The 233541-nt window shown below is 40.0% G+C and overlaps 5 protein-coding genes and 1 long non-coding RNA gene across 11 annotated transcripts; 3 read left to right on the forward strand and 3 right to left on the reverse strand.

Annotated features, from left to right (window-relative positions):
• Positions 1-6074: 6074 nt before the first annotated feature.
• PPIL6 (peptidylprolyl isomerase like 6) lies at positions 6075-17325 on the reverse strand. The gene is made up of 8 exons (XM_075087424.1): positions 17186-17325; positions 15769-15864; positions 15142-15330; positions 14136-14198; positions 13845-13992; positions 12066-12122; positions 7747-7882; positions 6075-6281 (listed from the first exon to the last, which is right to left on the reverse strand). The coding sequence occupies exons 1-8, from the start codon at positions 17270-17272 to the stop codon at positions 6170-6172; spliced, it is 888 nt and encodes a 295-aa protein (XP_074943525.1). The 5' UTR covers positions 17273-17325; the 3' UTR covers positions 6075-6169.
• An 8449-nt stretch (positions 17326-25774) lies between these two features.
• On the reverse strand, positions 25775-37294 carry ZBTB24 (zinc finger and BTB domain containing 24). Of its 4 annotated transcripts, XM_075087431.1 has the most exons (8): positions 37211-37294; positions 34298-35297; positions 33736-33903; positions 33518-33601; positions 32724-32807; positions 30413-30494; positions 29018-29091; positions 25775-27997 (listed from the first exon to the last, which is right to left on the reverse strand). In XM_075087431.1, the coding sequence occupies exons 2-8, from the start codon at positions 35268-35270 to the stop codon at positions 27852-27854; spliced, it is 1611 nt and encodes a 536-aa protein (XP_074943532.1). In that variant the 5' UTR covers positions 35271-35297; positions 37211-37294; the 3' UTR covers positions 25775-27851. The 4 variants fall into 4 exon arrangements, 3 of the variants coding, with proteins under 3 accessions (XP_074943532.1, XP_074943531.1, XP_074943533.1); XR_012659626.1 differs by lacking the exon at positions 29018-29091 and having other exon boundaries at positions 32724-32886; XM_075087430.1 differs by lacking the exon at positions 29018-29091.
• LOC142054633 (uncharacterized) lies at positions 36780-57360 on the forward strand. Of its 2 annotated transcripts, none has more exons than XR_012659627.1 (3): positions 36780-36960; positions 44503-44616; positions 57275-57360. It is a non-coding gene; the product is annotated as an uncharacterized LOC142054633 (long non-coding RNA). The 2 variants fall into 2 exon arrangements; XR_012659628.1 differs by lacking the exon at positions 57275-57360 and adding an exon at positions 47497-47581 and having other exon boundaries at positions 36825-36960.
• AK9 (adenylate kinase 9) lies at positions 37405-107612 on the reverse strand. 2 transcript variants are annotated; one of them, XM_075087428.1, is made up of 38 exons: positions 107033-107612; positions 105733-105863; positions 103222-103285; positions 100055-100107; positions 99874-99970; positions 95869-95981; positions 93488-93658; positions 92654-92779; positions 90788-90862; positions 89932-90030; positions 87853-87992; positions 87588-87768; positions 87004-87148; positions 84827-84946; positions 83007-83140; positions 82156-82312; positions 80827-80935; positions 80328-80392; positions 74775-74876; positions 66490-66696; positions 65418-65536; positions 64233-64445; positions 63371-63637; positions 59102-59220; positions 57197-57416; positions 54950-55009; positions 53967-54167; positions 51656-51874; positions 48685-48898; positions 47575-47776; positions 46283-46429; positions 44484-44704; positions 43096-43292; positions 42403-42572; positions 41580-41678; positions 41396-41498; positions 40726-40840; positions 37405-37740 (listed from the first exon to the last, which is right to left on the reverse strand). In XM_075087428.1, exons 1-38 carry the CDS (start codon positions 107610-107612, stop codon positions 37538-37540), a joined length of 5958 nt encoding a protein of 1985 aa, XP_074943529.1. In that variant the 3' UTR covers positions 37405-37537. The 2 variants fall into 2 exon arrangements, with proteins under 2 accessions (XP_074943529.1, XP_074943528.1); XM_075087427.1 differs by lacking the exons at positions 37405-37740; positions 40726-40840; positions 41396-41498; ... (7 more) ...; positions 54950-55009; positions 84827-84946 and having other exon boundaries at positions 50968-51874; positions 107033-107144.
• Positions 107550-183046, forward strand: FIG4 (FIG4 phosphoinositide 5-phosphatase). The gene is made up of 23 exons (XM_075087429.1): positions 107550-107655; positions 119196-119294; positions 120360-120483; positions 123431-123587; positions 124928-124978; positions 127030-127178; positions 130138-130266; positions 131647-131747; positions 132153-132315; positions 133883-133980; positions 136048-136181; positions 138838-138954; positions 140437-140482; positions 142062-142210; positions 146247-146413; positions 151295-151433; positions 154211-154269; positions 155456-155603; positions 156497-156580; positions 159422-159617; positions 163160-163242; positions 167703-167792; positions 181131-183046. The coding sequence occupies exons 1-23, from the start codon at positions 107587-107589 to the stop codon at positions 181306-181308; spliced, it is 2730 nt and encodes a 909-aa protein (XP_074943530.1). The 5' UTR covers positions 107550-107586; the 3' UTR covers positions 181309-183046.
• Positions 183047-213643: 30597 nt separating this feature from the next.
• On the forward strand, positions 213644-215385 carry GPR6 (G protein-coupled receptor 6). The gene has a single exon (XM_075089849.1). It carries the CDS (start codon positions 213923-213925, stop codon positions 214919-214921), a length of 999 nt encoding a protein of 332 aa, XP_074945950.1. The 5' UTR covers positions 213644-213922; the 3' UTR covers positions 214922-215385.
• Positions 215386-233541: the final 18156 nt, after the last annotated feature.

Here is a 233541-nt window from a genome sequence, read left to right on the forward strand (position 1 = left end):
TGGTTTCATTAGACGTGTGGCATTATTTGAACTCAGGTTTTCCTTTTTACAGTTCTTGTGGGTTATGATATCAAATATACCTTCAGCAGTTATCACAGTGTTTCATGAGGGATGCAGTGGCGGTTCGGTTGATGTGCTGAACACATGAAGTGTCATGGTTACTGCAGTCTGCATTTCATGAGGAATATATACTAGAAATCTCTCCTTTTGAGAAGGAAAGCAAATAGGACGTATGTTAAACGGGACTGATAAAAGACAAGACTAATCAGTGTGTGTAAATATATGGAAAAACTGGGAGAAAATGAAGTCTAACATGTCTCTCATGTAATCCTGGGGGCTGGTGGGAATCCAAGTGAATGATAAATGTGGTTTGTCTGTTTTTTCTTAAAGTCAGCACCTCGGGATGTTGTAGCATACAGTCAGCAGGATCATGGTAGTCCGGGTTGTTGTTGTTGGATTTAAAATATCACATTCATCACTGTATTCATTTTTCATTGCACTGTTATATACTTAGTGGTTAGTAAGGCATTTACCTCTGTTTAGGTTCTATAAGGAATTCCAAGCACTGCATTACTGGAAATTTATGTAAAGTCCTTGGCAAAAAATGGATAAAAGCTAAGGGTCTGCAGATGTCCATTTTAGGGAAGCACATCTTAAATGTAATAATGCCGAGGAATTGCAGCAGATTGCGTTGCATCAATTGGTGCTGGGCAAGATGTGATAATGGGCCTTTTGAAGAGGTTCCAGAGGAGCGCACTGCAGCTTGGGATGCTGGCAATGAATGAAAAAAAAAATCTAGTAGATAAACTGAAGGGAACATATATATCGTTTAGTTTGTAAACATTTGTGTTTACTTCCAAATTCTCATTTCACCTGCACGGAAAGAGAAATGCGTGTGAAGTGTAAATACGTGGTGGGTGTTTTAATGAGGCGAGTACACCATTCAAAGTGGTTTCGGGGTATTTCATACCATTACATGATGATGCGTTAGTGGGTGCTGGTGCCATCCACCACCTTTGTAATCATGCAGAAATAATGCTTCAGTTCCTGTGCTCAGAGCTTCATAACCTTAGTTACAAAGAAGAATCCTTGCATTGTGAGACGGATATGATAGTGAATCCTGCTGTAGATGTGTAGGGGCTGGATACAGCCCCAAGGCACATATGGGGTTGCACGTGCCGTGCTGTACAACATCTAAGTGTGCATTTAAGATGCCCACATGTCTGTCCCCAGCAGAAATTCTGGGGTGAGGACATTGGCACCTGCCTGAGGCAAGCAAGGTGGAGTTGTTTCTGGTGCCCTGTCACGTGTGCTGTGGGGTGGAAAGGCTGCTTTTAACATAAGGAACAGGTAAAAATAGGTGTATGCAGAGTCGTAGTGAGGTTGTAATAACTCTAGAAGATTTTTCTTAGCTCTTTTAGAGGTAGTGGTACAGGTCAATGCTTTTAGCCTTAGGCAAGCCAAAGAGAAAAGTCCCAAGAAGAAGAATGGAAGGCATGGGGAGAGGCGAGATGGGACAGAAGGAACAAACATTTCACCGAGGCAGCTGGGACCAACCACAGAACGAGGTCACACTGATTTAGTTAACCAAAATAAAATAAGGCTTGTGTTTAGATGGAGTCTCCTTGCAACAGGACGATAACTTAAGTACACCCATTTACCATATTTGTAACATGCATTTTTCTGTTGGTGATGGTGTCATACAGTAGTGGGCTCTGGCCTGAGCCAGGGCAGGAGCATTTTCCCTGCTCCTCTGAGTTTAGGTCTGTGCTGAAGGCTGGCTGGCTGGTAAAAGATGCCTTGGCCAGCCCAGGAGTTTTTAAAGAAATAGAACTGCAGTGGGGGCTTCCCCACTTTTTCTCAGGAGATGCTTTTAGGCCAAGGCTTTTGCATCTGGCCCCCACCTGAGCTGCAACCCCAGGGGTGTCATGGACATGGGGACTGCTGACCCAGCCTCCGGCTCTTGCTGTGTCCTACTAGCCTGCACCAGTGCTTCTCCCCTCACAGCCTGTGAGTCATGAGCTCTGTTGAGCTGGCCACCCATTAGTGCTTAACATCCTAAACCTTATCAGAATTGGACACTCGGTACTGGGATGGAGGATAGCGGCTCATATTTATGATTTTAAATTGTATTCAGATGTTTAAAGATAAAAGTCAGAAAAGTAATTTTAGTTCTGCAGGTTACAGAGGGAAATGCTAAAAGACCAATTAGTTGATTTTTTATTTGCTGTTGGTTTGGTCACACACAAACACCAAGATTCTTCCTATTAAGCTTGTAAAATCATTCCACTTACCCATTCTCTTCATGCAGTGGCTGTATCATATCGTTCTGATCCATTTGATATGCTGCATAGTTGGTGTTTTCAGTAATGTTCTTCCAGATCCAGTCATTTGGGGTACTGGTTTTCTTCCTGGAAGTGGTGGCAGGAGCTCTTTCATCTCTGACTTACAGCTGGGGGTTAACAGTATTTTAGGGAGTATATCCAAGGCAGTAAGTATATGAAGGTGAGTGCTGTAACCATGACAGTCTAAAAAGGTAAGTGAGGTTTGTCTGTAGGAAGGTGAAATATGTTGCCTAAGGGCCATCTGATACAATTAAAATAAACATGTACTTCAGAGATCCCAGGGCTTCTCCAGGTGAGTGTGGAGTACCTACATAGCTGAGGGGCAACCTAACAATTGCTGTTTACCTTAGCTGCCCTCCTGGGTCAGATTTAGAAAACCTCTGACCTCAGACTAGGTTAACGACATTGCAGTTAATGACCTCACGCTCCAACTTTCATCTGATCAGCGCTTGAATTAATAAGGGGTAATGACTGAAGCCTACTGTCTATGGTTTATTAGCACACGGTCCTTGCGATTTTAACACACAGGCCTGTGCCTGTACGTAGTCTGAGGGCTTCTTTCATCACTTTTCGTTTAGAGCAGTTTCTAAGAGGGTGTATTACTGGAGTAAGAAGCTCAGCATAAAATTCTAAGAAAGCAAAACTTGAAAGACACCATTTCTTTCCTACAGCAGTGACATATTACATAAACAAAACACTGTAATCTGGTAAGATAATAGTTTTCTCAGGATGCAGGTTGCATCTTTGTAGAGAGAGTTTTTGTGTATGGTTGCTGGGGAAGGGAACTTCTCCAAAACCAGCATCAGGCAATGGAAATCTTCACCTCCCCGTCTGCAGACCGCCCTTGAATTTCCTGGCCGTTTGGAGAGCCCGTGGCTTGCCTCTGGGCTCGTGAGTCCTCTGGATGCTTGCGCACACCACTTCTCTGGTCTGGCTCTCTCAGAGGAGGCAACGCATTCCTAGTCGCTTGATCAGAGATGTAGGCTACAAAAGAAAATATGGCACAAAACATAATTTTGGACTGAGGCTAAGATAATTCTTCCTTTCCCGTTTCATTGTTTATCACCTTGGCCTGCTTAAGCATATCCAGGCACTGGGGAACCAGGTTTGAAAGAAACACACTTTCTTTTAGTTGACTTCCATAATACTGGATGAAAGATTTTACCACATTTTTTCTGGCAGAGTGTCCTGTCATGACCAATGCAAATACAGTAATTGTGGCTTGCCTGAAGGATCATTGCGCCTGAAATTGAAAATGTTTCCTGGTTGTACTCTCCTTTTCTTATTATAACGTTTTCCACATGGCATAACTTCAAACAGTTGTCCCCTGCCCAGTCACTCTGCGCGGCTCTCCTAGATCCTGAGTGTTGGACACCCTGTATGTCATATGTCCAGCCATCAGACTCATTACTAGGCCCGTGACTTTTGGCACAGGATCAGCTTTCTGATACTTGACATGATCAGGCATTTGTCTGTCCTGAGGGATCCTGAACACCGCCCATCACCAGAGCACAAGTTTCTGTGCTCTGACTGCTGCTCAGACCAGGTCTCAGGTTGTTCAGACTCGAAGCACACGCTGTGCTCTGGCTCGGTACCTCGTGGGGACGCTGGGGACACGGGAGACCAGCCATGCCACAGAGAAGACCTGCCATGGGCAACCAAGCCAACAGCAAATAAAAATATCAATTAATTGGTCTTTTAGCATTGTTCTCTGTAACCTGCAGAACTAAATTTATTTTTCTGACCTTTATCTTTAAACTTTTGAATAGAATTTAAAATCCTTGCAAGAAATAAAAGCTGCTAACCTCTGTCCCAATACTGAGTTTCAAAGCCATATGGCAGATCAGGTAAAGGAATCCCAACCCAGCACTGGAATTCAAGAGAACTGTATTTTCTTAAGCTTACTGAAATATGGTGGATTAATTCTGCCATACTGATAAAATGGCAGATCTCTGAAGTTAATCTGGAAGAGTCTGGTGGACATCCCTCATGATAGCAGGGAGATGAAGAGAAAAATTTAGATGGTGTCCAGCTGACCAGTATCAAGACAAATCTGACAGCTACCATAGGAAGAGCCAAGAGTAGTTAACTACCCTGTAAAAGTCTGTGTAAGGCTAAAGAAGAAAAAGATTAAAATGCTGTTCAATAGTGTTGCTGGATATGGAAAAAGCATTCATATTCATAGCAATAGTCTCTATTACTTTTGAAAAGTAATTTGTCAGGAAATATGGTTTTTTATGAAGAAAATACAACACTATTTTCATCTTTGGCATAGAACTATGAAGTGAAAATAGTTATTCTCTAGGCTGTTTAATTGATTTGAAATGTTCCTACAGAAGACTTAGTTCCTATATAGTAGTCTCTGTAGAGATTGCAGAATGCTTTAGAAAATAAAAGGAAAAAAATGTGTTAAAATGCTCCTTAGCTAGCTACAGACATACACAGATATTTTAGCTTAAAGAATCTTTTTGTTTTGTACCATAAATAAAGAAAAACCTAAATCCCCTTGCTAAAATCAAGACAATCTCTATTCACTCAGAGCACGTGGAGATCACTCTAGGTCTGTGCCCTCTTCAGGCATTCAGGTAAACATTTGCTGATTTGTTAAATTCATTCCCGTTTAGCAAATAAACTTCAGCGTGTTATTTCTCATGAAATCTGTGGCCTTAAGCTCAGACAAAATTAGGTCTCTCCTAATACTTCTCTAACTCAGCCTTTCCCAACTGGCGCCGTTTTGTGGGTAATCAGCGGCTCATGCGGTGAGCCCCGGGGCAAAGGTCGCTCAGCACAGCCCTCTTCCCAGTGCTGGAAATAGAGGTGCGAGAGCTCTACACTGACGGTGTCCGCGTGGCCCTGGTTTAGCCTTGTGTCTGCATCCGAGCCCGATAAATGCTCTTTCCTTTGAAATTCCAGTGCGCTTGGTTATAGCCTTTCTTTCCAGGTTGCATTTTGATCTTCCACACGTCCTCTTTTCTTTTAATACTTACCTGCCATCCTCTGCTGAAGCCACCCATGACCAAACTCTGCGCTGCACATCAGAGAGACCTCGCATGTAAGAAATCACTGACACTAGCAATCATTGTGTATTATATATTTGTACCCACACGTAACCTTAACATTTCCTGGTTTGCAGTAACTTTATAAACAATATTTTTCACTGTTTTAGTTGCAATAGCCACATTTTTGTTATTTGAGACCTTCTGCCAAAAATAATTACTTAGAGCTTGTGCCTGCTCTAGCATTTCCTGGTTTTAGCCTGATGCAGCCCCATCTGATTTCAAGGGCATTGCTTTTAGTTTATAGTCATGAGGGCAGGATCAAATGTATGGCATTCCGAGAGGCCGCAGTCCTGCAAACATATGTTTTCCTCCTTTCCTCTGAGACATCTGAGGATGCAGACTACCTCTGGTATCTGAGCTATATGGGGCAAACCTGGCAGGGCAATTGTGCTGTGGAGGTTGTGGTAGAGGCAGAATTTAGCCAGGAACAGTTAGCTTTGTCCCTGTATCCATCTGTCCAACTGTGCTTTAGCCGTATGTGCATTTTATCATATCTGCATGTCACTGTGTAATTGTATTAACACCATTTCCCATAAACTGTAGACCAGCCCTGAGATATGTTCACAAGTCTTCTTCTATACTCCTGTAAAAGTGCTTTTTAACAGCTTATTAACAATTTTGTAAAGCCAAAAGACCGTTGCCAAGCCATTCATGTGTGCAAGAAGTGCTTTTATTTTTGCCTTAAGTGAAAGCCATCAAGGTCTGTAAAGAGCTGAGTGGAAAATAGTGCTCTACCTTACAGCAGGCAGGAAAACCAGCTGGTGATCACGGCTCGAAGGTCCCACAGTTAATAATCTTGCAGGCTACCTCAGGCCTTTCATTATACGTAGGTACAGCTTCCAGTCTCTGGAGGACGTCCGTGCCCTCGATCAGTTGCCTATGGGAGGGAGAAAGTGGACATATGATCCGTCTCCATCCGGAGCCAGTTCTGCAGGCTCCGGCTTGTGTGGAGCTGTAACAAACCCAGGCACGGGTTTCCTACTGACAGGCTGCAGCCACTCAGCTCTTTAAAAAGTTGTTCCTTGCTTTGGGGTTGCATACACCTTTACTTCTTGATTAAATAGTCTCTAGTTGGCATTTTAGGAGAGGTGAAAATGCTATGGTTTTACGCAAACACAATTATGTAAAGAAATAAGCTGTATATGGGGTATATGTACCATATACCCCAGCTACAAATGGCCATTACTTTTGAGGAGAAAGAAAGCAAGAGACAAGCTGTCAGAACTGACAGTATTAGAACTGACTCCCTGAGAAATATCTTCTATTTCCTTCCTTCACAGTGCCAATCTGAATCCTGAAAACAGTTGCTTATTTTGCAATCTTTATGATTTTCAGCATGAGCTGTGCCTCTTGTAGGCGCCAGCAGGGTGATAGATGACAGGAGTGCTCCAGAATGGTTCATACCATACCTCATCCCATCCCACTCCACCCCACCCCATCCAGCACAGTGGTACCAAGTGGGGAGGACATTGCAGGCAGCCCTTGCCCAAGCAGGGGCATCAGAAGGACTGAGCCAGCACAGGGCTGTAAAGTGCCCGGCTGTCCTTGTAATATGCTGTGGCTGCTTTTTGCTCCCTCAGGATTAAACTCCCACTCAGATTTAAGAGCACCTGGCTATACAGTCATGCATCCTGCACCTTTCAGATTACACAGAGCCGGTGGCAAGGCAGAAACTTGAGGTGAATGCCGCTGGCTATAAATATATCCAGCCAGCAATCACTTTTGGTTTGTTCTCTGTAGGTTAGACAGTTATGCTTTTCACTTCCTTTAAAAATGCTTTCTTTTTGATGTGGTTACAGTGAATTTCTCTCTTTATGGTAATACATACATATTTTGCTCTCTTACATCAAGCAAACTGCTCAGAGCAATGATCTTCATTACAAGCAACATTCCTGAAAATCTAAAAATCTTAACAGGGCCAGCCCTATTCATTGACGTACTGAGAACAAACTCTCAGCACGGATCCACTAAGAAAATTTCTTTCAGCTGGTGAGGGCAGAGAAGAGTCTGGAGGCTTTGCTCAACATCCCCTTGTCCTTCAGGGCCCACCTCTGGCTGACACCAAGCTATGCAGGCAGGGATTTGTAGCCTTCGTCCCGGAGAGGCCCTGGCAGCTGCCTTAGCTTTGCCACAAGGTTTTCTAGCTTGAGCAAGCCAGGGCAGTGCAGAGAAAGGGAGGGATAGGTGTCAAATCTAACTTATCCATCCTTCCCCTGGCAAGAGGCATCCATGTTGCAGCTGCTGCCATAATTTCATGGATGCTTTCTCCCGGGCAGCAATGTCCTGTAGAGCCAAGGCGATCTCTGGGACGCTGCAGTGGCAGCAGGCTTGTGTGTACCTACCCAAAAGCCACGTATTTTTTGTCCAGGTAGGGAGCTGGCTGGAAGGTGATGTAGAACTGCGAGCTGTTGCTGTGGCGGCCTTTGTTGGCCATCCCGAGGACACCTCTTCCCTTGTGGTGGATGGAGAAGCTTTCATCTAGGGAAAGAGTTCAGGGGTGAAAGGCCGCAGTTGTGTTGCTCCCTTTGCTGCTATTCACTTTACAGCTCCCCTTTGCCAGCTCCCGCGAGCTCCCCTTTCCTTCTTCCCCGCTCTCCCTTTCCCTTCTCCTTTTCCCCCAAAGGTCTCATGGAGTCTCATGCAAGTAAAGCCAGGTTTGAATCAATGTCCTTCCTAGAAGGAGATACCCACTACTGCCTAGTGCTTAAGCCAGTAAAGAAGCTAACAAAAAATATTCATGAAAAAGTGCTGTAGGTGTTTCTGAATGTCACAGCCACAGCAACGATGCCTCTGGCTCCCCATTGTCAGACTGTAATGACTCTTGCCGGAGGAGCTCAGGGCACTTAGTGTGGCATTCACAGAATCACAGAATCACAGAATGTCAGGGGTTGGAAGGGACCCCTGGAGATCATCTCATCCAACCCCCCTGCTTGAGCAGGGACACACAGAGCAGGGGGCACAGGACCACTTCCAGGTGGGTTTTGAATGTCTCCAGGGAAGGAGACTCCACAGCCTCTCTAGGCAGCCTGTTCCACTGATCCGGCACCCTCACAGTAAAAATGTTTTTATTCATATTCAGGTGGAACTTCCTGTGTTCCAACATGTGCCCATTGCCCCTTGTCCTGGCATTGGGCACCATTGAAAAGAATCCGGTTGCATCCCTTCTCCTGACACCCACCCTTCAGATATTTGTAAGTATTGATAAGATCCCCCCTCAGTCTTCTCTTGTCCAGGCTGAACAAACCCATGTCTCTCAGCCTTTCCTCATAAGGGAGATGCTCCAGTCCCCTGCTCATCTTCATAGCTCTCCGCTGGACTTGCTCAAGCAGTTCCCTGTCCTTCTTGAGCTGGGGAGCCCAGAACTGGATGCAGTACTCCATATGTGGCCTCACTAGGGCAGAGTAGAGGGGGAGGATAACCTCTCTTGACCTGCTGGCCACTCTCCTTTTAATGCATCCCAGGATACCGTTGGCCTTCTTGGCCACAAGGGCACATTGCTGGCTCAGGGTCAGCTTGCTGTCCCCCAGCACTCCCAGGTCCTTCTCAACAGAGCTGCTTTCCAGTAGTTCAGCCCCCAACCTGTACTGGTGCCTGGGGTTGTTCCTCCCCAGGTGCAGGACCTTGCACTTGCTCTTGTTGAATTTCATGAGGTTCCCCTCGGCCCAGCTCTCCAGCCTGTCCAGGTCTCGCTGGATGGCAGCACAGCCTTCTGGCGCGTCAGCCCCTCCTCCCAGCTTGGTATTATCAGCGAACTTGCAGAGGTTACACTCTGTCCCTTTGCCCAGGTCATTGATGACTATGTTGAACAGGACTGGACCCAGCACAGACCCCTGGGGAGCATCGCTAGTGACAAGCCTCCAACCAGACTCTGCCCCATTGATCACGACCCATCCCCTGTGACTACTTGGGGTTACTCCCACTGTGTGGATGAAGAAGGTGAGAAGCAGAGCCGGTGCTCCAAGCATGCCCCATTAGCAGAGACAGGGCTGTGAGAGCAGGACTGGGTGGGATGCCTGTCTGTTCCTGGTGCTCAGTGACCTGCACGGGGAGGCTTCTTTAGCCAGATAGAATGACAGAGCTGAATAAATGGAGAGCGGATATTTAGTTAAGGAGGTCATGCGCTCCTAGGGTAGAAGGTTTATTCAGCAGCTGGGGCAAGGAGGGGAAGCAGGTGATGGGAGATGCAAGTCAAGAGTGAGTGAGAGCTGTGAGGAGGTGAAGAAGATCCTCTGTGCTGACTGAGAAGAGACTAGTTAGGGAGAGAAGAAACAGCTCTCAAGAGGGATGAATGGGGAAGAAGAGACATAAGGCATGCTTGGGTTTGGGGGATGATGGCAAGGACTTGATTTCTTCTGCATGGAGGGGAGCCAGAGGGAGCAGAGGGCACACTGATCCTCACCTCCTTCATCACCCGTCTCTGACCTGATCACACTGAGCAGCCAAGAGCCCCATTGAGCTCTCAGCAAGCTTGAAGAAAACTGTAGAAATGTTTAGATTTTATTGTTCTCTGTTTTTTTTTAATCTTTTTCCCCTGTTTGAGTGCCCTTTCTCAGAAACTGATTCATAAAAATGGTAATTAAATTTTAACTGAACAGTCACTCCCCGACTGCTCCCTTGTGGTTTGCAAAGTGACTTCAGCAGACGGATTTTGGAGTAGGATGCTTTGTCCTATGACACAATGCTCCAGTCTGAGTGATCCTCTGTAGTCACCGCAGTCCTTTCAGCTTGTTACAGTAAAATGCAGTTGGATCCCGTTAATTTCAGCAGACGTTGCAGTGCCCGGATGCGTGCCAAGCGTGGCATCTCCCAGAACATTACTGGCTGACAGAGGCATCTCTCACCATTTTCAGATATTGAAGATATTTGTCCTCTGCCCTCAGTATAAAATAGTTTGGCGGGAAGTACTGGGAAAGCAATCTAAGCCTTAAAATGGAAAGGCATACCCAAGGGAACACCTTTCTCAAGGATGAAAAGCAGCTATTAATTAAAACGGGAGGGGAAGAACTGACAATCCTCTGTGTTAACGCAACACGTGGAGTATGTGCAATATGGGTGATAAAACTCTTCCAGAAACACTTGCAAGGTTGATATAGTCCAAATTAAATCCACTTAAAATTACTCAAGCCATTTTTGACGCATTGTCACCTTCTCACATGACACGGCAGCTTGTTTCCTGGGTAGCATGAGTAAAGCACAAGCTTTGCCTGGAGGAGGAGGTTGCAGCCTGGAGCATGCCCTGCGCTGGGCTGGGGCTTCGTGCCGTAGCTCTCCTGTATGTGGATGTGCTTACGCACACTCAAACTCATTTTCCTCTGGGGACGATTTCTACCTGAACAGAAAGTGCAAGGGGTGCAAGGTGTGCACTGGCACAAATCTATTGGGTAGCATTGCTGGACGAGAGGATTCACAAATGTTTAAATCCTCAGTGACATCCGCCTTGCAAACAATTTAACAGCCAGTCCTAGTTTTTTTCCAATACCAGCTTATATTCTTCCTGAGATGTGCGTGTCCCGAGAGTCCAGGCTTGCTGTTATTTCGGCAACTCCAGCATCAAATAAGTGGCTTTTGCTCCTTCCTGCCCACTCGAGTCAGCCTGTAGCATTTACTGCCTTAAATCCTGCATGCTGGGCTTCCAGTTCCAGCAGCTTTCCTGCCTGCCAGCGCTGTGACTCGGCCGGGCAGAGTGGGCTAACAACATGCCTCCAGCTGGGTTTTGCTCCGTCCATCCTGGGCTTTGAGGTGTGAGTGGCTCCTCCTCCTAAGTAGGCTCTTCAGCATCTTGGGAAAGAAAATTCTCAGCTGCACATGGCATTTCTGATCTTTGTGTTGGCTGCTGCCCAGCCTGCTTCAATGTCACATCATCTGTGCCGTTGGCAGTGGGAAAGCTTTTACGTAAGGGAACATAAATCAGTTTCAAAAGTGCTTTAACCATCATAAATGTCTTTATGGGTTGCATTTAATCTAAACAAGATCCCAAATGCCTATGCCAATTACATGGGTTGTTTTTCTTAAATATTGCAAGTTATAATGTTCTCTTTCCTTTACACTTTATGACTTCATACCAGTATGGGGGGTCATTTTTTGTTAAACCTAGCTCGTGTCTGTCATTTCTTGCCTTTCACAGTTTTATGTGAGATTGAGAAGTAACTCCCCTTACATCAGCAGAGTCATGTTGGCAGTGATACCTATGGTGTCCCCAAGCCTGAAAAGCTGCCTGAGGTCAGGAAATCTGGAGTTAAAGCCAACTTACTTCCATTGCTTTAAATGCATTTAAACAAGTGGTACTGGGTGCCTGGAGGTCTGTAGCTAATCCACTTCTACATTCCTAATCTCCTATCCCAAGGTGAGTATTTGCAGATTGAGGTAGGAGAGTGGGTAACCCTCAGCCTTCATTTAGGCAGGGAGAAGGGGCTGGTGAAGCTGAGTGTCAGGCAGGGGACATCAGAGAAGTGGGCCAAGGCTACAGATCAAAAAGTGACCTCGATAAAGCAGTCTGCTCATGATAATGCAAGCGGATAATAATTCTGACTGCAAGGCAAACCCTTTTGCTTTATGGGGATGAAAAGAAATTTCCAGGTTATTCTGTGAGTAAGATCAGGCAAACAACTTGATTTTTGCAGAAATTTGCCATTTGCGCAGTAAGATAGCTGAGGAGCCGTACCTTCAAAGGTGGGACCATAAATTGACTCTCCTCCGTCTCCCTTTCCAGTTATGATGTCTGCAGGATAGATAAAAGTGACCATCAGGGACCAATTTTATCACAGGAGTTATTGGGGATTGTCAGCGAGCAGCTCAGCCAAGGTCAGAGGTGTGGATTGTGCATCAGCTGGGGGGAACAACTGCATCCATCTTTCTGTTTTACTACTGAAATTTTATCAGACCTTTGGGAAGAGCTCTGCTTCTGTCCCAACAGACAGCCTCTCTGTGGAGAACTATTTCACATGGCGTATTTAATTGTTGCCCCTCCAAGAAGGTCCAGCATCTCCGCAGGGAGAGCTCCTGTGGTGGCAGCAGCCAGCCGAGGAAGGGCCGCCCTGGGAAAGGATGCCTGTTGGAGGGAGTAGGGTTAGAAGATGGAAGGATGAAAATACAGCTGTGATATTGTGGTGAGTTAACACCACTAACTTGTCTAAGAAAAGAGATTTGATACGAGAGAGATTCCTATTGAACCAGATTTTTGATGAGTAAGGCATTCAAGCAACCTGATGCATCTATTTTTTAAATTGTTTGTTTGTTTGTTTTTTGTTTTGTTTTGTTTTTAAGAAGTCTGGTTTTGTTACGTTATTTAGACATTATCTTATACTAGTCAGGTTATGGTTAGTCTTCTACAGTTATGGTTAGGACTCTATAGTAGCAAGTTTGTAATTTTAGGTTGCTTTTGTGGACTACATAGATATCTGCATAGTTATTAATGAAAAGCAGGAGGTGTATCTTCAATGAAATGGATTCAAGCACTCACATTTGGAGCAAGGCAAACACAGGTAGGTAAGACGTATGATAGGCCAAAAGGGAGTGACAAAGGAAATGCCATCTGATACCCCTAACGCATCTTGACTTCCCTGGGGATGTCAGTCAGGCAAGCTGTGTGGTGCCTTTCTCCTCAGTGCCATGCTCCAAGCATAGCACTGGTGTTCAGAAAACTCACCAGCACATTTGCAAGGGCTCTGACACTTGCCTAAATGCCTCTGTAAGTTAATCGCTCTAGAAAACAAGTAATATGTTTTCCTATGAATATTCTTAGTGTTTTCATAGAATCATAGAATTATTAAGGTTGGAAAAGACCTCTAGGATCAAGTCCAACTGTCAACCCCACACCACCATGCCTCCTAAACCATGTCCCAAAGTGCCATGTCTACACATTTTTTGAACACCTCCAGGGATGGTGACTCCACCACCTCTCTGGGCAGCCTGTTCCAGCACCTGACCACTCTTTCAGTGAAGAAATTTTTCCTAATATCCAATCTAAACCTCCCCTGATGCAGCTTGAGGCAATTTCCTCTCGTCCTATTACTAGTAACTTGGGAGAAGAAACCAACATCTTTCAGGTAGCTGTAGAGAGAGAAGAGATCTCCCCTAAGCCTCCTCTTCTCCAAACTAAACAACCCCAGTTCCCAATGTTGGAAACCCCTTGTTTCCAATTAGTTTTCTAATTACCAAAGAACTTCATGGAAAAGATTTTTAATGTTTTCAGTTAGTTTCCTAAATTCTTTTGAAAAGGTCTTGGATAATCAAAAGAACATATTATCTGAACTTCTCCTATGTTTAGAAAGTGATATGGCTAAAAGAGAAAATGTTTCTAGTTTTTATATATATATCAAGAGATTAGCTTTGTACCAGAGTTCAGTTACGTCTCCATGGATGAAGACTGTTATTGAGGCAGATCATCCCCCCCGCACCTTGTGCTGTAACTTGGTTTTACTCAGGACACTTGGAAACGCACCTCCTCCTTGGATCCACCCGTTTTTCACAAGGCGATGAAAAAGGGAGTTTTTGTATGTGAGCTCTCTGTCATTGCGGGGAGACTTCACTCCTCCAGAGCACAGGGCGCGGAAATTCTCACAGGTCCTGGGACACACATCCGAAAAAAGCTGGAAAAGAAAGAAGAGGAAAACGTGTGAAATTCCTGGCTGACACCCACTGGCCAGATTTCTGCCCCCCCTCCTTTGGCAGGTGAAACCACTGCGCTGGGTGGACTTCTTCCACGCTTTTGCTTCTCTCCTCTGTAACATACCTCAAACAGCAGCCTCCCGATGGGCTGTTCCTCAATGGCTATATCCAGGTGCACAAACACGTGCTGTTTGAAGCAGAAAAACAAATGCCGTGAGGGAAAGGCCAGCTCTCTGTGCTGCATTCACTTCCTAACGCAGGCTGGGGTCCAGCTGCCCGGCACAAATGGTCTCAGAAAATGTCTGCAGGACTGTCAATGTGCAACAGCATTCCTACATTTTTGTTTAAATAAAAATGTAGAGGATGTTTCACTTCATTCTGGGCAGAAATAATCCTAACAGTGTGTTAAAGCCAACTACTGGGCAGGGCATGCTTCTTCCTCCTGTGTTTATTTACATGCCTGTTGCAGCCCATACAGTACAGGCAGGAATAAATGAATCCACAGGAATACCAGACACCCCACCAAAATGGTCATTTCTTGCTCTTCCCAGCCAGGCTCAAATCTGCAGGCCATCGGTGCCATATCTTCTACATTACTCATTATAGTATGACATTTTATTTCTCTCTGCTCTCAATACCGTGTTGGCTCTGGCCACATCGCACCTCACAGCACCATGGCATTTCAGGGGGTCTTGGCTGGGAAAGGAGAGGTTTGGCACTTGGGTTTTTGGTGGCCAAGAGTAAGGGTACCCAAGGATTTTTGTACGCAAGGGCTGGGTGGTTTGGCATTTTGGAGCAGCACAGTTGCAGCATGGTCATCAATGCGCTTTTGTTGGACTGTTCAGCCCTGAAGCAGTTAATATACGTTGGGCATCGGGGCTAGTGTTTGCCCCTTCCTGGCTGCCAAGGGGCACAGAGGCTCTGCTGTCCTCATCCTCGGCAGGGGATGCTCCCCGCTGGCCTCTTCATCCCCAGCTCTGGCCCTGCCATCACAGGGCAGAAACCAAGAACCTGCCACTGCTGTGCTCACGCTCCTTCCTCCTCATGGAGGGAGAATCTGCCCTTTCCTCTGACAACCTCTCCAGCCCCTTACAGACCTCGTATTCTTCTCGTAAAACAGTGCTACTTGCCTGGCGGTTTTTCAGGTATTTGGTGTAGAAATCCTCAGCAATTGCTTGGTAAAGGGCCTCGGGCTTAAAGTCGCGATAGTCCCACTCACGGTAAGACCACTCGAGCAGCTCCTTCTCGTCGCCGAGCAGCTGGCCACCAACGAAGCACATCACCGAGGAGGCATACGCCCACACCTCACCTCGCAGTTCCTGCATTCCAGAGGGACAACATAAAGCCTCCAGTCATTGTTTACACCTTTAGTGAAAAAACAGTCAGTAATAAGCCACCACGCCTGTAATATTTCTATGCTTTTCCTACTTTTCAAACCACAAATCCTGCCAATGGGAAGGGATTGGGCAGCAGCTTTCAGTGAGGTGCACTGATGTTGCATGCAGTTATGTGCCCTAAAGGTCTGCTACGGGATATCATCATGATGACAGTCACCTGGGTTTCACTTTGGGGACAGCACAGACTGAACAGGAAAAGCGCCTGGAGAGCCCCATCCTGCCCTGATGGTCTCTAGGGACATTAAATAAAGCAGAGTGGAAAAGCCTACTTCTGAAATCCGCGGATGGCACCGAGCTGTGAGATGCTGCATCCCGAGAAGAGGACTCGTGTCCAAAACAACCTGAGGAAAGGAGAATTACCTTCTTTTTCTCCTGTAAATATTCATGCCATGCAAATTCTACTAAAGGCTGTATTACAGGATCTGCAAACTTGCTTGGAAACTTCAGCTTCAGAGCCTAGATTTTCCAGGTAAGGAAAAAAAAATTGCTTACAAGCAGTTTAATACTCCCTAACCCATCCCATGACAGCATGTATTTCCCTCATGACCTACAACCTAAGCCACGTTCTAATCTAGTTATTGCACTGCACCCCTCGTGCTTCTGGCATAATTCCCGAAACTTGCAGAGAAGTTCATGCAAATCGTTCTAAATCCCTGTTTGCAGATGTAGTGGGTGTCTTGTTTTCCTATGAAGGGCTGCTTCACAAATATTATTGAATTATACTGGTACTCCCCCCTGCTTCCACATGAGGTGGATAAAAACAGTGAGATATTCAGAGATGTCTCTGAGCATCACCACTGCATTTTTGCATGCATTTTGCAGGCATGGGGACTTGCAGTCTTCCACTGTCCCAGGAGATTGGGCCCAGGGCCTCGGGGCAAGTGACTCGCTCAGTGAAAGCTGCAAGGTGAACGTTTCCAGTCCAGTCCCTGTTGCTTGTACCACTGCCTCAGGAGCACATCGCTGTTTAGATATGGGACACTCCTGACTGTGGATTTAGCCTCATCTCCATGTGCGCTGTAGGCAAGTGCCACAAGCTGAGGCTTAAAGCCAGCCCAGCTGGCCTTAAAAAGAATAAAGCAAAGAAGTGACTTTCTACTGCGCTCCCAGTCACTGCAGCTATCATTGGGATAGCGGCTGGAAAAAAAAAAGGGAAAAAAGCCAAGAGGCACACACCCCCGGCAGCTATCGGCTTGGCTTGTCCTTAGGGCTGCTGATAGATGGCAGAGCTTTGTCAGCTGTAAATAATCCTGGGGAACAAGCCGGGCAGCTAAACTCTTACAGGCAGGGAGGGCATAAAGGTCAGCTTTGTGCACCCCACAGTGGGCTGCAAGCTGTGCACCCGCCGCACGGCTGAGCTTCTCATGGAAAGTCTGCAAAACCCCGTGAGGTTTGCAGCTCTTTTCTTTCTCATCCGCACCAACAGAGCTGCGTTAAGGGACTTGTCATAAGCTGCCGAGCAAGTCAGGCAGAGCTGCGATGTGCATGCCATCTTAACAGCACTGCACAGCTTTAAAACTTCTTGGAGGGTAGGAACAAGGATGTGAGGCTGCTGCAATGGAAACCCCCGCCCCGAGCAGCGCCAAGCCTGGAGCCCATAAAGCCTTGGTGCCTGTGCCAGCACGTGGCAGTGCTGAAGAAAAGCAGAAACCCCAAAACTGGAATATTTTCTAAGAGCTGCTGCTGGATGCAGGCATACCTCTGCTTATTTACTTCCCAGCCTGCACCATTCCCTGCTGTTCCCAACCCGGCTCTGGGATTGAAGCCCAGGGATTACCTCTGCCACACACTTGGCCACATGGAAAGCCGGGTCCTGGAGCAGCCCCACCACAGTCACCGCCACCGCCACCCGCCGCGGGCCCATGGTGCTCTGGCCACCACGAGTCCCAGTCTGTCAACAGAGCCCGGCTCCACGGCAACACCAGGCACCAACACACCCCCTCACGCATTTCTAAGTACTTCCCAAGCCTAATGTAAGCGGGTTTCAACCCTGTGGGAGGGTGGGAAATGCTCTGATTTCTGTTTTCCCCTGAAGGAAGGAAAACCAGATTAGAGAGAAATGTGTGGCAGAGGACTGAAGCCAGCTCTTTCCAGAGCTCATGATGGGTGCTGTCAGTACGGGATCATTATGTTGTTGCTAACGGTGGCTAATAGATGCCCAGCAAAAAGCAGTAAGAATAAGTAAACACGACAGCAGTGCTTCCCCGTTGCTCTCCCAGCCTCCAGTGAGCCTCTGCTCAAGGATTTCCTGGTATCTTTTTGATTAATTCCCTTTGGTGGCTCTTTTTCATGTGAATCTCTTTGCTTTTCAGACAAATGTAAAAATCTGGCACCCACAAAATCCTGTGGCAATAAGGCTTACAGCTTAACTACACCCTGTGTAAAGTGTGCATCTCCTTTTGACGCAGAGCCTCCTACGCCCAGCTGAGACATCATTCCCTCCGTCCGCCCAGGCAGAGCTGTACGGGGCAAAGACCAGCGGTTCCAGAGGGGTCGCGGCTTCCACAGCAAAGCTTTGTGCCACCGCAGCAGCTTTGCTCCCTTTCAGCTAACGCAGCATATGCAAAAGTGATTTTGTGGGACAGGTGCAGGTTCTGCATGGGCTTCTGTCAGCACAGCTGGGACAGGTCCGCTTTCATCTCTGAGCAACATGAATTTTAGAAGACACTGGTGTTAGAAGTGACAAAACTGAATTGTATGTCACCTCAAAAATTTGCCTAATTTTTCACGACATCATGGAGCAATGCAACAATTGTCACATCCCCAGGAAAAATACATCTTTAGGATGTCAAAATCCTATTGCAGATGAGACAGTTGTGATTTTCCTGTGAAAATTATGTGCTGCAGAACAAACCTATCTTAAATACAATAAAAATTATATTAATTTCCCATCTTAGTAATAATGTGCACTCTTTCTTTTTTTGGAATTGCATAATCTAAACAGCTTTATGAAGTGCTAAATTTGTACATAACCACAGATTTGGAGTCAAAAAGCCTATAGCCTGTCAGCTAGATGTTTCTGAACTACCCATGCCTCTAAAAAATTCAGACTGAGAAAGAAATCACAGGTTGCAGAAGGGCTCTCCCACATAGCCCTGAAGTTTCTCTGGTCTGTGAGTGGCCCAGTGATATTTTTTTAAAGCCATTCATTAGAGCAACACTTTTGTAACTATTTTGCTGGGATTTGCAGCGAGGTTGGATTTGAAGAGCCCCATCCTTGCATTATTAAAGCCTGCAAAGATGATCAGATGCTGAAGGTGTAGCTACCGCTGCTCCTCCCTTGCCTGAAAGACCCGTGTACAAGGTGTTACCATTTCGTGTGATGATTTTGCCCTGCTGAAAAAAAAAAGAAACTTGAGGGAGGTGAAACGGTTTGGACAATGGGACATATTAAAATCCTGTGGTAGACAAGGCAGTTTTAATTTACACCCAGCTACTGGGTGGCAGCAGGCAAGGCGAGGTGTGACTGTAGCTAACTGCAGCAAGCAGCATGTGCAACTGCAGCTACGTTTTGTAGGCTGTGACTGAGCGATGCAAAGGAAAGCCCTTTCCTTCCTCCTCCTGAGGGCCGGCATGACGACTGCCAGAGCCTCTGCAGGCTGTGACAAACAGAACCTAATTTTAGTAGCCAGACCATATGGCTTCTGCTATAGCCAAAAAAAGTCTACAGCAGCCTTATATAAATCCTAGAAGAGAAGCAGCATAGCCAGAGTCAAACATAAAATCAGTAACACTTCAGAAAATATTCTCTTCACTACCTATTTTTCTCTACATACATATTTTTAGCTTCATACAGATTAATAGAGCTGCAATTTATTTGGACTTTTAAAATACCTCTTTCCTCCTTTTTTTACTACAGAACATAAGTATTAAAACCAGAGCAATCCACTGCATATTCTTTTCAAACAGATTGATATGTGTGTTTGCTAAGTGTGCTTCAATTTACACACAAATTCTGTTCCTGAAATTTAATTCTGCACGAAGATATGACTGGCTCCTGTTATTCCTTTTTCTTTAAAAAAAAATATTTAGCTGGGGTTTTTTTACTGATAAATTCTAGGCACGGAAATTCTTACTGTCATTGTGGGCAAGAAAGGGAATTAAGTATAAACATGTGGCTAATAGTCAACTCACAAAGTCAAGAAGAAAAGCAACCATCAGCCACACAAGCATAATATTATTAGCTGTACAGAAAAGCAACAATTAGCCAAACAAGCTTAAGATTATTAGCCAACAAGCTAGTAATATCACTAGCTGTACAGGACTGTTCTCTGCAAATTTATGATGAGCTTTCTTAAAAAAAAAGAGCAAGCCAAAAGCCACTGATCACTTGCTGTCTCTATCCATTCTGGGTTTTATTTCTCCCTTTCTCTTTGCATCACTTTGTTATTCAGGTACATTAAAATCTATTTGACAGGTTACCAATTATCAGACTTATATATATCAAAATCTTAAACCCGATGATTATTATTCATGTCATCCTCTTTCAGGTACCTGTTTATGACAATATGATGTCATTCTGCAAGCTTATTTATATTTCCTAGGTGAGCATAAATGTTTTGCTGGTGTTAAGAGTTAGACAGGAGTTTGCCGGTACTGCTGTGCTCCGCCAGCTGCAGCAGCTGTGCCGTCCTGCATTCAGTTCAGAGTGACCGACCGTCAGGAAAAGTATGGAAAGCACAAGATGTTGTACAGCACTTTTAAACAAGGATACAGAAACACATTCAAAGGCCGTGCAGTTAATGTTCTTGGAAACATGAAGCCCTTTGAAACGTGTGCATGCGCCCTGACACGAGACCCAAGGGTTTCACTTCTATGGGGTTGTCAGAGGGTTTCCTTGTACCAAACCTCTCCACCTGCTGCGGCTGTGGCTGTTTCAGCTCGTTTTAGTCCAAGATAGCATCTGAAAGAGACTGAGAAAGAGAACAGAAAGGCAGATTGGCTTAATTAAACCCAGCATTTGAGAGAGAGCCCCCGTGTGAAGGTGCTTTGGCAGGAGAGCTGATAGGGACCACCCAGTGACATTTTGGTGAAGGGTGAGTCAAATGACTACAGCACCACGCTGCTGAAAGCTGCGTAAAGCATAATGCCGTGCTTGTTGAAGACACAAATGCCAAATAAGTTCACAGCAAATACCTGGAAAGGAAACATTGCACAGCTTATCTGCTGAAGCTGCTGAACCACAACAGTGTGCTGTGGTGACCTGGGGGAGGGCCACCGCTGCTGTTTCGCTCCACGTCCTTGGCTGCCACAAGTCCTTTCTGACAGTTAATATGCGGCTGTTAGATCGCCGAGCAGCCAAAGCAAACAATGCAGGAGACTTCAAAAAAGGGTCTTCCTACTGCCAGGGAATGAAGGACAGATTCAGCTCCAGAAAGAAGGAAGACCTCCATATAGTTAATCTTCCAGGTGGAAGGCAGAAACTGACATTACTTTATCAAGAAATTTAAGGCAAAGCCAGAGAGTAACCTGATTGTGAACCTGGCAATATACTATCGGTGCTGCCCACCACAACCTGACATTCTCCGGGGACTGCTGTAATAGCCACAAAGCATGCTGCCTTCAAGGGCAGGGAGGACCCAGTGGTTTGGAGGAAAGACCCATGCCCACATCTGAGACTCGGTCCCCTTCAGGAATGCACAGGCACTGGGCTACAGTTGCCGTTGTTAGAAAAACTTGCAGGACAGAGAGTGGGGAGTTGCTGACTAAAGCAAAGCTCTGCATCCTGCTATTACAAAGGTACATCCAATTAGGTAGGATTAAAATATTAGCCAGAAATGAGTGGTAAGCATACTGCAGTGATGGTGGTAGTTCACCTAGAGTATGCCTGGATGGTTTCTTCCATTTAGAAGAATTGCTTGGGCCAGAGAGGAACAGTGGTCCATTTGTTGCTCACCATGTTTTATGGAGGATCTGAAAAGGGATGGAGGATATAGGACTGTCGTAGCTCACAGGACTCTAGGTCTGCAAGAAGCAGACTCTTTAATGCCTCTAACAAATAGATAAAAGAGGTCCTGAAACCATCGCTGTGGCAAATACAGCATTGCCAGTTCCTTCTCCACTCTTAAAGAGAACCTGCAATACCAGTAGGATTGGGAAAAGGCCTGCACAGATGGACTTCTGACCATGGGAACCTGGGTTCCCGTGGACACACCCTTGACTGCAGCCCAGACTCCGGCGCACACCTACTTTGCAAACCGGTCTCCTCCCAGCCACTCCCAAATCGGGCTCAGCTTCTCCTGGATGTGGACACTGACACAGTCAATGGGAAGGTCTGCTGCAGAGATGGAAGACATGGGGAGCCAGAAAAATGGAACGGGCTGCTATGCTTACGTGGACGTTGGGCAATGATTAGGAATGAATCCCATGCTAGCCTTCATGTAAGATGAAGTGGGAGAAGACTAAAAAAAAAACCCCAGCACGCTAGAATAGGACTAGGATAGGACGTCCTAGTGTGCACACATAGACATCCTAGATAGCACACATGGTGGGATGGCGCACGCAACTGGAGTGCTGCAGTGGATGGCTATAAACTCTTCAGGAGGGATAGGCAAGGGGAGAGAGGTGATGGGGTGGCCTTGTGTGTTAGGGAGTGTTTTGACTGTCTAGAGCTTAATGATGGTGACAATAGGGTTGAGTGTTTATGGGTAAGAATCATGGGGAAGGCCAACAAGGCAGATATCATGGTGGGAGTCTGTTATAGACCACCCAACCAGGATGAAGAGGCAGACAAAATAATCTATAAGCAGCTGGGAAAAGTCTCGCAATCGCTAGCTCTTGTTCTCGTGGGTGGTGATTGGCGTTAAATCCAGCTGGCAGCCGGTCACAAGTGGTGTTCCTCAGGGCTTTGTATTGGGGCCAGTTCTGTTTAATATCCTTATCAATGACCTGGACGAGGGGATCAAGTGCACCCTCAGTAAGTTTGCAGAAGACACCAAGTTGGCCAGGAGTGTTGATCTGCTTCAGGGAAGGAAGGCTCTGCAGAGGGACCTGGACAGGCTGGGTCGATGGGCTGAAGCCAATTGTATGAGGTTTAACAAGGCCAACTGTTGGGTTCTGCACTTGGGTCACAACAACCCCATGCAACACTACAGGCTTGGGGAAGAGTGGCTGGAAAGCTGCCCAGTGGAAGAGGACTTGGGGGTGCTGGTTGGCAGCTGACTGAACGTGAGCCAGCAGTGTGCTCAGGCGGCCAAGAACACCAACAGCATCCTGGCTTGCATCAGAAATAGTGTGGCCAGCAGGAGCAGGGCAGGGATTGTGCCCCTGTACTCGGCACTGGTGAGGCTGCACCTTGAGTACTGTGCTCAGTTTTGTCCCTCACTACAAGATGGACATTGAGGTGCTGGAGCACGTCCAGAGAAGGGCAATGAAGTTGGTGAAGGATCTGGAGAACAAGTCTTATGAGGAGCGGCTGAGGGAACTGGAGTTATTTAGTCTGGTGAAGAGGAGGCTGAGGGGAGACCTTATCGCTCTCTACAACTACTGGAAAGGAGGTTGTAGCGAGGCGGGTGTCACTCCCTTCTCCCAGGTAACAAGTGATAGGATGAGAGGAAATGGCCTCAAGTTGTGCCAGGGGAGGTTTACATTGGGTACCAGGAAAAATCTCTTCACCAGAATGGTTGTCAAGCTCTGGAACAGGCTGCTCAGGGAAGTGGTTTAGTCACCATCCCTGGAGGTATTTAAAAAATGTGTAGATGTGGTGCTCAGGGACATGGTTTAGTGGTGGACTTGGCAGTGTTAGGTTTACAGTTGGACTTGATGATCTCGAAGGTCTTGTCCAACTTAAATGATTCTAGGATAGGTTTTAGCAAACACCAGCCATGAACTCGATCACGATGACTATCCAGCTAAGACAGTAAAACAAGTATTTTACAAATAAAGAGATGCAAGCAAAACTCTACTGAATCACTAACAAGATTGATGCCAGGCTTAAAACCCCTAACTTAACCTGTGAAAAAGCATTCTGTTTGTAAGAGTTCATGGTGAAGCAGTGACATCCTCTTCCCCTTAGACACTAGGAGGTAATTGCTGTAAAACCCATAGTAGTACTTTTTAGTCCCTCTGAGCAGAAAAAGAGAACAGAAAGAAGTATTAAAAAACCCCCAGCCTTGCAAAGTAACACGTTAGGATGAAGCTTCTCCTACTGGCAGGATAACTTGCTTCCACATCTCTTATGAAATAATCTGATATTCATCTATCAAAAACATGATGCTGGACTGCAGGGCCCACTGGTCTAATCCATGCCGCCAGCGTCTCGGCTTCCATGCACAGAACAGCAAACTCCCTTAAGCCGAGGTCAAGAAATGCTATTTACAGCTAAACCACGAATGTAACTGGCAAGCAGGTAAGCGTACACACAGTAGTCAAACACACGTGGAACACAGCGTGTTTGCTCTACCCCTCTGGATTCTGTTTCAACTTTCCCCTGGAGAATCAGCCCAAACCTTGACAAAAAAGCCAAAATTTCATCAACTTGCATTTGAAAAAAGAATAGTAAAGTGCTTTTAGAGTCCAACTACACAGCGTAACTTACAAATGGAGTAGAAGAAACACGCAATGTGTTAATTGCTCACAAAAATGGATCTTTCTGTAGTCTACTTATTTTCCTGCATTTATGTCTAAAATCCTAACCTCATTTTAACATAGTAAGCAGTGAGATGGATTTGCTAAGAAGATTACCCTATGTGAGAAAGTGAGCAGTTAAGATGTTTACTGGCTAAAGGAGTAAAGATATTTAGAGACCTGCTTCCAGTTGTAGTTTTTAAAGCATGCATTTTTTTTGCTATGTAGTTCTTAGTGGCAGCTGGATTAAACAGCAAAGCTGAAGGGGTTTCCTTTCAAATTCAAAGCAATCCTAGGCTTCAGTTGCAGCTGTAAAAATGTACACACAGAAGAAGGATTTATTTTCATCTTTAATAGAAATGCATTCACTAGAAAAGAAGCAAATGGTGTCAAAAAAGCAGCATTTGCAGTAGGAGAAACCACACGAGCTTCTCAAGTGCAAGCTACAACGTGTGCCGAAAGCTGAAGCAACGCAGGGTGCAAGATGAGTCACTGCTGCACTGTTTCACAGAAGCTCGCTTCTTCGCTCATGATTTGGTAGAAAAGCATAAGAAAATTCCAAAACCAAAACTTTGTTTTAGTTAAAGCATCAAGCAATGACTATGCGATAGTGGCTCAAGCATAATTGTAGCATCATACTTAATCCTGCAAGAACTTCATAATCAACAAATCAAAGTTCAAAAAAAGGAAAGTATTGCAGTTATTTTACTGGTAGTCTTCAAATGTAGCTTGTACCCAGCTTTTATGCATTTCAGGATTCATAAGTACGTGGCAGATAAGGAACTCAGTGCAAGCTCCTGTAAACTTAGGACCAGACAGTATTACAGCTGCACATTACAGTATTTTAGATAAAATCAAAGTTGTTTCGAGGTTTCATTCTTATTTATCATAAACTTAAACAATTAATCAGTAATATTATTGTAGATGTCGTAACAATTTCACTTGTACTTTTTCATCTGTTCTTGCAGCATCAAGACTTCAAGCTTCTGAAGTTCAACTGCAGAATATGCTGGTTCTTTTTGGTGGCAGAAGTATATAAACTGTAATTCTCCTTGCCAAGAGGAAAAAAAACAAAACATGAAAAGCCTAGAGTTTTGCTGTGGGGCATTTTTTTTGCATTGATTTATTCCCACTGCCTGCCCTTTTCACACGTGATCCATTTATATAAAAAAAACCACCTAGTACTTTGACAAAATGGAGATACTTACTCAAACTCCAGAAGCACACGGTCAGGAGCCAACTGAGCAGTCTAGACTTGAGCAAGGAACGCCATGCAGAATTTGGGCAGAATCGCCATACTGGACTGAGGGCAGCAGAAGGCTGCCAAGGCGATTAAAGAGCTGGAGCACAGGACGGAAAAGGCTGGGAGCGCTGGGTTTGTTCAGGCCTTAAGAGGAGAAGGCTTTGGGAGGACCTTACTGGTGTCTTCAGCTACCTAACCAGAGGGTGTAGAGAAGACAGGGCCAGGCGCTTCTTGGAGGCGCAGCGGTAGGACAAGAGGCAGCGAGCACAAGCCAGAACATGGGAAATTCCAATCAAATATAGGAAACATTTGGTTTTTTTACTGCGAATACGGTCAAACACTGGAACTGGTGGCCTAGACAGCGGCTGTGGATCTCCATCGCTGGAAGCATTCAAAACTCAACCAGACAACAGCGACATGATTTTGGTGCACCTGCTTTGAGGAAGGCAATGGACCAGATGGCCTCTAGAAGTCCCTTCCACCTTAAATTATTCTGTCATTCTGTGCACTGGGCTTTTATGCCAGTGGCTCTCTGGGCAGTCACAGAAGCAAAGCATGTACAAACACCTTTTGTTTTACTTTTAAATTCACCTGTTAATTCCTTAATTTTTACATTTTTCATCTGTTAAAACATAAAATACCAATATAAACCACAAGTATAACATTTTAAAACTGATGTGATGATTGAGCACATTGCTTTAAGTACCAGTGGCATTTTATCTGGATTTTAACACACTAGTAGACTATAGGAGATGTTACCAGCAGCCAAACTTGAAATGCAAAGCATGCATTCTGGCATGGCATTTTATTAAGATGTCAAATCTTTTGTGTTAGCAGTCAGTCAGTCATTGAAAACAATCTGTACACATCTAATCTAGTCAGCGAAAATAGCTGTACAATTTCAACACGATATGCCCCATTTATATAGCTCATTATGCTCTGACGTGATTCTATTCATTGTTCAAGTCCCCACAAAACCAATTACCAGCTTTTACATATATTAAAAGTAACATTACATTCTGCTCTCAAAAGTACAAAAAATAACGCTTTAAATATTCACCGGCTCCTAAGCTTAGACTGAGTCCTGTCAGGAAGAGAATTTTGCACTTCAATAGACAGTGCCTTCGACATCAAGAGCTCTTCAAAGTGCTTGGCAGAGCGTGTGAACGCTATCCCCACTTACTAGATGATGAAACTAAGGCACAGAGGTCACCCACCTTGCCCACAGTCACACAGAGAGTGAGTGGTAGAACTAACTGAGCACAATTTGGGCTTTTCAGCTGTCCAGCGTCACCACCACATCTCATTGCTGCTATTCAAGTGCAATGGTGAACGCATTTCTGAGGAGCAAAACTTGCACACAGCATACAGTAAACAGAAGGGGCGATCCAGGCCCAAAGGCTGCGACAATTTCAACCCAAGCCAAACAAATTTGGTAGTCAATAAATCAAAATGCACTTAAGGGAACGATCACTTAGAAAATTATACATTAACCTGCAGAAAGCTCATTAAACGTAAGACACGTGGTGTTTGCTTTGCAAAAAGTACTGGTTATCTTAAGCTTGACAGTAGTTCAGGTAATGTTGACTTCGTCAGAGAAGTTGTACTTTCTGACCAGCAGACATCTTAAGCACTGTTCTTCTACCAGCAAGGTACGCTTCTCTGGAGTCACACGGAAATACAAATAAGGGGCCAAATATCTCCTCAGTAGGCATGGACGTATATGAGGCACAAAACCCCACATTAATCGCTTGTAAGGTATGGACTAAGCGGCAGAGAAATACCAACTTGGAAAAATAAAAGAAGTCTAAAATAAATAAGGTTAAGAAAACTGAAAGCCACCCATCAGAAATCACCAAGAAATGCCTCTTCAGATAGATTATGCTGCAGAAAAGAAAGTGCGATACATGTAATCACTGACTGGGTAAGAGGCATGCTATAGCCTAGCCCTCTGATGACAAATAAGCATTTCAGAAAGCCTGTCCTTGAATTGGATGCTCATGAGATGACTCATTTACTGACAGAGACTGCTGATGGGATTCAGACACATGTACAACTTGATTCTGTTCTTCACCGATTTGATGGGAAGGAACCGTATCTTGGCTAGAGTGAGGCCGTTGACTTGATTCCGGCGTCAACTGCACTTGCTGAGCTGGATGTGAAGAACCCGCTAAGTGGATTTCTTCATTTTGTCCTTGATGAGCATGGAGATGCTCAAGTGCTTCCTTGGAAAGAGTGATGACGTGCATTTGTTCAGGCTGGGCAGTCTCTATTTGGTTTGCGATCATATTGATATTTTGGATTTGTTCTGCTTGCTCCTGCTGAGCTGAAAGCAACAAGTTTTGCAGCTGCTGCGGTGGCTGAGCAAGCAGCGTGAGGTTAGCAGCCTGCTCTGTTGTCATATTTGGGGCATTTTCTGCAGTAACAATGCTAATGCCTTGATTATGACTAGGCATGAAGTTTATATTATGTACAGCATCTGTAACCAGCAGCTGAATTTCCTGCCCTCCAGAGGTGGCAAGTTGATACTGCTGCAGCTGAAGAATGTTTCTCACTTCAGAATTAGTGTTGGTGCTTGGAGCAGCGCTGGCTTCCTGAAACTGCTTTTCCTTGCTATGAATTTTCAAATGAGACTTCAGGTTGTCCAGGCGAGCGAACTGCAGACTACATTCTGGGCAGGAGAAAGGCTTTTTGCCTGTGTGCAAGATACAGTGTCTTCTCTTAGCACTGGAATCAGAGAACGATTTTCCACATGTACCACAAGAATATGGCTTTTCTCCTCTGCAAAAGAATGTATTTGATCTCATTAAAATGCAGACAGTGCTACTTTCTGCAGCTTTTTACAGAATAAAAAAATTCTTTTGTTTTGCTAAATCATATATGCTTAAGAATAGTGACATGAAAAAGGTTCTCTCTTTGACTTCACAAACTGTACTTTGTTTATTATATACTCAAGAGCTAGAGAGATAACATAACTGCCCTCCTGTCATAATACCAGAGGCACAAATTCTATGCTGCTACACCTTGATAAGAACGCAACAACTTACTTTGCACAGCTGTAAGCACCGACCATTTAAAGAATGTTTATTAAGTGTGGGCTTGGAAGCAAAAAGAAGTGTCCAAATCCTAACTTGCTGCCCGACTCAAAGGGACAAGAAATTTTACTGGAAACGTTTTTCTTCTACATAAGGCCACAACAGTTCTCCAATGATTTAAAATCTTACAAGCCTTTATGCAATACATCACGCTGACATGGGTAAAAGATAACTAATGCTATTAAAGAGACATGATAGACTACAGGGAAACAGGACAATGCTCCGATAACCTTGTTACACCGTGGCTACTGTTGCGCTGTCAAACAAAAATCCACAGTGAAATTTTCACATAAATAACATAGCAGCAAGTACATTGTCATTAAACAGACACAATAGACAAAAGAAGAACCTTACAATGTCTTGGCACACTAGTATCTAGCAGTGCAGGACTTCCCACTACCAATTATTTCTTTAAGTAGATTAAACAAAAATGTCAATCTTTAACCAACCATGGCCTCCTGGGTCTACTCAAATCCAAAAGGGAAGCACACCAGAAATAGAGAAGTGGAGGATTATCCACCGAGAACTACAAGGGCATAGCCAGAGAGTGCAGAGACGCAGTTAGAAAAGCAAAAGCCCTATTTGGATTGAAACTGGCTGTAGACATAAAAAATAACAAGAAAGGGTTCTTCAGACATATCAACAATAAGGAGAAAAAGGAGGAAAACATAGGCCCACTGTTAAACAGAAAAGGAGAATCAATCACCAACGATGCAGAAAAGGCAGAGGTCCTCAACACCTTCTTCACCTCGGTCTTTGCCAGCACTGTGGGGTCCCAGGCTTTGGGAACAAAATTGACAATTGAACCAAACACCAGCCCACCATCGGTGAAGGAAGAGTTAGTATATGAATTACTACAGGAGCTTGATCCCCACAAATCAATGGGCCCTGACGCCATCCACCCAAGGGTGATGAGAGAGCTGGCTGACATCTTCGCAGGGCCACTCTCCATAATCTTTGAGAAGTCATGGAGAACAGGGGATGTCCCAGAGGACTGGAGGAAGGCAAATGTGACCCCTATCTACAAGAAGGGCTCGAGGGAGGATCCAGGTAACTATAGGCCCATCAGCCTTACTTCAATCCCTGGCAAAGTTATGGAACGAATCCTCCTGGGGGCCATCACAAGTCAATTGAAGCACATGATCGGGAAAAGCCAACATGGCTTCACTAAGGGCAGATCGTGCTTGACAAACCTGGTGGCCTTCTATGACAAAGTGACTTGCCTGGTTGACATGGGGCGGGCAGTGGACATTGTTTACCTGGACTTCTCCAAGGCCTCTGATATGGTCCCCACAGCCTCTTTCTGGAGAAATTAATGCGTTATGGCCTAGACAAGTGGTCTGTGCAGCGGGTGGGGAACTGGCTGACAGGCCGCACCCAAAGGGTGGTGGTAAATAGCTCTTTCTCAAACTGGCAACCTGTCACTAGTGGAGTCCCCCAGGGATCAATATTGGGCCCAATGTTATTCAACATCTTTATAAGTGATCTGGATAACGGCATACAGTGTGTACAGTTCTCGTCCCCCCTATACAAAAAGGCTGTGGACAGGCTGGGAGGGCTCCAGAGAAGGGCCACCAAGATGACCAAAGGCCTGGGAAGCTGCCATATGAGGACAGGCTGGGAGAACTGGGTTTGTTCAGCCTTGAGAAAAGGAGGCTCAGAGGGGATCTCATCACCATGTACCAGTACTTAAGGGGTAGTTACAGAGAAGATGAAGACTCCCTTTTTACATGGAGTCACATGGAGAGGACAAGGGGGAATGGACACAAATTGCTCTTGGGGAGATTCCGATTGGAAACCAGAGGGAAATTTTTCACAGTGAGGACAGTCAACCATTGGAATAATCTCCCCAGAGAAGTGGTTGACTCGGCCACACTGGACACTTTCAAGAGTCGTCTGGACAGGGTGCTGGGCCATCTTGTTTAGACTCTGCTCTTCCTAGAAAGGTTGGACTAGATGATCCCTGAGGTCCCTTCCAACCTGTGATTCTGTGACTCAAAATGCAAACAAGCCCTGACCATTCCATAATTGAACAAGCACTCCATACAGCTGTCAGGGGTTAGGTTTTCAAAGAATGTAATGAAAATTAGACATACTCTACCTGTGAATTCTAATGTGAGTCTGAAGAGAACTTTTAGCTGTAAATGATTTGCCACAAATTTCACAAGTGAAGGGCTTCTCACCTATAAAAAGAAATTTGACATCACTTTTTATATAGCACTTCCCATCAATATATTAAAAAAAAAGTTATATTTTACCATACACAGTGTCACATGTGTACTATCAAATCCTCACACTTCTGACATGGGTCAGGGCATATATCTGAAACTGAATGAACTCACTAGTTAAATGAGGGTATAGTAGTTTAAATGTGCATCTCTGATGTTTCTCCCCTTGGAAAATAAAGAATTAGGCGATCCAAACCCTCAGAGTAACAAAAAAACCATACCTATGACACAGATGTGGGTGCTTTGCGTGAAACAGACAAGTTTGAAAAAGGCTGACCCTGAACTAGAAGGCATTAACGCTAGGCTCACGTGCAGCGCCATGCAGATGAGTGAGCCCATATTTCCAAATCTGAAAAGTGAATCGATTATCTTGACAAGTTAATCCATTATCTTAACAAGTTGGCTGGCTTCTTATAAGGCTCCATCCTAGGCCTACTATATCCTGGGAATACCAGTCGGTTTCTGGTGAAATAAAATTAAATTATGGTGGCTTGAATAAATTTTGAGTTTGTGGTTGCCTTTTTTTTTTAATTCTTATGTCTAATTGAAGCAGAGGAGACAAATTAAAGAACAAAGAGGTTTGCAAGAAACGAAGATACTACCCAACAAAAGCGAATCCTAATTCACACCATATGCTTGTTGCATTGAGCTTCTTTAAGACACCAGACATGAGCATCTGGATCACCAATGTGGCAATTCACACCATCCAAGCACACTGAAACAGGGATGGGGAAGCAGCCACTTTCTGAGGAAGCTTCACATTTAGTAAAGAACTGCAGTGCTTATCAGCTTTCATATGGCTTCGAAGGGCAGGGGCAAAGTGTGAGAACAAAAAATAAGAAGGGGCCTCTTGTCTAGTTCCAGCCTCCTACTGAAAAGTAGAGTAACTTCCTCAGTAGACTGTATTCTTATGACATTCTTCTGCCAACGCAGAACAGTCGTATCAATGTTAACATCTGTCCCCAAACTCCTCAGAATCTGACTTCTTGATTTTGAGATGGGACAGATCAATTGTTATTTCTGCATCATTAATACTGGTATTGGGCCCGTCTTTTCTGGAAGCAAAATATATTGCAAGCCAGTTTCTGCTAGAACTCATCTTAACTGATCTATTTTTGCAACTTAACCTTGCTACTATGCTTCCTCTTCTCATTTCCCACTACGTTTATACAGCTGTATCAGCTTCAGATAAAAAACTGCTGTGCGTGTCAACCAACACTACGTTCTCTGCAACAGAAAATGCAGTATTTGTAAGCATCGCGAGTTCACACTATTATGGACACACCAAAAACTCCCAAAGGCACAAGTTCTGACCTCATCCTATCCCAGGGAATTTAAAGCTGTGTTATTTTCACTGGGAAAGAGAAGGAAACAAATGAGAGACATAACTTGATGTCGTGCATACTTTACTACCACCGCGGGCAACATACTTAAGAATAATTCCATTTGGGGAAGAAACAATTGCCACCGTTTATAGCTATTTTAAAATTAAAAATAGGTACAAGTCATCTTATGATGACCCTTCAAAGAAAATTATTTTAAGAAGCTTATGCCTTGTTATCACGAGATGATAGATCAACATTTTTACCCCTGTGGTCCAGCCATTCAAGTATCACCTTGCCCTCTAAATCTCTTAAAACACCTTCTGACACACTTGCATTAAGTCATCCCTCCCGGCCCATCTCCTACTAACATCTGGTTTATTGCAGCATAATAAAAAGGTAAATGGAAGTAATTATTTTTCTGTTCAGCAGCATTTTTCATAAGCACCCATCCCTCACAGGCAGGGGTACCCAACCCATTTAGGGCATACACTTTCTGTTACTACCTAGCTCAGTTCAAGCCCCATACATGCTGGATGTGGCTCTCCTGATAAACTGAATTCCCAGTCCAAGATTCTATTGCAGAAGAGCTAGCTGGCATTTTCTGCCACAGGCTTTGTAAGAACGGGGAAAAAAAGCTCTTCCTGTAACAGGCACTGCTTCTGCACTGTTGTAATACAAGGTTTTTTGTGCTCCTCCATTTTTAAGGTCAAATCTCTTCATTAGCGACTCAGGCATCATTATGTACAAGGAGAGCAGAAGTTCGTCCCACAGAGACAAGTGTCATTTGCCTGACATTGTTTTGTCTGTGTTACCTGAAGAAAAAAACAAACCCACAACATAACCTGACGGACAATATTACCTGTATGTGTTCTCAGATGCTTCTTTAACTGAGCTGTGTCCATGAATTTGCGACGACACTGGTTACATTCCGGCAGTGAATGGCCTTGCCGCAATAATAAAAAAAGTGTCAGTGCATAAGTGATCCCCTGTATCTCTTCAGTGATCTTTGTTAAAGCACTTTCCTGTAAAATAACCACTTTGATATAATATAGAGATAAACAAAAGGTGATTCACTGCCTCCTCCCTATCTTAACTGCCACAGCCCTATTTCTCTATTTGATACTATCATGGGAGAAGAGGGGCCTGACACCTGCTCCCCCACATATGCACTTTTATCTTGTAGCTTATTAAATTCTGATTTCCCCCCCACCTTTCTATGTGTGTAGCTTAACCTCTGTCCTGCTCCAGAAGTGAGGAGGACATTTCTTAAAGCTTGCTTGCCATTGCTAGTCCAAAGTAGTGGGAAACTACAAGGCAATCTGCACAACAGGCAGTGGACACAATTGTTTATACAATTCCTAGCTTCTGTCTAACCCAGACAGCAGGGCTAAAATAATCAAGTTTTATGTCAAATACAGCATAACTAATTTTTAATCATCATAAAAGTCCTTCTCAGTTAAATATTTCTCTAAACATTCTATTTATTATATACCATTTTGTCCCTTTCACCCTATTCATTATTATACCAAGATACCCCACATCAGGGTGGCAGAGGCTAAATACATCACTGAAGAATTTTTAGTCTTAGTCAATCTTTATAAGGACTAATCAGCATGTCCTGTACGCCAGCTCTTCCACCCAAACTTGTTATACCTGTGTGTACTCGATAGTGGCTCTTGAGCTGCCTCTTTTGGCTGAAGTATTTCCCACACTGATCGCACGTAAAAGCCTTCTGCCCTGCAAGGAAAATCAATTATTAAAATGTAAGCCACAGCCAAAGCAAGCATAAAGAAATAAACCAGCACACACGAGAAAGAGCAGAAATACAGACTCTTGGGGAAGAGAGATTACATTTGCCTTGAAATATTTACCTGTATGTAGGCTCATATGCTCCAGAAGAGAATGCTTTGTTGTCAGAGCCTTACTGCAGACGGTGCACGAGTATGGCCGTTCTCCAGTATGCATCCGCTCATGGACTTGAAGAGAATGCTTCTGAGAAAAGCCTTTGCCACACTCGCTGCACTTAAAAGGGCGCTCCCCTAAAAGCAAAAAAGGACATCTTTAACTATAGATGCGTTATTTCTCACTACATATTGATAGTGAGATGCACTGCAATGTAGTATGCAGTAAGGCAAATTAAGAGACAAACTTCACATAGCAATAAAATAATTCTTTGAGTGTTGCTGTATAATTTAACGTTTAAACAGAGAAATGATTAAACGGCAAGCAAGGTAAGATGTAGAGGCTACAAGATCTGCTGACAAGGATAAAACAGCGAACGCAGTCTCAGAGACACACCATAATAATTTGGATCAGCATGCTATTTTGGACAGTTCTTGCTGTAGACAACAGCCCACACTTCAACAACTAGGCTCGCAGTTAGCAAGGAGTCACTACACCCCAACCCAAACGCAGCAGTCTCCTAATGCCTACCTGTATGACTCCGCTGATGAATAGCTAAGAAGTGATTATACTTAAATACTTTGCCGCAGTCTTTACAGCGAGCTTCAGAACCTGCACGTTTTCTTTTTCCGTCGGTTCTCTTTGTGAGCCCTTTTTCATCCTCATCACCGATAAGTTTATAATCTTTTAGTTTGATTGATCTCCTTATTCTACGTTTGCTATAACGGCTCTGAGTGCTCTGTATTCCTTCAGATTTGGGATCGTAATTCTCATCTTTCTCAGCGGACAGATCGACAGCAGCTTCTGACCCACAAGCAGGTTCAGTTTCTTCCGCATCTCTCCTCGCCAGAGCCTGTTCGCTGACAACTGTTTCTTCTTCTGCCATGTCTTTTTTAATAAAATTTTGCTTATTTTGCATGGAGTTGTTCTCTCTCAGCTGCACATCTTCGGCAGAATTTGCAGCTGATTTTTCTTCTTGGACATTCCTGACTTTCCTCGGCCGCCCACGTTTTCGCTTTGGTGGATCTTCGTTTTTCTTGTCACTTGCAATAACGGCTACAGAGGCTCCGCTGTTTGCTGGAGCTGGTAACACATTACTTGGGCTACGGCTGGCCTGATAATCTGTACAGGCCCACACCAAGTCATTCACTTTCAGCAGCTGCGCAGTAGCCAGAATTTGTTCCGTGCTTTTTTCACTGGCACGGAGGCAACCTGTATAGATAAATTCTAGCAGTGCTCCAAAGGTGTCTGCAACCATTCCTTCCAACATGTAAATTGACTGCCCTATTTCACCCTCGTCTACAAACATCATTGAGAAGTATTCACTGCTGGCAGCAAGCAACGCTTTATGGGCTCTGAATTGCACATTCTCCACTATTAGGGTAATGTCACAAAGAAAATCCTTTTTCCTTTGTTCTTCAAAATTAGCTAGAATGGTATCTTTGTGAGCTTTGGAGTGGATGACAACCAGTTTCTCGAAAGCATCAGGAGCCGTTTCTGCCATTTTTATTGCACATATAAAAGGAGGTGCCTACAAGAACAGAATAGCTTTAATTAAGAACTGTTGTAGGATTCTGCATTATAACACATGAAATACCATTTGGTTTACCAGTGAATAGACTTCAACAGTTTCTAAAGCAATTCTGAAGCCTCTGAGCTTTCTTTAAAAAAAAAAAAAAAAAATCAGCTCTCTTGCTGACACAGACTGCCTTCAAAAAGTGTTTTTAAATCCTAAGAAATGGCTACAGATAGTTTCTTCCGAGATGAGAATTACTGCCTGTTATTTCATTTGTTTATCTCTGATGTACTGTGAACTGTACAGCGTCTGAAAAAAATGGCTATCCCTTTTGAAAACTCCTTTCACAAGTAAAACAATCGAGCAAAGAGAACTCTTTGTTCTCAGCTCCGAAGTGGAAACAAATAAAAATAATAAAAAACGTCAACCGCAGCTTCGTCCCTGCAGATGCCACATTTCACATTATTCAGGGTCACGGCTATGAAATCCCGAAATCAACGACAAAACTTCACTGGCATCAGTGTGGCAAGACCCCAGGCCTTCTTTCATCCTCTTCTATCCTTCTGAAAATTTATTTCAGAACACCCACCTGCTAAGCTTCAGCCTATGGGGGTGGGCAATAACAGCAGAAAACCAGCAGCTTCTTCTAAGAGCTCTGTCTAAAATAGGGTTAACTATGCTAACGATTAACCACCAATCTCGCCTGCTAAGCTGCTTCAATTGTAAATATGCAAAAATTAAAAACAAGCAAGCAAGATATAATCCAGCAATTTCAGAAGAATCCACCAAAAAACACTACTGATACGGAACACTTCCATAATACTGCAAGAGATGTTCCAAAAATGTTCATTCAGCTGAGCCAAACGTGAAACAGATTAGCTACCTGCCATCTTAGAATATAAGCTGTCATTTTAAACACAAACACATATTTAAATGTAACAACCAGTGAGCATGCCAGCTCTGATCACTGAAGGAATGCCGCAAGAAGCAACACAGACTACATACAGGTGACACCTAACTGCTACTGAGGTGGCCAACAAGTGATTCTGTAGCCCTATTTGGCCACCAAACAGTTCAAGGTAGAGCCAAGCTGTGCATATGTGACAGGACAAGGGGTAACGGTTTTAAATTAAAGGTGGGTAGATTTAGACTGAATATAAGGAAAAGATCTTTTACAATGAGGGCGGTGAAACACTGGCACAGGTTGCCCAGAGAAGCTGTGGATGCTCCGTCCCTGGAAACATTCGAGGTCAGGCTGGACGGGGCTCTGAGCAACCTCACCTAGCTGAAGAGGTCCCTGCTCCCAGCAGGGGGGTTGGACTGGATGGCCTCTAAAGGTCCCTTCAAGCCAAACCATTCTGTGATTCTATGACATGGGAACATTAATTTCTGTAGGATGTGAGCCTGATGCCGCTGGAGCCCCCTAAAGCAGGGCCGTAGGTCCGGCCCAGCCCCGCCTAGGGGAGCTCCTGAAGAGCTGCCGCCAACTCCGCCTGCAGGCATTCCCCAACACCCACGCGTGCCTCACGCGGGGGAGCGGCCGTTCTGGGGGCTTTGATCACAGGAAGGACTTCGGCATTCCGTCACGAGGTGACACCGTTACTGTCTGACTGCAAAATCCCAACCAGCGCGTTCACCTAAAAGAAGTGACGGCAGTAGCGCCACAGCGAGCCCGTGGGTAAGGGCAGGCACGCACGCTGCCGGCGGCGTGGCCAGGCGCGCTCCCGGCCGCCTGCTGCTGGCCTGGGGGGGGTCACGGGCAGCGCGCGCGTTTTTGGGGGGTGGGGTGGGGTGTGTGATCTGAGAGAGGGAGCGCGGCCGCGCGCTCCTCCCCGACGCAAGCACCGGCGGCAGGCCCCGCGCCAGCCCGGGGCCCCGGCGGCGGCTGCGGGGGTGGGGGGGGTCTCCCAGCGGCGCCCGGCACTCACCGCTCCTCTGCGGAACCGCCGCCGCCACTTCCGGCCCGGGCGGCAGCGCCGCGCCTTGCGTCCTACTAGCACGTAATACGTAATAGTAATACGTAACTCACGACGCGGCGGCGAGCGCCGCCTTCCGTCGCCGCAGCCCCGCCCCGCGTGTTCCGGGAGGCGTGGGCTGCCGTAATAAGCGTTAAACGAGGCGTGACTTCAAAACAACAGATTTTTAATTTTAAGATTTGGTGTCTAAGAAACTGGTCCTAGAGAGGGTGACGTTGTTCCCCGGCGGCGTTGCAGCAGCGCGAGCGGCTGATGGCGGAGGGTGGGGAGGAGCAGGCGCTACACAAAGCTGGGGCCGGCGTCCTTCAGGGAGAGAAAAGTTTGCAGCCTGCAGTCGAAGCCAAGGGGCCTGCGGGGCAGCTCCCTGTAGGGTCCCGCCATGGCTGCCCCCAGGTAGGGGACGAGCTGGCAGTGCTCCATGAACTGCGCCAGCTTCCTCCGGTACATCTGCCGCACCGCCTCCGAGCTCCTGGGGTTGTGCGCTGCAAAAAGTTAAGTGGTGGCTTAGTGTCTTCTGCTAACTTTGTGGAATTCCATTACAGAAATATTAAAAGGGATCAAGTCCACACCTGATGTTTTTATCCTTGGTGTTGATAAAACTGGCATGGGCCGTGCCCCTTGGCACCAAACCAATAGAAAATTCGAGTCTGTATTTCAGAAGTTCCTAACTCCAAAAGGGTAATGATCATCAGAAAGATCAAGGCTTTTGTAAACAAATAACAAACATACGCCGCGAGGGGCTGGTGATACTCAAGGCAATGACAGATTTGGATAACGTGGCACATACCTGGAAATGGCGCTGCATAGAGTTAGCCAAGGCGTGGTGTGGCTGGCACTGGCCACACCTTAGCATGACTGTTCAGTGACCTAAATGCTTTGCCCATAAAAAAAACTGAGAGCTGACTGATACTTCAGAGGAGGAAGGAAACATCAAGGCCAAGGAGTTTACAATGAAGATAATATTGTTTCTTTTAATTCATACCTAAGCTGTATTTTGGTGTACGTTAGTATTGAGTGCCAATCCTCAGAGTATTTTTTATTATTTTAATTGTTACACTGAGGTAAAGGGGAAGGAATGATTTAAGGCAGCCAAATCCTAACCATTTTTTCCTGTAAGTGGTACTTATATCTCATTACAAAAACTGGACACCATGAAGGACTATGCTATGAGACTCTTCAGCCCACTAGCTTTAAATTGTAGGCAACTGAATTTCACAGCTTCGGAGTGATTTTTCAAGGATAGCTGTACGTAGAGCTCTTACAGGAGTCAAGTCTGAAGGGCAGTAAATCACTCCAGTGATGTATGGTTTCCTACTCTTGTTTTTTTTTTTTCCCCAGGAGAAAAATATCTCTGCATTTATGACTGATCACCTGTACCTTCTCTTCTCAGATGCTGAAAGCAATTCAGTATGGTTACAAAAGCTGCAGGAGCAACTAAACCACTCCTCCTTGTCTCCTATTTAAATGTGAGATTAGAGAGTGACATAAGTTGAAGATGAGAAAGTCTTACTTCACATAGAAATAGGATGTAAAAAATCTCCAAGGGACCAGAACGTGAAGCACTTTGGTCAAGTTTTTGACCAGTGACGATGTGCTTACTCTGAAGAGACACACAATAATAAATAACGCTATATTTGCCAAGGAGATTTTTCAGTGTACTAGAATGCTGTGTCTTAAAGTTGGAAGCGGTTCTCGCCAATGTTAGAAGAAGATAACTTGTTTTCCTGGATTCCTATGGTCAAACTGTTTGTCACTGCATGAGGAGAAGAGATTTGTGCACTTGCATAACCTTTCCGTTTCATCATCCAGTGCTGATAATGATTTAATGATGCAATATATAAGCAAAGCTTTCCTAGCATGGACATTGTTATGTTAGCAAAGCTGTGCTAACAATAAATGAAAACAGTCTTTGTGGAGGAAACAAAACTACAGTATAAAAGATATTTTGCTGGCTTAAGTACTGTACATTTTTACAGGGGCTTATCGTGTGCCTACACTGTTCAGTGGTCTTCCTTAACGAAGCTTTGCTAGCAAAAATCTGTGATAGTCCAAGAAAATTCTGGAGGGCTTTGGAGGCTGCATGAGGAAACACAGGATGTGAAGAACTTTAGACAAATAGTAAAGATTGCTATTATCTAAAAGAATAAGTAAAACTTTGAAATAACAAAAGGCAAGGTAAAGTGCACCCAGTGAACAGGCTGTCTTATGAAAGGCAAAACCGGTGGGTTGAAGAAGTGGCAGTCTTGCTCCAGAAATCCCCAGCAGTACTGGAAACCAGACCAGAGCTACAGCAGACATGCAAACTAGGCTGTTGAAATCCTGAAAGCTGGCACTGTTTAGGCTGATCGCAACCTATTAAAGATTATCAGCTGCGGCTGCTATCTTGGACTGCAAAGAACCCAAACAGGCAAAAATTCTAAAAAATAGCAAATATGAACACAGGAGACAAAGCTTGAGCGACTTTCTTCAGTGAAGTAGTAGTGCTAACCTCTGGTAGTCCCATGAGATGTTTTACTTCATTATTACTTTGTGGGCTGAGTACAAACCACCTAATTTTATTTGTGGACTGTTTATCTTTGTTACGGAAAAGTGGTTGATTAGACTGTCAATTAAATAAGGAAAGAAGTTAAAAATAATCGACATACCGACACTCCAAATCACAGTAATATTCAGATCTTCCCAGATAATTTCACAAATAAGCAGACTGATAAATAACATTTCATTCCTCTGTGCTAAAAACTTAAAAGTCTAATTAAGTCTGCAAGGATAGCTATTCTTTCGTACTGTGTAACCTAAGTGTATTGGTGCTGAGCCCATGCAAAAGAAGGGCTTTTTTTGAAAATGACAGGTGGTCTATGTGCACTTAAGCTGCTTCTCAACACAATTAGACCCCTCATTTACATATTTAGCCCATGCATTTTTGGAGATGTGTATGATCAGAAAGTTGTCTTCAATTTATCTTCAAGGCAAGGTTTGTTAAGTTTTATTTGACCACCTGATACAGTTGAAAAAAGGCAAGCATTCAGGCACCTAAACAATTCCTCAGATAGTATTTCAGCAGCCTTTTACTACAGTAATTTTAGTCAATTTTTAAGACGATTCAGCTTGTCTATGACTAGTTTAAAATGTAGTACCACCTAGATTGTAACATTTTACTTTCTGTTTAAAAACTCCAGCAATGCATTTTGGAAATGTTTTCAAGGCCATCCGGTTGTTGGTGATAAAATGTCATTAAAGTCTCATGATTTGTGAGAGATCACTTACCTATCTACCTATCCTGTTAACCTTATTTTCTTCCCTGGTCCTTATACACCTCCAATAAACTTGGTAGTGTGGACTTAAATCAGTATGTAATTGTATTTTCCCAAGTTGGACATAAGAAAACTACACAGATTGGTTATCAGTGTTGTATCAGATGATTTACTGCACTTATATAATTCATTATAGCATAGTATTATATAAGCTACCTTTTAAATGGCAGGCGATGAACAGCAGAGCAGTTTTTTTTACACTTAGGAATGGAAACTTTGGCTTTAAGCAGCCTACTTCATTCAGAGCTTTTATTAGAGAAGTTGCTACGCCCTAAACGAAGAAAACAGTTTTAGAAGACCATTACAGAAATCTAGAACAAAAATATACTCAAAGCCTGATCCTGTTCTCATGGATATCTAACAATATAGGATGATATCTAAGTTGGTGAATTGTACAAGATAGTAAATAGTATAAAATAAGGAGGGGAGTGACCATGAATCATTTTTAATTTCATATTCATGTCTCAAATTGTAACCAACTATCCTTAAGTGATTCCAGATAGGCTTGTGTCTATCCTGGTGTTAAAAATCAAAGCAAATTAAATATTACAAGATATGATAAAGAAGTCAGAAAATCCGTCATACAAGACTGCAGTTTATTATTCCCCTCTGATGGTCTTACTTGAATTTTTTCCATTAAAGCTACAAATATCTATTATTTTAAAGCTTTTTAAAAATTCCTCTCAATTGTAACTGCACAATTTTCAGTTTAATATAATACCATTAATAAGCATAAGACTCATATTGCATTAGAAATGAAATAAACTGTGTGGGATATACTATACATTGCAAAATCATGTTTTAAAATAGAAAAGCAAAAACTGGCCTGTTCAAGGTATCCAGCCAAAGGAAGTGCAGTGAGTGGTATTGGCTCCTTTACTGGAGGGAGTTTACGTGGAAGCTTCAGATTCCAGTACTTTTCTGGTAATCTAACCAAATAGAAAGTAACCATGTTTAATATGTATAAACCGTGACATGATTAAAAATTAAACCACAGTTAGTATATTCACCTCATAAACTTCAGAAGCTTTTCTTCACTTTCAAAAATATATACCTTATCTTGGTATTTTGCTGCATACTCAATGTTGCCAGGCACCAGAGCTTCATATCTGAAGAGACAGAGCAAGAAAGACTATTGACTGACAAGAAATGTGAAACATCATTTGTGTGGTGTAAATTCATGAGCTACTGAGAGCCTTCTGGTAACTCAGCAAGTATAGGATCTACAAAAAAGTAGCAACTGGATCATCAAAGTTTCTACCACATGACTGACAGTTATAGGGCTCAAAATCTGAAGAGTCTCTGCCTCCAAATCTGCTTATTAAGGGGCTTTTATAGTGCTTCTTTAGAGTTCCTCTAGTTAAAATGCCAGTCGTAGTTGTTCAGGAGATTAAGAGGGGAGAATTGACTATTATGGTTCTACCTTGATGAGAAGTTCCTGCACACAGAGGAAATCAGTGGAACTTTATGGTGGAGCTTTATGGATCTCTTATAAAAATTGTAATAGCTAGTTTTGCATCTACTAAGATTTTTGTGAGATTTGTTTGAACTTTTGAAGGCTTACAATAGGGAAAACTCAAACTATCAGAGCAGTCCTCATCACAAAGGACAGTAAGCCAATGCAGATCTTTGTAGAACCTGTAGCCATATGAGTTTCAAAACGTGATTTTACATTGATTTCCAAAGCCACATGCACAATATGGAGGATTGTAATTGTTTTTCCTGACAAACCCTGAACACTATTAAAAATTACTTTGAAAGTATTTCCTCATTAATGTGTTAATACAGGACACATAGTCTGTAATTCGCATTATGAAAACTGCAGTGATGTACCTCTGTTTTCCATCCAGGTAAGTGACTGGACAGTATCCCTGCATTTCAGCACTGGTAGGGAATAAGGCCTTCACTTCTGCCGCAGTCAGTTTCTTTGGTAGCCTGTCTGGGGACGGGAGAGGGTGAGGTGCCAGTGGTGGCACATAAACCTCTGGTCTACTCAAGAATTTCTGTAGAAAAAGAAATTAAATGTTTTTATAATGAAAGAAGCACTGCAAGAGTGCTAGTCAGACTCCAGAGGACTGGCTCACACAATTAAGATACTTGTTTCTTCTGCAGAACCTCTCTCAGTGCATTGGCACTGCTGCTGCTCTCAAGTAAGTAATTTCTTTTCCAACCCACTCTCAACTGAAGTCATCACTATCTGCCCACCATCCGTCACTATCCATTGCTATCATTAGCCACGCTTTACCCCCAGTCTCCCTAAAACAGATGGAGAAAGGAGGAAGTGGTTGTTTTAAATTAATGTTTGATCTATGACAATTTGTAAGAGGAGCTTTGGTTTGAATGAACTCTCTGCTGCATTTTGTCTGCCTAGGCGTTTGGTAGCAGAAGTATGCAGAACAAAAGCTTGAACACTAACACTAGTCTAATTCAGATTACAAATTGCTTGTTTGTGTACGGAATCAAAGAATCTCAGCAACAATGTTCCCTCTTCCTGTAATCCCTCCCAACCTGCTTCTTGACACTTACGTCCAGTTCTTCCTGTGAAGCCATTTTGTAATAGTGTCCTCGAAATTCTGCAGCAAACTGCAATGACGACGTTACAGAGCAGTCAACCAATTCACCCTTTTCTGCAAGGCTCACGGGACAGTACTGTCCAAACTCCCCCAGCCGATACTGCAGCTCTTTGGGAGTGATACATAAATCAGCAATGCCAGCTGCTTTTCCTGTTAATGAAAGCAACTAATGTTTTATTAATGAAAGATGTGGAAACATCAAACATTTCTATTCAGAAATGTTACAGTTTAGAAGATATTATAATTCATCATGTGAAAATGATACGAAATAATGGGCATTAAAATAACATTTTTAATAGATTGATATTAAAATAAAGTTGCGGCTAATTTTACCAATTTTAACATTTTTTCTAGCACTTAAGAAATATAATAATTATCGATGTGGGTTCTCTGCATGCTTAACTTATTCTGTTTTCCTGGGGATAGTTTTATTTATGATTTATTGTTTTACTCCTTTGTGTTGCTAAGGAACATCTCAGGTATTATTTAACTTCTTTACACTGGTGAGAAAGAGTACAAGGTGTGATGAAAGCCTTCCTTTTACTGATCCATTTCTTTCAAATGCTACAGTCTGTCTGGATGAAATACATTCAGAATCTTGAATAAAATGTCATATAAAACCCAAACTATTTAAAAAACATGCTTTTCAAACTTGATGTGAAAAAGTTAAATGTATTTTAAATTGGTTTTGGCATATGACTGCAACTTTTAAGAATGGTGCGGCCACAGAGCTGTAGAAGTTAAAACCAAAAGGGGGATATGAGATAAAGAAGTCTGTTTGCCCCTCCGAGGAATTCTAGTTAAACTGTACAGGCATGTTTAAAAGGCATAATTAATCCTGACCAATGCTGACACACAAAAATTCAAGTGGGAACTGTGTCAATTTAGACTAAAGTAGTTTTCCTCCCACAGCACAGAAATTAACTCAGATGGCATTTTTAACCTTAATTCTGAACTTATAATTAACATTTCCCCCTCCTTCCCTCTTCCTCCACTGACACTTAAGTGAAGCTTCAAATCATAGTTCCCCTTGTATACTTTGGGCTACTGTTTCTGATTTATCACCCAATGTTGAGGAATATGCCATGCACCATAAGAACTCTGACTTCATTCAACTGTATTATGTTACTCTGTTCTGTGAAGGATGACCTCAGACTGTCCTGTAGTTGGTTTTGTCTTTGCTCTCTTCAAGAGACCTCTTCAAGGTCTCTGCAGATGAGATGTATGTATGTGCCCCAGAATTAGCTTCATCCAAAGAAAGTTGAAATTGAAATGCACTCATTACATTGCAGCTTCTCAAAGAAACAAATAGTATTCTGAGAAACTTTGTTTTTCTTTTACCTTCTTTTATTCTTTCCAGGTATATCTGGATTTCTTTAACAACCACTTGAACTTCCTGCAGTACTTTGTTCCATATCCACCACTTGCTCTGAAAGGCATCAATCACACACCAGTTCTGATGCTCCTTCCTATAGTAAGTTCTAATTGCATCAATGTGCTGTTTATAGCAGGAATTTTTAATAGCTAGAATCTGTGAGCTGTCATGTTCAGGGTAGGGAGGTCTGAAGACAACGAAAAATAACACTGATTTAAGTCTGAAGATTAGATCATGTCATTGAATTTCAGGTGTAAATTCTACAGTTCACTTAAAGTCCCTTTTACAAAATTCTGCTTATTTGACACTGTAGAACATATTTAAGAAATACAACTTTCTTATTAAGAATATTACCAGTTACATACAAAATGCAGCATGCTTCTTATCAGACAGTTACATTCAGAAAAAAAAACCAAAACTTTTGCTATTTATGTCCCAAATACAACTGAACAATTTTATGAAGTATTTGGAATGTATCACCACATATTAACTGACACACACTACCAATACAACATTAAATGGTACCCTAGACAAAATGCTATGAGACTTTAAAAATGGAATTAAACTGATTATTGGAAAAAAGGGCTTAATTTTTAATTATGCTGTTATTTGAAATCAAGAAGTAGCTATAATCCTTGGATATATTTTGAAAACTGTCATATTTACATATACATAAATGAAAATAATCCATCTGACCTCTGAAAATATTATGCAAGGCCATAAGAGATATTTTGACTAGAACATAGAAGCATTTCCTGTTGTGGTTCTTAATTTACATGATGCCAAAAAAAGAGATAAACTGCTGCTTTAATAGAATTAATTTCTCTCTAAGTTGTACCTCTCAGAAATCTGATATTGCATGTTTGATTTATATTTAAGCCTATGAAATGTAATTAGTTTGGTATTTAAAATGAAAAGTTTAAAGTAAATACTTTCAAAAAGACAGCATTAATTTAATTTTTTGCAATGCAAATTGTCTTTAGGCTTTCAGTAAACAATTAAGCATTGTACTGATTACTTGATAAAAAGAGACAAAATGAAAGAGAGATGCAATAATACTCTAAGGTATCTGGAACTTCTTAGAAACACTTCCTCTAATGAGAACCAGGTTCTTATACAATTTAATTTTAAGGTGAGTGTTCTGTTCTTTTTAATTCTCTGTCTGTTTATAAACTACTTACTGCTCTTCCTCAAAAACAACCAACAGCTGTTTAAGCAGAATATTTATCTCCTTAGAAAAACAAAGAAGGGACCAAGCTGAATTGAAAAGTTGAGATGAGTAATTCATGCTTTGTACACGTTATTAAAATATTCATGATTTCTATCTTTTAAAAAGAACTTTAGTTAAGACTTAAAAGCTTATGAGATGAAGTATTAATTTCCTTTATGATCATAATAATAAAATAATGAAAATAATAAACTTCAGCAGCAGAGTGAACTAGTGACATTTCTGATGCAGGGTTTCATTAAAACCGATTTAACTAAGCAGTGGGTGCACAGCGTTGCACATCTGTGGCCTCAGTCATGTGGTCAGGGGATGTGGCCAGAGCACGCCACAGATTCTTTATTCTCCATTTCTGGCCTGTGGAAATCAAAGCATTAGACTGTAAAGGGACTGGTGCCCATGTCTTTTCATATGTGGAGGCTGGAGACAGCTCGGTTATGCACCAGCTTAGATACAGCCTTTCTGGGTATAGCACTGAGGCACATAGAGAAATGACAATATTGTGTGGATAAAAATATTGCCCTCAGGGAGCATCCCTACCTATCCGTGCTTTCCTTATCCAACAGTGCTCTTCTGAACACTTCCTTTGCATCCATTTCTAATTCAAAGATTTTCACTGGAATTATCCTAGCTGATTCCAAGAGGTTTACTTGTTTTCTTGTTACAGGATATCCATCAATTACAACTCTGCATAGAAACAGAAACAGAAAGAGGGTTTTCCCAAGAAGTCAGTTTCTAATTAACCATAAAGACTATGTATGTTCCTAGTACATTCTCGACAGAGACAAAAGTTTACACCCATGCCATGAAGTTATCACTGCCCTGACTTGATAGACTCTGAAGAATTTACAATCAATTTTTTTAAAAAATCAAGTAGATAGAATAAGAAATAGTAAAGAGTAAAGGAAATATACAAAGAGCAAAAGTTATAGGAATGGAATTGGATGGCTCTGACTTATAAAAATGGTGGACTTTAAAATTCTGACACATCAGCCATTCAGAAATGTAATTTTAACTATGGGAAACCTCCATATGGATGGGGAGGAGCGGTTTTCATACTGAAATGCAAAATGATTTACAGTACTTGAAGAGGTTTTTAAAATCTCATTGAAGAAGAAATGCTTTTCACATATTAGGCAATAGTGGGGCAAAATATACTGCAACAATATTCCAGTATTTAACATGAAAGAAAAGCTAAAAATATTCTGATCTCAAGCTCAAATAATTTTCAGAGATTATTCCAGAATTCCCTTTCCCTGTAACAATTCTCTTTTTTGGGGAGAGGAGTTGAGTGTCATGAAATCATGATCATGAAGCTTTGTAAGTCTGCTCAGTTTGGGAGGTGTTTCAGTGATGGAGAAAGAGCCTAGGAAATCAGGATGACATATGAATGAGATGGAAAGACTCACTGGTTTCAGTTCCTCCTTAATAACTTCAGTTGTTAACAAAACCAGAAAAAACCTTGAGTACTGAAGCAGTCTGTGTGACCAAAGAGAATCAAATGTGTCCAAGATGGTACTAGGGTTGGTATAAGAGAGAGAAAATCATAGTTCTCAAAGGAAATACTGGCTTATTGACTGAAAAAAAGGTAACTTTCATAAAGCATATCACTTGGATTTACTGGAATATACGTACTTGAAAATTGCAGAAAATTATGCTTCAGTCTGTTTTCCCAGAGTAACGTGAAGAACCTCATTTTGTATGGATTCTTAATGCATAAACCAGTGATGAGTTTCAGTGAAATTGTTTTACAGTGGTAACATGGGAATCACTGCCTATGAAGGGACTGGCGTGTCTTAAAAAAAGCCCCGAAACCCAAACAAGACTCTTACCCGGTTGTATTACACACGTGATTCATCAGAGCCACATCTAGAGCCTGGACGGCCAGTTCATCAGGTACGGTCAGTCCTTTGTGAAGGTGCCGCTTCAACATAAGTGCTAACTCGGTTTCTGGCTGATTGTTTAACACTAGCCGTATGGCATCTCCCACACTCAAGCGCAGTAACCCATATACACTTGCAAATTTCTTAGCAACTGCAAAACATTTTGATTTCAAAGCACAACTTTTAGGTAAGCAGCTTCACAACGAGCAGTCAGCCTAGCTCAGCTCATTCCCTGGGTCATTTCCAATGGTACCTAACCCTGCTTAGGCCCCTGAAGAGCCCAAACCTTTGCACATGTGCAGAGCATGCACAGTGCACTAACAGCGTTCAATTCAGCACAAGCCTCAGCAGCAATAGTCAATATTATTACAAAATATCTTAGAAAATATACTTCCACTGCTTCCTCTTTTACAGAACAGCCTAGCAGTTAGATCATTATCCAGAAAATGGGAAATACAGTTAAAATTTTCTCCTTACTAAGAGATCATTCGAACCCATCTCTTCATTTTCTAACACCCTGTTCTAATCATTAAGCTATGGCGTAAGAAGAATTTTCTCCTCCTCCAGGTAGAGGCAGAGACCTGCGGATTGAAAGAGTCATGGAGGAAGAAGGAGAGGGAAGAAAGAGGGAAATCTTGTTTTCTTTAATCTAGAAGTTTGGAAACAGACTGGAGAATGTGGAGTTTTGGGTTCTGGTCCTTGATCCTAGGAATATTTCTTCATTTTACATTAGGTCATAATGACTGAAAGAAAGAAGACACAATTAGAAAATAATCAGAAATAATACAAGGGGTATAAATAGTGTCGGTCCAGGTTTTCTAAGTGCCAGTCCAGGTGACTAACTACTTAAGAAGCTGGGATAAAATTCAGATGGACAATGCATAAATATCTAACTGCCAAATGAGACACTATAGAATGTAACTAAAAAATGCTATGCCCAGCAAGAAAAGCTGGAAGACCAACAATATTAATGGTTTATGATTTTTTAATAGCAGTAATGACAGATACAGCTTCAGTCATTAGATAAGGTTTTGCTTTATAGACAATACTGGCTCCTACCTGTAGTCTTTCCAGATTTTGGAGGTCCGACAATCACAATCTTAATGGGCACAGCTGGTTTAGGTTTTGGCTGACGAATATATTTGATGGGATTTTTCATAAATTTTTCTTTATTTTCTTTTCTTGAAAAGAAATAAATGTATTGTCGATGGATTACAGGAAAGACTGTGTTTTCATGGCTTTGTTGTGGCTTGATTATGTCTCCTTCACTTAGCTGTAGCATACACAAAATGGGAAGCAGTTGATTAGGTTTCACAAAGACTCCTCTCCCTCCGTCCTACAGAAGTGGCTTTATAGGCAGGTAGAGCAGTACCAACTGTATGAAACATACCATCAAAGCATTCTGAAATTCATACATATGACCATTATATTTTGTCCGAGTCTGAGGAACTTCCTTACTTATGCAATTATTGTATAAAGAGATGAAGTAAACATTGAAGACAGTAAAAATATTCACTACTTCCAGTAGGTGGTACCGTAACACTTTCTGTCTGTGAAGAGCATGTAGTCAGAAAGGTACAACACAGTACTTTTTTTTAATATTCAAAGAACAAAGAAAATAGTCTTATTCCTCTGTGAATTAAAACCACTTACCTGCCTGACAGTAGAAGATACACTGAGAATATTGTGTTTAGCAGAAATCATGTACAAATGAAGAAAACAGAAAAGAATATGAATACTTACATTATGGTGAAGTGTAAAACCACAACAAGGCAAGCAAAAAAAGCTTTTGGTAAAATACATACACCGCTGATGAAATCTTTTCAAACACATCTGACAGCCCGCTAGAAAGTCTGTAAGGTTGATGGATCATTGAGATGCAAGAGGAGCACTAATAGCAGAAATGGTCATTGCAGAAATGCTAAGTGAATTCCTTGCGCCACTGTTCACTATGGGAGAACTTAGTCATGCCCCTGTTGCAGCCATTGTTGGACAAACTGCCTTAAAGTCCAAGTAAAAGATGTTTTAGAACAAACTATTGACATCTGTAGAAAAAATTGCCTAGACCAGATGCATTCACCTTACAGTTCTAAAGAGACTCAGAAGCGAAATTGTTACTAATGTGTAACCTATTGCTTATGTTGGCCTTCCACAAAAAAAGGAAGATGGAGAAATTGACCGTTTTTTGAAAAGGCCTCCAGGATGTATCCTGGCAAACAGTCCAGTAGATCTGGCCCTGTATTGAGCAAAGTGAAATATATTAAGGAAAAAAAACATAGTTACAGGCATACATATGAAATAATGGGGAAGAGGCAGCTCAGCTTCTTGTAGAGGGAAATCCTACCTCACAAATCTATTAGTGTTCTTTGAAGGAGTCAGTAAATATATAGATACGTTGATCTGGTTATTAGAGTAAGAGATGGGACTGTTCTACTGCATGGCATTACCTTGCCAGACCTTTCTCTGGTTCTTAGGTTCCTATTCCTGCATCAAGTCATTTCAGGGTGCTTGCCCTCAATTTATAAGACATCAGGAGTCTGTTCTATCTATCTGCTCCCATTTCTCCCTCAGCTCATCGTTTTTATTCTCTGCTTGTCTAATCAGTTGCATAACTACTTCTCTCCCCCCCTCCCCGATTTAATCTAAAAGTAGTTGGCATATACTCTGTCTGCCTTTCTACAAAAAACCTCCAGTCCGAAATCAGTTTCATAATTTCTGTTACATCCTAAAATACCCACAAAATGATCCTATTTCCCTTTCATTATTGTCAGCACATACATTTCCACTGTCAGCACATCATTCTGATTTTATCTAATAGCTTTCTATGACTTCTTTCTTCTAACTGAATTGTACTTTTTGGTTGGTAAAAAACCACTCTGCAGCATAAATGAGTGAATTGGAGAAATGAAATGACAAAAATGTAGTGAAGCCTAACAGAACAAAGTGCAAGGTCTAGCGTGTAGGGACTAATAAGAATTAAACATATAAGCTGGGGCTCAGTAACTGGAAATGTCAGAAGAAATATCTACTTCTATTAACATGTCCCTAGATTATTAGATGCCAATTTGATGCAGCCATGGAAAAGGCAATTCTCATCCTAAGATATTTTAAGTATTTTGATTATATAAAGCCAAAATAAGAGCTGATGTGTATACAATTCTGATTGCCAAGGTTAAAGACAGATAAACATGGCCTGGAACAGGTGGGCACCCAACATGATGACTATACAAAAGGGAACAGAAGTTACTTGATGAATTAGTGTAGTAAAATGAAGGCCAAAGTATGTTTCCTTCAGGAACTTCCTGTTTTCTGTATCTTTTTCACTTTTTCCTTTTTGTTTCTGATTTACTCCCAATCCAACCTGCTTTTATTTCTAGCGTTAAAACCAAAATATACCTGCTAATATTTCACTAGCTACTTATAAAACTGTAGGAGCCCGCTTTTGGGGATTGACATGCGTCCTTTCTGACCTTGACTTTCCAGATCTCTAGTAAAATACTATGGAATTAGATTTGTTGCTCTTTAAAATTTGTACATTTTGACACAAAGAATTATTGCTCATGAATTACATACATTTGACATTTGCCAGTTTACTTTTTTTGCCACTTCTAGGGTTGATGGCCACCTGCATGGCTTCTTACAAGTTCAAACCCCAAATCCTTTTCAATTGTTTTCACTGCTTCTGGAAGGCTTTAAGACCTTCTCTGTCTGTGTTTTGTGTGTCATTAAGAATTAGGCATTTATTTCTGATTCGGTGCCACCTATAATTGTGTCACCAATGCTAATATAACATTTTACTAAATGCCTCTCAGCCTTAATTTAGCTGCAACATTGAAAAGACTAACACCTTTAATAACAATGCTTGCTGTATTTTGCATATATTCAGTGGTGTAGTTTTGATTCAGTAATGTAGGTTCATTTAATATTTCTGGTATTAGTTGCTACTGTCTGATAATATTTTTTAATGTGAAATATATTTTTTAAAAGTATTACTTCATGAAAATATTCTTCAGCTATTTAAGAACATTACCTTGATTGGATCCCACTGACCAAAAGAACTTGGAAATTTATATGAGAAAACTAGCATCTTATGTGCAAGTGGCAAACTTATTGGGTAGCATTTCTCAAAAATGCTTCCACGATTTTCCATTAGAGAATTCAGCTTGTTATATATTTGGTAGCGTACGATGTGAGGCTTCTGTCCTCCATTGATCTCAATTTGTGGTATTAACAATTTGTCAAGTTCTTCCTGGTTAATGAAAACGAAATATTAGAATTATAAACATGATCAGATTTCTAACCACGACTGATAGCAAGATTTTCCGTGAACTATCAAGGATTTCTTGAGCACGTTCTCAGTCACCATAAATCAGCAAAATTTGATTTGAGATGAGAATTGGTCTTCCTGCCCATTGAAGTTTAAATTACCCAGCCTGTATTAAGTATCACACTATTTAAAAAAAAAAAAAAGCCAATCTGACAGTTAACTTTGAGGAATGTACTATGATAAAGTTAAAGCTTGAGAAATATCTTTTATTAAAAAAACCCAATTAAATATAATACTTTCCCTACTCCAAACAATTTAGCATGGCATATTTAGTTACTCTCTAAAAATATTGCTGCTCTCTGGTGACTTATTATTCCCCAGCTTATTTAACTAAAATGTAAAAACAATCCATTTTCTACAGAGTTTTTTCCTAGCAACCTATTACTTTTACAAGTGCTAATGTGTTTTAATATAATCATTCAGTTTTCCATAAAAGACCAAGATTCCACAATGTCAGAGGACCAAAAATTAAAGAATCAGAGACAGTACAGAAGAACCTTGAATAATGAATGAGAAATAGGAACTTATTTAAGGTTATTTATAAAGGCATAAATGTTTCTGGAATTTAAAAAATGATGGCAAAAATAGAGTAGGCTCTAAGTAGGGAATATTAGTAGTATCTAGTCCCAATATGTAATTCTAAAATATGATACTATCACTGTATAATTCCTCAATTTACATATGATATCTATATAGATCCACAGTCCACTTACTGCTATAAGCAGAACTCAGTATAATAATAAATTCTAAAACACTAGTCACCCCTCTTGTTGCAGAGGTTTATGTACTTCTTGAGAGAAACAAAAGTTGCCTGTTCCTTTTCTGATAAAATTTTTCATCAGTTTACTAATGCAACAAACGATATGCTCCCAAACGACAGAGGAAAATGCTCCAAGAACTATAGTATTCCACTAGTTTTAACTTGAAACATTGAACTGTTCATGTAAAGAGCTAAGGCTGTTACCGGGATTTCTTGTTCATTGTCTTTCATGGGCCTTATCCTAAATTCTTTCCAATTCTATTTTTGCAAATTCAGTTTATACTCAGAAAAGTGAAATTAGCCACAAGCTTAATTCAGAACCCCTAAAATTATTTTTGTGATTATCACTGGTTGTATGCATTGAATAGTTCAAAAAAATTATGACATTTTATGGTCACTTTTGAAAGTTGAATGTACATTCAATTCACCTTCCAAAATTAATGGAAAGGTGAATCTCTGAGCACCAAACATTCATCTTTTCCACACAGCTTATGCTTCCTTGTAGGCTATAGAATGTTAGGAGTTTATTCTTGATTCACCTGAGATTTAATCCATTAACTACTAAAATAGATTGAACCTTGAATCAGTCACACTTACGGTGTTGGTAAACACTGGAATAATTTTGCAGATCTTACATCTATGTCTTGGCTATCTACTTCTGTAAACTTTCTCTCTGGTCACTGGATAGAGTTTCTTCTAAATCGTGATTAGTTTCCTCCTCAAATAAGATACTTGGTATATAGTAAATAAATGGCACCAATCTACTTCCTGCCTTAGATGTGGGCATTAATGTTGCAGATATCTGAAGTTAGATGAGGTTACCTCACCATAGGTAATTGCACTGATTTCAAGAAAATCATGTTACTAAGAACTGTATAAAAAAATTAGAGTTGTCTAATAAGAATTTTGCCTTAAAAATTATTTTGAAATACTGTTCATACATTTATGACTCTCTAGTTTGGTTGCCTGCATCAACTGACCTGTCAAAAAGGAAGTAAGGATACAAAGACTGGGTAGGTCTCCCCAAAAGTTTTCTTTATTTTTTTTCCCCACAATATTAAACTCATAAATTGTATGCTTTTTAGAGTATATACCCTCTCACTACAGCCTTCATCTTGTTCACATATTTAGATCATGAGTACAGCAGCATGATTGTTTAACCACTAAAACTTCTAAATTTGACAAATAAAACCAAAAACTCTTTTTGCATCATGCAATCATATAACTTAACAAAATAAGCAGTAGAATGGGTACCTGTACACCTTGTAAACCATCTACTTCTGAATCAAATTTTTCTGCAATTTCATTTTGTATGCGGTCAACAGCATCTATCTCCTGTTCTTCTTCAGCCTCTTCTTCTTCTAAAACCTCTTCTTCAAGTATGGCTTCAACATCCTCATTTTCATTCTCATTTTCCTCCTCAGTGGCTTCATAATGCTCCATATTGGCTAAAGCCTATAAAGGTAAAATATTTTTTTGTTTCATGTCTGTGATACAGGTGTTTTGAAGGAACATATGGTATTCTTGTCTCTTTTTTATAATTAGAAAAATCATTAATTCAAAAAAACCTCATCTTGGGGTATCCTTTATTGTAAGCAAAAATCTAGTAAATTCTAGAATAATATTTCAGAAGAAATACAGAGGTATTGTATAGTGCATACAGTGAAGCATTGTACCCGTTCCAAGAGTGCTTAAAAACCTGAAGTGCTGCACGGCAGTTTTGGTGAGAGGAGTATTTTTTCATCCATGGTATTGTATTTTGGCAGGACTTTGTTATAAACAAGCATGTTAGCTGAAAGTGTGATTGACAGAATTTCATCAGTAGTAAAGAAGTACATTAATGCCTTTATAAATATACTTTGTAATTGAGTTTGGGCAGAAATTGTGGTACAATCCTGTTCTGGATTAACCATGGATTTGACAGGGTACTTAAAACACATGCCTAATTGCAGTTAATGGGGCTACTCTTATACTTACAAATTAGATTAAATACATTAAACACATTTGTAAGTATTTTGCTGAATTGGAGCACATATTGAGAATTCTTTAAAAATTGTTTTTAGGGTTCATGAATCAGTAGCTTCTAAAACAAGTTAAACATCATGTCATATTATTTTCGCAAGTAGAAGTTTCTGACAGTCTATTAGACTTTTACTATTCTACACTGCTCTGTGACTAAAAACTCTAGAATGTGAACCCTTCTCTTTAAAATTTTTCTTATTAGCTTGTTTTCTTACCTCCTGTTTCTTTTGTTTTTGTTCTGCTAAAAGTTCTTCCCTTCTAGCAATCCTCTCATCCTGTTAGTGAAAAAAGTTGTAAAAATACAGTGATATTTGCTAGTAAAAGCTCTCCTTTGACAATTGGTAATGTGGCCCTAGAATTAATGTTGTTCTTTCCACCTTAAAACTCTGTTTCCAGTTGCTTCTAATGTTAAAAAATACTATCTATGCAGCTTGAAATTTTGCAGACCAGATTTATCTCTCTACTAGATGACCGTGCAAGTAAATTTTGGTAAACTAATTTGGCAAATTCTGAGATTGAGATTAGGGGGAAGAAAAAGACACTGATTCTGATCACACTGAAAATATAATATTTTTATTGGTAAACTACAGGTTTCTAAACTTACGTGTGGTTTCTGTCATTTGGCAAAGGGGTGACTGAGCATAGTGTTAAATGTGTGCTGCTCCCTATGCCTATTTAGAACTGCCCAAGTTATAAGCATTTGGAATATAGGCCCCCATACATACTCAGGAGATACATGTCAAATACCTGATGGCTAAATCCTAACTCAGAAGTAATTTGAAGAAGCATTCTACTACAGGCCAGTGGGGCTGATGGGGATTCAGCCTGTAACTGCTGTTCTTACACACTGTAATGCTGTCACCTGAAGTGAGATCAGGGAAACTGAATACGTCAACACACAGGCAATAGTGCAAATTTAGAAATCCATGTTAACTCCAAGTGAAGTGGCCTAGATACCAGAGCATTCTAAGCAGAGCAGCAAGAAACTCTGCATAGACTAATTTTCTCTGCTTTTGTGACTAAACTCCCGTGTTCCTGAACAGCACTGCACTGCAGGTGTACTCATTGATCTCAGTGTCCTGTTGCCAAATTCTTTCAGTGGAGAAGGAAACTCTAATGTAGCATTCAACTAGTCTGCCTGCTTTTCCCAGACCCTCTGTATGTCCTCCAGCTTTAGGAACAAAAGAATAGTTAACACTACACTCAGTAATGCTCCATTCTCACAGCACCATCTGACTTACCAACTGGATGCTATGGAAAAATACTCAACGTGTAACTAAAAACAGTATTGCAATACACATAAGTAAAAAAATCAAATTACTGTTGCTCAGGAAATCCTGGTTCTGATATTTCCTTACTTCTGAATGCCTTAATCAATTTGTATTGCTGTTTGTGTATGTGTTATAAATAGGAACCTGTCATTTTCCTTTGTTATCAGGAACCATATTGATGCCTACACTGTTCATTAGAAGTTTGGGCCCTAGGATCCGTAGGACAGGTATTTGCTGCTTAAATTATCAGAGTAATTGCATACAGCAATGTAGGCTGGTCACTACAATGCACCTTTTCCAGCAAGATTTCCAACTTGCATCAGGAAAGACTAGATCAGGAAAATACTTTAACTCTCCCAGATTATATGTATTCTCAGGGCCAACCTCTGGCACAAGCAGTTCAGAAAACTTAGTGGTATTGTATCAGCTTTGTCCCAAATTTCATTGTACCAAAGTTCCTGTGTGTCAGGTGCTCTGTAGTAACTTATGCCCAGACTTTTTCTGATTGTAGATGTGAAGTGCTTTACCTCACTTTTATAGAAAGTTAGTAACCTTGAGTATATTGCATGTGCTGATTGTAAACGTCTGTGTAGAGGTTTCAGGTTACTTCAAGTAACTTGTAAACTTTTCAGTAGTAGGCACAGCTTTGTTCAAACGGGAGACTGTGCAGCTGCAGTAGGACTGAGAATGTGGCTTAGTGCTAATACATTCCCGTGCAGAGTGTCATAGCTGGAAACACAGACACATACACCATACAGTACCTGTGAAGTCAGCCAGTGGGAGGTGCAAACCAACTCAACAGCACAGGCTCAGGGAATCCGGGATGCAACAACAGTATAGCACATGAGATGTGTATTTGGTTTTTCATGGCTACATTAACTCTCTCCATCTAGTTGCCTTTTGCCCAGAAGTTTCCAGGTGTCTGGCATTCTGTCAGACTACCAGTTGTCAGGCAGCGCAGCTAGATATCTAAATTCCTGCATGAATTATTTCTACAAAGGAGGAAAGGAGCCCTAAATTCTTTTTTCTTCCTATGGTAAATCTAGGTATGCTGTGAATATGTGGGGCTGTGTCTCCTGGCTCCCATATCCATTTCTCTGTGTGCTCTTCACTGCTTTGGGAGTTTTAGAATCTGTGTTCAGACCTGTATTGCTGAAATTACAAAAAAAGGAGACAGGAATGAAAACTTACCCTTATTTTTGCTTTAAGGTCTTTCAGTTTCTTTTTATTTTCCAGTTTTTTATGCTGTCTTTCTTTCCATTTTTTCAGGCGTGGAGGAAAAAGACGGTCAAGAACGTCCCTTTCTTCTACTTGAATATAAATTGCAACATCAGGACAGAGCCCTCGTTCTGACAAATACTGGGCTTCATGTAAAGTACGAGGGAAACCATCCAGTATAAATCCTGTGGACCTAATTGGAAAATAAGATATTTATCATTACGAATATAGTTCAAAGTGCAACACAGTGAAAATGCAATTAATTTGGGGAAAAAAAAAGTAAACTCTCTTATTAAAAGTATATGTTAAAAGTAAACTTAAAAAATACTTTCTGGTGTTGTCTTTTGACAATGTAAAACTGATACTTCACTATGTACTTCACTGATGCACTAACAAATGTATTTCTTCTGTGGTTTTAATGTGCAGAGATTAATTATTTTTAAAGAACTTTAAAAAAGAAAAAAAAATTGTGTCCTCAGTATTGCTAATGTGACTCTAAAAACAGTACTTCTTAGTACTTACTGCTCAAAAAAATAGAAGGTACCCCAAACATTATTTTGGTAACATCTGCCACAGAAAGCTTGTTGCCTGAAAATTTATTTTTCAGAAATGCCTAAGATTTCTTCTCTAGTATAGGATGAGAATTTCGCCACTCAGCATGACCTACATCTCCCTTCCTGGAGATATTAAAAACAGGTCAGATGTATATCTGGAAAGCTTTGTGGCTTGTTGAGGCTCTTACAATCTCAAATTAGATTAGTAGTTCTGTAAAGTTGAATGTTGTATTAATAAGAAGTTAAAATTCCTATTTATCACGTTAGACCTTAGTAGGATACATGGCAAAACTGCAGAGAGCCAAAGAATCTACAAGGAGTGGGAGTGGATCGGGGAACATGTGGTCCTGGATGGTGTGGGAAAAATTTGAGGAGAGGATATTGATCATGATGTATATTGTGATTAAGATTCTCTTCTGCTATACAGTCCCTGATGAAATTGAATTTATATAATATGATATCACAACATTATGTGTAATCTAGGTAATTTTTTGTCTTGGTGCATTCTTTTTTCCTAAAATGGATTTCCCTATTTTTACGCCATTAAAAGAACATTGTCCCTTATCTGTGGGATGTGAGGACAAAAGTTTATTTGAGGATCTTTTTTATTCTTTTTAAGGCGTTTTTCATACTGTTAGGAATTGAAACTTAATGGTCAAGCTGCCAGCAACTATGATCTGGACAGAAATGGATAGAAGAGACTGGACACAGGCAAAGTGATTTTCCCTGATGAAACTACATCCTAAAAAGCCAGTCTGCTTTCTAGAAGTCAATGAACTTATTTATTTATGCCACAATAATCCACATCTATCACACTGTATGGATGTACTTTCTGATACGAAAGGAAGTCTGTTGTGCATACATCACTGGAGCACAAATTGTGGTGAATGCACAAAATAACCTGATTCTGTGTTATTTTGGAGGCTATTGATACTTTGCCTTTGCTTTCCACACAGTGTTTACAATATATGGAAACCAATAGTTACAGCTGGATTCCAGCTCCCCATGTTTATTAATTACATGAAAACATAAAAGGTTTGTTTGCACATCTATCCTGTAAGTTCACAAAAACTGTCTGGCTATTCAGGAGATTTAATCCAATTTAAGTATGCTAAGTACTTTTGTCTAGTCCCATGTAGAGCACATGAGACATTATATTACTGTCAAAATAGAGCAACAAAACCAAAAGTGAGAGGTAGGTCATGATTCGTAAGAAGTACAAGAGCTTTGCAATAATCTCTGCAATAGTTATTTGTAATTGTGGACACAATGGATGATATATTCCCTAAGATGAATTAGAGAAAGAGAATATAATTACAGTTACCGGAATGGCTCTTTCCTCCACCAGTCAAGAACAATGTTATCAAGGACTTCTGGAGGCAGTGCCTCATTATGCATCAGATTTGCTTTGATTGCTTCTTCCTCATCAGTTAACTCCACTTCCTTTATGTAAAGAAAATTCACAATAAATAAATAACAATAATAATAATAAAAAGAAAGAAAAAATATCTACCTGACATATTTATTTATTTTTGATCAAGTAAAGTACTGTCTTCATTTTATTTAAACCAGCAAAAACAAAGTAAACTCATTTGCCACATTTCACTGTACTACAGCATAGATTTTGGCATATTTTCCACATGCTTGGGGTTGGGTAATTCTCTAGAGTTGTGGCAGTTGCTGCTGTATGAGTTTTAATGGAACCTAAACCCAAACATAACTGTTAAGTATTTAATTATACATAAGCTCAATTCAGAGAAATAGAAACTGAAGTTATCACAGTTTCTCCCAATTGCCTACAAGAAGTTTTCCACTTATTTATGATGTTCTCATGCTGGAAGACTATCTGCTCTACATCAGAATGTTGGGTTTTTTTAAAAGCAGATTTTATCTTTTGATGCAATCCAAAGAAAGATGTCAAAGCAAGATATGTAAGGTTACTGGGCATAGGCCCATGACCAGAAATCAGAAAGATAGTGTTGTTCTACAGAGCAGTAGTAGTATTAATGACTAGTCAAACGCAGAGCATTCAAATACCAAACCTAGCTGTTAATTTCTTGTGAAAAACTGTTTTTTCAGAATATGTAACTGTGAGATTGATATGGCTGAGGATGCACTTCTCATAAAATGGCTTCCTGACACAAACTGCAGTAAAAAATAATGAAAAGAGGGTATAGATGGGTGATTCTGGATTAGTTTACATCAGTCACAGTACAAAAATACATGTTTTTCAAGTGTACCACATAAAAGGCAGCATCAGAAGTCAGAATATATCACTGTTCCTAACCCACTGCCATTATTTTCTAGTTAGTTGTTATTTTTTTTCCTGAAAACAGAATGCAAAGTTTGTAAGAGAAATGTATCTGGTATCCTTTAGAGAGTTCAATACTTTTTCTGCCATACCTTTTAAGGGTCTCATTTGTAAAAAGTAATTTTTATTTGTTTAAGAATGCTAGATATATACTACCAAAAGAGTGTTTTGTAAGTGTCAGTGGCCACCAAACACGCACTTAAGTTGCATCCAAAGTCACCTGGAGAGAAAACTTAATATGCGGCTGGGTAGGTATTCTCCTGCCCCTTTCAGCAAATGAATTTAAGTTGTCCCCTGAGATTCTTTTGTGAATTCATTACAGAATCCTGCTGTCCTTTCCTCATGTGGTAGTCATATTAACCCAAACCGCTCAAGTATTTGTTAGCATAACCTGTCAGAAAATAAAGGAATAACCCTTTTTAACAAAAGGATCCAAAGTGATTCAGGAACCCTCAAAATGATGGTAGGGAGCTGCTTGCTGCAAGGACATGTCTGAATAAGAATTCCTGTGCCTGACATCTATTTTGATAATGTAGCCAAAAGAACTTGAGAATATGCTGGAAGCCACAGGTCTAATGTAGCGTGTGTGTGAGTAATATTTTCTCTAGTGCCTGACACAGCATATATATTAAAAGATGTTAGTACGGCATAACGGATACCTAAGAAGGCAAAAGTAGTAGACAAATCTGTAACACAGAGGCATCCTGAAAGTAATGTGTGAAGTGGGAGAAAACAGTAAAACCCAGATAAAAGTGTATCACTGATATCACCACTGTAGATGAAGTGTTGAAATGGCATTTGTATCTGAAAAAAGAAACATGAGATATTCCAGTGACAGAAAAGAGAACACCCCACATAGCAGAGGTTCAAAGGACAAGGTTGCTCCCCAGACCTGTCAGTGCTGTGAAGGCTTTGGTTGACGCATACCAAAACAACCAGGATGATATCTTTTTGCTAAACTTCCCAGACTGCATGGTATGTTTTGTTTGCCTGCAGTATTTTTTCTTTGAATATTATAGCTGATCTTTACCTTAAGCTTTGAAAGATAGGCTTCTAGTGTCTTCTGCCAAAGTGAAAGAGAATGATACATATGAAAAGAAATGAAATTAGTTCAGGGAGGTCAGTGAAAAACAAGATGGTCAGACAGTCTGGTGGTAGTCATACCCAGAGAAATGCTTAGGGAATCCACAAACCTGGAAGTGATCCTCTAGAGTTTTGTGCATGGACCAATGAATGGGTTTCTAACCTGAACTGCAATTGCTTCAGTTATGTTTTGGTCATGCCATCAGATAAAGTGCTTTATAAGAACTGTGAGAAAAAATACCAACGTAGAAGAAGATTGTTTACCAGCAGATAAAAAGATGACAAGGAAAAAATACTAACAGAAGTGCCTTAGTGTAAGACACGTATTGATGCCAAAAAATAAAGCTGAGAGAGCCAGCAATAACCATCAGTGCTAGGAACATTTGCCATATTTTTGGCTGTGATGACCAAGTTGTAAACTCACTTGCCAAAAGAACTTCCTCTTAGATTTAATCGATGAAAACCTGAATTTTTGTTCTGACATCCATGATTTTGATCTGTACCCCATCTGTGTTGAAGCATTTGCTTCCAATATTACCTGCTCTTGTAATATTTCATCAGGAACACTACCTTCCAGTTATCAGGGACCTCCCCCGCTTTTCAAGACAATAGAGAGAGGCCTCAAATGCAACTTTAGCAGTTTCCTCAGTACCTGTGAATGCATCCCATTGACCTGTGTATGTCCAGATTACAAATTTGGTACTATTCTGCTGTGATCAGTACCACTCTTTACCCATGCTTTCCTATTAGGCACAGAGACCTAGAAGGCCACAGTCTAGACTACTTGTAAAGACCAAGGTAAAAAAGGCATTGAGCATCTCAGCCTTTTCAGTGCTTTCCATCCAAAGGTTTCCTGCCCCACTCAGTGTCAGACTCATATTGTCCAGGTCTTCCTTTTGCTAGTGTTGTTCCTGTAGAAATTCTTCCTGCTACCCTTCAGATCCCTCACTAGTTTCAACTTCCATTGAGTGCTCATCTTCCTAATGCTGTGCCTGGATGTTGTTTCTGTATGCCTCCTCTGTAGCCTGCTTCCCCTCCTGCATGCTTCCTTAGATCCTGTAGTAGGAAGCCTGTGAAGGTCTTTAACGACTACTAACTTGAAGGAAAATAGCAGGTATCATGAGTGCAAAAAAACCCAAAAGGCTCTTAGAATGTGATGCAGAAACTTATTTCTTCCTGAAGCTTTGAGAGTTGGATAAATCCTTATTTGTAGGTTTTCAATGTCTTTGTACTATGCATTTTTTGAAAGATTTATATGCTGTGCACAGGTGTGTTGAGACTTCTCCACACAATAAAGGCTTTTATCATATCTACTGCTGTCTAAAGAAGAATTCATTTGTGTTGAAACCTTGTCTGTTTTTTCCAATGTATCACTGTCTAATAAAATCACTCTTTCCTGATAAACATTTATGTAAATGTTTATTATTCAGGGAAATTACACCCCATAAGAGATGGGCTTTAGAATATATATTTACAACAATTTTCAACTAGTATTCAATGTGATTAAGAAAAAGAAATCATTTTCTGAAAACAGTCATTCATTCATTCATTATTTTACAAGTATCATGAATATCCAGGTATTTTAAACAGTTTTTAACTACAAGGCATATTTTTTGCTACCTAAGAGGTTTTTCTGGTTTGAAACTCTGCTGCCAATAGGCAAAGACAACACTACAATCCAGATTACTGTATTAAATAAATACTAGTTACCCTGTTATGAACACTGAAATACTTCTGGTTGTTTGACAATGTATGATCACACTGAAGGGCTGGTGGAGGCATTCTATTTTTTTGCCCCAAGAGAGCGCAGAGAGCACTGCTGGTGAACATTTCTAAACTCCTGTGCAACTGGAGCACATGCACCAGACTGAACCTGCATATTATAAATACTGGAAGGAAACCCTACCTCCCCATTATTATTCTGACCTTCACTTTTTTTCCTCAGTTTGTCTTCCTTTGCCCCATTTGCCATCTATCACTACTGTTTAGAAAAAATCTATACATAATTCTTGGACATGTTTTGAAGAAAGTTTGTGGTATTCATAAGAAAACACTGTCAAGTACTATTGTTTCCACATCTCATCAAGTAAATAATTTAATGTAAGTGATTTTTATCACACTAAAATTTTATAGGAAATTGCTGTTCTGGCCTGAAAATGGTTATTATGTGTATGGACAAAAAAAAGATCAGATTATTACCCGTTTGCTTTTTTCAGTCTCAGTTTTAGTCATGGTCTGAGAGAAGTTGTCCAGTTCCTGTGATAGAATTGGCATTTTATTGTCATCTTCTTCAGGTTCTTCATCAAAATTTGGCCCAACTTTCTCTTTAGTTTTGGGTAAGATCAATTCCTGTAGATATTCTTCAAACTGAATATGGAAAATGCCTAATTTGTCTGCTATCTGTCGTGCACAAGTAGTTTTACCTGCTCCATGAGTCCCAAGTAAGCACACCCGTAAAGGAGGAGCCTATAGGAAAGAATTGGAATATTTTATAATAATTTGGAGTCTGCAGTGCACCCCCTACTGTTTTTCACTTCCAAAATATCATTACAAAAATTGCATCAAAAATAGTCACATAATTTTGCAGTTTAATTTTTCCAGGCTGTTCTGTACTGCTGTTCCAAACAGACTACCTGCTCTTTGGAAATACTGAACAAAGGCACTATGGCAGATGATGCCAGTAGGTAAAAATGAAACCTCATTAGACAATTCTGGTGAATCTTCCCTTTTTTACCCTTCTTCCACTTACAAAACAAGACTTAAAGATAGTAAAAAAAAAACGTAATAGATGTGATTTGTTAATCACATTGTATGATTATCGTAAGACCTTATAATCTTCCTCTCTTTCTGCTTTATCTGCATCATAAATTCAATGTGTTAATTTAAATGTACACTAAAAAGTCACTAGGGAAGCAATGTGTTTTATTTGTTTCAAGGACTTGCCTGATATATTTATCGTTACCTAGAAAAAATCAGCAATAATAAACAATTATAAATGGGAATGGAAAATAGTGTTGTTAATCTGTTATTATCTGCTTTAAACAATTTTGACAATTCTCACTTGTATTGGTTCATTGTGGGCCACGTACTCCTCAGGGTTCTTCAGAAATTTATCTCTGTACTCAGAAGTTGAGAAATAATAAATTTTTTCTTGATATTTCGCTGCCTGTTCATAAAGTCCTGGGTAAAGGACAAAGTTCTCTTTCAGACTGACTGGACAAAAGTGTTTTGTATCTCCCATGTGCCTTTTCTCTTCCTTAGTTTTTTCTTCATCCTGAAAATAATACAAAAATTTTCAAAACCAATTTGAATTAAGTAGTTCAGTTAGATTAAGTGGATCAAGTAGATCAGATTAAGTAATGTCAAATACATTATCTGAGCATTGAGTGAGAATGATATTCTGAAGATAGTTTTTAAGCTGAATATGTCTATGAAAATAGACACTTTTTAGATTCAGAGTCAGAAAATGAACTGTCCATTCTAGTGAGACAATTTCTGAGAAAAGAATGACCATTTTAAATTTGAAAGTATAATATCATAATTAGCTGTTGAAGACCAAAATTAAGCTAGAAATATCTATGATAAAATCTTTTCCTTCTGTGTTCTTGAAACTCACTTTCTGTTGCTTCTAAACGTGCAGAAGTAGACCTCTTCAGAAAAGGCAGTGAGAGGTATTATGAAGTCAGATTACTTATCGAATGAAATTAATTTCTAAAAAATCTATTTAATATTGCTCCACTACAGTATATGGATATCTTGTACTGTTAAATTTGGGGGTGGGCATCTTCCAATATAGGATGAAAATAAAAGAAAGGTGAAGCTATACCTTTAATTTAATGAAAGTGGGTGTTTGAAAACTATCAATAGCTGAGATGAAACAGAGGACTGCACATTAAGGCTCTGCATCTTCTAATGTTTTAATAATGTCATAATCATTGTTGGTTGACAGAAATCAAAGTTCACATTTGTTTCTTTAATAAAACCCCTTTTTGCCATCTGGTAAAAGTAGGCATATTCATTCTGTTAGCGTGATGTATTTATACTTCTCACTGGAGTAAAACTACGATCAGCCAGAACATAGGAATCCAATGAAAGTGTTCTTGAAGCATATACTGATATTTATTCTGTAAGAAGGCTGAAAACTAGATCATACAAAATCAGGTGCAAAATCTGACTTCTCTGGGGTTATGTTCAAACTTAAATGAGTTAAAATAAAAGCATAAATAGACAAAGCCAGCATGTTTACTTCTTCATTTTCTTCTTCATCAGCTGCTTCTTCTTCATATTCCCCTTCAGCAGCCAGATCTTCTGCTTCCTCATCTAAGTCTTCAGCAGATAACTCCCAACCATGATATTTAAAAGGTTCTGAAAAGGTTAAATTTTTTTCCATGTCAATATTTTTCATTTGGCTATGCCAGAATATATTCTCTTTGTCCAAAAAAGTAAGCACCTATGTGAAAGAAAATCATGCCCACCGTATGTTGCATTTCTCCTACTCATAGAACAAAATGCTTTCCCCAGATGTAGGAATTAATATATTGTTTCCTCAAAAAATGGAAATTCTACTGGTTGTTTTTTGGTTGAAGTTAATTGGTATTTTCAGTGGGAACTAGTAGTAAAAAAGTATTATACAAACACATGCAGATAGTGCCATTATTGTTTGCAACAGTTTTTTTCTTATTGTTCATTGGGGAAAACAATCAGTCAAATCTTATTTGATTATAAAGCTAGAAAAATAGATGTTTTGGTTAATAAAACACTTGCATTGTAGTAATGATAGGAAAAATGTAGTATTGTTATTATTTATCCAGTACTCAAAATTATTAGAGATTTGAGCACACAAGTGAAGAAAGGTAATTTGCAAAAAAAAAATCTCAACACTATAAAAATCCAGTCTTGAAACACAGTCAGTGCAGGTGGGTAGATTATTACACACCCTGAAAGTCTCACTGACGTCAATGAATACTGTACATTAGTGAACTTTGTTTTCTGTCCATTTGTCAAATCAGTGTCCTGACATGAACAGATAGAGCAAGTAACTGGGGAACTGCACTGTCAGAATGTTTAGGGAGTTATTATGTACATATTTGCATAGCCAGATATGTGTTTTTCAAATATGTATATTCCCCGCTCTTCTTATGTCTTAAAGGCTGCTAGTGTGCTTTTCAGCTCACCCACAGAACACAGCATGTTTTGTTCCCACTCATGTGAATGATACAGAACTGAGTATTACCTATCCCCCAATACATTCATCATACCAGCTCTCTAAAATCCCTCTTGGTAGGTTAAATGTAAATCATATAAACAGTATGACTTACTTTCCATAACCAGCACAGTTTGGTTAAGCAGACTTTCTGGAGTTTGCTCAGCAATCTCTAAAACAACAACCTGAACTAGAGATGATTGCTTGATTTCTGACTCCACTGTTTGCCAGTCATGCATGAAAAGGTCAATCTTCCTTTTAATTATTTCCATTTCTGGTATATCTGGAAAATTATCCTCTGTAAAGTCAGGTAGTATGATTTCTGAAAATCAAATAGTATATAGAAGGCAATGCTCCTCTAAAATGTTTTGCATTTATAAATTATCATTATGCTTTAGGATTATTTTTATTTTCCTCAAATATGGTGGCATATTTTTTGAATGCTGTTTCCTTCCCCCACCCCCAAATTATGCATTATTATATTACTAGTTTACAAAGATGCTTTGAAAAATGTCAAATTCATTATGTTGATAAAGTATATACTGATGCTTCTCCAGGAAAATAAACAAGGTCAAATTACTTAACTAAATTTGCATATGGTTATTTAAATCAGCACACAGATAAATATAATGACTCTTTCTGCAAAGAAATATAAGGAATATATATTAATTTAAAAATTATGATTTAATGATAAACAGTTTTTGACAGGCTATCCATATGGTCATGCCTCATATAGAACACACGAGTGTAGGAAGAAAAAAAGTAGGAAAATTAGCATTCACTACAAAGAAGCAACTTCATGTTCTGATCTGTTTCAGGTTCAGTTACTGAAGCTGTTGTGGAGTGTTCAGGTTGCATGTTAGGTATCTATTATTTTTCAAGTGGAGTATGTTCTCTTTCAGGAATAAAAATATAATGTATACTACTAGGTGGTTTTTCTCTTCGGCATAAGATCTCAATAAACACATGTTAATGAATTAAACCTTCATTGACTCAAAGGCACACAGATATATAATGATCAATGTGGCAAAATTGCAGAGAAAATAGAAGATTTAGGGGAAAAAGGAAAAAGAAGGGACTAAACAGAGAAGTCCATTTCAGTGTAAATATCAAGGATATGAGAGATGTTATCAAAGACTGAAGTCCTAAATCGATAAAGGCAAAGCAGTGAGCTAAAACACTAAACCATGAAATACAGGAGTTCTTGAACAAATTACAACTGATGCCTCTAACTATAACTAACAAATGAGGCATGACAGATACAAAGAGGTTATGATCCACCTTTTAAAAGTGATCTGCAATGAGAATGTCTTGATTCCTGGATACCTAATGTTTAATCTTTGCAGAGATGCTGAACACAACTTTTGCCAGTTACATGAAACAGAAACTGTGGGTGTTAAACAGCTTGAAATTTAGATCTATTTGTTCAAAGAACTGGAATACTTCCATTTCACAACCAAGTCTGCAACAGAATTGAAAGAGGAAATTAATTTCTTCTGACTTTCAAGCTTCATTTGTGTGATTTAACCACTAAACCAGGCTCCTTAAGAGTTATGAATGCATCTTTCCAATTGTCCATTGTTATAAATGTACAGAAATTAATGAAAGGTTATCTGTTACATATTCAGGGACAATTTGGTCGTAGCTATGTAATGAATAATTAAAGTTTACAGCAGATAATGGCATAAATTATGCACTATATATGCATTAAAATATATTGAATGTCGTAAAAGAATTGGTGCCAATTTCAAAGAAAAGTTATTCTTCCATTGATAATAACTTTAAAAAATCAAAACAAAGTAATACTTGAAACATCTATTTGTACTTCTTCAATCTTAAAAGTTGTTTTCAAAAACTAAGAATTCCCATTTAGACTAAGTTATCTGTTGAGACATTTTGGGTCTTCCCAGTGAAATGGATCAGCATGCTAAAATTACTGTGATAACGCATTGTCCTGGAAGAAATGGATATTGCCTCTATTTATCCTATTGAGTGTAGGAACAACATGCAGGTGTTGAAGGCTGAAGGTCCTCCGAAAAAATAGGAGTCGCATCAAACTTGAAAGTCCCTGTGTTGTTCACAGGATTCTCAGGAACATCTTCTCTTACACTTTTGGCAAAGCCCCTGCAAGTATCAGCAGTTAAAGTTTTACCGTGTTCTTGGAGCCTGACTTTGTGTGCTGTTCCCTCTGCTCTGTCTCAGTTATACACTTACAGGGATCTTAAGAATACACTTAGTTTTGCAAAGGCATGGCATACCTATGACCGATAAAACCCTAATACTGGTGCTATGAAGCAAAACAGATTAATGTATTTGTGCAGTAATTTTAAGAAGTACTAACAATGAGATGCAAAAGTGTAACCCATTTCTCTGGAGGCTAGAAGTCATCCATAGTTGTACAAGAAAAATGACTGTGGATGTAAATCCCACCTGCTAGTCAATACACTCTAGGACAAGGAGTATATAAGTGATGATAATAGTAGTAATACAAATATGAATGAATAAATAAATGTCATTTCTTAAAAAAATTATATCACAGCTTCCCTCTGTGGTTACCTGGACTGAGAAACTCTCACAAAAATTTTGGCTTTTATGAAGCCATGTCTGCATACAATAACTTTTTTAATGGGTAAGGGAAAGAAAAGACTTCAGTCTCTTCAGATACATTGTGCAGAAATTTGTAGTGTCAGTTGTTTAAGATCAGAGAAGTCCAAGCCTGTCTCCTAACACTGTCTCATGAAAAGTAAACAAAAGGTAGAGATTGAAAGAATGCATTAATGTAAATAAGAAATTCACAGGTACTACTTATGGTAAACATGACAAAACCATATAGAACGTGTTGTCATACTTGATGAGCAAAATAACAAAGGGATAGCTGCTTCCACTGCCATCCAATTTGCTAAAAAAGCCAGAGGGAATTAAAACCTTCATATTGACAGCAGATACTGAATTAAAAACCTGATATTGTCACATTAAGAGAAAAGGAGAAAGATACTTTATAGAAAGAAAGAAAATAACTTTTTCTGGAAAAGACCTTTAAGATCATCAAGTCCAAACCTTAATTAGTATCCATTTAGACATTGTTAGGCCCTGAAAGTCCTGAGACAAAGTTCTCTCTTAGCTAGAAGACGACACAGAGGTGTCTAGATGACACCATCACCACCTTGTCCTTACTAAATCATGAACAGCAGCAGCAATGTGTTGGTGTTGCTGCTGTTCCTATTCCCTGTACTCATAATTTTCAAGTCTGATTTTCTTCTTTTTCTTACCATTTTTCTTTTGTGTTCTGTTTAATAAGTCTGATATCAGTGCCTTCAGCTAACAGGCAGAAAAGTAGATGAGACCAATGGCCTAAATGGTCTGATATTACTTTAAGTTTGCTGGGACTTACAGCGTGTGCTGTGTTCGTCTTTTGCCAGAAATGAAGCTGCAAGAAAGAGCTTGAACAGTGGATGGAGTGATTTTCTACTTTGCTATAATTTTCCCCTCCTGTTTTTGTTTCTGTCTTGTTTTGAGTTTGAAAGAGCAGGAACAGATTTTGACACAAGCAACAACAGGTTCAGTCTATTCCAATGAACTTCTACTGATTTTTACAAAAAAGGACCATTACTACTATTTTTCCTTATATAACTTCCTACACATAAAAAGGAGAGGTATTACTAAAAATGAAAGCCTTACATAATGTCTTGTATGTTAAAAGCTTTGACCATTTTTTAAAGATACAAAAACATAAAATAAACAGTGTTTTATAGTCACTCCCTGGCATTAAGCAGGCGAACGCTCACTATGTGAAATTGCAGCACTGTAACTTTCATTTTGAGTTTGACTCAACCTGAAAAATCCAAACAATTTTTCTGGCTCAGGAAGAGTTAGATTGCTCTATTACAATTTTATTCTTTAAAAAACCTAGTATTTCCTCCCAGAACCGAATGTCTCTCAATCTTCTCTTGTATATTGTTGGAGAAATCCACACCTGCCACATTTAATTTTCAAAAATGGAGCCAGATCAAAAAATGCTATTACTAAATGCAGTGTAGCCAGATTGCAGTGATTAGGCACCAGTAAGATTCAGCAGGAAACAGGACCAAATATAATGGTCAGAATAGAAATGCTGCCTAGCTTTTGTCTAACATGCTATGAACTAAAGCGTCGCCTGCAAGTGTCAATAGCAGCTGAGATATGTGAGCGACTGCAGGACAAGGAACACATCTAACATATTTTTCAGACTTGGATGGCTAATCTGCCTGTGAAGCTGTTCTATCAAAGGTGCCACTACTGTCTTCTAGAGGAAAGAAAGGCAGTGCCCGGCCTCCAATGAGTTAATTCCCAAAGAGCTAGATTTAGGGACTCCCATTCTTCTGTCATCGGCCAAATTTAAAAAGATGCAGGGTTTCAAATAGATGCCTTCTTTTGACATTTCCTCATGGCTCACTAAGGTTGGCCACCTGCTAGTTTGCTGCTTGTCATGCTTATTTCTACAACCCTTAATTCCATATAAGAAGCCACGCACTTAAAAGCTAGTATGACAGTTTTGGGCACTGCAATGTCTATGTATCCTTGTGGGTCTGGGTCTTAATGTGTAGTCCTCTAGAAATATAAATTTCTAGATACTTAAGTGCTTTTAAGAATTTTATTCTTCCATTTATGAGGCAGAAATTTTCATTATTTCAATACCCCATTTACCTCTACTATATATATGATAAACTGAGATTTGAAATAAATCAGGCTCTCTATGGCAATTCATATGCTGAATGGGGCTCCCTCCACCTGCCCATGGCCCAGGACCCCATGTTAGCCCCCGAGGCCGTCAGCCCCTGGCCCCAGCAATGCCACAGCAGGGCTGGTCCCCACCTCCCCACAGCCCTGCCCAGCCACGGGCTCTGCTGAGCTGGCCCACCCACGGGCCGGCATCCCAGTCAGGCCTCAGCTCATCCCTGTCCCCAAGGAGGTGCCCAGTGCCCAGGGCCAGATCTGCCCTGCTTCTGGCTGAGATGGTGGGACGGGCTCTGGCTGCTGAGCCCTGTTCTGATGGCCACATTACCACACTCTGCTCCCAGCTCCCTGTTCCTTTGGGAGCAGTTGACCCTCAGTGTCCTGACATGCTGCCCCCAAGATGAACTGCAACACTTTATTTTAATTGAGATATTTTAAAATCATAGGTTAACAGATAAGCATTTTGGCAAGTATTTTTGTAATTTTTATAACACACAGTACTTAATGCATTTCCCCTCTTCTTTTTACAGCTTTGAATAACACAACTATTAGACTGACACCTCAGTGCAGTGGCTAACATTCCCTTTATTTGAATGTTTATTAATCCAGCCATAAACCAAAAGTGTAAAAGGGCATATCATTAAGCAGAAACACCTTGCAGACTTCAAACAGTCTGATCTTGAACTAGAAATTAATTTTTTCTTGAAAATGTTTATAAAGATTTTAATTTTACTAAACTACATCATTACATTAGTTATCCCCTGCAATGACATTTCTGTCTCTTGCTGTGATTCTAAATAGGAACATGAAAATACCTTCCTTTTTATGTACATTAAAAGATGCTGTGTAAGTGTCAAAATTAATTTTGTTGCATTCTGCAGTGGTATATTCCAAATGAGACAGAGATGTAGCCAGGTAAAACCTGCTTAAATTTGGGCAGCACTAATGCATTATGTAATGATGATCCCATTAGGAACACAGATTTTAAGAAAATAAGCAAAGGATACATTAATAACTAGGTTACACTAGCTGCTTTTTGCACATGTTATCCCTGGCACATTCACTCTGTAGAAATCACATGTGCTGCCTTGTGGACCACAGCCGTATTCAAAGCAATAACATATGGAAGATGGTAATGCAGGCTGCCTGGACCTAGCCTTCAACAGATCACCTTTTATAGTCCTGCCCTTTAAAAAACTCTCAGTTCTGAGTAGGTCACATAACTTTGGAAATACACAGGCAGAATAATGGGCTTAAATGAATATTCAATGCCATCTGAGACAGAATATTGAACATCATAGAAAATCCACTCAATGGAGTGCTTCGCATATGAACCTTAATCTCAAACCCACTTATAATTCATGTTACACCTCTCCCTGATAGGCTGTATTTAGCAAATGATGGACCAGAATGTGTTCCAGCTTTGATTCTCTACCCTAGACACATAATACCATCAGATTACCTTTATCTGAGAGTTTTCTTGATTAAGGAAACTTACCTAGCAGCAATTATTGCATACTTAAGGAGTTTTAAGATAGATTACACAGGCCTAAGTGAACTTGAGAAACCTTCCCCTGGAAAGAAGGGAGAAGTAGCAAAAGAAAAAAGGATTACATGCCTAGGGAAAAGGGACGACCCAAAAATCAAACATCCCACACATTATTTGGCTTTGGTTCAGGTTTTGAACCTTATTATGACAAAAACGTTGCCTCCTTGGCATTTGGTTTGTTTCAAACTGGGTCTCAGGGTTCAAATATGGTGAAAATACTTTAAAGTAAGACAGCTGTACCTTTGCTATAGAGATAATCTATAATAATTCTGCTTGAAGAGGTGATTTACAGTGAGAAGATGTTTTTAAAGAAATAAGAAACATAGTCAAGAAGCCTACTTGAAAAGACAGTAATGGTTCAAAAATAAACGGATCTAAAAATGTGAACAAGTTTTTTCAGCAGAGGTGGCAGTCTATCTAACAGTGCTGTTCTGATTTTCTTTTCCTTATCATGGAGGTTATAGGAAACAATCCTCCCCAGCCTTAAATCTGGAGTTTCACAGGGAATTCCTATATGGCAGTCTTTCATATTCTTCTGCTCTGTGTCATCTTTGCTTCTACTGAGCATAGTTACCATAGAGACAAACAATCATCAAAGGCTTTCTGCCCCCGTGTTCTGCAAGTGAGTTGCTGGGGAAGGCAAGGCTTTAATATCTTTTTTCCCACTGTTCTGCTAGTATTAGATATGACTTGTTCTGCCCTCAGTTCACATTCAGCAGCAAAAAAAAAGAAAAAGTCCTCCTTTCCTCCCCTCTCAAACCCTGCCAAAGCTGAGACAGAGACACCAGAAGCCAGCATATCTTCCTCAATAGTGTTTAACTATCAAAATAAACAGAAAGACAAAATGTAGCATAACAGTGACACTTCCATTCCTTGGAACTGAAATGTATTTCGTAATGAATATACTTTAATTTGACTTTTTGAAGCAGACCATGTAGTTTATTTATACAGACTTTTCATTACTTATAAATATATGCTGCCAAATAACTTTCAGCATATTACAGTGAAATGTACTTAGTAAACTTAGGTGGTGTGTACTGATTTATGGTGTTTGGAAAAAAAAAGCAGTTCCATTTATGGATTAAGTTGATTCTTTCTTATGCACAAAAATGTGTATATTTAACAACTTGCTATTTAAAATAAAATGTTTTATGTTGGATTTATTTCTCTCTGGACTTTAACATATTCTGAAAATGCTAGTAGGTAAAAGCTAAAATATATGTTTTAAAAACTAAAGCAGACCATCTCCATTAAAGGTGAGTTGCCTTTAAAGTGTTTTTTTTAGAGAAGGCTACTATAGGATTTCATATATCTTCTCATTAGTTTTGGTTCTATGGAGTTCCATGTGCTGCAGGATTTTACCTTATACCAAAAGGAAGAACACATGACTCTGTGTGAAATCTAGCAAGCTGTTAGCAGGACAATGGATGACTAAGGAAACTACAGGATGTATTTTGATCATGCACATATAAAGTTAAAATCCCTTGCCACAGGGAATGGACTAGTAATTTCTGATTAACGTGAATATAATATTAGTTTAAAAATGGTCTGTAGAACTGGGGCTTGTTAAAAGCACATGCAAGTGTTTGTGAATACTGCAATTTGATTACTTCCTGGATATGTTCTTCTTTCTACTTTTTCTCTTATGGGAGGTCACAGTCCATGACAGCGACTTCTAAAGTTTTTTTCCTCTGATTTCCCTCCATTATCACTTCATCCTGTAGAGAGTGCTCATGGATTTCTGAATATAAGAGGTCATGTCAACCTGGAATTTCAGCAATGTTCACTTTATCTGTTATTTCCATAGATCCCTGTACACATTTATTAATTTGGTATTCAGGCAGTAGAGGCAATAGTGGGATTTTGTTATTTTTCAAAGTGAAAATACCTGATGTGTTATTTTTAACAGGAAATAAAACATGCCTTTAATTGCTTTTATAAGTGTTTAAATAACTTGAACCTGACTACTACATTATAAGCTTCTTTAAAAGAAAAAAGTTAAGGTAAGGAGCGATATTTACAGCCAATAGTGAAAGCTTGCAGAAAAGGAAGGCAATTTCTTTAAATTATATAAATAAAGGAAGGCAATTAAAAAAAGACTAGCAAGTCAGAGAGATTATATGTCCTACAAGGCCAACCTGTAGGTTTAGATTCTTCTTTATAGCCTGCAGAGTCACTGGACTGTTTCTGGGGCATTTGTTCAGTTTCAGGTGGAAGCTGCTCATCATCGTCCTCAAATTCTGTTGGCACAAATAGAATCATTAGTAACTTTAATGAACCCATTGAGGGGTGATGGAGGCACTATAGAAACAACGATATTTTTGGATCACACTGCAAACCTTACATTTGATCACCTGCAAAAAAGGAGTTAGTTTAATGCTCAGTTATTGCACAAGTACCAAAACATTTTAAGATCAGCTACCTGATCTGTGGGGAAAGGTCACATGACCGTGAAAAAAGTGGAGAAGTACTTTATTTATTTCAGCACTTTTATGTAAGAATACCTTTCATTCATTATAGCGTATGTATTCTGTGCTCAAACTATGCTAAAAAACAAGACCTTGCAAAAGAGCACACTTGGTCTTCTACAGAACACCTCTTATTGGGTGGAAGTGCTTCTGACTTGAAGAAGGGCTTGTGTACCTGAACATTGGTGTAATTTTTGCAACTGTATCAGTTGTTCAATTATGGATATTACTTTTCCCTACAAGCCTTGTTTTGCTTATGTTCTTAGACCATTGTTAGAGTAACAAAACACCACTAGTATATCTCACCATCTTATGATTACCCAAAATTTGTATTAAAATCTGAAATGATGGCATTTGTTTTCATGGACATCTCTTTTTTTGGCAAAGAAACCACAAACTTAATGCAAAACAGGTTGGAAATATTGAATTTCTGGTTTAACTGAATTTCTGGTGAAACTTCATCTCATAAACAAGCATCTTATACAGTTAGCAAAGAATCACCACCTTTAGCTTGTGTCAAATTGAGAAAATTCTTCACTTATTCTAGTTCATTATTTCGTTTTGATATACATAGGAATGCAGTCAAGCAAAATGAGCTTTGATGCTCTGAAATAAATAAATCAAGAGTCCATAATATACATAAAGAGGAAAATGACACACAGAAAAATATGTGCAAAATGGAAGACACTTTCTTAAGGCTGTCAACATGCAAATTCTCATGTGTACGTAACTTAATCACAGACAGTCCTAGCAACTTCAATGGAAATAGCTGTGGCACAAAAGGTAAGCATGTCTAAATTTTTACAGTGTGTCTAAACACTTAAGAGATTTCATTTACAAGACTGATGCTGGACAAGGTCAAGGAAGACAAATGGACAGACGTTAAAGTAAATTAAGATATTATAATAATTTTTCTTATAGATGTTCAGAAAGTGACAAGACCTTTCAGAGAGGCTGATGTTTTGTTCTTTTTTTCTGCAAAGGAATGCATAGCTGTACTAAACCAATATCCCTTAGCCTTTATATCTCTGAATGAAAGACTAAAAGAATTTTAAAAATGAAGGTATTTGGGATCTAGTTGAGAAAGTTGTTTGTAACCTTTCTGTTTCAAATTCTGAAATTTCTGTGCCTAAAATGCTGTGATTACAGGTATTATAATGTAATTATCATATCTGGCTTATGAAGGAGGGCAGAAACTTTGAAGCTTGGAACATCATGCAGCTTCGCTCAAAGACTGAACAAACTGTGAAGTTAATATCACTACAGCTTGCTTTGAAGTTTGTGGTACAAGTAATTTGGTATCCCTTGTCTGCAGATTAATAAACTGTCTGTATTAAAACTCTCTCACTGAAAAGCCTCCATTTAGAGGTAGAAAAAAAAAAACCAAACAAATCAGGGGGCAAGACAGCCAAGAAAAAAACAAAGGAAATATATTTAGAGACTGTAGGACTGAGCACACATCAACTGCCTGGTAAATGTTATAATTACAATTGATTCTGAAAAACATTTCTCTTCAAAGGCTGAAGAGGAAATGTCCTAACATGTATAGGTTTAATTATGATTATATTTATTTTTATTGTTGTTTAAAATATCTTACTGAATTAACACAGTGATAAAAATAAAAAAGTAAGAACATAAAATAAAAGCTAAAGAGATGGGTATTGATTCAACACTCCACCATCTGTAATATGAGAAAGGAGGGGGTTGGGATCAATATTAAAGTGTTTGTAAACGGCTGTGAAGGACAAGCACAGAAGGTGATGACTGGAATTATCAGCTCCATCTACTCATTTATTTCTTGCAAGCAGGGCTGACAAATACAGACAGAAGATAAAGTCTTAAACCATGACAACTGTTTGCTTTGATGGGTAAGACCAGTTGTATGGGATATTTTATTGCTGAAACATGGCAGGAAAGAAATATGCCAGATTTTACTTCAGGAAGATTTGAATGAACCCACAATTTACCTGAAGCTATATCACTCTTCTACAATGCCTGAAATATACTCTCATGAAGTTATATAGCTGCCTCCTAGTATAAATAAATCCATATTCATGCACAGCTGCTGCAAAAATGCTTAAATACAGTAAAAAGTTCCTGAAAATAATTTAAGCTCAGAATAATTGTGTCAAGGGACATGAAAAAAGATATAGGGCTGTAATTTCCAGCTAGACACTACAAGCAAGAGTTACCACATAAATTGTTTTGTGTACCTTCAACAGGCATTTTCAGCACTGAACTTAGCTTCCTAACTCACTTAAATAAATTTGTTAAATTTACCCAAAGTCTCCTTCTCCATTTACTTTCACTCTCATTAAGACATGTGTAAGTACCTTGCTCATTACTGGAACCACTTCTTCCTTTTAAACACAAATAATATTATACATTTGAATAAGTTAAGTCCTGAAGCAATCCCAGTCACTTCAAAGTCCCACTGAGGTTGCAAAAATTGCAATTATTGACATGCACATTTGTTTATATAGAATAGAATAGAATAGACTAGACTAGACTAGACTAGAATAGAATAGAATAGAAGACAAGACTATTTCAGTTGGAAGGAACCTAAAATGGTCATCCAGTCCAACTGCTTGACCAATTCAGGGCTGACCATGTTATTAAGGACATTGTCCAAATGCCTCTTAAACACTGACAAGCTTGGGGCATCGGCCACCTCTCAGTAGCGTGTTCCATTGTTTGACCACCTCTTGGTAAAGAAATGCTTCCTAATGTCCAGTCTAAACCTCCCCTGGCACAGCTTTGCACTGTTCCCATATGATATGATGTATGAGACATCAAAAGAGCATGACTGGGGCTCTGGAGCATTTCATTTGAGTTTTCATTTTTATACCATAACTGCTATATAAAAACCACCAAAACTGTGAACATACATTCATTTATATTTTTGTAAAGACATTTCACATGGGAGAAAAGCTGCAGTCAACGTGCTCATGGCAGATGTCAGGCTAAAAGCAGCATGACTGAAGTGTTTTGGTGAGTCAGTATTTGATTATTGAAATCAAATGTAGGCGTAGGAAAACATTATTTTCTCTGAACAAGGACTTAGCACGTGTTAAGAGCACAAGCGTGTATATGACATTATTCTATCATTAATAATTGTTGTTTTGATGTACTCAGATCAAAATGAATTAGATATTCAAAACTAAGAGGAACTTTTTTTGTTTGAGACAGAGATAATAGAGTATCTGTGTAGAATTCTTTATATTTAATACTTTAGAGCTCATTCACTTTGGAGAAGAGCTATGTGTTTTATTAGAAACTATACAAAGTTATAATGTAGAATTTTTTAAAAGTTTATATGTAATTTAAAGAACCCTACAAAGCTAGAGTATTTTTAGAAAGTAGGTGAAATGTTACCAAATAAAATTTAAAAGCCTGCTATCACATCGGTCTATCTTATACTACTGTTATGACTTAGGCATTGTTATATATATATGGGTAAAATAAACGCCAGAGTGGATAATGAAAGAAAGTGTATGTGAGACATATTGACAATACAGAATTTAAGCTTGGCCATAATATTTTTCTACAGAAACCAGTATGTTATGTTTGAAAGGAAGACAGTAATGGCAATCCAGGCCCCCACTGCGGAGAGAAAAAAGAAAGTGGGAATTCATGTGCTTCAATTTTTAATTTCAGCTCTAGACTTTAGGTGGTAATTTTGGCTATGATGGAGAAACCTTGAGATCCCATAGCAGAGAAAGAAAATACGCTAAAGTCCCCAATCCAGTTCTTAATGTAGCGACATACTCGTGCATGGTACTTCATCTTGACAGCAGATCCAAATCAGACAGCAACATTCTTCTGAGAAAGTAGGCAGTGATTAAAGGGGGTAAAAAGGAAAGTACAACCCTGCAACTTTTTTGACTGTTGAGGTTTGAAAACGTTGAAACTAACTGGAATTAATTGTAAACCTCAATCCAACTGACAGAATTGTCTGAGGTGCAAAAATCCAGCCTATTTGTGACAGTTTGCCTGCCCCAAAAATCTCGCTCCTCACAGATTATTTATTCACTACTGCCCAGGGCAATTATATTTTCATTGCTGGAAAAAAGTATAGCACAATTCTCATAGAAAAGTAGGATCTTTACAGGAAATAAAGAGTGGCTAAACAAAAATAACACTCAGTTCTATCAATACAGAAGGAGACGATGTAAGAAAGTCTTTACCCAAAATATTTTATTAATACTGTTATTAGAGGGGAAACCTCATGTAATACACATAAATCCATTATTTTTTATGTTGTTATGTTATTAAGGGTTAATCTCCATAAGCATAAAGGAGGGGAGGAACAATGACAGGTGGGGGAACCCCAGTAACCTAGTGAGAACAAACATAACCTTGACTTGGCTCCTGTCAGGGTCATTAAAAGATGATGAAGGCATTGTCTGGGTGTGAGATCTATTGAGATAAGTCAACCAGAGAGGCTCTCCCTGGTTGAGGGGGATTACTGCCTACAGGGTGGATGCCAGGAAAAGCAGTTTGGGATTGTGAGAGACTTATAATACTATAACGCATTTCTGAGAAGAACTAAAGGCAAGGAGAAGGAAGGATCAAAGTGAGTTGAGGAGGAACAAGCACGGATAATAGAGAAGAGGATGAAAGGGAAAATGGGAATACATGCTCAGACTCACTACTGCATGGTCCTGGGGATTTGGAGCTGCAGCAGCCTCACCTCTGCTGGACTACTGGATTCAGCAATTCATAATGCAATGTTAAGAAAGCCACTCCTTAAATAATTTCCACCCCCCTTTAATTGCTTCAAGCTGAGCCTTTTGGAGGAAGAACAGAAAATCACACAGTTTTGAGATTTTCTTTTTAGCTATTGGCTAAGTTCTAACAATGTTTTCTAACTTGTGAGGGGATACAGGTTTTTTAATGAGTAGGAAGTTTCAGTACAGTTAATAACCTACTTAGAAAAGTTACTAGAGCAGACAGAGAGTCCTGTCCTTCGTATTTATTGAAAACTAACTGTGCTAGCTGATTTAATACACATCTTTATTCTGTAACAACCATTAAGAATGGCACATAGAAATGAGTGCCTGAATCAGTGAGGGAAGCGAAGGTAACAATATAAGTAATTTTTCTAGATGCTGAATATAAAAAGGAAAACAAAACTGTAAAATCTGCATTAAAAACAAATTGCTAAATGATTTGAAACATATAATTAGATAAAATAGAAGTAAAATGGTAACACACTTTCACCTTTTTCCTCAGCAGCCTCTAGAGCTTGATTTTCCTCTGATGTCAGTATTTCTTGGATTTCTCTTCTGTAAGTAAAAGATTATTCATCTTAAGACTTCTATAAATACTACTGAAGCAAGGTGCAGATATATTAAATGTAAAGTAAAAATGTGGAAATACAATGCTGGGAATTGAAATACAATTTAGGTTGTACAAAATAAAAATAAAATATATTTTATCATCTAAAATATTATTGTCTCATCGCATCAAAAGGCTGGACTAATGAAAGGTTAATGAAAATGCATTTAGCAAGAGAATCTTCTGCCACCATATTTGCTGATCTAAATGAGATATTTGTCAAAGTTAACACATATTGGGTTATTTCCTGTACATCACAACTAGTCTTAGTGTACTGCCTTAGTACATTTGTGTTGATAAATGCACTGATACTTTTAACACAAAGTAAGGTTAGAATTTTCATGGGCTTATTTTATACATTCAGATATTTGGAATATTTTACCTTGCTTCATCTTCTTTCTGTTTTAATGCTTCATCTGTTAGTCTTTTCAAAATCTTAGAATTAATTTCATGCCTATTTGCTAAGTATATTCTGCGTAGTATACAGGCTCCTGCAGTAATAATACACAACAGTAATGAGTTTTATGCATCTGTATAAAACCAAAGTTGTTTGACTCAGGAAAATCATTTAATAAATTATAGACAACTTTCCCACTTCTTTTTAAAGCCAAGAAAAGGCATATATACTACTGAAATGTGATATAAAGACTACGACAGTGTAAGTTCAAACACAGGTACCATCAGGGTTGTGAGCACAAAATTTAAGTTTCACAAAGGACCTCTCTAACTTCTACAAAAAGCTTTATGCTTTAAAGAATCTTTCTGAGTAAATTGTGTAATCTTGATTTGCTCAGGTTGATTTTCATACTTAGGGTTTGAAAAGCTTGCTGGACTGATTCTAATATCAGGCAGTTACTGAGCTTTCTTGAACTAAGTATGAATAGACCTATCATTCCTTTCTTGAAGGGAAGTTTCTACTACTGAAAGACTTTTTGATAATAGACTGGGTTGAACAGGTAATGATCAATCATTGCCACAGGGCAATGAAACTTGTGGTGTGGTATGAATCAAGCAGGCATAATCCATTAAGACATGATTTGGCAGGAAAAACTTTTAACAGTGTGTGAATCTTCACACACTGTTCAGTTTATCATGCCTGGTACCAACCTTCCTTCCTGCTTGAAACAATAAAGTAAAGATTCCTTCCTCTGAATTCATGGGTACTAACTTATTGTATCAATCTGGATAAGAAGTTGTGCAACTTTTTTTTGACCTCAGGATGGGGAACAGGATACAGCTGCATACAGGTATTTCTCCCCCACTTTTTTCTCAAGCAGAAAAAGTTCATATCTGTAACCTGATTTTGCAAGTGGGGAAGTCAATGCACAGGTAGGGAAATTTGACTAAGAGCCACATTGCAAGTTAGTGGGAAGCCAGACACAGAATACGAAAGTCTGAAACTTCAAGACTCCAGTGGTATTTACTCCTGATTCTAAATAAGAGGAAATTGTAAATAGAATTATAAATAGGAGGAATTTTCTTTACTGCTTTTGTAAAGCATTCCTGTTTTCAATTCTGTGTAATTCCCTTAATCCAAATTGTAAGAAATTTGGGGTACCTTTGTTGATTCACTGGATTCTTCCATCTCTAGACCCCTGAAACTTTATAAATAGAACACAACTCTAGTTTTTCTTTTAAGTATGCTTTATATACAGATATCAACACAGAAAAAAAATAAAATATTACATTTCATTAGTGTGCATTTACTAACCATCTTTTTCTGTATCCTGCAGACAGACAACAGTATCGGGTAAAAGTCCTTTTTCTGATAATGCTGACCAGTGATCCACTGACAGAGGGTAGTTATCCACTACCCATCCTCCTTTTTCTGGAGCACCAGGAAACCTGTCTTTGTTCTTCTTCATAAGCTGTTATAAAATGTCAGGTTCAGGAACATAAAAAGACTAAGATAGTCTGAGAGATGTTCAGAAAGACTGCACAATACTACATGATTTTCTGCATGTTATAATTCTCCCCTACTGTCATTTCATGTCAATATAAAGGAAGACATACCTTTATATTTCTGAATGAAATAAAAACATTTTAAGCAAAAAGAGATTAACATGCCAGTGATTTTTTAAGGTTGCCTATAAAGAATTTAGATTCCAGTTTCAATAGTTACAAACCAGTGAACAAATTTAAAACAATTCAAGATTCTTGGATAAACCTTCATATACGATTCTTTTCAAACAACTTGTATCTGGTGCTGAGCTCTTTAATAGTGACTCAGAGTATAAGAATAGGGCAAGCATACAGCAACACTTCCCTCAGACAATCTTCCCAGCCTTTAACAATTTGTTAAATTGTTACCACGACACCCAGCTACTTTGCAAGACAGAAATAATTTGTGTATCTCTCTATATATAGCAGTCCTCAATAGATTTGTCGTTCATGGTCTTGCTCAGTCTCTCCTCAATCCTATGTAAGCTTTCAGGCTATGTGATATAAAACTAAACTGATCTTTCAAGTGGAAAAATGAACAATGTATATTGATAATGTATAAACTGTTACATGTTGCTCTTGGAAAAAAAGTCCTTTGCTATATGGTACTTGTAGTTTTACCTCTGCAATAGCTCTCTCCAGTACTTCAGCATATATTTCAGGTGACAGTGTAACTTCGGAGACTGATGCACTTTTTATGGCTTCTTCTACCATTTCTTGAACTTCTGGGTGGTCAGCAGTTATCTCTGACATTCCTAACAATATAGATTTTTTTTTAAGTGCTTCACAAAATTCTGAAATACTCATTTCCTCTGGTCAGGAATAACTGCTAGGCAATTAAATCCAGCCACTTCATAATTACAGTTCAGCAGTCATTTTAAGCAATATTACACAATCATCCTGAGAAAGAATCAAATAGTTCTTCTGAATGCAGTTCTAGAGGGTATTTCATAAAGGTAAGTTTTAAGATCTTGGTTTGGTCTCTCATTACAAAAAATCCCTTTTTAACTATACAGTATTTTTACCCCTAAATGAAATGTTGTTTCAATATGAATGGAAGGACATTTGTGTACTACGACAATCAGGCACCGGCAGCACCTGAGAATTTCCTTTGATTTGATTTCTCCTTGATTCCTAAATCAAAAGGTTGACAAGATTCATTTTAAAATCAATACAAATCATAGATTAAGACAGTATATTGTCAATAATCAAGAAGCCTGAACTCCCTAAGATGCACAAAATGTGCATATTGGATCCATATTGTGTTATAATTGTTGACACAATGGACTGTAATTGTTTAGGATTTTTTTAAGGAACCATCAAAGTTAGTTCATATTTACATACTAATTTGATAAAAATTGGTGAAGAACTGTTTTTAAGCAACTGCAATATCTTCTATGTGAAGAGTATAATTTGGAAAAAATGCCATATTTACTTTCTGTAGTTATTCCATTATTGTGTTGGTACTTTTTATGTGCACAAATTTACGCATGATCAGGTTATTTTTACCAAGTTACAAGCTCCCTGCGAAAGGGACAACACTTACTAAGTGCTTCCATTCTGAAAAAACCTCAAGCCAACCCAAACTCAAAACCAGACAGACCTTACAGTTATCATAGCTAAAGATACTATATTCTACTTCTCCAGTTCAAGAAATAGATCTTTCTTTAGTGTTCTCTTCACTATCTTTTGCTGGTATAGAATGCCATAAATTAAAGGAAGAATATAATTGAAGGAAACAGCGTTTTTCTTTAAAAAGCCAAATAAATTTGTAAACACTACCTCACAATCCACATTTATTTCATTTCCATTATAGATACTTTTAAATATATTTCATTAATGTCCATTACTTGGATCTACCTAATAATCTGCCTTCTTTGGTTGAGATGAAATGTCAGTCTGTTCTGTATGAAAAAAATACTACTATTTGTAAACCATGTCAGGCTTACAAACATACTTCATTTGTTTATTTCAACAGTTCATTAAAACTTAACGCACTTTTAAGTTTCTCCTATTCAAGTGGCAAAACCTCTCACTTCTGAATTCAGATCGTGTCTTCACTTAGGTTTTTTTGTGTGTGAATTAACACCTGTTCTCCTTATCTATTAAAAAATTCTGAAACAATCTGATGCTGTAAAAAGATATGTAAGTGAAAATACCAAAATTTTCATCAAAATACAGGCTTAGCTCCTACAAAGATCTATGGGAGTTTTTTTCCACTGGACAGTAACATGGTATTAATGGATTAATATCTTTCAATGACACAATTAACCATTTCATTTCAGGTTTCTCAAAATGACAGTATCAGCAACAGGAAAAAAATGTAAAATATTCCTACAGGTGTAAATGCGGGGAAAAAAATTATCTTTCACTTTTTAATTTGCAAGACACACTGAAAGCATGGAATGACACGCTTAAATTAGCTAAGATTTACTTTTTACTTTTTGGGATGATGGCAAATTTTATAGCAGTCCCCTCTTCCAACTTTATTCCCTCTCTGGGAATAGTGATTTCTTCAGAATCATCTGCTTCTTTGACACTACTGTGTTCTTGCAAGTCTCCTATAGTTATGAAATCATATTAAATTCACAGAAAACCAGATCAGTAGAAAACCCTTTTATACAAATACTTCACCACAAAATCCATCTGAGTAAACTGGCTGCATGTCAGCATTCTCTTAACCTGCAGCCTTCCAATCTGTGGAATCCCCCAACACACCTCCTAGGAATCACAAGCACTTTTCCAGCTCTAGTGAAGGCAAGGCCAGTACCCATCAGTCTGTGAGACACAAATGGCTCTCTAGCAGTACCAGTTTTTATATGCCTGTTTTTCCCCTTAAAAGAAAAAAGATCAGAAATATGACAAAAGCCAGAAAAACGTTAAAAAAATACACAGGTCCTGAACACTTCTTCAGTTCATCAGATTTAATACCCTCCCCTATTTTCCACCCAAACAGAACAATGTTCGTTTGAGCAGAATGTTAGCTGAGCACATCAACAAACTGGGATCCTCTGGGTGTGTATATGTTACCTTTTTAGTCTGCATCAGAAGAGTATGTTTTAAGTGAATCTCCTGATCCTTCCCATGCTTTGGTACACGTGTCAAAGCAGTCTTGGAACATACAAACCAATTTATTCCTTCCAGATGTGCCCTTACTATGCTGAAACCATTAAGTGTTCAGCCCATGAGTCTCAATACAGATCATCTGAAAGTCCTCTGTGCATGACACGGATATTGAGTCCTTACCACCAACTGCTTCAATCTCCTGACCTACTCTGACAGTAGACAGAAACTCTGTGGACTTCAGTGGAGTTTCATAGCCTCACTGTCTATCCCTGAACTGGACTTGGGAGCACCCAGGACAGTCAGGGGGGCATTTACCTAATTAAATTGATATATGTCTTTTGCATAATTTTTAGTGATTCTCTGAATTCTATCAAAAGGCAGAATTTACAAGGTAATTAACTAAATAATTTTGTTAGGAATGGGAAATACTTTCCAGGATAGTTACCGCTAGATCTAGATTCAAGCTTCCAAAAATATTTACTTTCTCCTTCTGAAGCTGTCTTACTTTCTATGACAATTTATATCCTTCATCTGTTTGTAGTTCTGTTTTGCAATAAAATTGCTTCAGCTCTCCAAGGTTATTAATTAGGATTAAGTTCTCATTAATCCTAATATGATTTCACATACCTGTCCTCAAAAGTATTTACATAGCCAGGAATCTGGAACATAACTGTGTAATGGGTTTAATTTTGTTGTCATAGTTCACCATTATTCTGACTGCAACACCGATGGTTTTTGTATCACTGTCAGCTCCTATATTTTGCAGCACCAGAGGAATATATTGACTTCTTGCTAGATATGTATCTACCCATGAGTAAGTCAAATATGGTGATTCCTTGCTTAGTTGAATAAGGCAAAATGGCCTGATTGTGTATTTGAACCATAACTAGAGCTAACTGGAAAAGGCACTTCCAACTAAATGGAAAATTTTCATTTAAAAAGAAATAATTTTGAAAAAAATCACAAAATTTCCTGCAAAAAGAAAATCTAAATTTGTTTAAAAGATATTAAAAGAACATGTGATTTTCATCTTTTCAAAATATTCTCTGAATTCATCAAGCTGCAAAAGCCTGGGCAGCTTAAGAAGTCTAAATGTGACCAGAGCTGGACAGTCTTGTTAAAGTGCCATCTGAAACAGCATACTTAGAAGGCCACTCTAAAGTGAAAAATCTGTCAATTGTGGGTTCACATCAGCATAGCTTTCTTGATAAAGATTTCAATTTTGCAGAGATTTAACTTGTCAGAAAGTCATTCAAATGGGAAATTCCCAACCGTCATCAGTCAGAAACGATTTCTTCTTTCAAAAAGAGCTCAGAAAACCCTTTCTGACATACTTGTGGCCCTCAACTTCAGAGGATTTATATCTAAGATCAAAAATACTGAATTCTACTCAGCTATTTTCTTCACTTCATGTTCTTTTAGTTCATATTTAATGCACACCAACCATAACAACTTCTGCAATATTTTATAAGTTGAAGTGACAGCAATTACTTCAGTTAAATAACCTAACACAAATAAGATAGCTTCAGAGACCATGGAACACCTTATTCACCTGGTTCTCTTGACTGTTTTTCTAATTCCAACCTATTTTTCACTGCTGTTATAGCCTTTTGTACTGTATCCCTTTGCACTTGCTCAATGTTTTCTTCTCTTGATTCTTCCATGCGTGGTTGAATGAGTTTGGCCATATCAAGAACCTAGTGAAATGATATGAAAGAATAAAAATATCACAGAAGAGAAATATAGCTTCTGATCGAACTTCTATTCAATGAAATTTGTTTGGAAAAGCTCCGCAAATTTCAGAAAAAATAACATATAATTCAAGTGCTGGGTTTTTTTGTGGGAAAAATAATTTCTAATTTGCAGTTACATTTAATTATCTTAGATGTGAAAGTTATTCATATTCTTATGCTAAGAAAACTGACGCAAATGTTTGTCTAACATAGAGGGTAAATAAAAATATTTTTGAAATTTAGCTACTTTTATATAAATGAATTTCACTAAATCACTATGTTTCCTCTGTAATCCATATGTTTGCAATGTGTATGTTAGTAACATAACAGGAATACAACTGCGCTTAACTGATTCCCAAGCTGCAGCTGATACCCTTGTTATATAAGACATTTATAAACCTACCTTTCCTTTATATTTGTGTGCAATTAGGTTACAAATAGTTGTTCTTCCAGAGAATGGAGGACCAAATACTAGTACTTTACAAGGAGGAAGTGGCATTGGTGGTAACAGGTAAGGCCGTGGATTCAGCATAAATGTTTTCAATGCCTCTGGGGATGACAGTACGTACATTTTACCTAGAAAACTTAAAACAGAAGAGAAACTAACAGATAAAGTCAGTTAGCTTATAAAATAGAAATAAAAATTAAAAGTGCCAAATTCTGCTAACCTGACAGCCAAGTCTGGGTTTCCCATTACAATATCACCTTTCTTTAGAGCCACAGGACATGCTTGTCCCCACCTGCTTCTACGCCATCGATATCTGTGTGCTATTAGTTTGTAGGATGACAGAACCCGGAAAAGTTCATCCTGTTTATTAAAACAGCAATAACAGCATATGTAGTTTTTGTCTGAAGCTACACGACTTGTTCTTAGCCTCTTTTTTCAATATTTTGTTGGAAAATAAGCAAACCTGAAGAAAAAAACAGGTCATGCTTTTCAGTATCTTTAAAAAAATTATATATTTCAGAATTGCCGGACAATTTTAAGGAGAAACTATTTTGGTTTTCAATTTTATTTTTTAAAATCAGTGCCTGTAGATTTTATTATTTTCAGAAGTTTAAAACAATAAAGAGGTACAAATCAGCCATTTACTGAAGACGACAGAAAATGGCCAAGATTTCTACTAAAGAGAACGAAGAAAGGACCACTACCTGTGTCAGGGAATAGCAAGGCCAAGATATCTCTTTTAGGCATGCAGAAGTGTCATGTGGTAGGAGTAAGTTTAATAGACCTTTTACAGAAGAGGAATAGTGAGTGAATCCTAAAGTTTATGGTGAATCTAAATTATTTAGAATAGTACAGACAAGTGCTGACTGTGAAGAACTACAGAAGGACCTTCAGAGTCTAGGAAGCCAGGCATTAAAATAGCAGTTTTACATAGAAAATGATAAGTTGCCATTGGCTCTCACCACTCCGGAATAGATCTTGGAGCTATAATACATACTTCCATTAAAACATCTGGTCAATGCCCAAGATCAGTCAGAAAACCAACCTGAATGTTAGGAATGTTTAGCAAAGGGAGAATATAAAAAGTTGGTTTTGGTTTTTTTTTATTGTATAAATCCTGTCCTCATCTTTACCACTATGTGCATTCTACTACCTTAATCTCAAGAAGTACAGGGTAGAATTGGAAAAGTTTCAGAAAAATGTAATATGACTGATCAGTCACACAGAAGTATTTTCATGTAAGAAGAAGTAAGATTAAGTAGACTGGAACTCTTCAGTCCAGGAACAAGACAGCTACATAAGAACAGAAGTCTGAAATCATGAGTTATGAGAGGGCAGATATGGAGAACAAAACGATTTACTGACTTTTGCACATCAACAACTGAGGTAAAGTTTTTGTAAAGTTGGAGACCGAGCTAAGAGGTGGCAGGCAAGCAATCCTGTATATAACGTCCAGGTAAGCTGCAGAACATCTTGCCCCAAATACTGTGGGTGTTAAAAGGTTACACATAGACTAACACAGGCACACAGACTAACTAAATAACGAATACAGACAACCTCTGACACAGAAAGTCCTTCACTTATGATTTTGTCAGGGACTGAGAAAACAGAAAAGTGAAGAGGGTGGTGTACCTCTGAAAATGTATACCAGTTGGAGTACCATTCATATATACAAAGTTTTCTTTAAGAAATAGGAAAGATGACTGCAAGTGAATATAGGTTAAGACATTTATGCAAATTATTCTTCTTCTGGTTTTGAGTTTTATTTGGAAGGGAGGCAAATTATAATTGTCATGATTCAGCAAAATTCAGCACTAACTTGTTATGTTTCTAATTAATTATAGGAAATAAAATGTATGTGATTTCAGCTATGCAGGATGTTGCTAATTTTGTATTAGCATGCTGTTTCTCATTCAGGAAAAGAGTGAAGACTGAGCTAAGAGTCAGCTGCTGAGATTGTCATCCTTTGGCTAAAGTTTCTTTATTTTCTTGGAAGGAATTAATTCTTCCTCTATTGCTAAAACAGATATTTTGTTTAAAATTTTAAAATAATCTAACTTTTTTTTTCAATTATAGTCTTTTTTCTTTTAATACTTTTTCTTTTCAAAGTGGATTTTATTCCCAGAATTATCTTAGATTCACATTTCTGGAAAATGAAGGCTCAAAAAATGCCCTTATTGCATGGTAAAACAAACTGCTTGCTGTGAAACAAAGTTGTTATATTATAAGCTTACAGCAGAAAATAAAAGATATTTTTATAATTATTACAGTCAATCACGTTTTAGAAAAGCACACTTACATTTTCCAGTCCCTGCAGCATTTCTTCTTGCTGACTTTGAAGTCTAGTTATAGGAGCTCCATTTCGAACACCCAGAGATTGAAGTCGAACTACCACTGACTGAAGAGAAAATAACTCTTGACTTAGTACCAATCAAAACTGCTTTTGTGATCCAAAAGGACCCCCAAAAGTATTTTTAAAATTGTAACTTATTATTTATATAATGGCTACATATACACTAAGGCCCAGTTTCTAGCTTGGAGTCATGCTAGTTATTGAGCCAAGTTTTAACAAGCTACTTGGTAGGTACAGGCAGTGCAAAATGCTGAATCACAGCCTTTATATCTCCTCATTATACTATGAATCCCAAGCCTTCTAAAGGAATAGGCTCTCAAGATCCTTTCCCAAAAAGCAGTGGAATTATTCAGATGAGCTCCAATCTGACAAGGAGGAAAGTCTCTTTAGGAGATCAGATCATGCACACTTGGAAGTAATACAATTTTGGGTAATTTATTTTAAAATGATACTTAAACCAGATGTCTGCCAATGAGAATCAAATTATATTAAATTTAATTGAAGTATTTCATGAATGTAATCTTGCTTGAATGCAAGTGTTCTTGACATAAAAAGGCAAATTTTGGCATGTTTGGACTAGTTTCATAATAGGTCTTTGCCTTAGTTATAGGTAAAGTGGTTGGAATCACTACACAATTTGATTACCTTTACAATACATTTTCTATATTAAAAACTATAAATGAGTTTTATACACAACTTAAACATACAAAACTTGCCAACACCTTAATAAAGAAAACGATCCACAGCACTGAGAAATTATCTTCTATTGGAGGTTAACTAAGGTGGTGCACAGCTTACTTACTACAAAGAGATCATCTGGTTGCTGATTTCCATCCAGTTCAATAAGATATTGACAATCCTGTTCAGCCATCAAGTCCTGTTTAAGAACAAAGACATGCTCATCGATTGAGTGTAGTTAACCATATAATGATATTGAAGCTCATTCTGTTCCTATACATATGAAAGGCTGGACTCCTGTGGACTACAGCAAAACCAAGATTCATTGTACTGATGACTTATAAAATCTTCTGGAGAGAAACTTTTATTTGGTGATGGATAAATACAGAGAGAATTCCAAAACTGGAGTTACAATGGGTTCAGAAAACAGATTAGCTATCCTAGCTCAAATGTAAGAGAGCTACAAAGAATCAAGATATGTAACATTTTGTGTATGAATTCAACTTCTAATTGTCTAACTACGTTAATTCTTTGCTGGAAAATGGTGACAATGTCAATTAATAGATTTCTTGGAAATACCAGCCATGAGACCAATATTTTCATTTTGGTTCTGACTCTCATTTTCTATAAAATTTGAACAATATATTTGATTTTTCTTATTTTCCATTTTCCCATCAGTAAATAAGATATTAGATTAAAACAGACATCCTATGTCCATTGCTAATGTCTCTCTCTGAGGACTGAGAATGCTCACTCCATTCCTGACAGATGTTGGTCTAACCCCAGCCCTGAAAAAGCCTAGTGACAGTGACTTTACAACTTTGTAGGTTATCTGTTCCAATTCCTCACTACACTTATGGTCAGAGTTCATTTCCTGGCATCTAGTCTGAGACTTCTATACTATAAATTAAATTTTTTGTCCTATCTTTGGTAGAAATATTTAAAAGCTTTTTTTTTTTCAGTTTCATCATCTCGACCTCTACCTGGGCCAATGATAGACTCCTATGTTCTTTTAATGTATTAGTGGACCACTAAGTATGTTCCCTAATACATGCATCATTAGTGAAGCCTAAGTAAGACCCACCAACTATTGGAACATGTTGAAAGTGTTCAAATTTGGTGTAAATCCTGAAGTAATTAAATCTAAACAACTTTCCATTAGTTCGCTTAAGAGAAATCCATGTGAGATTGTATAATGATTAAAGATATAATTTTCTGCTTTCCCCTTCACAGCAGTAACAAGTTTGTTACTCTAGCAAAGAACATTATACCAGTTTCACACAATTTTATCTATAGGTTTATCTAATCCATAGGGAAATTGAAGGGCATAAATAAATAGCAATTGTCAAGTGTGCAGCTAAAAAAAAAAAGAACAAATTATTGCTTATGACCTGTTCTGTTAGATTTTGGGGGTTGTTTTTTTGTTTTGGGGTGGTGGGGGGCAGGAGATACATAATAAATCCAACTTTTCTGAACACAACAAGGAAAGAAAAGAACAATGTCACAGCTGCAGAAACAAAATAGGTGATAAATCAAACTGATGGACTAATTATTGTGTATATAAATCTGCAGGCAATGAAGCAGGTGAGGAAGGGAATCTATTGGAGTGGAAGGCAATGGATACAAAGAGCAGATTTCTTATGGGACTGCATGCTAAAATGGACTCTGGTAACAGTGGTGTTACACCAGGCTCTTCAAATACTTCCCTTCCTAGATTTAGGAAGCGTCTGCAGTGGCAGGTATGGTTTAACTTTTAAAACTTGAAGTTACTTTATCTTGACTCCAGAGTAGAAACACCACCTATATATGACAACTTTGTATCACTGATTTCAGCATGAATTTTGGAACTTGGGGCTGTATTGTAGCATGCCTTGTGCTCACCTCCATACAATAACTACCAAATTGAAAAAAAAAACCCAAAAAACCCAGTGCAAGATATTTTTAAAAAATCTTTTGCTATGCATAACCATATTATTTTGCTTTTTCTTACTTCTAAAGGATGAAGCATTATATCCCTATATGTTCCAAGTCTTTCCTCTGCATTTTCAAGAATATCTTCAGGCCTCTGCACTAATTGATGTAAAAATTCTGACATCGTAAGTGGATCTTCTGCAGTCTGCAGAATGAAAAGTTAAATATTTCAAGATACTGAAATAAAATAATGTACTAACCTAATTTTTGTCTTTACTCAAAAGTGAACAAAGTAGCTTTCCAGAATATTGCAATGAGTATTAGACTGGTGATTGCTGACCATGATCCTATCCCGATGAAGTGTAGTTTCTGCAAATTGAGAGAAATGTGCCCAGAATTTGCACTGATAAATCTCTGGCCAGCATTATAAACCAGAGCAATTCAACCTGAATTCAAAATTAATACCTTCACCCCCCAAAAAAAAAAATCCATTTCTAGTAGTCTAACAGCAACACCAGAAAACAAGATAGTATCCTGGAAATACTAGTAACTCTTGCTACAATGAACAGAAGTTAAGAAATCTTATTTGCATAAGCCAAGAAACAGCCAAGATAGAGTCACCATCCTCCTGATACACCCTTTAATTTATGGCAAGAAACAGTTCAGTGACTTCTGAGTTAGAGACAGAATCCAGGATAAGCTATACAATATTGACCATTTGCTGTCATTTAAACCTACCATTTAAGTATTATCCCACATCTCTTAAAGCAGAACAGAAACTGAATTAAGAATACAGTTGAGCAAAATTAATTCATAATGTAGTATGGTGATATTTTAGAATATCAGAATTTGTTCTGCTTTGTCTAAAGTACATTATAATACTTTGCACTGTTTAGAAATTAGCAATATTTACCTCATCTTCCTGCTCTTCATCATCTTCTTCATTCTCTACTTCATGCTTATCTTTCTCTTTCTTACGCTTTTCAATAACATTAGGATCCCACTGGTTCCTCTGATATACCTGCCCTGAATCAGGGTGTTGCCTTTGTCCTGATATTCTTTGGCACAAGTCATAATCTGAACACTAACAAAGAATAATTAAAAGGAAACAATGTGTTTATTGTACTGCTATTATAATATTATTTTTCAGAAAACTGCAGAATGAGGAGTAGGAGTCTGTTTGGCAAATATTTTATTCATAAACTTCTCCAATACATTCTGAGTAAACACAAAATTTTCAAAAGCTGCAAATATTGAAGAAAGACTTAAACACTTGCATAGTTTTTCCCCATCAGCATTTTACATTCCATATCAGGAGTGTAGCCACTACCTGAGCACATTTTACCATGCAAGTTATACCTTGTAGTATAACAAGAGTAGGTGTAGTTTATTGATAAAAGTATTTTGCAGACAGGTTTGTGATTGCTCTTGCAATTAATGCCAAAGTGGTTTGGATTTGAGCAAGGTTGTCAGATTTACTGGGTGCCTCTGACCTCTCAGAGCTCTACTATTAGCCAAACGCATAGTGCCATTGTGCCAGAGGCTAAAAGAGTTCAGCAGTTTGGAGCTCTGGAAGAGTAAGCAATGATCTTTCCATAAAAAGCCCTGCAGACACAAATTTTGTTTAACATTAAACACAGAGAAATCTGTACATGGTCTGCAGTGGTAAAATTATTAACATCTAAGATTTGAGAGGTCTGCCTAAGAAGTTCATCCAAACTAAAACATTCCTAACTAAACATGCTAACTAAAACATTTACCCTAACTAAAACATTCCTTTCAACTAAAAGCTAACAGTTCTTGACCATTTCCACCTCCCCACTTCCAAACTAAGATAATACTGGGTGTGCCACTCCTATAAGCTCCACCGAGAGCCTTCTTTCTACATCATGGCATTATGGACTGTTTGACTCCTCCTTAGAATTGTGGCTGTTAGCAAGCTGTTTAAGGAGTCCATCCATTCCAGGGATCGATATCTGACTTTGTTAACATTGAAAAGATTGTTTTTCCTCACCTCTTTCAGCCTTTCTGTAGCCGAAAGAATCAAAACTACCTGAAAAGCAGAACAAAAATGTGCTTCTCTGATGTTTTAAGATCTTTCCATAAGCATAGAAAAAAAGGTTTGAAGGAGGCATTCACAAATTTTCCTTATGCATGGTCAAACAAATTAAGTCTCAAAAGTATGGAATGTAAAGAACCTTGTCATTAAAACAAGCATGGACTTAAATCTGGCAAAGTGATAGACTAGGTCCATGCACTGAAGCTTAGCATCTGACAAACCACATAGACATGACAACTAGAATCAAAATCCCAGTGAGGATGGAGGACAACACCAGAGGCTGATTATTCAGAGTTGCCTTGGCAGCTTATTCTTCACATACAGAATAAAAGACGGAAATAATCTATTTGCTAATAAACAAAACATTGCAAGAGGAAGGGCTTGAACCCTTGTTCATGATTATACTACCATTAGTTTGTCTGCACGGAGTCTGGCAAAGTTTGGTGTGGGCTAGCTAGTATTCTCCCTGGTGAATAGCTGGGGACAATTTGGAGAATGGCACAGGCCTAGGGCCTTTCCCAGCAGGCAGTTGGGACACAGTCACCCCATTCTGACTAATAAGACAGGTTAGCTGTGTTCTGCCAAACCAATTGGCCTGGTGCCTGAAGAGTCGCTTTTGCCTTGTTTTGCTTACTAATATGGACATAGCCAGCAAGTCCATTCTTTCCAGTGAGAAGGTCCTCTTAATCCTACACTAATGATGACTTACCTTTCTCTGGTTATATCAGAGTCACTTTTGTGAAGTACCTGGTATATCACATTACTACTCATCAAGAAATTGAGATTCATACATGAGATGAATTAATAATGACTAAGAAGCAGTTTCACAATTAGTGAGTAAAAAATGAAACAATTTGCTTTCTATCTTCCATATGTGAAAAGTTTCTTCCTGAAACACATGAATGCCAGATATATGTGTATCCAAAATCCCATAATAATAATAATGTTATTCAAAGTTTTCTTTTCTTGAAAGCCTGTAGCTTCCAATTGATAGAGGTGCAAAGACTGTAACTGCTACTGAAGTTTTAGGAAATGTTCATTATTTCACATGAGCAATGCTTCTAATGGACCAAACTAGTGCAATTCCATTCCAATATAAACGAGAACAATTTCTTATTCTTCAATAAGTACTATACTCAAATGCACAGGGGAAAATATTATTTTTTGAGTTATGCAGCATGTGAGTCTACTAATAATTAGGAAAATGTCTAGCAAGTTACTGAAGATGACATTACCTTAATGTTAATCAGGAAATCTGGTTTTAATTTTAGATTCTTTATTTTCTCTATTTGCTGTGAAACAGTCATGTATTCCTCTGAGAGAGAAGGAAATCCACTGAGAACATAACCTGTCAAATACATTTTTATTAAAGATATCTTTTAGAAGGTTACATCAAATATAGAACCAGTCATACTCATTTCCTTTAAAAAATACCTCTATTTAGTGGCACAATTTTTAACCATGTACATTATATAACACTATTAAAGAAATTGTGCACCCATGTCTACTTCAGATGAAATACAGGCAAAAAAAGTGTGTTATGTTCAGCTTGATATAGGACTGTCAAAGTTTGATAACTGAATTAAGAACTGTAAGAAACATGTAGACATTAAAGGTCATACTCAGACTACCTGCTTCATGCCCCTAGCTCAGATATTGTAGTGCCTAAAAAGTAACAGGCTTTTAGTGACCATTTTTGCCACTAAAAACTTTGTAAAAGGCATTGCAGAAAGTAGCCTCTGTATGATACAAAGCATTTAAACTAGGAGTCTAGGCTTTTTATACAACCTTTAAAGGTCTTCTCCTAAACAATTCTCTGAGATACATAGTGCTCCTGGATGTTAAATCCTCTCAAAAGGAGGCACTACTCATGCACACAATATGCATACTGAGGCACCTAACTTCGTAAGCATCCATTCACTCAGGATTCACAATGCAGAGTCCTCTCTGGCAAACACACACTGACTACATATGACAAGCATGGTGGTAATAATACTTTCTTCCTAGTATTAGAGTGCTCAACCTCACAGATGAACTCGTGGCTTCAAGTTCCTAGAAGAGAACTGTAACTACTGATGGCTGTATGCAGTGCAGTAAGAACTACTGTATAGCAAGGAGCTCAATATTCATGAGGCCAGAATGACAGACTCAGCAAGAATCAGGTGGGGTTTTTTAGCCTAATAATGAGAATATTCCCTTAAAGAAATGGTGCGTGCTCCAAATGGTTAGAATTTTATGTGATAATGTTTAAATCCAAGTCTATGCAGCACAAAAACATAGCACCAGCCTTTGCAAGAGGTACTAGGACTGAAGACTCCTCCTTCTTTGGAGAGCTACTACCCATAGATGCAAAATTTATAGAAGAGGATGACCAAGAGAAAGCATAATGTATCGTCATTCCTCTAGGAAATGCAAATCCTGGATTCTAAGTAGTTGATATCTTCAGAGAATTCTAACAGGCAGTGAGATGTTCGAGCCTGCACAGCCTCTGCTTATCAACACATCCCTGATAACAACAGCTGATATGAGAGGAATGGGAGTGTAACAAGGGAATAGATTCTCCCAAACTGTTTTCTGAGACAGTGTTTGCCCCCAAACTGATAATGTTGTGGGGAGACTAAAAATGACGAAGTTTACCAAAGACAAGTATCAACCAAGATCAAATAGTAACCAGGATATTACCAAGAAACTTCTGAGGAGAGGAGTCATCTTGGAAAGAAATATTAAAGAAGCATTAACATCTGTGGCTGGGGAAAGACGCTTTAGAGTGAGAATAAGGTAGAAGAACAGCAGCTAAACCAAGTTTCATGTGCTAGCATCACAACTTTCTGTCTAGCCTGACAGAGCAGCATCCCTATCAAATGCTGCGAGTAGCCTGCATTTCAAGTGCTGGACTGACAGAACAGGGTTAAACAAGCAGTGACCCACACCTCCAGTGGGTGTCTATGACCTTGCATGGAGCTTTCTCACTGGTGTGTGGATTGTAGGAAATGGCACAGCAGAGGAAGCTAGAGCACTCATATTTCCAACAGAAAGTGTGTTTAAACAGGTGAACATGCATTCCCAGAAAAGGGAACATGTGCTCATAACTTCCACCCATCTTTGAGAGAGGGCTTGCCTGCATAACCATGCAAGTCTGAGTATACTCTTTGGAATTAGTTTTAGGAGGCTGATTAGAAATCTGAAAGTGTTTATTAATATTTGGGAAGTGCCTAGTGCTGTGGTTTGTCTGTTGTGCGGCTGATAATGAACCTCTTCACTGACTGCCAGTTCACTGACTGCCAGTTAATTACTTGCCATTAATAAATCAATAAGCAACTTTGGCCTGATTTGATTTAAATCATGCTAATTGAGCAGTTTTCCCTTGTGATAATGACATAGATTATTCCTTTGCAAATATTATTTAGATTAACATGATATGAACTTCTGGTTATATTCTTGTTCTATTAAAAAAAAAAAAAGCAAGCATATCAGCTACATAGAAGTTATAATTCTGTATTTTCTCACCTACAATACCCTAAAGTACAGGTATGTTTGTTATTTTCCAATCCTTCAGTGCCTATGTTATTTTAAAAAGAGATGCTGTTTATGTCAAGAAATAGCTTAGAAGCTTCATATCTGACCTCCTTTATAAGTAAAACAAAAATAAATCTGTTTTTAGTGACTCGCAATTTTTAAATATTATAATTTGGTTTAGCACTTCTGAATACCTCTGACACAACAGTTTCCAACATAATGTGTTTAGTGGTTAAGTCAGAAGACTGTAATTGAAAAGAATCCCTTACTATGTGTACTGTTAGAAACTTGTATTTTACAATGCTAAAACAAAAGTTAAAAGTAAGAAACAGCCTTTCATACAACATTGTTCCTAAAATCTTTAATGAATAAGTAATAGCCAATTAATCGATTAGTTCCTGCTGAAAGCCTTCTTAAGCTTCCCAAGGATTATATTAAAATAGTTGCTAAACAGTGGTTGGAACTGGAAAATACTTAACAAAAAATGGTTTTGGAGATGGGTTCCAGTTGGTAGGAAAAAATAGTGAGGATGTAGGTTATTCTATACCTTGCTAATTTGGGGCATCTGTAATACAGAAAATATTTTGGCTACAAGAACCAAACTTTTATCAACTTTATAGTCATGTTTACAGTCTCTAGGATCTTTGTGGTCCTCTGTGATACACACATCTTATTCACCATTCATCACCAGACTGACTCAAAGAGGGGAACTCAGATAACACAGACATCTCTTCACGCTTTTATTAAAGTCCTGACATATGGATTAAGAGAATGGTATTTCTGCTGCTGCTTCTTCCCTCAAATTTTTGTTTTCTCCTCATCTGTTTTTTTTTTTCTTCTTTATTTCTCTGTCTTTTGCCTACTGTTTTAAAAGCCTGGTTTCACCAGGTAAGGCTGCCATCTTTTGCAAAATTGTTGAGCCTTGGACTAGAAAGGGAACAAAAACCATTGCAACTGAAAACTTACAGAAGCGTGCTAGTTTTCAGAGCAGTAGAAACTTAACATTTTCTTGGCATTATACCTGTCTCTCTCCTTTAATGGAAATTTTAAATAAAAGACAGCAGCAGAAAAAGAAATTACATTTTCTTTTACTTTCTTTCCACTTAGCATATATTTGTTTTCTCTTCAGGAAAGCAGGTTCAGACTCTAGCAAGATCTGCAGCACTAGTCTTAACAGCCTCAATTAACATAATCTTTCCTCAAAAAGAAGAATTATTACCACTACCAATACTATTCTCATGTAGCTTACTCTCAGTGATAAAATGCAAAGGGAATAAACAATGTTCTAAGAAAAACAAGAGACTGTAATACTTCACTTTTTAAATAATCTGGTTTCCTTTTTCATTATTTTAAATGTTTAAAATATTTTTGCTGGTGGATTTTTGTTGTTGTTATAGAAGTATTCAAGAAAAAAAAATTCAGTATTTTAAATCCTAATACTCTTCTAAACAGATAATATTGTCAAATGAGAGCCATAGCAACACTTAAAATTTGGGGCAAACTCATTTTCTCAAAATGAACACAACATAGGATTGGTGTGACACGTTCTGATCTCCCATATTAGTATATTAGTCCCTAAATACACTCTCAGTTTACCTGAGGAGCACAAGAAAAGATGCTACTGTCTAAGAGAAATTAAATTATATTTGAGCAGTAATGGATGCAAAGTGTGGGAAAATTATAGCTAGCTCATTCTAAGAAGTTTAGGCTGTAAATATACTTACCAAAATGAGCAACTTCTGGTGACTCAATCTTTTTCAGAATCATTTCTGTAACCAGTTCTTCAGAAATACTTTGACCTTTAAAAAGCAATTCTTGACACTAAGGTAAAACGCAAAACATAGTCTCATATAATATGTATTTGGCAAGAATGTGACAAAACTTACTAGAAGATTAGACCTTTACCTTAAGCCCATATTCTGTTTCTTCACGAATATTCATTTGAATTACTTCCAAAGCTGAGAAAGCACATCAGATGGAATAAAATTAAAATAATTAATCAGAAATATTTTATATACAGACACGTACATGCAGAGATACATACATGCACACACTCATACAAGTATGTATGTGTGCTCCAAGCGATCAGACTATTTTTGAACAGCCTTTTTATTTAGGGACATTATTATATTTTGTCCATCCAGAACTTGGTGCCTTCTGGCAATGTCTATGTAGACATTTTTCCCTACAGTTTAGCCCTATGTATACTACAGACAAATGCACAACAGCAGCCTTGCAGGATTATTTTAACTACTGATTTATATCAAATTAGCATGACTGCTGTGTAATCCAGATATGAGTATTTGAGCTCAAACACCTCCCAAATTTTAAAAGCAAGTTTTAGAAAAAAGAACTGTTTAGACATGCAAAAACAGTTGTGTGTCTAAAGGGTTTTTAAAAGAGAGGTTTAAGGACTTTTTAAAAAGCTCTTAAAAACCTACTTCTTATATAGTCTAATTATCTAAAATTAAATACTAAATTTGACACCTACCAAATTCAAAGGCCTGCCCTCTGTCTCTGTGGACAGTGACAGTCTTTCACACTTCTATACCACTGAAATAAGCAGACACTCATGAAAGTTTTCAAGAATGACCCTTAAGGCTACATCTCTATTATTGATAAACCAGGCCAGGGAAAGGTCCTGAAGCCAGGTGGCTCATGCCTATACAGCTAAAATCTTTCTCCCCAGATCATGGTGGCTGTTTCCAAACTGTTCCTACTAGTAATGATGACTGTCACGCATACAATCCTTCATACTACGAACAGGTGTTTGAGAGAGCATTATTTGCCATGGGCCCAAACTGCGGCGGGGAAGGTATTAACAAATACCACAGACAACTGGAAATCAGTGCTGTATGTGTACCCGGCCCCTGTTCTGTTTAAGAGTATTGACCTATTCATTGAGTAAATGGATGGAAGGTATTCTGTCAAATTAAAAAGACTGTGAACACCTTTCCTATTTAGTAATTCTCTAACTTTGATTATTTTTTAAATAAATAACACAGCGCAGGATAGATATCGATATGTTGGAGAAAGTCTAGTGGAGGGCACCAAGATGATTAAAAGTCTTGAACGTACTAGGAGAAGCCAAAAGAACTGGCTTCGCTCAGCCTGAAGAAAACAGGGCAGCTGTTATTGTTGTCTAAAGCTACTTAATGGGAAGGCACAAAGACAGAACCACCGCCTTCACAGAAGTGCAGGTAGGACAGGAAGCAACAAACAGAAGTAGGAACATGAGAAATTCCAGTGGGGTAATTAGGAAGCAATTTTTCATCATGAAGGTGGTCAAACATTGGAAAGTGTTGCTCAGAGAGGTGGTGGAGTTTCTTTCTTTTTTGATGTGGAAAATGAAAAAAACACTATTAACAAAAGTTGAAGGAATGTGTGTGAGGGTACCTGTGTAGGTACACTAGACAAAAGTTTGAAAGTAATATTACGAGCAAAAGAGAAGAAATGATTCTTTGAATCTAATAGAAATAAGGCATAAAAATGCAATAAGTGAGATTTGTATCAGTCATTAAGAAAAACTTTCTAATGGCAAAGACTGTGTTACAGAGGTAGACTGCCTAAAGCTTTTTAAAAACAAATTTAATAGACAGTTGTCAGTAATGGTTTAAATACATTCAGTGCGGATTGGCTTAAGTATGTTCCTAAGGTCTCTTCCGATTTTGGTCTGATCTATGTTTCGGACTGGGTATTAAATTTTTGTTAGACAATCCTATGAATTAAAAATTCTATATTTACAAATTCAAAAATGCACTTTATTAAAACTGAATTTTACCATATTATAATTCCAAATCTTCAACATAAGACAAAAATACTTTATTTGATAAATAAGCCTGTGTATTCACAGGAATATGAAGTGTTACACTGTCCACTAGAGGGCTTTTATTAGAACAATAAAAAGTACTAGGGGGCACACTTAGAATAAAAAATGCAATAAAGATCGATATACAAAGAGTCTATAATAAGAATAAAGGTACACATATATATCATAAAATCAGATTTATAATTTGATGCCCCCAAAGAGGAACTCAAGAAATTGCTTCATATTTAAGGTTATTATGTGCTGTCTTCTACTTAAAAAAATATATATTAGCCTTCAAACTGGTAGGACAAATCTGGTGGAAACGGTTTCTTTTTTCATAAAAGTTAAGTGAATAAATCAAGATTTGTGCATTATAATGTCAGGGATACAAAACTATTACCAGGGCTTTATAAAATTACAGATTTAAAATTTTTTTTTAGTTACTGCTGACAAAATTAGTACAAAAGAAAAACGCCAGAAACTTAATTATTTTTAGTAGGAACCTACTTTCTTGCTGAGATGCCTTGAAATGGAAAAAAAAAAATTTCTAGCGATGTGTTGATAGGGAATAAGATAATGTTGTAAGCAACAGGTTTTACTCTACAGATCTTCAAAAATCTTTGATGAGAGAGACTGCCAGAGATGGACCTGCATAGTTTAGAAAATGAAACAATATCTTGTATTCTGGTAAATGCACGGTGGGAGAAATTGACTACATCTTCTGAAATAAGCCATAGGATATTATTGTTTTAGAAATTTGAAAGTGCCAGCTCCCATTCCTCCGATTATTACTTATACTGACACAAAAGCTATACTTCTCTTTCCTGGAGTACATCCCCCCTTATATTAGGCACTGCACAAACAGAAAGGAAAGATCCTCCTATTTTTTCAAGGTCTATTGGAAAATCCATGTACTCTCTGGAGTTGAATGAGTTGCCTCCATGTGAACAATAAAGGTCACATGAATCCCCTTACAGGATTGGGGATACAGCTTGATTATTATGTGTCACATATATCCCCTTCTGCAATAATACTAATACCAATACTAATAATACTACTAATAATAAGTTATTTTCTAAGCCTTTCTGTAACTAAAAGGCCATTTTTCAGCAATTGCATTTCTGGCAAAATGGTTACTTGGTCCTTACCAGTAGTCTTTACTGCAACTGGAAATGTGTCATTTTTAAATACAAGGAACAGCGAGGATATTCTAAACCAAAAGATATGAAGCCAATGCTATGTTCCAAATAGAGTGTATGTTTACCTTCTATGAAAATGCATTTCCATATTTGTGCTAGTTTTCTAGCTAATGTTTTCTTTCCAGAACCCTTAAAATGAAAAATACACATTTAGAATAAAAACAGGCAGAAGGAAAAAACACCCCAAACATATTACACAATAAAGAATACATTTTCATGTTATAAAACCAATTAAAAGCTACCACCAGGATCAGGGCCTCTGAGTTATGCACTGGGCAAACACAAACACTCTTTTTAATACCATCCTCTATTTTATACTGCCTAGCATTGCTAATATATTGTTACTGTCCTTTGCAGTTAATTATTTCCAAAGTAATTCTACTGACTTTGTTTCTGAGTGACTCTATCTAAAACTCATCTATGATTTGCCCATAAATTCCTATGAGAAACTCTTTAGGACTGAAATTTATTATCTTCAGTCTCAAAGCAAATTATGATGCAAACCTGTTCAGCCGTTCCTGAGTAAGATCCATAGGGATAGTATTCTTTGACTAAAACAGTGAATACGTAAAGCCTGCCCTTGTTAGTCCACAAATTTGGTTTAGATACTGACAAAATGTTTATTTTATCACATTAATCCAGGGGAACCAACATAACCAAGAATAACAAGGCCTCTAGGAGTACAGCTACCTGAACGGGATTTTGCAAAACTCACCATCTTCCACCCTTAGGATTATGCCCTTTCTTCTAGGGCGTACAAGGTCTTTTTTGACAGTCTGTTTGCCCTAGATAAATTTTTGATTAAAAGCAGTAAAAAAGCACAAATAAATCACATTTCCAGTTAACAGCATATCAGCAAACACTCCAGCCTACTCATACCTTACATCTTACAAGTGTGGTGAGGATATATGGATTTGGTTTTCCTTTAATGGCAGTGTACTTTTAACGTCAAAGAAATATCTTAAGTAAGATAAATGCTGTACACATCAGCCATATATATAAAAGATATTATCATAAACCCAGAATATTTAATTCCCTCCCCTCTCATCCAGGCCTGTGGAATTTCAACCCTTTATTAAAATATGTATTATTATCAACCATTTACTGAAGACCATAATTTCAGATGAGAGTATCTATTTCTTATATGTTTTTGCACTGGCTTTCAAGGAGTATTTTATGGTGGTTTGGTCTATAAAAATGTAAAGTTACAATTTTCATGTAAGGTTAGAAATTTGATGTTTGTTTATACGTAGGTGAGCCAGTCCACTGTAGTTTTCTACTGGGCTGAATGCGCTGTCAGGTCTTGTGCTGACCATATGGCACATTTGCTGGCTACCACCTTATATGGTCTCACTGTGATGTTCGCGTCTCATCCACTTGCAGAATGCCATCCTGCCTCCTTTCTCAGTTTGATCAGATGTAATGACTTGCAGCCAAGCGCTACCCAGCAACTGGAGCCAAGGAGTAAGAAAGGATGCAGACCTGTGTAAACACTAGGGACTGGGAGCCTTCCAGCCTGGTAAAAGTCTCTGAAGAAAGGAAACGTAGCTGTATCTTAGCTCTATGACATTGACTTGGGGCTTGCCTGGTGGGTCAACTGGCACTGAAGTTTGGGTTGGTTACCAGTTGCAGGTACACACCATTTATCCCTCTACCTGCTAGGCAGCACAAAGCAGATTTCCATATGATCATTTCAGACTCTGTTGTGGTACCTAATGGCATCACACACAAAGGCAGAGGACAGGCTGCTGGAGGACCTTGTGTTCACACTGGAAGTTGGGTGCTCTGAAGGCACCTTTCACGGACAACAGTGTTCAAGAGGAAAGCAGCTTTCAGGGCACCAGTGCTGTGTTTAAGTGCATACCAGATTCAGTATAGACATAAGGCAAACTTGCACCAAAAAAGAACTCCCTTCGGCAAACTAAGGCACTAATGTAAAAGCACCTGTAGACTCTCCTACATCTGGGAAAAAGAAGTCTGAGAAGTCTAGGATTACAAAATACCAAATTTTCCTAAGTAAAGGAGGCCACAAATTTGTGACCTGACTTATATGAGAAAAAGAGAGACCTTGAATTATAGTTAAAATATAGTACCGATCTCCTTATCAGGATACCTTATTCCCAAATATATGACATATAATTACATCAAAGCTTTGTATTAAAGTTAAAATATTTAATACCTTATTGTACATCTGTAAATCAGTACACTAACCTGAAGGTTCATTTATGCCTATTTATGTCTTTAATCTGTTAAGCTTTGGAAAAGTTAGAATCCTGAAATAATATAAAAACAGTTCAGTTGCCAATGCAAAAAAAGAAGAAAATTTTGACCAACATGTGACTTTTAATTACAGTAATAACACTTCTGATTGTAATTGACTGGTCACTCAGGCCAAAAATTGGCCTCATCAAATAACATCAGAATCTTTATCACTCTCTGCAGGATTAGCAAAGTGGAAAAGATAAAAAAGGTAGGTCTTTGATATTTTTGGCAGTGTCACTAAACTAATGTTTTGGAAAGAAAAGTAAAATTGTTAGCAGAATATCTGAACAAAAAACTTCTATCAGTCATCTTACTGGCTTTCCAAGGATAATTAAGCAAGTGGGCTTGGACAACAGGAAGGATTTTTCAGCTTCATCTTCATCAAAGATGTCTGTAAAGGGCTGAGCCTGTTTTTCCTTTTGTGAAGCCATAAAATTGTCTAACACTGGGAGAAAAAAAAAAAAGCTTGTTATAAAATACGGTAGCTTACATATGTGTAAAATGACACTTAAAAGTGGAACTGAATAATAATGTGATACAAGGTGAATTGCTTTGTAACAAAAGCTGTTACGAGAAGAAAAAGCATTTAGAGAACATACACAATGCACCCATTAATCAGAGAAAAGTCACTTCCAAAAACTAAGGGATTGTCTGAACCACGGCCTATCCCCAGCTGCAACTATATGGATGTTGATAACAACTTCTTCCTGACTCTCAAACTGCCTGTAGCTCTACATCATGTAGTTGTTTTATTGCCTTTTCCTTCCTGTTCCAGTTACCATGCAGTTGTAACTTCTTTCTGGTCCTTGAAATGGACCATAGCCCTGCTAAGACCTTTGCTTGTGAACTTTGGACACAGAAGAGCCCCGTCACAGTCAATGGAACTACCCGCTGTGCCCACAGCTAGGTACATGAATAAGGCTTTGCCATGAATAAGGGTTGTGATCTGTTCTGTAACCCTCCAATAAATCCCAGCTATTCCAGGACTGCAAGAGATTGCACATCCAGTGCTATGCAACAATGTGAAACAGAAACAACTTTCTAATTAAGGTAAGCTGGAGTAAGATTTGGGTGGGCCTTTCAAATAAATTGAGTCCAAAAATACGAAGAGCTTGAAGTGTGGTGTGGAGAAGGCAAAACAGAACCTCACTTTCTTTACCTCCCCCTCACCCCTCCAGTCATTTCTAAATAAAAAAATTCTGCTTTAGGATGAAAATCTGAAAAAGTTTGTTTTGAAACATCAAAGTGAAACAATTTGAAACTTTCAGAATAAGACCTTCTGAACAATAGGGACAGTATTTTAATATTAAGAAATCCACCACACACAAACCAGCCCTCAGTTTCTCTCATGGAAACTCACTGGCTGAACTTCACCTGGTGCTTCCAGCACTTTCTCTCCTTCCCAAACCTTTACAATTAAGGGACAATTTCCTAACTACAATAACCACCCCAGACAAACTAAAGAAATAAACCGCCCCCCGCCCCGCCCCGACTCAGTGCCTGTCGGGGCCTTGTTTCAGGGAGTTACCCCGCCCCGCCAGCACGACCCCGACCGGCGGCGCAAAGACGATCCCCGCGCTCGGCGCCCCTCAGGGCCGGGGCAGGAGCACTTACGGTGAGCGACGTGCGGGGGGAGGCAACGGAGAGCGGCCGCCGCGCGCACCCCGCCGCCACCGGCTGTGTACGCCGGTAACCCGGGCAACCGAAGAACGCCGGCCCGCCCCCGCCCCTCCGCCCCGCCCCCTCGGCGCCCCTGCCCTCGGCAGCGAGAGCTGTTCCTGGTGCTGACCCTGCAGGCGGACTCGCCCCGCAACGAGCGAGGGTCACTCCGGCAGTCCGCCCCCGCCGAGCCGGGAGCCCCACTGTTGAGGGGCCACGCGTGACACAGCTCTACCGCTCGCCCGGCCGCCAGCAGCGGCCGCGGCGGCGCAGGCGCGCTCTCTCCCACGCGGCGTGTGGACGCGCCTGCGTGGTGGCCTGCCGCCACTTCCGCCTTCCACCCGTCACGGCAGCGGGCTGTGCGGGTTGGTTTTCGGTCCCTGGTTCCCGGTCCCGTCGCGTTCCCCTTCCGGCGGGAGCTCGGCGTTTCCCGCGGCCGCTGTCGGGCGGCCCCCCTGCCCTCGCCGTGCCTTGGGGCCGGGGTGAGGCCCGAGCCCTGCCGGGCCGCCATGCCGGTGGCGGCTGCCGCCCCCATGATCAGCTCAGTGCAGAAGCTGGTGCTGTACGAGACCAGGGCTGTAAGTAGCGTCCGCCCCGCCGCCGCCGCCGCTCCCGGGGGCGGGGGGAGCACCCCCGCCGGCCCCCGCGCTGGGGGCTGCCGCACCACGCGTGGGGCAGAGTGGGGGGACGTCCTGCGCCCCTGCCGTGCTAGCCTGGCTCTGCCCGGGTCTGCCGGCCCGCAGCTTGTCAGAGAACTGTTCCTCACCTTTCTCTTCCTTCCTTGGCTTTTGGGTTGGTCACACATCCAAAACATGCAAATAACTAAACCCAAGTTTTTAAAATGCTTGTCTTCACCTTGGCTCTGCCTCGTGACTTCACCAAAGGGCCGGTTTCTGTCCTAAGTGCTGTTGGTGTACGCAAGTCTCAAAGCTGAGCTCCACCTTGCTGTAAGCTGGAGGCCCAGCTTAGGTTTAGGCCCCACATCTCTGCTGCTGCAAGCATTTGCACGGCTACCTGCCTGTTCTGTTGTGTGGCTGTTGTCACCCGGCCAGGCTGACAGCAGTGCCAAGTGCCGTGGTGAATTAAAACCAGACAGCTGACGTTGTCCAGAATTAAAGAGTCACGATTTGAATGAAGAGTTTAAACAGGATGGCTGAAGTGGTTACCACCTGCACCTCACTGCTGCTTCTGAGAGATTTCAGTTCTCATCGGCTGAATGGACTGTGCAGCAGCTTCCAGAGGTTTCAGTCTGACCTCTGGAAGTAAGCTGTTGAAGATTCTTAGCATTCCTTAATATTGTGTTGCAGAAGCTGTAGGGATGTGCTGTTCACAGTAGTTTTTGCCATGGGCAAAGTGGATTGGAGGTTTGAGTGGTAATTGCTGCTTTAGCCATGTGATGAGCACCATGTGAGATTCAGGATCCAATCATTGGTGTAAATAACCTGAGGTAATGCTGCTGTGTTTATCATTCTTTAGCTCCCAATCAAACATCTTTGTGCAGTTCCTCTTGTTTCATAGAATGTTGGTTTTTCACTTGAGGTAGTTTTGGATAGCATAAAGTACTGTGGCTTTAAGTGTAATGATTCTTAATTCAGATGTTACCTGTAGTGACAACAGGAAGTAGTTTTTCACTGAAGTCAGCATAGCCTCTTGAAACCATACCAAAGTGACAGGATAAAGCCTGCAGAATTATTGGTACCAGTAAATCAGGGTTTGAATCAGTTTCAGGGGAGGTTTAGATTGGATATTAGGAAAAATTTATTCACTGAAGGAGTGGTCAGGCATTGGAACAGGCTGCCCAGAGAGGTGGTGGAGTCACCATCCCTGGAGGTGTTCAGAAAACATGTAGACGTGGCACTTTGGGACATGGTTCAGGAGACATTGTGGTGTGGGGTTGATGGTTGCACTTGATCCTAGAGGTCTTTTCCAACCTTAATGATTCTATGAAATGGAAAAATTGAGATTACTCTTGCTCTCCAGAATGTTACTTGTTTTCACCTATGCCTAAAGGAATTTTGATGGTTGCATTAATGCATCTTTCTCAGCATTGCTGGAAAATGTTTTCATTTCAGCTAAATTATTGCTATATGGGAGAAGGGCAATGGGGAAGGATAATTCCTGAATCAGGTCCTGGATTACTGAATGTAGTTGTTCTTGGCTTGCAACTCATGCTACTTTTCAGGTAGCTGAGGTTTAGCATTTTGTGACTGGCATGCCTGGATATTTGGCTTAATTTTGTCTGAGCTTTAAGGCTCAGTTGCTGAGAGACAATCTGCTGTTCAAAGAGACAGTATTAGGCTTTAGGTTTCTGTCAGCTGGCTACAAATCTCTAGGCCTCACAGGCTGATCCTGTTAGTTCAGGAGCCACGTTCTTTCACATCTGGCTAGTGGTTGCTGGCAGTATCTGCCTGAAAGAGTGGGTTTGCCCATGCTCTGCTGTGTTCAGCATTCAGTAAGGGGCAGGTCCAGCAGTCCTGATCACTCCAGGAGGTGAGATGGCTTTGATCAGCCATGAGAGGCAGTGGTTTGTTGACCAGCACACGCCACTTGAAATGTCTCAGCTGAGTAATGGTGTCTCAAAGCTGTTTATTCAGTCACTTCTTGTGGGGGATATAAATGGAATATTTTCCCAGAATATGGTTATATGTTCTTACTGAAAAATAAAAAAGTATGCTATTCTACCATGAGTTGTAGTACTTTGAATATTGAAATTCAAATTCCAGGCCTTTTTTTCCAAAGGAAAAATGCTATAGGAATCATTTGGAGTAATTAGTTGAAAAAGGTTGATGCAGTTAATAAAATCACAGATCCATGTAGGTTGGAAGGGACTTCTGGAGTCCATCTAGTCCAGCCCCTTGCTCAAAGCATCTTCAATGAGAGCAAGATGTCAGGGTTGTGTTCAGTTGAGTTTTGAATATCTCCAAGTACGGAGATACTACAGCCTCTGCAGACAACGTGCTCTAATGCTTGACCACCCTTGTGGTTTAAAAAAAAAAAAAAAAGGGTTGTGGGGAAGAAGTTCCTTAGATTAAGTTGGAATTTTGCATGTTTCAACTTGTATCTTTTGCATCTAGTCCATCTACTGTTTGCCCCTCAGAAGAGTTTGGTTCTGTCTTATCTGTACATTCTCGTTAGATAGTTCTAAGACAGCAGTAAGGTCCTGCCAGAGCTCTCTGAAGGCTGAACAAACCCAGTTCTCTCAGTCTCTTCCAATGTGTCATGTGTTCTCTCCTCTTGATGGTCTTGGTAGCTCAATGTCTATCTTGTACTGCAGAGCCCAAAACTGGATTTCAGACTTGGTCAGGTCACAGGGAGTTTTAGAGGGAGATTTGCTGTTACAGCTGATTCAGTGTCACGTTGGGCTTCTGACAAAAGTTCCCACTACTTCTCCCCGAGGTGCCCCTCATGCAGCCTCCTTTGCATAAAATCTCACAATCAGGCAGTCGCCAGCTGTGACAGTCATTGATGTGACGGAAGCATCACCCAGACATAAAATAGAATAACTTTCTCCTGGTTCAGGTTACTCTTTGGATTTCCTTAAGGCCATATGCTTCCAACGTAAGCATGTGGGACAAGGAGTTAGATCAGGTATAGGTTAACATGAAACTATATCCTAAGACTCCTTGTGGAGACCTTGAGTGGGCAAAGAAGGGATGACTTAAGTTGTCAGCAGTGGGAGAAATAGTGGAGTTCCTGTAAAACCCCTCTGTGCTAAAGGAAGAAGAGGTGAAATGGATGAGAAAGCGGATATGGTTAGGCAGGGTTTTTTAGGTTTTTTTTGGGGGGGTTTTTTTGAGTTAAGAATACAGTAGCATTATTTAAGTCAAACAGGAAAGGCTCTGGTAGCGTTATTGGAGTCAAACAAGAAAGACTCCTAGAGGTGAGGAGAACTGAATTCACAGTGTCAATTGAAGGAACAGAGAGTAAAATTCTATATTTGCTATTAACAATTATATTTAGGGTAGTTGCTGAGACCTACGTTTTTAACTGATGCTTTGGGTCAATAAAGATGACGGAAATGTGAATTGTATCTCCTGTTTGTCTGGGGAGGTTGAAGGCTTTTTTAGAAGTAGTCAGAAAAATGAACTAAAACAGTTGTATTCAGATCAATGCCAATTATCTTGCATTTAATGCATATATTTACTGCTGAAATGCACACCAGAGGGCAGTAAAGATATTTCAGCAATATGACTAATAAGAAACAAAAGATATTTTCTTCTTTTCTTCAGGAGAAGATGGAACTTTTGTGTATCCCCCAAATGAAGCCCACCTGAAAGCGGTAGTTTAGTTCATTGGAAATTATCATTCCCTTAAGGTGGTGTGACATTGAACAAGTCAATTTGTGCCATCTCTGTAAAGGCATATCACTTGCCTATCTTTCAGGGTATTATGAGACTTAATTAATATTGTTTTATTCTAATCAGGTTCTTCTACAGTCTCCATCTCCACAGTATCCAAATGACTTGCACAAGCTTATTAAGTAATGTGACTAGCATAATTACCTGTAGATTTTTCTGCCTTTTTCCCCAAGGAAAACTATGTGGGTTTTTTTGTTTTTGTTTTTTTTAAATTTCATTTCTTCTAAAAATAATTTGAACGGTTTTGTGTTAACAAAAAACAAGGTTTGCGTGTTTAATGCTGAAGTTAGCCTGTGGTCAAATTGGAGAAATTTTAATGTAGAAGATGACTTCACAGAAAAAGCTACAGAATTTTTACTGAATTATGAAGTGCACTGATTATGATTATCTGACGCATGGTTAGCTGACGCATTTAAAAAACGTTGAAAGCAGTAAACAATCTACTGGCCAACCGTTAGCTATCATAATTTTCTAGCTATAAGTGGCTGTGAAATTTGGTCTCTCTGGAATGGTTTCGTTAGCAGGAGACAGCCCCTCTTAGCTGACTGTCCTATTCCGTCTGTAATAGTGTTCCAGGAATGGCAGAGACATGATGGAGCAGAGGATGGAGCTGGGACAAGAGAAGGAGTTTCACAAAACTTGGGAAAACACTGTTTCGGTCTTAAATGCCTTGATATAGTGCCAGATAAATGGGCAATAAAATAGAGAAACTTAATCAACTGGTGTATGTGGGATCTGAGACCCTTTATGAGTACAGCAGATACTTGGTGGAGTAGCAGTGATGAGAACACCACAAGTTTTGAAGCATATACGGTAATCAGGCAGAACAAAAATAAAGTTTAAAAGTGGTAGCGCTACACTGCATGTGAAAGGTGTGCCTTCAAATATCTGTCTAAGTTGTTTTGGCGGCATACGTTTTATTTCTTTTGTCCTGAATTGTCCTGCATGTCATCATGTAGTGACTAGATCAACAGGAGAGAAATACTCTTAGATACTTGGTTTTGTTGTGAACCACTTTTCTAGATGGAATGGTGATGAGGAGTTTGTGGAGAAATTATCACAAATTGACAAATTTAAATGTAACAACGGAAGGATGAAAAAAAATAGGTATTTTCTGTCACTATTTTTTATTTTTGAAATTAAGTTTGTTATGGCCCTAAAACTAAATTAATATTTTTCCTTGTTTAAGGTAAGAATGTATTTTGTGAGTACAAACGTACTGAACGAGGGGTGAAGCTAAAATGAGTAACAAGACTGAGGTTGTGAAACAGGGAACAATCAGAGTAGTTGTAGAAATAAAATCCAATATATTCAACATGCTGTAGCTGAAGGGTAATATTATCTCCATCCTGGAAATTTGAAGACATATGTGTACTAAACAGCAGAAAGGCTGTAAATATTTTCAAGTTGTTCAAGTCAAGGGTGGTGCTGTGACTGGAATGTGACAAATGGAATATTTAATCAATTCAGAAGTCCTATACATAATTTTCTATAAGCAAGTAGTTGAAAATTAAGGTAAATGACATAAAATGCAGTCTGGACTTACAAAGATGCCATCTTCATGTAAAAATTAGACAGCCTTATGTATTTAAACCAAATCCTCTATGGAGGTGCAATGCTACAAGGAAAATCTCGGGCTTTGCTGATGGAAGAAGGGAGGTTAGCAGAGAAGTAAGGTATTGTCTCATAGGGTTGATTCAAGTAATGGTTTTAGGACCGATATGCTTCAGCATTTTCACTAATGTTATTAGCCCGAATTATGAGTCAGCTGCAAGTTTTGAAATATTGCAAATAATTAGGATAATCAGAGCACAAGATAACAAGAAATGACGACAACCCTCAGGAGTAGATAAAAGAAATAATTTGAAATAGAATGGTATACTATGAAACTTCATGCACCTTAGGATAGATTACACACCAATAAAAGTTTGTTGAGGGTTTATCAATTCAGAGGCAGTAGAGGAGGATGATCTGGGTGTTTTATCTGAAGAAGGGGTGGGAGGTTGAGCCACTGATAAGGTACAAGTCTGAAAAAGGCAGATATGGTCTTTTGTGTGAGAAATACTAATGTACCTCTATAATGAGACCTTGTATGGTGTATTGTGTACACTTTTTGTCCATATTAATGTAAGAAATAAGAATTCAACCAGGAACAGGTCCAGTGGGGGTCCAGTGACATAACATGATGCTGGAGATGTCTTGGGAAGAGCAAAGGGACAGCAAGATTTCTTTAGTCTTTTGAAGTGAGTGTTGAAAAGGGATCCAGTTACTTTCTGAAAGCATTCCAGCAGAATAGATGCTAAAGAGGGGAGAATTATTTGGCTAATGGAAAGTGTATGTTGATGATTAATAGATTTAGCTGAAAATTAGAAGGGAAAGTCTTGAGGAACCCCTCAGTGGAGCCACAAAAGCAAAATCCTGTTTGAGACAAAAAAAGCTTTGGTTGCCCTGCGACAAAAGGGTCGCTGTGGCTGTAGGATGCAGAGTGGACAGCCATTCCTCTGTGCCCTGAGAGAGGTGCTTGGCAGGATGCGTTCTTAAAATTTCTTAAATTGAAAGAGCTTCTTTTGAAGAATTTCAACAGATTATTGGAAGCAGACAGCATGTGAACTGAATTCTTGTGATTTTCAGGTACCTCGTTTCTTCCTTTCTTCATGTCATTCTGGCAGTTTCTATGAGAGGTGAAAGGCAGTTGCTCTCTGAAGTGGTGTAAGATCTATAGAAAGAAAGAACATAGTAGAGTTTTTGCTGTACCTTAAATCTAGGTGTGATTACTCTTCCCCCCTTCTTTGGTGTAGTAGAGAAAAAAGGCTGAACCTATACCTTTTTTAACCCTATTTAATGTCTTGTTTATGCCTTGAAGATTTCTGATCTACAGTCAAGTTCAGTACAAATTAAAACCATCACCAAAATATGAGGAAGAGGCTTTTTCTTGCATAACTTTATGCCTGTTGTGAAGTAGGGTGGAGGTCTGATGGCAGGTGACAGATATCATTGCACTGCCCAGTTAAGCATAAGTTAGAGACATAATAGTGTGCTGATCCAAAGTCTCAGTGTTCACATGAAGGTTTCTTATCTGGCAAGCCAGTGTGTTTATTTAGTTTGACAGAAAGTGTGAATAGCATGTAAATATCTTCCTGTACTGTGTGCAGGTGTCCATGAGCTGGGGTCCACAGGGCGGCCTCTGTGAGGAGAGGCCTGACATGGCCAGTTCCAGATGGCTCCAGCAGACTCACTGCAGGGCATGGATGTGCCCTGGAGCCAAGGTGTTGGAACCTCTGTAATAATGTATTTGAGAGAGTGTAAAAAAACGCTATGTGAGACCCCCTGCAGCCCCTGGGGAGGACCACGCTGGAGCAGGGGGATATTTCCTGAAGGAGCTGCAGCTTGCAGAGAGGACCTGTGCTGGAGCAGGGAAAAGTGTGAGGTGGAAGGAGCAGCAGAGAAGAACTGTTACGAGCTGACTGCAATCCTCTATTTCCCACACCCCTGTGCTGCTCGGGGCAGGGGAAAGGTAGAGGAGTTGGGAGCAAAGCTGTGCCAGGGAAGAAGGTGGGGCGGGAAGGTGTTTTAGTTTATCTTTGTTTCTCGCTATCAGAACCTATTTTAATTGTCAATAAATTACATTCATTTTCCCAAAGTCAAATCTGTTTTGCAGGTGATGGTAAGCGTAAGGCAATCTCCCTGTCCTTACCTTGACCCATCACCTTTTCCATCTTATTTTCTCCACCTGCCCTGTTGAGGAGGGGGAGTGAGGGAGCAGCTGGGTGAGGGGCTGGCTGCTGGCCACGGTCAACCCACCGCATTTACTTAGGGTTTTGTCCTTTTAGACATATCCGTGGGCTCAATGGGTATCTTTTGCAAGCATTTTGTTTAAGTTCCTAAGAGTTTTCTTTATGCTATTTGCAGGTTTTAAAATTGGCTGTATTAGTGCACTGCCATATTTTCAAGTAACTTTTAGTGTATTTTCACATTTTTTTTTCCTTCTGATTAAGCTGTGTGTTGCTTTTTAACTGATGACTGAAATAAGTTCTTTACAGTGCAAACATTTTTAATGATAATTAGTCTATACAAAGAAGCAAATCATAGTTTTAGATCAGGGGTTCTAAGAACTAATCTTCTTAAAGAAAAAAAGAATGTGGGCAGAATGTTTGATTTCAGAACTGTTACCCTGACATTATAAACAACAATTTGCAGCAATAAGTTTTTTATTTTGTTTAGACTACTTTTAGAAGAAGCTATTTTTATTGGTTTGGCTGAATCAAAAGATTGATAAAAGAGGGTGTAAAGCTTCTCAGTTAGATTGCTTTGGTCAAAACTCAGTCCCAAGTGGAAGTGACTAATGATTGTTCCTATCTTGGGGTTGCTTAGTGATTATTGTGTAATAAATTAAGCTCCAGTCTAGATCTCATAGGCAAGTACCTGCATGATGCACTGTCCTGGTTGGTAAAGTGCACTTCTTAGCAAGTTTCAGTGAGGCCAAGGGCAGATTAAACCTGAAAACAGTGTGCTTCATCTCAGGTGATGGTTAAAAAACTTTGGCAGAGTAGTGTAAGGAAGCCCACACAGTTTCTCCTTGTGTACTGTTCTGTTGAGAAAGTACTTTATTGGTCAAGGTTGTCCATTTATCTAAATGCTGTGGCTGTGCTGTGGAGTAGAATTGTTTGAGACGTTTGGAAAATGATTCAATTTATTCACTTCAACTTAGTAATAAATGGAATAAGAGAATAAGGATAGAAACTCCCAGAATGGTTTCTGTAGCTTACCTGTGGGTTCTCATTTCTTTTACTGTAATGAATTCTGTTAATCAAAGTAGTTGTAAACAGTGCAGCACATTTTAGCTTTGACTAATTTCACAACTATATTACAGCCTCAGAAATTAATTTATTTGATGATACATTCTCAGTGTTGTGTTGATTTGGTATTTTTCTTTATTCTTTCCTAGTATCTGTGTGATGGCACATTTAATTGCAGTACATGTCTCTGATATGGTTTTATGTGTGCTCCATATTATCCAGTAAAACATACTTATTTATTCATTAGATGCATAAATTAAGTAGCAGAAGCAGCTAATGCTGAAATATCATTTTTAGTTTCATTTTTGCATTGCTAGTTTTCATGTAATCCTTGCTTTCATTTCAGACCTTGAAGGTTGAATATGAGCTGGCATATCATGCTGTTTTTCCAGTAGTTGTGGGGTTGTTGATTGTTAGCTAGTCCTGAAAACTTCCCAAGTAGAAGTCTAATTTTGTGTTCATAGTTTTGAGGACTAGTTCAAATTCAGAAGTTTTTGCAGGTGTTTCCCTCTTTATTCCTTCCACAAGAATATCCCCTAACATGCAGTGGGTAAGATTCCCATTTGCTAAATCGAGATTTCCCATTGCCTGGCTTTTGAAGAAGGTAGCTTTTAAGTCCATTGACGCTGGGGTTTGATGCTGTTGTCAACTGACCTTCCTCAATACATTACACAGCCTAGCATTCTAACTTAAACCAAACCCCCTAAATTAGTCCTTAAAGGACTTCAAAGAGAGCTTGCTAAGTACCACTCATTATGGTGGTTGCTACAGTAGTCTGCAGATACAATTACTAGCCTAATCTAACTCTGCTGCTGTTCTAAGCAGCAGCAGCAGCACTTAAAGCTGGCACTATAGCTGTGCATAGCTCACTACAGCAGCTGCCAAGCTGATGTGAGTGACGCATTCCTCATAGCACTTCCTTATGTTTTATCAGTCTATTAAAATGGAAATGGAGAAGTATCCAGCTGAACTTCCTTAGTAACACCATTTTCAACTTCATATCCATGTCTCTCTTTTCCTGTGTGTCATGGGCCATCTTCCAATTTTAGATGTGGTCTTTGGTCCAAACTGCTGTTGAAGTTGTACTGTTCTGTTTTATTCAGGATGATCTGTCGGTAACCATAGGTGTTGCTTTGGGAAGAAATAAAGTGAATTTAATGAGCTGGACATGGGGGGAGATCACTGAGCTGTATCGCAGTATTATGGACTACTTAAAACTGTTTAATAAATTAACAATTTTCTACAAATAGAGAAGCAGCACGCTTAAAATGCAAACTTACTTATCATCTGTGTATTACAAATGTATATGCTATTTCCCTCTGCCCATTCACTTTCTACCACATGAAGAAAAAGCTGGTGTGATGGCATGGTCTAAGCAAGTGTCTGTCTTGGTAGTTTGATGTTTCTTGCTGGTGAGTGATACCAGTAGTAGAGCTCCATCCTCCACCTTTGTGCCATTCAGTGGCACGCAGTGGGGGCTCCGACTTGCTCCCTGTCATTACAATTTCGTTCGTGGGAAGCGCAGATCTTGGCACTGTGGGATCTCCTACGGAGGGTACTCTGAGGGGGGCAGGCTGGGGAGCCTGGGCTTTGCACAGCAGCACATCGCTGCTAAAAAACCAGTAGGGAACAGTTTCTCCTGCCAAAGTGCTGCCTCAGAGGCTTCAGTGGGGGAGTGCTGAGATGGCATATGACTTTGAAGGGCTTTCTTTACTGTCATTTAGGAGTTAACAGCAAAACTTGCCACTCAGTAAGCACTGTAATGTCAGTGTACAAGATGGAGCCAGAAGTTGGTGGTGTTTCCTTTTATAGCCCTTAAAGTATTTTATTTTCTTTTTTTTAGAGCTTACTGACTACCTAGATGCTTTTGTGATTTCAAGGAAGCTGAAGAGGGCTTTAAGTTCTTATTTTACCTTAAATATTTTGACAGTAAAGATGTTTCTGAACATCTAATCAGTATAAATTATGAAATTCTGATGTTTGTATGAATGTTGTTATTGATTTCCTCTCCCACATGTTAAATCCATGTGACTTTTAAAGTTAAGAGCTGGCTGCATAGATCCACATGAATTTGCCATGCTTTCCTACGAGGCTGAGCATTATTAATGAGTTACACCTTGCTGTGTGGTAGTGCAACACTAATTAAACGAATTAGTAAAATGAGAACTGCTTATAGCAAGTCATTCCTGCAACCTGTGCTTACCGTTAATTCCTCTAAATGTAAAAATTTGTTACAGTTTGATTCCCTTAAATGAGAAATGGACACATTATATGTTTATCTGTGATCTTTCTTCCATATTTTAAATGAGAAATAAAGCTAGTCTTTTAAAGAAAGTGGTATTTTTATCAAGCATGGCTGGTCCAATTAAACTTGAGTGTTGTGGAAGAACATGGGTGAGAAGTCTATCATAGCAAATATAAGTAAAAAATGAAGAAAACTTGCAGTACTGAAGTACCTATAATTTTTCTGAGTTTAGTATAGACTAGGAAAGACTAGTTCGCAGAAATAGCAATGGGTTACAATATGGTAACAGTAGTTTCAGATCATGAAAAGTTACAAGCTCATGTGTATAAGCTTCTCCTAAATTTTACAAGGCAGATGGGACTATGGTAATAGCTGGGGCAAGGCATAGTTGGGCAGTGCCTGGTGTAAGTTATGGTTTTTTCCCTCTCTAAACAGGTTTTCACCTTTCTTCAATTTAAAAATTTTTTTTCTTACTTGTACAATGGAGAGATTGAGGTATTTTAAGGTGTAAAGGTTGACTGTATACAAAAGCACCTGCCTAAGGTATTGATATCTAAAACAGTTTATTCACAGCCCATATGGAATATTACATATTTGATGTTAGTTGAAATGGATCTAGTCTAGAAACTATATAAATGGCATTGTTGATGTCTTATGTTACAATGGGCTTTGGTTGCTTTATCTTGTATAATCTAATTTTTTTTTTTTTTTTAATGTAGCGGTATTTTCTTGTTGGAAGTAATCCTGCAGAAACCAAATACCGTGTTTTGAAAATAGATCGCACTGAACCAAAGGATTTGGTCATAATTGATGATAAAGTGAGTGCCTCTCTATTAGGTTTTTTTTTTTCAGTTATTCTGAATAATACTGTCTATATTGAGCTGAATGTAAATATTACACATTTAATCTGTTTCAACAAAGATACATTACAGAATCATAGAGTCATATAACAATTGAGGTTGGAGGGGATCTCTGGAGATTGTCCAATCCTACCCTCATGCTCAGAGCAATGTCAACTAGATCAGGCTGCTCGGGGTCATGCCCAGTCATGTTTCGAATATGGCTGGAGACTCCACAGTGCCTCTGGATAACCTGTTCTAGTGTTCAACCAACCTCACAGTAAAAAAACTTTTTCTTATGTTCAAATGGAATTTCCTGTATTTCAATTTGTGCCCATTGTCTCTTGTCCTTTGAGTGGATACCAGAGAATAGTCTGCCTCAGGCCTCTTCTCACCCTTCTACCACGTATTTATACACATTGATAAGATCCCCTTTGAGCTTTCTCTTCTGCAGGCTGACCAATCCCAACTCTCTCAGCCTCTCGTCATGTCAGATGCATACGGTATTAGCATGATAATGACTAGTTACAGTATGGGAGTGGCTACAAGATCTCCAAACAGCATGTTCCGTTTAATGAAGTTTTCCCAATTTTTTCAGTTTATTATGTATATGTTCCCGATGGCTTTCTTGTGTTCAGCTGTGCTGTTCTAAGTGAAAAATATGATTAACTACCATCTAGCCAAATTTTTAGTGTTTCTGATATATCACATCTGAGGCAAAATAAACAGCAGCAACAAGAACCTTAATGTACACAATAGAATAAGACTTGATTCCTTTCCAAGAAGTTTATGGTTTAAAATCTTAACACTTAAGACTTAAACATGTTTGAATCCACGTGTAACCATGCATATTTCTATTGCAGTGAAGGGTGAGTTTTGTGTATAAAAAAACTTGTTGTACTTTCTGGTAGGATGGAAACAGGAGACAGAGGATGCAGAATGGATGTTTGGTTTATTGTATATTAAGTAAATTCTTATATTCTCTGACATGAAATAAAGTTTAACTACGAAGGCAGTAACTTAAGTGACTTTTTATTTTTAAAGCATGTGTATACGCAACAAGAGGTGAGGGAACTTCTTGGCCGTTTAGACCTGGGAAACAGAACAAAGATTGGGCAGAAGGGCTCTTCTGGGTTATCTCGAGCTGTCTCTGCTTTTGGTGTAGTGGGTAAGTGTTTTGTTTGGTTTTATAAAATCTTTATTTCTTAAGGAGATGAGGCTTACTGTGTCACACTGTATATCTTTCTGTCTCCCCTCAGCTTTATTTTTTTTTCAAAGCTGAAGAGGACTGAGAAGTTTAATTCTCGATGATAGGTTTCTATGTATTTTGTGAAACAGATGGTCAGTATGGGGATGAGAGTTGTGCTATAACTAGTTTTCTTCATCAGTAAGGGAGAGATCTAGGAAATGGCCAAACTCTGTAAGCTTGGTTGAAAACTCTACTGATCACAGGATACAAATCACACGCAACATGGCCTCCTGATTCCAGAGCTCACAGAATGCTTTTTTAAAAGAAAACAAAAGTTTATGTCCTTTATTAGGTTTTATTTTGTCATCACACTATTCAGAAAGATGACTCAATTTTCACTTTGGTTAACTTTTTGCAGTGACATATTTCACTATTTCTTTTCATGGTTGAACAAGTGTAACTGATCAGTATGTCAACATAAATTTTTAAATGCTGATCAGCTGTCCATAATCCTAGAGAATTGCTTCAAGGATTTAATAGTGTCTAACTTCATCCGAAAGTCACTACTTTCCTCCCTCTTGTTAGATACTGAGGTCGATATACTGCTGGGTGACGTCTACAAAGTAAATGTTAATGTGTGCTCTGGCAGCCCACGGGCATACTTTTTTGCATCAATATACCCCTGAACATCTAAATACAAAGCTGCAGAGAAGGTGGAGACTGCAATTACTTTAAAAGATGCTCCTGAATTCTGTATAACAACTGAAAAATAAGAAAATATTACTGGTATTCTAGTCTAAAGTGTCAGATTAAGCAAACTTTCTTCTGTATTCTTTTGGCTCATGAAGCATTTTAGAACCTATCAATGGATCCGTTTTTCAGAAAGTCCTCAGATGAGGTTTATGTTCTTTATCAACTTATGAATATTAATAATATGGGTCAATCTAAAGAAGCTTCTAACAGTCTTGCAGCATTGGCTTTTTTTTTTTGGAAACTGGCTGTGTTCAATGAAAATTTTGCACCTCAGTTGTACGTTTATATGTGCTCATCATAACAGGAGAGTTTATATTCTGTAGTTGAACAAATGTATTGGTTATCAGATATGGTGTACTATTTCTAGATTATTTTTTTTAGAAATAATGTGCTCTCTCAGTGATCTTCAGATTATCTTGCACTTTTAACGTATATGCTTTAGACACCTTCCATCTTGATTCTATCTGATCATACCTGTGTGTATAAACAGTTAATTTGAGGGAGTGCAGGTGGTCATTTATTTCTGCCTCCTGGCTCAGGTCAGGAGGACAGGACTATTTTTTGTAGAATTGGAAAGGACATCTTTGCTTTTTTCTCTGGTTATTTCGTTAACCACAGACAGTGCATTCACTGCACTCAGAATGGGGTGCTGGTAGGCTAAGTCCTGGTTCACTGTATAGTGTTTAGAAGTAGAAATTGCTTTTAAATGGAGAGAACCAGGCCAAGGGGAAAGGCTGGGCTCCTTAATAGACTTTGGTGTAACGTTTGGTGAAATTCAAAGAATAGAGACTATTCACTTAAGTGATTTTGGTACCTGGAGGATACATGAAGACCTTTGACTGCTATTTAACAACAGAAATTCAATAGTCTAGCTGCTTCAAATGGAAGACTTCATTTCTTACTGACAGCAGGGTCTCCTGTCCCTGTGCAGGTGAGAGCATTTTTCCAAGGGGGGCTAATAAGGCAGAAGAAAAGAATTGCAGTTTATTCAATCACGTTGCAGCCTCCAGCAGTGGCAGTGAGGAAGATGTGTGCTTTGCTCATCTTCTTTCATTTATAATGCAAAGCTAAAAGAACTGAATATAAATACAAATTAAAATGTAAATTGTGAGCATTTTTTTCTCCCCTCAGTTAATGGATTTATTGACAGTGCAGCTGTGACTGAGTTTCAGGCTCTTTACTAGTAGCAAACTATCAAAGCAGCTACCTTCAAGAGCTAATTCATGTAATTTATTAGTTATTAAAACTTGGTACTGTTGTATCACTGCCTAGAATGTATTAGAAACAAATTTGGGTTCAGGGGTGGTTACATCTTTCTATTTTTAATTTGAACTTAGACATTAATATTGTATTGGTTTGTTATGCTTTTTCCTAATGACATGCAATAGAGATACCCAAAGAAGCAGCTCAGTGAAGAAGCATGGCTATGCCCTGTAGCATTAGGGAATGAGGGTGGAGGCTTCAGAAGCCTTTCTTTTGATGGGCAATAAAGCTAGACACTGCCTGTTCTGCCTCTTTAGCCCTCTACTTCAGCAGGGTCAAGTGTTGATATCTGAGCGAGAAAGTAGAAGAGCTTACCCCTGATGCTCTGAATGGCTAATTTGGGGAGATGCTGCTATAAGCAGGGAATTTCATTCTCTGCTGTTAAGGAGAAAGAGCACAAAGGTGTTGTAGTACCCTCAACTCCTTTTGCTGTTCTGGGCACCACCCCAGTAGAGAATACATAAACCTGAAAAGAGAATTGGAGATTGGGATTCCTCCTTGCCCTGAAAAATTAACCTTTTGGTGTCTGAAGTAGTTAGGTAGAACTCACTCTGAACAATGAGTGTCTTATGAAAAGCAAATACAAGTATCTTAAATAGACAGCAACTTATTCTGAATTTTCAGTGTCTTAACACTGCTATCTAATATTAAAAATATGCACAGTGGAGGGGAAAAGCAGTAAAAATTGTACTTCATTGATTAACACTTACTGGGGTGAACTGTAAGTTTCTGTGTCTATGCCTGCGTGTATTTTTTTAATGTCTACATATATGCACATTATACATATAACATTAAGAGCAAACAAAAATTCTACGAAGTCTTGAAAAAATTCTGCTACTGTTTTTCTAAATAAGTTTGATCAGGTCAGCACAAATATCTAACTAATAGCATTTCAATGCTCTTTTAACAGGTTTTGTCAGGTTTTTAGAAGGCTACTACATTGTGTTAATAACAAAAAGAAGAAAAATGGCAGATATTGGAGGTCACGCAATATATAAAATAGAAGATACAAATATGATCTACATTCCAAATGACTCTGTAAGAGTCACTCATCCTGATGAAGCCAGGTAAATAAAGGTGGTAAAGAGTGTGTACTTTTTGAATATTTTCTAAGCAATGGTGAACTGCAACTAGAAATTTCGGTCATGGATTTGCTTCTGTTAGCATGTCATTCAAGTCATTTTATCTTAGCTGATAAATTAGTGTGGAAGAATGGAGAATGGGCCACAAGTTCTGTGGCCTCTAATCTGCAGGGTAGATACAGGTGCTACAGTCTTTTAGAGCTTTTGTCCACATCTCCATGTCATTTACATGTCAAAGCTACATCATAGCAAATGTGCACCAGAAAGCATCCAATATAAACATTGTTCTTTCAAGGACAAAGTAATGCTAATATTGGTTTATGTTGTTTGGGGTACTATTCTTTTGTTAGTAGCTTTAGCAGCATGTTAACGTCACCTGAAGAGACCTTTTGTGCCCTTCAAAAAGTGTTGAGTGGAGTATTTAATTGAATGATTCTGTGCTGACAGAATTTTCTGTATGTTGGTGTTATAAAGGGTGCTAAACTGACCAACTGGTAAGTTTAGCTTCTGTTTTTATCTTTCTGTGACTTTTTTCTGAAGAAAGAAATTTGAGTCTTTGAGCAAGGAACCGTGTATGAAACGTACAAGTACATCCTGGTGGTGTTTTTATCAGGGTGCAGTAACTTTACTTCTATGAAATACCACACAAATGATATCAATAAACTGCTTTTCAGTCTGTACCAAGTGTGAATAGTCAAAAAGTGATGGATTATGATAAACTGATGTCAGGTAAGAAATCAAGCCAATGGTAACTATTAAACAAGTTTCCACTTTGAGGTATGGCTGATAGCAAACCTCAGTCTCCTCTCTTAGAATGCAGCAGACTTGTATTATCTAACCTATATATTTATGGAGTTAGCCGTTTTATCTTTCATAGACCGTGTTATGGTTTCTTCTGAGAATTTGCAAGTAAGTGTATGACAGGTTGAAGTAGATATTTCTTTTCTTGTTCATTTATTTGAGAATAACACTGAAAATCTTTAATTCTTGTATAGTACTGTTGGGAATTTGCTTGTGTAAGTCCTAGAGAATTTGAGCCACATGTGTGGAAAATAGCACTGCAGCTATATCTACAACTGCATAAAGAAGCAGAGTACATACACGAGTAGACACTTTATTTAAAAAAGGCTATTTGATTTATCTAATCCAGATACCGACATTCTAGTGGAATTACCTGTCAAAGCAATTACAGTAAGACAGCTAGAGAGTTTATGGCAACAGTCAATATTTGTAGGTAGTTTAGTTTCTGAGATCTTCTGAACGACTTTATGGGGTCTGTCTGGTTAAAGTAATAACCTTCCCTTTAACTTGACTTATTTTGCTAGGTATCTGAGAATATTTCAAAATGTGGACCTTTCTAGCAACTTCTATTTTAGGTAAGTATTAGTTACTAATTCCTTTTAAAAAATGTATATTTATACTTGCTATAAGATTCTGCTTTTGGATTGATACCCAAAGTCTTTAGGTTGATATTCTGGGGAAATGAGATGTGACCATACTGCTTGTCTGTTTTCATCTGCATGTTCTGAACCTGCTTTCTGCTTCAACAAATTGATGAGGAGTGTAGTCTCCGTGAAGTTGAAAAACTGTAGAAATATTAGTGACATAGTAGAAGGTAGACACTGAAATTACTGTTTCCACTGAGTGTTCATCCGTGACAGATTATGCAGTCTCTTTGGAAAAGTAGTGTATTTTAGGGGGTTTGCTTGTCCTGTCAGTGTTTCTTTCTTGACCTCATTTTTATAGAAATAAAGCTTTGCCTTGATTAAGAAACAAAGATCTAGAAATAGATCTAAGATATACCCTGCGTAGGGGACATCTTCCATAGGGCTTTCTAGGCATTATCAATTCTCTTACACATTGTTTCATAAATGCTGTACCTGAGACAAGTTTCTGTGTCTAGTCCCAGCTACTATTACACATGAGATTTTTGGGACAGCAGAATAATAGGGGAAATGGGGTGATAAACCTGACAGTAGTAGTTAGATGACTTTAAGACTTAAAAAAAACAAAACCAAAAAAACCACTATTAAAAGTACCAAAAGGTATATCTAACAGTCTAGAACATAACCCCTCTCGGAAAATAAAGGCTTTTTGTCACAGCTGTATCTGTGAAGATGAAACCTACCACAGTTTCATGTCTGTTTCGTAGTTTTGCATGGGAAGGCTTTTTCACAGTATAAAACCTGCTTTTTCTTTTCCAAGCTTTGTTTCCCAGCCCTAACATCACACAATCTTCTTTTTTTTTTTTCTGCTTGGAGATGATGAATGTTTGCTGTTTCTGTGGTTGTGTGTAGAGGGTAAAGAAGGTTCTTGTAAGACTTCAATAAACATGTTTATCAGCTTAATTTAAATTGTTCTTGGCTGAAATCATAATATATTTTTTCTGCGTGGTTTTCATTTAAATCCTGAACAGAATTAGAAGTTAGGTATAAGAAAGCATGTGGTCTAAGGGGAAAATGGCAGAATAGCCTGAACAAATGTTTTACTGGGATACTGTTCAAAGGTTCTGTTATATGCAAACTGAGCATGTAACAGACCTTCAGGTTTTTTTCTAATAAGCAAGCATGTCAGGTTGTTATTATGGAGGTGTAGTGAATACATGGGTTAGACTTTGTTATCATCAGTGATAAATCTAAATGTCCAATGTTTAAATAAATTTTTTTAGGTCATTAATGAATAACTAGAACTTACTGGAGGACCAGTAATCATTGGTGCTGTCTTAGGCTAAAATGGAAATCTGTTTATATTTCTGATTCAAGTGTTGTGTAAATTTGGTATCTCCCTGGGGAAATGAATCCTAGTGGCTTACAAAATTTAGCAGTTAGTGTAGACTGTTGTCAATATAACAGCCATGAGATGCAGAATTTGTTACTGTTATGGAACCGATAAACAAAACCCCTTTTGGTTATACAGCAGCCACTCTCTTAGGATACATCTATGATACAATCAAATCCTAGGACAGATACAGTTTTTCTGGATCAAAGTTTTGGCTGTTTTGAGTTCGGGTAGTAGTTAGACAGTAGGAGTTAAATCTCAGAAAAATTAGGTTGTCTATGTATATGGATATTTCTGGCAGAATAGCTATTTTTGATCTTCAGGACTGGTTCTTGGGACATAGTAAATTAAGTTTGTTGATATGCTTTGTTCAAAAGGCATGTTTAGTTTTCAGTTATAATAAGTATATAAATACAGTTTCAGCTACTGTACTTTAAGTAGTTTCAATGTTTGTAAAGCTTCTTTTGGAAATAATTTGTTGCATTTGCCAGTACAGAATCAGAATCTGTGTAGCTTGTTTCAAGGTCTTTTTTTTTTTTTTTAATTGATAAAATAGTGCTGTGTTAAATATAAGTACAGATGGAACGTAAGGGCTTTCAGAAAAGTCCTGTTTATCTACAGTTATTAATAAATATTAACTGTCTATCAGTTACAGCTATGATCTATCTCACTCCCTTCAGTATAATCTTACTGTCCTGAGAATGCCACTTGAGACATTAAAAACTGAAACAACTCAGACCCGACAAGAGAGTTTTGATATATTTGAAGATGAAGGACTTTCAACACAAGGTGGAAGTGGTAAGAAAATATGTCTAATTAAACTAATGTTGTTCGTTATAAGCACATTTAGAATAAGTTTCACTTAAGTTTGCTTCTGAGAAATATTCGGGTCTTCCGTATCGATCAGCAGTCTTATAACAGTAGTGAGTTAGTAAAAGGTTACGTAAAGTGCCAATTACAGACATTTGAATTTGAACAATGCAATTTCTAGAGGCGGTTAATCATTGTTTTGTTAATTTACATTGCAACTCAGGGAGATAATTGAGCATGCTGACATTTTTCAGCAGTTGATTATTCAGCTCACTTGTAAGATTCCCAACAGGAATGAATCACAAAGAAAGTGGGAATCACTAACTGATTATGTATTAATAAATCTCTTTTTGTTTCATGTTGGAAAATATTGAAGATGGAGGAATTGTATGAAGTTAGTATCAACTTGATGTAGTAAGCACTATCAGGAAGCCTAAGAAAAATTAATTTCAGTTGAAAACTACAGCTTCACTTTGGATCTAACATTTTTGTAAGAGTGTAAAGATGACTAACCAGACAAGAAAACTCTCTTCTATCCCTTTTGCTTCTCACTTAAAAAAAAAAAAAGTTTCCCCTGAAATCCTTAATATTGGATTTCATTCTGTTGAAGCTGATGCTTTTTATGTTTTATTGCCCTGTGACTTGTACTAATTATCTGTTTGTCAAAAAATAACTTTTTTTTTAACTTTTTGTTATTGGATATGTGGCACCATTTTTTTCCTTGTTTGATCATGAAATATCAGAAATAACAGTGCTACCTTTGATTCATAATGAATACATTGCTGTAAAAGTGGTCTCAGACAGCTGTGGAGATATAACTAACCTTCTTAGGTAATAATAGAACACCATGCCTTTAAGTACGTTACTGATAAGCAAAACAATAGGCTAAAGGAAGTCTGCTACTGTTTCGCTTAACACTATGAGCTTGATATGGAAGCCAGCTTAGATGCAATGTAGAATCTGGATCTGTGCTTGTATTGGTTATAAAGAGGCTCAACAGTCCCTCTGTATTACCACCCTTATTTGTAGTCACCTGCTGTGTAACCTCTGTTGCACAGAAAATATAATACAGAGAGAAATATGATTAAAAAATCCCACTTGTCCTAAAGTAACTTTGGTTCTCTGAGATAGTCTGAATTGCATGACTCATCTTCCATCTTTTCTAACCCAAAATGAATCTTCCACGGCACTGAAGAAGAAATTTATTGGTCCTGTTTTCTGTGCCCCCAAAAGGGACTCTGAAGGTCTGACAGGCACATAGTTACAATACAGAAATGCCTGAAACAACCCCCGATGCAAATTTATGCAAGATAAACTTGGACACCGTTTGTCCACCCTTTCATTTTTGAGACCCTTTCATCACAACACCTAGATTGGACCTACACTGACTGCAACTCAAAGAATGGTAATGAATGTGAAGTAATTAATCATCTTTGATACTGGAACTTAATATGTTAAATAGTTGTAAACATCTATCATACTGTCATTTAAAAGCCTAAAAGTAATGCTTTACATAGTATGTCCTAAATCCGATGGAAAAATTGAAAGATAATCACATAATGTATTTCCTTTTAAAGAAAAGTTATTTCCCCACCCTCTCCACCCCCACCCCAGGAAAAGATAGTAGTGACATGGTTGTATATATATCAGGAGTTGGTTGTCAAATACTACAATGGCAGAAATAACCATAAAGAGTGGAGGGAGCAATAATTTCTCCTGTGCAAACACTTTTATCTGCAAGATCCCTCAGGAATCCATACAATGGCGTCATCTCTTTTATGTCTTTGTGAACACATTGGGAGATAAAGATGCCATAACGTTGACCCCATCAGCAGCGCGCTGATAGCACACGCAACTCCATTTCCAGTAGATATTAGTAATGTATCTGTTCATATAATAGAATACGTGTGAGAAATAGCCGCCTGTCATTCAAGAACAAATTCTTGCCAAAGTAATGCTGCTAGAAATGAGAAAGAGGACAAATTGCTGACCAAATGCTTGTGGCCAGATTCTGCTGCATGTATACACTCCTTCACCAAAATGGTTACATCAGTTTTCCGTGGGCTTATGGTAAGTTGAGTGACTAGGTAGTAACAGTTTGTGCAACAGCTGCATTTTTCACCTTCAGTCTGTTAGAGAACTCATCTTTTTCCCCCAGCAGAGCATTTGGCTGCTATAATTGACATATATACTGCTATGATACAATTTATCCTGCCAGAAACTTCATTTGAAAAAAGTATGCAAAAATGTAGCTAAAAGAGTTCTTGTCCTATTCCTTCTCTTTAAGATTCAGGCTCATTCAGTTCCCTTCACACCCTTTTAGTGCCAGTTGTCATCTTGGTTCTGATTTTGAAACAAAAAGGCTCAGTCTCCAGATATATCAGAAGTTGAATTTTAATTTGCAGGTCTACAGCAGTTGCATTTCTCGGTGTCAGTGCAAATTAGGAAAAGCAAGCTAAATTATGTAAGAAGGGGATTAACATGCTTTTTGTAAAGGTGGCCAGGGCTATGCCTGATCTTCCAGAGCCTAACAGGTAACTCCAGAGGTGACCCAGAACTGAATAGCTTATAAAGTCCTCCTATGAGAGTACTTTTGCCTTAACTGGACTTTACAACTTATTTCCCTTATTATCAAATCCTCTGCTGTTACCGTGAAGAGATCTGTTGTCAGTGCTGAAAGCATCAGAAACTTCTCCATGAAGGCACTCAAATACTACAGTGACTGGCAACCATAGAAAAATTGCAAATCTTCGTAAACGTTGAACTTTAGCATGTGCCTGAAGTTATCTGTGTTTGGCAAACTGCAAGGATGTGAGTAAATGATATACTGAGTTGCAGTCAAGGGAAAATCAAAGTAAAGATCCAATGACCTGGATTTTAAAACAGTCAAACGCAGGTATGCTTGTTTCTTAATTACTAACGCCTTTTCATTGTAACAACTTCCTAGGTGTATTTGGGATTTGCAGTAAGCCTTACGAAAAGTATGTGTGGAATGGCAAGCTTCTGGAGGCAGTAAAAAATACTGTTCATCGTGACTGGCTGTTGTATATTATTCACGGATTCTGTGGGCAGTCAAGTATCCTTTTAGTGTTGTAATGAATGTTGGTTTATTGATTTTTTTTTAAAAAAATTTTGAGAGTGTGAAATACATTGAATTATTTCTTTGTCATGTAAATACTTTTCAATTTTGGAATTATTGGTTGACTTTTAATTTCATGACTTTTCTAGGCTTTTAGGGCTAAACAGGAAATACATTTTTGGTATGTTTTTTATGGCTGAACAGGAAATACATTTTTGCTATGGATACCACAATCATGTTTATGTTCTTATAACTGGGCCTGACACAAGTAGACTCCATTCTAAGTGAGGCACTGTTTGTAAGCATGGGGTTTAGTAATGACGACCTTGAGAGGATTTTAACGCTCAGCTTTATTTTTTCCTGATATTTGAGGAAGGGGAGTAAAGCTAACCAGAACTGAATTGCTGACATAGAAATGTTCTTTTACTAATCTCCTTTAAAATATTTTTTTAGTAACTGAGATTTGCAGAAATTCTTGTATTTACTGTTTCTGTTGATGATAGAACTTCATGCCTGCTGTGTGAAGAGAGTTAAGCAAACAGTAGAACATCTGAAAATCTTTTTTCCTGACTACCCGTTATTTAAAACGGGTAAATGGGTCTATGTACATTGTAGGAGGAGGAGAAAAAGCCCAAATGCATATCATACTCCAAAGAAATGCCATTACTATTTCATCTGTGGTCCTACTTAATGAAAGTGGTAGCTGTGGACCTGCCACCAGTATTATGCCTGCAGCCGCTTTGCGAGCGACAACAGTATTTGCTCTAGGTGTTAAGCAAAAGTTGTCTTCCCTCTTTCTTGTGCCTCCCTTCTGCTAAGGAAGCAGTGATAGTCACACTAGACATCTGATTCTATGGTTTTTGGTTTCAATGAAAAATAAAAAGGCTAAAAGAAAGCCATCACTGCACCCATAGTGGTTTGCCTGTGGCTTTCAGTTCTTGTTAGTTAAGTAGTTGCAGATTTATCTACTTTTCCAGACAAATAATTAGAGGGTGACTAATATACCTGATCTGAAAATAGAAGCTCCCAGGCTTTAATCCCAGTATTTACAAAAGCAGTATTTGTGGCCCAAGGTGAATCTTGTACCTACTTCACCTCCATTGTCCCTCCATAAAATAGAAATACTTCTATTCTGTATGTTGTGAGACGTGGTTGATGTAATGTAGATTCCCTTTTGAAAGTTTTTCAGAATGACTGTTGAAAAGGGCAGTGCTCTCTGACAGCTGCAAAAGAAATTTGGAAGTGATGCTCCTCTCTGTTAAGGAGATTTTAGTAAATCAGGTGTTTCATACACCTTTTTTTGAATTATTTTTGCTTGCATGAAGTAAGTGAACAAAAAATTGCATGTGACTTGTAAACCTTAACGTCTCTTTTAAGAACTGCTAATATATGGTCGCCCTATATATGTTACTCTGATAGCGAGAAGATCAAGCAAATTTGCTGGAACACGTTTTCTGAAACGAGGAGCAAACTGTGAGGTAAATTAAATACAGTTTTAGAGGTTCCCCTGCCCCCCAACGATGTGAAAGCTTGAGCTTCACTGACTGGAGAACTGAAATGTTTTAGAGGGTTGTTAGGGTTTTGGCTGTAAATTGTGCTATCACAACTATCATTAATTTTTTTATTGATATAATAAAGCTGTTCTTAATAAGTCTTAACAGCAGGTTTTTGGTTTTTACACTTAATGTTATTTCCCAAATGGCAGCAGTGGGGAAGGCAGAAATCTGATAATATACATTTAGAGACAATGGAAATTTAACCTTCAGTGGTGTTCTTACTACTGTGATTTAGTCTTACAGTTTAATTGTATGACCGGTTCTCTGTAACGCATGCCTCTCTGAAGTGTCATGTCTGCATCTTATGGGTATTTCTGTTTGTTTTAGGGAGATGTTGCTAATGAAGTGGAAACTGAACAGATACTTTATGATGCTTCAGTTATGTCATTTTCTGCAGGGAGTTACTCTTCCTATGTTCAGGTTCGAGGATCTGTCCCTCTGTACTGGTCTCAAGATATTTCAACTATGATGCCTAAGCCACCCATAACATGTATGTACAAATGACTCCTTGTGATAGTTTATGGTTAGTGCTATGTCCTAAAGCAACACCTGAGAGAGTAAGTGAAAATTGAATTAACAAAAATGAACAAATTGTCTATACATTTGTTCTTTGGGAAGCAATAATTTAAGGTGAATCAATGTTCTTTGTAGTAAACATCATGGCATACAAACATTCAATCATATAAAAAGCTGCATTTGATGAAATTGAATAGGAAAAAAAATCTCTATCTTAGACTTCACCTTCAGAGATGGAATACAAAAAACTTCTGTTTGAAGATGTCAGCTTTCTTTGTGCTTATTTTGTATACAAAGTTAGCTACATTTATCTTAGGATTGTGGGTAAAATTTTGAACCTATTGAAAATGGTGGAAAATGTCTGGGCTAAGTTTAATATATTCATCAATGACCTGGACAAAGGGACAGAGTGTAACTTCAGCAAGTTTGCTGATGATACCAAACTGGGAGGAGGAGCTGATGCGCCAGAAGGCTGTGCTGCCATCCAGCGAGACCTGGACAGGCTGGAGAGCTGGGCCGAGGGGAACCTCATGAAATTCAACAAGAGCAAGTGCAAGGTCCTACACCTGGGGAGGAACAACCCCAGGCACCAGTACAAGTTAGGGGCTGAACTACTGGAAAGCAGCTCTGTTGAGAAGGATCTGGGAGTGCTGGTGGACAGCAAGCTGACCCTGAGCCAGCAACGTGCCCTTGTGGCCAAGAAGGCCAACGGTATCCTGGGATGCATTAAAAGGAGAGTGGCCAGCAGGTCGAGAGAGGTTATCCTCCCCCTCTACTCTGCCCTAGTGAGACCACATTTGGAGTACTGTGTCCAGTTTTGGGCCCCCCCAGTTTAAGGACGTGGAACTGCTCAAGCAAGTCCAGCAGAGAGCTACCAAGATGATCAGGGGACTGGAGCATCTTCCTTATGAGGAAAGGCTGAGAGACCTGGGTTTGTTTATCCTGGACATGAGAAGACTGAGGGGGAATCTTATCAATACTTATAAATATCTGAAGGGTGGGTGTCAAAAGGATGCGACTGGACTCTTTTCAATGGTGCCCAATGCCAGGACAAGGGGCAATGGGCACAAGTTGGAACAGAGGAAGTTCCACCTGAATATGAGAAAAAACTTCTTTCCTGTGAGGGTGCCAGAGCAGTGGAACAGGCTGCCCAGAGAGGCTGTGGAGTCTCCTTCCCTGGAAATATTAAAACCCTGCCTGGACGCATTTCTGTGCCCCCTGCCCAAGCAGGGGGGTTGGACAAGATGATCTCCAGAGGTGCCTTCCAACCCCTGCCATTCTGTGATTCTGTAATGGGGCCAGAGTAATTGCTCGTTCATAAGCATCTCATGAAAGTTTTCATTAAGAAGTTGCTTCCAATTTAGAACAGGGAAGATTTTTTTTTTTAACAGCTTTTGCATGAAAAGAGGGGAAAGCATGTAACTGTATCATTACTGTCAGAGAATTAGTCTGTATTTTGTGAAGAGTACTTTTAAGGGGAAATTATTTAAGTGACTCTGTAGCTTGCTTAATATCACCCTGAATATATGTATTTGTTGCAGTGGACCAAGCAGATCCTTTTGCACATGTTGCTGCTCTTCACTTTGACCAAATGCTTCAGAGATTTGGCTCTCCCATTATTATTTTGAATCTTGTGAAGGTACAATATTTTGAATATGTTCTATATGTTTTCTAATTCTGAAGATGATGCTTATTTCTGTAGAGTCTCTGCTTAATTTTGGTTGTGCTATAAACTAATACTAGCTTATAAATGCCATATTTTCTTCATCAATCTCATCCTACACAGGATAGTACATAATTCTCTAACTGCTTTCACTACAGCCCTTCAAAAAAAGGTGTTTCCCGTATTCATAGACTTCTTTCAGTAACCTTTCACTGTTGTTTTCGGGTTTTTGCTATTACACCTTAGATTTACCGCTAAATCTAATTTAGCACTAAAACATGGTTAGATAGTATGGCACCATGCAAAGTGAGGTTCTTAGGCTTCTTGGCATAGATGTCTGAATGATTTTAAATATTATGATAGACTTAACTTTTCTTGTTTGCTCCATCTGGTAGAGTCATGGCAATACAAGCAGGAGAGAAAACTGAAGCATTTGGTGCTAGCTAATGGGCAGTGCCAGTGGCAGCAGGGCTGGACTAATGGGGAGAGCTTCATGATTGCTGTAGTAATTCAGTTAAATGCTATGGGGCTGTGGTACAAAGCCTGGATTCTGGGTGGCACTGCAGTTTTGGTTATTACATCTTGGGTTTGGGTTTGGGTTTTTGGTTTTGTTGTTGTTTGGGTTTTTTTTGTTCTTATCCGGTCATTTTCTGTGGTGGTGTCTGTTTCCACATTTGAATTTAATATACTGACTTGTTTTGCTTGAATCATGTCTTCTTTCCTTTTAGTCTTTAAAAAAAAATAATCATTTATCATGTTGTAGAACTGTATTCAGTAGAAAAAAAGTATCTTTTATGTGCATGTAGGATATGTTCTTAGTATTAAAAAAATAGGGAAAACACAAAAGGAAGACTTTTAAAACTCCAAGTTGTAATATATGGTAACTAAATAACCTATTTATATTTCTAGAAGCTTTCCTGGGTAGGAGCACTTTTAAGACTGTCCAAGAGTCTGTGGAATCAACTTAGGATAGCATTTGTTGACAAGAAAATTATTTTATCCCTTGCAGCCATACAACAAAAGCTGTCGTTATAGTGTGAGCGTAGGCTCACATGACCTGGACACATGAATCATTATATGCTTTTATTCACAGGGCTTTTGATACAGTGGCTGAAAATGCATCTCTTACTTTCCCTTTCTGTAGATGCTCAGTATTAGGATGCTATAATTCTTGTTCCTTTATTACTTTATTTACTGCTTAAATAAAAAAATAAAAAAAAAGCCAAGGGGGGGAAGGCCCCAAATCTGAACACCTGTTTCTGGAGGTTGCTGGTGCTTTTACACAAAAGCTAGGCACTTCTATCTCCAGTACTTTTATTATTTGACTTCATAAATGTTGATGAACTACAAATCTATGACCTCCTGTATCTGTCTGTCCTAGAAACTTTTTAACCAGTAACAAATGTATTAGGCTTCCTTTGGGTTTGTTTACTTAGGATGGCTCTTACATATATTTAAAGCTGTTTCTGTAACATAGTTTCAATATAGGTTTTAGTTTGGATGAAGTTGAGAGGAAAGCCATGCTAATATATAGAGTGCCAAAACATACAGTATATTCAGACACTGGCAACATAATTTAAATTTTTTTTAATTATTGCAAAGCTGGGAGCTGTTGTTCCCCATCTCCTGTCAGTAATGGAGAAGAATTCGCCTGGGTCCTCTTGTTACCCCAGAATTGAATGGGATACTTTCCTTTCTGCATGTCTCTTTCCTTCTCTTTTGTCTTTTTCCATTTCCTCTGTATTACCACTTTTGTTTCCATGTGCTCTTCTTAGCTCTTACAGGATTCCATTTCTCAATCAATGGTTATGCACAGTTGAAACAGGTGACTTTTACTACTATACCGATCAATTGTTAGAAACCCAGAATACTTAGATTTTTCTGTCTCTTCTGTTCATAATTTAATTGTACTAGATATAAAGAAATGCCCACTGTTGTTACAGCTTCCACTTTTAATTTCTGTTTTATATACATACATGTATATATGTATGTATATGGGTTGCATACATTTGTTAATGAAAATTCCTTTTCTTTTCGCTAAAGGAACGTGAAAAAAGAAAGCATGAAAGGATTCTTAGTGAAGAACTTGTGGCTGCTGTGACATATCTCAACCAGTTTTTACCCCCAGAGCATGCAATTATATATATACCCTGGGATATGGCCAAATACACAAAAAGGTAGAAAAGATCATTCTTTGTACTAGTGCTCTTAGCCACAATACAAATGCTGCTGAGTATGCTACTGAGTGTGTTGCTTTTCTGTTGGATGTAGATTAAGAATTATGAGAGAATTTTATTGAGATCTATGTACAGAATAACACCTCAGCTTTTTGAGGGGTTTAAATGTTTTCTATGGTTTCTTACCAAAGTGGAGCAAGGCCTGAGAACTTTGAAACTTTCTGCAAAGGAAATTTTTAGAGACCAGCCACAAAAACCCCGTCAACATTCACTTTTTATTTTGTCATGTGTTCAATTTCAGTCAATGAATTTATTGAGTTACAAGATTTTGGAAAACAAGGGGGTTTGTGTCAGTCTCTTCCATTTCCTCTTCCAAAAGGAAATGAGGGCATTAATTTCAATGTTATAAAACATATCATAGAATCATAGAGTCATTAAGGTTGGAAAAGACCTCTAGGATCATCAAGTCCAACCATCAAACTAACACCACCATGCCTCCTAAACCATGCCCTGAAGGGACGCATCTACACGTTTTTAAATACCTCCAGGGATGGTGACTCAACCACCTCTCTGGGCAGCCTGTTCCAAAGCCTGACCACTCTTTCAGTGAAGACGTTTTTCCTAATATCCAAGATAAACTTCCCCTGATGCGGCTTGAAGCCATTTCCTCTCATTCTCTCACTAGTAACTTGGGAGAAGAGACCAATGCCCACCTCGCTACAACCTCCTTTCAGGTAGCAGTGGAGAGCGATAAGGTCTCCCCTCTGCTTCCTCTTCTCCAGGTTAAACAACACCAGTTCCCTCAGCCACTCCTCATAAGACTTGTTCTCCAGACCCTTCACCAGCTTTGTTGCCCTACTTTGGACATGCTCCAGCACCTTAATGTCCATCTTGTAGTGAGGGGCCCAAAACTGAACACACTATTCGAGGTGCAGCCTCACCAGTGCCGAGTACAGGGGCACGATCACCTCCCAGCTCCTGCTGGCCACACTATTCCTGATACAAGCCAGGATGCTGTTGGCCTTCTTGGCCACCTGGGCACACTGCTGGCTCATGTTCAGGCAGCTGTCAACCAGCACCCCCAGGTCCTTCTCCTCCACCAGGCAGCTTTCAAGCTACTCTTCCTCAAGCCTGTAGCATTGCATGGGGCTGTTGTGACCCAAGTGCAGGACCCGGCACTTGGCCTTGTTGAATCTCATACAATTGGCCTTGGTCCATCGACCCAGCCTGTCCAGGTCCCTCTGCAGAGCCTTCCTACCCTCAGGCAGACCAACACTCCTACCCAACTTGGTGTCTTCTGCAAACTTACTGAGGGTGCACTCAATCCCCTCATCCAGATCATTGATAAAGATACTAATTTAGATTATTAGAAGCACGTATCTTGGAAAGGCAAATATATTCTATAACTTTTTATTCTGTAATTTTGAACAATAGAATGCTGAACTAGGGTCATGTGAAAAGGATTAATGTTTTCCTAAATGTAGAAGTATTTACAAGGCACAAGCATTTTAAATCTACAGGTATAGATTGCTATCCTTAAGTAACACACAACTCACTTGTAAAGTTCTCTGATCTGCATATGTCTAGAGAGGCTTAGAATGCCAGAAATTCTAGAAGAATGATAAGAATTGTTGGATCAACTTTCAGGTATCTGTTACTGTATTAGTTTGAGCAAAACAACAGGAAGACTGGTATGGCTCAAAGGGCAGGACTATAATTAATGTTTGTCAATCAAGATTTTATGAAAAAAGCATCAGAAAACAATCCTTATTCCCTGTTTGAGATTACAAGTTGATTGGTAGGGTTGGTCACGTAGGTATGAAACTGTTTCTTTGAAGTTTGATGTGTTTTCACACTGCTTTTTTATTCTAAAATGGCATTGTGTACAGTTAGATGTATATGCAGTTGTTTGTGTTACTATTAAATAGCAACTCTCAAAACAAGGCTTTCCTTTCAGAAGATAAGCTAGATGCAAGTTTTTGAGTTTCACATGGACAGTTCCAGGCTCTTTTCAGTGACAGGACCAGAGGAATTGGGCGCAAACTGAAACAGAGGAGGTTCCCTCTGAACTTAAGGAAACACTTTTTCCACTGTGAGGGTGATGAAGGCCTGGCACAGGTTGCCCAGAGAGGTTGTGGAGTCTCCATCCTTGGAGGTCTTCAAAAGCTACCTGGACACGGTCCTGGGCAACCGTCTTTAGGTGGCCCTGCTTGAGCAGGGGGGTTGGGCAAGAAGACCCCCAGAGGTTCCTTCCAACCTCCACTGTTCTGTGGTCTGTCCTATATGGGAAATGATACCAGGTGATCAAAGGATTCCCCTTCTAGCTCTAGGCTTGAGGTGTATTATTTTAAATGTCCACCCTAGTACAGATATAAAAAATACCCAAGGGCTTTGAACAAGATTTTTGAAGTCTTCGCTTCTAGTTTATGTGAGATATTTTATTAAAAAGTAAACAAAATTGCTCAGATACAGTCAGTGTCTGTTTCCTAAGTCTGTAAAATCTAAGAAAACTATAGTCATAATGACTGTTGGATGAATAAAGTTGTGATGGGAGTCTTCCTTTAAATAATTTTTATTACTAAAAGACTTTGCAGCAGTGAAAATTTTTTTTAGTATTAATGTATTTTGACTGTGTATTTTTGTTTTCTCTCCTCAGCAAACTTTGCAATGTCCTTGATAGGCTGAATGTGATTGCAGAAAGTGTGGTAAAGAAAACTGGATTTTTTGTAAATCGACCTGATTCCTACTGCAGTATCTTACGGCCAGATGAAAAGTACATATAATTTAATTGATGCATTATGAATAATATCTGTTCCTTGGAGAGATGTCTGGAATTTCTATGTCTATTACATTATTTTTCATTTTAAGGCTTAAATTACTATGAGAAAATACAATTTGTTATTCAGTTATAGCTAAAAGGATTGCAGTCAGAGGCACATACTAAGAAATACTAATACTGTGAAAGAATACAATTATGCTGCTGCTGTTCTACTTGTAATGAATTCTTACTTCAAACCATTATTTGTAACTTGTAATCTGTGCTGTGTGTGTTTACATAAAGGTGGGTTTTTTTCACCTTAACCAAAGGAATCCTAAACTTGGGGGTAAATTTAACAAAGCAAACAACATTTGGAATTTAGTAAGTGGCTTCTTTTGAGGCATACTAGTAAGATAACTGTCATCTAAATGTTACTGGGTCCAGTGTTTTCTGATGGATTTTATGGTATTCATATATAGAAAATTTAAAACTTTTTTAAAAATAGAAACTGTATTTACTTAGACTGCTGCAGAAGTACAGTGAGGTAATCAGCTGAATTCTTTCAAGGCCTTGAAAATCCAGAAGTGAAATAACTTCCACATTAGGTGTTCGATAAGTTTTTGATTCAAGTTTTCATGTTAGGGGTCTAATTCATCACTACCCAAATGGGTGTTCGTATTTTACACAAAAAGCATCTTTGCCTTTTTAGCCTATTGTTATTGAGAAACAGTCTGAGCTAAAACTCTTACAGGGTTTCTTAGAGCTTTTCTCTGCCATGCAGTGCAGCAAACACGGTGACTGTAAATGCTGTGTTCCACAGAGACAGTCTGATGCATCTCAAATGTAGTATATAGGCTTGCCGTAGCAGCGCTCTGGTCAGGTTATAGGTAACCCTACTAACTTGAAAATATTCAATAGTTCAGGGGTTACTTGCACTGAGCATAACTGCTCCTCTACCTCAAAATGTCATTAATTTCTGATTCATGTTCTCTGGCTCTGGGGTACAGTTAAGGCCTATACAGAATTGCAGGACCTGGACAATATGCATGTATGTAGATATCCAGCATGTGTTCCTAGAATCAGTATGAAGGGGAGATTTAAATCAACCACCTTGTGCTACAGTGTATGTTATGCCTCTACCTTCCAGTCGTTGGCATTGTACCTACTTCAATTTTTGTACGCTTAAGACCTGATCTGCCAACACTTGTGTTGCTCATACTCTGTTTTATGGGGAGCAAAGGAAATATTTTGTATGGCTTTGGAATATTTCTGCTTTAAGACTAGATTTTTTTTCTTAATTTTTTGCAATGTGGTTTAAATACAACATCGTACTGCTGAATAGAGCTTTCACTGCTTTCTGCTATTCAGGGATATCAGGTTTGCTTTGTGGCAGGTTTTTAATTGTCACCCTTTTTCACTGAGTAGATCAATACATGGTATGATCTGTTTGGGTTTTTCTAATGATTTGTAACTCATTCTGTTTTGATTCTCTTTCAGGTGGAATGAACTGGGCGGTTATGTTGTTTCCACTGGTCGCTTGCAGGTACCAAAATATACTGTATTAGTTCATAGTTATAATGACGTAGATCAGCACTCGCAAAGCACCAGTGAGCCATTCACTTAAATACCCGATAGGTGATTTGCAGAGTGCCCTTAAATTAATATTTATAGTAAACAGCATTATTGCTGTCCATCCCAGAAATCCAATTGGAAAGTAGGGCTCAAGGTCCTTGCATGATACCACAAAACCTTATGCTGTTGGAATTGTGGTTTTGCTGGAGGTAGTCTGAGAAATGCTCACATTTTAAGCTAGTTTCCATTACTATTTAGTCTGTAGTGTTACCAGTGCAGTGAAAGTTAAAACAGCAGCATTTTTGTAAACTGCAAAATATGATTTTGTACAGAAGAGGTGAGGAATAAGCATATTTAAGCCTGGTGATGTGTTCATACACTTGAAAATGGGTTATTAAAAGCATTTTCACCAATGCTGAATATTCTGTCCATTGTTCCAATTTCCATCACTAAAAGAAAGTAAAACTAGAAACAATGCTTTTTTTAAGGTCAGAGAAGTGCTGACTAAACTGTAGACCATACAGTACCAGGTTTATACCTGAATGTTATGATTATATACTCTGAACACAAGGCGTATTCTTAAGAAGCCTTAGTTGCTTTTGACTTGCCATGTATAATTTTGTAGTTCATGAAAGTTAGAAAGCATGTGGCCATTCCCTTACTAGCTGATCACTGGGATATGTTTGTTGAGGGCAGATAAAGAGCAGAGTAGATAGAATTTGACCTGGTTTAAAATAAAACATGTCGGTGCTAGTTAGATTTTTTTAATGTTAGTCTTACAGGTTTACCTGTATTAGGAGAATGATTATTTTATCTTTCAACTTTAATTGTTTGAGGTAGTCACTATTGACATACATGTAAGTATTTGGATCACAGTTCATCTCGGAATAGGCGTCTTGTGAGTCACACCCAAAAAGTGCTTCTTAATAAGGCAATAAAAGTTTAGTTGACTAGCTTGGATGTAGCCATATATATTTGTGCAGAAGAATCCCAAAGGTTGTTATATTAAAATGTTTCTTGCAGCTGTTCATATTATAAAATAACTTAGTGTGCATTATGGAATTGAAGAATGGTGGTGCAAGTAGCATAAAGGAATTGTGCATGACGGTTACCTTCAACAAGATGTTCACGTGCGTTGCTCCAGATAAGGAGAGCTTAAAATATAAGCACCATCACAGTAGAACCACAGCAAGTTAGAAGTGTGCTTTATTTTTTGCAGTAGTGAGAGCATACTTGAAAATAAGACCTTCTTCACTGAAATACCATAGCTTTTCAAGGTAAATCTTTAGGGCTGTTTGTGAGTTGAAGGAGAAATGCAGTTTGTGTGATCATACAAAAGAATATTTTGAAAGAAGGCATTACGGCAGTCTGATGTGGCTTGCTAGAGATTAATTGCGTTTTTAAAATTTTTAGAAATATATTTCCTCAAATTTTTCTGAACTAACATAATTTGAGATTTGACAAGTCTTGCATAGTAGGAAAAAAGTAATAATCATGAGTGTAGTAGTTTGTTAATTAAGAATAATCTCTCATTTGGGTTGCTTTACCAGACTGGAGTTCTCCGAACCAATTGTGTGGACTGTTTAGATCGCACGAACACAGCCCAATTTATGGTGGGAAAATGTGCTTTGGCCTACCAACTCTATTCTTTAGGATTGATTGATAAACCAAACTTACAATTTGATACGGATGCTGTTAGGTAAGTGTGTCATGGTTTTATTTTTTAATTTTGTCTCAAGAGATTTAGGAAAATTAAGTGTATGTAGAGGAAAAGTGTTCAATTCTTCGTATGATTTGATAATGTTTATTCATCCAAGTTTAAATAATCTTCCATACTTGAAGTCTTCTTGAGAAAATCCAGTCACGCGGAAAATTTTCTCTTCTGAAAAAGTACGTTCATCAAGCTTCTTACAAGATAACTGATTGAATTCATTCTCTTTATATGCCTACACTTAAACCTGAGTTTTTCTTTTAAATAAATGTAACAAAAAACCCACCCCAGTCTCTTACACTTACTTAACTTGCTTGAGGCAAAATGCTGACGAAATACAAAAACTGAAAACAGTACATGCTTTTATGGAGAATGCCAAACTGACATTTGTATAGAAGTAAATCTTACTTTGCTATTTCCTGCTTTTCCTTTGGAAAAATTTTGTACTTTTTGCTTTATTGAAGAAAAGTTTTCAGCAAAATTTTTCTCCCAGATCAAGTATCAGTGATACTTATTCAAGCATCCTCAAACCATTTAAGAAAACCTAGCATTTAAATTGAAATGTTTTGGGGGTCAGGGGGAACTAAGCTTCCTAACTTGTGAATATGCTTCAGAAATTAATGTAAGAGTCCTTGAGATGATGTGTTTTTATCCCTTAAAGCTGTTGTCATGAAACTTATGGCTTCATTGGTGGTTTTGACTAGTGGTTTGATACTTTTGGAAAAAGGAGACATAACTCCTATTTCAGAAAAGACAAAGTACTCAATTTCCCCTCCCCTTTACTTGATACAGCCCTTCAGCTCCTCTTCTTTCTCTCATTAGCTTCCATCACTTGCCTGGTGCCAGGAGCTGGTATGTGACACAGAAACAACCTCACTTGCACCATGTTGGCTCACTGTGCTGCTGGTGGCTCCTGGCCTCTGCCTGATGGCCAGAGAAAGCACCCACTGGCTTGCTTCCTAGGTGTGCTAGCAATGACTCTCATCTACCACGTCCCAGCTGCTGGGTGCTGCATGTTTATGTCTGGGAACCAGCAACTGCTGTTGCAAATACCATTTGCTGTGCAGACTCCTGGGGACTCGGCAATCAAGACTCTTGGGTTCGAACTAGAGGGGATTCAGGAGATGGACTGGTGTCTTATATCCCCTCTCTGTGGTATCCTCTACAGCTACCACTTACTTCAGCACCTCAGGCTACATTTTACTCTCTTTCCTTAGGCTTTACTACCCTCCCCACTTCCCACCCCTGTTTTGGGAGCCCAAATTTCCTCTGTTGCTTCCAGCTGCAATAGTCCCATGTTTTCTGTCTGTCTTCTCTTCTTCCTGTTTCCTCTCTATGCCCCAGCCACGCACATTTCCATCTCTTACCATCATCTCTTAAGATTATAGTAGTTGCTTTGTCTCTGATTTTCCTGATACCTTATTTCTCATGATCTCTCTGAAATGTAGCTATTAGCCTGACATAAAAGGTTACTTTTATCTGGCCACATTTGACTTATATTTTTATCTTCTCCATTGCACTAGATGACTAAAACAGATTTTGTCATCTGTTAAGATTTGTTTCTGAATTACTGTATTCAGAATAATTTAAAAATCCTGCTCCATAGTGCGCCAGATTCTGAAGACAGGCATGTGTGATACTGTCTCTCTGTTGTGCAGCCTCTCATTGTGACCTCCTGAATTCTTGTTCCCTGCATTGTCTCACATTGAATATCTGCTTCCAGTGTACTCTGCCTCTTCATTTATGCTTTTCTAACTGGCCAAAGAGGGTAATCTGTAGCAGTCTGTCTTCCTTGATTTAGCTAATATGTCTGCACACTTTCATCACATTCCTCAACTGTCCTTCTTACTACTATGATTTTTCTCATATAGTCTCACTGGCTGCCTACAGTCCAGAATTTCTGTTGAATTAGAGTTCTGAAGTCAGCATTTTCAGTTGGCCATCTGAAGGGTAAAGAAACCATGCGTCTTGAACGGTCCGATTTTGTGTCTAGCAAGATTAATCCTCTTAATTACACTGTTGCACAGGACCGTTTCTGAAAGCTATATTTCTTAGTGATTCCTTCAGCGTAATTGTTGTCCTATCTAGGAAGTTTCCTAGATAAAGTTTACCTTAGCAGCTTATTTTATCATATGTAGTTAACTTTTCTTTCTGCAGAAGACTAGTCTTCGTTTGACTGCAGGCTTAATATTTTGAGGCTGTGGAAGGGTAATTTCATTCTACAAGTCCTTTCCAAATCAAGTGGATCAACATCTTTAATGAATTTAAAGTTGTCTGCTTTTTGTGAACATTTATTGCCAGGTCATTGGAACCCTGTTCATCAGTCCCCCATGGCTGACTGGGAAATTTTTGAGAGTTATCATCCTTTTTACCTGCCAGTTTTTGCCTTCACCCAGGTTTATTTTAGCTTTTACTTGACCAGCATTGCTGTCTTTCCCCTTGTATAAAAAACAAAATGTAACAAAAAAAAAACCCAACCCCAAAATCCAAACAAATATACCCACCAAACCCAAAGGAACAAACAGGAGATTCTTAGACACAGTATCATGAGCTCTGAATAATTTGTGTGGAGGCAAGTGGGTTTTAGCTTCCTTGTTGTTTTTTTGGTTTGTTGGGGTTTTTTCTTTTTTTGTAGTTTTTTTTTGGTGTGGTTTTTTTGTTTGTTTTGTTTTGGTTGGTTTTTTTTTAAGTTAATAACCACACATTTCCTCCTAATTGATCTTCTTGTACTTGACTTTGGGCAGAAGATTTGCTGGACAGCTATTTTGTTTTTACAGAAATTGATTTGCTGCTCAGATAAGTGTTCTTCATCCAAAATCTTTTGAGGAGGACTTTCTTAAGGGAATGCTTTTGTTGTTTTGTTTTGTTTTTTTTTAATTTGTTGGGTTTTTTTGTTTTTTGTTTCTATCCTCCTTTCCACTTATTAAGGACTTCTTTCTTCTCAGGTATTACAGTGTGTCACATGCAGATGCCTGAGTTACTGTGTCTTCCTATACTGATGTGAAATACGTTTCCACAAGTTTGCTGGTTGGGAATTTTTTTGTTTTGTTCTGTTTTGGTTTTCTGCCTCCTAACTAAAATTTCAGCCTCTATTAGCAAGGTGTCATCCTTGTCATTGTCTTGCTTAAGTAAGGCCATAGTCTCTGTGTCTGAGAAGCACTTTTCAGTCTGTTATCTTGACACCATGACCATGACCATGACATGACTGGGTGTCATGTCCGTAGGATAGCCTTGTTTTCTGAGACTGTTGTCTTGTTTTTGTCATTGATGGGGAGCTTGATAATTTTTACTCTCAGTTGGAGTCTACTGTCATTGCTTGGTGTTAGAGGACTGTGGTGCTTTTAGTCAGCTCTCCTTGTTCATCTTAGCAGTCAACTCTTTCTACCTTCTTACCTCATGTTTTTCAGCTCCAGCAAATGGTGTCTGACTGCCACTTACACTTCTTACAAGTCATGTTTATTCAGTTTGTACCTTCGAGCCATCATTGTTGTAACTAGGGAGGTTTTTGGAAAGTTATGCTAACTTCGTTCCCAGTGGACTTGACAGAAAGCGTAGATATGCTTTCCTATCAGCTTCAAAGCCTTGAGATATTGACATGTTCTTTCCCATTTATTGTATTTAAAATACATTAGTTTGTGAAGGTATACAGTTTGTTTTCTCTCCATGGGCTAGTAGGACATGTTAATCTTCTCCTTGAATCTACAGAAGTGCATGTTCTGTAGTGTGAACGCATTATAAATCAGTGAAAATCTTACAGTCTAATCCTTCTTAGCAATTGTTATATCTGAACAAAATTTCCACGTATTTATCCAATAAAGAATAGAGACACAGCTTCAAAATTCAGTGTTTGTAAGTTAATAGCATGTTTAATTAAATACTTGTTTTTGTAAACTGACAAGTACTTAGGAGAAGAAAATGGATTGGTTGTTAAACAGAAAAACTTTATTATTACAATACTTCATTATTTCTTCTCTTAAACTCTTTTCAGCAGTTTGATAGATCACACATTTTGCTTTTCCTTCAGATTATTTGAAGAATTATATGAAGATCACGGAGACACGCTTTCTCTTCAATATGGAGGTTCTCAGCTTGTCCACAGAGTAAAAACCTATAGAAAGATAGCTCCATGGACTCAGCATTCCAAAGATATTATGCAAACACTCTCAAGGTATTATAGTAATGCTTTCTCAGGTAAGTTTAATTTTAAATGCTTTCTTTTAAGCCATTATTTAAAAAGCATCTTTCTTGTGATGTTTCAAAAATCCATACTGTGATCTAATGCCAGAGATCCTCTATACTATAATTTCCAAATAAGCCAGTAAAATCTGAAGGATATCAAAGCGGTATTCTGATTCGATGAAGTATTTCTATCCTAAGCAATTGCATGTTGTAGCATGCAGCCTTATTTGATAAAAGTTACTGAACTGATGTAAGAAGTATTTAGAAAATGTAAATATGTGGCAGTGAGACTGCCAGTGACATTTGTAGATCAATAAAGAAGCAGGTGGCTGTTACAGAGCTGTTAGTGATGGACAGAAGGGCTTCAACAAATGTAAGGAAATTGGTAAATCTAAATCTAAACACAAGTAGAGTGATTCAAGTGGAGTATTTCTTGTGAAGTTTCTGGGGACTTCAAACAAAAAGCAAGCTCTGCTGCACATAATTGTTTTGTATGTGTAGAAGTTACTAACTGTTGAATTGGTGGTAGAAAAGACAAAATTAAATAAGCAAGGTCAACCAAGTAAATAAGCTGGTTTTTGAGTTAAACAAGTCATAAAATATAAAATTACTCCTTTACTAGCTCGTATATGTCATTGATACTGTTCTACTTTTGTTCTGGACAACACTGCTAAGAAAAACTTCTCTGAAAAATGCTGAGCCACCTTACACAAAATAACTGAAAAAAAATTCTTAGTGTTTTTAGAAGGCATAAAAAAGATCTAAAAGAATGATCAAAGGACAGTCTAAGACATGACAGGATGACAAACACTGAGTGCTGCTGTGCTCTAAATATTGTGTCAGTCCTCTGTTACTCCTTTTCACAAAAGCTGCGTAGCCAAGGAAGGAAGTTGCTTTTTTTTTTTTCCTGGTGGACTGCAATTATTTAGAAACTATATGAACTTTAAAACAGTGAGTTGGACACTGGCTAGAAATACTTCAGTAATCTCTGGTTTCTTTTACTGAGGTTATTGCTTTTGTTAGAGACAATTCTGCGTACGTAACAAAATGTGAGAGCACAGCATTTAAAGTACTGTTTCTGAATGTTAATTTGTGTATCATATTTGCACAAATTAAATGAGAAACGGAGGGCTTGTTTGTTTCAGTGATATGGTCCCTTATTGTTTTCAGTGGCAATAAGGTACGGCTTCATCAATTCTCATGAGCAAAAGGAAGCACACTTGCAGTATCACCTGTAATGATAAGTGCAAGATGGAACAAATCTCTGAAGCTGTTTGCTCTCATGCCAGCCACTTAAACGGTTAGGTGGAAGCTTGAGCAAAGTTCTAGGTCCACATTTGGGGTTGTGGTCTACTTGCAAGGATAATCAAGATACGCATGTGTTTTAGTAATAAAAGAAATTGTCCTGAAAAGGATGTTACAAAAAGAAGAAAGAATACAGAATGAAAACAGTCCATCTTGTTACCTGGGCAAACTTGTAGTTAAGTACACAAACAGATGTTAGCCTTTCATAAAGGTGCTGCACGCTTTCCCCAATTTACTTATGGTTTTGGTATTTGATCCCATTTGAGCCAAATATTTTTAATGCTTTATGCGTTCCTTGTGTTTGAGGTTGGCATTGTTGAATCATAGCATTCAATGTTGTATTTACTGCATTTTTAGTATGAAATTTTAAACGGTTCATTTTAGTGACATGTAAAGGTTCGCTGTCCAGCACTGCCTGTTCTGGTGGCATCTGGCAAGCCTGTTAACGTGACATGTTGAGAGAGATCATTTTGTTCTTGAAGTTTTCTCAGAAAGCTGACTTAAAGGAAGCATTTTTAGGAGACAACTGATTTGCTATATTGCACTTACTGTTATTACTGTCCGTCACAGATCCTTTAAAACACAAATAAAAATCTGAGGGCTAGCAAGTTCATGAGCCAGCATTTCCTTGTGTTTCTGATCTGAGAAACTTTTTTTTTAATGCTTATGAATTTTATGTACCAGTAGTAAACAGACACAGAAAATTTTAGTGATTGCTTGCAGTCATACAGTATGTCAGATTCAGAACAAGATTACAAGTGGCCTGCTAACAGTGCCTCCTGAATAAATCAATTAGCAACACTTGTTCTGTTTGTCTATTGTAAAAATACATTATTCTAGAAATAATTTACACTTTTAAGAAAATGGTATGATTTTCTTATCACACCATGATATGTGGATTAGCTTTTCTATATATTTTCTGTACCTATAATTTTGTAGTATGTTGCCTATATAATAGAAGAATGAAGAACTAAAAAAATCTTCTCAGCATCAAGTTATTGACTGAAGCTTAGAAGAAAACCAAGGCATCCTCCTGTAAATATTGAACAATTAATTTTACGGTAACTTGAAAAACTCCTACAGGTTCAGGCAAAAATTCTGACTTTTTTTTTTTCATACAAGTTCTTAATTCTAACATTTGAAAAAAGTAGAGGGTGCAGTGTGGTTTGGGAAGTAACTGTTTGAAGTACCCTGGTTATAAGCAAATGAGCTGTACCAGAAAAAAGAACATCATTCAGCTAAGAATTAGGTGTTCCTTCAACACCGTCTCTGGCAGGCATTCTGATTAGCTGAATTCTAACATTTTTCTTTCATTTGTGATTGTCAGAGAAATTAGGAAATAGTATTCCAAGTAATATTCTTCTGACTTCTATGCTTTTTAGAAAGTAATATGATGTTGCATACTTCAGTGCTAGAGTTGCAACATGCATAATAAGCTTCTGGAATCTGGAATAATCTATTTATCCACAAATAGGACTGAACATAGTAAACTACCTTTTAGTGTTGTATGAAAGTAAACAGAATTACTATAACCTTTTAGTCATGGGACATTATATCCCCATTGTGTTGAATCTCTTATGATGTAGTAATTTGTCATATAGTGCAGTTGCAAACTCAGATTGAGAAAAGTAAATTATTTTAGGCTAATTCAATTAAATGGCCCCTTCAATTCTTGTTTTCTCAAATGGTCTTAAAAATGTACTAGTAAAAAAACGTTTTAAACCACTAACTAAATAACTTATCAGGAAGAAAGAATACGTGTTATTGCTTGTGACTTTTCCTTTCCTTTTAATTCTCAGTGTCCTCAAGGGTTGTTGCTTGGTTTGGTTTGGGTTTTTTTTTTTTCAGACCTTTTCACTGAATTTTGCAAAGCCGCCTTGCACTGTTCCTGGCCTTCCTTATTCTCTCCTTATGACTTGCTTAAACCATGACACTATTTTGCAGAAACAATATGGCCTGCAAATCATAAGGACTTACTTATGCTTTTGAGTATTACTGTGTAGAAGAGTTAATGTTTGTAAGTTGATCCTCTTAATAAAATTGGGAAGGTGAGGAGCAAGAAGGGAAGTAAAATAAGTATCTTTTTGGAAGAGTGCTCTAAAAGGACAGTAAAAGTATCTGGAGGGAGTATGAGTGCATAGAAAAGGAAGAAAAAAGATGGATTCCAGATGAGAGGTCCTCTAAGTAGGAAAGGGGAGCCAAGCAACATCAAGAGGTTTTCCCTTTTCCTGGTGCCTTGCCCTGTTACACCATGTGATTGTTTATACAGAAGATCCCACTTCCAAATATTGACCTCTACATATGCACACTTCTGTAGAGTGCAGTACTTTTCTGTAGTCCTGCTGACACCAAATTTCTATATAGCACTTAATTTGTCAGCTGCTTTTGTGTCTTAATTACCTGTAAAAATATCATATGTTGCACAGAGGGAAGAGATGTTTAAATTCTGGGGAGAAGGAGGTATTGGCTGAAACTTTGATGGTGGCCAGGAACCAACTTTGTCCTTGCTGTCATACCACGACCTTTTTTTTTTTTTTACCTGCTTTCTGATATACTGAGCCTTCAGTTTGTGTTTTTGATGCACTGTGCTGCTAAAGGGACACTCAACTCTCATAATACTCTTTTTGAAATGTGAAGAGAACTGAAGGAGTAACACTATCTATTGAACTAGTCTGAACTATTGCTTGTCTGATGTTTACTGAAGTGCAAACAAGAGTGGAGACGAGAGCTTTCCACATGCTAATTCCTCAGGGCACAAATAGAGCTCAGTTCACCACATATTCCCCTATATCTGAAGATCCTTTGCATGTAAGACTTCCTCTGCCCCTACAACTCTGCTTGCAAAGCTGTCTTTTCACCGTTCACCATCCCAAGCCCTCATCTGACTCCAGCTTTTCTTCATATCTGTTGTAACTCGTCCTATTTGCAGCTAGGTAGCAAGAGAGGTTTTAGAGATGTAAGTGGACAACATTTGTTATCATGCTTCATCTACAGTGGTATGTAACTACTGGTTTTTAGCACTTGCCTTATTTAGTTTGGTGAAGTTTAGAATATGGCAAGAGAAACTGGTGATTTAAACCAACAGGAAAAGAAGTTTGAATTATTAAAAGATTTTGTGAAGTTTAATCATTTTACTGATTATTTTTTAGCTAGAAAACCCTGAAGAATTCATAATGTGTGTGTTGTTTGAGAAACTTAGACTGCAGTAAATTCATCATGATACGTCAGATTCCCTGAAACACGCATAAATACATGCACGTTTCATGCATACAGATACACGCAGAGGCGGGAGACAGAGCTGCAGCATGAGGTCTTACTTTTGCAAAGCCTCTAAGCAGAGCTTCTGCCTCAACTCCTGTGAGAGAAGCCAAGGAAAGGGGCAGTGCTGGTACCAGCCCCACGTGCACTGCAGTGTGGCAGAAGGTCAGGCCTAAATAAAGTTTCATTATGGTGGTTAAAGCTCAGAGGTCCCTGTAAAAGTTGTAGGACATACATGCTCAGTCTGTGAGGAGCAAACATAACGGGCAAGCAGCTACCTGAATGAGCTTTGCAATGATCCTGGCATTAAGTGTACCTTTTGTCTAACAGATGCAGACAGGCAAGATTCTATCAATCTCTTTCTGGGAGTATTCAAGCCTGCAGAAGGAAAACCTCATCTCTGGGAACTTCCCACTGATTTTTATTTGCATCACAAGAACACCCTTGGTCTGTCACAGACCAGGCGAAGGTATTTTGCTGTTCTGGTTCTTTGTTTGATAGTGCTCTAATAAATTTAAAAAAATACATGCTGTTAACGAAATAATTTGGTCAGCCTGTCAAAAACTTTTTAAATGTTTTTTAAGATTTTACCAAAACTTAAAACAACTAACCTTCAAGAGATTACAAAAAATGTTGGATGTTGGTGTTTAGGAGGATTTGCTTTAGTATGTTATTTTCCTGTTGTACTGAAAAAGAAGTTCCATTTCATATGAAATTCTATCCTGCAGTGAAATGCTTCACTATTTTACTGAAGTACAAGTACCACTGTCTAATTAAACAATATACAGGTGTATTTTTGATGGTCAGATTTATTAAGTCATTGTTGTATTTAAGATTAGGTGATGAAGATAACATTTGTGGGTTTTTTTTGTGTAAGGCACTTAGTCTGCAGCTGTGCATACCAGGAAGCCCATGATTTTCTACCTGCCTTTCAGCCATGTCTGGCCTATTTGAAGACTATTTTTCTTCATTTGCATTCCATTGTAATTGCACAGTAATATACATAAGTGGTAAAGGCAAAGTATAACAATTGTAAAGTAATTTTTAGAGTGCTTCACAATGTGGAATGATTTTTTTAAGGATTAAAATTACTGGGGGCGGAACAACAAACCAAAAACCAACCTCAAACAAACAAACAAAATCCCACACCAAACCAAAACATACAAAAAACCTTGTTAACTAAATAATCTCTTTTAGGAATTTTGCTGATTGTATTTTTGTTCATTCTGAGAATCTTAAAGCTCTATATCACAAATGGTAGATCTGAATATCTGCATTTAGATTTTTGTCTCGGGAAAATTGCAAGTATTTAAACAGTGCATTCAATGCCTGTTGGCGGCTTATCTCATTAGCCAGTTGTGGCAGCTAGCATGTGATATGACTTTTTCTAAATTTCCATCCTTTTGTATTGTCTCCCAAGGCTTCTCTTGATGCTAGCTCATATCAGCCATACAACCAACCGCTATTTCAGGCACATGTGAAACGTGCAACATGATTTTATTGTTTCCTGGTTCCAAACATTATTGTATGTCAAAAATGAATTCAGCTGATATATTGCAAACAGACGAATGTCCTAGTCTCCCTTTCATCTGTTACTTGCTTAAACAACTGTCTCTTATATGTCAGAGATACTGTTCTCAAATAAGATGAAACACTTTTAAAAAAAAAAAAAGTTTATATGCTTGATTTACTTGTTAATTAGTTTTACCTTTCATTCTGGCCAGAATTTCTTCTGGGCACTTATAATATGCAACCAAAATGTTTTCTCGCTAACAAAATGACACCTCCATGTAATAAATAGTTCAGTGAAGAAAGGTGTTCCAAGTAATTTTTTGTTTCTATAAAACTATTGGCCAAGTTCTTTATATAATCTCTTCTCACCTCTCTGTGCGGTGCCTTGGGCACAGCAGCAAAGGAAATAATGAAAACCCATAACGAAATCAAGGATATAGGAAGAGAAGAAAGATGACGTTTCCTGACGTCGAAACGTCTTTTGACTTATCTGTGCTTGTCCTATATTGTATTTGCCTCTCCATCAGAAAGAAGATATTTCATAATGAGTTTCATATATTACTTCTATATAATAGGTGATTCAAGTGAAAGGACAGTGAATATAGAAAAGGAGACTTTCTGTTGCCATGTTGCGTATCATTTATGCAAGCAGCAAAACTGGGTATGTCTGCGTAGTTTCTGAAGGCACTGGAGAAAATTTGCTAGCATGGCCTGATACAGTACTTCCGAAAGAGACAGGACCATTCCTTCTGTCTAGGACATATACAGTTCGTGGAACTCAAGTGTGTTGCCCTGCCTGTTCTCCACCATTTACTAAGTCCCGCTAACAAGTCTATCTCTGGGCATGGGAATATACCCATTGTTTCTGCTCCAGATGGCTACATTGGCATGAGTAGGAGATAATTGCTTTAATACTCTGATTACAGCCCTTACAGTATTGTGCATACACATATTTTTGAAATAAAAATCGATGAAGATGTGTCTTTTCATCCCAAGTAATGAAATAGAATAAACTATCAGAATAGTTTAGAGAAAAAATTAAAGTATATTTGAGAAGAGAAAAAAATGTAAACGAATGGAAGATAAAACATGCTTTATTTTATTAATGTTGCTTGACTTCCTGTGCTGTTTTTCAGAAATCCTGAATAAGCTGCCAGCAGGGCGTGGTTTTTGCTGTTAGCTATGCCAATATACAGTTCTCAGACTTAGCACAGCTGTCACATCAAAATGTATATCTATGTGTAGAAGTCAACTGCTTTGACAATCTTCTGATTTTATTATTATTGACCTTCATTTCTTCATACCCTTTTCCTAAACTGTGGGATCTGAATAACAAGTGGTGGGTGGGGTGGGGCTTGATGCCTTTCTTTATTTTTTTTTAAAGACCAGATCAAGAGAAATGCATAAATACTTTTTATATGTACTAAGACCTTAATTTCCAGTACTACAGAGGTAGGCACCTGAAGTGTATTTTGTTTAATGGAACAAAACCACTCCTCCCTCCATACCTGTATTGAGCTTCATGTGTTTAAATTTCATGGCCTGACAGCAAAGTAGTAAGATAGGGGCCTGTTGAAATCGTCCATCCATTTTTACTTTCTTCCACACTTGAATTATAAAGAAATGTTTATGAAAGTGACACTGTATGGTTGAGTAACTGTTATGTGCAAACGTTTAGACAGGATAAAAGATCAAATCTTCTGTATCAATTGTGTGTCTGGTTTTCCCATACAGCTATACTTACTGGTGGACCACAGGTGTGCTAAAGCATTTACCTCTTCCCTTTGATGAAGGTAGGAACTATAGTTGCTCCTTGCCTTACAGAGTATCTTGAAAAATAAGTTTTAGTCACAAATGCTTTTTGTTTTAGATCCCAAATCTGAAAAAAGAAATGTTTCCATAATGATTACTAAATACATTTTTTTTTTTTTTTCTCTGCACGATGAGCTATGATTTTTCAACTGCAGGATGCGAGAGATACCTAATTGGCTAAAACTTGACTGCCATATGTGTCCTGCTTTCAGCTGGGACAGAGTTAATTTTCTTCCCAGTAGCTGGTGTAGTGCTGTGTTTTGGATTTAGGATGAGAATAATGTTGAGAACACACTGATGTTTTAGCTGTTGCCAAGTAGCGTTTATACTAAATCAAGGATTTTTCAGCTTCCCACGCTCTGCCGGGTGCACAAGAAACCGGGCAGGGAGGGGGCACAGCCAGGACAGCTGGCCCAAACTGGCCAAAGGGATATTCCATACCTTATGACATCATGGCCAGTATATTAACTGGGGGGAGTTGGCCTGGGGGCAGCAATCGCTGCTCGGGGACGGGCTGGGCATCAGTTGGCAGGTGGTGAGCAATCGTATAGTGCATCACTTGCTTGGTATACTAATATTATTAATATTATTAGTATTACTACTACTATTTTATTTTATTTCAGTTATTAAACTGTTCTTATCTCAACCCATGAGTTTTCTGACTTCTACTCTTTCGATTCTCTCCCCCATCCCACTGGCTGGGGACAGGGAGAGTGAGTGAGCAAGCAGCTGTGTGGTGCTTAGTTGCTGGCTGAGGTTAAACCATGACAATATGTTTATGTGCCAGGGCACACTTCAGTCTTTTTTTTTTTTTTGTCTTTTTTTTTTTCCCCCTCCTCACCTATTAACATGTATTTACAGTCTATGCTGCTGGGCTACATTCCTGTTGCAGATGACAGAGTACAGCTAGTGTGTCTTATTTCTCTGAGATACTGTGGAGCATGTTTTATTAGGAATTGTCATCATGAAGGGAAATCAAATTCTGGTGGTTAATAATGTGTATTTATTAAAGATGTGCTGCGCATCATCGTTATTTTCTTGTCTTAGAGGGGATATGGTTGTAGAAAAATGCCTGTTAGGGTGGCTAGGTAAGCAGGCTACTGTTTGTTTAGATTTTTGCAGTCAGTAACTGTTAATAAAAAGGATTATATTTTTTCTTTTCCCCAGTGACATGTCCTGAAAACAGACGCAAGTTGACAGTGAAGAAATTCCACAAGTGTGAAGAGGAAATTGATATCCACAATGAGTTTTTTCGGCCATATGAGTTAAGCAGTTTTGATGAGACCTTCTGCTTGGCCATGACCAATTCTACACGGTATATTGGGAAGTTTTGTGACTGTAAATCCTTAACTGGAAGTTTATTTGGTGTGAATTAAATGTACTTTTGATTTATTTGGTTAAATCTGTATAACACGATAGGTTTTGTGGGGTGTTTGGGTTTTGGGTTTTTTAAGCTTCAAATTTAGCAAACTTCTAGAGACTAAATCACAATACTGAAATGGAAATGCTACTCTAAAAGAAATCTGATAAGATAATATTTAAATTTCCTGTTATTTTCCATTATAGGGTGCCAAATGTTTGGGCACTTTAAGGCTGAGAAATGAGCTTTCCTCTGTGGACTCAGATCCCAGAGGCTACCTTCAAAGCAACTGTTTTCTAATTGTTCTACTCTCATTTTACAACTGTTTCCTTCAGTTCATCAGGTTCTCACAGGTGGCAAGATAAGCGCTTGGGTTTTGGGGTTTTTTTGGGGTTGGTGGTTTGGGTTGGTTTTTTGTGTTGGCAGCAATCAGCTGGATATTCTAAGCGTAATCTTAATCATGCTTTAACTGAAGACTTCCAGGCAGATAATGTTTCATGTAGCTTTTTGATCCAATTTGAGTGTTGGCGCATTTTGAAAACAATGTAGCTGAGTTACAGGGCTTCGTCAGCACAGGAATGGAGCATGTCGCTCTAGCCTCCTTGGTAAGAGGTAGTGTTTGCAGCTGTTTTATGGAACTAAATAATGCAACTGAAAGCTTTTTAAGTATCTGGGGGGTTTATACTTACGTGACTTTAACTTGTAATGATGAAGTTAGAACTTGATATTTCTTATTATAAAGATTTTTTTAATTCAAAGGTAGATGTTGGAAGTGGTTCTTGCAGAAATTTTAAAAGTTTTTCTGTTGACCTTCGCTCATGAACAGTTTTTCCTTTGTATTTTGCCAGAGATTTTATGCCTAAGAATGTGGGGATTGATCCAAGTCCATTCACTGTTCGTAAACCTGATGAAACTGGAAAATCAGTGTTGGCGTAAGTCTGAAATAGGAAATTTTCTTCTCGTTTACTAGTAGTGAAACTGTAATGCAAATATATAAACTCTGTGTGTATCTGTGTAGCATATTCTCTGTTACATGGGAAATTAAAAAATCATTGGTGTTATACTGTAGAATTGTACACTTTGAAAATTATATCTGATTAGAGATTTTTATTTGATGCTGGAAATTCTTTATTCAGACTTGTTTAATCTTTTCTGTTTTCTTTTACTACTCTAAGTGACACCCATGAGAAAATGTTATCTAGAATAAAGATACAGAGGTTGTTAAAATTTGATCATCTCTTCAAACTAATGGCAACTGTATTCTCTACTGGAGATGACAGGAATGCATATATTATGGTTGCCTTTTTTTTAAAAAAAAATAATTTTCGCATAAATAGAAGTATTCTGAAACAGCAATAAATGCCAATTTCAGCACAGTTTTTGACAAAAAGAAAAGGTTATTAAAATATTTATAGATAAAGTAATATAAAACAATTCAGCAACAGTTATTGGGACAAATGAATGTTTTATTCAGCTGCTTTTGCATCCTGGACTTGCTTTGTTACTTTATTTATTCCATTGTTGTGTTTGATCTGCTGTATCACACAGGGGCTGTGAGGAATTTTCCTGAACCAATTCATTCTCTCTTCGACACCTCATATTAAGGAAACCTTTTGTCAGTAATGACTAAACCTGTGCTGTCACAACATTATAAGTTCTTCTGAAAACTTGCTTTGTTAAAAGCTACAAAATTTTACTGTCTCATAAATAACATCCATTGTGCCTTGACCCTGAGGGACTCACTGTCAATAAATGTTGAGGGTAGACTATGCTTATCACTAGTAGAACCCGATTTCATGCTACTGATGTTCCCTGGGAATAGCAGAAAGACTGTTCAACAGTTATACAATTTACCTTTCCTAAGAACTGTGAGTTTGAGGATAAGCCTTATTCTTCCACTTTGGTATAATGTCAGATTTTGGACTAACTAATTTCTCTCCAGCTATCCCATTAAATGCTTGACGATTGTACATTTTTCTCAGGCACTTTGCTTCAAGCTCTCCACTGTGATTTTTAGGGATTGTTACGAGATAGAGAATCAGCTGGATCAAAGCCACATTCCAGGACTCCCTGGGTATTGCTTGTAAGGCTTCCCATGCATTGGCTGTGTAGTGGGATAAAAGGTGTCTTCAGTCTTCCACCTTACACATATTTAGCCCTAGGTAGAGGTGGTATCTTTGCCTTGCATGTTTATCATAATCTTTTGATCTACTGTGACATTTCTGGAGGATTTGGTGACCTGTTTTCATCTCTAAGTGTTCTGGTCCTCTAGGACAACTTTAGATCTCGGCTGCCTTCTGAGTATGTGTTGGCGGTGGGGTGGGGATTTCACTCTTAAAAGTGTTTGGCTCCTTGGTCCATTCTTCAGCTTTCAGAAAGGACTGTTTTTCTTGTGACATTCACCTCATTTAGAAAATTAGGGAAGATAACCTTAATTTTCTCTAAAAAGAATGTAGTATGTCTTCATAACTTTCTGTAAATTTCAGTCTAAGGAGATGTCAGTTTCTGCTGAGTCAGAAATTGAACTTACCTGTGTTGGGTTTTTTCTCCTAAGGCATTTGTTCCAGCTGTAATAATTCTTCTGATATGTTAATGTCCTTGGGGGTGGGGTATACTCTCAGAACACGAACCTTTGGGAGGACTCTCCTAGCTCTTTAATGTGTACCTAAAGCATATAAAGTTTAGCTCATTTGCTACAGTGATAAACTGTTGTATGAGTTTGACTGCAAAAAGCATAACTCTTTGTGACAGTTATGGTGTGCTCCACTAGAGCTCAAGTGATACTGGTGACCTCCGTGCTGTTTGCTGATGAGAACACTAGAGCTGCAACTCAAAACAGCATTTGCACCAAACTGCATGCTGTTGTCAAAGCCTCTTAGCATGCTTTTAAGGGCCTTCCTTTAGAGTAAGTCACGCACAATGTCAGTGTATAGATGGACAGTCACCTCAGCAAGATGATGTTGCTTCCCTGTTTCCAGAACTGGTTTGTCTATAAACATATTAATTACCTGCCTTCCAGTCCCTTTTCCTCCAGAGTCCCTGAAAGATTGTGACAGTGTCTGAGAGGAAAATGCAACCACATACCCTTCTATGGCCAGTAGGAAGGGATGTAGAGGATGTACAATTGTTACAATTGGTGGTACAGTTTCTGATGGGTAAAGTAACATACGTCTTTCAGAGCTTGTACAGTTAAACCCAGTGTTACCCTACTAAAATATAGATGCTGTATCTTGAAGAATTTTAGAAATAAGGCACCTCTTTATGTTGACTGAAATTTCTGGAGTGAGAAACACATGCCACTTAAAGAAATGTTGCTGATTAAACTAAATTTGAGGGGAGAGGTATGGAAAAGGAATGGAAAAAAAGTGACATTATGGTGAAGATTTTTTGGGCCCAAGATTAAGAAAGCTAGTGGAGTGGCTAATGTTGTTAATCAGAAAGTAAAATTTTTTTCCCAGTTCGAAACCAAAGATGTTATGTGTCGATGAATTTTTATTCCTTTTTATTCATTCAGTGTCAGGGAGGGATTTAGGTAAAAAATCGGAGAACTGGCGGAGAAAAGCTTACATAATCCTTTGAGCTCTCTTTAAATGTTCTGGAATAAGAAGAGATTGAAGATAAGTAAATCAACTGGGGGATTCAAAAGATGAGCAACAAGTTGCTCCAGAGCATAGAATTAATTTCCCCCAGTAAGATTGTAACCAAAATTAGGAGTTTCAAATACTTGTTAATATTTCACTGATTTCATAAATACACACTGCCTTTCATAACAGGAACAAAAGTAATAGAGAAGAAACTGTGCTGCAGCGCAAAACAGCCGCTAGTGCTCCTCCACCCCCAAGTGAGGAAGCAGTGTCGAGTAGTTCTGAAGATGATTCTGGGACAGACAAAGAAGATGAAGGTGCTGTTTCTCAACGTTCAACTCCAGTAAAGGTGACTGATACAGGAGACAATACAAAAATCACAGAGGTAAGAAATTATTTTTTGTGGCAGGCAAGAAGGCTAATCATGGACTTAAAATTCACATTTCCCTAAAAACAACCCAAACCAAACTAAAACAGTAAATGTTATAAAACAGTCAGAAGTAAAGCACTGAGAAACTAAGTGACAAAGGTCTCCAGTGTAATTTCTTTGTGTAGATATTAGCACAACTGCTTATAAAATGTTGCTGCTATTCTTGTGTGTGATAGTAAAACACAGCAGAAAACATTTTTCAGAAAATGAAAATTACTGTTAAGAAACCTATGGCATTTGAAAGGTACTCAGGTCAGGTGTAGTCCATTACATAAAGCATAAGATATATCTATGTTAGTGTGTTAATTCAGAGCAGTAGTGCACTTCTGATCATTGTCCCTTACCATGCTGTGGCTCACATAACGAGGTGGTCTTGAAGCATGCAAATGGGAATCCTTTTTGGATGGAACTAAACTGGGAGATGCTTCTCCAGGAACATACCTGATCTACCTACCTAACCAACATTTAGTCCGTGGGAGCTAATCTGGAGCAAACCCCCTAAAGACACGTAGTATGGATCTGGGGTCCTGAGCACCACCTCTTTCAATTACAAATCCATTCCTTTTGAATGATGGATATAACTGTAAATTCATGTGCAATCTGGCTAAATTTCTACCTGATTTATATGAAGATTTTAAAATTGCTGTTTCATAATTATATGGTCTAACAATAGAATGTGCTCGATAATGTTGTCACATTAGTCCTATGCTTTTACTACTACTAAGGTTGAAGATAATGGCAGGATAATAGTGAAATCATGTATGCACAGTCATATGAAAAGAATGTGTATTCTCAGTTGTGGGCTATTAATCTTTTTTTGCTGGCATAACTCCAATTCTGTTAGAATCCTTAGGTGCTAATTTAATGAATATTAATTTGTATGAAGTATTATGGAAATATCTATTTTATTAATTCAGGTAACAGCACTTCAAAATCTTTCTTGTATATATCTGTTTTAGGTACCACTGCAAATGTTACCTGTTTTGGGTACTACTGAAAATATTTTAGCAAAAGGGTATGCTAATTGTGACTATACAAATTTGGTAAATGTTTATGTTGCTTTGGGAGGGATTTGCAGTGTTTCGTTTTTCGTGGGCTTTTTTTTTTTTAAGTCACAGCTAATTTAAATGGCTGTTGGGTTGTGCTTGTACACATTATCTCTTCTGAAGAAACTTCAGTATTTATGACCTTAGTCAGTATAAAATTCAGTGCATTTTTTTCTGTTACAACTCAAATTTTCATTCCATTCAGTCTTTAGCCTAGGGTTGTGTGTTCTCAGACAATGGATTTTCAGCCTTCTGTAGAACGCAGTCTTCTTCCTAACCTTAATGAAGCATTTTCAGTAAAAAATATGAATTTGTATGGTGTTAATTTTGGACAATTTGGATTAATTTTTATGCCAATGCAAGTGCATTTATTTCTGTTTATGCAAGATATTTTATCTGAAAATTTTCTGTTATCTCTGAATAATAGAGTATCTGTTTTCCAGCAAGTCAGATTGTTTGTAGATTTTTTTAAGAAATCCAACCTGAAATTTTATTCTTGATTCTTATCGTTGCACAAGTTACATGTCAGTTTTTCCACTTCACCATCAATACACTTCAACACTCAGACCTAAGATATCTTTTTTCAGATTCTTAAGGTGCTTAAATGAAACATGCATGTAAACACAAAATATGCTTTAAGATAATACTGAATTTTAATGGCTACCAACTGGGTGAGCTATTCTGAATCTTTTAGTAATGCACATGAAGAAATATTTTCCATTTTATTAGCACCTTTTCATGCATTGAATTTTAGTCATAATTTGCGTTGTTAATTTGTGCCATTGCTTATTAAAGTTGCAGTGCTGAAAAGGATTACCTATTCAGTTATGCTGAATTGCTACGTTAGCAATTAACTTGGGTTATGGTTAATGTCTGCCTGCCATTGTAAATTTGTTTACTCTCTTCAAAAGTACAAAGCTTCTCTTAGATACATTATTTCTGAGGGCGTGATGTTTATGGAAATATTCTGATCAGAAACCAAACATAAAAATTAGTAATCTTTAAGACTGTGTTAGGCATTAGACTTTAACATGTTCACCAGCTGATCTTCATTCAGCTTGTGAAGTGTTGTTTTTCCATTACCAGGCTAAGCAGAGCATCAGATACAGGCTTTTCAATAAATGTTTTGGAATTATTTTTCTGCCAATGGCAATTATTTGTTGTGTCTACACATGTATTAAAAAGTTTAAAAAGAAGACCTGTAAGGGAGGGTTTCAAAACTTGATGGCTAAACTGAGTAACATAGCAAGAAACAAAACAACTATGACTGGAAAAGGTGGTAATCTATCTACTAGAACTGGTAAACCACAGAAATGTTTCACGTACAGTTTTGTTTCCTCAAGTTATGCTTACCTTAAAGAAGAAACTTTAATGAAGAATGCACTTAAAAGCTTAAGCTTACAAATAGTCCATTTTATGTCTCTTAGCTAAACTGACAACTTACCAGCACTCTAACCAGTGTCAGTCTGCACTTTACTGTTTTCTCATTTGTGAAAATGGATTGTGTATACTATTGTTCAAAAACACTAGAAGTCTCGGTGAAAAACAGTAGTGTGGGGTATTTTTGTGTGTAAAACAGTTGAAATTTGCAAGCTTATATTTTTAGGTGCATTCTTGAGTAAATATGGTTATTCCAGAATGATTGGGTGTTTGGTCGGGGATTCGAATTTTGGTATTTTTTACTTCAGCAACTGTAGAGTAGAGAAAAATTGTACTGCTATGGTGCAGGGGAGCCCAAACAGCTGGTTCCTTTCTATTCACATCTCACAGAATTTAATAATAAAATGCATTTATACTTCTGGTCAGGACATATCTTTCCGAAGTTCTTCTTTGACTTTGGATATTTTTGAACTAAAAGAAAACTATTTTTGTAGTTGACTTACTTGCAGTCACATGTGACTTGTCAGTAAACCCCCTCAGTTTAACACTGAATCATTAGCCATAGGGAAGTATTGAATGTGCACTGGATCCTTGTTATAGCTGGCTGGCATGACTGAGTACTGTATAAAATAAAAATAGTTTTGTTCAACCTGAAGTTTGTAATTGTTTCAGAACTGACAGCAGGAAATGTGAAAGCAAATATGGGAGCACGTTCTGAACAAATATGATTTATTCTATATTAAGTTTCAACACAGAACACAATTTAATACCTACATCAGTGTATAGCCTATAAATATAATTTATTTTCATAATATATTTTTTTATTTGAGGTTATCTTTTAAGAATCCTTTCGTTGTTGAACAAATCTCTTGAGTAATGTTTTTAATAAATGGTTTTTATTTAAAAAACATGCACAGGCTAAGATTACTATGTATATGAGAAACTTGTTTGGTTCTGCCTGCACTTTTGAAGTTATCTTCAGGTTTAGAAAGAATTCCTTTCTTGAAAGCAAACTTCTCTTTGGATGTTTTTACAGTATCCTCAGTCTGAATTTTTCTTCTTATGTTTCAGAATGTAGTGCAATCAACAAAAGATGTGTATGGAGTCAATCTTTCAGATGTTCCTTCAGAAGATGATCTCACAATATACACTAGGTGAGATAAATTTCCAGTGGTAATCAGTAAAAGGTAATTGGAGCTAGTTAAATACAGCTTGTCAAAGCCTTTGCTTAAGCTTATTTAAATTATAGATTTTAGAGACATTTAGATAAATGTAATATTCTGATTTTAAAAACAAATCCTTTTCAGATGTCTGTGTCAACTCCAATTTCAGTGGAAGTTATGCAGATGTCTGAATGCAAAATTTGGAACCTAAATTGAATGAAAGATGCTTCAGCAGAAATGCCTGTCACTTAATATAGTCCTGGAAATTAATAAGCAAATTCCATATTAGGAGTGGTTCCATGCCTCTAAGCCATGTAGCCTGTGATTTTTACATTTTTCAAATTTTGAATTATGCTAATTTGAATCAGTCATAAGTGAAATAGCCTCTTACAGAAAAATGCATACAAAACAACGGAAGTTAAGGGGTTTTTTTTTTTAACATGTCTTATTTGTGGAGACATGTGTTAACTGTTACCTTTTACTCAAATCTAAATAATTGTGTAACTTTTGATGTTCAAGGACAATTACTTTTCTGAATAATATTCAACCTTTTTCTTGAAACATCTTTGCCTTTTGAGCTTGAAATAAAAAAATCGTTAATTTTGTAGGGAGATCTTGAGACCATTACTAAATCTGGTATAGACTATGAGGAGGAAAGTTGAGAAAAGCGGTCAGAATAACTCACACTGTAGAAGCCTGGGTATCTAAGTGAAAGACACTTGTACTGTACGTTTCAGGAGAGCGAGAAGTCAGTTTGGCCCTTGCCGTTATTGGAGTTTCATGAAATAACAACATGCAAATATATGTGGTGTGTGCGTTTACATGTGTCTGTATATATACGCAGAACACTAAGCGTGGTGTGTGTAATAATGTGCTCTTATACACTGCGTTTTGAACAGGATCATACTGCCACTTGTTCAGAATAAATGGCGTTGTGGATTCAAGCCATACGTAAGGAAATGAGTAAGATACAGCATAGTGCAAGACAAAATAGAGCTGCTTAGGTGGTCCAGCGAGTTCTCACTCAGTTTCTGCACTTTGAGGTAAAGTGCTACAACGTGAGGCAGCATGCCACACAGCACGTGCAGGCTCTTCTCAGGAGCTGAGAGCTGCTGGCTTACTGTGAGCTGTTGGAAGTAAGAGTTGGTGGGCGACCATCAAGGTATCACCTCCCAGCTCCAACTACACAAACCCTTCGGCTTTTATTCAAGGGTAACTTGGACTTTTATATTCTACAAGACAGTTGTCACCACTCCTTCAGGAGCCATGAACTGTCAGCTTCCCTGGAGCAATCAGCAAATTAATGGTATGCTTCTCCAGCAAAAGGCAGTGACTCCCATTGTATCAGGAATGCTGTTTCTGAATTGCCATAACCCCATATAGAGCTCTGCCTATGTGTTGCCATTGGTAAAAAATGTGTACTTACACTATTGTTCTCAAATTCTCTCCTCGATATCACAGAATAACACTCAAACTAAAAAGAAACTGGTTTAAATTGTCTTTTTTCTTGAACTGGAAACTAATTTGAACCTTTTGAAATTTTTTTCAATCAAACCAAAACTGAACTAGAAAAATTGCAGTTACAGATGAACTAGAACTAAACTGAAAAGTTATTCAGTTCTCCATTAGAGATTCTTTCCTGAACTGCAATTGTCTTCTTTGAAAACTAGTTGGAATAATAGGAATTTAATATTGGAGATCAGTTGGGGAAATGTAGACCCAAATTGAAGACCCTCTTAGCTCCTAAGGGCTTATAATGCTGTTGCTAAGAGAGTGATTGCTTATGCAAGACATCAGGAGTGCAAACCAATTACATTTGCTTAATAAACCAATGTTTCAAGCACCTGCTTAGAATGTAGAGTCAATGGAGTTTGAGAAAAGGGGTGTAAGAAAACTGCACATCATCTCAGAAAAACACTGTGTGTACATTGAAGTGAATACTTGAGGCATGCATTGAAATGGGCTTGTGTGTGTTTGGGGTTTTTTCTAATGTCTAATAGCAGTGATTACCTTGTTATATTTGAAACCTTTTCAGTTTGTGAGGGAAGTTTTAATTCACTGTGATATCTTCTCATGTGGTGATATGTGGTGGTTAATCCTGACTTAGTTCATTAATTCTCTCAAAGCATTTTTTTCTTTTTATTTAAAAGTCTTTTCTGTTAATTTTTCTTCACGGTTAGCTACTTCTTTGCACTCTTTGGTTTTTTGAAATTCCCATTTCTACCTATTTCCTACATGCTGAGTAATTTGAAGATAGTACACTTGAATAGGGCTGAGGAGGATGTTTCAGGATGTTTCTTATCTCTGAAATTTTTAACTTCACCTATGTCTCTAACTTTGGTTCCTTATTTTAACCACTAGAAAATGGATGTCAATTTGACAATTACCCTCTGGTGTACCAGGTAGTTATTGTTCTGCAGATGGCCCAGTGCAAGCTGGTGTCCACTATGAGTCACTTTGTGCAGATGAACAGCTCTGCGATAACATCCAGAATTGCAGCTACTTCCCATTTTATTATCTTTCAGGCTGGACTAAGATTCAGTCTGTTGCTACACTAGTACTGTAAACTCCATGGGGGCTTTGAAGCTCCCTATTCATATCTTTTTCAAGACAAAAAAAAAGCTTGCATTTATTCAATTTCCCACAAGCAATGCAGGTTTTAAAAATACAACAATTATAAATTCCTTACCTCTTTTAGCTAACAGGACGTAGTACTATTTATGGGCTGATGTGCTGATTTACATGGAGGGTATAGATTTACTGACATCCTTTATTACAATGTACGTCATTTGAGAATAGCACCAATTTATTTCACAGTCTTATTATAGTTCTCACTTCAAGTCTTTTTCTATTGTTGTAATAAGGGAAATGGAGATGCAAGATCCTGATGCCACTTGACGTTGTTGGGCACGTTACGTATTTTTTTTCTTTATTTGCATCAGGGACTCGCAGACTTAAAATACCTCAGGTTAAGTTACTTTACGTCAGCTGATCTATATTAAGGATATTTGCAAATACAAATTAAAAGTAACTTGAATCTCTTCAGCCCATTTTCATTGATGGCTGAGATTATTTGTGTTAATTCTCATCAAAACAGAAATCACAGAACCAAAGATTGGTTGAGGTTGGAAGGGATGGGAGGTCCCTCAAATAATTTGAGGATGGGTGCTGCAGATCAGCTGTGCATGCTGTCGTACTGATGTCTGGTAACTTGCCTGTGTTAATTTGGGCCTTGTTTGTGTCAGAATATTGGAAAATTTGAAGCAATTAATAAAAATACTTATACCTTCAGTTTGCTTTTATTTGGGTTTGGGTCTTTTTAAAGCTTGTTTCAATAGCAAGGTCCTGCACTAGATGATCTTCATTATCTTTATTTCCACTTATAACTGTTATTTAGAAATGTAAGTATTTATTCCTTCAACATCCATGTTGAATGTTGGCGTGGTGACAATCACATGACATGTGATGTCACATGTTTCTGAGGCTTTCGCTTCTACCCTATAGAATCTGAGTGGAGCAGAAAGAAAAGTCACAATAAGTTGTTTCGGAATGTATTATTCCTTTGCCTTCTGTACACTCTCCCATGCAATTGCTTTTGCACTGTTAATTGTCCCTGGTAAAATGTAGTAAATATTTCTGAAATAGACCAATAAGACTATTTTTAAGCTAAATGAAAGCGAACTACTAAAAAACCCCACTGCATCAGAAAATTAAAGTGTTAACATCACAACTAATGTTTACTTCTGTTTTCAGTAGCACAGATATGTTGGAGAGTGAACAAATTGAGCTCAAGTGTGAGGTAACTACACATACTTGAAACCCTCTGACTTTTCCTCCTAGACTGAGTGAACAAGATTACTGATTAACTATTTTCTAAAATTTTGCTCCGATTCATTGCCAAGAAAAAAGCCATAGCAGTATTTTTCATCTTCAGTGTCTTCCAGCAAATGTTTAGGGATGGGGTAATTCTCCCAAAAGGTTGTGCTTGGAAATAAGTGAGCTGGACTGAGAATGTTTCAGCTAAATAAACTGGACGGAATTTGGCTGAGGACTGACTTAAATCTGAAACTTGAGAGACTTTCTATCTCTGGTCTTGACTCTTCCCATAAGCTATTAATCCGACTGATTTGCTTTGAAAAAGACATAGGAAGTTGACTGTAGCAGACTGCCTATTTCATATGAGCAGAGGCCTCTTTCTATCCTGTGATGTACTAGGTGATACCGATTAACAGGCAAATCTTTTTCAAGCTAAAAGAAGCTGTTGAGTTCTCACATGAACCCCTGCAAAGTTTTAAAAATATCTCGTTTACCAGAGGGGTAGTTCATAATCAGTGACTACATAACGTGATTGAGACTCACTTTTTTGGTGTCATTTTCTTCCACTTGCTGAATTTTGGGCTATAGTTCTTTTATTTTCTTTTATTTATTCTCCTATCTACTGCTTTTTCCAGGTTTGTTCAGCTTGGACAGAGTCAGCATAAACAAGACAAGAGCAGCCAGCAATTTTGCTCAAAACACCACTTGGATAGGGTTATAAATTTGTAAGTACTCTTTTTCTTTTTCCTTTTAGCCTATTTCTTTTTGCTTTTGTCAATAGACCTGAGAAATCCTCAGGTAAATTCGATGTTGAATTGTTTGAGAGTCATTCTTCTGTTGCTTTTACCGCATAAGGGGATTCAATCCATAGCATGACAAATTAAGTTCCTGTTTCTCCCTTGTAACTTAAAAAAAAGTGCATTGTTTCTGTGGTTTGCTTTTTGGTTGGGGTTTTTTTGTTTGTTTCCTTTTTGTTGTTGCTGTTTTTAGGTTTTTGTAATGACAAGTTTTTTGTATTCAAAATCCTTAGCAGTCATGAGTTATCACAGCACAAAGTGCTGAAGGTACTGAGTTTAAAAGGCAATTTCTTCTTGCTGTGTTTGCTTCTGAAAGAGTTAGTTTGAAAGGGATTGGTTGACGTGTGTATTCATCATTTAAAAAAAAAAAACATTCAAAGTTGCAACTCAGTCTTTAGTGTGCTGTTATCTGAATTTATTTGTTCTGAGAATGCTATAAGTGCCCTGTATTTGTTTCAGTGGACACTTGAGGAGTCTTGAGAGGTCAAATGGGATATTTTTATATTTTATATTTTTATTTTTCTGGTGAGTGGCCAGGTGCTGGGGAGAGGAGAATAAAGTGGGAATTGATTCCTGCTTTGTTTTGTGCACTCAATGCCCGTTTGTGGCACTGAAGTCAGAGGATCCATACTAGCTTTAATCACTATCCAGGGTGTTTTAGCTTAAGAAAAGAGCATCTTGAATCTTGCATAGATGTTATTTTAACAATTACTCTGCTTCATTTTCCTCAGAAGTATCTCCTTGGGTTTTCTTGGTTGTCTGCTCTGGGTTACATACTGGTTCTATGCATTTGTCAGTGATACTTTGAGCTGACAAGGCAATTTTTTTAAACAGTTCATTTGTTACAGTAGATATATTTTGCATCTTGTTCCAAATAGGTAGGTAGTTGATGGTAGGTTGTAAGGGAAGACCAAGCTCTGAGTGCTTTTTCCCAATGAGACACTTGAATACTTAAATCCCGAAAGATTAGTATGGGAGCCATATTAAATAAAGCCAATTGTGGTGGCATGGTAGGAGGATTGCTTTCCAGGGATACCTGCCATGTGGAATAACTTCTCTGTATTCTGTTGCAGAGTAACGTTCCATTACTATGAAAAATAACTCTAATATTAAAATTACAATAGGTGCATGTGTTTAAGCTATACTGAAATAAGGAATTTAACTGTTTGTGATTATGGATTGATTACTGCTGTACAAGAATGGGCTCCAGTGATAGGCCAGATCACTTGCAACTTTTCTTAGTGCTAGGATAAAAAAAGGTCATGATATTATCCAAATATATTATTGAAGCAGGTCTTGGAATTTAGGTGATCAACTCCTAACTTCCCAGTTGACATCTTCCTGTACTGGGGGCAGCTTAAAGTTTCACCAAGGCAAGTTTTTTATTTACTTTTGTCTCTGGGGTACATGATCTCTTACCCAACAGCATGGAAACTCTATAGAACTGCAGACCATGACTGCAATCCATTGATTTACAGAAGCCTCAGCTTTGTTTCCTGCACTGGCTCTAGTCCATTCTCTCTATGATGATGAAGTGAGGGGGAACCTTGAACACAGGACTTACCCAAGTCGGGATAGAGACTGGGGGTGTCTCAGTGGGGCTGAGAGAGCAGGATAACATGAAACAGATTTAATACTGTGTATGAGACAATATTGCCTAATATCAGTGCTTAGTCATTTGGTATTATATACATTTAAAGTGATGATGCCACTGCACATTGTTCATCATTAATAAGGTTACACTTTGTAGGTCAATGTGCCTGTACTTTTGTAATAAAATATATCAGATGGGTATTAAAATACTAAGTTAGGTTGGCAAACTGTAAAACTGTTTTTAAAAATGAACAGCCTTTAATGTTTTGAAGGGAAATGGTTATTAAGAAAATATTTTATAACAATAGGAATATTTTTTGCTACAAACAAAGTCAATTCCTTTTGTGTAGTTGCAAAATATCCTGGTATGTTTGGCATAGGAGGTAATCATTCCTTTCTTGCCCCGTTAAAGTAGATTATTCCCCATGGTATGCTGCTATAAAATGAACACATTGGAGAGTCTATACACACAATTCTGGTGGTTTTTGCGTAGTCAGATGTTAATTTTTTTCCGTTCCCAAGTATAAGTTCCATGTGTTTCTGAATAGTGGAAGTGTAAAGGTCGTAGAGCACACAAATCTGTGCCTCCTGACACTCCTTCTCTTGAAGTCATGTAGATAATCTGTCTCTGCCAGTTTTGCCAAACATGCTCTTCTGTGCAGATCTGAGAGGAAACGGTGTCCTATAGTAGGTAATCTTTTTTTCTGAAAGTATATCTTTCTACAGATTAAAAAATTTTCTTCAGCATTTGTTCTGCAACTTTTAAAAATGTTTAAATACTGTTTGGATGGTGACAGATTGTTCTGTCAACAAAAGTCGTAAATGTAGCCATTCGTTAAAGGCACGTTCAATTCTGGATCACTGAAGCTTTCTCTTACTGAGTTTGGATCGCTGCTTTGAATCAGGAATTTCCTTGGAGAATACTAACTTTTTAGAGGTAAAATAGCATGGACATACTATACTCAAGATTAGGTCAAGAGGGAGGGTTTTCAGTAATACCAGCTGAGGCACATCTTGCACTTGTTGGACTGTATATTTCCTTGTTTCTCAAGGAGCACTTGAAGAAATTGAAAAATTATAGTAGCTTCTATTAATCTGATGTTAGATGCATTTTAAATTGAAAAAAAAAATCTGGCAAATGTGATTCTCCAGTAGTTCCTTCTAGATACAAATGCAATTAAACCCCAGTCCTTTTCATAGTAAAATGAAGTACTCAATCTAAAACTTTGGTTTCTCACCAGCAGTGAGGTATAATTTAGGATTAGGTTAGTGGCTGTCATTTCCACAGTTTTCAATAAAATCTTTTTTAAGATTGAAAAAGGATATTTTAAAAAAAAAAAAGTCCCTCATAACCTTAAACCTTGTGGCCAATTTTATCAAATACATAAAGGAAATACAGAAAGAAATGTTTCTTATTTTTACCATGTCACTTCAGTGATATTGATGAACTCAAATAGAATGCATTGCAGAAATACTGAAGAGAATCTTCTTACAGTTTCTAAATTTAAGCCAGTATAGATTAGCAGCAAAAAATGGATACTTGAATAGGGACTACAGTGATGCAGTGAAATAATACTAAAGAGGAGTGGAGAATGTGGAAGGATATTGAAGTTCCTCTTTTTGTTCATAGAAGTTCCATGAAGGAAAAAAGGGTAAAATTTTAGTTAGAGCTAAACAGAGCTGGACTACTTTTAGCACAATCTATTCTCATGTATGTGAAGAGGGACTTTGAGTACTGTAGTATAATTACTGTTGGCTGACACAGTGCACCTGCTCCTAGTTCCTTAGTACTCATTGCAGTGTGGTATAAATAATACTGTTGAAAAATACGCTCTCAATCACTTTCCAAATGTACTTCTTATATCTAGGAGCACCAGAAAGTTGATTCCCACCTGAACAGGGAATTGAGTGTTTTGACTCACTGCTGCATTCCTGGAGAAGTGTGCTGTGACTGCACCCATTGTAGCCTATGCAATACAGCAACAATGCATGTGCACCAACTTTAATTCATCCATAGGTATCTACTCTCCTGTTTGGTTTTATGGGGCATGGGTGATGCTCAAGCAGGAGAACAGGTCTGTAAGCGATACCTGCAGCATGGTCCAGGGCTATATTCGCCTTAAATATTATTAAAACATACCCTGTCTTCAGAGTTATATCATATAGTCCATGTTTTCAAAAGTTCCCTTGATGTTAAATGTGTAATCTTTTTTTTCAATTAAGACTACCTGGATCCTGCTTGTTCATCCAAGTATTGATCAAACATGACTCAAAATCGAGTAGCAACTGACTACAAGTTAGCAGCTAACTAGGTACAAGTAGTATATGGGCTTTTTTTACTGTTTGTTTCCGTGTATATGAACATTATAGATATTATTTTCTCACCAAGATAAAAGTAATGAAATGAATTTCAGTGAACAACGGAGACCTCTGTATTTTCCATATTTGTTAATTAAGTGCTCTACTGGAGTATTTTTAATCTGTGATACCACTTTAAAAGTACAAATAGAGCAGTACATTTTCTAATTTTAATGAAGTGTTTTACAACCTTAGTTACTTTTGAAAGCTGTTGCCTCAGTTCAGAGCAATTCTCTTGTTCATTCAGTACTTCCATATGGCTTTGTTAATATAAGATCTATTTCTTGGAGAATTAGATAAAAATAGCTTTATATTTGTAAACCTGGCATTATCACTGCTTTATAACTGTACTAATGAAAAGGTTGGCATGGAACTTGTCATCTTTCTGTGTATTTACATCCTAGGAGTTCTGGGGTTGTTCCTTATGTTGAAGGGCAGAAATAAATGAATAAAGGATGTTTAGAGTGTTAAGTAAATTTCTTTTTACACTAAACCCATGCAAAATAACTAAATAGTTTTTTGACACTGCTGTGAAAACAGTGAATCGAAAGGTGTTCATAATAAGTCAGGAAGCGACTTTGGAAATTACAAGTTATCGTGGATTCTCAAGCATGTTGATAGTTTCACAGTACAGTGCTTTTTTGCATGCTGTCTGCTTCAAATATGCACCCCAATACATTGCTTCACATCAGAAAGATAAATGTCAGTGAAAGCATTTATTCACAAAACGGAATTATTAATATTCATGACAAATATAGGTGAAGAAGTTGTTTATATTCTGTTATCTGTTTACACTAAGCTTAAATCGCAAAGGTCTTTTATCTAGTTTGCTGTCTTCTGATAAAGTGGCAGTCAAGGCTTCCTTTTTTTAAAAAAAAACCACCATATTCTGCACCCAATAGAGCACCTTTTTGCTAGACAACCCTTTGTCAGAGCAAATCTAATCTTCAGTGAAGCTTTTTATCCTTAGTCTCCCCTTAGAGATCTCCCAGAAGGGTCTGAATAGATGCTGTGTTTTTACCTACAACTCATTTTATTTCTTCATTTTCTTGGAAACAGGATAGCTATGCCTCTTAATTAAAACAAGTGCCGCTTTAGCTCCTTGGAGATGTAAATATCTCTGTTAAACTGGGAGTAATCTACCTTACTTCCCTCCTTAACTAAAAACTCTTTGCCTCTGTGATGGATTAAATTCTTTCCTGTTTGGTGATATTTTTGATTCATTTTACTTTGAAATGCCCTGTACTGGATCTCATATTCTTTAACAGCTGTATATTAAGAAACATATATGATCTAAACCTCTGTATACCTCTAAATAAAATAAAAGTATGTAGCTCACTATTAACTCTTGATTCAGAGCAGAGATTAGAATAATTAACCACTCTGTGTTAACTGATCCAACTAGATGTGTTACAACAATTTTATTTTCTCTTCTTCTTTCAACTCACATATATCCACTGATCTGGTATTCTAAAAACAGCTTTAAGGATTAGTCTTCCTCACTTAATTGGAATCTTTCCTCTTTTTGACTCTTAGCATTTTAAACAAAGCACTTCTGTGATTCTCCTACATTTATTGCCTGTGAGAATTCTCTTGAAATTTACTCTGGGCTGTTTACAAATTACCTGGATTTTGTCTTCTGTCTGCAGATGAAAGATTGCCCTTCATTGGGATTCTGAATGGCTTTAGCAACGTCTATGCGCTCGTCTCTTGCAAAATGGCTTGACTAAGCTGACTGCTACTGAGAGTATCTTCATTTTTTGTTCTGGGGAAGTGTTTTTAAAGTCATTGTGGGCACTTTCTCTGAAGGTACTTGATACTTCATGTTGGCTGGAAAAGACAAGAGGGTATCAGGAATCAACACCACATAAAACAAATTATTTTGTCATTTTGGGCTTGAATGCTCTGTTCTTTTTTAGTTACACATCTCAAAAAGAATAATACTGGGAAGGGTCTGGGGAAAAGCAATAGTATGATTAGAGTTGTAGGACTCTCCAGAAGAGCTGGTTGGGGACTGAAGGAAATAAGTACGTCCATGTTGTGATGGTTTATAAAATGCTCTACTGAAGTTTGACAGATGAAATGGTTTGGCATTATGGTTTAAGTCACAGTATGACTGGATTTGAAGGGAAAAGTTAACAAAACAGCCGACCCAATCCTAACAGTTCATTGCCACCAAAAGGGGTTGGTTCTGTTCTTTCCCTCCTTCCTTATCACATACTTCTTTTAGTTACTTGTGCAAGCTTTGCTACTTGTTACAGTGCTCCATAAATCAGTTCAGCATATTGGTCTGCAGCAAACCAATTCAGCAAACAAAGCAGATAGTTTCCTGGTAGATTAATGAGATTATTTAGACCAGTGAAGGGCCCAGTTATTACTGGGGCTGGCACAGAAGAGGCAGCCACAGGGTCAAACGCAGCAGAACTTTCTTATGTGGTGGATGGCAATTTGTTAGATTGGCTCAGTCATCTTGCATAGTGCCCTTTTGACAGATTGGAGAGCATGAGCTTTTTCCACGGATCTTGGGAAAATGGTTTGAACTCCTTGTGATTCAGATCCCCATGTATGTAGCAAGAATTATCTTTCTTTTTCCCATTCATCTGTTCTGTCAATATTAAGCTCTGAGCTTTTCAGGTGAAAAAGCTCAAGTGCTGAGCATTTTTGGTAGCGTTGTCAAATGAGATGCTCAATATTATTTTAACAATAAAATCATTAGCATTCATCTGCCTCATACTGATTTAGATCTTAATTTTCGTTTATTGATGTCTGGTTCAAATTTAAAAAAAAAAGAAAATATTTAATAGCTGAATGTTTACACTTGATCTCTGAGTCTTCCGTATAACCTACACTGAATCCTGAAGAAAAACCTACATGTCACACTCATACCATCCATTGATGTAAAAAAACCAGCCTGCATCAGTGGCATGCATACCTTCAGAATGATACATGAATTGCAATTAAATTTAGCCATAATTTTTCAAAACCTAAGGGCTTTTTTTTAACCTGAAAAAAATATTTTGAGCTGTAAAGCAATAGTTAGTACAATTCTGACTTGACAGGGACCTTGTCACTGCAACACACCTGAAAATTTAGCTTGTCTGTATCTACTGTCCACCTGGTTTAGCATTTCAGTATGCCATGTATTAAAACGTTAACGCAGTTGTTTCACAAGACAAGAAAAAACCATTTTGAGTTTTGTAACCGGCCTTAAATTCTCTTTTTTTTTTCTGATGTGTCAAAATACGGTCTGTTGTGTTATTAAATTTGCCTTTTTCCAAATTTTAAATAAAGAACTGTTGCATCTTTTGCTACAGTGATCACTATTAAAATGCCTCAGAAGTTCTGTGGCTTGAAGCTTGTTTTTTTAATTTTATTTTGGCGTTAGTGCACTGGTGTTTCTCACTTTTGCCTGTGAAGTCTCATTTTGATCCTAATGTCGGCAGCATTGAAATCATATCCTCTAAAAATGTGACCATAACAAATTCTTGTGAAATAGGGCAGTAAATCTAGTTATTTCTACATTGTATATTATGGTTTTGTTGAATTTGGGATTGTGTATTATTAACAGTCTCTAGCAGAAACCAGAAAGTGCTGAACTATATGCCACCTTAGCTCATCTACTTCTAGACTTTTTAATGAAAATTCTCAGGACCCTTCTTCAACCTCTGTCTTCTCTGAGAAGTGATAAATTTCTGTTCATCAATTTAAGAGAACTGCCTTCCTCAAGTAAGAAACACTTTTTCCAAAAGAAACTCTTTTTTTTTTTTTTTTTGGAGTTCTTTTGATACTTGTTTTGTTTTGACCTGTACTACCCCTAGGTTCCTTTGTGCGTGCGATCTTTAAATTTTGAATTAGTTTGTGGTCAGCGTAAATCATCCCTACTTAAAAGATTTATCTTTCCTCAGAGATCACCTTTCTGTATCAGATGTTCTGACCTTCTCTCTTATTCCTTCTGTCTGCACTGTAGAGAAGCTTCTTCTAATTTGGAATGTAAAATGCTCATTTAGACATGTACCTGTGTAAAGACATTCTCTTCTTTCTCTAAGCTTTGAAACTGTACATGCTGTTGGAGCTTCAGGTGATAGTTGTAGGACCTGGATGAAGCCCAGGTTTTGCTGCTGGTTGGTTCTGTAAGATACAGGTTGCCATATTACTGGAGAGAGGCTTCCTGTTTTTCAGTCCTCTCCACTCACAAAGAATGTGACTGAAACTTTGTTGTATGGAGATGTAGGTGTCTAGCGAAGGAAAATTCTGCTGAAGGCTCTTTCAAGAGCACAGCAAGCAATTTAAAGGGATACCATTTATGGGGGACACACACCAAACAAAAACTCTGGATTTGCCAGTTTGTCAGATATATTTGCTTAGAAATCAAACAAGACAACAGAGTACATTTGGCCGCCTTCTTTAGGTATACTTTAGAGACATGAGGAGAACTAATCAATGTTGAAACAAATGTGGTGGCTTTCTGGTGACTGCTATACTTCTGAGAGCTAAGCACGTCATCATGCACTTTTCCTTCAAAGTATGGAATGCCTTTGTTGTAACTGAAGATTTTAGCTGTACCTTCTCTTACCATAGAGAGAATGCTACTCTTGGTGAAACCATAACACCACAAAGCCTGTTCACAGTGGGATGAAGATAACTGTACTTTGCGTGTCAAGGGTGCTGTCCTTCATGACATGGTGTTTACATTCCTATCTATGTAATTTTCATTGGGAGGCCATAGAGCTACAGGTCTCTAGGGAGATCTGATAGCCAAGTCATAAATAATGTGTTCTCCTTCATGACTCTATTGTAAGATATGAAACTTATTAAGTAGACTACATTTTAACACTATTCATGTAAGAGAAATGGCTTTAATTAAATGACTGGATAATATAAGCACTCTACAAATAGTTACAGCTTAATACAGGGTTATTAATCAAAATTGGCATGCATGAACATGAGGTTCTTTAGATATATTTTTATCATGTTGAAGCAAGTAGGTGGAAAATTGAGATTTAGGTACTAAATGCTCAAAATGAGATATGCTTTGCTGTCCAGTTTCCATTGTGCCAAAGGAAATTACTTTTGACTTATTAGTGCTTCAGAAATATCATGTCTTTAGAATCAAATCAATAAATAGAGAAGGCATCAAATTAGGGTTATAGCTTTGTTTTGCGTTTTTACTTAATTGTTCACTTGCTAGTGGACTAGACAGGCCAGCTACATTTGGGCAAGTGACATCTTTTGGTGTTAGTGACATTAGTAAGTTAGTACAGTGTGCTAGTGTCAAATACCGTTGCTAGAGTCTTAGCCTGAATGCTTTAAACTTGGTAAATAAGTATCTGCAGAAGCTGTGGGTGCTTTACAAAAGCAATCTGCTTTTAAAGCATTTAGATACACATTTAGATAGACAAATGTTCGGAACTAGTTCTGCAAATACCCACCTTAAAGTTTCATAATAAAATAGAAGCATATAATAGTGGCAATGAGAAGAAGCTATTGCTCTGTTAGGGAAAAAAATAGAGAGGTTAAATATGATAGGATTTCCATAGTATTATTCATACAGTTTACCAACAAAAACTAAAATAAAACACTGATTTGGTGAGAGCATAATAGCAGAGGTTGGACTCTTCAGAAGAGTTTCAACTATTTAAAAATAAGAGCTTTGTGTTAAGAAAAACATAAAAATGGTAAGCTAAGCATTTTGGAAAAGTTACCCTAATCATACAGGCAGGTGACTTGCTTACATTTTTAGTATTTCTTTACATTCTGCTGTAGTAACACAGAATTCTAAGACTAAGACGACTAAACAGGAATCATAATACAATCTAAAATAAGGAAAATTAAAAATCTATTCTATGTAATAAGGCTTCACTTTCTGAAAACTCTTTAGCTTTACTTTTGTCTCTAATTCTAGAATGACCAAATATTTCTATGACATAATCTAGAAAATTCTAGTAAAATTTAAATTGTTTTTAGGTATGCAGTTAACTCTGGGTGACCAGGGATTTTATTGTCTCAAATTCAATAGTGTACCCATATTAAGTAATTCTATCATTGCAGTCAAAATACATTCAACTTAATTTATTGTGATGTAAAATGGAAAAATAAAAATTTAAATATGAAATTGAAAAATATTACTTTAATATGGAAATCTTATTTTATATACTATATTCCAGTTGTAGTAGAATATTAGGCATACTATATTACATAACACATTGCAGTCATTTTATAAGACTAATAAACCATCACATAATGAAACATCCAAAAATCCAACATATTATAATAAAATAAAAGGCTACAAAACAAGGGAGCAAGTTTTTTTGGCAGTTTTGATAGAGGTCCTCATTTAGAAACAGTGTCAAACATTGGTTTATGCTCAGAATGCAACTAGAAAATTATTACTGCATTTCATGTATAGAAGGGTTCTGCCATCATTTGAATGTTCGAGCTTTTGAAAGGCATCATCCCATGTTTTTTTGGAAGAGGAAATTATAGACACAAAAATAACTTCTTGTCTCTTAAAGAGCACCCAGATAGTGAGTCATGACTGTGGCTTCTGTGGAATATGGCAGCGATGCTAGTATCTATGAATCTTCGTTGCATTTGGGCTGGTCGATGTTTGCTTTTGGAAATAGTGAGCTTTGACAGTAAGTTGCTGCTGTAATTTCTCACCTGAGAAGTTTTAAGCCCAAAAATATGCGTCTATGCTCATACAATATTTAACAATAGCATTTTGACTTTTTCAGCTACTGGTGCTGGCTACTATGCCAATAAGCTATTATGTAAAGTATTTAGAAAATTTGTCTTCAGTAGCTAAAATAGTAGATGAGAAATGAAAAACTAGTTTAGAAAAATCTCAGGTTTTAAATGCAGTCTCGGTCCTCACTACATTATCAAAGAGAAAAGAGAAGACCTTGGAACCCTGTGTAAATGGCAAAGTGACAAGATTGACCAGAAAATAACCAGTGTATGTGGAGAGATGGAATACACTTGGTTGTATGATAGTGGTGATGTGGAGGAGGCAAACAGAATGACTGTTCACCATTTCTCCTAACGTAAGAATTATGAGCAGCCAAGGCCCATGATTCTTTCAATGTCAGATACTAGAGAAAACAGTGAAAACTTCTGGAAACGACTTTTCATGAAACAGTAGTCTAGTTTCATAGTTTGCCTGAGGTAGGTCCTAAATCCTGGTCGCTCAAATACAGGAGGATATACTGGAGAAGACATTGTCCTGTTTCAATAATCTGTCCTCAGAAATTGCTGCTAGCTACTCTTGAGAGACGGGCTAATTGGCCCCATGAAATTTTGGTTCAACCTGGAAGGAAAGATCTGATTTACAGAAGTGCTCGCTCTATGTGGTGGTAGGGAACTGAGTATCTAGAATTGAAATGTTAGTGTTGTACGGAATACTTGGGCAGCTTTGTTTATATAGAGTATAAAGCAGTTGTATTTTAGTAGCTAGCTAGAAAGTAAATTAGCTTCTATTTCCAGCTGAAATAGGAGCTAAAATGTATGAAACTGATGACTTAGAGAATTCTTTAAAAACATATATGTCATTTTTTTCATAATGGAGAAATAATTTGTTTCTCCTGTTTAGCATTTGTAGGTGCATTGCATCCACTGTTCTAGATAATCATAGTTCTGTCAGATCGTTTTTTCTTGGAGTTCATTTCAAGGTTTGATTTCCTCTAAATCTCAAACAGTATTGACAGAAGGAGAAGTTAATGCGTAGGTTACCTTCAGATGGCAATGTGTTAGTCATTGAATGTTCTGTTGTGGAATCCAAATTGATCTGCTATCACACAGATTAAACATCTACAGTGTTCAACTCTGGGAGTATTTTTATAAATAAATTACTAAAATATTGCTGGGAAATGTACATAGTATATTTATGAATACAGCTTTCACAATAGCTACAGTGCTTTAAAATGAAAGTGATTTACTACCCAATACTTCTAGTGTTTATTAATTTATTATGTACTGAGTATAAATAGTTTTGTTGCTACCTTGCAGTTGATTGTGGAGAACACATTACTATTGAAGTGTTTGGCTTAGAACCACAGAATATTATAAATTGGAAAGGACCGCAGAGGTCATCTGATCCAGTCCCCTGCTCAGAGGAGGGCCAAATTAGATGAGGTTGCTCAGGGCCACATGCCTTTGCATTCTGATTATCCATAGGGAGGGAGGTTGCCCAGCCTCTCTGAGCAACCTGTTCCAGTGTTCAATCACCCTCAGAGTGAAAAAAAGTTCCCTTGTATCTAACCAGAATTTCCCATGTTGCATTTTTTTATTCCCTTTTGAAATATGTCTTTTAATCATGTGCTCCAGGAAGGGTCTGGCTTTAGACTGTCTATACCCTCCCATTAGGTAGTTGCTGACAGCAATAAGGTCTCCATTAGCTTGTCTTCTCTGGGCTGGGCAAACCCAGGGCTTGCAGCCTCTCTTCGTGTGCCATGTTCTCCAGCTCTCTAATCGTCTTGGTGACCTGTGCTGGATTCGTCCAAGTGTTTCATTGTCTGTCTTGTACTGGAGAACGCAGGAGTGGGCACAGCTCTCCAAACGTGGTAGCTCAAGCCCTGAAGAGAGGAAAATAATTGCTTTACTTGACCTGTTGGCCATGCAGCTTTCAAGCGTTGCAGCTGAAAGACCAGCTTCTACCTTATGAGTGAGTCTGATTTACAACAGCGCTTAGAAAAGGACTGACATACTCAGGTTCTTGTAAACTTTCAAACTATATGTTTTTCTCATAAGATTAGTAGGTTTAAAGATAGCATTTATTTTACAAAGCTACTTAAAAAAATACTTTCATAAAATATTAGCTGTTCCACTGTACAGAGTGCTCTTGCTGGTAATAAGTTGTCTGTTTCCTGATAATTAGATGGAAATTTCTTATCTGGTAAATCCTTTCTATGTGTTGGTTCAGAATATAATCACTTGTTATAATTGCTACTAAGTGGATAGCTCAATAAAGTTTTCCTGTTACCTGCTGTAATGCATGGCACAGACCTATTTCAGCTTGGGTACTTACTAACCATAGCAGACCTAAGGAAGGATGAAGAAATGAGGACAGAGTGGAGGGAAGTGAGAAAGTATTCTGTAATGTGATTAGTGACAGCTTACCTAATTACCCTACTTGGAAAGCTGGGTCTTATCAGGTCTGCAGTAGTGATAAAAATCTAGGTAAATGAATCATCTAGTGGGAAGTTGCCCTTTCATTGGCTCTTATATGTATTTCAAGGAAAAGAAATACTCTTCTCTCTTTGTGGAAAAGTTTTACCTAAAGTTCCAAATATTCTGCTTGTTTGTTGTTGTTTTTTCCAGAATACCTATCTCCTCCTTTTCTCAAGACAATATTTACGAAGTCCAGCCTCCAAGAGCCGATAGGAAATCAGTAGAGGTTTTTCATGCGCACATTCAGGCTGGAAGAGGAAACATGCAGCCACTGGGAAAAGATGACTTCCTCATGTACAGAGAGTACATTCGAAACAGATACATGTAAATACAAGCTGGATTCTCCTGCCAAGTCTACTGTACTGATAGGTCATAAAAATTGTTTTAGAAAGGAAACCTAGTTTGGTATTTTGCAGTAATAAATTTATTATCTAACATTTCTATTTATTATGCTTTTCTATTATACATTTACAGTATTGTGCTTTACAGGAACAAAGGGATTTAATATCTGCTCTTCAGCTGAAAGTGAAGGTGTATTTTAAGAGACTAACTGAATAATCAGAGCACCTACAGTCACTGAAAAGTATGTAGCAATTTATAGCAAAGAAAATATTACATCTGTAGGTTTTGTATTAATTTCTTACATTGTTTGCTAGTCAAGTTGAAGTGATTTGTACATAAGAATCAGAAGAAAATTATTTTCTTCCTCTTTGTTCCATGACAGCAAAATATCTTTTTTTACAACAGAATGTTTTCTGATATTTCTTGAGATTTTTAGCAGAGTGCTAAAATGACTGCTTGTAATTGACTGCTTTCTTAAGCAGAAGTGAAAAATGTGTGGCTTATTTCAACATCAAAATTTGCATCTAGACTAAAAAAGTTTGTGACCCTAATTTGTGTCAAAACTAACCTTGCTGGTGCTGGTAGCTACAGACTCTCTGCCACATGCAGGGTGAAAATGGCTTGTGACTAACTATGATGGGCTTCTAGTAGGCATCTGAGGTGAACCACTTAGTGACTGCATCTGCAAATGAAGGAATGCTCTCCACTTTACTGGGTTTAGTTCTGTCATTTTTCTCTATGACAGGCATTATCCTTTTTAGAGCATGATCTTTCCATCCCCGTATTTGTACTCCTGCGAGATGCTTTCAGGTTCACGCCTGCAGCCTCCCAAGAAATCCGTATTAGTGAGGTACAGAGGCTGGATCCGCTGGGGTGGTCAGGCAAGGGGAAGCAGTAGCTGGGTTAGACAAGACTGAACATCATGCCCAGTGCTAGGTAAGAAGTGGAGAGGAGGCAGGTGTCTGAAATAGGTTGTTTAATTTGGGCTTGTGGACTGGCTTAAAACATTTCTCAACTTAAAAAAAAAAAAAAAAAAGGGGGTGGGGGGAGGGGGATGACCCCTTTTATTTGCAATTACAAGCTACAATTCCCAACACTGCTTTCTAGCCCTTTGCCGTGAAGCATAGTGACAGTGAGCAGCATCCTTGACAAATCATGTTATTCCACGAGCTTCTACAGACCATATTTCAGGATTTTCTGGAATAACTGAATAAATGTGTTAGGGATGTCAGCCAACTGCATGTACTAGGTGGAAAGAACATGTTTGTGTTTGTAGTAAATTGTGTGCAGGCAGCTACCCTAGATTCTTGGCTGCATGCTGCAAACATATTCTGAATATATTTGTATATTTTATGCGATAAGTTGTACTTCCATCAGTAGTTGAATGAAAGAAAAGATGCAGTGGGTAAAGGGAAAAGAGAGAAGTTTCTTGTTATTAAGTCTGTGTCTCAAGGAATGACTTCTATGCAGTCAGTGAGAGAACATGGTACCTCAAGATACTGAAAAATTTTGGTGTCCGTTCTCTTTTGTTAATTAATAAATACTGTTTTGAGATAAATTAATGTATTTTAGGAGATGTGAGAATGAAATCTCACTGTAGATAATACTTCATTGCAACTGTCGGCGTCTTATTTTTTTCCCCTCTGGAAAAAACCTGTACTGAATTCTTTTGTCCAATATGAAAAATAATTTAAAGAAATAAATGCTTGCTTTGGACAAATGTAGAGCTGGAGTCCTTGTCCAAATGAGGCAAATGCATTCTTTTCTTGCTGCACTTCAACTATTTCAAAGAATGTTTCCTAGACTATCACCATCCTTATACTTTTGTTGTTCGTAGACACTGGTAAATCATAAAAGTTGCTCTTGAAAGTGTATGACTTTACCACAGATAAGGCAAAAGATGATGCTTTCTTTTTCAACATCTAATGTTGCAAAATACAGGAACTGTAATAATTTTACAGTTCTAAGAATATGTTCACGCTTCAGCAATTCAGATACTTCCCAGAAAAAGAGGATTAAAGGGGTTTGTTTTTGTGAAGTTTTGAGAGATGAATGACACCTCAATCCATTCTCTATAATATGATGCCAGGCTTTTCAGTGTCGCTCTAAATGTGTCCCATGACAGTCCTGTCATGGCCTCCCCTTGAATCTTTTAGTATGTACAACTGCTGCTTGTTTCTCCTAGCTGCTTATAGGGGTTTAAGCCGTGTTCATCATTTCATAGGCTTGGGTGATAATATTCAGGTGATAGCTGGCACTAAAGCCCGCTGTGTTTTTTAAGCGTTACAATAGCCACAGAGTATGCATCTGTGGTCGCCTTCTCATTTTTAGCACGCAACACACACAAGATAGTGTGCACACTACAACCTCCACATCCTCTCAAAAACCCTAAGCCTTGAGAGAGCACTGTTATTTTGCATTCCCCAGTACTCAAGTACCAGGTACTCAGCTCAGGTACTCTTTTTTCCCTTCTTTTGGTTTGTTTTTTTTTTTAAGGGTTATCTCCTATTTCTTTTCTTCAGATATTTTGGTAGTTTGTTTGATTTCCCTTCCCCTTTCTTCTTTACCACCTGCAGTTCAGAATCCTTTCTCTTACCCAGAACTGTGCCACAAGCTGCAGTTTGCCCACTATATCCATAGCCTTTTGGAGCTTTCACTTCTTGAAGGAAAACTCTGTAAATTTTATCCTTTTATTGCAAAACCTTAATGCTTCCTTCAGCAACCCATATCCCTCCTTTTTAAATGCAGGCTGTGCCATCATCTGCCCTGCCTGATTTCCTACCTCCTGTGGTGGCGACAGACGCGTGTATTGTCTCTCTTGGGTTCTCTGTGTCTTGGCAACATATTCTTGAGAAGTGCTCTGCTTGGGTACAGGATGTTAGTGCTTGAACAAATTGTAGACATCACTTAAAATCTTTTCCTCTAGAGAAAGTCAAGCGCTGCTCTGATTAAGAAAGTAAGAGAGCATTTAAAGCGGTCCTCTCTGATTGTAGCAGCACTCTGCATCCTGCTGCATGGAGTTTTCCAAGGGAGGGGTGGCATTTTTTTGCTTGTACTCCCAAGAACGTAGATCCAGCCCATTTCAGTAAGCTAGCGTTGGCACGTGTCAGAGTTCACTGGCATGTCCAGCCGGAGATTCTGCAGCGATAAGCCTGGCTTGGATCCCCTGGAGGGGGGTTATCCTTTCACTTCTGATGCCTCTATTCCCTCCCACTGCCTCTTCCTCGACACTAACAGTGGGCTCAGACTTGCAGAGGGCTGGGACTCACATTGCCTCTTTATGGAGGTGTACTACCCATGCTAAAACCAGCATCAACTGTGCCATGGGGTTAAGCTTGAGTGCAGGCTCTGCTCCTGCGCGGCTGGGCCTCCCCGGGTCCCAAGGACAGCTCCTGCCTGGATGATGCCCATGGGGGTACTCTGCGCACATGCACGCACACAACACGATGGCCCTTCTGGCTGTGCTCGTTTCACAGGGGAGGATTCCATTTGTCTCGAAGGAAAATAACAAATGCCCATTACAGAATGGCAGGGGTTGGAAGTGACCTCTGGAGATCATCTCATCCAACCCTCCTGCTTGAGCAGGTACACCTAGAGCAGGGGGCACAGGACCACATCCAGGTGGGTTTTGAATGTCTCCAGGGAAGGAGACTCCACAACCTCTCTGGGAAGCCTGTGCCACTGCTCTGGCACCCTCACAGGAAAGAAGTTTTTCCTCATATTCAGGTGTTCCAACATACTCCTGTGTTCCAGCTTGTGCCCATTGCCCCTTGTCCTGGCATTGGGCACCACTGAAAAGAGTCAGTCCCATCCTCCTGACACCCACCCTTCAGATATTTATAAGTATTGATGAAATCCCCCGTCAGTCTTCTCTTGTCCAGGCTGAACAAACCCAGGTCTCTCAGCCTTTCCTCGTATGGGAGATGCTCCAGTCGCCTGATCATCTTAGTAGCTCTCTGCTGGACTTGCTCGAGCAGTTCCCTGTCCTTCTTAAACTGGGGAGCCCAGAACAGGACACAGTACTGCAGATGTGGCCTCACTAGGGCAGAGTAGAGGGGGAGGATAACCTCCCTCGACCTGCTGGCCACAGTCCTTTTACTTACATTATTGCCTAATTATACCCACTCTCTTAATCCTGGCCTATACTCAGAGTGCGTTTTGTTGCCTTTGGTAGGATGGGTACATGTTGACTTGTGTGAGTAAAAGCTCAGATTGAAAAGCAGCTTCACACACTTAAAATCAGCCTCTGATGACTTTGATCCAAGTGCTTTCAGAAAATATTTGTTATATGCATCTAGTCCCTGAAGCATGTGTTATCATATGCCAGATATCTTGACTGAATATTGTGTTAAAATGTGAGCTTTTGTATGTCTCTAAGGTATAAGAAAATGCAGCTTAGAGGCTGTGTTATTTATTCGTCTTAAGACAGGCAACACATTACTTTAACACTGCATCAGGAGCCGCTTCATCTGTGACACAGACATTCCTGTGCAAATTGGAATTCAGTCATCACCCCCTGCGCACCCTCCAGCACAAACACACGCCATTAAGGTGACAGGCAACACCGTTATGAGCTCATGCTGTGTCAGGTTCACAGAGGTGGCCCTGTCTTATGTCTACTGCAAGCATTTCTTTCAGAATTCAGACATACAGATGTAGTTATCAACATCATGTGTTGACCTGGTTTTGCAGAAGTGCCGGTGCTCAAAACCCCACTGAAGTTCAAATATTCTCCAAACATGCAGCCACTTTATACCCCAAATCCTAAATAATTCAGACCTGGGCTTTTGCTGGAAGATCCTTTAGACTTGGGAAGGGAAATAAAAATGTAAAATAAATAAAAAACTACAGAAAGACATATCTTAATTTTGCCACTCTTAGGAGTGCTATGTTCACCTTGTCTTTCACCTTTCGGTTGTCATTTTTTTTTGTGTAAGCATTACTCTCTAAGTGAAAACCTGAACTTATTGCAAGCCATGGAGGAGCCATTACTGCAGGTGTGCATGGTATTTATCCTGTTTCTTATGATTGCTGGCAAACCTATAAGGCAGTTAGCCTAGCAAAGACTTACTGTAAACTTTACTGGTCAAAACAGCATTCCTAAATTATTATGCACACCTGACATGCAGGGCTGTGCTACAGTGGATACCTGTGTCCTGGCCCCTGTGTGTCTGTGGGCACGTTTGCCATCCTTGTTTCACGTTGCTTGTTGCACTTGCCAAGGGATCACGGGCAGCACCTCAGCACCTTCTGCCGGAGTAAGCAGCCTTTCATGAAACTTTGTGAGATGCCTGCCCTCAGTGTTGTCCTCTCCCCAAATATGCCAGCAAGGGAGGCCAAACCGAGTCCAGACCGTGGCTGTAACTCCTGTCTGCAAACTGCCTAACTCAGACTCTGCAGGCTCGTGACTGACCACACTGGCACGTGCCAGTGGTGTTACTCTGCTAACAGTGGAGACTTGTGGGGTGAGTAATACCGTAGTTTTCCTGTGATTAGTGGAAACTGCCGATATGAAGGTAAAATTATGCTTTTTGCTGAACCTGCAATCCTGATTTCTCTTTGGGATTTTTATTTTTGTAACTATTTTTGTAACTATTTTTGTATTTTGTATTTGTATTTTGTATTATTTTTGGGATTTTTTTATGTAACTAATACATTCAAAATTAGTATAAATCAAACGCTAGTTGCCTATTTAATTTGGGGATTTTCTGCCTCAATAATAGCTAACACTAAGAGAACAGAGTTCCTAAATTGCATTGAAACCCTTGATGGTGCCTGTGGAAAGTGGTGTGGCTGTGCAGAGATTGACAGGCACTGTCCTGTTGGCAGGTACATAGCAGCTGGTTGTGTATAACATGTATATAACACCAACCCACCCTGGCAGATACTGTGATCATCACCCAATACTGTTGAATCCCAACTGTCCCAGCAAGTTATTGTTTACTGACTGAGCAGCTGTTGAAGCATCTAGTGAAGATTTGCCCACCTTGCACTTTAATATGCATGATTAAAAAAAAAAATACCACCACCACTAACAACCAAAAACCTCAGGCACCAGCAGGTGGGCACTGTCAGGGTGCTGGACATGGAGGTGCTGGTTTCTAGCAGCAGACCTGCTTCTTTTTGTTACCAGCCTGCAAACGAATGGCATCTGAAGGTCAACAAAAGTCCTTTCCGCTTTTCCTGGGATTTCTGATTCAGGTGGCCCAACACAGTAATTCCACTGTGGTAAAAACATAACTTAGTGTTTTTCTCTAGTATGACAGAGGTGCTAAGAGAGCAGTATATGCACATTTTTTGTCTAGTCTGTGTGTCTAATACTTTGTCTTTCTTGTTCTGTTACTGATGTATTCATAGTTGCCATCAATGGGTCAGTTGTTTCATTTTTCTTAATTATTTTCCCACATACTTCCCTGGAAATAGAGTGTGGATCACGCAAGGAGGAAGGGAGAGGAAACTAGGGAAAATGGTAAGATTTCGACTCTCATTCAAACTTAAACCCACCTCATTGCATGCCAATGTTCTCCACAGCCCAGAAATCCTGTGATAACTTCTCCCATAATAACGATAAATGTTCTGTACCACTCTCTTCCCAGGTTTTTCCCTGATCAAACTATTGGATAATTGGATGCTCCCAAGTCCTGGCTGTGAAGCCTAATGCTGGGCTTCAGGCTCTGCACAATATCTTGAGAGTTTTTGTTTTCCTCCTTCCCAGCTTACAAGGGCATTTTGTAGGGTCATGAACTCCCTGCTTAGCAAGAGAGGGACAGTTCAGTGAAACCTCTTCTAACAGAGGCAGGATTTTAAGGAGGAGTTAGACTTGTCATCTGGTAGAGAATCCTTTTCCACCAAAAGTTTCATAACCTTTCCACAGCATGGCCTAAGTGAGATTTTTAAGGTATTTTTCCTTTTGCTTTCCCTTCTCTCCCCATAAATCACAGTCCCTTACAGCGAACTTAACACCAGGGGTGAGGAAGAGCTAGCATGCATCTTGGTGAGGCAAGGGGAAGAGGAAAAAGGCAAATGAGGGAAGAGCTAAAGTCATCTGGGTCAAAAATAGAGCGCTGGACCTCAGTGGAGTGTATTTGAACAACAAAGCTGATGTACAGGGAAGAGTAGATTGGTGGGAAGGCTGTAATTTAGTTGCTAGGAACTGCAGAAAGAGCTGTGCATGAGCCTGGGCACACGCGCATTGTTTGCTTTCACGTTGTCAGGCAAGTGGGTAGGTTGACATTACAAAGCCAGAGCACACCGTGTTGCAGAGCCCCAGCTGTGTGTGTGAGCATGTGTCCAACACGTAGAGAGACATGTGGAGTGAAGGGCTTATGCTGCCGTGGTGGGGAGGAGGCTGGGTCACAGCACGTGTAAAACAAGCAGCAAGCCTGCAGTTGAGACATACCCCATATCCACATCAACTCCAATGGGAGTCACAGCAGTCATTTGGAAGACACATGTGCCAAACCTAATTTGAATTTCCAAAGGTCACATTTGTCATTCTTAATGTACTGGTGTTCTCATTAACAAGTGTCTCCAGCTGGTCCTGTGCAGCGGCCTCAGGACGTGCTGTTGAAACCAAACAGTGCGGCACAGGTCTACCACTGAGGCCTTGGGCTTGTGTACTGTGCTCTCCTCTTAAGGGTTGTCGTAGAAGAGGGGGCTGTGTACCGGACATGCTATGTAGGTGATCAGATTTTGACCTAGCAGGTATGTCTTGCTGGGTGTTGCATGAAACCCATAGAGCAGCTTTCTGGAGGTGTAGGCTGGTCTGTAGGACCACCTGATTGAAGTCCATCTACCCTGATGGCAGTGGCATCAAAGCCAGGTAAGCTGTAAAGAGAGAGGAGGGCTTCTAGAGGCGAATTGGCTCACCTGTCTTAGGATAGGATGAGTTACCTCTCTGCAGTTGCTTATTGCTCCCATTGTGCCATTTCAGAGGAACTTACACGCCTGCCTTAGCCAAAACACCTGCATTTAAAAAACTAAAATTAGATGAGTATTTACAAAACCTGGCAAACCTGAGAGATAAGTGACCAGAGCTATAACATTATAGTCAAAAATGGGTTCCTTACAAAATTATTTTATGGCTTTAACCTCTGTCTCGACCACTCCAGACACAGGTAGGTACACCTCTGGTACAATGCTTCACTAAAATAAGAGCATACACCACTTCAGGACTACCCCACGTTGTCAGGAGTACATGGGACTTCTGATCTATCACCAGCCAGTGCAGCGAATGGGCTGCTTGGAGTCAACAGAGCTTATCAGTCATCAGTGGCTTTGATCAAAACAGAACTTGGTTTAACAAGGCCAAGTGCCGGGTCCTGCAATTTGGTCACAACAGCCCCATGCAATGGTACAGGCTTGGGGAAGAGTAGCTGGAAAGCTGCCCAGTGGAGAAGAAGGACCTGGGGGTGCTGGCCTTGTCCAGGGACCAGCTCTCCCTGAATCCCCTGAGACTTGCAAAGCTTAGGTCTGCTTCTCCTCTGCCTGGTGCCAGCATATTCTGCAACCGCTGCCTTGGTTTGGATCTCTGGTGAACATTATGTTAGGGAATGGCTTTTCTAGCAGCTTTTATACCATTAGAGAGTCCACAGACTCTTCCACTTGCCACTCATTTAATGCTTTTTCTTCAAAGGCTGGGTTTAGAGAGTTAGTTTGCACTGCAAGCCTGCTGAGCAAAAGCCACAGGCTCACCTGGGGGAGCATCACTCTGCCCTAAGCACAGGAAAGTGTCCACAGCCTGAAGACAAGGCTACCTGCTTTTTTGGTCAGGAGTAATTGATCATAATTGGAGATCTTCACTTACCTGCCATGGAAATTCTACCTGACCCTTCATCTACCTAATGTGTCCTGCTTTTGGCTCTTCAGTACTGTATGTGTCCAACAGATCACTGGATCTGCTGGTCTGTATTAATCATCACTGTGTATCTCCTCCATGCTCCCCTTTATTAAATGTTGGCTGGGGAGCACACTGTGGTAGCACAAATACTACATTGGTTCAGTTTTTTCCCAGATGGGCCCTTTACATTTTTTTTCTTACAGCTTCTAATTACAGACATCCTTCATTTTTTCTTTTTTTTTTTTCTGTCTGCTCTTCATTCTCCATAACTTTGCCATTGTTGATTTTATAAATCATTCTGCACATCTCAAGTATCATGGATCTGAGCACAGGGCCATGATTCCTGCTCCAAGCAATCACAAACCTGCTCTTTGCTTTTTCAGCTCTGTAGTTGCAGATGTGAAGCTGGGAACCTTAGTCAAGGACGTGTTTCTTGCTAATTCTTCCTCTAGGAATTAGTTTGCTTCTTCATTGTTGTTTCTGGACTGCAGATTTGGGCTGACTTGGAACTAGATGTCTCTGTTTAATCCCCTAATATTTTCCTTCTGTTTAATTTTTTTATTTTCCTCAGCAGAAGCTCAGTGATTTGGCTATTGGCTGTGCCTGTAGAAACAGAGGCTGCACGTCATAAAGGCAGTTAATACCTTTTCTGTGCTCTCAACAGGTTGTCACTGACTCGAACTGCAGCCCAGTCTGAGTGCTGAGGGTGCGGTCCCAAAATGCCTTTCTAGGGACACTTCATCACATCCTCGTAAGAGAAAAGGCTGTTCAGAAAAAGTCTGAGAAGCCATAAACACAAAACATCTCTTTTCCCACTCGAACTTCATCAAAGACTCATCTCTCGCAACTGCCTCAGCTCTCTGCCACTGCCACCTGAAACCTCTGACTCTTCATGGCTCTTCATGGGCTCTTCACCCCCATGCACACACAGGTGGGGGCGCTGGTCTGCTCCTGCAGAAGCTGGAAAACGTTCCCAGATCCCACCTGGCTTCTCAGCTGCATGAATGTGTTTCAGACTGAGCATCGCTGGGTCCCTGCATGGGTGTACATCAACACGCGGGCATGGGCAACGGAGATGGGCCAGCTCAGGCTGGCTGGTGTTTCAATCACAGTAGGAGGCAGGAGGCATTTTGAAACAGTGTCACTTTTCCCACAGAATCCCCTGAAGCTGAAGGGTTTTGAGGTTTGTTAAAGGATGAGTTTTCCAGTATAAAATAAAAATATCATTAAAATGCCAGTAGTACTACAAAGTTTTTTGGTACAGTATGAATTTTCTCAAAGGATGTGTTAACTTGAGCTGATTATTAGATCAATCTGTAAATCCTGACATACATTTATCCTCAGTGTAAGTGCTGTGACTTTGGGAAGGGTGCACATGCATTCTTCATAAGCATAAGATGCTTTTCAGCTTCTAACTATGGAGCAAACACAAGCACCCCTAAAAAGAAATTCATGTGCTTTGATATTTGGATCTAATAAATATTTCTCACTTTCTCAGTTCCTTTCTTTTTACTGACAAAAAAAGAAAAATATATTTGCCAATGCTTTTCTTGTAAGTGCTGTGATTTTAGAGCATGCTTTTGCACTCAGCTTAGGGTCATTTTGCACATTGACCTGTTTGTAACTAACAGCTCTATGGCTGGGAGCACAAGTAGGAAGTCTCCAGTTTTCATCTATGCCAAGAACTGGTCCCAGGGTTTTGTATTCCCAGCTTTACACTGTTTCAAGGGGCCGTAGTGCAGACTCATGCCAGGCACTTGCTCTTTGAATCCTAACTGCTTTGAGTTCAGTGGGAATAGCATCAGGCCTAAAATGTGAGCATAAAAACTTTCTAAAACCTGTGGTACCTGGGTAGAATTATGCCATACTGTATACACGCAGTGTTTTCCTCTCGTTGTCCAGCAGCACCACATTTAACATGGACCTGTTGGAGCAGGTCCAGAGGAGGGCCACTAAAATGACCCAAGGGCTGGAGCACCTCTCCTATGAGGAAAGGCTGGGAGATTTGGGGTTGTTCAGCCTGGAGAAGAGAAGGCTGCGGGGAGACCTTACTGCGGCCTTTCAGTACTTAAAGGGGGACTATAGGAAAGATGGGGGCAATTGCTTCAGCAAGGCCTGTTGTGACAGGACAAGGGTAATGGTTTTACACTAAAGGCAGGTAGATTTAGACTGAATATAAGGAAGAAATTTTTTGCAACGAGGGTGGTGAAACACTGGCACATGTTGCCCAGAGAGGCTGTGGATGCCCCATCCCTAGGAACATTCAAGGTCAGGTTGGATGAGGCTCTGAGCAACCTGACCTAGTTGAAGATGTCCCTGCTCACTGCAGGGGGGTTGGACTAGATGACCTCTAAAGGTCCCTTCCAACCCAAACTGTTCTATGTCTCTATGATTCTATGAAAATACAACCAACAAAACTAATTTCCCTTCAGAAAGGTCTTTGTAAAAGAAGTTGCCTTTTCCTTGGCCAGACTCACGGCTTTCTGGTAATTGATTTCTGCACACTTTGCTTTCCCAAATTGTCCTTCCTCTATTCCTACCTCCCCATCTGAAAATTATTTCTTTGCTACGCTCACCTGTGGGCAGAGCATAACAGCTAGATACCGAAGCCATCATTTCTAGATAGGGATGCAGGCAGGGAAGAAAGCCAGTGTGGGAACCAGAAGGAAGCAAAAGTAAGTGCCTTGAGTCCCAGTGCTGTGTCTGCAGGCACCACATTTCATGGGGGATGAAAGGAAGCCTGCACCGTTGCTTATGTATTGATATGGTAAGCGTTCTAGCACCTCTCAGATAACAATTTTATATAGTTTAAAATTTTTATAAAGTAATTATAATAAATAATTATAATACAATATAAAATATTTCTATAATTTAAAAGACTATTTTATTTTAGTCCCAGTAGGCAACATGGAGACTTTATTGTCAGTTTTATTGAGCTGGGATTCCTGTGTAGTCCAGCGATTGTTCTGGGGTAGGACTTGAGGATCTTCTCTCTGGTTCCCAGTGCTGATTCTGGCTGATTTGCAGGGATGGATACAAACAGTGTTTCAGCATATCGAAAAGATGGAATCTATGTAAGGGGTAACACATTGTACAAAAAGGCTGCAAGTGATCTAGAAAAATAAATAAGGAATGTCTCCTGGTATCAAACATGGATCTTGCTCTGTGCACATGCTCAAAGCGGCTCTCTTAGAAGCTGCCTTTCATGCTGATGATTGGGATGTAGCATAGCATCAAACAAACCTGCAACAATGCTAGTTAAGATAAGCAGCATTTTACTGTGAAATAAACAGCATTTTACAGTGTGCCTGTCCATCTGGAAATCCCAGCTCACTGCCCACTGTATGAAAGGCTCTGTGTATGGTAGGAGATTAATTCATGTCTGTGTAAGGAGGCTGATGTCTTTTGCATGCCTTGGATTACTGCTTAGGGACCTGCAAGTGCCAGGAGGTGTGTGGTGTACACAGAGTTCTCATGGGCCAAAGTTCCACCTGCTGCTTCTTCTGCGAACACCTCTGCTCTTGTTCTGTGTTTTTGCTGACGTTCTTCCACAACTGACAATTTTGTCAACTCTCAAACAGTAGAATTTTGACATGCTGTTCAGGTGGTCCATGGCCAGAATTGAGTCAGTGGATCTATGGCCCTGGCCTTTACTGCTTCAGACCACGCAGCAACCAACAGTGCTGCAAGCTGTGACCTTCTGTGCCAACTAACCGCAGGAAAAGCGTGAAATAGATGTTTCTCTGATATCCTCTGGCACAGGGGATTCAAATCAGGGGAATCCTGCATTTATTTCAGGTTCTGGTGAGAACGTGGTGTAATCGTTCTCCCTATCCTCTTTTACCACAGATTCCTCTCGTCTGCCTGGTGTTAATAATGCATGTCCTTTCACTCATATATTTACATTCTTTTGTCCTAACATCTCCCTGCTGTTCTCTACATCTCTGCCAAGTGATGCCAGCTCCTCATGTCCCCCCAGGGGTGTGCTGGCGGGGTAGGCAGACGCTGGGGCACACTGATGTGTCTGGGCTGTAAAAGGGCACCAGGAAAGCAGACCAGTAGCATGGTCTCTGGCTCATATTTAAGTGGTTTAGGTTTAGGTGGCCATTGCTGATGGCTTGTGTATTTAGATTGATGGAGACTCCAGGATGGATTTGCAAGAGAAATTTCCAATTTCTTCCCACCCAAACATTAGCTATAACACTACAGGAACACTGTATTTTTTGAGTCGAATGAGTCGAGGCTCAGTCTTATCAGGCATTAAATAAATAACTTTCTGCTTAAGCAATAAGTAAGTTAATTTGCTTTCAAAGCAGAGACTTCAATAAATCATACATTGATTTGATAAGAAAATGAGTAACTTCAGGAAAAGAGGGGAGTATCTTTTTCTGAACTGGAATTAGTTCCATTACCACTGAAGGCCGGTCTGCTTAGATAAATTGACTTCTAGTGACTTTAGAATCACAGAGAAAATAGGGGCTGATCAATAGTTTAACAAATAGTTGCAAGGAATACAGCCATTGCTGACCTAGCCACAACCAGACAAAGGCCATTGGGAAAATGTCAGTACACACCAGGATGAAATAGTCCAGGTTAAAGATGAATCATCCAGAATGAATGACAGAAATGGCATTTGTTTTTAAGATTACTTAATAGGAAAGCACTGACTTGCATTTGGTTTGAATTTTGAGTGGTTTGGCTTACCTTTCACTTATTTTGAGCTGAAAATGTGCCTAATTTAGAGTGTTTATCCTGCAGAATCTGTGACACATTATCCATCATACATCATACATGGCCCACACAGGCATAGTAATTACCACAGCATACAATCCATCATAGCCCATATGCATTTTCCTCTGAAATGTATCCCAGGAATCGCACACATAACATGTGCAAAGAGTTATGAAACACTTAGAGGCATGTGCATCTCATATTATGGTTGTGTTTCCAGCTTTGCTTCTCAGCAGCAGCATAGGTGGCAGTGACATACACTACACTTCCCTTTTTTATATTAATTTATATAGGTTAATATATGTATTAGATAATTTGTAATTTATAAAATATATAGTTTATAAATTCATATAATTACAACCCAAACTAGATAAGACATATTGTTTGCCCTAGCACACACAGGAGAGGAGCCAGATGGGCAGCCATTCAATAGGACAGTTTTGTTTGTTCATTTGGGCAATTGTTGCATCATTTCTGGGAAGAAAAAGAATTGCATTTTCAGATCTCACACGTGTCGCTTAGCCTTGATTAGGATCCTGAGGGCTCTGTGCTATGGGTTGCCTGTCAATGGCACTGCTTAAATACTTACAAACAAGCATGTGCTTAAGTGCTTTGCTGATGGAGGGCCAGAGCACTTGGCAGCTTGCTAGGCTAAGCCCTCTCCCTCTCCTCTCTGCCAGGCACAGCGCTGGGAGAAAAGGAATTCAGCTATGTCCTTCAGCCATAATTATTTTAAAAAATGTAAGGGAGAGGAGAGAATGAAACCAAACCAGCCAAGAGGTAATGGGAACACCTTGAAGGGTGACTTCTATCACCTTTATCCTCCTCCAGCCATCTTTACGACCTAGCAATTATATTGATTTCAATGGAGTAGGCTGCTCTACAGCATATATTTAGCAGACTCTGGCCATGACTAAAAGCAGTGTATACACTCATAGATTATTCATAGGGTAGGTAAAGAGCTACAGTGACAAACTGATAGAAAGTAACTTAAAGATGAGAAAATCCAAAATCCATCTGAACCCTAAAGATCCAGACTACAGGCCTGACAACCAAGCCAGTGGGCGTTCCTTTTTCTTCATACCCTGCCTTAAATCTTGTTTAGATGGAAGAAGGGAATTTGACTATTTGGCCATCAGAAGAAATGTCTAGGCCACACAGCAGCTGTGTTTTTGCACAGGTTGGGTTCCCTGCACACCATGCATGTATTTCTGGGGTAACGTCCCAGATAAAGAGACAAGAGAGCTACTATGTGCAGACCTCAAAGGTGTTTAATGCAATGTACAGTGTATAGCAATAGCTTGAAATGACAGGGGCATCAAAAACCCTCTGCGCTGCTTCTGGCTGCTGTGAACACAGAAAAGGACAATATCAGGACTTCTTTCTTTTTTTAACTTCCTAACAGGGGATCAAGCAACAGATCAAAATTTCACCTGCATTAAAGTGAGGGACTAGACCACAAAAGTCTGATTTCTCTGAGCTGACTATGTGAATGGGTTTTGAAACCGGGCCCATAAAGTGCTGTACTGGTACTGTAAGCAGAGGATGGGGTGCACTGGCATTCCTGGAAACAGGGCACAGTTGCCCCTGAAGGGCTGCTGAGGAAGGTGCTGTTGCTGTCAGCACCGTTGGAGCAGGGGGTGATTCATGGGCTTGCAGCAATCTAATAGAGGGGAATAAATTGCCAGAATCAGCATTTAATAAGTTTATTCAGCATCTTTTGAACCCAGCTGCCTTATTGCTGCTTTTTTTTTTTTTTCCACAGACCTGGAAATAATAACCTTTATTTAAGTGCTTATATTCAGCCATATCAGCACTGCACGTTCCAGCATTAAGGCTTTGAAAGGGGTATTTGATGCAAGATGGTTATTTGCTAAGCCATCAGATTCAAAAGTAGATTTTTGGAAATAGGCATGACCAGAGCTGTTTTTTAAAAAGTGACCCGCAAATGGCTTTGTAAAATGCAGAACCTTTGCCTTTTTACCCTACACTGCCTCATACTCATCAGGAACCACTTTCATTTCTGAGCACTGGCGTCCTCAATTCCTGATACTCAGCAAATAAATTGCTTGGAATTTTCAGGTGTCCCACCTGTGGCTTTGCAAAACCCAAGCAAATTTGGGAAATGATAATATCATAAACTATATCATGATGGTTACAGCTGGGTATCCCTTTTGAATCTTGCATATGCTAACAGTCAAGTACTCCAAAATAAACGGAAATATATTTTGTTGCATTTTGATGCTAAACACAAATAACTGTGTAATGAAAGGCATTGTAAGCAGCATTAAATTAGTACTAAATGTAAATAAAATCCATTCTTAAATTCTTCAGCGTGGATTTTTGGTGACTCATCCAGTGCCTTTCTCTCTGTATCCAGATATTTTTGGAACATGGATGAATTCCAAGTATGAAATCTCAATTTAGACAGGAGAAATGGGATAACAGCAGGTTGAGGAAGCAACCAAAATAGAGACAAATTTTATCAGCTGCCTCGATGAAGACGGTTCCTTCTTTTCTCTCTCAGCATCCCGATTCCCTGCTCTCACGAGATGAGGGTGTAGCAGTCATGTCTGGGTCAGGCGGATTTTCCTCTTGTGTTGTTGAGTGAAGATTTGCAGCTCTCCCTGTGGTGTAGCCTGCACTACCCTACTCAGCGACCACATCATGCAGCAAGACCAAAGCCCTCTGAAAAGCTGCACTGGGATATCTTCATCCCCAAATCTCTGTTCCTTGTGCCTTCGTGTAGTTTCTTGGACAGCTGGCATCCATGGTGCAGACCTGCAAGACTGATGATCCTGTGTCTGCTTCTGTATTTAAAAATATATGGCCATTATTTTCACTCACCAGCGACAAATGGTTTATTAATGCTTCTGGGTTTGCAATCCTTAAGGCAATGGTACCTGAGTGAGGGCCCATTGGTATGGCAGAGAGTTATTCTGTGAAGTTCCTTAGGCCTTCACATTCATCCCCCATCTTTCCTTCCTTGCTTCCTTCCCCACAATCCCCAAATGATCAGAAATAATCTGGATTTCTTGAGCTGCAAAGCTTTTGAAGCTTGCTTTTCTGCAGAGCTTTCCAAACAGCCAAGATGTGATCTGTGGGAGCTCGGTGACACTTGGGAGTCACGCGAGGTTGGGGAGCAGGCAGCGGGAGGGCTGCTTTTGCCATCTGGTTTCACTGGTATCACAGGGGCCTGGGGGCAGCTCATTGCTGCAGGGAAGCATGGTTTTAAAGAAATCATAGGGCACCCGAAATCCGTAGAGCCCTCCTTTACAATCCTCCCAGTGAAATAAGTGCAGAGAGGTCACTCTCACACGTTTTCTTCTCAGCCTTTTACTTTCCGTGGGCAGGAGCGAGCTGTTCCATGTTGTTATAATTCATCTTGTGTCCATGAGAGATGCAGCCTGCTTGCTCTGCAGGCGGGAGGCCTGCTGCAGCGGCACAGCGCCCAGCCCTGTTTGTCTCCACTCAGCCCAGTGCCAAAGGATTTTTGGCTTGTTAGTGCCATTTGCCAGGGTCTGTAGACTCCCAGGACAGGTTTTGTCCACTGAAATGCCTGGTTCCTCAGCTAAATGCCCTTTATTTAAGATCTCTCTTGGTATCAGTTATTGCTGTCACTGGGCACTGAGGCTCCCTGCAAGCCACAGGAATGGCAACTCTTGCTAGTGCACTGGTGTGGGGCTGCTCTCCAGAAGGCGGTCCTACCAAGACATGTTTCAATGCCAAATCAACTTCCACCTGGGAAAAACGTGTGCTTCCCTCAGTCCATGAGACTACATCCTGCAAATAAAATCCCAAACGTTTTTGTGCCAGATGTTAGCCACTGGGCCAGAGGCTTGCAAAGCGCTTGTGCCCTCCTACACCTACCCCATTTTCTTTTGCCATCCCGCTCACTTTCTTTCTATAGCCTTAATTTTTCTCATCTACCTGCCTCTTCCCTGCCAAGAGCTGCTAGCCATGGGGGTTTGCATCTCTGTGATCAGGACAGATGACAGACATCTGAAGATCTAGTCATTCCCAAACAGGAATTTCAGACAATTCCTTGAAAATGCAGGGACAGCACAGCACAGGCTCCCCCACTGTGGTGAGGGTGGTGGGGGAGAAAACCCCAGAGCCAGTGACCCCTGTTGCTTTTTTTCTCTCTTTTGGTACACACAAAAGCAATGCAGTGTGAAGGGTGAAATCCCTGTATATGGGTGTACTTCTGGCACTGGTTGTCCAGCCACAACCAGCTGCTGAGCAGCAGCTCCTGCATTTGGAGAGGTCCAAAGGGGCAAAAGCCACATCCCTGAGGAAGCAGAAGGTTTTTCTGTGCCAATAGCCTTCACATAACATTCCTCCCCTTGCTCAGCAACTGCATTTTCCTCTCCAGTCACTCAGCTGTTCACTACCAGGATTTTTTAAAGGTCCCTGGAGCTGCACAAGAAAGGAATAAAAGCAAATTTGGGTGGTTAGAAATGGAGGCATCTAATGCAACCCGCAAAAGCATTGTTGGACCAGCAATGCTGATAATGTTTAGGTAAGCAATAGAGGTGGTTATACCAACTACTAGAGATTATATCAGTTAGGTCACTTACTGGGTAGAGTGAAAAAAATTGTCTTCTAACTCTGAGTATTTTTGGAGAGGACTGTGGGATAACCAATAAAGAAACCACCGTTAGAAGTCTATCAGTGCCACACACACACAAAAAATTATTATGCTTGATTTTAACACTGCACATAAACTCAAAACCAGTAGCAAGGAGGTCATTACAAACGTGCTAAAGGATGCTCCTCTGAAAATGAGCTTCACGTCTTTTTCAAGCCAGACCTGAATTCTTCCCTCACTCCCATAGCAGGGCAGCAGCTGGGCTTGGCTTGGGGGTGGATGGTTGGACTTCGTGATCTTAAAGGTCTTTTCCAGTTTAAACAATTCTATGATTCTATGACGAGTGGTTCATCTCTAAAATTGTGCTCAGATACTTTCAGATAAATTAATGAAGATTTTAATTTTTTTTTTACCCCGAGAGTGCAACCCAACTTAGAACGTTGTCCGATCTTGACAGACAGCTTGTCTAGGGATGAACTCTGACCTTTTGGACATTTTAAAACAAACATTTGTACACCCTTAGATAATGAACACAAGCAAAGCCATGCTAGAATTTTAACTGTCAAAAGATAGTTGAACATCATTTTTGGAGAGCTATTGCAAAGTAGCTGGGTTTTTTATTTCTTTTTACTCCACTAGGAATTTCAGCAAGTCCTTCTGCACAATTTAGTTTAGATGCCAAAGTTACTAAACAATTTGCTCAGAGAATGGTATCTGAAAGTAAATGGTGTTGTTCTTAGCATCTATGAATAGTTCTTTACGAGATATTTTAATGACCAGTAATAGTGTTCTAATATGCAAAAAAGAGGCTAGGCTATACCTGAATTTTATTTGGCTAATGTGTAACATAGACTGTGAACAGCAGAAGGGCAATAAAGAAGAGCTTCTGGGCTTATGGAAGTCTCTGACTCCTGCCTGATGATACAGAGGTTGTCCAAAAGCCACCAGCACTGGGATAAAGCAGATAAACCACTACAAAGCTCAGCACTCAGCATCCTCCCACAGAGCAGAGGGAACCTGGATGGGACCAAAATGCCGCTGCTAATCCTCTCCTCTGCAGGCTGCATGTGCAGAGCGGGGCTTTGCCTCCTACCTAGCACCACCTGGGTGGCAAGAGGTGGCACCATAGGGTGGGCAACAAGAAGGGGGTCCTCCAGGATCTGGATGTTGGAAGCCCAGCTCCCGGCTCTAACGCTACCGCAGGTTGGACCCCATTGGCATAGGGCTGTGCTGCTGAATTTGTTTTGGCTGGTTGGTTGGCTTTTGGGTTTGGACCCGTAGGGTGAAAATCAGGATCTTGTCATCATTGTGAATGTCATCTACAGGATTAATTTCTCATAGGGATCTTGAAGGATTGGACTTGCTCATTCTCCACTCTGTGTGTGTGCGTGCGCATGCACACAGTCCACAGGTGTGCGAATGTGTGTGCATGCATATAAATAAAGCCTAATAATATAATAAAATTAATTCCTTTTGTTGCTATGGGAATACACACTTACTATTGCATTAAGTGTGTGCAGCAGAGGTAGGTGGTAAGGCCGACATCTTTGGGCTTATCTTCTAACATGTTTCCTTTTTTGAAGCAGACTGGGGAAAAATCAGACCGGAGTGCCTGAAGCATGGAGGTGCAAATCAGGAATTGGCAATCTTTTTCCAACTTGCAAACAAACCAATCTTCACACCTAATATTAGCAAGCCCCACCTGGCATGCCAGTGTGCACCTGGGGCTGGTTTCCAAGGAGATGAGCGGCAGGCTGGCAGGGTAGCAGGAGGAGGCAACACAAAGCATCTGCCCTTTCAACACCTCTCTCATTCATCAGGGTAGGAGAAAAAATCCATCCCCCAAAACGCACCCAAGGAGCAGAGGCTTGCAGGGCAGCTAAGGATCCCAAAGGCACGCTCTGCCACACCGGGTGGGGTTTGCTCTTGGACTTTCGGTCCTCTCAAATCAGTGTTCGCACACTGGACAGCAAATGTGCACATAACCGTCCCCCACCAATGGGCACCATTTTGGAGGCACGATTGTGGTGAGAAACCCCCTGCCCTGACCACTACCACCACCCCCATGTCGAGCAGCTGGGAGGTCTTACAGCAGCAACCTCAGCTTTCTCCTGCCCCATTTGCAGCACGGAGGGTGGTATTTACCCATAATTTCACTGGCAGGGCCATACAGCTGTCTCCCTGTGATGCACAGGTTATAGCCCTCCTGCTGAGATGGGCAGGTCACCTCAGGGACATTTTCTTCCTCTCCATGGTCACAGCACGACTACAAGTCCTCTAACAGGAAGAAACTTTTTTCCTTTCTTTTGATTTCTAGTCCAAATCTGAGCACAGTGCAGCTCACGTCCAGCAAACAGTCCCCTGCCCCAGACAGGCAGCCTGAGCTGGAGCTGGGGACACTGACCCACTGTGGGGAATCTGTGGGGACAGCTTTGTTTTGAAGGGTTTTCCCTGCTCTGCCTGTTCCCGCAACAGCACATTGAGAAGGTATTATCCAGTGTGCTCAGAAAAGGCTCAGGGGTTTTAGGGAAGCAAATAAAAAATGTCAAAAGTGTCAAGCATCCTTTTAGAGTGCAAGCTGCGTTTGAACAATTCGTTATTACTAAACATACACTCACAGCATCAAATCAAGGCAATAGCTAAAAAAGAAAAGCGTAATTGACTTATTGGACCCATTGCAAAGCCTTCTTTATCACTTGCTTTTCAAAATCATGTTTCATCACATTGGGTTTGCTGCTCTCTTTACAGCCCTACCAACTGTACTGTCACAGAGCCTTGCCTTGTAAGCTTTGAGGGGTAACCACCAGTTTAAATGCAGAAGTAACGCGAAGGAAACAATAATGTGGACAGAAAAGCAGCTCTGCCAGGTTTCTGTTTGGCTTATGCTGACGTAGAGTTGCAGGCAGGGTGTGAGCTGACCAAGACCTTACCATAGCGTTCAAAATGAGGGCATGCAGGAGATGGAGGCATTATATTACTTCCAGGCAATCAGATAATTGGCAAACAACTTGTTATCTGTTCATGAACTTCACAAAATGTAGTTAACCCCCGGGTCAGTCTCAGGCCAACAAGGTGTGACATGCTTCAGCTCTGGCTCCTGTCTTGCTTCATTTTACTTTGCTTTTTCTCATTTCCATAGCACTTTGGATGAAGAGGGACCAGCATTCTGAGCTCCTCTGTGCGCTGCACCCCGTGGTCAGCCTAAGGAGCTCAGTCATCAGCAGAGGTAAGTGGTGGTGGCCTCCACGTGCTCCACACATCCCTCAGTCCCTTGTAACAGCAGGGGATTGACAAAGGAACAAGAACCCAGTATGTGAACCATATCCCTCCTTACAAGCAGATGTGACGCTGTGCCAGCCCAGAGCTGCTGGTCAAAACCACTTTTTAGGGGTGAAGAGGAAGAAAAGGAAAACCTTTGCTGTGTCACCTGAGAGGACACAGTTGGCCAATATCTTAGATACTTGAGAGGAAGGTGATAAAGCAGCTTGAGGGTGGTTATAATAATAACTAAAGAAAAAAGCCAGCTGTGCAGTAAAGAAAACAGTTCCTTAAGATTCTGTTTTGGAGGAAAAAAAACCTGTTGTATCCTTCACAGGCAGGCAGCTGAAGCCTGGAAACATGAGGTCTGAAGAGCATTTGCCTAATGCAGAAATGTAGACCCCTGCAAGAAAGGCCTGAAGCAACTCAAGAGGTGGAAAGACCCTCCACCCTGATGCAGACACCTACACTCATCGAATTTAATCCTACCTATGCCTCCACACTCCTCAGACCCTGGCTTATCACGTACCTTTATAATTACTACTAATTTCCATTTTAACAAAGCAATTTCTCATCCTAAACTTCGATGAAAGAGTGGTTATCCATGTCAACTGCCAGCTCTTCCTTTGAGTCACAGCTTTCATAGGCAGGGCTCCACCTTCCAGGTGGCTCACGTGGCCTTCCCAAAAGGCTCACATGACCTTCAGTCATAACTGAAATGCATTTTCTCAGGTTGCAATCCTTCAACCAGAGGATCCCACTCTTCCCAGGGTCTTCTTGCTTCTTGCTTCCTACACCACCATTGACCTTTGTGCTGCCTCTGAACTTTACCGATCATGTTTGGGTTTTTTTTATTTTTTTGTCTTTTTCTAGTTTGTTAGTACTGGATGATTTAGGAAAAAAATAATAATTACTAGGAGACATCAGTGAAGGCAAGAGCCGTTGAGTCTCTCCTCCCCTACTTTGCACTACTTGCTGTGACCTGACAGCAAATCAGGTTTTAACCCTTACACTGTACGCCTTGTTAACACCACATCATGCAAATATTTAACATTGCAATGTCACACAGTACCAAGTTAAACACCTTGGAGAAATCCAAGTGTATTTTTTTTTGCGTGGAAGTGTTTATCCCATCAAAGGAGGAGTCTAATCCCATTACAGAGGGAAAGAAAAGGTTGTGTAACGTGAGCTGCTTTCTGAGAAGCCGTGCTAACCACATTAGTTAGGTTTACAGGATACAATGCTTAGCTGATAGTGTTACCCATGCATCTTCTTTTAACCAGGATGGTTTGTCCCCAAGAAGAAATATTGCGGGGGCAGGCGGTGGGGGGATGGGTGGGGTGAGCTTTTACAACATTTCTGGAACTGTATATGCAAGACCCTGCACCGAATGATTGGTATGATGTCCAGGTGACATCAACATTTCCACCATTAAACTCAAGTTCCCAGCCATTGCATTACACTTTGGAAAACTGGCCATTATAAAGCCCTAAATATATATCTGAGTGATTAGCGTTGCATTCTGTTTGCACAACTTAAATGTCAACAGAGCCTGACCAGGGGTACCTAGGCAACAGCTAATTTTGAGGTCAGTGATTAACTCTTCTTTGTCAGAACATAATTTACCATCAAATTAGCTCTAGCTGAATATAGGACTTTCTGGATCAAAAAAGGCCTTCTTGCCATTTTTAGACACTGAAAGCCATTATTATTGGTGGCAAGTGACATTTGCTGCATTTTCTCCTGGTTGAAATACTTATGTCCATGAGGGGAGCAGTGTCTTAGGGATGCTGCCCCTCTACTCCAGGATTCCTAAGAAAAGGAACAGAAGGCTCAGCTCAGCCATTGCACTCCGTGCCGCTGTGTTTGTGGCCACAGCAGGGAGCAATTGATTTTTATTTTTTATGGCACATGTGCACACTTCCTTGGTTAGATAAAAAGTGGATGTTACCAATTAGCACATATATTAACAGCTTAGTAAAGTATTGATGCTCTACTTGCATTTTGCTCCTTCCTTCACTCCCCAGAGCCCTTTGCTCCCCTTAACTCTTCAAACTCCCTCATTTTTCCATGAACTTCTAGCTAGTTACTCAAACCATAATTTTTGGTTTAGAGCTCTCTGTATTCTAGGACTGTGTTTCAGACCCATTCAGCTATCACATCAGATGCCTGCTATTAAACGGTCATTCTAGCAGTCACCTCAGGAAACAGGCCCCTCTGCAAGGATACGGAGATTAAGCAATCATCCTTCTGCCTGGAAAACCACTAATTTGTGATCTACATCAGTATGAGCATTTGTCTGGGGTGGTCCAGAGCTATGGATATCACACCACTGGGCCCTGCCCCTGCACTTGCCACTGCCGAGCTGAGCACATGCTCCCCTGGGGGGACAGGAGAAGGGGAGCGGGCTCGGTGACCGCAGGAGGGCAATGAACTTTGCTTGCTGCTAGCACCTGAGCATTGCTCTGCCTGTGGATTACTCCCAGCCTTACCTGCTGACCTGGAAGATGTAACCATCCTGGCCCCTATGGTTTGCCCTCTAAGCACCCTGTGATGTGAATAACTTCAACTTGCCACCTTTACCTTCGGTTTACTGTTATTTAAAGCTGATGCTACCAGGAAAAAAAAAGTTATCTGAGAATTTACAATTCTCTTTTAATGACACAGCTAAATAATCATCAATTCATTTATTGCTGGCAGGGACCCAGGCTGTTGAGCAATAACAGGCTTGTTTTGAAGTTGCTTTAATTTGTTCTCTTAGAAATGTCTTGGTTAAGTGTTGCCAAGCTGACATGTAAAGAAATATGAAACTATATTCACAGAATAACAGAATGGCTGGGGTTGGAAGGGACCTCTGGGGATCATCTCATCCAACCCCCCTGCTTGAGCAGGGACACCTAGAGCAGGGGGCACAGGACCACATCCAAGTGGGTTTTGAATGTCTCCAGGGAAGGAGACTCCACAACCTCTCTGGGAAGCCTGTGCCTCTGCTCTGGCACCCTCACAGGAAAGAAGTTTTTCCTCATATTCAGGTGTTCCAACATATTCCTGTGTTCCAGCTTATGCCCATTGCCCCTTGTCCTGTCATTGGGCACCTCTGAAAAGAGTCAATCCCATCCTCTTGACACCCACCCTTCAGATATTTATAAGCATTGGTAAGATCTCCCCTTAGTCTTCTCTTGTCCAGGCTGAACAAACCCAGGTCTCTCAGCCTTTCCTCATATGGGAGATGCTCCAGTCGCCTGATCATCTTAGTAGCTCTCTGCTGGACTTGCTCGAGCAGTTCCCTGTCCTTCTTAAACTGGGGAGCCCAGAACAGGACAGAGTACTGCAGACGTGGCCTCATTAGGGCAGAGTAGAGGGGGAGGATAACCTCCCTCAACCTGCTGGCCACACTCCCTTTTAATGCACCCCAGGGTACTGTTGGCCTTCTTGGCCACAAGGGCACGTTGCTGGCTCAGGGTCAGCTTGCTGTCCCCCAGCACTCCCAGGTCCTTCTCAGCTTTTCAGTAGGTTAACCCCCAACATGGGGTTGTTCATATCTGGAAGACTCAAATAGAATATGTAAAGCACTAACCATTATAATAATCAGGGTGTATGTGTGTGTGTGTGTGTGTATATATATATATATATACCCAGCATGTATGTATATACCCAGCATTCCCACTGTCAGGCAGGGAGCTTGCTTTCTTTCTGTGCTGCGCCCCACTACTGAAGGTACAGCCTTCTTCTCTGCAATAGCTCTTCACCCACTTTCTCACCATTAAAAAACCAAGATCCTATCTTTTCTTCTGTATCTTTTTAGCATGAAATCTTCTCTGATATCTCAGATATCCCTCACTACAAGAAAGACATTGAGGTGCTGCAGCATGTCCAAAGAAGGGCAACAAAGCTGGTGAAGGGTCTGGAGCACAAGTCTTATGAGGAGCGGCTGAGGGAGCTGGGGTTGTTTAGTCTGGAGAAAAGGAGGCTCTTTTTGCTCTCTACAGCTACCTGAAAGGAAGCTGTTGCAAGGTTGGTGTCAGGCTCTCCTCCCAAATAACAAGAGATAGGACAAGATGAAATGGCCTCAAGTTGTGCCAGGGGCATTTGGATTGGATATTAGGAAAAATTCCTTCACCAAAAGGATTGTCAAGCATTGGGACAAGCTTCCCAGGGAAGTTGTGGAGTCACCATCCTTTGTTAAAGGAGAAGATTCCACTGAGCTAGAAAGTTACTTCTACAACCTGGAGGTATTTTTAAAAAATGTAGATTTGGCAGTTAGGGACATGATTTAGTGTCGGACTTGGCAGTGTTAGGTTTACAGTTGGACTTGATCTTAAAGGTCTTTTCCAACCTAAATGATTCTATGCGTCTATGATTTCTTATAGTTTAGAGAGCCAAGCCTATCCAATGTTTCTTGGCTATCACCTTGTAATTATGGAGGTTACTTGAGCCCTAGAAGAGATTGCCTATGGAGGTGAGACGAACTCCATCACTGGAGTTTTAAGGGCAATTTTAAGGGATTTGTAGGGGCAAATTGGAATCAGGGTCCTGTCTCAAAGGGGATATTTCTATATTACATACAGTGACTGCTTAATGCCATGTAGTTGACGCAAATTTTTCTTAGCACATGTAGTAAATTCATTCCCATGAGAAATGTGGACCAGGGAATCAGACCTCCCCCTCCATTTCCATAGGACTTGTTCAGTAACTAGGTGAGCGCCTAGAGGGCTGTGTCTGGACAAACATTCTCTCCTATACTTAATAAAAAATTAATAACCTCTGCTCAGGTCTCTAAAAGCAAGGACATGGCTACCAATTTTCAGGAGAGAGTTCTGGTGCAGGTCCTTCTCAGTCAGAGGTGCAGCTCTGCTTCCTCAGCCTGTCCCTCTGGCCAGCTCCACGTAAGCCAAGGCTGAGCTTATTCCCTTTCCCATTTGGATCCTTTCCTGAGCTCTACCTCCTCAAGGGATCCTCAGCACTGGGAATCCTGGCTTAGAAATAGATTTTTTTCTGATTTTGTGGGAGGTACATGCCTTATGTTCCCCAAGCCCTTTATAGGGGTTGGCCCGCAGAGCCAGTTCTGTGCTGCAGGCAGGGAAATTGTTCATGGGTGGTGATGGGACTGTCTTCTTGCAATTTCTGAGAGAGCAATTTCAGAGAGGAAGCTGGGCACAGTGCTTTTTCCACAATAAAATTTATTTTTAGCTTGTGTCCTAGTATCTGGAAAAAATTGTTCTCAAACTCGCTATTATCCTGAATGAAAAAGATACACTCTCCTTTGTAGTAAGTAATCAGCAACTTGTAGGATCATGTGAAACAACACAAACATTTTAGTGAAATAAATTTGCAGCTTCTTTTTACAGAGCTTCAGAAAGATATTAGTTACGGAAACTCAGGACTTCCTCACTTAGATGTGCAGAAAAGCCCTTGAACAATTTAAAGGCTAGTTTGAAGCCATCTAAAAACTTGAGCAAAAAGGTTTTGGAAAAGTTTAAAAGAACAAAAACAATAAGAGACCTTGTTCCATTACCCTTGATGACACAGCCAATGATGAATGACTTTTGCTGCTGATGATTTCTTTCCATCAACAGAACAAGCAGGGCAAGAAAGGAAAAGCTGCAAAATACATGTATTTAGCTTCAGTGTATTCATCACTAATCTCTAGAAATAAACAGAGTGGACCAGAGGCCATCTTTTTTAATAAAAGTAAGCAATGACCATGCCTTTCCTAACAAACTCTATAGAAACCCATGTGCAGCTCTTCCAGCATCCAAGTCTTGCTGGCAAATGGTGTTTCTTTGGAAGCTCAGCCACGCCCTCTGCCTTAGCCTGGCTGGCTGATGGAAGTAGGCTGACAGATGCGGACATTGCTAAGCATGTGTGTAGATCACTGTCATGGTCACTGGGTCCCTACCAAAAGATTATATGAAAGCTCAAGCACTTGAAAAGAAAAACCAAACTTGCCTGGGTGGTGAGCACTAAGAGGCATCTCACGGGACAGTCCCTGCCTGACTAAGCCTAAGAGGTCAAAGCTGCATCAAAAACTCATCCTGTCTGAAATGGGTGTGGAAGGAGGACAAGGGCTCATAGCCTGGGACAGTGCCACTGTCAGCCACAGGCAGAGCCAGCAGTTGCCAAAACTGCTGGGCTGGGGCAGGGAGAGGGGAGGCTGAGGGCGGGGGGCAGTCCTGCCCCAAGAAGGAAAGCGGGTAGAGGAGGGCTCTCACTTGGTGAGTTAGCAGACGTAGAAAAGAGTGAAGGGACATATTTTCTATTTCAGTGTTTGCCCTTTGTCCAAGATAGAGAGTGAATATGTGAACTTTCAGCTTGTGTATGTCTCAGAGAAAATAATTCATTTGGGAGTCAGGTCAGCTTGGGCACTTGCAGGGCTCCAAAAATAGTCCATCCGGAAGAACTCATAAGAAAGAAGCCCATCCTTTCTCCTTTCCGTCAGTGCTACCTAGATCCAAACCCACCATTTCTAACCCTTAGGTCACTCTGTGACAGTGCCTTCAGATGGAGACTATCTTGTGGAAGACTAAATTTAAGAGATTCATGTTTTGTTTTCCTGGAAAATTCAGTAGGAACCTATGATGCTTCCAGGACACTGTTGGTGTCACAGGTTGACTCCTCTTTTTATTTAGCTTTAAACTGTTGCAGAGCCCTTTGAGAGCTGTAAGTGGAAGGTCAAAGTACTGTTAGCTATGCTTCTGTCTAGTTTTCTGTACATATCCACATTTATATTTTCTTCTCACTAAAAAAGAAATGCATGATAGCTAAAAGCCTGTGGGTTTCAACCTAAGGTTCAGTATGAATTCATCCCTGATAATAAGTATTTTTACACTATTTAAAGCGGATTTTCTCCTGCTTATGTGAAGTTTGTCCCTGTACTTTCTGCTAGTGATTCCAAGACCAGATAAGATCTACTACCACTTTCCAAAGCACCCACAAATTCCACTGGAGAAACGCAGCTTTCTGAATGCAACAGAGTGACCCAGGATTTTCATCCCAAGCACGTGCTAGAAAAAGCGCAGTAGCTGCGTCCATGTGTTTATGCACTTGCATATAGCACTACTGTGCAAGTAAAATAGATTTTACAGGCATGCAGGCTGTCTTCTGGGCTGTATCTGCATGAGGGACATGCTGAACACTCATCCCAAGGGGACTGATGGCACCATGGGTGCTCCATCAAGAAGCACAGTCAAGGACCGCATGGGAAACACGATGTGTGGCAGAGAAACAGGATTGTGTAGGATGCGACTGAAATTCTAAATGGGGCCTGAACCCCTCTGAGGTCTATGTCATCAGCAGGTTTTGCAATACAGCATGTTTGCAGGTGGACACCTGTCTAAATCTGAAGTGTCAGCCAGGGGGTATCGTTAATGAGGACCTAGTCATTGGTGACACCGGGTGATGAGGCTGACTTCACCAAGTCAGGAAAATGATAAACTTGAAGAGGTGCCTAAATGGATCGCTAAGTGTTTAAAACATCTTTTCACACCAGCTGCATAGAAATCTCTTAAATGTCAGCGCTGGTTAGCTCACCATCTGTGTTATCCCGCTCTCTCTTCCCCTCCTCCCCATTTTATTTTAAGGCTTCTTTATGTTGCCAGAAAAAAAAAAAAATTACTCTTCAATATTTTCAGTGTGTTATTGGAAAGATAAATTTTGAAGTGCTTTGGTTTTGGTTCCAACTCATGCTACGTAATGCGTACTTAATAATACTTAACATTTATTCAGCCTACTTATTAATCATTAAAGAATAGCAGCTATCAAAATAATCCATAGTTAACCAAAACTAAGTAGTCACATAATGAAATTACACCGCAATATTGCTCAGCTTTCAGAACAGATGGAGGAGTCAAGCAGAGAGTTTTTAGATAATTTATTTCAGCAACTTCTTAGTTTTATTGCTGCTTCATTTTCAGAAATTCACTAAGATAATTACTGATTTATATCGTACGCTATGCTTAAGTAGGCACTGCTGAAACATAGCTTTTTATTTTTATATTCTCCAGTAAGATCTGCGGATCCAGTCTCAGCTGGGAAGACAAGATGAAAACATCTTGATGGCAGCACAGGAAGTCTGGCCAGACTTCTCCCTGCTGCTCCTTGTGGTGCTGTGGTGAATGAATGTGGCTGTCAGGTGCCAGCTTTATCTACTCCTTGAATCCTCTTTTTCCCACAACCACTTAAGAGCAATCCAGATGGCTCAACTTTTGTTGGAATGGCTGATGCAAGGAGCTGAAATAAGAAGATAAAAGGTCTTTAAATGATAGCTCTGGAAATATAAACAGTTCCCAAGGAGGTGTAATCATTTTAATAAGCATGGAGTTGGACACTAACCCTGTCTGTTGATACTCAGCAACGTGGTGGAGATGAGTGAGATGCAGAAAGCTGCTTGCTGAGCACAGTAAGGACCTGACATGGACCGTAAGTGCATCCTCCTCTTGAAAGTGTAAAAGTCTGGAGAAATGCAGGGACTAAAGAGCCAGAAAAACTCAGAAAACAGCTGAAAACAAGAAGCAAAGTCAAGCTGCACAAAGGCACCTCCTTTTCAGAGCCACAATACAATGCTTGAGGAATTCTTTCACTGAGTGAAGTACATGACAACAGGTAAGAGCTGTGGGACTGGACCAGCTCATAGGTTAAAAACTCTTCCTACATCTTACTCTGAGACTCTAATGCTCCCACGAGGTTTCACCACACATGAAAGTACTTCTGCCTCAATAGCAGGGGCTCTCAATGTTTCCAGTTAAGGAAAAGGTATTTGAGAACACAGAGGTTTAAAATTACATGTATCTAGAATATAAAAAGCATACACTGCCTTACAGTATACATGCTGCTATAGAAAAGGCCTGCCACATACTTGTTTCCCAGAGCTAATAGGTTGGTCAAAGATGTGACAAATCACCCACAGCCGAGACCTTCCACACCACATTTCATTACTGAAAAGCAGATAAATTACATGTTCCTCTCTATGCTCTATAGATAACGCAAAAATACTGCAGATTGTACAGCTCCATTGTGGAGCCCAGCTGACTCATGGTTGTAAACCTGACTTGCTAGGTTTGAATGGCACCATTTTTAATCTGTTTGGAATAATTTATTCTGTCACAGCCATTTTAATTAATGTTGAAATAAGCCACATCTGTTTGGGAGCTAGATTGGAGGATTTCCACTGGGCAAGTCCAAAATTTCACTTTACCTTGAATTTTACCTTACCTTCTTCTGCCTTGCTCTGTAGCATCTGTTTCTGCACTGGGATTCTTGTGGTCTCAGTCTTAATCTTAACCCAAGCTAACATTGACCATACCCAACCCGTTCTCTACTTGGCAAAGGGAATGAGATGACACTGCATTATCTGAACTATAGTGGGGGTACATGACCTGGTGCTTGAGTTGAGTAGACCTGCAAACCTTTCTTAAACCTTCTTGCAACTGGTTTTGTTGCAGTTACAAGTGCCGTTGTAATGCCTGGGTAGGCATGGGGGAATATACAGGCAGCGGGACACCACGCAGGATGAAGGGCTGCGGGCAAAAGTTGCAGCAAAGGGAAGTCCAACAAGATAAAAGGGAAAAATCTTTAAGGTTGAGGGTGAAGTACAGGCGCATGTTGCCCAGCAAGGCTGTACAGTCTCCTTCCTTCAAGATATTCAGACTTGATTGACCAAGACCCTGAGGGAAGCCTTTGCATGGTTAATGATGCCCCTGCTCTGAGTAGGTGGAGGGACCAGAAAGATGCCCCAGACCTGACCTCCCTGGGTTGCTTCCAGATTAACTATTCTGAGATCCATATTTCAGAAATCCTGGGAAGCAATGGCTTCAGTTGTTTACAGAGATACAAAGTGTCCACAGCTTGTCTTGATAATAATGTTTAGCCTGCAGGAGGATGCAGATGGGGATGGATGTAATGAATGCTGACACTCTAATTCCCTTTGACTGTGCCTACCTTTTACCATGGCATGGCCCGCATGCCTTCTTCATTTGGACTGCCCAAGACAGTAAACACATTTTCTTCTAATGACTTTTTCAAAATTGTATCTAAATGGTTTACATGCTGTTCCCATAACCAAGAGGTGATCTTATTTCCATGTTCTTTTGATCAGCAGTTACAGAACAAACACTCTCTCCCAGACTGGGAGGCAGGGACAGACAACTTTTGGCTTGACCCCTCAGTGCTAGGAAAGCAACATTGCTGCAGATGGAAACTACCTGCTGCCCACATTTGTTTGATACTGGGTTTGGCAGTGATTGGCACAAAGCAGTTATCCTTTGGTTCATCAGTTCACACGCTTTGGAGAGGAAATACAGTGGCTGCTGGTTCATTGTGAGACACAAAGGGTGAGAGAAGGAGGGAGCCAGTAATTTTTATGCCCATGCAATTGGGTCTTCTCTGGTTTGACCTTATCATTTTGGGGGACCTCAGGAACTAGTGCAGTAAACAGACTGTTAACCCTAAAGCATATATTGTTCGGAGAGGGTAAGTGTGAAGCAGGCGTTTTCGCAGCAACTTATAGCACTGCTTGGAAATATTTACATTTGGTGGTGTACCACGCTCAGAGTTCAGAGACGTTGCAGCAAGCACTGTACAAACACAAAACTTGACATATTCTCCCCAGAAAGGCACTGGGGATGGCATACAAAGTGGGAAAACCTGATGTGATGTGGGGATGGAAAAGCAGTGGTGGGAGAGGAGGAGAGGGGTGGAGAGGAGAGGAGAGGGAGAGGGGAGGAGAGGGAGAGGAGAGGAGAGGGAGGGGGGAACAAGAGGGAGGGGGGAACAAGAGGGAGAGGAGAGGAGAGGGAGAGGAGAGGAGAGGAGAGGGAGAGGAGAGGAGAGGAGAGGAGAGGAGAGGAGAGGAGAGGAGAGGAGAGGAGAGGAGAGGAGAGGAGAGGAGAGGAGAGGAGAGGAGAGGAGAGGAGAGGAGAGGAGAGGAGAGGAGAGGAGAGGAGAGGACCCACCGCCCACCGCCCCCCACACACCCCTCCCGGGCTCCCCCGCACCGCCCACCGCACCGCCCATCGCCCGGCCCGGGGGGCGGGGCGGGGGGCGGGGCGCGGGGGGCGGCCGCGCCGGCGGGAAACTTCTCCCGCTTCAGCACCACAGACAGGGCGGGCGCGGCGCCGCCGCCCGGCATGCGCGCCCCTCCGCCCCGCCGCCCCCGCTCACCGCCTCTGCCCCCGCACGGCCGCGATGGAAGCAGCGGCGGCCCTGAACGAGAGCGGAGCGGCCGCCCTCCGGTTGCCGACCGGCGGCGGCGGCGGCGGCGGCAACGCTTCGCTGGAGCTGTCGTCGCGGCCCCCCGCGCCCGCCGCCCTCAACCCCTGGGACGTGATGCTCTGTGTCTCCGGCACCGCCATCGCCTGCGAGAACGCCCTGGTGGTGGCCATCATCTGCTACTCGCCCGCCCTGCGCACCCCCATGTTCGTGCTGGTGGGCAGCCTGGCCACCGCCGACCTCCTGGCCGGCCTCGGCCTCATCCTCAACTTCGTTTTCCAGTACGTGATCCGCTCCGAGACGGTCAGCCTGCTGACGGTGGGATTCCTCGTCGCCTCCTTCGCTGCCTCCGTGAGTAGCTTGCTGGCCATCACGGTCGACCGCTACCTCTCGCTCTACAACGCCCTCACCTACTACTCGGAGAGGACGGTGCTCTGCATCCACACCATGCTGGCGGGGGCCTGGGGGGTCTCCCTCTGCCTGGGGCTGCTGCCCGTCCTGGGCTGGAACTGCCTCCACGACCACGCTGCCTGCAGCGTCGTCAGACCCTTGACCAAGAGCAACGTGACGCTGCTGTCCGCCTCTTTCTTCCTCATTTTCCTCATCATGCTCCATCTCTACATCGAGATCTGCAAGATTGTTTGCAGACATGCCCACCAGATAGCTCTCCAGCAGCACTTTCTGACTGCTTCGCACTATGTCGCCACCAAAAAAGGAGTCTCTACCCTTGCTATAATCCTCGGGACTTTTGGGGCCAGCTGGCTGCCTTTTGCCATCTACTGCATAGTGGGGGATCCCGACTACCCTTCCGTGTACACATACGCCACGCTTCTACCCGCGACCTACAACTCCATGATCAACCCCATCATTTACGCCTACCGAAACCAGGAGATCCAGCGGTCCATGTGGGTGCTCTTCTGCGGCTGCTTTCAGGCTAAAGTGTCCTTTCGCTCCCGGTCCCCCAGCGATGTCTGAGTGACTCTTCTCTCTGCCGTATCACACCGAGTGACAATCTACCCAGTGGACTATTACAGTGCCTGTTCTAAACTTCAAACTACGCTGTGAAGTCGTCGGAAACATGCTTAAGTATTAGCACTTTATACACGTTTGTATCTCTGAGAGTGGTTCGGGGTGTGGAGTTTTGGGTTCCGTGAAAATAAAAAAAAAATGTGGTTGTATATGAATTTGCACATCACATTTGTGAAGTGAAGACATTCCGATACCGCTTAATTATAGCACCTTATTTCTAGCTGCTGACCTGCCAAAACAGTGTTGCCTTTCTGAAGGGCAGAGAGAAAGAAAGTTCTGTTTGTGTTGTATTTGTACGTGTGTGTGTTGGGGGTGTGTGGGGGGTGGTGTATGTTTGTGGGTATCTATACTTTGCTGCACAATATTGATAAATTATAACATTTTGTATACAAATAAAAACATGTGAGATGTAATAGAACTTTGTGTGTTTAGATGCTCCTAGAAATAAGAAAGCTGGCAGATTTGCCGGTTGAGCAAAGTCCCTTTGTTTACTTTTGAAAGCTCCCCGTGTAATTCTGCCTAAAGAGATCATCATTCACTATGGAGATGAAATACTGCACCAAGAAAGGCACCTTCCTGCTTCCTTGTTTGTTTGTTCTCTTCTTTAGTCTGGCAAAGAGAGAGTCACCAGGAGCACAAACTTCTCTTTATTCTCCAGCAACCAAGGAAACAAAAAGCCCGGTCAAATAGGCTGCTAATTGCAGTTATTCACCAGGTTTCCAGTAGCTTTCATCTTCAAGTTCTAAGTTAGCTCTTTATGATAATGCTCCATTAAAAAGTTATCCAACTGTGGGGAAAAAAATCAGACTCTAAGCTGGGCTTTTCTTTTTCCTCTTTTAGTCCAACACTGGAGAGGAAAAAAAGGAAAAAAGAAAAGAAGTCACAGTCTTCTTTCCTAAAAGCCTGTAAAATGCCACAATAAATTGACTTTCCTTATCATCCACAGTTCTGAGGGGAACCTGAATTGTTTCTCCCCCTCCCTTTTTTGGACTGCGTGCTGTAGAAAAATCATTTAAGTGCATCTTTGCTGTCTGCCTGTCTCGGAGCAGTATACAGTTTTCTGATAATCCCACAGCTTAGTGGCTTCAAAGAGCCCATCAGAGTTCAATGTTATTCAGACTTTGGAATCGCTTCTTCACTCAGGTTCAGATTCGCCAGCGACTGATCTGTTTAGAGCAATAACACATGTGGCAGATTTCAGAAGCAGCATTGCTGCTTATCTATTTATAGTTATGCTACAGGTACATCCTGGTTATGTTATAATTTATCACTATTTCAGTTTGTATTTAAGGGCTGAAACGGATTACTTTTGTGTGCACAGTACCATCTAAAAAGTTTGGACTAATATCTTTCCCAGCTTATGACTGGGCAATGCACCAAACATTTGCCTGCTGGAGCAGCTGGGACCACAAGGATCTAACAAGCCTCAGTGAGGCTGTGAATCAGTAATGCTGAATTTATGTGGGTGCAAGTATTATGAAAACCAGTATCGTTTCACTGATAACACAAAGATATTTCTTTGAAAACAAACACACAAAAAAAACACCCAACAAACTAATCCAGACTCTGCTAGCCCCATTATTTTCATCAGTTCTAACAATCACAAATGTGACATTGTCATCAGTTACTACCCTCAGGCACTCAGTTCATCAGGGCACTGTTGCAGTGATGTTACAAACATGATTTAAACCAGATCTTATGATGGGTCAAAACACTGCTTAGATTAAAAACTCTAAAGTTGCTACTGAGAAAGATTAGTCTCCCCGTCTTTTAAACCCTCATCTCATACATTACGTCTAAGCCAGTAAATAAAAGAGGGCAAGGCCTGCCCTTTACCCCTGAGGCCAGGTGGCACAGAGAGAGCCTAAGATCTTTTCCCCCTGCAAAGTCAAGGACCAAATTTCTGGCTGGAGCATCCTGGCCCTGCTCTAGGAACCTGCATAGACTCAGCCAAAGGTGCTGCATCACCCACAGTAGTAACTGCTGAGAGAAAAGACCAGCGAGTGCCTTGGACTGGTGAAATCTGGCAAAACTTTCCAGTAAAACTGGAAAACTTGCCACCTGCTAGGCGCTAATCTCATAAATCTTTGTCATTCCTGTGTGAACTACAGTAAAACTGCAGGGCAGGGTTGCCATCAGTTCCCTTAGTGAGTGTTTCCCGCGGGCAGCGCTCCACGCTGGGATGCAGGTCCTCACACCCCAGCACTGAACCTGCATCCAGGAGTATGATGCTGAGCAGGACCTGAGCAGGCTCCTGGGAGCCCTGTGCAGACTCTGAAGACTGGTATGGGTTCTAAAAGCCCCTAGGAGAATTTTTTTCTGTGTACTTTTGGACCCTGAAGTTAGAAAGGCAGACTCTGCTAGAGACCACGCCTAATGCCACCTCCCTCCATTAATGCTGTCAGGAACTGGGCACCAGGGATTTTCACCATAAATTCATTAAGCAGTAACAACCTATATAAAAATTAGATATAGAAAACTTAGATGGATAGAATCTTACTTCAGTAATAAACCACTTAATCCAGGAATGAAAAGGACTTAGGTGAGTTACTTTTCCATTTTTAGCCCGATACGTTATTTGCTTTGGTTCATTTTTTTACTATGTGACCACACTTTCAGTTTAGCACTTTCCCCAGTGATTTACTCTATCTACAAAATAAAGCTGGATCCCTCCTGTTAAAAATTTCCCTGAGCATTCTCCCCACCTTGTAGGAAGCAAATTTGGGTTACCGGGATCTTAGCCATTCTTTTTGTCGGGACAATACAAATGTGGGTCTTTTTCGATAAGCCATGCTCAGACAGCTGTCTCTGACTCATAATTTCTAGGAAAGACTAGGGCAAAAGAGGAGAGAATATTTGGATGGTTTTTGGTTAGCCCTGAGAGTGGAATTGATGTCAACCCACTTGCACTAAAATACGGCCTCTTGTTTTCAAAGCGAGCCCTGATCTGCAGGGATACCTGAGCAGAATAACATAAAGCAGGCTACATACTTTCTCATTTTCCCAAATAACACCCCACTTTAGAAAAAGAAGAGCTGCAATTCCTGATGGACAAAGGCCGGGAATTTTGTATAGCATGATGCCTATATTTTCCTTGCTGAGTTTTTTATTGAAACAACAGTCATTTACTTGAGAAAATGGTGATGCGTTTGCAGTATCTGGACCCAGAAACTCCTGTTGTCAGGCAATGGCATTTTTACCTTTGTCGCGAAATGATTTGTGGAAGACAAAAATTCCTGGAGCTCCAATTGCCAGTCGCTGGGCGATGCAGCGCCATGACCCCCACGCAGCCCTGATGGGGAGCCAGCTAGGGGGACAACCATGTCCCATATCTGGTCTTGTATTTCCAAAAGTCTATGGGCAACTTTGCCTGCACAGAGACTGCAGAACTGCGATTGAAATTGCTGTTACCGCTGGTGAGCGTGGATCTTTCCTGTCCCTGCGGGCCCATGTGCCCAATGGTTTTTATGTTCTCACATCAGTGGTGCAGCCTGTGAGGGGACAAAACACACACTGAGTTAGGTGCAAGGATCAAGCCCAGTGTTTGGTAATGATATACTCTATGTAGCCTTTACTGAAAATGGAAATGAGATTTCCTGCTTTACCAACCTTAAAAATTTTTAGGCTTATTCTGAAGTAGATAAAATAATGTCAGTCTTGGTCTACAGAGCTCCCAGCCTGCTCCCACTAAAACGAGTGATGCTTTATTGCACATCGGCCAAGATAATGACAGTACCTCATTAGAAAAAATTACCATTTTGACGCAGGAGGTCCTCAGCCTCAGCTCCAATTTTCATTAGAAACTAATGGTTTATTACTAACCTTGAAAGTCTTACGGGACTTGTAGTGCCTTGAAAGGCCAGATCCTGGCAATTTGGCTTGTGTGAAGTACCTCTATCTGTGATTAGCTCCCTCATTTCGGCCAGAGCAATTACAGAAAGAAGAGCACAGCTCTGGTGAGGAAGGCCATGCTGAAAGCCCCCCCCCCCGGCTTGATTTTCTGTGGGGCTTCTGCTGAAATCAGCGGTGTAATGGTGGAAACGAGACTGACTCTGCAGGCTGCTTTGTATGAGTCACTGTATATTAAAAAGCCAGCTGGATTCAAAATCACAGGTCAAACAAAACCTCTTTATTTAGCTAAGCAAACAAAAGGACAAAACACTTTTAAACCTGAAAAGTGAGTCTGTACATATTTGTATCAATGTAATGATCCACAGGTACTAAGTAACACCCGGCAGAGCACTAGAAGCTCTAATCTCCATTCTGCTGCTCTCATTTTAAAAGGATAAATTTTTTAATGAGGTAAAAATAATTTCTGGTAGTACAGCTGCTCCAAAGGTCTTCAGTTAGCTTTTGTGGTAGTCATTTAAAAAGAAAAAAAAAGACAAGGGGGGGAAACAAAGAAAAAAAAAATGTTTTCTTCTTATTGCTTCTTCATGACGGAGACGTGCGACTCAGAGGGCAAGGAGTGACCGAGCAGGTGTGATTCAGCTCCGCACAGAGGATGAGCACATCTGAAGCTCACCTTAACCCCTGCTGGGTTGCTTGTTTTGGGGACACTGAGTTGTGAGATGTCTCCCCGTTGCCTGGTCCTCATGGAGTGAATTCCTCCCTGGGACTTGCTGCAGCTAAAAGCTCATGGAACAGCTCTTGAGCCGCTGCGTTTTGCTCAGGAGTGCCACGCAAAACTCCCCAGGGTGGAACACTGACATGCCTTCTACTGCCTTCTCAATGTTTAAACTCTTTCCTCTGAATACAGAAAGCTCTCCCAGGGAAAACATGCCCCCAGAAGCAGTTTCATTTATCAAGGGCAGTAACTTGGCATGGAAATAATCCAACTGGTGCTGGGACACCTGGAGAGCCATAAGCACTGACTCAGCATTGACAGTAGATGTGGCAACCAGTTCAGCGGAGGCAGGTCTGCTCATGTCAGCTCTGTCTGCTGCAAAGAAGTGACAGAAGGCAGCGGGAGGTGAAGCAATGGTGTGGTACGGGGTCCAGATGTTACAGCAAAGCCTGATAGTGATGGAGGTTTTCCAGCAGATTCCCATCCTTTTTTTTTATCCTTCTACTTTGTTGGCATCATAATACAAGTGGTGGGAGAGTAAAAGCAAGAGAAAAGATGAAAGTGTTAATATCTGCATTAGGGGAAGAGCAGAGTGGTTCAAGGTGTGACACACAACATGGAAATAGCTCCTCCAGCAGGAACCTCGGATAAATCATCTGAATCTGGTGTGCCCTTCCAGCAATGAGTTGGTGCTGCACAGAAGACAAAAGACCAAAAACATTTCTTCAGTGCAGCATTGTCTAAGTTATCATCAATCCTAGAACCCCCGAAGCAGACAACTGCAAGCGCAGGCAGATCCCCTGAGCTGCCCAACCTACTGTACAGCCTTCTGAAGGAATAAAACACAGTTCAGATCCTTCTTTCACCCTGCTTTTGAACACAGTTAAACTTCTAGCTGCAAGCCCAGACTTAGCAACCACCTATGAGACAACATGCCTCTTCCATCCCGTGCTGCCCTCAGTGCCCCTGACACAAGGTGCTGGGTCAGAGCATATTTGTACCATTCCTCACACATTCCCCTGTGGCTCAGGCTTTCTCTCCACCCAGGCAAGACCAGAGTCTTGCTCTGGTCTGGTTAAGACAAGTGCTGCGCCCACCATCATCCCCTGCACCTGAGCACAGGCAGCCTTGGTTAGTCCATGCTCCTTGCTGTTTTCCTTAAAAAACCAGTTTTCCTTTGTTTTCAAACAAAGGAGCCTGTGTTTCTATCATGCATGTTTGGGTCCAGAGCAGACACATTTAGCATGCATTAAATGCATGAAAAAGACCAAAACCATTTTAAAAAAGAACAAAATTTATAATGTCCCAATGGTACAGAAACCAAGAGGTGTCCTCAATGTCTTTGCTGCACCCTATACCTGTTTGCTGTTTTTTCCTCATCTTTCTGTGTGCTTTGTGTCACCCACACTGATGGACCCCTGCGCTACTGTGTTACCTGATGTGAGCTTTGGTTCATGCCTCCATGTCTCCAGAAAGCTGCACCCTGTTATGGGTCTTTTGGTTACTGAAACTTCTCCTGAAGGTGCTGTTTCCTACAGTAGTGTGAGATGATGCGAGCTCGATCTTGATCTCACCCACAGCTGGGCATGGCGTCAGAACCTGGCTGATGAAGAAAATACCCGGGAAAATATCTGCCAAGGTTTGACTTCAGTTTGCTTCCCAGCTTTTGCCCATTGCTAGTGCCCACAGGCATTACGGGGGGTTGTTGAGTGGAACCTGCAAATCTGAATAATGGTTAAGGGAACTTTTTTCCAAGTCAACCTGTATCTCACTACTTTATCACTCTGTTAATAGAAGTCACAGTTCTGTAATCAACAAAAAGAAACAATACTGTGTGAATTGAGCTCCTAAGTTTTTCTACCTCTCCAGCTTTACTCAGAAAGGAAAGAGGATTCCTCATTTTCCTTGGTTAGCATGTAAAATCTGTATGACGGCAGATTTTTGAAGATGTGCCAGCACTTAAAAGTGAGAATTTGATGCTTAGGATCAGAATGAGAAAAAGGATTTAAGCCCCTGTATTCCTAAAGGTGGGCCCCTCAGCAATTGCTTACTGACCGGACCTACAAGTACCAAATCAATCAGCTGCTTTACGTTTTTATCCTCCGCACACTCATAACCGGGCAGCAGCACGTGCACAGCGTGCTTTTGCTTTTTACAGCCCAAGCAGCCTGGAAACTACTTCTTCCCCCTAAACTCATTGGGGATTGAGGAGCTCTGCGTCCTTACACCTGTGTTTCCCCCGTGGCTCCGTTTGGTAAGAAAGCATGGGAACACCATGCAGGATAAGAACGATACAGGTTTTTTTGACTCTGCACTGGCCAACGTTTCGATGGGCTTAAATTTACTCCAGCAGAGGAAGAGGCTGAGCCCAGGATATTGGCAAAGAGGTGGTTTTTTTTTAATGCAATGGAGGTTTATCAGCACTGTCGGAAGCACTTGTTTCTCTAGCACAGGGTGTTTCGGTTCAATGATGCAGGGACGGCAGGGGCGGGCTGGCTGCAATGCTTCAGGCACAGGAGCTGGATGAGGTCAGGAGCAGGTGAATTGGCTCTGGGGAGAAAGAAATTGTGAGCTGGGGGAATATTTTAATGCTTTTTTCGCTGCTACTCACTGTCGAGCTCCTGGTTTAAAACAAAGTTGGGTTTCCTGGGAAGGAGTTTCTCCAAATGGCTTGCTTGTTGTGTGGTTGCTTCAGTCTGTAGCTTAATTGAAAGGCTGAGATTTTGGGGGGAAGGTTTGCAAAATGGTTTTAAAAATTCTCTTGAACCTTCTGCCTTTTCTGAGATAAGGTGTATTTTGTATGGATCAGTACTCATTTTCTCACCGACAAGATGATGTCATGCAGATTAATAATAACATTTAAAACCAAGGCAGAAGGAGAGGCTCCGGAAACATTCTCCAAGACATAGATTGTTTAAATAAAGGTTGAGTCTCCTATGAAATGTAATTGGATCTATGACACACTTTGAATGACTGAATTTTATTTAAATCATCACCTTCAGTGGCACGTTATCTTTTGCATCACAGTGAAAGAATGTGATTGTTTACCTGCAGGCAGATATAATTTGTCACCTCTTGTTTTTGCTGCTTTTTATAGAAAGAAGTACATCTAGGTCATATTAAGTTGTTGTCAAAAGAAGTCTATTCTGTTGGTAATTGAATATATCAGCAACTATGGGGACCTTGCTGCTTCCCAATATCATTCTCTGACTTTTGATACTGTGCTAATTTTTCTTAATCAGTAGGAAGTTAGGTTTTCCTAAAGCACCTGTCATTTTTCCAAGCAGTGGTGTAGTCTGTTGTAAATGTCGTTGTGCAGTGGCAAATAAGGAAAATGGACAACAAATAAGTTAAAGGCTCCAGCCTTCCGTACACTTGTTCTATAAATGGCTCAAAGAAAAAGTTGATTGAAATATGCTGTCAAAATAAACACATCAGAAAGCCTTTTGCAGGGAGAGTTTGGGGATGAAGTTTGATCTGTGCGCCAAGCATAAACCCAAGACTTTGTCGGCTCCCCAGGTTGACACAGCTGAAGATGGACTCCTTTCTCCTGCGGATCTGAGCTGCTCCATGGCAGTCAAAGACCATCACGTGGGAGTCAGGCATTTCCAGACCAATCCATTGTATGAGGCCTCACTCATAACACTGGAATAGTGAGCCCTAAGAGCAATCAGATACTGCCTATTCGGAATGAGACCGGCTAATTGCATTATTTTCATTTGAAATGAAATTGGAAAGATTAGCATGCTTTGCTGTAGCTGCTGTGCTGTCAGACAGCATCAGTTCCACAGGAGTTGTATTTGCAGGAAATAAAGGCTCTGTGAAGCACCACAACTCTTCCAGCTGTATTTAGGTTAATATGCCAGCTGCTAGCTTGTCTGCTGAAACCCACTGCTACGTTAGCAGCACGCGGCACTTATAGTGCCAGCCAGAACATCTCCGATTTGCTTCTTTCATAAGGCATTTTTACAAGTTAGGAAAGGCTTTGGCTTTGCCGCCATCATCATTAAAATGGGGATCTTTTGCCTAACCGTAGCATGTCCATAGTATTGGTCAGATTGATAAAATCTTCTGAATAATACTCTTCCATCCTGCCATGCTTGGCCTGAAATGAGCACTTGTTACTTTATCTAAGCAGGCAGAAACATGCTGAATGTGTCTGATACTTGACTTGGCGATGTCAATCCAGCTTCTCTATCATGCAGGCAGCAGAACTGGTTTTCTGCCCAATCGGTTGTTTATCCTGTTATCCTGTTTGCCTGCCAAGCTACATGGCTGTGTTTCCACCTCTCCAGTGATTCTCTGGTGCCTCAGCCAGTGCTGAGCAGGGCATGAACCCCCCGGCATCCCCACCCCATTTTATCCCTGCCACAAACCAAGGAGTGTGTCGGTGGCACTCGGTGCTCTGGGTGCTCCCTGCTTCTCATGAGTACAGCATACCACTGGGCAGTTCAAGGCATGGAAGGTGGCTTAGCCTGCTCTGTGGAGCATTTCTACATAGTAACAGGTAAGAGCCGGATACCTGCATGAAAACCTGTGCTTTTTAATCCCCTTTTGCAGGGCAGAAAATTATGATATGAGAAAATGAGGTAGCAGTCGAATTTGCGTGGGAGCTACCAAAGAACATCAGAAAAGTAATTTTGCTCCTGGAATGAGGTGTTTGCGTACAAAACACAGATAAGATGCATGTCTTCTGTTCCCATTTTGGGAACATCCATGTGTGTCTGTTATTCCTATTGCTCTCTCTTCTTTCCCTCACACCTCTTTCACCTTCATTTTTGCCCCAGAGGCTGCTTTTCCTTCTCTCTTCCCTGAAAGCACTGTGACTATACTGGGTTTCCTGCTCTTGGCATGAACTGCCTTCCCTCAAACATGTCCCCATTTTACTCTCTTTTCAGATGGTGCTACTGCTTCTTCCAGAGGGGTTTCCCATGTGAGGAGTCAGGTGGATGTCACCTTGGAGGGGACTGCTCTGAGAGGGACAGTGTTACTTTTGTGCCACTTCTGCTCTTGCTACACCTGGGAAAACCACAAATGAGAGAGATCTGTGGGCCAGTGTGGCAGAGATGCAAACAAAAATGACTGGGTCTATCAGATCTGCAGCTTGCTTTGTCTCCCAGTGCTCCTCAGAAGCATCTGTCTGTGACTGGTGGGGTTTATTCTCTGCTTTTTGAAAGTCACCTACCACCAGAGGTGAAAAGACACAACAGGGGTGGTATTTTTCAGGATACCCCATATCTTACACTCCTAAAGGCTTTGGAGTGAGCACCAAAGGCTTAGCCCGCCTCACCGTTATGTGCTCATTTGTGACCAGGATAATCCTGAAGGGCATGCCATGCTGTTAGGCTACCTGAAGGACATCTTCAAGACCTGCCTTTGGGGTACAATAGGCAGTGCAATACCCTGTGGCTCATTTTTTCCAGGTGCCAGGGTGGGAGCAGAACAGATTAATGTGGGTGTAGTGGTGGAGTCCCACTCACAGAGCCCAGTCAACAGCAGGTGCATTCAGGTTGGTCTAAAATCATGCCACAAGCTGCTTTTGCATGTACCGGAGAGGTCAGTCAGACCCTTTGGTAGAGGTAAATGCTCTTCCCCTGCAGCAGTGCTTCTGGTGATGGCTCCCTTTTAATAAAGACATGCAAGCCTGGCCACCTGGCTGTGGGCAGGAGGCAGAAGGGAGGGGGCAAACTGCGCAAGTTGGGGAGGGCAACCCAGCTCAGGGGAGCTGCAGCAGCCAGCTCTGCCAGAAGCCCCTCCACAGCTCCCCCGGCGAGGTGGCTGTCTTGTCGCTCTCACTCGGGTCACACAAACCCTCAGTCTGGGGCAGGTGGTGGTGCTGTGCCGCTCGGGGTCCTCCCTCCCCGCTCTGTCCTGCTGCCTCTCAGAGAGGCTCCAGTCATGGTCTGTAATTTTCTAACTTTCTTAATCAGAAACTGGGACTGAGAAACCCATGTTTATGTCCTTGAATGTGTCACTTACAGGCAATAAAAATCTCTCTTGAACAACCTAAGACAGCTTTTACATCATATTGCCTTTGCTTCATTCCCAAATGCCTTAATAAGATGTTTATGGCTTTGTCTGTCCTGGTATCACCTCTCTTTGCTTCCACATAGAAGAGAAGTTGCTGTTCCTGCTTCTTAAGATTACTCTCAGGTGACCTCCCTTTAAAAGTTATAACCCTATATAAATCCATGGCAACAATTTCTCGGCTGTTCCAGCACTTTAGGCTATCAATCGGCTGCGATGTGCTTGCTGTGCTGTGGTTAACTGGGTCTGTCCCCCTGGTTCATCCCAAGCAAAGGAGAGAGAACTATTGCTTAGCACAGTTTCCCATCAAGCTGCGTTTCTCAAGAGCCACTTGCACGCTTCCTCCATCACACAGATATTGTCTGTCTTTCTGCAAGCTCCTTTATGCTGTGACCCAACAGTGGTGGTTTCTTAACTTTTGAAAATGTTCCTTTGTAGAGGGCTACAGTGGAAACCTTTAGGGTTTATATTACTTTTCTGGTTTTAATTGTTAAGGTCTTACCTGGAGCTGAGGTAGGCAGCGTGACCAGTGAACCTGCAGAGCCTGAGAGCCTTTTAATTGCCTGTTTGTGCCTCTTCTCCTGTTGTTGAGTTGATTGTGTTTCTTTGTCTTTCTACAGATATGATAGCTGCTTTATGCAGATGTCCTTCATAACTACAGTGGAGGAAGAAAGCCTAATTCTTCTGTGTAACCTCTCAAGAGCATTGAGCTAGTCTCCTAAGCAAGGGAGGAGAGTTTGGTTTGGCTGCAATTTCTCTGTAAAGCCCCCTGTGAGAGCAATCACTGGGGCTGTGCTGCCAGAGCAGGAGGATGTACTGAGTCGTGTTTCACAGGTGTCTGTCTCAGCCAGTGTGATTCAATTTTTTCATAAATGACTTGGGTGGTGGAGCAGGGACAATACTTACTCATTGTGGAGGTGTCAGGTGGCTGGGAGGGCCTGCAGTTATCTTGGAGGACCGACTTGGTGTTCAGCACAACCTTGTCGAGTCTGAGAGTCTGGTAAAAAAATAAAAGGAGATAGTCTATTAGGGGCAAGCACAGCAATTCAGCAGGAAAATCAGCAGTGCAAATCCAGGGCAGGGAGTGAACAGCCACGTAGCAAACCCATGGAGGAATATCATGAGCTGAGCATTGCCTCACTATTTGTGAAGTCTCAGGGGAGCTTCTCTAGTATGTGAAAGCTGCTGTAGAAGTGGAAGGAAATCTTGCATCCAACATCCATGATTTGTAGAACAGCGAATGGTGGGCTTAAAGGACAGCAAGGAAGAGTCAGGCTTGACACTGGAAAATTGCCAGAAATAAAGGAATGCTGGAGCAATCTATGTAGGGAGGTTATGGGGACCTCCGTCACTGGAACTGTCTCACAGCAACTTGCATGCATCCACCAGGAACAACACAGGGAGAGCGAGTCTGTCTCCAGACAGAGTAACAAGTTAAATAAACTTGTGAAGTCTCTTCCAGCACTATTTTAGTATGTCACTGTTACAGTCACATGTACTTCTTCAATTTGCTGTGTGCAAACACTTGAGTAGCAGGTAGTCGGATACTACAGATGGTACAGTTCCCTACTTTCTGTCTAGGACAGACTTTGTGATTAAATTGTTATGTGTTGCTGGCCTCCTAGGGCTAGCAATTCTTCTCCCAGTTCATACAATGTCTAGACACCAGAATGGAGCCTGTACAAGCAGAATTGTTTCTGAGTAACTGCAGTGGACTTTTTCATGTAGAGTATCAGCATCTTCTTAAGCATTGAACTCTGAGTTTGCGTGTGCATATATATGCACACCTTTTTTAATCAAGTTTTCTTTTGCTGGACTTCCTTGCGTGCAAGTCCATTGCTAGGAGGGAGTGCTACAAATCAGCCCTCCTGGTAGGAGGTGCTTTGATACATTTCCTATAACAATTACACCCAGCTGACCTCCAAGTTGTTATAGAGGAACGACTGAAGTCGCCTGAGGACAGTTGTACCTACAGATACAAGCTGAAGAGCTCTTTTCCTTTGTGATGCCGTGCAAAAAGATTAGGGAGTAAATCATCTTTCCTCTTTAGCTAAAGCTGGGTTTGGAAACTGGTGACAAATGAATGACAGTCTAGGAAAAATGTCCCAGGTGAAGTGATTTCCATAGAGATGTTCTTTATTCCATGTTATCTACAACCGACAGAAGGGAAGGGTTATTGAATCACTGTGAGCTCCTAATACCAGACTGCCAGCCCCTGTTCACCGCCACTGACCTGAGTCTTTCCCATCAATACGGTGTGAGTGACTGCTTGCCAGGCAGAGTGAAGGGTGTCCAGCAAGCAGGGGCTGGGGCTACCAAAAATAGCAAGGAGTGGAAGAAGATCTCCTTGAGATGCTCAGGTCTGTTGTACGTGCTCTGTAGCAACTGGCATAGCACTATAAAGACTGCAAATTAAATCATAACAATGTGGATGAACAAACGGGGTCAAATTCTAGCCCATGTCATTAGGACACAGCCATTAATTTTAATTAATGGTAATTGTAATGTAATGGTGTCTGACAGCAGAATTAAGCTAGGTGTGCATGTGCATACGTGCACAAGTCAGTGTCTGCACCCTCAGAGGACAGACCTTATGGCTTTGACAAAAAGGTCAGGGTAGGAGAGGTCTTAAGGAATCACTCAGTTCCCTTTCTGCTCAGGGCATTCAGGGAACCTGTGGAAACTAGCAGAAAATAATGCCATCCCTCTGACAGACTTTGGCCAAGCTTTGCTGAGAAAACTGGAGTAAAGCAAAGAGTCTTCATGAAGGTTGGTCCCCAAAATTGCCCAACAACTCCACCAACTTCTACAGCTGGTAAATACAAAGCAAATAAGGGAATCGATACGTAATAATGTAGCAGGTAACAACCTGATGAGTGAGAAGCTGCGTGTGTTCATACAGGATAGATCACATCAGACAAAATCAATAGCCACCTTTGTTAAAGGTATAGGATTCGTGACAACAGTAGACATTCATCTAAATTGTAGTAACTTTTGACAAAGAACCTTGTAGAAAACCTGGGGGGAGGCAATCTGTTCAGATGCTCATGCCGCTGTGTTTGAATTAGTCAAACTTTGTTAGTTTAAAAAAAAAAGGCAAGAATTCAGCTTTCTGGACTCTCTGACGGATGCTGACAGGATACATTTTGGGTAAGGATCAAGGGCCAGACGCTGTCCAACACCCATAAAGCTGCTTGGTACAATGATCACCCCAAGCAGAAACCCTACTCATTCACTACCCTAAATAATTGTTGACTGAAAGCCTTTATATTGCTTAGAAGGTCTGTGTTACAGAGCAAGGTCACTATGACTGGTGTTACTTGGGTGCATCTTTCCAAGGACATGTGAGCCCCAAAACCATCCCATGGACACACTGTGCAAAGAGATGCAAGAACTGAATGAAGGAAGAAAAGGCAGAAGGCTCCTTGGGCAGTGGAAATGGTATGAGGGATGTCTCAGTGACACTTTTTTCTGGGGCAGGCAGGGCAGCATGCGGCAGCGAGTGCCTGCGCAGACATGGATGTTACCCAAAAAAGATCATTTCTGCCATGGGTGTGTCTGGATACAAGATTCACAGCGCTGGGTTTGCCACAGGACTCCAGGTGCTACGTCCTTATCAACGAGTAGGTTGGCCAAGTCCTTTGTACGTGGTCCTGCTCCATGGCCAGGGTTTAGGTTAGGGTTACGGACTTGACTCATTGGTCTTTCATTTTTGGCAGCGCGCTTCTGTAACACAGTCTGCGTTATCTCAGCTGCACGTACCCAGTGCTACTGGTAACCAGCTTTAAAATGGTCATAGCAAAGCACGTAGCAAACGTGTGACCAGCTGCCAAATAAAACATGTCACTCATGTTGATATTTTCCCAAAGCATTTACTTTTCTGTGGATATCAGGTTAAAAAAGGTGATTAGCACAGCCACGTGATTGCAATAAGAGTTTACATTGTTTTATACCTGCTCTCTGTGTTGTCTTTGCCTTGAGGAGAAGGGGAGAGGAGGCTCTTACAGCATTTTCTTTCAATACTATTAATAAATGTTCATGTTAGAAAGGTATGTGACACAGGAATATGTGCAGGTATCGACAACAGTAAAACTCTAATCCACAGACAACTAGACAAAAGAAAACTAGTAATTTAGCCAACATCATCAGCTTGATTTATTGTAGCCTGTAAAAGGAAAATTTTCAGTTAAGTAAGCTGCCAAAATCATATGCACCAATACTTCAATATCTGGTTGCTGATAAAGGTACGGCCACTGCTGTTTGCATGAAAATGTTTATGAGGGAGAGATCAGCTATTTCATTTAAAGGGACTCGGGGGGGCTGTTTGGTTTGCCAGACGTTTATTTCTGAGCAGGCTGACCCGTCTCCTGAAGCCACTCTGCCTCACACTGCAGCTCAGCCCTGCTGCATCTTGCACAGGTTCACTGAAAGGGGCAGGACAGGCACAAACCAGGGAGGAACACCACCCCACGCACATGCGGGTGGTCTTGAGGGGCAGCAAGCTCTGAATTTGTACATACCCACTGGTTTCCTTTTGTGAAATAGCCTATTCTGCCGGCTCCACGCAGAGGAGCACCTCTGCGAAATGGTCACTGTGGACAAGCCCAGATGGAGGCTGGGCCTTGTCCTGCAAATGTGAGATGCAGAGAGGTCTCAGCATCGTCCCTGCCATTCCCCCTCTCCTTCCCAGGGGTGGAAAGAGCCACTCTGTGCAAACCACTCCCTCCCAGCCCCAGGGGCGCGTTAGGAGACAGGTACAGCAGCAATGAGTAAAAGCCCAGGGATTCCTTGGTGTGTTGACCTATAGGATGCTCTTTGTTTTAACCTGAATGATGCTCTCAGGAAATGTCCCCGTGGCAGCCCACCTGTCCTCAAAGACCTGATTAAATAGATATGTTTTCTTGCAATGTCTCATGCCTACAGACGAAACTGATATTCAAAAATTCCTTTGTAGACTGCAGTTTTCTTGAGTACGGCAAATGTTTTCAGCCCAATATGCTTTCCTGCTTTCTAGCATTTCCACAGAATAACAAAAGCCATTTCCCAGGTTGCTCCTCCAAACTCTCTGGGAGATGCCAGCATTCAGCTTGTCGCGTCATCAGCTCCTCTATTTATATGCTTAAACCAGGACCTAGGAGCTCAGCTTTGGCCAACTCCAGGCAGGAGTATGTTTTTACATGGCCGTGTTCTGCCTAATGCAGTGGGGACCAGGAAAATTCCCCCACACCCAATACAAACACTTACATGATGGTAACGATCCAGCACACCATAAAACAACTCATGTATTGGTGGGACCATGTAAGTGTGCACGGCACATGTATGCTACACGTAACACCCAGCACCTTGCAAAGATGTGCCCTTGAAGGTGAGCTCTGATGGCCATCAGCCACCTGGGGAGAAGGCTGGCTCTGCGCCAAGGCAGGCATCTGCCCCAGGAGACAGCCCTGGCGGCTTTGTATGGGACCACTCATTTTGCCTGACCTGACAAATTGCAGGAGCAGACAAACTGTCACAGAGGGCGAGATGGCAGAGTCCAGCACCAGATCTCAGGCATTACCTGGTCATGGTACCCATGAGCACTAGCAGTGGCAAGAAGGAACTCCCCAGAGCCCCCCCAGCACAGCGACCTGACTCCTCTGGGCAGCCCCACTCACCCCTGTTCCCTGAGGAGATGCCAGGGCATGAAGGCCCTCCACCAAACGCTTCAGTTTCTTGGTGCATATGGAGACCAAAACCCACAAGTAACCTCCACAAGCTCTTATCTCTACAAGTGGTATGAGCCACTCTGCCACCTTTGTGCAAACAAAAAGGCCAATGATAAAGCATTTTTCACCAGGAGAACAGCGTGTCAGCAGAGCAGCCGTGGCCAGTGGTGCCAGCACCGGTGGTGTGACCCCAAAATGCATTCAAGGGTCATGCAGGGTGGGGAAAGCACAGGGAAACTCATTGGGAAAAAAATGACTTTCTGAGCCCCAGGGACCAGTACTGCCATGTAGCACCTGAGAGCTGGAAGGGTTCACCTTGCCTTGGCGTTGCCTAGCAGTGTCATTGCAACAAACACATGTGGGATTTGGATGCGGGACACCACCAAGCCTGTGCAGATGCCGGTGTTAGATCAGTTGTTCCATTGGGGTATTTGGTCCCACACCAGGGGGATGTTTAGCCATGCCAGTTGCATGCATGAAGTTACCAGGGGCTACAACCAGGACTCTGGGTTTGGGGCTTCAAGTGAGAGGAGCAGCCCTGGATGTTTTGCTCGAGGGTGAATCCATCTGATGATGCACTGAGTGGCGGTACCCACTGCCAGAACTGCGCCAGAGAGGCTGCTCGGGGAGCCTCAGCACCAGCCAGGCTTGCCCCACCAACCTGCTGCTAAAATAAGCCTGCAAAAGCAAACAGAAAATGGGAAGGAAAAATGGATGCTTCCCCTCAGCCCCTTCTCCCAGGTCAGCCCTGGGGAGAGGGTTGGGTTTAGAAGGACATGGGTCTGGGAGGGGTGCAGAGGTACAGGACACCCCAGCAGCAAGGCTCTGGCACCCCACAAACACATCTCTGCAGCAGCAAGTCCAACAGGGGCTTCACCACAAACCTGAGGCTGTGGTCAGGATGCCTAAGTAAAGCCCCGTGCAGCCGCGCCACAACATAACGAACACACAAACATGCGCCTGGCAATTATGTTACTTGCTGGGTGTAAGTGAAACTTAATGAGATGAAAACCCCATTTTTAAGTATTTATAAAAGATGATACCAACCTCTGAGGAACTAAACTCTCCTTAACACCCCTGTATTTCCTTGACTGTGCTGTGAGGATCACAGCTTTGCGGCAGGTAAGGGCGTCTGCAGAAACACCATTTCAGTACAGAAGAGCTGTGTATGATTCATGCCCTGCTCAGCCTTAGGGAACAGCTCACTTATCCTACACCATGTGCTTTCTGCAGCTTCTGGCCACTCTAGCTTATTTAGTAATTAGCACTTGCGTAAACTCCCAGTGCCTTGTCCTGCGCCTGAGGGCTGTGCGGCTGCTCTGCTGGGACCAGCATCTCTCCTACCGATTTACGACCAGTTTACATCAAGGTGTGGCCTCTGGCTCTGCTGCTCTCGTGCATTTAAATGCTGGCACCATCCCACCTGCCTTCCAGTACCTGAATCCTAGAGATTAAGGGTGCTGGGCTATGTCTACTAAAAGGGCCTTGGTCACAGTATTTCACAAAGGCCTTTGGAAATGTCCCAGGAGATTCTTGAAATAAGAGATGAAGCTGTTTTCTATTTTCTTTCAGTGCTGCTTGAGGAGAGTGGCTTTGGCCAGTGCCCACCAATGCTGGACCTTGGCTGTGGATTAGCAGCATGGCTGCTCGTGCCCCTTCCCACGGCAGAGCTGGGTGTTTTTCCACTCAGGAGCTTTCTGCAAACGGGGGGAAATATTCTCAAACCAGCTATACCCCATAGGCAGAAATGGCACAGGCACTTTTGAAGGACCTCTCGGGCTCCAAAGCGTCGATGCTCCTTTTGGAAAAGAGATCTCAGGTTATCCAAAGTCATCTGGGTGCTTTTTGTAAAGTGTGGGTCCGGCTGCTGTGCTGAGCCCCCCTGCAGGTCCATTCTCGGGGGTCCCCTGAGCTTTGTGCCACCCATGGTATGGGGCTGCTCACAGAGTGCTAGCAGTGCTACCTTCTCTTTCTGAGGTGACCAGAGAAGAAGGATTTCTCATTCATTTTGGGGTTTCTTGCAGGACTTCTTCAGGGCTTGTTCCCCCATCCCTGGGCAAGCAGGAAGCTGGAGGAAGCCCCACCACAGCCCCCACTGGGAGCATCCAGACCCATCCCCTCAAGCAGGCAGGGGTCCTGGTCCTGCAGCAAGCATCCCATGGGTGACATGGGTGACCTGTGAGCCCCCCTCCTTCAGCGCCCATCCTCGCTGGGGCTGGGGTGACCAGCAATGCTTAGGTGAGACCCTGGGATGCTGCTCCGGCTGC

Source organism: Phalacrocorax aristotelis, chromosome 3 (genome assembly GCF_949628215.1).
Source record: "Phalacrocorax aristotelis chromosome 3, bGulAri2.1, whole genome shotgun sequence".
Classification (NCBI taxonomy): domain Eukaryota; kingdom Metazoa; phylum Chordata; class Aves; order Suliformes; family Phalacrocoracidae; genus Phalacrocorax; species Phalacrocorax aristotelis.

Bases quoted from the DNA above. Each gene is read 5' to 3' on its own strand.
- GPR6 (XM_075089849.1), top strand. From the start codon at position 213,923: ATGGAAGCAGCGGCGGCCCTGAACGAGAGCGGAGCGGCCGCCCTCCGG.
- AK9 (XM_075087428.1), bottom strand. From the start codon at position 107,612: ATGGGGGCGGCAGCCGCCACCGGCATGGCGGCCCGGCAGGGCTCGGGC. The intron at 80,936-82,155 runs GTTAGTAAATGC...TTATTACTGCAG, and splicing joins GCAGGATACAGAAAAAGATG to GAGCCTGTATACTACGCAGA. The intron at 74,877-80,327 runs GTGAAAGTGTGT...TTGTGCCAACAG, and splicing joins AGAGGCTGCTGAGGAAAAAG to AATTTGAGGACGATGATGAG.
- ZBTB24 (XM_075087430.1), bottom strand. From the start codon at position 35,270: ATGGCAGAAACGGCTCCTGATGCTTTCGAGAAACTGGTTGTCATCCAC. The intron at 32,808-33,517 runs GTATAACAAGTT...TATTGCGGCAAG, and splicing joins CCACTATCGAGTACACACAG to GCCATTCACTGCCGGAATGT. The intron at 30,495-32,723 runs GTAATATTGTCC...TTCTTTTTATAG, and splicing joins GCATCTGAGAACACATACAG to GTGAGAAGCCCTTCACTTGT.
- PPIL6 (XM_075087424.1), bottom strand. From the start codon at position 17,272: ATGGGCCCGCGGCGGGTGGCGGTGGCGGTGACTGTGGTGGGGCTGCTC. The intron at 15,865-17,185 runs GTAATCCCTGGG...TGGAAAATCTAG, and splicing joins TGGCCAAGTGTGTGGCAGAG to GCTCTGAAGCTGAAGTTTCC. The intron at 14,199-15,141 runs GCAAGTAGCACT...TGCTTCAAACAG, and splicing joins AATACCTGAAAAACCGCCAG to CACGTGTTTGTGCACCTGGA.
- FIG4 (XM_075087429.1), top strand. From the start codon at position 107,587: ATGCCGGTGGCGGCTGCCGCCCCCATGATCAGCTCAGTGCAGAAGCTG. The intron at 131,748-132,152 runs GTAAATTAAATA...TGTTTGTTTTAG, and splicing joins AACGAGGAGCAAACTGTGAG to GGAGATGTTGCTAATGAAGT. The intron at 138,955-140,436 runs GTACATATAATT...ATTCTCTTTCAG, and splicing joins ATCTTACGGCCAGATGAAAA to GTGGAATGAACTGGGCGGTT.